At 38.8% G+C, this 288,358-nt stretch overlaps 4 protein-coding genes across 12 annotated transcripts; 3 read left to right on the top strand and 1 right to left on the bottom strand.

Annotated features, from left to right (window-relative positions):
• Positions 1 to 55,221: 55,221 nt before the first annotated feature.
• On the bottom strand, positions 55,222 to 74,340 carry NMBR (neuromedin B receptor). The gene is made up of 3 exons (XM_009460812.1): positions 73,925 to 74,340; positions 58,661 to 59,009; positions 55,222 to 55,623 (listed from the first exon to the last, which is right to left on the bottom strand). Exons 1-3 carry the CDS (start codon positions 74,338 to 74,340, stop codon positions 55,222 to 55,224), a joined length of 1,167 nt encoding a protein of 388 aa, XP_009459087.1.
• A 7,730-nt stretch (positions 74,341 to 82,070) lies between these two features.
• GJE1 (gap junction protein epsilon 1) lies at positions 82,071 to 83,754 on the top strand. The gene is given in 3 exon segments (XM_087777335.1): positions 82,071 to 82,109; positions 82,759 to 82,941; positions 83,359 to 83,754. Coding segments are annotated over 3 exon segments (618 nt in total).
• Positions 83,755 to 85,933: 2,179 nt separating this feature from the next.
• Positions 85,934 to 125,338, top strand: VTA1 (vesicle trafficking 1). Of its 5 annotated transcripts, none has more exons than XM_087774484.1 (8): positions 85,934 to 86,127; positions 100,203 to 100,297; positions 103,475 to 103,602; positions 104,267 to 104,342; positions 106,088 to 106,199; positions 114,936 to 115,112; positions 116,946 to 117,026; positions 124,188 to 125,338. In XM_087774484.1, the coding sequence occupies exons 1-8, from the start codon at positions 86,019 to 86,021 to the stop codon at positions 124,331 to 124,333; spliced, it is 924 nt and encodes a 307-aa protein (XP_087630610.1). In that variant the 5' UTR covers positions 85,934 to 86,018; the 3' UTR covers positions 124,334 to 125,338. The 5 variants fall into 5 exon arrangements, with proteins under 5 accessions (XP_087630610.1, XP_087630611.1, XP_087630614.1 ...); XM_087774485.1 differs by lacking the exon at positions 124,188 to 125,338 and adding an exon at positions 123,820 to 124,152; XM_087774488.1 differs by having other exon boundaries at positions 86,004 to 86,127; positions 114,939 to 115,112.
• A 40,871-nt stretch (positions 125,339 to 166,209) lies between these two features.
• ADGRG6 (adhesion G protein-coupled receptor G6) lies at positions 166,210 to 281,641 on the top strand. Of its 5 annotated transcripts, XM_087774080.1 has the most exons (26): positions 166,234 to 166,352; positions 172,438 to 172,538; positions 208,522 to 208,863; positions 216,255 to 216,875; positions 221,715 to 221,783; positions 224,897 to 224,980; positions 232,313 to 232,398; positions 234,306 to 234,358; positions 234,439 to 234,492; positions 244,008 to 244,147; positions 244,854 to 244,968; positions 247,705 to 247,766; positions 249,263 to 249,470; positions 249,942 to 250,107; positions 253,374 to 253,514; positions 256,806 to 256,922; positions 257,959 to 258,004; positions 259,793 to 259,899; positions 262,670 to 262,797; positions 264,163 to 264,431; positions 265,959 to 266,073; positions 267,169 to 267,452; positions 271,352 to 271,453; positions 273,831 to 273,983; positions 276,257 to 276,303; positions 278,678 to 278,816. In XM_087774080.1, the coding sequence occupies exons 2-25, from the start codon at positions 172,439 to 172,441 to the stop codon at positions 276,268 to 276,270; spliced, it is 3,576 nt and encodes a 1,191-aa protein (XP_087630206.1). In that variant the 5' UTR covers positions 166,234 to 166,352; position 172,438; the 3' UTR covers positions 276,271 to 276,303; positions 278,678 to 278,816. The 5 variants fall into 5 exon arrangements, with proteins under 5 accessions (XP_087630203.1, XP_087630206.1, XP_087630205.1 ...); XM_087774077.1 differs by lacking the exon at positions 276,257 to 276,303 and having other exon boundaries at positions 166,210 to 166,352; positions 278,678 to 281,641; XM_087774076.1 differs by lacking the exons at positions 166,234 to 166,352; positions 276,257 to 276,303 and adding an exon at positions 166,870 to 166,890 and having other exon boundaries at positions 278,678 to 281,641.
• The last annotated feature ends 6,717 nt before the right edge of the window (positions 281,642 to 288,358 follow it).

Here is a 288,358-nt window from a genome sequence, read left to right as displayed (position 1 = left end):
TATGTAGAGAAGCAATGAAACATGCTGTTTAAATATGTATTTTCTAAGAAAAAGCTCCATGGAGCATTGAAGTTTCAGAGATGCTACAGTTTATGGGGAACAGATGATTGAAGACCCCTGTCTAAGACTTCTTGAATGAAACATGAAAGATGCTGGTGATCTTATTCTGTGGCAATAAGACTCAAAATAATAAACTGTTGAAGTTCCACTCCCAGATGCTTCATTCATGACAGGACAGATTGAGCACAGAGGGCAGAGATAACAATCAATAGTTCTGTCATTGGAAGGCATTATATGTTAAATAGAGGCACAATTTCCCACAGATCCCTGCTTATACTTATAGGCAAATCACAATGTATGTTTTTCAGATGATTTCCATTAATACTAGAACAGGGGAGCACGGATCCCTTTGCCACGCTTGTCTCATTTTCTTTGCAGCAAGAAGCTTCTGTGATAGAAGCATCATAACATTTTCCCTCATGTCTCGGCAATTGCTCAGGATACTTTGTGCAAAACTGCATCTGACAAGGCAGGCTCCACACCATTTTCTCTAAATGAGAAGTTATATACCACAGCACAACTGCTAGATATAATTACAAAAATGAAATATTCTCCTAGTAGTTTCCAAGAAAAATGTATAGATCAGGAGTAACTGAATATGCTCATTAGGCATCATGAGACTGTCAGCAATTATATATAGCACTGTAGGTATCAAACAGATGCAAGATGTAGTAAATAGCAGAGTGAGACAACGCATTAAAATATAGATCATCTTAAGATAAACATGCTCTATTTTCAAAGAGCTGCACAGAATTTTAATTAGGCAGCTACTACCAGAGTGGGATCATGTGGCAAAGAGCCATTTGACAGTCTCTGGGAAGAGACAGGAGTGTTATTAAGTCTTTTTTTTTACCATGATGACTGTCTTCTTACTGCACCTATCGGGAGCTGAGTGAGGAAATTTTTGACTAATGTAGAAAAGAATTCAATGAATTTATGAGTCAGAGAGATTATAAAATAATTACTGGAAAAGTTTTTGGTCTGGAAAGTAGATTATGGGAACTGCTTTAGCTGGGAGTCTTCATACTGGGATTACTACAGGCTTTTGAGTTTTGGCGTCTCTTTTTCTCCCTTCTGCTGCAAGCAGCAGATAACACTCCCATTTTTCTCAAGTTCTTTCCTCCCTTTTCAGTATAGTCCTAACATTGGATTGGTTGGTACTGAGGGTGGCTTGGGCCTGAGAGGGGCTAGCTCTGAGCCTGCTCTCCCAAGCAGTCCCTGGTCCCCGTTTTTCCTCTTTGTGTCCCTTTGTGCCCACCACCTGATTGCTGCTGTAGCCTCTGCCCAGCAGTCAGCAAGAGCACCTTCCTATCCTTGCCAGCATGTTGGAAGGGTCTCTGATCATTATGGCAAGGGTAATGTGTTTCCAAGCTTAGAAAGTTGTTTTCCTTCCCTAGTTCAAGCTCTGTTTCTGACTGCAACAACACAGAGTAATAGTGTCCCTGCATCGCTTTTACGTGGGGAACCGGGGCTGCTTTGCATAGTGGTGGGCTTTGCAAGGTCTCTCTGTAGAAGAATGGCATCTCCCCATAGGTGAAATGAGGTGGCCAGCTGAATTTATGAGAGAAACAAGAAGAATAGAGGAAATAATTACCTTATGGACTATGACAGAACTTCATGTATTATTAACACAACTCTTTTAGCCTAAAGTTAATCCTTATATTTTAAGAGATATTAGGAAGCTATAATCATATCAAGGCAAAAACTAACTGTGGGCACTTCAGGTGTGTAACTCTGCCTTTGAACTAGTAACTGATATGTTTTTTAATTTGTTCTCTCTCTGATCTTCTCTCAGCTGGGAATAGAAGTTGGTAAATTAATCTTCTCTTTACTACACAAAGTTCTTCTGGAAGGGTTGTAGTTTCTTTTTCTGTTAAGGTCTTTACACAACCTATACTGTTGTATACTGTTTGTATACATACAGCCTACAACTGTGACTACTGTTTTATTTCAAACCCTACTTGGAAAAAAGATTACTTTCAAACATAGCTAACATTACTGAATTATAAAAATCATGGAGCCTTTTATTTTGGCCTCTATAGGAACTGTTTTAATTGAAAAAAAATTCTGTTATCAATATTCTCTGAAAGTACTTGTGTGAAGATTTCAAAAATAAGCAACTTAAAAGCTTTAGAAGACAGTCTTTTACTTAATCAGTAAATGTTTGGAAATATATTTTTATCATTACCATTGATAAAGAAAGATTTAATTAATTCTCTGCAACTGTTGTGAAGGAAAATTTTCACTCTAATTCCTGTGAAATGTGCTTCAGAAGAATTGGGATAAGTAAGATTGTTCCTGATTACTATAGTAGTCTCAGGAGCACAGTATACTATCAGGTATTTTATCTCCTGACTAAGAAAAAATGTAATTATAAAGTACTCTTAAATGGCTAGAAGATTAAGAGTCATTGACAGTCAACAATATATAAGAAAAATGTAGTAGATCGTTTCAAATACTTTACCTACTTTTGGTATTACTTTGCTCCAGCTATAGAAGTATGTGACTAAGTCAAAATATTTAATATTTTTATATCAAAGTATTCACTGATGTGGGGATGTCACTGTGCTAGGCAGCCAGCATGCTTCTGAGCATGTGACCACATGCATGTCTGCATTCAATAAATAAAATCTTTTCAAAATCTGGCCCCAAATTTAAGATTTCTAGCTGAGTCTGAGAAGTTCAATTCCAGTTGAATTTCAATAGGATCTGGGTGCCAAATTCTTTAACTTCTTTTCCTTGTTTCCACAGCTTTAAAGTGATGATTACTTTTAGTAGTTGCACTCTCCTTTCATTTGTTTCTGGTCTGGTATTAAGGAGTGGTGTTTTTCAGGCTATTCATAAATGTAGGCAAGTCCTTGTGAGATTTGGCAGGCTTCGGTTAATAATCAGTATTCTACTACCATGTGCAACAGGGGAACAAGGCAGCTTTTTATTTTTAGGTCATAACACTTGCAGTGTTACAACTTGAACACTAGTAGTTTGTAGGTGAAAAATATCCTTGCTGGATTAACATTAGCTGCGGCTAACTTGGATCAAAGGTACCTTTACACAGCATAAAACACCAGATGGACACTATTGCTGATTGCATAGTGCTATGAAATTTACTTCGGGAGAAACAAATTACCATCAGTCTCAGTTAAGCTAAAGTACATACATTTCAACATACTTGACACCACATAGCAATTCCTGTACTCTGGAGCACCGATAATCCAATGTCCATTTATTATGCTCTATGAGTAAAACTGAGAAATACATTCAACCCTCCCCCAAAAAGTCATCCAAGGGACAGACTAAAATATTTTTATTGATAGTCTTATCAAAATCTGCAGTCCCCTAATGCTTCAGAAGGTTATTGAGAAGTAGAATACAACATGCAATGTCCACTCACAAACTTCCTCAAAATAACCATTGGGAATACCTTGGCTCACTTTCAGGTATTCAGGCTCTTACAAACAAGAAAAATTATTTGTTTTACACTGAACTTCTTCAGAACTCCTGTGTTGGTATGTTCATTAACATCAAAAACTTTGAAGAATATTTATCTCCAGCTATTTCATCTCAGTATCTCTGTTCATTTTGAAATGATATAAAAATGCTCGAAGTGTAGAGTAACAGAAGTTTATTACCAGTGTAATATAAGCAATGCTATATAAACAGCCATTTAGGCTATTTTTAGATAATAAATTTTTCCTTTCCAGATATGAAAAATTCTGCATAAAACATTAAGTACTTCTAAATTATTACTGTTCTCCTCTGCATAGTTCTAAATATGATGAAGAACAGGCTTTCAAGGAGACTGACTGAAATACCTCAGTTTAATCAAAGCTCAAGAAAGCCATTTGTGTTAAGTTCCTTTTCCCCTTTTTGTTCTTTACACTCACTCATTGCATTTTATTTCAGATTCAATTTTAATACTTTTGGCAATGCAGCTTACAAAGCCCAGGAAACGGAAAGTACTGGAAATAAAGCAGCTACAGCTGTGGAACAAGTTTCCTGAAAAGATTAGAACATGGAAGGATGTGCTGGAAGATCCTGCTTCCTATGGAAAAACCTCACCATTTCATTACTTTTAAAACTTTTGGTCATCTTCTCCAACAGTAATAGATCTAAAATGAAGAAACACAATGTAATAGCCTTCAGCAGTACCAGTGGCCTCAGTGCTGCAAAAACTATCAAAATTAAATTCTCTGTGGTCAAACTCCAATGTGAGCCAAATGAAAATCATGCTTGTTGTCTTTTGAGGAAGGAACTCTCTAAAAATGAATATTCCTAATGTTTCAAGATGAAAGTGTTCACTCCACATCCAGGAAGAATTAAAATGATAGTTATAATCAGTTATATTTTTATTACAGATTTGGAAAACAAAGTAGCAATTAAAATGAGACAAATATAACAATAGGCAAACCCTTCAAAGTAGAAGATTCCTTTTGTGTAAAGGAAAAAAAAAAAAAAAGCTAAGCTGTTTCAGACTAATGCCATGAACACATAGGCAAGCACTTAATTTTTAGACATCTGTTGCTTGAAAGGAGGAAAAAAAGCCAGAGTACCTGAATAGGGAATGAATAGCCAAAACACCATTAAATATAAAGGTGTGAAGTGTTTAATAAATATTTCTCATTTATACTTGGAAGGAAGCAAGGAGATATTATATTACATATAAATGTTGAAGTACTTTTCATTATATTAATAATTAAGGAAGGCTTTAATCACCTACGTGGATGGTGGAGAAATAATGTAAGCTAAGGAAGCCTAGACAGTTTACCCAGAGTAGCAAAAGCATTGGCTGAGGAAACAGCTAGTTTGCTGACGCTTATTTTTAGAAAGTCTGGAATATTGGGCAAGTTCCTGGCCAAAACTAGAAGCTTATTCAGCAGTTCTGATCCAGGCTGACCTATGAATTGCTTCCATCTGGACCAGTGCTTTTTCTCAGGAAAGGCAAGAGATCTCAGGCTCCCAAGCATCCATCAGGCTCCCAGGCACCCATCAGGCTCCTGAGCATCCAATCGGCTCCCAAGCAGCCAGCACTCCCCAGACAACTACATGCCAAACTGGGACAGCGACATGATGTGCTGCTGCTGTCTGAAGCGGGCTTGGTCTGGGGAGGTGATGACTGCTGCTATGGGACTCTCTACTGAGAAAACCCAGATCCAGCTCTTGCAGCAGCTGAAGCTGGAACAGCCAATATTTGTCAGCTCTATTCATGTATCGGGCAGTCAGTCTGCATGCCTGTTGGTCTGGCCATTAAGCCTGTAAAGAATTAAAATTATCTCATAAAGAATTAAAGAGAAAGCATATAATGAATATCAGTCAGCACAGTCTTATGGAAACAAGATCTTGTCAAACAAATGCGATATCCTTGGCGGGGATTTCACTTATAGTGGATAAATACATAATAAGGGCACAATACAGGCTGAACCAAGACATTCATCTGAGTGCTGCGCAACAGTCTGATTAAAAAATGAGGAGTAGAAACAGCATCCATGAAGCATAAATTTAATGGATTAAAATTTGTACAATTAACTGATGATAAAATGCCATTCTCAAGGGGGAATCATCATAAAATAGATGTATTTCTGGCATTTACTGAGCCTGATAATAGACTGAAAGCTCTCACTACCTCAGTGATGAGAAGCACATAAAGGCAATCCAATAATATTTGCAGATGACACAGAGCTGACAAAATGGTAAATACTGATAAGGAGAGAGCGATCAGAGAGACTGCTCTGAATTGCTTGGCAAATGAAACTTGCTTAAGCACAACATTTCAGTATAGCAAATGCAAAGTAATAGGTCTATGACAAGAAGAGTATTCTGTGTCCTAGAAAGCAGCATACTGTTAGCATGTAGCATTACTTCTGCAAAATCAGAACTTTAATGAGATGACAGTAGAGTAATACATCTACTTCTGCTTTCCATAAGTTTAGAAGTGTGGTAGAAATGAGACAATGCTGAGAACAGCATAGAAAAATTAATGAAGGATGGAGAAAGCACTTAGGTCTTTAAAATTAAAAAGGATGATGAGGATATTTGTTTACAAGGTATATGTTTCTTTACAGGAAAAAACTACCAGTCACTAAATAGCTCCTTAATCTAGTGAAGAAAGGCATAATAAAACCAATGATTGAAAAAGCAAATACAAACTAAAAAATTAAGCATAATTTGCTGTGACGGTGATTAAACCATGAAAATCAGTTACCAAGTGTAACATTGCCACTTCTGTGTCTTGTTAGCCTTAGACAAGGCTGCCTGTCCTTTAAGAAGAAAAGTTCTACCTAAGTATAGTGGGATGAATTCAGCATGGGGGTAACTTTTTTGAATGAGTCAGCCTCGTTCAAAAAAACAGCAGTTCAGATGATCTCTTGTCCCTTCTGCAATAAATTATGAGCATCTTAAGATCATTAATTAAGATCATTCTGCACAACATTGGGGTTTTTTGCCTTTCAGTGTGGAATTTTATCCTTCCTTTGTGGCAGAACTCATTTTGGCTCCTGTCCAGTGCACAAGGCATGTAGTGCAGCCTTTCCTTCCATACTATTTAGTTTAGTTTTTAATGCCTGGTCTGGTGCTGAAGCCTCCATCCACTACTCCACTTAGTTTTGTATTGAAAGGAGAACCGGTCCTTGAAAATGCCTGCACTGAAACACTTGTCCCTCCCAGGAAAATCTGGTTATGTTTCGTTACTGTGTGTGAAAAGCTGGTGAGCACTTGCTACAACCTACAAATGCATTTCTGTTTTTCTTACCAGTTGTCTTCTTTAGCCTGACCATTATTATGCTAGCAACCCATAGTTATAAGCTCCAGCACTGCTTGCTCATTTTAATCCATTCTAGTGTTTTTAATACAACCCATTATCCTGCCGCTGTTTATTCTGCATGCTGCTTGTGGGTCTGGGAGATCTCTCCTTAAAAAGAGTGCAAGCAGGTCATGATGTGGAACTGTTCCCTCCTGAAGCCAAAGAGTGAAGGAGGTGCTAGGGACCATTCACACACCAAATTGTGCCACCACCTTGCAGTGTTGGTTTTTTGCCATAAATAGACTTCTTGCCTTCTTGCACATAGGTACAGTGAAATCATTTCTCATGGTCATCAAAAGATCTGCAAAGAGCAAACAGCCTTTCAAGTCCTTCAGGTAACACCCAAAATACGGTGTTTATTTTATTTTATCTTTCTAAATATTACCAGATGAGATGTCTGGGGATAGAGACTTCCCTCCATTGCATCGGAAAGCATTTCCATGTGGTTATAGCAGCTATGAAACATCCACTCCACAATGACAGAAATGTTGTGCATGCTGCGAGTGTGCTGACATTACACAACTGACCCAGCGCAATTAGGAGAGGAGCACAGAAGGCATGGAGGCACAAGCATGAATCTAGAAAACTGAAGAGCTGCGTTGCTATTGTGCTGTGCCCTAAGAAGTTGCAATGCTGAAGAGGAGGAGCTCACTAGTTTCAGCACAGTGCCATGGCTCAACGACTTACAGTTTTGGGGTTGATGAGGTAGTGAAGCTGGTGTCTGGGGATCTGTGCATCTCACTGTACTGAGCAGCAGAGTAATATTGCCTTCAGTAATCCTGGCAATTCAATGATAAGTAGGCACTATTAATATTTCAGTGTGCACATTTGGTAAAACTACATCTGTGGATTGCATGTTTCCACTGGAATTTTGTGAACCATACTTGATTTCACCACCTCACTGAAAAACTGCCATTAAATGGTTATAGTATAAAACTACAGCAGAGAAATCTTGTTGTTGTATTGTATGCATATTCAAAAAGGCACATATTTTTAAATTGCTGAATATTTATGTTTATGTTTCTTGCCTACTGCAAACCAAGATGAAGGGGGAAATGTGAAATAGAAACTATGGAAATATGGAGGGCTTTTTGGACACTCAAAGGACAAAAATTTAGTATCACTCAAAATGGCCTTTTAAAATTTTATTATCTGCTCAAATGGCAATGGATATTTATTTAACACGAGTTTTCATCATACAAATCCTCTTTTTTTTCTGCTAAGATTATATACTTGAGTGCTTTTACCTCAGTGGTTTTTTGCTCTTCATACATATATGAACCACTTCATTCAAAATTGTCTCATTCTTTTATGAAGGTATAATAGATATTTTTATTTCAGTTTGGTTTTAATTTCTTCTCTTTGATTTTGAAATAATTTCATTGCATTATATGTTAAATGAGCAAAGATAGACAAAATGTACCAGCTGATCCATGTCGGAAACAGACATTACAACTGAATTTACATTTTGGCATTCTGATGTGTCAGGGATACTATGGAAATCTGGACAATATTGGTATCTTTTCCATGAATTTCCATATGGAAAGTTATACAGCTTGTGGTGCTTTTTTCATGTTTTCAAGGGAATCAAACTACAGCTTTATGCTTTTTTTAAATAATACTGAGAGATGCTTGCATTTGATTGTTATTGTTACCTTTGTCCTATTCAGCACATCTAGATTTAACTGTAGTTCAGACTGGAAGCTCTAGTAGAGTACTGACTGTTTCTATGTCTCCACTTCTCTCTTTCTTAGCACAATGGGACCCTGGTGCACTGCAAAGGTGCACCAATACACCATAAGACCTGAATGGTTTGGCTACAGCAATACATACAATAAGGATATACTGGCTCACTGGAATGTTTCATTAAATACTGTGGTTCAGTTCAGTGGCTTAGTGACTAAAAGATCTGTGGCACTGATCCATACTGGTATTGTTTTCCACAAATGGCTTTCTTACTTTACCACTCTCAGCTTATAATGATCTATATAGCTAAATTGATGGAGTAAGAAATATAATGTCATAATTGCTTTTTTAAATCAACAACTTTTAAAGTTGAATTGGTAAGAAACAAGGATAAAGCATAGGTAATTTTATGTCTATTATATCTAGTTAATTAATTAGCTATTCAATACATCACATACAATCATTTTATTCAAGAAAAAATAAGGAAATTATTAGAATACTGTACAGAGAAGTACAGAGTCAGCTGAAAGCTAATGGGAAGTATCCTCCTCAGCAATGCCTAGTGGCATATTCTTTACAATATCATGCTGCGTCCTAGGTTTATTGGAGGAATACTTTATGCAACCATTCGAATCTGCAAAAACTTCTTCAAAGATCAACTTAGTGCAATGAAAGGTCATCTTCACTTCCATTTTCTGCCTATGGTTTAGGTAAATGTGCATAGATCCCTGTGAAGCTCAGAGAATTGCAAGCTAACATGGAAAACTGCTGCAAGATTGGAATTATTCTGCCTTTTAAACTTTTAAAGTCCCCTCCTTGACATCAACAAACATTCTGGCTGTGCTTGTGTTAGTCAAAACCTAAGTAGATGTTGCTTTCTGTACAAGGACCAAGGATTATATTCCCAGTATATGAGGCAGACACTCATCAGAGGTAGTTAACTATTTTAAGCAGAACTGGAACTTCTTAATCAGATATTGACCAAACAGAAAACCTGTTGGGAATGAGATGTTGGACCATGTATCTATTTGCAGTTGTTATTTGAGTAAATTGTTATATGAAAGTAAAAATTGCTTAAAATCTATTTAAAATAAACCCAGCTAGCTAGCTGCAGGAACAAATCAATTAGTTTAAAACTACAAAAGTTAGCTGTTCCATTAAATTGTCTGGGTCACTCAGGAAATCATGTGCATCACTTGCAATAAAATGAAAATAAATGTACTATTAGGAATTGTATTTGTGTTAATTAAAAGATTAGGGAAAGATTGTGTAATCATGTTGACACATGTGCAATTAAATAATTCTAACTGTTCAAAATCTAGCCAAGTCCATTTTGTGGAAGACAATCAAAAAGAAAATGAAGAGGTTTGTAGTGTTCATGGATTATTAAATACAGTGATTTTCAGAGATTTAAAGAACTGATTAAGAAAAACAACAAAAACCTTGGCTTTGTTTAGAAGCACGGAGACGTAGACAACCAGTTTGACTCTTTCCATACACCCAATAAATGGGGATGTTGGTGTGCAGATATTCGCTTTGGTAATACCTAAACTATCTGTGGTCTGGATACAGTATAAGTATATTTGTGTAGTACCTGCTATCCTGTTATCATGAATCTGCAAGTACATAGCCTCTAGCCTGAAGCATATACGTCTGCATAGTGCTGTACCGCTCTACACAAGAAGGGAAGAGACAAATTTACTGCCTTAGGTGATTTCTACCCAATACAAGTATATCTTCACCATGATGCATTTCATGCCACAGGCATGTTCATAATTACTGTTCTGTCTTCCAGAAAAACCTCTTTGCTTTTCCAGATACTTGAGGTGGTCTGTGCAGCCCTGTGCATTATGCACCTCATTGCTTGCTCCAGCATGAGGTGTGGGACTGCTTTATGACTTAGGGGTGCACCATGTACTTTTGTCCTAAAAATACACTGTACAGGAAGTGAGAGAGGCAGGAGGTATACAGCTATTTAAATTGAAGCTGGCCTCTGCAGTGAACCAGCAATCAAGAATCCTGATTCTTAGACAGGTACATGGGTCCACATTTTCTAATCCAATCATATGTATTCAGAGATTGAATGGCTGGATTTCTAGAGATGTTGGACAACTTTAGCTGTCTCTGAAGTCACATTCCAAGGACAGTTTTCAAACTACCATTTGCTAGAATTAGCACAGAAATTTAATATTACCTAAAAATATCTTACAAAGCTTTAAGATGATCTATACAGTCTTCATTTATCCCTCATGTGTATTAGGGCACAGTCTTTAATTATATGATCTGACTTCATTTTTTTTCCTCGGGACTCTTGGCTTATTCAATACACCAACTAAAGACTTTAGTAGCATTATAATATCTGAAAAGAAATTATAACATCAGAAAATACATTGTGTATGATCTTTTCCATCTACAATAATTATTCTCAAGATTGTATTCATTCAGTCAGAACAGGGACCTATATTATACAGTACATTACTGTCATTCAGAATTAGGAATGAAAACATAAAATTTGGGTTCTTTCCAGAGGCAAGGCCAGACCAAGCAGAAATATCTTACTTAGCTCACATGCATGTAAAGTGGATCTTAGCAAAGTTGACAGATCTGCTGTTCATTGTACAAGGATTCTTTTTTCTAAAAGGCAGTTCTACCTGTGAAGTCACATTGTATATTGTTGCAAGCTATGGAACTAATTCAGGCATACTGAATTTCCAAAAAACTTTAAAAGATCAGAAAAGTGATACTTTCTGTCACTAGAAGAGTGACAGGATACGAACAGTTTTGCACCTATAAATAGTTATCTTGTAAAAGAGACCTCCTCAGTGGATTCCATTGTGGAAAAAGGTACAGTGATAATTTAATCTATATACTGCAAGGCAAAGAATAAAGAGTTTTGCAGTGATCTCTCAGCTGTTTTTAAATCCTGAGGTGAGAAGGAGTAAGCAGTATATTCCTATATCTGGATAGCAGGCACAGCACGTACTGTAAGAGGCCTCTGGAATTGAAAAGGTTCACCCAGAGGAAGAACTCAAAGGGGAGATTCAGCAATGTAATGATAAAGAAGTTGGGGGAAAATGAGAAATACAGAGGTCTTTTTTTATTGTTTCAGAAAAACAGATTGTCTCTCCTGTCCTTCCCTCTAACAGTGCAAGTGTGCCTTTAACTCTGGAAAGGTGTGAAGAGGTCTGCCTCACCTTGGCACAGCACTGGGATGCTCTGGCCCTACCCCTGGCTCTTCTCTGAGAGTGTTACAACACTGCCTGTCTTTCAGACGATTTTTCTGTGATTCAGAAACAGTGAAAATGTGTCATGTTATGGATGTTTTAAAACCAGTTTGGGACAGTTAGGAAAATCACAGTGAAAACAAGAGCCCTTTAATCCTGAAAAAGAGTACAGAAACAACAGATTTTACTTCTCATGCTTCAGAATACTGCTGCATACTTCTTGTGCAACATAACTTTACAATGAAGGAGCAGACTTGAAGGGATTGTGAGATCGGTCGCCAATCTAGAAACCACCTCTGAGAAGTGAATTAATGTAAGGGGAGAAATCACATAAGCCTTGCAAACAGACCACGCTAAGTGCATAGGCAATAAATGGCACACTCATTTACAGATGAGGGAAGTATGCAGCAGCCACCTTACTGTGCCGGTCTGAATCTATGCAGGGAGAGAAAGCCAGAGTAGTGTCTCTGCAGCCTCAGTGTAGCTCTCCCACTGTAAATGGCTGGAGGTGCAGCCCTCCAGCAGTCAGCTACTAGATACATCTCTGCAATGACTGGATCAAATCCCATCTCTGTGACATTTATAACTGAACTGCAAGGCATTCCCTCCACGCTCTCCATTGCGTCTATGTATTTCATGCCCAGTACCAAAACAGATCTGTTTAATGTCATCCACATTAAAGCTACTGACAGACCATCTTTCCGTTAGTTGCTGTTACTGGTTAGGAGTCATTTAGCAAGAGGTTGCCATGGTTCTTTTGGTAGAGGATAAAACCTGTTCATTATAGTGAGAAATTTCCCCTGGTATTAAATCCCTGATCTTTGATAAAGCAGTTCTGCTAAAAATTTTTGCAAGTGTAGCCCAGAAGAAGTAATTCAGTCTTACGGTTTGTCGTAACAGTTGTGGGAGAATTAAAAACAAGTTAGTGGAAGCTGCCAGGCAAAAGTGCTGTGTGTGCCAGGAAAGCCAGGAGGCTTGGAATAGCTCCAGTTTTCTCTAGAAGCTATTTGAACTAAAATGTGTTCCTTTAATCCATTCTGCCAAACTGAGTAGGTTTACAAATTAAGTAACAATGGATGTTTAAACTGTTTTCAGGGGGTTTTGTTTTGGTTTGGTTTTTGTAGAAATCCTAACTAGCTGGCTTCTTGGAAAAAAAGTGGGGGAAAGGAAACTTTTCTACAAATAGTACTATACTGAAAGCTGCTAATGACTGCAATCCAAGAATCACTTGGATCTATGAGGATGAGAGACTCAACCCAATGAACACATCAGAATTGTGCTTTTGGCTCAGAAGATGGAGCAGCTAGGGCTCCTTAAAATAGTAAGCATGATGAATGGGCAGGTCAGTGAAGTAATCTGCATGGCATGTCAGAGATAAGCCATGTGGGTTTATGGATTTTCCAAGCTGCAAAAGTGGAAGGATAGACAGAGTAAACAGAGGGGCAAGTGTATGAGGTGGAAACAGAGAGTCTGCAACAGCAGGTGAAGGTCAAAATAACTCTAGAGGGAAAGAGGCTGTCTAGAGCTGTCAGGTCTAGAGCGGACATCCTTCTTCAAGTATCCTGTATTTCATGCTGATGACATGTCTGTAGGTCAGGATTAAAATGTTCACAATGTGCTCATGAAGAGCTAAGTGCCAGATAGCTGGTCTGTGGCAAGGCAAGCTCACTTATATCTGCAGAAAAAAATCTCTACTGAAGTTTGGGCCAGACCTCTGCTTATGTGTAAATGTGTGAATGACTGGAGAGTCTAAACTTGAGACCAAGATCAAATACATGCTAAGCAATAAACCTGGAGTTTCTCAGGCACATAACTGAAAAATCTGGTGTGTTTCCAATTGTTAATTTTAATGGCTGTGGACTTGGTGTGCATTTGTGGGAAATAAATAAAAACCACAACAAAAATAGAGTAAGTCTCAGATAGTTCTTGTTGCAAGCAGCTATGGCAATAACCCTTTTGGTGAATGGATTGAGTTCCATCTTAAGACATTTGAAGATTTTGTTCCTCTGTACCAAAATGAAGGTCAGCTTCTTTGGCAATTGGAAACCTTATGCTGTTTTACAACATAAACCCATTGGCTAATATATACAAATAATCTGTTGTCTTCAGTGACATGTAGATTGGTGGTTTTGCAAGTCCCACAATATCCAGTTACTGTGTTTTTCAGTAATATTTTGGTTTACTCTAATTTAGTGTGTTGTTGTATGAAGTAAGTTTAGAAGCAATGCAGCTGTATTTTATTGATCATTATCCCTTTTTTAATCCCCATGGAAGAAGTCATGTAACTAACTCTATTATTCAGTTTTCTATTACTCTCATGAAGATTTGCACTTTTTCTGATTTGTTTTTCCCCTGTTTGTTACTCTTACATGCATTAGTGTTTCTTGTATACCTGATTTTCCTCTTCTCGGGTATCAGCATAAGTTCCCAACCTCTTGCTTTAGTAGAACTCCCCTATAATCATGTCAGATCTAAAAGGCTTTTGTTCCAGCACTCACACAGTGTTCATCTGCCTAGGGCAGTTCCCACCGTGAACATACTCCAGTGTTGAGCACCAAAACCTCCGTCATACTCCTGATACTTAAACCATCTGATCATTCTTTAGCACTTTCATTGTCTTTAGGAACACGAGAATATCACTGAAGATCACCCGAATCTCTGTCTGGGAATAGTCAGCCTGTATCTAATTAAATAGGAACCTTGAAACAACATTTCTCTTAAGACTGACAGAAAAAAAATGTGATAGTAAGGTAAAAAAGAAAATGTTAGTTAGCCTCCTGCTCCCCACCCCCCCCCCAAAAAAAAGTCAGTGAAGCAGGCAGAGACCAGAATCCCAGGATAACATATGGAAATCATGAAATAAAAGAAAACATTTTTAAAAATGCACGCAGGAGGAAGAATGGAAAGAGTGGGACTGAAGGTTAATATCAACATCAGGAACAGGCAGATTTCTGTGAAGAACCATAGGTCTATTACCAGAGGAGGTCTAGGAAGGAAATATTTCAGCCAGGGGCAAGAACACCTGTTTCTGAAAAGGAATGAAGGATTCACTCCTTGTAATAAATTTCAAGCCAAATGTTCTTCCAAGGCTCCTATTTAATTAGAACAAGGCTGACAATTCCCAGACAGAGATTCAGATGATCTTCAGTGATATTGTTTAATTAACCCTTCAAGGAAGTCCTGAGAGAAGTAAGAATAAGGATTTTTGTGCCTGACTGACAATGCTAACTGGAAGCCACTTGCCACTGCCAAAGTACTGTATGCAGGGGACATCCGTACCATCATTCCCTATGTAAATGATGAGGGACTACGAGAGATTATAGCTGCAGAAATCCAACTGATGATAGATTTTTCATGCTCCCTTGATATACATTCTGTGTGATCTTTATACTTAATAATGCTGACGAAAATTAATCAGGTTTCTATTGGTTTTAAATTTGCACTGTGAAGAATACAAGCTCATTTTCCCTCTTTTGCATCAGTCACCCAAACATAATGTAACATCCCTCTCTTCCTCAGATAGCATTCTCTCCAGAAATCAAATTACATTCATTTTTTACTAATTACATTTTTAGGCTTGGCACCCTAATATGACCATTATGCATGCTATTGTACTTCCTCTTAACTCTGCCAAAAGCAACAAGTATCAGTTCCTGTAATGTGTGACATGAACTCTTAATTAGGCTCAGATGTTCAGCTTTAGTTTTCCATTTTGAAGCTATTAGGAACATGATAATTGTAACACAGCAGGTAAATAATAATCTGAAACTCTATTTCATAGCAATTACAAGGAAGCCAAGATAAATGTGTGAGTTACAAACGGATTTAGAAAGCATAGTGGGTTTAATGACTGCTTATACATATTACAAATCTTGACTGTTCCTAATAGTCAAACACTTATTAATCTTAGTACAAGTTGTACAACAAAAAATTGCATTGTGATGGGAAGACAGGGAGATCTGTAATGTTGCTGCTTATTCCAGCTCCACATATACAGGACAGGGTAAGAAATTTTCATCCTCGGTAGAAGATAGAAGTATCTCACTCCTGATACTCGCAGTTCTCTGGTGCCATGGAAGCACAGGTGTGACAAGAGCTGACAGGGGACCCTCTGGAAGAAAGCAATCATATGCATAGGTTTGACCAGTCTGATGACAGTTCTGGAAATGTGTTAGGAAATATCAAGATGACTCAACATTTGCACCTGTTGGGAGTACTGACTGCTGTCATGGCAAAGTGCTATAGCAAGAGTGTGACACTGATGTGGAGTACCACTGCTTGCCACCGGCTCTAGCAAATACAGTAACCAGCACATTCAGAAATAGCTCTGTCCTTCTCAAGACTGAGCATTAAAGTTGTTTTTTAATTAAATGTAAAGTGAAACTTCCTGACTTTTTTCACTTTGCCATCTAACTTCTGCCCAAGCCCCCATTTTTTTCCCAAGAGGTTGTTTTAAGGGAAAGAGACAGCTGTGATGGTTTGCGTAACTGCAATAATTTAAACTATCTTTTATTACAAACCAGCCTTGACCCTGAACCTACCTCCTTACAAGATAAACTGTTATCGCTACAGACAAGGACTTCTGTATCTCACCATACCTGAACAATATGTCCTGCAGCAAAAAAAAAAAGGCAAATCTGTAGCATGCAGGCATTCCCTCACATCCATTACAAACAGAGGATGGTAAAGCAGAGGAAATATTAAAAACAAACAAACAAACACACCACAACTCCAAACCAAGAAATGTTTCATAAGAGGTATTATGTGAACTAAATACCAGCTTTTCCTGAAGGATTAATGTTTGGCTAGCTTGGACCCTTTGTGCTATCTTCTGATAGTTTATGATACATTATTGACTATTTCCCGTAGCCACCATTTTTTCAATATTCCTACTAAATTTTGTGATGTCTTTGGTGAATATAAATGTCATTGGCCAGACCATCCAGGCATGATAAGAAACATGCTGAGTACTGGACCATCTTTAAAAATATAATGGGCTGGCAGAGCCAGGAGGGAAACATTCAGAAAGATGTGACCAAGGGGTATAAAGCTCTTTGTGGGGGTGGACCTCACTCATACCCAAATTAAGAGCCACACCTCTGACATTACCCACACCCCAGAGTGAAATATCACTCAACACATCAAAAAAACATACAGGAATTACTTTTCGTTTGTGATTTCTGACGTTTAAAAGTAGAGTTGGAACAGGTTTTGAGTTTTTGATTTCCTGAAAATTTTAGAGTGTAACATTTGCAAATGTCATTTATTTATTCCTTATTTACTCCTCTATTTGAGGTCAGTGTTAACACACTTTCTCTATTATCTATATTGAAATGTCCTTTTCAATTTCTCTGAAACTACAGCTGATTGTCAGTTTTCCTTGGGATGTGGATCTTTCAGACATGGTTCCTTTGAGTCAGTATCCCTAATATATCTCTTGCCTTGTAATACTCAGCAAAGCAAAACTTCCCATGTGTACTCAGAATTTTTTCTCTGCTAACAGACACAAAGTGAAACATTTGCCTTACCAGTCAAATTCAGTAAAGGCAATTTCTTTCTGCTTCTTGAAAAGGTTTCTTGATAAGTAAAGAGTCATAGTTCACATAACTGCAATACAGAGCAATACACAAACTGCTCATAGTTACATAGGATTGTCAGTGTTATCAAATGCTGTTGACATGGTTGAACTGAAACCAGATGCTCTGACCTCATCCTTGATGGCAAGACACATTTTCCCATGTGTAGGCATTTAAAATGCAACTGGAGGCCTAGTGCAAGACCTTTCCATGTCTGCTCAGTGTCACCCAGTGCTCTGCACATTGATACCTTCAGTCAGGATTCCTGACTTAATTTATCCCCATTCCAATCACTTTTCTGAAGATCAGCTCCAGAGCACCTCTGTAGCAGAAACTGGGAATGGGTAAGTGGAAACACATTAAACTATCCCTCCCCTTCCCATTCTTCTGCAATAGTATTGGAAGTCAGATGCAAGTGCAGGTCAACATTACAGCTTTCCCCAGAGGATGTTACCCTCAGTCTAATCCTTTCATTAGAAAATATGTTTGAAGATTAGATCCTGTTTGTTAAATCTGTTACTTCACTAGTAAAATTATTTTTGCAATAAATCTGTTTTAAGAAAAAAAAAATCAAAATACTCTCTTAGAATTTGTATCAATAAAATTCTGAAAGAAAACAGCATGAAATAGGTGAGACAGGAGTTGCACAAATGTAACAGGGCAGAGATAATGGAAGAGAAGTATATAAGAAAAAGAGGCAGTTTTTTTCCCCTCTCCCCTGCAAATGGTAGAGCAACTAAAAGGAAGCAACAGAGCCTGAAAATCACAGACCAAGGATATGAAAAATGGAAACAGACAGAGGAAATTAATAATTTCCTGTACAACCAGAACAATGTTTTCAAGATACACAATAGATTTACAAATGAAAACAACAAAGGGAGAAGAAATTTCTAGAGATACCATTCTTTCTTCTTGAAATACTAAACAGCACAAATTCTCTGTATGTTCTGAAAGAAAGCATTTCAAGAAAAAGCTTTGTGATTGAGCTAAATTTAGTAAATACATTTCCTTGTTCTTTTTTTATACAAGTTAAGTGGCTCTGAAATGTATGACAACATTTAGCCCAGAAGTTATATCATAGTAACAGCTTTTCATGTGGGTACTAAGAACAGACAGCTAGAATGCTCTTTGCATAAAATTATGTGTTCTTCTTTATGATAGTTATGTTATTTGCACTAAATAGCAAGTTAAGGATACATTATATTAAATTATCTAGGACGTTATTAACACATGAATAAAACATGCTTTTTGGTAATGTAGAGTATAGCAATACTTTTGGGGGGCGAGAGTCCCTAAAATTTAATGTAGAGAAAAATACACTCTGAGGAGCAGAACACAGCATGGACCAGTATACACTGCTACAGCTCTACTCACATCGGTGACACTGATTTGCATCAAGTGAAGTTTTGGAATTAAACACTCCCTTTTCCCATTAACAGTCACCAAGTAAAGCAGATGTAGATATGATTTAGGGCAACTGGGTGATATGGTGCAAGACAGCTGGCCTGTGGCCCATTAACCTCCTGCAGCTTGCGAGCAGCTCCAGAGCAGCTCCCACTCCAGGGCAAAGACACGCAATTAGCAAAATCAGGTTTCAGATTTTGGTTCTCTAACACCACTGGAAAACTGACAAAAATTATATAAGCTTGATATTCAAGAACTGAGCACTCAGTATCAGCTAAAATCAGTATTTCTCCTTCTTGCTAGGACCATATGCTAGGACATATATCTCATAGTGGATGAGGGGAAGGCTGTGGATGTTGTCTACTTGGACTTTAGTAAGGCCTTTGACACTGTCTCCCACAGCATTCTCCTGGAGAAGCTGGCTGCTCACGGCTTGGATGGGTGCACTCTACACTGCGTTAAAAACTGGCTGGACGGCCGAGCCCAGAGAGTGGTGGTGAATGGAGTCAAATCCAGTTGGCAGCCGGTCACAAGTGGTGTTCGCCAGGGCTCAGTGTTGGGGCTGGTCCTCTTCAATATCTTCACTGATGATCTGGATGAGGGGATTGAGTGCACCCTCAGTGAGTTTGCAGATGACACCAATTTGGGTGGAAGTGTCTATCTGCTGGAGGGTAGGAAGGCCCTACAGAGGGACCTGGACAGGCTGGATTGTTGGGCCGGGGCCAACTGCATGAGATTCAACAAGGCTAAGTGCCGGATCCTGCACTTGGGTCACAACAACCCCATGCAATGCTACAGGCTGGGGGAGGAGTGGCTGGAGAGCTGCCTGGCAGAAAAGGACCTGGGGGTGTTGGTTGACAGCCGCCTGAACATGAGCCAGCAGTGCGCTCAGGTGGTCAAGAGGGTCAATGGCATCCTGGCCCGTATCAAGAATAGTGTGGCCAGCAGGACCAAGGAGGTGATAGCGCCCCTGTATTCAGCATTGCTGAGGCCGCACCTTGAATCCTGTGTTCAGTTTTGGGCCCCTCACTACAAGAAGGACATCGAGGTGCTGGAGCGTATCCAGAGGAGGGCAATGAAGTTGGTGAAGGGTCTAGAGCACAAGTCTTATGAGGAGCAGCTGAGGGAACTGGGGTTGTTTAGTCTGGAGAAGAGGGGGCTGAGGGGAGATCTTAGTGCTCTCTACAACTGCCTGAAAGGAGGTTGTAATGAGGTGAGGGTCAGTCTCTTCTCCCTAGTAACGAGTGATAGAACGAAAGGAAAAGGCCTCAGGCTGCGCCAGGGGAGGTTTAGGTTAGATATTAGGAAAAACTTCTTCACCAAGAGGGTGGTCAGGCATTGGAAGAGGCTGCCCAGGGAAGTGGTTGAGTCTCCATCCCTGGAGGTATTTAAAGAACGGATAGATACGGTGCTTGAAGACATGGTATAGATGGACTTGGCAGTGATAGGTTGATGGTTGGACTCAATGATCTTAAGGGTCTTTTCCAACCTTGTCGATTCTATGATTCTATATCAGATGTAAGACTGCAACTGGTGCAAAAGAGGATAGGAAGTGTAGTGTTGCTTTTTCTATTTCATTGTACTTCAGTACTTCTGAATTGTTAACTTATTTTGATGAACAACTAGAAATTTTAAAAGCAGTTGCAAATTAATTTCCTGGCCAAAGCAAAAGGCAAATAATTCACATAGACTATAGAATCTCCTAGTCATGCTTGACAAGCAAGACATGATGAGTTTCTTCCGCTTCATTTCCCCTACTATTTTGACATGAAAATGAGGGAAGGATGTGATGTGATTGCAATGTGTATTCAAGAAAAGAAGGGGGAGGGGCTGAAATTTTGCTACTTAATTACAAACCACAGACTAACATAATACTGAATTTTTGTCTATTGTAGATTTTCTTTTTAAAAAGAAATCGAAAATAATTTCTGTTTCAAAAGGAATAAAGAACCGAGAAATAAAGAACATATAGATGACAATTTTCTGTTTGCTTGGGATATAAGGGATATCTTCTATCCCTTATACTGATTACACTGTAATTACACTGAGTCCTCATCTTCAAAGGATGTGTTCACTCTAAACTCACCCTGTCTGGAGTACTTTAGTCTTAACATGCATGTAATACTACAAGAAGTTCATAATAGGACCAAACAATCTGTCCCAAAGAATATTGTGGATTTTAAGCTAGACCACCACTCAGTCCCAGCAGCTGCCAGAGCTGACTTCATAAAGATAAGAAGATAAGGAGTTCAAGCATTAGTGTTTTTCTGTAGAACACCTTAGCCACTAAAGATTTTTATTGTTGCAACTGCAAAGTTTCTAGGTTTTTGCATTATTTATTTAACTATCAGCTCTGTGGGTGTTTGAACATCATCAGTGGTGAAAGCCATTGGAAGTCAATGAGATACTTTGGGAGTTCATTAAGCTAATAATTCTATTTAGCATAATTATGTAATGGAAAGATGACACAAATACTTTGCACAAACAGAACAATGTGTAGGGATTACAATTATTTGGCTTACTAATTAAACCTCTCATTTGGCCTCTTTGCTACAAGTTTAATTTTTTAAACTCATTGTGCATGTCATTCCATGAGTCATGGAGTAGTTAAACCGGTAGACTACATATAAATTTCATCTCCTAAAGGAGAACCTTACTGGGATTTTCCTGCATGTTTGGGGGTTTGGTTCTGTTTGCTGAAAATGCTCTGAAACAGTAGTAGTTAATCAAATTCAAAACCAGTAGAACTCTAGGAGTTTGATTCAAAGGTCATTAAAATCAGTAGAAAGTTTTCATGGGTATCATCGTTTAAGACCAAGTGGCAGTATGAAGGTTAAATGGATTTGGATACCAAACCACCAAATATATGCAATTGTTTGAATTCCCCAACTTCTCTGTTCGGTGGGAGAGTTAGTGCCACCCAAGAGGGAAGTCAAAGGGGGAGTTAGTGTAGTGGACCCCACCATGTCATGAGCTGCTGAAAGAGACTAGAGCTAACCTTTGATCCAAACGTGTTCAGCAATAAGGACATTAAACACATTAACAGAAATATGAGTGTTGTTACAAATCTTGTGATCTCTCTGGTGGGTTCAATCAAATATTTTCCTAGGATTGAGAACTTGAATCACAATGTTCAACTCCATTCCTGCCGTTAGTTTTAAATGCATATACTTTTAGATCTTCCATTCTTAAATTTGAAAAAGTATGTTTTGGAAACAAACTAGTTTTCAGTCCTGTGCAGACACGATCTCTATTGCACAAATTATTTTTTTAGAAACCTTCCTTTTCTCACTGTTTTCATGCTAAGTTTATTTGTAAAGACTGCAAAAAACTGTATCTTGGCAAGGGTGTCTGAACTCAGTACTCCTCCATTTTGATTAAGGTTCTTGTCTTTTTAATAGACAGAGACTCACTAAAGATTAAATTCTATCTACTCATGCTCCATTATGATCTATTGATGATGCAAACCCATTTTAGCTATGTAGTTAAGCTGTGCTCATGATACCTGGAATTGCTGAAGAACTGTGGTCAATCCAAGAATTTCTTTTTAATCATTTCTGTGCTGTAAATTTTTAGCTGAATATCAGACATGAAACTTCAGATGTGCACTTGAACATGTTATGCCTGATGACAGTTCATAAAAAATTATAACTGTTAGTTATTAAATATTGTTCTGTATAAAGAAAACTGGGCCTCTTACATCATCTAATTAAGCAGGTTAAATTTGAAGATATGTACAACTGCTTTAGAAATTTTCGTAAATGAATATTCAGTCTGGACTTGACATCTACTTCTTTATATCGACTATATGGTTAGTGTAAACAGAAAAGTGATACCGCTTTTCACCAACAGAAAAGCTATTCATATGAGAAAGGTAAGTATAATTTACAAGACTTCACTTTAAAGTTTGTGATGTAAAAAAGATTCTTTTTATGTCCAGTAAGGAATAGATGAATGTATTTTGTTCTACAAATTTGAAAAATTATTCTTATAAATCTGTTTTATGTAGTTAATGTTGTATATCTTATCCATGTAATAAAATGGAAAATAAAAATTAAATGACCAATCAATGTCTTCACAGTATTATCTACATTCATCTTGCAGAAAATTCCTAACTACTGAATTATAAGTTGTGGGCATTAATTTATACACAGGTGCTTTACATTTAAAAAGCTAAATTGAACCTCTTGTTACTTGGATCACATATATTGACTGAAAGCACAGAATTTAAATCTGTAAGACACAATTTGTTCAGTAGCATTAACGAGCCCTGTGGTACTTTCCGAAAAGAGAGTACTCTTTGGTCTACACAGTGGTTTAAATCACAACTCTCCCTTACCTGCAATGCTATAGTCAGAAAATAAAAGTGAGAGATGTCAGAACAGTATTAAATACAAAAAGGTTTGATAACTTGATGAAGCAATTTTAGTTGGGAAAAAAAAGTTGAATAAAACTGTATTTATTGTTCTGAATGATAACTCCTAATATTCCTTGAGTATGAAAAAACTGAAAACTGTCTCTTTTTTTCTCTTCGTATAACTTTAATAAGATGAAGACTCTTCAGGAAAAAGTAGAGTTCAAATTGTTTCTCCTACAGAAAGTAAATGTACACCACTCTGATAGAAACCTGATAAAAACAGAGGATGCCACAAGGAGGGCTCATGTTTAAGGTCTATGTCATACAGTTCGTATTAACAACTGCCAAGAATGAATGACTCTTTGGACACACCAAATGCAAAATTCTTTTCATTTTGTTTTTATTTTCAGTCATAGTATCTCTATACGTTCTGGTTAGGCATTACTGGAATGAGTGCTATGAATCCAAAAAAAAGCAGTTCCCTGGAGTGAGGAAGTTGTAGGACACTTCATCTCACGCTACAAAGATGTGAGTCATTACAAGGAAAAATGTGAAAGTGCTTAAAGGAAAACTAGCACTGTGAAAGTTATCCTTTAACTTACCAAAAAGGTGTGAAAGTCGAAACAGGAGAAGACTAAGGTAAATAGAACACAAATATTTTTTTCCAAGCCTATAGTTGCACCCCACAATCAACATCTTTTTTGAAATGCACAAGTACCTGAAGAGGTCATGTAGTGGCAGTAATCAGAATAAAACAAAATTTCATTAGGTTTGGTAGAAAAAGTATCTTCATAGGTGATTCTGAATAAAGTTAGGAAACAATAGCAATAAGAAGGAAGCAGTCAATAAACTTAGGAAATCTTAAAAATATTCAGGGCCTAGTGCCTTGTTCATAATATTATATGTGGGTATATCTATATTTGTATATATTATATTTTTATACATAAAGTATACACATATAACATACACAAACATGCACGTTTATATACTCATACGCATATGATTTGATGATATTATGTGATGTATAACAAACCACAAATTAGTAATATTCTATAACGTAATATATGGGGGGGGGGGGGGGTGGAGAGAGAGACACTTATAGATATACGTACTGCATTTGTAACACTTGGCATCTTGGCCTTCATTTTGGTTTGAGCATCTATGAAATTTTGGTCAAAGACTTCTTTGGAAAAGACTTACCTCTCTAAGTAATAGAATCCCTGTTTCTGGGGATTTTATAATGTTGGGAGAGACCTTTATATTTTCATAACAAGTATGCACATTGTCTTTGCCAAATGAGGAATATTTTTGGCATAGTTTTAAAGAATAATTTTAATTAACATTATCACTGGTGATAATCTTTAGTTACTTGGCACACAAGCAAGGACTAAACTGGTGTGCACTTTGATACTGCCAAGACCAAAATGACAGACACCAGGAAGACTATTGGCATCAAAAGGTTTCCAAATTAAGAGCACTTACAGTAATTTTAACTGTTTCCAAGAGGCTAAAATTATAGTAGCTGAATCCAGAATAATGAGCTTCTGCTGAGCCTTAATGCTTTGGCTTCAGAGACCTTTGATTTGTTAAAATGCACATAAAGACCAGGGAAAAAAGGAACTTTTACAAATATTGCAATAATTCAAAAGTTTTCTCTGTGTTCAGATAGATGCATATATGCTTCACTCCCAAGTCTCTGTGCCAAATTTCTACCAGTAGCAGCTTGTTGCCATAGAGAGAACACAACACAGAAGATGGTGAACCAGGTGACAGAGCGAACGATGTACATCTGTTCATCTCTAGAGACTGATTTGCCCATATCAGCTGGGGACAAATAAAGCTGAGTATAGTTATCCAATGTTAGTGTCTGCCAAAACCCAACACAATTTGACTAATTCTTTCCTCCTGATATAATTATCTGCTTAGCTCAAGAGTTACCATATTCATTATAATTCTGAGCAGCTCCTCAATCTATACTAATTATATGGATAATATTATTTAAAACACAGAGCTCACGGAGTCACATCGCCAGTCAGGGAAACACATTAGCCTCAGGCTAATTGCTCAAGCAAATAGTTGTGCTTCTGTACGTATCATTTAGATTCTAATTCTGTTCACAACGTAAATAATCACTAACTTGGCCTAAGCTATCCTTTCAGTAGAAGTCCATATGCATGCTTAAAAGAGGCAAGTTTCTCCACTGTGGATAAAGAAAAAGGTTTTATTTATCGTCAGGTATATCCTCAGCAGTGTCTGTGCCCTTTTATCATGAGATGGAGGCATGATAACAATGAAAGAGGAAAATGGTATGCGTACAGATTTAATGGGATCTTGCTTCATAAACCATTTGTACATCTAAGCAGCAAATGTATTCTACTGCATAAGACAGGATAAATGGCAAGTGATAAGGCAGTTGCAATGCAAAAAGTGCAAAGCTAATTATATCAGTCATAACTGATGGGATAATAAGCACAGAGAAATGTGGATACATTTAGTTGGTTTTGTTGACAATCAACCAAAGTCACTAAATTCATGAATTTTAGCCTTGCAGGGAGGATTAATCTAGATGTGTTTTGCAAAGCAGACTGTTAGAGCATTTTCCCTTGCACAAGAAAAAAACAGCTGATGTATCTGGATACTCTAGCAAAACATAAAGCAAATAGACATAAGTAGCCATTGTTCTTGGTACGGTAAATTTAAAAACAAAAAAGTAAACTGGTTTGGCAATGTTTCCTTCCATTCCAGATGTGGCAGTCAGAACCTCTGTTTAGTAAAAATTTCACATTGTTTAAGACATCATGACTAAGTTGAGTTGGCTTACGAAATAGGTCAGTGGTAAAGAGAAATGTATTATGTCTGCTTTAGAAATCAATCAGGTTGTATGGGGGGAAGTGTGGGACTCTGGAACAGGCAAATTAACACTAGCAGATTCTCTGAAATCAGATCAAATCAGATAATTCAGGATACATTTTCAGTGCAAAGACGTGTTAGGAACAAGATGTATAGCCATTTCCACCAGCGGATTTTTAATTTTATAAACTGTTCTTGCCTTGTCACCAGTCACAAATGAAAATGGTTTCTTTCTTCTTAGACTGCTCAATACCATCCCAAACATACCTCCCTAAACATGACAGGTAATCTGCACAAATGAGCTGCTCTGCTTGGAAGAACTACCCTTTTCGGGGGGGGGGGGGGGGGGCGACAGAGCCTGGTGCTGTCTCTGCTTGCACTTCACATCCCCTTAGTTAAATGATCCTTCAGCACAGGAGAAGGCTCATTCTGAAACGTTCTTGAAAACTACATTCAGGTTCCTTTGAAGTCTGTAGTAGTCTTTCTGCTGACTTCAAACAACTTGGGATTGGCTCTGTCATGGATAAACAGGGAGGAAAAATAAGGCGAGCAAGGAAAATCAGCTTAGAAAAATAATGTTGGTACTGATCTAAAAAGAAAAAACATATATATACACAGCATGTGATAAATACAAGGGATTCTCATGTAACAGCTGCATCATAAACAATACATTTTACATGCATGGGCATTTAAGAAGGAAATTTCAGCATAATTATCAAGATTGTAGGTGGTATATTACTGAAGCTAATGCTTCAATATAGTACACTGCCGAGGTAAAATTTTCCAGAAAACTTCCATGCCAACAGACCCCTCAGACTATTGCTACCATTACTTGATCCACCAAAGCTAATCCTGCAAGCTATGTTCACCTAAGACTGCCTCTAAGCTAACATGCCGTGCCTAGAGGCAGCACCTCCTGACCATGCCTGGATATGACCTGCTACACCTGCAAGGCATTTCTGCCACACAGTGTGAATGGTGTCCAATGTTAAATTGGGGGCTCTCTGCCATGGTCTCAATTTGTACTGCGAGCATGCTCTCAGGCATCCTGAACATCAATATTCCATGGTATCCACTGCTTCTGAAGATGTTAAATTAATCAGGTTTCATCACAACAACACAAACATGCCAGGTATCCCCGGCTGCTCCCAGTCTGCTGAGGAGACTTGCCCATTGCAAAATGACTGCCCTTCTCCCTGTACAAAACCTTCAGTAACTAAATGAATTAGGGGACCTTCTGCATGTAGTAATATTTGCTTGACTAGGATTGTTTTCTAATCCTAGGCTGTTGTTTTGAAAATCAGCACCTTCGAATGCTGCAATTTTGCTTAAAAAAAAAAAAAAAAAAAAAAGAATTGCCAAGGCTGATCTAAAAGCATTATCTGAGGGAATAAAGGCTAACTTTGCACTGCAAATATTTTGACTAGCAAGCCACAGTCACAGAGTTCCAGTGCTATAAGCACAGTCCTGATGTCAGCTATAGTGTTGTTCTAAAAGTCCATCTGCTCAGTTTTTGGCTCTAAAAATCACATTTTCATAGAATCATAGAATCATTTAGGTTGGAAAAGACCTTTAAGATCACCAAGTCTAACCATTAACCTAGCACTGACAAGTCCACCACTAAACCATGTCCCTACGCACCACATCTACATGTCTTTTAAATACCTCCTGGCTTGTATCAGAAATAGTGTGGCCAGCAGGACTAGGGAAGTGATCGTGCCCCTGTACTCAGCACTGGTGAGGCTGCACCTCGAATACTGTGTTCAGTTTTGGGCCTCTCACTACAAGAAGGACATTGAGGTGCTGGAGCATGTCCAGAGAAGGGCAATGAAGCTGGTGAAGACACTAGAGAACAAGTCTCATGAGGAGTGGCTGAGGGAACTGGGTTGTTTAGCCTGGAGAAAAGGAGGCTCAGGGGAGACTTTATTGCTCTCTACAACTACCTGAAAGGAGGTTGTAGCGAGGTGAGGGTCGGTCTCCTCTCCCAAGTAGCAAGCAATAGGACAAGAGGAAAGGGCCTCAAGTTGCACTGGGGGAGGTTTAGGTTGGATATTAGGAAAAATTTCTTCACTGAAAGGGTTGTCAAGCACTGGAACAGGCTGCTCAGGGAAGTGGTTGAGTCCCCACTGCATTTTGGAGCACAACTTAGGAACAGTGAGGTTTATTACCGCTCTCCAGATTATATTAGATATCGCAGCTGTTTTTCAATGGGTATGTGAAACAGCCTCACCCCATCTCCTCCAATATGTTTTATGAATTTATCAGTTAAACTAGCAAGTGCTACTGGCAGTTCTGACATAAAAGCATTTTGCTAAGTATTATCTCCATAGAGCTTTCTTATCCTTTTAAGATAAATCCTTCTCTATGCAAGCTTGCTGTTAGGAAACTACCCTGCAAGTTTTGGAGAAAGAGAGGAAAGGAGAGAGAAAAGTATTGCAGGAGATGTACAGAAGTAGATTTCCCCTTTCCACCAGTACTCCTTTCCACACAAACATCCCTTATGTCTGTTCCATGCATTGCTACCATATGCACAGTATATTGGTTTAAAAGATAGACCTGGATATGCTGATGCAAAACCTGAAAGCTGGGAAGAACTTGCAATTTCTTTGACTTCTAATGTATCTTGAATTTCTTTCGGTTATTCTCATATTAACCTCAGTAATTTTTACTTGGCCAACATGCTTTCCCAGAAATAATTCAAACTTCATTTGAAGAACTTAATCAATAATAACTGTCATAATAAAAATACTGTTCTTGTTATAATTTACTGCTTATCTTGGTAGTTTGTATAATTGAGTAATTATGGCTTTTGTAAAAATGTACCTAATTTCTCATCTAAATTATTCAGCTCTAAGTCCAGATCATTGACTTTCACCACATTTTATTTTTTAGAGAGCTAAGAAAATTTTTCATAAACCTAGTCCTTTCCCCTCCTAAAGATACTTTTATAACTGAATCACATCACCTCTCATTCTTCCTTTTGATATACTAAACAAAGTGAGCCCTTCTTTTCTTTAAAAGAAAGCCATGTGTTACAGACCTTTCATTACTTCTGGTCTTTGCACATCCCTATGTGCAATTTCCCATCATCCTTCTAAAAATGTGGATAGCCACGGGATTCAGCATGTTCGTTCTGTAGGAAAAAAGCCAGTTACAGAGGTATAGCCATGTTTCTCTTTGCTAATTCCCTCCCTCTATAAATAAGGGTAACAGTCGACTTTTTGCCACAATGCAACATTGTGATTTTTTTCTTAGTCACTTACCTCTTTGGAAAACGCATTTTGCCATTACAGAAGTGTACCAGCAACTTCTGATTTGGCTCTGATAATGTTTATACATCCTCTTCTTGGGAAATTATTTAACAAAACTTGTATGTATGACTATCTGTCCTTCATTGTTTGCCACTTGGTGGCATCTTTGTGTGATGTGTACACTGGTATTAATTTTTTTTAAATCTGGTTCTTGATTAGTGATGAAAATATTGAGTCATGCTGCACTGAAAACCTCTCCTTGAAAATCCTCAATGGAAACTGCAGCACTAGAAACTCCATTCACCTCTTATTTCTTACTAATGACAAGGTTTGAGAGCTCCAGGAGAGCTCTCAGCTCATTATCATGTGCATAAATGACAGTTTTCAATCTGAAGGTCATAAAGTACAAATCAAACTCCTTACCAAAGGCTTTATGTTTTAGAGAGTCTTTATCAGCCAAATTCATTATCTCAATTTAAAATGATGATATAAATTGTAAAACAGCTATGCTCTGTGTTGTTTTTTTCAGTTTCAGGGGGGTGGCTTGTTGTTGGTTTTTTTCCCCACAGGAAGCTACAGTGGCTGCCATTAATAATATTCTCTCTACTTCTGTATGGATTTAATACAGTCTGATTTTTTCTGTTATTACTCCCAAGCAGACCGTGACTCTCCAAGCAAAATAATGTTTGGTCTGCAGGAGAAGTAAAACAGCATTTGATGCTGGTGTCATGACAGGCTGTCTACAGAAAAAGATCAGGATTGTTGATCAGTGTAATATAAGTAATAATAGCAAGCATGGTAGGTTATCTTTCTAATTCATTGAACCTCCAGGAACTGGGAAAGTTACCACCAAACATCCTACATACTGCACAAAGCCTTGCATTCCACAAGGCACCCTTCTAGTTACCAAAATTATTTGTATCAGTAGAAAAACAACCCAGAGATTTCAAATTTACTTATTTGTGACCTTTATCTCATATCTTGTATGAACTCTGAATCCAAATGCAAAACTTGAAGTATCACCACATCTTCGCTTGCAAACTTTGATTTTGCTCTTTAATTTTGTCTCAGCCCTATCCGTCAATTACAGCTTTTGAATGTATATGCTTACTTATGTTGCTATGATTCCCTTTGTTATGCTGAGCAAAACCCCATGAAAAGAATTTGCATTTTGCTGAGAGAAATCTGTCTTTTGCTTCTTCTCACCAGGAGATTATTCTTTTTGATATTTCAGTCTCTTGCTGAGAACATTGTCTCAATGAAATACAGAAACTTTTTAATTGCTTTTATTTTCATAATTCACTATTAGAAAAAAATCAGTCAGATATCAAAGAAAACCTTCAAATATTTTAGGTTTTCACCCCAAAATTGAGCAGAAAGCAAAAATAGGCTATTGTTTCTATACAAATTTTGTAAGCCAACATTTTGTGTTACTGTCTGATGTACTTAATACCAATATAATCTAACTAAAGTGCTTAATTCATGGATTCACTTGCAAAATGTCTACATCTCCTGAACTGACTGCATTTATAGAAAACAAAACAAAACAAAACAGAACAGAACAGATATTGCAATTGCAAAAAGAGGTGGTGCTTTGTGGTGCTATTGAAAATATAAGGATACTATTTTGCTACAGAGCACTGCATCAGCCTAGAATGAAAAGGCTGCACCCCAGGAGTCTAAATTACATTTACTGCCAGGATCCAGGTGAGGATGCAAAGGTGTCTATATATGTTGAGGATATACCACTTGTTCCTCCTCTCAGCAGGCAGAGAGATGAGCAAATTTGGAACTGGAGCCCACAGTATACTCTGGGTTTTCTGCCACACATATTGGAGTGCTGTTGCTAACATAACTTATGGCAATTTACAGAAACAAAGCTATGGCAAATGTCAGCTTGATATGCTAATAATTCCAGTAATGGTAGAGATGCAAATGAGAATAAACCTCTGTCTTAGAGCTGGACCAAGGCAGAGCTTCACATTGTTAAGGATTCATTCTAGTTAATCAATGGACGTACCATTATTTGGCTTGGACAGGCGTACTCTTCGCTGGGTAAAAAACTGGCTGGATGGCCAGGCCCAAAGAGTTGTGGTGAACTGAGTTAAATCCAGCTGGTGGCCAGTCACAAGTAGTGTTCGCCAGGGCTCAGTGTTGGGGCCGGTCCTCTTCAATACCTTCACTGATGATCTGGATGAGGGGATTGAGTGCACCCTCAGTAAGTTTGCAGATGACACCAAGTTGGGTGCAAGTGTCGATCTGCTGGAGGGTATGAAGGCTCTATAGAGGGATTTGGACAGGCTGGATCATTGGGCTGGGGCCAACTGTATGAGATTCAACAAGGCCAAGTGCCAGGTCCTGCACTTCGGCCACAATAACCCCAGGCAACACTACAGGCTTAGGGAAGAGTGGGTGGAGAGCTGCCTGGTGGAAAAGGACCTGGGGGTGTTGGTCAACAGGCACCTGAATATCAGCCAGCAGTGTGCCCAGGTGGCCAAGAGGGCCAATGGCATCCTGGCTTGTATCAGGAATAGTGTGGCCAGCAGGACTAGGGGAGTGATTGTCCCCCTGTACTCAGCACTGGTGAGGCCGCAGCTCGAATCCTGTTTTCAGTTTTGGGCCCCCCATTACAAGAAGGACATTGAGGTGCTGGAAAGTGTCCAAAGAAGGGCAACGAAGCTGATGAAGACACTAGAGAACAAGTCTCATGAGGAGTGGCTGAGGGAACTGGGGTTGTTTAGCCTGGAAAAAAGGAGGCTGAGAGGAGACCTTATCACTCTCTACAACTGCCTGAAAGGAGATTGTAGCGAGGTGGGGGTCGGTCTCTTCTCCCAAGTAGCAAGTGACAGGACAAGAGGAAATGGCCTCAAGTTGCACTGGGGGAGGTTTAGATTGGATATTAGGAAAAAATTCTTCACTGAAAGGGTTGTCGAGTGTTGGAACAGGCTGCTCAGGGAAGTGGTTGAGTCTTCATCCCTGGAGGTATTTAAAAGGTGTACAGACGTGGTGCTTGAGGACATGGTTTAGTGTTGGACTTGGCAGTGTTAGGTTAATGGTTGGGCTTGATGATCTTAAAGGTCTTTTCCAACCTAAACAATTCTATGATTCTATGATTCTATTTACTTGCAGTAATGATTGTGTAGTTCTTTTTTCACTTCAAGGGATTTTATTATCTGTTCTTTTACAGCATATAGGAACTTAGTCATAAATAGGAAATAACTGTGGCTATGTGTACATGTTGAATAAAAGGACAGCTTCTCCCTTTAGTGCCATCTAAGACAGGAGGCAGCTATAGATGTATAGCTATTCAGACATGGAAGTGAAAGAATTGACTGACACACGCTAAGGAGTTGCATTCACTTTTTAATGTTTAATCATATTTTGACTGTGCAAATTAATGCACCTGCACTCTAGCAAATATTAGGTTTAGTTAGTAATAAATTACTCTCAGAGAAGGAATTATATTTGTCAAAAACAATACTGTAGGGAAAGTTTTGTTAGTGTGTTTCATACATATACAGCTCTGCTACTGTATTAGCCCAGAATACCAGCCCCACAAATCAGGCACACTTTTACAACTACGGATTTCAAGCCACACCTTTTCCATTCACACTTTAATCCCTCAAATGCACTAGCACATACTGCAGTTGCACCTAAAAGTGGTGGGAGTAACAGTAGGAGGAAGAAAACATGAAACAACGATTCTCTTCTGCTTTTCAAAGCAGAAGGGAAGAGTTTAAACTCCCTGCCTTAATGAAACATGGCCTTTGGAGTGACAGGAGCCCACTTCCACTGCACTCCCCTTCCCTCCTCCTTCCTCCCCTGGGGCAAGTGAAGCAAGGACCAGGTAGTCACAAGGTAAAATGTTAGCACTGTTTCTGGTGTTAACAGGTCTTAATGCCAGCATGTGGAGCTCCAACTTTTGTCAGAAGGGGAAAGAAAAGATATTTCCTACAGGCCACCATGCAGAAGAAAGTAGACAGGATGCCAGAAAGGAAGTATTACTAAATGGTACTTTATAACAATAGGGAGAAATGAACCAAATCTAAACATAATTTGGGAGATAATAGTGCATTCCAAAATATTCAAAATGTTTAAAGTAATCCTTTATAGTATCTGCCTAGTAGCTTGTGAAGCTGCTTATTATTCCAGACTTAGCCATCAGAAGATGGTGCTATCTTCAGACACAAAAGGACAAAAGATGATAACTAAATTGGCCATGTGAGGTACTGAAATTGATTTCCAATGCTAGACTCGTAACACCTGCAAGCCCTACAGTGTTAGAAAGCATTGCTAGAGTGTTTGTGCCCAAGACCAATTCTCTTCTCAGAAAGCAAATCAGAGAGCACATGTGCATGAGCTGAACTTCACAGAAGCATCAGTAAGAGCAAACATCCACTTTAGCTTCATGTAAAAGGGCATTCTTCTTCAAAAGCTCAGTCAGATGCCTGAACACAACCAGCAATTATTCAAGCAGATAAGTCAAGATTTTGTCGTTAGTGGAGACAGTAATAGAACTGCATTGATTAATGTAATTAAGTGTAATCCAGCATTCAGACTTCCAGTCTGAGTTGGCATTAGGTACTATTCAGTTTCATCTTGTAAGAAGCTCCACACAAACACATTCTCTAAAAAAGATTAGAAGGTATTGTGGTGCTGGAGGTACTGACTCCTAGTGAGATAAAAAACATAGTTGTTTTCATTATAGAGACAAACCCAGATGATGAATGTACTGGAGTAAGGAAAGTTAGCGGTAATTCTATTTTCTTTAGTGTCCCTACCATATTCTAGCACAAGTGTCTCAGAAAGTCACAGCTTTTAAGATCAGAGCAGAAAGAGCACCCAAATAATTTGTTCTGTCTTCATATTTAACATGGTGATATGAGCAAAGCTTGCTTTGTAAAAGATAACAAAACTTGAGAATAAAAGAAGATAAGCCATATCCCTTAAAAATCATGGCAAATAATTTTCCCTCTTTCCTATGCTAAGCAGGCAGAATATTTATATTTTATTTTAATATAATCTAAGTACTAGTACAGAGACCTTCACTTCCCATCTTATTTAGGTGGCATTAAATGTGTGCCATCATGGAACCAACTGGAAACTGGCTGGCCTGGGTCATGATCACCATGGGATGTAGTGTTTCCCTGTGCAGTTACCATTTGGATCCTTACAGATGTTGTTTAGGTTTAATGTTAGATAACAAATGTATGTTAAGTCCATGATCACTTCCCTTTTACTGTCCGAGAGACAGAGAATAATGACTAATTGAGATAACTTCCTGTGCCTTAATTTTCTTTTCTCCTGAACAGGTAACTCCTCAGAATCCCATTTTCATGATCTTGTATTTGTTGTGCAAATAGACAGCAGCAGATTTGTATAAGGAGATACAAGGTTTTACAGGATATAAGTGTATCTATCTGCAGCTACAGTGAAAGAAGCCCTGGGGAATGGAAGGACATTCAACAGGACACTCCTCTGACAGCGCAGTAAGGTGTGTTCAGTTTAAAGCTTCTTTTCTTTGCAAAGGTAAATCTCCTCTGGGAGGCCTTCATGAGGCTGTGGCATGGGGTGACACACTTTCCATGACATGTAAAAATGTTTAATGGATTAGACTAGCACTTAGCAGCACTTCAGCTACTTACAAGAGTGACTTCTAGGAAATTAAAATGAAAACCACTTTGAGATCTTCCAGCATGAAAACCAAATTACATCATGATAAGATTATTTTTTTATTTTCCTCTGAACTGCCTTCTTTTTTTCAGTTAAATTCAAGAAGATAGGAGTCTAAGCCAATATTTTAATGAATATAATTCAGAAGTCTAACAATGATTTCCTAAGGAGTGACTGTGCTGGTTTTGGCTGGGGTAGGGTTAATTTTCTTCACAGTAGCTAGCATGGGTCTATGTTTTGGATTTGTGCTGGAAACAGTGTTGATAATACAGGGATGTTTTCATTATTGTTGAGCAGTGCTTACATAGAGTCAAGGCCTTTTCTGCTTCTCACCCCACCCCACCAGCAAGTAGGCTGGGGGGCACAAGAAACTGGGAGGGGACACAGCTGGGACAGCTGACCCCAACTGACCAAAGGGATATCCCATACCACATGGCGTCATGCTCAGCATACAAAGCTGGGGGAAGAAGAAGGAAGGGGGGGATGTTCAGAGTGATGGCGTTTGTCTTCCCAAGTAACCGTTATGCATGATGGAGCCCTGCTTTCCTGAGGATGGCTGAACACCTGCCTGCCCATGGGAAGTAGTGAATCATTTCCTTATTTTGCTGTGCTTGCGTGCGTGGCTTTTGCTTTACCTATTAAACTGTCTTTATCTCAACCCATGAGTTTTCTGACTTTTACTCTTCTGATTCTCTCCCCTATCCCACCAGGGGAGGAGTGAGTGAGTGGCTGTGTGGTGCTTAGCTGCTGGCTGGGGTTAAACTACGACATTGACAAAGGGATCAGAGGGCTTTTTAGTGACACTTCTCTGACTTAATACTTTATTAGAGAAAAAAGGAATGGGAGACAATTCTGACAAAGGTCACGTAAATCAGCACTTTAGGACAGGAACCAGCTATTCTAGTTACTTCAGAGGAGAAAATAAGTTACTGTCCTCTTAAATATACAGAAGAAATATTAAGGTTAAATACTAGAAGGAAATCTTAATAATGCCAGTGTATCAAACATTGGGTCAATGGTACTCATTGGAAAGGCGGATTATGGAATCACAGTGACTGGAATTATCCTTTTATTTCACGCTAGACTTCATAACTCTATCAGAGACAAAATATCAGTGGTTAAACTTGCTGTTATAGAGAACTGGCTGAGCAGGCCTTTAAAATTCTTTTCAATTCATGTTATTTCAGGCTTCTTTTGTCTATCTTTCACCTTGAGAGATAAACAGTGTTATTTCAGTCTGGGAAAAGTCTGCATTTGAGATTTCCTGACAATACAAATCATTCTGGAAGTTAGCAAAGTTCGTTAAATGTATTTAAGCAAATCATTCTTCCTTGTGATTTAACCTTATGCCTGAATTCCCATAAAATGATACGTCCATTACCTGTGAAGGAGCTATGATGAATAGATAAAATAGATAAAACAGATTTTTAAAATTGATTTTATTTTCCTTTCGTTATGATGATTCTCTGTGTCACTCTCTATCCTTTTTCTGGCTATTCTTCCCCTTTCTTTCTTCTTTTTCTGTTCACTCTTGGCTACAATAATTGTAGTGCGTAATAGTAACTCATGCTCTTTCAAAAACCACGTGGTGTCCATGTGATGAATAAGGTGATTAAGAAAAGTGATTGCAGCAACCATTTTTGAGCATTTGTAGAATAAAATAATGTACCTTCTAGAAGACTGTGCTGTGTTAGCAATGCATATAAATGACTAGACATGCAGAAATGTTTTTGAATTAATATGGGGGAGATAAAACAGAGAAAGGGATTAGACGAGTATTTACGGTACCTGTGATTAGGATTGGCTTTATTCCCAGTCAAAGAAATCAAATGCCTTTAATATTATTAAGAACCAATATTGTGCTGAAAAGGCAATACATTTTGTTAACTGATCAAAGTGGGCCTACATATTCAGATCTAAATGAAAGATACTTCATTTATAATCATCCCCTCTTTTCTCTAATTGCATATCCATTAATTTAGCTCTTTCTTATCACATTACTGAAAATTAGTTTGCCCATCTTTCTATCATCATTTGCAAACAATTTGGTGGGGAAAGAATGCCTAAATTCTCTTGTTTGAGTTACTGGTTTCTTGGGCCTTGTTTTCATCAGGAGAAAAAGACATTTTCACAGTGTGGCAGCTGAAATACAGCAATTTATCCCAGTGAAGGAAAACCGACCTTGTAGCTGTCATGTGAGTTAGCAGACTGTAGTAAAGAATGATAGGAAACTAAGCATATACCTTGAGCTGATATCCTCATAAGAACTACTCATGTTACACCTGTGTTATCCCATGCTTTTCAGTGGCCATCGTTAACAACTGGAGTTTTTGCCTTAGGTCAGAACTACGTGTCCAGCATAGTAAATAAATAAAATAGCTAGCGTGAAACAGAGCAAGAAAATGTATTTTCTCTGTTACTAGAAGATGAAGTCCACCTCCCATGAAGGCAGAAAAACTTCCTTGCAAAATCATTAATACACCTCTGGGATAAGTAAATAAGTGGCCTTAGTTTTGTCAACCAGCTACCTATCTTCTCTTCAGATTGGTTCTCTAAGGTTTGATACCATGATTTTTGTTTTCATTTGAACCTTTGCCTGAAGTGTTAAAATTTCAAAACTGAAATAATGAAGTCTGTGATTCAGACTTCATTCATTCAGCATCAATGCACTGACAATTAAAGTAACTTATTAGATCATTTTGTACCCACATATTATCTTTATGAGACTGTCATGGTCACAGATGACACCACCCACCAGCTTTGGACTGAATGATTTCAGCACAGTGGATGCACAGAAAACAATCTCCTGTCAACACTTAGGAACTTGGTAGCTAGAAATTTTCATTATCGCAGTATTTATACCATCATTTGTATAACCTGCTATTTAATTAGTCAACTCAATTTTGCTGAACCTTAAAAATAATTCTGTCTTTATCATACTCTCAGCTTAAGCAACAGGAAACAACTGTTGCTGGGTTGTTGCTAGTATATACTACATATTTTAGTAATAATCATTTCCTGACACTTAAGTTTAGCACAATTTTTTCCTCTTGCACAGAAAAGTGTTTATTCAGGGAAGGATGACTACAAACTATAAGGTATCATTTATGGCTTCCTGCTGCTGTGACCTGATCTCAGCTAGCCTTAAGTCTATAGCAGGTAAGAACTGGGAGGACACAACTACACTGCCTTCCTGTGTCAGACCCTTCCTTCACTGCAAATGGCAATGACAGGGGTGGTGCCTAGAGCAGCTTTAAACTAGTTTTTCATTTCATTAGCTTTCTGCTAATTTGTACTGCCTAAAAAAATGAGCTGAAATGGAAAAGAGACCCTGCAACACACTGTCTAAAGATTATTAGCTAGCAATTAGCTAGCTGCCTGGCAAGTGATTTTTAGGCAGACACATGTACAAGGCCAAACAATTTGTTCTATCTAAATAACTAGTGACTTTGCAACTTGCAGTGATAGTGAGCAGCTGCCAGTGAGCCAGGATCTGGAGCTTTCAGCAAAGGCACACAAGGCTTCTGTCCAATTCATTATTTGAACCTGCCTCTCCAAGGGGTATTTTCAGGCATACTTTCCTCTGTCTGTGCCATGGAAGCAGTTGCAGAAAATGCCTGGATGTTCCCCACAGTATGGATCCTGGAGGATTTGGACCAGCTGGTTTCCTTTGGCCATGTACTGAGGGAAGCCAATATCCCAGATGTTAGAATCAACATTCTTAATTACCTTAGGGTACTTAAGGAATCACGTGATTTGGGCTCAATTGGCAAGTTTCCTCCCTTCCCACTCTTCCCTTAAAGGACAAGATCTTTTCTCCAGCAACTTCCATTGTTTCCCTCTGGTCTCTTGAATTTCTTTCTCTTATGTGTCTGCTTTCTACCATAACAGCTCCCCTCACTCCTTCCAGGAGTTACTTTCTAACTGCAGGCTTCTTACCTGACCCATCCAGCCATGCAGAACATTTTATTTCCTGGTGTTACCCAGTGGCTTTCAGGAGAGGAAGCCTCCAGCGAGTGCCACAGGAGCCAGGCAGCATCACCTAGAAATAAGCAACCTTCCTCCTTGCTTCTCAGCTAGACCTTTTTCACAGAAAACAATACACAGTAAATTGAAAACAAATCAAGCTGTTACAGTAGCTGCCAGAAGAAGTCCCTCAGGTGCTGCACAGTTTTATCACTGAGCAGTTTTTTTCTCTTAGTGCTGCTGTCTTCCCTGAAGCTATGAGAGCTTCTGCATGGCCAAAAGGCATGTGTGACAGCAGTCTGCTGACAAACATACTAAGTAGCTTCAGCTTCCCCTAACCCAACTCCCTGCTTCCCAGTTCCCTGCTGCCTCTTCCCCCTGCAGTGCCTTATCTCCAAGCTAACAGATCCCAAGTCACTGCTTGGTCTCATCTGCCTACCCCAGCCTTTCCTGCCTGTCCTCTCACGTCCCCATTACCGTATGACAGCCTCTTGGCGTTTCTCTACTCTCCCCAGCTAGTCTGTCTTCTAACATCTACTAGGCTCTAGGTAACACTGGCAAGCAAATTAATCACTTTCTCCCTCTCCTTCTCCTCCCATTCACTCTCATCATTTACTCAAAGGCCAAGGTGGTCACGAGCAGATCGTCACCTTTGTTCCAGCGGACAAGTCTTGTTTCAGATTTAGGATCCCCCATTCAGTACAGTGCGTAGAAACTGCGAGTGGTCCACACTCTGCTAGGATTACTGGCTTCCCTGACAGCCTTAGTGGAACACATGCCCTAGAAAAGGTAAACCAAATGGGACTCAGATGGAATATCCTGCACATGTTAATCAGAAATCTAACTGGAGAATTACCAGACTTAAACTCATTGTGAATCCCCAGAGAAAGCAGTGGGTCGGTGGGGTATACTAGTGAACAAGATTTAGATCACCTCAGAGGTTTCAACTCCTTGTCTACTTACCTCGTTAGTATCCATTCTGATGCTTTCCTGATTTTTAAAACCTCAAATATTGCACTCTGGGAATACTGCCTCTCAAGTACAACCATCCTTTTGTGTGTGGCTTGCAGAATTGCAGCCACTTCATGAGTGGCGGACTGAGCCATTGCTACTTACAGTCAGTCACATTGCTGTAGACACACCAAAAGAGCACCCCCTTGCCTAAGGAAGAGAATTTTTCTCTTTTTGCACAGTTGACTCTTCAGCTTAATGTTTTCCTCCCAAGAAGCTTAAATCTTCTCTGTGTTTACATTTATGAAACATCACCAGCATAACAAAATAGTTGGCTTTAAACAAACAGCTAGCGGATTAATTATTTGAGAGAAAATATATATTTGAATAGCTATTTGGTCAATTCCGAGTGCACAAATCCTTGGAAATCCTGCATCAAAACAGATTATATTTTCTGCAGAGCCAGAATATCTGCCAAGAACTAATACAAAGTCACAACTCTGCTTAAAAGTACTATGTTGAAAACCTCTGAACAAGTGAGGTTTGAGGTTGCGTATTATGAAATACTATTCCGGGGAAGCAAACTGGCAAAAGTTTGAGGGGCCAGTTGTTAGGGGATTAAGTAACCCCAAATTCCATTCAGCTGTGTCAACAAAGAGTCTAATCCATTGTGGCTTACTACCAAAATGTGAAATTCACACCCTTGGAGAGAAAAGCCTTAATTAGAAAAGCTACCACAGTATGTACTAATCAACCCTCTTCTTGGCAGTCATTACAGATACACTGACAGCTGAATGAACATGAAGTCTGGCAACCAGGCAGCTGCTGCCAGTTTTTGGAAATAGGAGATCCAAGGTATTGAATATTGTCATTAGGGGAGAAACATAGTATTGGACTAAGACTAGTGATTAGGCTTCTGATTTTTCGCCTTCTTTTTCACACAATAACCACCTTTGTGCAATGTTGTTCTTACCTTTTCTAACAGGTGGATGAAACAGTTTTAGAGAGAGGGAATGAGGAATCAGGCAACACACTTTTTGTCAGTTGTGTCAAAAATACTTTCAAATGAGAGCTAAGATGCATAGTTCAGACCAACATTGTTCATTCTAAGCAAGATTGTATTTATCATGCTGAGATAGGGAAAAGAAAAAAAAGGAAAATATTTTACACCAGAAAAGTAAACTAATGTCTATATAATTTAATGATACAGATACTTGTCTGCTGAGTACAGGAGACAGTAAGTCTGAGTTTATAAACTGTTCTTTTAGAAATAAACCATAAGACCGGTAAAATTCAGGTTCTCAAACTCACAGCATTATTGTCCTGAATGGTAAATCACTGAGGGTCACAAAGTATACAAAAAGCGAGCATTTCATACATCAGCATTTACAGAGAAGAATAAGAGTTATGAAGTAGATATTTTGAGTAGGATGTAGTGAAAACATTTGTCTAACATTACACCCAGGCTTCAGAAATAGATAACATTACATTATTTTTATTAGCATTGGTTTCATTATGCTAATGCTTAAAACACCAATACAGAGTGGGCACCTTCAAAGGTACTGCATATACACATATTTACAGGAGAATAGATAAGCCAGTGAAAGAAGAAGAAATGTAATGGAAGACCACTCATCTCACAACATATCATGGCCAGGAAAAGATTGCACCACAGTGATTGTCATGCCCATGTTCATCATGCTGGACTAGTGGAACATATTAGCAGTGACCTGCACTGTAATGCACCTAAACCTGCCTGAGACTGGACACATGAGTAGGAGAGTGCAGATATACAAGCACATAGAGCCAAAGCACAAATATTTTAAATTAACGTCTCATATTAGATTTACTGCTGATCATAATTTTCACCAGGACAGTCCATTTAGTATTAATTCTCATCAGTACTTGTGTGTGTGTGTGTGTGTATGTGGTGCATGTGTGTGTGCGCGCGTGTGCATGTGTGTTAAGGGCATGTTTGGACTCTGGTCACGGGCCATGATTCTGTTTTCCTGCTCTATACCCAGAGATAGGAAAGGAGGCACGTGACTGCCAGGTGTACGTATATAAAGGAGTTAAGGGAGGTGTAGCATACCCATCATCAGTTTCCAATCTGTGCATAAGACAAGATATAGAAAATGTGTGTAGGGAGTGTAAGTACTCAGCCTGCCCACTCGGCCCTGGGAGGGCCCAGAGTACCAGCACATTGCTGCTTTCACATCTTGTGTGCCTGAGTGTCCTGAGCACAAGCTGCCTCTCCAGACAGAGAGCTCAGCTGGTGGCCACGATGGGGCACATACTGTGGTTACTAGTGCTCCCAAGGCTGGTTTCTTTGGAACAATGTCAGGCTGGCTCAGTCAGCACAAAAGGCGCATTCATGCACCAGGAGCCTGACACTTCTCAGTCTTTTGTGGGGCCTCAGTACCAGGCAGTTTTTGAATGTAAAGACTGGAAAGAATATACTGAGATAGGTTTTGCTCTCTGCAATAGTTTGAGAATTATTCTAGATGTGATCTGCCCTTGAAATTTCCTTTATCTGCTCAGGGTGAGGTAGCAGTGTCCTATTTCAGTAAGGCTTTTAAAACAAATATAAGATCTCTTTTGTCGATACAGGATGCTGGGATTTACTTTTAAAAGTAAATAATAGTATTTCATGGTCCTTTTACCTACCTTCTCAGCTACCTTCCTCTCTCTCTGCTGTACTTCTAATAAAGTGCTCATCCAAATCACAGTAAGGGTCCTACCACAAAGACCTACCATTCTTTTTTAAGATAATCACAAAAAAGAGAAGTTTCCTTTTTACTAAAACTCTATATGTGTCGTAATTGTTTTAGAGACCAGCCTCAATGATGCTGTATTCTTTCTTCCTGAAAGCTATACTGGTGCTGTAAGGATATGTCTGTATCACTAGACACTTCCCAACTTTCAGGTCTGGGTGAATGCCCTACCTATATCCCAGCTTCATATCAGCACAAGACCCCGGCACATGCCACATTACGCAGCACATCACAGACAGCAGTCTGTAGGCAGCTTAAGTAATTTGCCTTCCTGAGCACCATAAACTTTCTGTAGGTAAAGTTAGTACTGCATAGTCTGTGAAGTCTCATATATTACCCCTTAAGACTTAAAGGCTGGTCTCAGATGTCTCCTTTCCCCACTTCATAAAACTATAATCTTATGAGGACCATTGATTTTTCAAGTTAATGTTCCATCTTCAGCTCCCACCATGGAGAAAGTGGTTTTATCTTGTTATTTGCACCATGGAGTTTTTCCAGAAAGAACAACACTAACACGGCCACAGGAATGGGCAAGGAGAAGAGAAGCAAAATGTTATTTATCACCATAGCCTGGGGGCATAAAAGCAGACTGAGAATATCATATGCCTCCTTCTTTTCTTTTAAGGCATTTCTATCATGATATTACTATATGAAAGATTAATTTCTGACTTTGGGTTTTTTTTCTTTCTCTTGTGAAGCTGAAAAACTCACTGAATTTAAATAGGAAGGGAAAAAATATCTCTCAACCACTATAGCACAAACTGCAGCATATGGAATTGCCCACATGTTTCTCAGGGTGCAAACTATCAGAATACCTGATTGAATGGAAAATCCCTGTGCATGACATTGTAATACACAATTAGAAGTTCCCACTGAAAGGTAGCTCCCCTACCAGAAAGATGTATAAATACCTATATGGCATTGACCTGTTCTACTCCCCCATACCCTGAGGTCATTGAATACAATGAGGTCCTTGAAGTACATGGTCAGTTCCCCTTGTACTGTAAGTCCCAGGATGAAACCAAGTCAGGTTTCCAGAGTAATGTCTCCTGTTCTGGGAAACCTTAGGAGCTTATTTTCTGGTACCTTCCTGCTGTCTTCTTCCATGTTATTTTCCCATCCCATGTCAGAGGAACTCCTCCTTCTGTGTGAACACGCCACTGTAGCACCCAGGTAAGAAAGAGCATGTGTAATGCCCAGCTTGTTGTGCATGCTGAGTAGCTATTGAATTGTGCAGGAAAGTCTGCAGGACTGATCAAACTGTCTTTTCCAGCCATTTGCTTAGGGGGCTATTGCTTAGGGTAGTCAGTGAAGCAGGCACTATGGTCGTGGTACAGTGTTCTCTGAGATGATACCCAACCACTTCTGCTTTCAGCACTGGTCTTACAGAGGTTATGCCTTTCTCTCATGGCATAACACCATTATTTGTAGATTATGGCATTTTTCTGTTATCAAGTCTTGAAAAGCAGGAAGGATTTCCACCTCTTTTTTTGCAACAGTTATGATGATTATGATGAAAAAGGAGGACTGTGTACAGAGACCAGAGTGTGCTCGTTTGTGACTGCCCAGCAAACACCTTCTTTTTGGTCGCAGGACTGTACAAACATCCAGGCATTCAGGCTGTGCATTACTCTAGATGAAGGAATAGACATCTACGATGCAATGCACTCTGTAGAAGGTTAATTATACATCTGTGTTAAGAGGAGTGGATTGCAATTAAAATGAGTGCCAATTCTGGAAGGCATGTCTAGCCTATATTTGGATGAATACTTACAGCCAGATGAAGCACACCAGTAATACTTACATTAATTTTATTAACAAAAAATTAATATTTAATATCTTCATTGATTTATCTAAAGACTGATACTGGTCTGGTTTTGTGGAGTTTTGTCAAGCCCAATTTTCTGATGAGTCCTGTGCTGTTAGCTGTCCCCACTTCTGACCAATGCCACAAGGCAACACAGGCTCTGAAGGGTACAGAAGCCCTCAGCAGGCCTACATGAGTGTCTACTCAGCAGTATCAGCTATGTAATTACTTTGGTTCTCTGCTATGTATTTACGGCTTTTGACAGTTTTGTATCTTTCTAAACCTATTTGCCTCTTAGCAAAGAAAGGCCAAAAGAGATGCACTGCAAAATCTGTATTCTCCCATTGTTTACATCACCCATAGTATTTTCTGCTCACTTGTCACACTTTATTTGCCATATTTTTGAAAACACAGGAGAATTAAAAAGTCACAGACTTGACATTTTCTCTTGCTCTTTATGAACATTGTGCACAGTCATTGATCCAACAAGATTTCATGAAAGACAATTTACAAAAAAGGAAAGACTTTAATCTATTTGACATGAAACAAGGGTGTACGCAAGGGCTGTGTATGTTTTTGCTTCAGTAAGAAAAGAAACTGCTTTTGCACTAAAACTTTCTCTTGGTTCTGCCATTGTGCAAGCTCTGGGAACACGCTGAAGGGTTCTGATGTGCCATGGCTTCACTTATGCAGTGTCTGATATAAGACTTTGTCAGAAAATATCTTTATTTTCACCTGACAGACTGAAGGAATAACCATTTTTACTTTCTGCCTTTCAGTCAAATTACTATGTTGTACTTGTTCATCTCAATACCTTTCACAGGAAATAAAACTCATATGTAATTTAGTTAAATATAAAGAGGATTCTCTAGTAAAAATTCTCTGTATGCAGGACAGATCCTTTAAAATGTGACCTTTTGCACATATCACTGCTGCATGGGGACTGTCAAACAGTTCCCTAGATTTAAAACTAATGCCAGAGAGTTTGAATTGGGCAGTTTGGGCTCTTCTGCTCCTCAAAACCAGAAAATCTCTGGCATTAAGTATAAAATCTGATTTTTCTCTGCTTTTGGCTTAGATTCAATCAGGACTGTCATTTTTCTTAATAGATTTAAAATTACTTTTTTTCACATAAAATGTGACATTTTCAAGAAAAAAATGTTGATTTTTTTGCATCAGTTCTTTTCTTGGGAAGAATTTCCATTTTTCAGACAATCCTAGTGAAAAACATCACTCAGGACACCTGAGTTTGGTTTTCAGTTGTTCTTTGTTGGTTTTGTGCTTCCGTGGGAATTATAGAGGCTAAATGAGATGAATAAATGGATTTTTAACAGGCTTATTACAATGAACACTTGCCAACATGTTCTCAGCTTGAAAAATAAAGCTCTTAAAATTTAATTTTTTAGCAGCCTTTCTCCAAAAGTAAAATTTAATTAGAACCCAATTATACTGAAATTGAAGTAACTGCTGAGGTAGTGCAATGAATACTCGGTCCCATATGGTCTGATTTATAATCCATAAGCACTTTGAAGAACTACCTTATTGTCCTCTCTATATTCATATGCTTTTCTATTAATATCAATAAGAATTGTATGGCTGCTTTGCATATATTTGAGAAAATTTTTCAATAAAGTCATATAAGAATCTCTATTTTACTATATATTTAGTATGTCTTTACACTGCCAAAAATAAACATGCATAAACTCATGTTAAATTTCAGGACCTTAAAGCTTCTGTTGGAAATGTAAAGAGGAAAGTAAGTGAATCTTTTAGAAAGATTAGTATCACCTTAATTAGTTAGTACAGAAAACCCTTCCTAGAAAATACAGAGTAAGGTTTCCTGTTTTGTACCCACTTACACCAATGTGAGCCCAAAATAATGTTTCTGAATTCATAATTTCTAATTATTCCAGACTTAAAACGAGGTCTAACAAACATCTCTAAGCTATATGGTGATCCATAACATAAAAGTTAAAAAAAAAACAAACACCACACCCTATGTTCTTACCCTCCATCATTTTTCGCTCAGAATTCCTGACATTTTTAAAAGGCTTGTATCTGAGATTACTAGTTAATTACATGACCAGAACTTAGAGCAGAAAGCATCTTCAGGCTCTCTCTACGTAAAGGAAAACATAAGGTACGGGACAATGGAAAATCAGCAGGGTGAAAAACAGTGAAGAAACAGTTGGTCTGCAGAAATGGCCCTTCTTGACTCATGCTCTAAATAATTTTTGGTCAAATTTCAAGTCATAAATAGCTGCAATTGCTTATCTTTTAATGTCTAAGAGGAAATGTTAATGATTAAATGGTAATTAGTTACCTGCCTGATTAATATTTCCTACAAGACAATTTTGGTGTGGACTTAGACTAGCTTGTTAAGCTCAAGCTATTTTCTCCAGAGATTATTTTGTATTTTCAAAATGGTTTCTGTAAGACAGCAACCTATATTTAAAAAAACCAATTTTCTGTATGATCAACATGACAATCAGGTTTTGTAGCCTAGGCAAATGGCAGTAAGATACCAAGTTAGTGTGCTAAATAAGTGTTTTGTTAAGACTTAAAAAACATTGTCTTTTTTGTAATGGAAAGCTCCTCTTACTTCCTCTCATTTTCTTACATACGAGAGGCTTAAAAAGACTTTTATTGTATCTGTTTTCTCCAGTTACACAGTCTGATTGCAGATCTGACAATGCCATGGGAATTGCCAACAGGTCTGCTTGTTGGCAGTTAAATGTCACTGAATGCTGATACTGGACATCGCCACATAAATTCTCAGATCACACCTGCATCCACAGTCCAAGCACTGCCACAGAAAGCTAACGGGTGTTCCTAAAGAGGAGGAAGGACTCTATGATCTCCCATGCAAATGATCATTGATCTGCAGCATTCGATGCTTGATTACACACTGTTGAAAGGTAGAAAACTCTATAGCAATGTGCTCTTTTTTTTTTAGCCCAAGTCAGGCTTCTACTGTCATTGTAAAATCATCATAAAACATCTTTACATCATTGGAAAGTAGTTGAGAAGTTGGTTAACTTCCGAGCGCGTACGTGCCCATTTGGGAATCTTGCAGGATGTGATCATCAGCACTCTGGCCCTCCCGTACATACTGTGTAAAAGGACCATTTCCTTTCCTCCACACGTAGTCTCTGTTCTCTATTGCATTTGTGGGCAAAAGAGCCAAACCTTGAATTTGCATCTGCTTAGGTTTTAATAATATTATTCAGAAATAGGACTTTATTAGTTGCTTTTCTGGTCAGGCGCTGCTAAATCCTGTCCAGGTATAAGCTGATTTGAAGCTTTGATGTTTAATTGAAATGTGCTCTTGAGCCTGTTATTAGTGTTGGCCAGTATGATGGAAAATGCAGCCTGAATTCTTGCGATACAAGCTGCCAGGGTGACCCAGCCACTTTGTTTCAATAAAGGCTAAACCCACAAAAACAGTCTTGCTCTGTAAACATCACACAGAACATTAAAGAAAATCATAGTAAAAGGTCATTATTTAAGTAGCAAAGCAAAGCTCTCCAAAATTAGGAATTGGTGGAGGTACAGTTACCCTTGCTATCTTCAGCCCCTGCCCTGTGCAATGAAGTCCTGTGGGAGTGGAAGTGTTTGTGGTCCTAGAAGTAACAACAAACTCAATGATGTCTCACTCAAAAGACAAGCAAGAGGCACCAGTTAATTTAGCTTTTCCTTCTTTGTCAATGCTCAGGTCCAGCAGCTGAGCCAGGCTATTAGAGCAACCAAGGACATAATGTTAAACTGAGGCACAGGAGCACATATGGCTTCTGGGGTCACAAAGGTGGTTTAGAACAGTGTCATTCCTTCACTGAGTGAAGCACTGCTACAGTCCCTGGGTTTTCTTTGCTGAATCTGTAGGAAAGTGATAATGATGAAACATGACAAATACATCTGTCTTTGCCTAGAGAGGAGATGAAAGCAAACAGTGTCTAGACATGGGAGAAGCATTTAACTGAGGCTGGTGGACAGTAGAAGCTATAATATTTGCCGTTGCTGGCATTCTCTCCTATGGATACTTCCCCTGCTGCTGACAGCTCCATTCTCCACAGCTAAAGGATCAGATCAGGGAAGTTGCTGTAGACTCATGAGCCCACCCAAAGATGTGCTGTGCTTTTCTGAAATGGCTGCACTGTTACAGAAATTAGGTAGCTCTGCTTTCAGACCAGCAAAGCTGATGGGAGTTTGGCAGCATTTAGTTTCAGACATTGGGATGCTTGAAGGTAAATGTACTTTGTCATTTTAGAACTGGCAGTGCTTTTAGATCGTATTGATTTTATTTCATTGTCTTGAGATCATCTACCCTTAGCTCTAAGTATAACTCCAGACTCTCACAACTCTTGAAATATATACAGTTCTAGGGTACACATAACTTAAGGCTGGAATGTGTTCCCCAGCTCAGCCCAGGCAAAAGGCTGGGCACAGCTGTACAGAGCACCGCAAAGAGACCGTACCAGAGACAGTACGTGCCGCCAGGAATAGGGGTGCTCTGACAACAACAGTCATGGCACTCAGGCAAGGGCTAGTCGTCCAGGCCAGGTGCTGCAAAGAGTTTCAGAAACAGAAGGCAAATCTTGGGATGTACTTATAGGTTTCATCTAAGTCTGGGGTTTGCAGCGAGAGGAGTGAAAGTCACAATGCATGGAGAGAAGGCACAAGAGGCTCTCAGGCACTCGCCTTTTATGCCTAAAATATATATGGCATTTTTATTAGTAGGTCAGATGGACCACAGTCAGCTACATCAAGCACAGCTGGCTTTCCAAAGGTGTTCACCTGTGGTGGAGCTGATTTTCCATTATGCATATAGGAAGGGGACAAGCATGTATAGGATACATCTGAAACACCTCCTTCTCATCCTTTTCCTGTTCTCCCTTTTCAATCCCCAGCTACTGTGAGAAGCTGGCTGCTACATGGCTTGGGCATGAAATGAGAAGATGCTGAGAGAACTGAAATGAAAAGTACCCTATGTGGCAGGCAGGTAAGTACTACATGGTACAAACACTGGAGGGGCTGTCTGCTATAGAGCAAGGCCTTGCAAAACTGCTAATGTCAGCAAGGATAGCTTGTCTCAGATGCCATGTAGATGGGACCCTACAGCTTTACAGGAGCTAAGGCAGAAAGTTGCAGCCCACCTCCACACAGCGCCCTGCTGGAGGCAGACTGCTGGAGATGCATGGGAAATGCAGCCTGTAGGCACTGAGCAGCAGCAATACAGATTGGTTCATGGAGCAGCTCAGAATTGGAAAGGATTAAAAACAGCTATGCTACCGTACCATCCCTCTTGGGAAAGAGACAGCATTGATATCTTCTTGTGTTCACTCAATAGAAGTTTCTTTTCTGAATCAAACATACACTACAAGGTGAATCCGTAGTGCACTGAGCCAGTAATGACACAGAGCTTCTGACTCACAAATTACTCCCCTTGTTTAAAGAATGAAGTAACAAAATACCCCTTCTGATAGATTAAAAGCAGTTCACCAGATTAGTTAAGCATGGCCACGTATTATACCTTTTCTGTTCAAAATCAATGCTATAGGCTTTTACTAAATGTATCATGTTGTAATACAAAATCCAAATTTCTTTAATTTACCTTATATACTGACAATCCTCAACTATACCCTCTAAAAGAAAAATGAACACATTCATCTCCAGTATATTGCTATTTTCCTGTTGACTTAGGTCATAAAAGTCATTAATGAATGTTTGTTAAAAGCAAACACAATTCTCTTACATTATTGCTAGTCACTAAGATAGCAGTAGTATTGGGAGTCAGAAATACGTCAGAAACAATCAGAAATTAAGGGAACTTTTCAAAACTGAATTAGACAATTGTCTAGATTAAATGAACAATATACTTTTGGTGCCGACCTGCCAGTTTAGTGGCTGCAAAATGTGCTGTAATGTAAAACATGGACTCAAGTTCTTCAGTCAGACTTCCCCCTTCCCTCCACTGGACCAGGACCAATCCCAGAAGTGTCTGAATCATAGAATCATAGAATGCCAGGCTAGAAGGGACCTCAAGGATCATCTGGTCCAACCTTTCTAGGTAAGAGCACAGTCTAGATGAGATGGCCCAGCACCCTGTCCAGCTGAATCTTAAAAGTGTCCAGTGTAGCGGAGTCAACCACTTCCCTGAAGAGATTATTCCAATGGTTGACTGTTCTCACTGTGAAAAATTTTTCTCTCATGTCCAATCAGAATCTCCCTAAGAGTAACTTGTACCAATTACCTCTTGTCTTCACCATGTGACTCCTTGTAAAAAGGGAGTCTCCATCTTCTTTGTAGCTCCCCTTTAAGTACTGGTACATGGTGATGAGATCATCTCTAAGCCTCTTTTTCTCAAGGCTGAACAAGCCCAGCTCTCTCAGCCTATCCTCATACGGCAGGCTTCCAAGACCCTTGATCATCTTGGTGGCCCCTCCAGCCTGTCGACATCTTTTTTGTATAGCGGGGACCAGAACTGTACACAGTATTCTAGGTGTGGCCTGACAAGTGCTGAGTAGAGTGGGATAATGACTTCTTTATCTCTGCTGGTGATGCCCTTTTTGATGCAACACAGCATCCTGTTGGCCTTCTTGGCTGCAGCAGCACACCGTTCACTCATATTGAGCTTCCTGTCCACCAGCACCCCCAGGTCCCTTTCCACAGAGCTGCTCTCCAGCCAGGTGGATCCCAGTCTGTGCTGCACTCCTGGATTGTTTTCCCAGGTGCAAGACCTAACACTTGTCCTTGTTAAACTTCATAAGGTTCTTGTTAGTCCACTTTTCCAGCCTATCCAGATCTTCCTGAAGGGTGGCTCTCCTTTCCAGAGTGTCTACTTCCCCACTCAGTTTAGTATCATCTGCAAACTTCATTGGGCTACACTTGATCCCGTTATCCAGATCACTTATGAAGATATTGACTAATGTTGGGCCCAATATCAGTCCCTGGGGAACCGCACTTGTGGCGGGTTGCCAGTTTGAAAAAGAGCTATTTACCAACACCCTTTGGATGTGGCCTGAATATCATATCTTTTTGGTCTATACTTGTTCTCATTCTTCCTCCTCCCATATCCCCTTCTGGCACAGCGGGTGGGGCTGCCCTAGCCTTATGCAGGCAGGAGAATGAGAAGACTCTTCATGGTACCAGAAAGAAAGAAGCCAGTAGCAGGTAACACTGAGCATCCGTGTAGAGCCCTGTGATTGTTACAGGTACTACAAACATGCAGGTGCATTTTCAAAGGCATCCAGTGATTTTGTGAGGTTGAGTTGTGATTTCATTGAAAGGCTGACTATTGTGCAACAGACTCTTATTTTAGAAATAAGTGAAGAAAGAAATGGTACTGGAAATCAACATTGCAAATCTTCAACTTAATATGAATCTCTTTAAATCATGAAAAAACATTTTTCTCTCCTGCTCCCAAATTGACTCCTCCTGTGCTTATATTTCTGTGAATCTGTTTTGACTGAGTTATGAAAAATATCTGTGGGGCAGGTGTGCTGTGAACAGTAAAGACATTGTTCTGTATGGTAACCAAAGTGGCTTTGTTGAAGACAATTATCACTTCACAGTGTAATGCTAAATGAGGTACCTTGAGTCTGTTGAGAATTCAACCATACTGACACTTGAGGATTCAGCACTGTAATGTTTCTATTACAGGCATGGTGGGGTGACAAGATGTTATCAGACTTATTTTCTGCTAGTTCTAGTCTAGAAAAAAAAAAAAAAGTCTTACACAGAGGAAGCAGTAATTAGCTCTATTGTCTCATTTTTCAGAGACTGAGAAAGGATGGTAGTTTTCTCAGTCGTTGCAAAAGTATTATTGAAAGAAACCAACTCAAAATTCAGGAGAGGAAGATGATAGAAAAGAATTGATGTTTCTGAAATAAGAAAGTTTTCACAACAGAAAAAAAGAATCAAATGGTATTTTAACAACCGTTTTGGCATAGATCTCAATGTAGTACTTGAAAAGTTGACATGATCTCATTTACAGATTTCCTTTGTTTCTTTGACTACAGAGTTAGAAGAAAATACTTCATATAATGTGCTCTACAATCATTTTTTTAACTGTTAGCAAGTAGTGTTGTCTGGAAATAGCGTCATACATACCGATGTACTTGTATACAATGTGTATAAAAGCACAGTAACAGACACTTCCAAAATGTGCGTATTGGGTTAGCAATATGCCTAGTAAAGCTCCAGACAGATTAACTAATTCCCCCATGCCATGCTACAAGAATTTGAGAGGAGGCATATACAATTTAGGTTACTTACTCAAAATAGGCTTTGAGTATTAGGCCTGGGAAACAATGAACGAATATTGTACTGATTGCCTGACAAGTAGTAGTTATAGTCTACCTGGGAAAACCTTCCCTGCACAATGAAAAAGAACAGGTTGTAGCTTGCAGTTCTGCCAGAAGGCAGACTCATGCTGTCCATACCACACATAGCAATTTAAGACACTGAGTGAAGAGTATAAATCAAACACGAGCATCAAATCTACTATAAATTAGATTATTATTTTTCCGGTAGGGTACCTGTATCATCTGGTAATGTCTGTATCGGACAAATGCCTTCAGGACATAAAAAACACAATGGATTTAGAAGTCCTATGAAATGATATGCTGTGTAGAGAGATTGCCAAACAAAATGAGAAGCAGGGAACCAGAAAAAAAATGTGGAAATAAAAGGGAAACTTGATCACAGTCAATGATCACCACTGAGAATTAAGAAAGGAAGGCTTTAAGCTTTTGTGTTTTGTGGGTGTAAAATATCCAGGAGTAAAAATGATTCAAGACTGATTAGAACACAGGAATCTAAAACTCTGGCTGGCATCCAGGAAGAATTAGTGGCATAAAATTAAAGATGAGTTCTGAGAACATGTGGGCTTACATGGAATTAAGGCATGGAGGGAGGGAATAATATACTTCCACAAGGTGCCATTGTCTGCCACTACTGCCCCTTCTCCTAAGAAGGACATTGTGAGCATCTCCTCTCTGGAGCTCAGGCCCAGAACAGACCCTGCTCCAGCTAACCTCTCACCTGGCTTGGGGAATGGTTATTAGTCTGATAGCATGCAGCTGTATAAGGTATAATCAGCTCCTACTCCATCAGCTCTTCCAACAAGAGCTGGTGCAGCCCTGAGACAGATTAGAAACTTTTATATGGGTAGCCTTACATGAGTTTTTGCAGCAACAAGCTTCAGTCATTGTGTCTATTTGACTAGTTGTGTTGACATGTGAACTGATTTTAAAAACAAAAAAGAAAAAAAGAAAAAAAAATGGTGTTTTAAAGATGAACTGCTTGATTTCTTGTGGTCTGAAGGGCAGTTTTGCAAGCCTTGCATAAGGTATCCCCAGCAGAGGAGTGTGAATGAAAAGAGACAGCAGTAAGCCCTCCTAGCAAATTTATTCTGGACAGGATGGTAACTGGTAACTACAGCCTCACCCATCATTCCCTGCTGGTTTAATCCCAGATCTGCACTCACCATGTACCTTGAAAATGTTCTCCTGGGAATACTGACAAAGACCTGTGCACTGTCCATGGCACTGGGATGACTCACAAAAAACGTCTGAAAATCCTTTTAGGCAGCCCAGCTAGAAGTGCCTTAACTATTTATGCACAAGGGCCTTCAGGAAAAGAAAAAGTGTCTTTTAAAGCTGAGATTTTCAACAGTACTTGGGCTTTGTTTTGACTGGTAAACAGTGTGTGCAAGAGGAGTAGATCTATTCAGCAAAGAGGTGGTACTGAGCAACCCATGCCAGCTACCCATGTTTCATGACTTGAGGGTTATTTCAGACTAGAGCTTGCCTGGTCCCACGGGCTGGATGATCATTAGTGATCAGAGTATGTTAAGTGTGTTCCTGCAGGTCATCCTTCAGTTTGGTTTCGCCTGCTAGCAATCTGGGTTCTGCACTCTGAGACTGCTCTGAGCTGTAGGAAGCCTTGCCGCAGACCTTCTTTGAAAAGCCACTCAGAACTTTACCTCTTTGAATGTTCAGCCATCTCATTACACTTTGCGTCCTTCTTAGCTGTGTACTTATAACAGCAAGATCAGTTAGTAGTAACAAATATAAATCATGTAGACATTCTAAACCAACGATGTTGCAGACTTAACAAATCAGAGAAATGAGCTTTCAGACACTGAGTTCTAGAAAACCTGCATGTTGCACACAACATTTTTCTTTCGAGATGTCAATCACAAAAAGAATGTAATTTTAGCAGATAAACTTCTGACCTCAACAGCAAACAGAACCCCCAAAAAGTAAATTCTCATCTGTATGTCTGCCAAAGTGAAAAACAATGTGGATTTAAATGAGGTAAAGATCTCACACTCAACACTTGAATATTTTTTTATCTGAATCTAGAATCTATGCATTGCAATGGCTCCTTAATTGGTTCAAAAATGCCTACGAGTCTTAGTGAGCAATGCTTGTACACACAGCACAGCTAAAATAATGCAAAATCTGTTAAAGTCAGACATAAGCCTGGATCAATATTCAGTTAAAAATACATATTTTTCAGATCAGAAAATCCATACTTTTTAAAGCAATGTTGGATCAGCTACACTAATATTCATTATTTTATTTTCTTACATGTTAAACATATAAGCATCTCCTTTAAAGTACAATGTGAAGCGAGTCAGTTTTGTTTTCTCAATAGAACGTACTCTTCACTTCTACCTAAAAGTAAGACTAGGTGTGAAATAACCTCAGATTGGCCAGACTTTACAGATCCTCTGTGCTGAGGACTCAGATGGTCTAAGCATATGAGAGCCAAAAGTAAGTTACAAACTGGAAAGAAAAAGCTCAATTTTCTTCCACAGTCAAAAATCACACCTATTAAATCATAATGACATTTCTTGTTTCGAGTTGTGCCCATTCAGTTGTGTCATGCTAGTCACTGTGTTCCTGGTATTGCTTTTCAGGGAAGTCATTTGAATGGCAGAAGAGTTGCGCAAGTAGCTGGCAGATCTCTCTTGCTGAGCTTTCCTCCTGCAGCAAAGCTGGTTGTTGAAATGTCTTCTAAAACTCTCACTGAGAAAATACAGTGCAAATGGGTTGACACAAGAGTTGCAGAAGCTTAGCACTCGGGCCACTAACGTAACAACCATATGTCCCGTCGATGGATCAATCTCATTGTAATTAAAAGATCGGTACATGTACAGCACGTGGTTAGGGAACCAGCAGATAGCAAAGAAGCCAACAAAAACTAGAACAATTTTTGCCAGACGTTTCCGAGTTTCCATCTAAAAAGATGAAGAGAACACAAATGAACAGCAACGAATAGAATTACTCCACATAACAGACTTAATTAAAACATGTAGCATTTTGCTTTATATTAACTTTAACAACTATCATAAATAAGGCGAGTAAAAATGCTTCCTTCAGGGACTGAATTACTTTTTCTACCTCATTTACTTTCCTTTCCCGCTTTCAGTTTACTTTCAGTGATAGACCCTAGCTGTTTGCAGTTACAGAAGGTTGCTCTTTCTGTGTGATATACACAGCAAGAGTGATTCATGACCCAAGTAAACATTGGCTTTTAGCCTGAAAGCACGCACCAAAGGATGCCATGAAACATAACCTTTCTTGATGAGATCTCGGTGTTTGGCTTGAAACTTAGCTTTAGTTAGAAAGCTATTTAGAAACCATTGGCTTTGAAATGTAGAGACATTACTAGGGTGTTAGCTATACAATGGTACTTACATCCCATTATTTTGCCTGAAATGCCTCAGCTTGCACCTCTCTCCTAGGCAAACCACCAAAACTGCATTGCACAGACTGAAGCGTCTTAATTCCAGGGTAAGGTGAAAGGTGCAGTTAATCTTCAATAATGACATGAAAGAAATGTACCTTAATTGCAGTGCTAAAGTATAATTGGATTACAATGTAGATACTGAGAGTGGCTGAAAAGTTGACATGAAATGAGCCTACACAGTGGTTCCAAACTGAGAGAGGGAGGGAAACTGGCCAGGTAGAATGCACCAAAGGAAGGCAGAAACTTTCTACATATTCCTCCCAAAAGATTTATTATGTATGTCAGGTACCAAAGTTTTGCAGAGGCAGGAAAGTTTTCTGGCTTTGCTCAATTTTCTACCAATTTTAACCTGAAAAATTCAAGTGAATTTATTCTAACAGGGTTTCAAAATCCGTGAAATAAATCTGTAAGATTTCTTGGCTCCGTCTAAACCAAAACCAGTGGGGAATTCACAAAAGATGGGAAAACTCTACCATTTCAGTTTGGTAGGATTTGCACTCAGACAGATTGCAAAGGCAGACTAAAAGGTACAGAGGTATAGGGTGAAAATTACACTTCTGTGCTATGGCCTAAAGAAATGTGATTTGATAGCAATAGTCTGAATTTACTTCCTCTTGCTGGGAGATATGTAAGTACACTGGAATTTTCTGTTCTTCTGAGCCTCATAGATTAACAAAAAGAAAAAAACTAAGTGGAATGAAAAAATATGTTCTTACTTTGAAAACATATGTGCGTTCAGAAACGTGATATAAATTAAATATTGTTTCTATCCTGAAAGTTCAGCCAAAAGGCTCTCTATATTTCACAGGAAAATAAAATAATACATGAAGTGCTAATATGTATGCATTTTTGACAAGAAACAGGCTAGAGTAGAAATGAAATGCTGAGCAAAAAGGACATGAGGGAATGTGGTCTTTCTTTTTAAAAGAATATGTACATGCTTATATGCAAAGAGATTTCAGTGAGTATAAAGGTATTTTCTAAAATATTGGCAGAGAAGACCCTTCCAAATTGTTTTAATGGGCATAAGTATTTTTCTCTATCAATACTAAAGCTTTTGTAAAGTGGTTGAGGCATTTTCACTGCAAAAGCTGTTGTACATATAAATGTTCCTGCTAATGAACAGCCTGTTGCTATCTTATTGCTTCCTGTACCTTACAGGGAAGCTGGCTTTATCCAGCATTTTAAAATGCTTTGTCTCAAAAGTATACAGAATCTATACTGAAAGCTTTACAGCATCTATAATAGTAAGGGTATTAGAAAAGTGCACGAGTTCAGGATTGTATCCAAGAAAGATCTACTGAGAAAGCCAAAAAAGAATCAGTTCATGCTCTGTGTTCATATTTTCAGCACCCCTTGGTCTGAGGAGAACCTTAGATGCCCTAAGAAAAATTTTCCCTGCCTATGTCAGTTTTTTCATTTCCAAGCACAAAAAAATCAGGGAGAATTCTGAAAAAGTTCATGGGAGATTTCTTCCCAAAACAGCTGCCTATAGAGATAGGTGAAGCCACTAGCATTAACTACAAAAACATTGTTCCTCAGTAAGAACACAAGTAATGGCTACACTAACACCACATACAAACACATATTGGTTGATGAGAAGCTCAACATGACCGGCAATGTGCACTTGCAGCCCAGAAAGCCAACCACATCCTGGGTTGCATCAAAAGAGGCGTGACCAGCAGGTCGAGGGAGGTGATTCTCCCCCTCTACTCCACTCTCGTGAGGCCCCACCTGGAGTACTGCGTTCAGCTCTGGAGCCCTCAGCACGGGAAAGACATGGACCTGTTGGAGCGAGTCCAGAGGAGGGCCACGAAGGTGATCAGTGGGCTGGAGCACCTCTCCTACGAGGACAGACTGAGAGAGTTGGGGTTGTTCAGCCTGGAGAAGAGAAGGCTTTGGAGAGACCTTATAGCAGCCTTCTAGTACCTGAAGGGGGCCTACAAGAAAGCTGGAGATGAACTTTTTACAAGTGAGCATAGTGATAGGACAAGGGGTAATGGATACAAACTGAAAGAGGGTAGATTTAGATCAGATATAAGGAAGAAGTTCTTTACTATGGGGGTGGTGAGGCACTGGAACAGGTTGCCCAGAGAAGTTGTGGATGCCCCCTCCCTGGAAGTGTTCAAGGCCAGGTTGGATGTGGCTTTGAGCAACCTGGTCTAGTGAAAGCCGCCTTTGCCGATCGAAAGAGGGTTTGGAACTAGATGATCTTTAAGGTCCCTTCCAACCCAAACCATTCTATGATTCTATGATACACCAATCCTGTTTCTTGTTAAGGATATGCATCGATGGCATTGAATTTATGTTTTTCCTTGCTCGTATTCATTTACATACTGGGCTTAATACTGAGTGTGAAAACAAGGAGATTTTTCAGATAATCCTTAGCTTAGTTCATGCGTGTGGAAACTGAACTAATCCTCTGTGAAATCCAACAATTTGGATGTTATAGTCCCTGTACATTCATGTATAAGTGCATATAGCACACAAATCTTTCATCGGGATGTAAAAAGCAAATTGCTTACCTGTCTTTTGGAATGCTCACTGTATTCTCCAGGGATGTTGTGAGCACTTTTTATTAAACTCTTTGCAATATGATAGTAGTAGATACTAATAATGGCAAGAGGGATAAGGAAATACACAAGAAAAATCAGCACAGAATGGATCTTCGGATGCATATCGTCCGTCATGGGGTATGGTATGCATGCTGTGAAACTGGCATTATTTGTGTCATTGATGTGGGCCAGTTCAGAGAACACCACTTCAGGAACTGATAGGAGCATGGAGATTACCCAGATGGCAATGGCTTTAACGCAGGTCCATAGCACTGCACTGGAGGTCTGGATGTCCATGGGATTTACAATTGCTTTGTATCTGAAATTGATCAAAATGCAGATGCAAATTAAAAGTTATCTTTTCAAATTCAACATGTGATTCATGTCGTACCTTTGATTAAAATAATGTCATATTTTGTTCTTATTTGAAATGTCAACGCATTTGTAATCTTTCTTAAATTTGCTCCTTTAAATCTCTAGCTTCATCTGCATATATACCCACCAGAGGTGGCAAAAGGAGCCCTGGATACAACCTGTGCCTGTAGGTGCCCATTCTATGCCAGCCTGGTGAAAGTGCAGAAGCAGCCATGACTCCTTTCTTTCTTTCCCCAAATCCTCTCAGCAAATCCACCAATGCACATCCTACCTCCATACTTCCACCTCGCTCTCATACCAGCACATGCACACTAGCGTTTGTCTCCTTCCTCGGCTCCTGCAGCCCAGGACTCCCTCCTGCCCGCCACCACGGCTTTCCCACTCTCACATCCACCAGTCCGCTGGGAGCACAGGACAATAATCTGCGTTAACCACCTCTTGCCAGACCAGCAACAACCGCTGCTGCGGTGGCTCTTGCCTTTCCACCCCAGCACCTTTCTGCACATAGATATACTGTCCTGAATGTAATGCCTGGAATATAAGCATCTTCATAAAGTCAGGCAGGAATGACTCCCAACGGCCTGTGCAGAAGTATTAAACTCTTAAAGAAAGTAAACATTTCCACATAAGCAAGTGGAGGCTGCTGCTCTATACTGCGTTTTGGGAAACTGTCTCATAATATATGATTACATATAAACCTTTGCAGAATTGATAATTTCATAACCGTTACAAGGTAAACAGGAAGTATTGCAGAGAATTGAAATATCACACTACAGCAAAGTAAAATAAATTAATAGAAGTAGACTCTAGTCAAGAATTCTTTTATTAAAAAAAAATTGTTGCAGAAGGTGATACAAGATGAAACTTACCACAAGAAAAGGTCAGGTTTAGAAGGCCAAATATACTTTAAGAAAAATATTTCAAGGATACCTTAATGTTTTGCTTAGATTTTTAATTTATTTTGAAAACATTTATTTTCAAAATGTAAGTAAATTATGTTTTAATGTTTTTATTAAAAAATGAACATTGAACAAAACATTTCAGTTTGTCTAAGCTGTGGTAATTTGGAAGGTTGCTTTCTCTGGTGTTCTTTTTTTTTGCTTCTTCAATTTTTTGTTTCTAGTTTTGATTTGATTTGGGATGGTTGAGGGGTTTTTTTGAAATTGCAGAAATTTGGAGAAATGGAAAAATTATTTTTCTTTAATATCTAAAGAAAAGTTTAACAGGTAGAAGGGAGTCAAGGGAGATTCATACTCCAGGTACATAACTTTATTCATGCTAAGGTCTTTCTAGTCAGTGGAGATGTATTTTCAAAGGGTGAATCAGGTTTTAGGTCCATTAAATCACCCTGAGGTGCTTATTTCTCTCTGTCAGCTATACAATGAGGTTAGAGTGAGAAGAACTGTAACTTAGATGTCTCTACTTGGTGATAAAACTCTTTATCTGTGCATGTAGATACATATACATGCATATACAAATATAAACACGTATGGGTATTAACAGGTGTCTAAATACATACCCAGGGTTAGGTTATGGCTAAATATAACATAGTTGCTGAAGGGAATGCTGAGAAATGGAGTTGTGATACCAAATACCCTTTATGGCTGATTTGCAGGGCCTGACAGGTATGTCATAACCCCTCAAAACCTTGAGCAGATGTTTGAGGAATTGTGAATAAAAGCTATATCCCCATGCAGCAAACCAACAGTGGAAATGGCTATGCCATGAAAATGTGTGGAGCAGATCACTGTCTTGGTACCCTAGAATTTTTTTTCTTTGGAGAATATTTGAGTCAAAATGTGCCTTGGAGTTCTCTTTCTCAGGACTGTGATAAATTGTCTTATCACTAAATAATTAAAAATAATGGCTATTTATGTTCATATCTTCTCTGAATTCAGAGAGGATTTTTACTGTGTCTTCACCCTTGTTACACAGCAGAAAATTAAACTCAGTAAACTGTCTCTGTTAATTTATGTTTACCATTTCTTCTAACACACAATGAGCAACTCCCTGGACACCAAGGTGTAAAGAAATCCTTTATACTGCCATGTGAAGGATAGAAGCTTCTACACAAAGCATAAATACTCTCCAGCACAAACTGTGACCTTATTATTCAATAATTTGCTTCCTATTGTTGTTTGCCTTGATTCCATTATATAAAGACAGACCTTCTATTTCATTTCATTAACTGAGGTGACGTCAAGTCCTTACATCTGCTCATTTCTTTAAAACTTTACATTGCTGGGGAAGAGCTGGTTTGGGGACTTTGGTGGGGGGAAGGACGTTGGATAAAAATCATGTTTCATACTACAGCGGTTTTTTCCCTCTCTTTTCCCATTGCAACTATTTTGACCACGGTCCTGTCCCCCAAGACAGTGACCGTGTACAATTAATTGTCTTAGCAGCATTTGGTCTGGTTAATATCTAAACAGGACACCTTTTCAGAAGCCTTTACATTAGCAGAAAATGTGGCATATATTTGCGCCTTGGCATATATTGCTGTTTCAGCAAACAGCATGTCTTCCCCTGAGCTATGACTGACTCCAGGTTGGAAGGCATTGGAGCAGAGTGCCCTTTTTCACAAAAACAGCTGGGTTCAGCCCCAAAAAAACTTCTTCTTTAATCCTATCAAAATTCTACTTGCTACTTCAGCTGACTACCAGATGACACTCTTCTTCCTAGGACTCAGCACTGCACAGTACTCGGTGTCAACGGGAAGAAAAGGCACTAAGTGCTTTACAAAATCTGTCATCTTGTTTACATCTGTGAAAAGATATAGAGTAGAAAGAGACAGGTTACAGACAAAATGGAATGTAAACTGAGTGAAATTAGGAGTGTTCCCAAAATGAATACCCAGCCTCTTCCTTTGTATAAAACCAATGTAAGGCTAAAACATACCACCAACCATTCAAATTACACAGTGCGTATTTTCTATCAATAGAACAACACTGGTATATCAGGGGAAAGGTGCAAATTATTTAGTCAAATTAGCAAGCAAAATCCATCTTTTCCTTTACTTCACTGATGAAAAAAGAAAATTATAGGTTGCCATGAAGATCAGGACATAATTATAAATATGCATTTGGTTTTAATTAAAAGCCTTCATGTAAATTCTGTCTTCTTACATCCTCTATCATTATCACTGCTGACAAAGGAATCCCAACTCAGGAAATACTTTTATAATAAGTTTCCTTTCTTTGGAGCTGTGGTTTCTGCCAACAGACACAAGCACAAACTCACCCATTCTGCAGATATTGGTTTTGTTTGTATAGTGTATTTTCACTATAAAGCAATCTCCTCCCTTCCACACAACCCCCAAAAAAATGATGAAAGAAAGAATAACCTCTTCCTCCAGAGTTATAACATGTTGCTACCTTCTAAACTCCAGTATAGCTTGTCTACTCCTCCCCATCTTTGTTTTCAAAGGCCTTCACAAAGGTATTTCTCAGCTCCCAATTAGTATGGGAAGCTCTACTCCTGTCTCTGCTGAGTCCACAATCCTGTTCCACTCCCACATACTTGACTTCAAAAGAAGCTGCTTCATGATTAGTCCTAAGCTGTCCCTCCATTGCAGTGCTACCTCTTTTTCTAGAGTACTTTTTTGTGATGCCCTTCAAACACAAATTAAAAAGAAAAATCAAAACAACTAGACAATACTTAGGCAGCTACTGGACTATGATTACAGCCTACCATTCTAACCAGAATTGGCTCAATATTTCCTTGCCCTTTCCTTTCCATATCTTGTGTTGTCTCTACTTGAAAATCCTTCAGGTCAGGGACTGTCTTCTTGTTCCTGTTCATATAGCACTTACCATAAATAGCACGCTAATTTATCACCCAGTTTCCTACATGCCATCCCAATGCAAATAAATAAATATAATAATGAAATGTCATAAAACAAGCAGAGACCTAATACAGGCAGGGCAGCTCCATACTACTTTGATTTAATTTGCATTTTAATCCTGGAGCTGGAGGGGTTGGTATCATTGGCTTTATTATAAAGCTTCTGTTTTAAGTGATGTTGCTGTGTCATAGTACTGCATTTCCGGCAAACTAGAGTCATTTATCAAAACCATTTCTGTGTTAGCATTTTATGGTGTCATTGCATGAAGATTTCAAACACAAAAAGACAGCATTTAGCCTAACAATATAGAAGGATATAAATATATCTGAATAGGAAACATGGCTGTATGGTCAATATTTGTTAAAAATACTAATATCGTGTCCCGTTGTAGTCCACTCCACTAAAGTAGAATGAAATTTTGGATGGGGCCAAATCCCCATGTCTCAACTCCAGTTGCATCATTAAGAGGAGAACAATTCATCTAGCTGAAAACCATGTGGAATCATTTGATGTCCAGTGTTGTGGGAACTTCTTTCACAACACACAAACAGTCTGAGGTTCACTTTATTCAATTCTATTCTTTTAAATTCTTGCAATTTAAAGTAGATTTCTTGAAGTTTTTTATAGTTAGTCCTAACATTTTTGTTCTGTGCTTATCTAAGTGCAGAGAACTGTATTCACCGGGAATGAGCATCTCAGAGGTCTGATAGCTGAATATAATGAAGAGTGTTTGAAATGAAGACTAGCAGACCATGTGTAAACACAATTAAAATGAATGCCAAATGCACATGTTCTGTGTTTCTCAGGGGAAAAATCCTAAGATTTTCCTAAGTGGAATGAGTTTTCCCCTCTACAGAAACACACTCTCTTGAGCCAAAAACTATCAATAATGCTTCAACAAAAAAAACCTGATTTAGTCTTTTGGATGATGTTTTCTCCACACGGAAAAGAATCAAAACATAAGTTTCCCAAGATTGGGGTTTTTTTCTGCATGAAATACATTAACCTGTGCTGTCCACCCAGTGTTTCAGAACATAAATTGTCTCTTTCCTTTTCATTTTTTCTTCTCTTGCAACTTCTTTCTCTTGCTACCCACTTCACATTAGCTAATTATATTTCTTACAAGCTAGTACAAATCTTGCAATGCTAGCTTGCTGCCTGCAATCTGGCTTTTTAGTCCCACTTGTCTAAACCCATTTACTTATAACTGCACTAGTTAAAAGTATCATTAGTAATTTGTTCAATTCTCCTCCTGAGAGCAGTAACAGTAAATTGTTTCACTGACTATTATTCAGAAGAGTTCATATATGTCAGTATTCCCGGTAGATTTATATTTAAGTTTAATAATACCACGTTGCTGATGAACATATTTTTACATATCTTAAGACAGACAAATATGTCATCAGCAGAGTTGCAGCTTCTATAAGTTTCTACTGTGAAAAGGAGAGGAGAGGAGAGGAGAGGAGAGGAGAGGAGAGGAGAGGAGAGGAGAGGAGAGGAGAGGAGAGGAGAGGAGAGGAGAGGAGAGGAGGAGGAGGAGGAGGAGAGGAGGAGGAGGAGAAGGAGGAGAAGGAGGAAGAGGAGGAGGAGGAGGAGGAGGAGGAGGAGAGGAGGAGGAGGAGGAAGAGGAGGAGGAGGAGGAGGAGGAGGAGGAGGAGAGGAGGAGGAGGAGGAGGAGGAGAAGGAGGAAGAGGAGGAGGAGGAGGAGGAGGAGGAGGAGGAGGAGGAGGAGGAGGAGGAGGAGGGGAGGAGAGGAAGGCAACCAGGAGCCAAATCTAACAAAAACTTGTGCTATATCTATATTAGCAAACTAAACTGTGCCAGAGCCTATTCTTGGAGGCCAGGTAGCATTGGCTGGACACCCATGACCATCCCATTAGACTCTTTAATCTCCCAATATGAGACCACCACATCCAAACAAGATAGGCAGTTTACTCTTCTGTTGGTAACAGCCCCTGGGCTTGTGTTTAATCTTGAATCATGGCTAGAAAATGTTTAGGGGAATATTGATTGACCCAGGTCAAAACCACACCATGGTGGTGCTCTAACAGTTTGACAAGCAGTTGACTTCTAGCGCTCAGGCCTGTTTTGGCACTGTTGAACATGTTTTTGAGCATATATATATATACACACACACATATATATGTGCATATGAACATATACGCATAGCAAAACCACACACTTTCAGGTGCCTGGTTGCAAGAACACCACCCAGAAGTCTCGCACAATGGCTGGACTACCACTGCCTGCTGTGCCCCTTCTTTCTTGACTTTAAAAGTAGTACTTTATGCAAGTAGTGGTATTTCCCCTGCTGTGCATGCCGGGAGCTCCCCTGACCAGACCTACTCAGTTTGCATCTAAACTTTGTTAGGATCCTGAAACTAAGCACAGCAAAGCTGAGGAGTCTGATGTCCAAGTTGTGTTTCAATAATGGCTGGAGCACATCGAAGTCACTAGCCTTCACAAAACAGCTGTGTCAAAGGCAGCCCCGGTACCTGCCTCTCCAAGAACAAAATGGAGCATTCATTCAGCCAGGGTGTCCAGGAGTCTTTGCCCAGGCCTGCTAGACAATTGCTCAAAATTAACATTTCATCAATGAGGAGAGAATCTTATTCTTCCCAGGCTGCGTCATACAAACCCCTGGACTTAGCATTTCCCACTGGGAAGTATAAGGTAGTTTAGTGTGTGTATTCTCTTGGCTTTTATTGCCTTTCTGGAGCATTTACCTCATTCCAACACTAACTGGGAATTATGGATTTTGGATTCTGCTCACAAAGGGTGGACAGGAGGAGGGGAAGGTCAACACCTAGGTTAGAGAGTAGGCATTGCAATATGTAGCCTAGATGAGCTTACATACTGTTTGGCTTTGTCCCCTAGTGTTCTGTTCTCCATCTAGTCATATTACTTCTTCTTCAATATAATCCTATTGTAAGAAAAAAGATCTTAGAAAACCACACCTAATCTTGTCTTATTCTTTCAGAGTTTATATTCTGAATCTTGAAGGGTCAAAAGAGTTTGATGAAAGAGGAACATTTCCCCAAATGGACTTGATCCAAATCCCATTGACACCCCTGCCTTTAGATTGATGAGACGGGATGCATGCTTATCTGCATATCCACCACATGCTTACTGCATGACTCCCAGCAATGATATCCACACATACTTGAATGAAGAAGATCTCATAAAATCATCTCTGCTGGAGCAGAAGGTCAATAAAAATATCAGTTACAGAAACTAAAATGCCTGAAAGCAGAAATCCCGAGTGTAAAATGTGCTCAGTGCCAGTTTACCTTTACAAAATTGTTGCTGTTACAAAATCATTCCTCCCATTACCTTGATGAATTCACTAATAGTCCATGCAATGGCAGACAACACAACTATTGAGGTCAGACGATTTTCAGAAATGTTACAAGTCAGGAAGAATTAAATAACCAAACCTCTATTAATGTATCTGGAACAGACTTAGATTTTACCATTTGAGAAGCTAGACCCCAAATCTCTAAGTTCAGAAAGCTGCAAGTTCATTTATTTGTTCCAGTATCATAATTTGGAAGGCTCCACTCTGTCACTTGTAAACTTGTTTCCAGTTCAATTTCATTTGCAACTTCTGTTGTAATTTTGCATTTAAATCAATGTACATGGAAAAAAACAAGTACACAACACAGTAAAAAAAGGAACATTAAAAAATCACAGAGGAAAAAGTTAATATAGCAATCTTTAAAATACAAACAATTAAACAAGCTTGGAGTCAAAGCACAAAAATGACACTATGTTAAAAAAAGTACTGTGAAAATTAGTGGGAAAAAACGAAACAACATTTGGGATAGTCATGTGAAGGACAAAAGAGAATCATATGAGATAGAACGATAACATATCAGCATAATCCATTTCTCTCATATTCACACAGACCCCACAATTTTATTTGTATTCATGATCATACAGTGCTGGAAATACACAATTAAATCTACATGCAGCAGAACTAATTACGCCAAGGTTTGTATGGATTGTTTGTCTCATGGTTATTCTCTCTGACATCTGACAAGTTGTGCCAAGTTAATTCCAAAAGACGCTTCTCTTCAATGGGCACCAACGTAGGTTTCCTCTTACCTTCCACAAATTTAATGAACTTGTAAGAACTTACTTGCTATTTGTAATCACACTGTCAAATTGGGCTGAATCTCAGCATGGATTTAGAAGTTACTAGTGGAGGTACACAGGAGGTACACAGGAGCTACACATGTGACTGCATATGCCTTGTTTCATTAGTACATATAAAAAAGACAAAAATAATTTAGCACTAGGAATACATAGTCTGGAAGAACAGTCCTGCAGCAAAACCTATATGAGAAATACACCAGTTCTTCTATAATTAAACTATTTAAAATCAGGGTTCAATGAAATTGTCCCTTTTAGGAAGGATATTTGAGAGATCCATCACTCTGCACATATATAAAAGATATTTATTATTTATTCTCTAACAAATTTATCATCACAGAAAACATGTGAAATCTTTTCCCCAGAGAGAGCATTGGTAGACCATATCTGATCTTTGACGTTATATCTGAGGACCTGCTGAATGCAGACTTGAGGATTCCAACAGTCCAATTTGGATAAACCCATTGCAATGCAATATATAAGGGAATTGTGTACCATGTTATGGGGAGAGACAAACAAAATAAATGTATGAAGATTTACGTTCAGGCCTGCTTGGTAAGAATTCAGCTGGATCTGCTGTTTAGCAGCTATTTTGTCTGCCACAGGCACAGGCTTTTACTGAACTGATCAAAGAAACAGGAAACAAGAGGAATGGTTTTGTAACAGTTTCTCAGGGTTCAGGTTGCAACCTACGAAAGGCTATCGGACACCGGCATTTGCATTAATCAAAGCAAAGTTGGCTACTGCCAGCACAACACAGTCACCGATCAGTGACTAGGATAAACACCACAGCCATTTCTCACTTCGCCATCCTCAGGACTAAGCTGTTTCCGTATTAGTTGAAGAGCAGACACAGGACACACGCACAAAGGCAGGAGTTTAACAGATGTGCGTGTCTGTATGAAGCTTGAGAAAAATTTGCCTAACATGAGAGGAAAATGTTATTTGCTGAGAAATCATTTTCAGCTGTGTAAAGATGGTCATAAGAGGAACTTCTCCAACAGCTGACTAGAATTGCCTGACTTGGACAAACTTACCCTAAAATAGGTAATTCCTTAATCTACTCCAGATATAAAATTTCTCCTGCATTGTTGCATGGGGTTTTTTCCTCATCCCTTTTTTCTTTCTGGAATATTTTCCAGCATATTCCTTTTAGCTGTATGGAATGGATACAAATGAACTAGAACATTTTGCGGTGGGGACAGGGGAGGACAGGCTTCACTGTTTAACTTGACAAAAAGGATTGCTCCTGACAAAATATGTCGGAGTTACAGCAAAGATGTTCTGGAAAGCTTTATTTTGTCAGTCAAGTTTGCACATATAAACTAAAGGGTGCATTGAAAAAAATGTGAGAGACAAAGCTTGCCCAATCTCTCTTAAATTTCTTTTGCTTTGCCTGTTATCGCATAATTATAACCACACTGCCACAGCCTACAGTGAGAGAAACATCTGGACCATCATTTCTTTTAATGTACTTCAGTAAGTCATTCATTCAATACATTTATCTCAAGTGTTAGGGTTTCTAAGAGATATACTTACAGGTTTCATAGTTCTACTGGTTCCATACAATTTTGTTTTCCCATCTACTATATACAGGCAAGGCATTGTTTTTCTCTCATACAGATAGTCTTTCATTTTACCTTTGATTATTTTTTCTTTATTCTTTGGTTAATTACAGGTAATTTTCAGGATTTAATTTAATCCTGCTTTCCTTGTTAAGGCTCTTTAGTCCCTGAATGTCAGCTATTAGAGCTCAAAAGGAAATCATGTCCACTTTCCTGCTTCACCTGCTCACTACATGTAATAAAAAATGAGGATTTTAGAGGTCTCCAATCACTATATTTCAGCCTGAATCAGCACCTGACATAACAAAAAAAAGAAACTTTAAATAAATTCTGAAGAAGAGTAAAAATAAACTTTTATTGAGAGTGATTTTACTAATGAAAAATCCTAAAGGAGTTACTAGGGCACCTTTTCACACTTCTGAATGTCTTCAAAATATTTCCTGAGTCCTCCAAAAAGTAGGAGACAGTAGGCATGCAAACTGAGCCAGAATGGCTTTTGTCATCAGTTGTAGTCAGAAGACAGCACATAGATACTAAACTTGCACAAAACGTTTTTGAGTCTCTTTAGACTTTTAAAAATACATATTGCAATCTTCCAAAATTAAAGCAAATAAATAAAGAAATAAAACAAACAAAGAAACTAAAAAGGATCAAATAGTTTCTATTCAAATCTATAGGATGCATTTTAAGCATCTCAGTCAGGCACTGTATTTAATTATTTAAGTATGAATTTAAATTTTATGTAACATAACAACTCCGTTGTTATTAAGATACAGGAAAGGAGTCATGGCATTAATGAAAAATAACTTTGTTACCTGGTTAATCAAGAATGTGTCTCATCAAAGGTGTCTTTCTGTCACACTTTTTAGGAAGAATACAAAGAAGATGCTATTTCAATTGCAGTAGGGCCAGTTCCTCCACTGTTCAGCTTCACTGTCTTCATTATAGTGCAGCAGGACTGTATTTGAGCTAACACATTTAAACCCCTCATTACAAAGAAAATTCAATCTAGAAAAAGTAGCAGAATTAAATTTAATCCTATTTTTACAGAGCATATAAAAAATGAGGCATAAATGACAGCCAAAAAGAAAAGGAAAGACTATATGGGACAAATCTAAAGCTGTTGTAAGGAGCTGCCATTTATGCCTTCAAAGTCTATTCACCCCAGGTCTCCTGGCATTTTTGGATACAATTGCTTTTCATCAGCATACACAATAATGCAGTGATGGCCAGAGGTGCACACTGTAGCACTCATTCTTAATCCACTGCCTGAGGTTTATGCGTCATCCAGCCCTCTAGCTCTGAAAGGCATCTTGGAAACATCTTTCTGTATTTGTGCTCCACTTTCTTACCCTAGAGTCCTTCCCAGGCACAAAACAGCCCTGTGAAGAGGGTGAGGAGCCCCATGGGCCCAGTTTGCACTCTGGGCTAACTGTGTGGCCCACCATGGACATAAATTGGAAAAACACTCCCTGAAGCAGTGAACAAGTTCATGGTATGGTTCAAGTCAGGCACAGTTCAAACCAGGTTCATCACTGGCTTCTGTCCTTTATGCAGTGAGGAGATGCTGGCACACCTTTTCTTCATGTGTGCCCTGCTGCGGTCCCTCTGGCTACACTTCTCCTCTTACTTCTTTTTTTTTACCCTCCTTATCCAAGATCACACCAAGTCCTGGGACTGTCTCATCAACATCCATTAGTCCTGGCCAAAACTGCAGTCCGTGGCCCCGGAGAAGCGAGCTAGACAGAAGACCCGTTTTTATTTCCTTGTCCATCCACACCTCTAGGAAATGCACCCCTGGCCATCACGCACCAGCTCTGTGGGCACTTTCAGGGTGTGCTGAGTGCTATTGGAGGTCTTCTTCTCTGTGGCCCCTTGTGTCCCCTATTTTTTTTGTTTTGTACATTCTTGTCCCTCAGTTCCTTTCCTTTTTTCTGTTTGTCATCCACTGTAGTTATTAGGTTTTCTCTTTCTGTAATCCACCCTCCACTTTTTTCTTGGTTTTTTTAAACCAGAGAAATATTAAGGTTTCTAGAGGTGGTCTGGTTTCTCTGCAGTAGAGGAAAATCAATAGGAGCAGTGGCCATGAGGGGCAGAGGTGCTGTCCCTGCACGTCTCCTGCGTGGCAGTGAGAGGGGACAGCTGGCTCAGCAGCACCGCTCCTGTGCTGCCTTCTGCACGCCAGAGAAGAGGGAGACTGCACCCTCCTCTGAAGCCAACACACTGCACCGCCAGTGCCACCACTGCATCGTCTCTGCTGCCACCATCCCCACCACTGCCGCTGACCTCCCACCCCGCTCTGCCCCAAAATGTGTGGGGCCGCAGCAGGGCACCGCCACCCACCCCTGGCAGCCAGGCCCACAGGAGCTTCAGGGTGGGAAGGGCTGTTTGACGGGACCAGCTGCTACTCCTGGACAACCTTGGGCAGATCAGCTGTGTGCTGCCAATTTCAATCTGAAAGTGTGCTCTAGGGAAGTCTGGGAAGCACTGTTACAAATTACATATCATGTTTGTACACAAAAAACCCACAAACCAAAACCCAAATAATCTCAGTACTAGATAACGAAGCTTCCAGATAGAAGGTGCGCGTTTGTCACACTGAAAGCACTAGTGATGCTGAGAGAGACTTCCGTGACAAAAAGTCACATGAAATAAAGCAAATTTAGAAAAGATATATATGCAATGAATACTACTTTTTCTTCCTTATGGCTTCAGTTTGTAGGTAACAATCATTCAGAGTTTATTGCTTCTGTAGCCGTTGTTGTTAAATGTACCACATACATGTAATTTGCCATGCAGAGTTTCCACATAAACAGTAAGTGCCAATTACACTGTGGAAACCAAGACAACATCCCTTATTCTAATTCATGCAGGCACACTGTAAAGAACTCTAAATAGTTATAAATCTGTTCCTTAGTGTAATCAATGTCTGGAGTTCTATACAGTCCTGTGGTAATACGGAGTAAAAAGCAGGAAAGGCTTTAATGAGCATATATTAAAACATACTTTGACCATTATCTGTGAAAGAAGGGGTGGCTGAGAAGACATTGTATACCAGACCGAGTATGTACTGGATTATAATGGAGCCTTTTTAGCAATATCACTGCTTCCAAACTGCTAACATCCTATGCTAGATTTGCTTATCTGGAGATAACACTGCCCCCAGCCAGGCCTCGCCTCCTCATCACCTCTTAGGTGCAGGATGCTGCCACCACTTCTGATCTGCCGACATAATTACACATACAGTTTTCCCATAACCAAATTTAGTAAAGATGACAGACATTAGGATCTGGCTACAAATTAGTGCGACAAAAAACCCTGCACACCAGTGCCTCCCCTTTAGTTCAACACAAGTGTTTGTCGTACAAAAAAGTCCAACCCAAACTGCATTGAGAGTCCAGCCAGCTTCACTCAGAGATGACTTGGGCCCCTAGGAGATAAGACACTGGCCTCTGAAGTCAGTGGCTGCTCTTCTGACTGAAAAAGAAATGCGTTTTGTTCTCAGTAACTGAAAAGGTAACTGCAAAGGTTAAAGAAACAGAGTTGTTAAACTCTTAGTATAACCATTTCTGATATTTGTATATACTGTGGACTCCAGAATGCTGGAGGAATGTATTTATTATGAGCTTATATGGTCACAGCACACCATCTGTAGCTGTTTTCTAGGATGTGTAATTCTAAATGCATTCAGTGTAAACAGATTCAGCATTATTACTTCTTGAATCTTTACTGGTATTAAAAGGATACAAAATTATATGGAAAAAGCAAACAATGAATGCTCCAAAGCTATATAAAAAGTAAATGCATGAATCCTTAAACATTAAACCACCAGCATTCCCTCACATTATATTTCACTAGAGATACAATCTCCTCTGCAAATAACTTCTTCCCTTTTCAAATAAGATACCACAATCATGCTTCTAAACAGTGGAAATAGAGCAGAAAGAAAACTGCAAGGTTTGCTTGGCTCTCCAAGGACAGATTTTGACATACTCTTTAACTGAGGTAATCGGAGTTAGAGGTGTTCACTTTAAGGTATGTTTTGCAAGCTCTTCTTCAAAAATATAATCCATTTTCATAAGTTACAAAGTCTTTATACGCAAGTATTTTATTTAGATCCTGATTCAAACACCACTGAAATTCATGGCCACTGAAGACTACTCTCAGGTGGAATCAAACGATTTACTGAACTGGCTACAAAAAAAGAAATAAATTACACTTATACTCTATAAAAGGGGATCAAAAGTTTTAAAGAAACATTACTGTAAGTGTGAACATACACTACTAAACTCAAGCCTTTACATCATGCACCAATGGAATGCATTTGTTCAGCTTAAACCCCAACAAAAGACAATGGGGTAATTGCCATGGAGAAGGAACTAAACATTTTCTTTTCTGGCTAAAAAAAAATGCTTAGTTGAGGAAAGAAGGATAATTTAATTTAATTTGACGTTGTCAATGACACTGCAAGATTTTGTCTTTCAGAGCCTGAAGCACAATTAACAGCCATCCCGTTGCTATAAATCCCTTAAGTACCCATTTATATTAACTGGGAGGAAGAACCTGGGGTCCAACTCTTTGTTTCTTCCTAATTTGACAAGTACCGGAGATGCAAGTATTACTTTCTAATTTGTTTTGGCACATTTTAATTTTTTTCTTTTTTTTTCCTTTTCTATAAGTTCAGAAGAAGCCAAAATGAATAGTTTGAACCAAAAGTTTAAGACTGACAGTTACAATAGAACAGTTTGGTGCCTTCAAATTCCCAGAGCCTGAACTAGTTCTGGCAGTCACCTCTGGTACCTTGCTCTTCTGTTAGGGCACAAATACACACACACACACACACTTTCTCATCAGAAAGAAACAAATCTATTAAAAATGCCTCCGTGCTTGTCTTGGTTTAAGCTGCTCACTGCCTGTTGACATATCACTGTGGCTTGTCGTGGATTGTACTTAGAGTCTAAAACCTTCCTCTAATGAATAAGATTCCAATACACGGGCTGTTACAGGACCATCCCAGAGGTGCGGAAGACAGGACTAAACACAGTTCTTGCAGCTGGCACCCTGGAAGTTGGAGGCTCAGGTGCACCCATTTCCAGACACCCTTTAACTTAAGTTAGTACCAGACTTGCCATCAGTCAGTGAGGGAAGGAGAAGTATGGGCACCTCACAAGTTGGAATGAGGGGATTGCAAAGCAGGGATACCTTATCAGAGGGGTGCTTTACCTTTCATGCCAGCTCCCGCTAGCCTTAGCCCAAGCTGCAGAGGGCTGAGAAGGGGCAGCCGAGCTCTCCTACCTGTCAGCACTGAGGGCGGTGAGGGTGAAGACAGAGACACCAACGGAGGTGAGCTGGATGGCAGGGATGAGTTTGCAGCCCACCTTTCCAAAGAGCCACTCCTCGGAGAAATACCGGGAGGCATCCACAGGCACACAGGTCACTAGCAGCAGCAGATCGCCGGCAGCGAGGCTTGAGATGAAGATGTTGGGCACGCTCCTCATGGCACTGTTGGAGATGAAGATCTTCATGAGGGTGATGTTGCCCAGCAAGCCCACAGTGATGATGAACAGGTAAAGCGAAGGGATCACGCAGCGGACGGCGAACATGGCCGTGCCCTGCGCCGGGGGCAGCAGGGCTGTATCTGGTACCAGCTGGGCACTCCCATTCCCCCCGAGGGGCATTGCCGTGGGCTTGGGTGGCAGCTCTGCCTCCATCCTCCAGTTTCAGGCAGACCGGAGGTCTCCAGTGCAAAGTGCAGTGGGAATGACTGGAAAGCTTCACCTCTCTGCAAGTCAACAAACTTACTCCCCTTTCCCTCCTGCCTTTCTTCCTCCCCCTTTTTCTTTGTCGAGTTTTCTCCCCTCAGAAATGCAGAGGCAGCACCGTCCGCCGGCGCAGTGGCGGGGGAAAATAAAAAATCCCGTGCCGCTCTCTTTCAGCTCTTCGGACAAGCCCTCTCCCGGGGGGCAGGAGGGCGAGATCCTGAGCCTCGGGGGCAGCGACCGCCATCGGGACAGCAGCCCGCCCTCGCCAGCAACCCAGGGGCGCCGCCGCGGCGGAGGCCCGGCCCGGCCCGGCCCGACCCGACCCCGCCGCCGCCCCGCGGGTGCCGGGGCCGCGCTGCCGCCGGCGCTGTCCAGCGGCGCCGGTGCTGCTCGCCCCGCGGCCGCCAGCGCCGGAGGCGGGGACGAGGCGCAGCCCAAGCCGGCTCCTTACTCCGCAGCCCCGATTTATACCTGGGGCTGGGAGGAGCCGCCCCGCCTCTCCTCCCGCAAGCGCCTGTGCCCGCGCCCCAGCCCCGAGTCGCCGGGGCGGATCTTGCGCGGAGGGGAGACGCGGAGCGCGGAGCCGCCGCTGTCCCGCGGGGTCCCAGCCCCTGGGCGCGATGCTGACGGCTGGAAGCGGGGGGGCGCGGCGGGCTCCCGCCACCGCTGCCCTCCGCAAGCAGCCCCCCGAGAGGGGCTGCCCGGCGAACCGGAGAGCTGTCTGCCACGTCGGGCGGGATCGCCTCTGGGAAACCCCGCTTCCAGCATCTTACCCAGGTGAAACCACGGCGCTTTGAAATACAGAGTGATGGGGAGCGAGGGACTTGGAGATGAAGAGATTTTATTCCTGTCATCCAGCTGTACGTTCTGAATAGACCCTCCTCAAAGGCATCAGCTGCCTTTAAAGTTTTAGGGTTGCATTTCACATTAGCCTCGACTATGGAAATGGGGACAGGTGATATGTTTTATCCACGACTTACTATGCAAATGGTGTATCACAGTGGACAATAAACGTTGTTTGCCTCTTCAAAGTGTAGCATTTGTCCCTAGTGTTGCTTGCTTTTCAGCGAGGTAGTATCTTTTACTTCCTCGTGTCTGCACATGGATAGGCTTTCCAAACAGCTCCATCTGCTTCCAGCAGAAGCTATGAATGCAGGTAGCAGTGCAAATATGCTGAAAGAGAGGCAGGCCTACTGGACTGAAGTTTTCAAGATAAAGAGAAGGCAGAGGAATAACAGCATTTGCCAGTAACATTCTCTACGGACTGATTCTTTCCCTTCCTCTTCTCAAATGGGAGGATGTATGATTTTGCAATGAACTCACTTATTCATATTATTAAAACAGATCTCTTGAAGTCCTGTGGGTTTATGATAGGCATATGGAGAAAGCAAATGAATGCACGGAGGACTTGCTGAAGTGGGAGAAAGAGTTCGACCACTGAAATACCAGAAGCAGAGCATGTCACATGTGCAGTAATATACAGCCTGTCCATGGCATGCTGTCCAGTGTAGGAATTAAATTTAAAAGACATCAATGATTTATTTTAAATAACCTTTTAATAAGATTATCAAACAAAAAGTATTACTGCTTCTTAAAAATTGCACCTCTTTGTATCCATTGATTGATCTTTGTGGCCCTTCTCACTTCCCTGAATATATAAATGTGTTAAAGTTGTGTAAATTACTATTTCATATAATGCTGATTAGTTTATTAGAAAACCCAGCCAGTGCTAGCCCTCAGAAACAATCAGGCCAGAGACTTCACCTTTACCACTAGGCAGCTGACAGGAATTGCCACAGAGCTCCTCTGTAAGTGATTCTTGTTACAGATCAAGTTTCCTCCACACAGTGTTAAATTCAACTACACTCCCTCTGAGGCAGCCTTACTGTCAGCTTGGATATTTATTACAATTGCTGGTACCCTCTACTTTGCTGAGTGTACATGAACTTTTCTAAGACCATTAATATCCAGGTTTCTGCACAGTCCAAATCAGCCTTTTTGGTTCCCATTGGTTGGATCCAACATGTGTCTTTAACACTTTGACCTCAGAGTATGGTCCTTTCACTAATTTATTTGAAAATGGGTTTATATGTGAGCAATCAATACGATTCCCATTGGGAGAATAGTTTAAAGTCGACATGTCTTTAATATTGATTTACCTGAGACATCAAGAAGCTGAGTCTTTTTGCATTAATACCAACAGAACACTCTAAAAGCTTCTATTGCAATAAACTTCTTGCAGTTTGCGTGGAGAGATGTGACACCCCTTGCTTTTTGTTGCACAACATCATCACTCCTACTGCTGTCCTCCAGGAGAATTTCTTCTAACCTAATAATTTTTACCTGTCCTTTAGTCCAAAGGATGGAACTCCTAAGGCTGAGAAATGAGGAACATATTCAGTGGGAATTTATGTGCCTGATTTTTGTCATTACTTCATTTTATCTATTCTGTATTTTCAGAACTCTAAACAGCAAGGAAATAAGCTTTGGAGACTGTGAGTGTCTCCAGCTCAAAGGAAACAGAAAGTTAGATTATGCTTCTACTGTCATTCAACGGATGTCTGTGTAAAGACAAGGGAATATACTCAAACAAAACGAATACAATTTCCTGCAGAGGCAAAAAGGAGAAGAAAAAGATCCACAGACCCTGACATAAACCAGCCGGAATTCAGATCCCCACATACAAACTGTTCATCATTCTCTTTTCAAACAAAAGAATCCATCCGACTCTTTGGATGCTATTTCAGATTATAGTCTAGAGACAATGTCATTATGCAGCTGTGACACAGTACTTGGCACAAGAGCAAAGGAGAGAGAGAGAGCTCCACAGGTAAGTCTCCTTAGTGGGAAAGAAACTGTGCATAGGCTGAATTCAGCCAGCGCAGACAGAGCATATCTGGGAGTGCAGCACCACAGGGCAGGGACTGCCACAACTTGGAAATGCGGGAGGCAAATCTGCTTTATCAGTAATTCCCAAAGATAGGGATCCAATTCCAGTCCACGTAGGAATGAGGAACTCCACACATCTCACAAACGCCCTCTACCAAGAACTGCTTCTAACAGGGAAAAAGGCTCCTTTCACGCGTTGGTGCAGCTCAAGGCGCTTGATAATTCCAGGGCTAATTCCAGATTTGCATATCACAACAAACTTCGTGTAGTCCCATCAAGAGCCAAGCATATCTGCCACCACGACCACCTGCAGTATGTAGCCTTTAATTAAGTATGCATGCTTGCAAACTAAATGAGAACTGTGTTCAAATGCAACCCTGCATGCGATCATGTTTGAAGGCCTGATCATGAGTCTTGCACTAAAAAGAAACAAGGCAACAAACAAGGAGCAAATACTATTTGATTTTAAACACTGACCATTAGGAACCAAACCTTAGAGAATTTTTTGTGGTATCACTCATTAGACCAGCAGATACAGCTGGAAAAAAGTAGACACACTTTGTAGCAGAGAGTGACTTCTCCCAGACAGTCAGATGTACAATAACCTTAAGTAAGTCATGTCTTCTTCCTTGTTACTTGAATACAGGATTTCTTAATTTGGTGGAGGTTTCTTTTGGCAGAGACTTCCATTACCTCTCAGCTTCTTGAGTCAGGGGCTCTATTTAAAGGACAAGAGGATACAGAAACAGATCACTTCCCCTATTCCCAGGTTTCAGAATAGGGTTTGCTAATGCTACTATGTGGATAGCTGGAAGTGAGTCCAAGAAGCAGCTGGGAAGAGCAGGCAGAGTTGGAGAAAGGAGGGGATGGAAACAAGGGCTCTCTACCTGGCTATGAAACACTCCATGGTGTGGAGCCTCCAAGGAGGACAAACGTTCAGCTTCTAAGGCCACATCTCTAAGGCCAGAACTCAAACGCGAAGGTTAGACATCTCAACATCAAACCTCTATGACTCTTTTACCAGTAAAATAGTGCTGAATGTTAATCATCTCGTAGGCAATATCAGTGCATTCCCTGGGAGAAGTGGATATGAGAAGAATTACTCCAAAAAGAATTGTTGTGTATTTGTGTAGAGAATGTCACAAATGGCATAAGCTAGCAAACTAGATATGTTCAAAAGAGAAATGCTGAGTTCAACTATGGCTGCTCAGGGAAAAGGTCTAAGAAGGAGCTAACTAATAGAAAAGATGTCAGATGTGTGCCATGCAGCCCTTTCCCCTTCAAGACTCCAGATAACAGAAGAAGCAGCTACACTCTGTGGTCATTGCCGAGCTGTGTCCGCTGGCAGCACTATGTCCTTGGAGCACTGGGCTGCAAGCAGTAGTTTGTGGCCTCCCAGGCCTGGCAAAGCTGCAACAACCACCAGTATGGAAATTCCTCTTTGTTAAGTCTGCATGACTGGACAGAGTGACTGTAGAAAATACTGCTAGACTGACTCATCATGCCTATTTCTTAATTTTTCAAAATATGCTTTTTAGATTAAACAGACTTTGCATTAATTAAAAAAAAGTGAGGAAGAAGCTTTATGTATGACACACATCTCCACAGACTGAGCGCCATGGCTGAGCCCATACCCCTGTGCAATAAACCCAGACTCTTCAGTCCATCCTTCTCAATGCCCAGACTTTGCCTCCTGCCCACTACTCTTCGTGCTAAACATAAACCAGCAGGCAGTCAGGAGGATCTGAGGAAGCCATCTGCCTCCTAAGCCTCCTGCCCTAGCTGAAGGTGAGGCAACCTCCATCTCAGGTCCAAATTGGAGTGTAGGCACCAGTCTGCAGCCTAGTAGAGGCCTCCACTGGGCCTAAGCTTCAATGTGGGGAACTCGGCAAACCAAAATGGAAATTCAGGTGCTTCCAGCACTAGGCAAAGCTGGAAAGCTAGCAGAAGAGGCTGTTCTCCAAGATTTAGGCATGCAAGCTCTCTTTTGGCAGACAAAAACTTATCTTCCTGTTACCATTTCATTTTTTGTGCCATTTCATTTTGTGCCATTTTCATGGTGCCATTTTTTCATGGCACAAACATAATAGGTGCCATTGCATTTAACCACACCAATAAAGCCATGAACTCGGTGCTTAATGTTAAACATGCAGTTCATCCCTCTAAGCACAAGTGCAGCTTTATGTGAGCATTTAGTTTCCATTTGTTAAACTGTGATTATTCAGTAGGACTTCAACTCATTAAAAGGTTAAAGAGCACAGTGCTGAGTTGCAACCTTGAGCTGAAAGCCAGGCTTAGGACTGCTTAGAAACAAGTGTGATATCAACATCTTCCATTCCATTTGTGCATGACAGACAACGAACAGACAGCCGCTCCTGCAGATTCGAAACAAATAATGATTTTCTGTCAAGAAAGTCCCAAGGAACAGCTTGAGTTGCCTTAGCAGACTGCATTCAAAAGGACTGCACAATGCCAGCTTACTCTACTCTCATCTCAAGTCATCCTCTTAATATGGTGTTACGAAGCACATTATTGAACACACATGACAAAAGAAAAACATTGCTATTAGTTCCTCCTAGTGCGAAGATAATGGGCTTCCTGTGCCTCAGCTCAAATGACACGTATTGAGCCACTTCAAAGAAACCGACAGTTTTATTGTGGGCCCATTCATCACATCCAGGGGGGTTTGAGTGCAGACACCCATGGGGTTTGTATTGGGTTTATTTGACAACCTCTCCAGAATTCATTTTTTTATTTCAATGCAGCTGTATTCATTATGTGTACCCAGAACTAAAGCAGAGCATTGCCAGCTAACTCTTCCTTTAGCATCTTTATCACAGGACAGAAATTCAAGTTTCCATAATGTTACTGAGGTCATACAGAGAACGATTTGATTGTCTTAGAGTAGACAATCCAGTCAGGTAAGTAATTATGTCATCCCCACCTAACAATAAAAAGATACAAAGTAGCATTTGTATAGTGCAGCTGTTTACCTAAAATGTGTTCTTAAATTCTGTCTCTATAGTGAAATCAAATGCTTCCTGACCAAACTTAATGATTATTGTGGGTTCATGTTCACTGATTAATGTGAAAATAATCCCTACTATTCCAAGCATAATAAAAAGTATTGGAAGATCCATCTCAATTTAGAAACTAGGAGTTTTTCAGTTTCCCCATTATTGCTTTTTTAAACATTTCTACCTAAAGAGACCATAAGAAAGAGGAATACAAGTATTCTTTGAAGTACATTCAACAGTAGGTTTTCAATAGCAATTCACATTTTAAAAGAATTAAATGATTAAAATATTACTGTTATTACACATCTGTCCAGCATGTTGAGCTAATTTAGTAATTTTATAGTATTGTGGGACCATTAAAAATTGCTTTTGGATGATAATTAAGCTCAATATGTATTATGAGCAGAAGAAAAACAATTCACTGTAATCACAATTATTGCGCTTTATGAAGGTTAGTCACACATACAGAGAACCACAGTATTTTATTGCAGATCACATACCACTGTGAGATATTATTGCTTTTCGTTCATTCAATATATACAAACCTCAGCATTCTCTCTACGCAGTGGAGCAGCAGATTGCATGAAAAAAAGTTTAGAAACCCAGTCTCAGTGCTACCAATACAGCTCCTTCTACAGTCCTCCAGGAGATAAATAGACATTTAATTAACTGCCTGAAAAAGGAGCTGTAGCAAATAACACACACTTACTGAAGCGCTTTTCACCTTTTCTGTAATCTAGCTGCTTCAGCAGATGTAGGGCAGGTTCCCCTTACAAAGGGGTGTTCTGACGTCTTACAACAATTATTCTAATCATGCCATTAATACATCATTGTGGTACCTTTTAGAGCCACAGCAGCCAAATCCACACACAGAAATGAACCCCGATTCCCGTCTCTTCCCTCCTCCTGCCTATGTTTCTGTGCCTGTGAGCATACATCACAGAGGGGACAATACTTTTTGTTACATCAGCTTGAAGTCACGCTGCAACTAATTACAAGGGAGGCTCTCTCATGAGTTTAGAGGCAAAGGAGTGAATACCCCTGTTTGGATTTCTCTTTTCTGTGCACCCTCTTCAGAACGTCGAACAAGCTACTGCGCACCAGCGACTGAATGATGAGCTACCTCTTCCCCTCCTCTGGTGTCCCATCTCCATCCTTCCTCTCTTCACCTTCTCATAAAACTCCCACTAGGTTCAAACTAACGTGCTGAGGTACGTCCCTGCGGCTCAGGGACCAGCAGGAGTGTCTGGCGCATGCAGGAGCTCACATGCATCGCTCTTCTGGAGTTCTTTCAACTGCACATATGGAGTACGCTGGCAAATTATTAATAGCAATTATCGCCATTAAGTTATTTGTAGCAATAGCAGAGTGGTTAATATTATTTGTTCCAATTCAATTGCTGTTATTTCTTTGAATTCAGGATCTTGGACCTAGAGCTTCCAAGTTCAGTTGCATCCTTACTTTTGACTGGACTTAGCTAAAAATAAGTTATTAAGCTCTAGACGGTATAAATTGAAACTGCCAGCAGCCCAGGCAGCTGCCACTGCATCCCAGCTCGCTGGGTCCTGGCTTCTCCTGCTGGCAGCAGCCCCGAGAGTGTCGCACCGGGGCTGCGGCTGCTGTGTAGCCCCCAATTGGGACGGGGGCTGGGACCAGGACCGGGACTGGGGCCGGGACCAGGACGGGGGCAGGAGAGAGGCAGCGCAGGGGAGCCCCGCTGCCAGGGCTCCCTGCCTGAGAGCTGGGGCCCACCCTGGGGCAAAGGACAGTGGCATGGCCCCCAGCAACATGCGGAGCTTCTCAGAGCGATGCGCAGGTATGCAGGTGCGGACTTGGGGCCGGAGCTGGGAGCCTGGAGATGGGAGTGAGGGGTTCAGCCCCAAACGGCGAGGGAGCCACGCCATGTCCTCCATCCCCCAAGCGCTGAGCAGCGGTGCTGGATGTTTTCCTTCATGGACCGCCTGGCAGCAGGGCTTCCTGGGAGGGACGCGATGTCCACCGAAACAGGCCTGCCCGGGTGCTAGAAATGACCCTGTGGGGAAGCTGAAATTTAATTTGCAAGAATAAGTATCGTTAGGTTTGATGATGGCACGGCAGTCCTTTCTTCACCATCACCTGACATCACGGAAATCGATACAACAGCAAAATGAATGGACTTTCAGTCAAAGCATTCAGCTCCATCTGGTGCATTCTGCAACGGCAGAATACAGCTAAAGGCAGTGAAACAAATTCACTGATAAGTGCTAGACAAATGAATGTTTATATAAAATTACTAGCAATGATAAAGTATTCTAAGCCATTATTTTGTTAGAAAGCTACTGCAGCCTTCATAGGCAAACTCTCTCCTTTTAAAACAAGTAGAATAAAATAAATATTTTGGATAATGAAAAAGAGCAAGTAGGCCTCCAACAATAATGCTGTTCATTTTTGTTTACATGTTGAATAACCCTATGATTTGGAGCTCAGGCCACCAACGGTAATTGGCCATTTCCGTACTCTTTTCTTTGGCTCAGTTAGTATGTTTTTCCTTGGTGTTTTGGGCTTTGCCATTTATGAAAACGAGGCCTTGCATTTCAGCTGTGACCCAGACAAGAGAGAGGTTAATCTTTCCTGTTAGAACCAGTTCAGGCCTATAACTCCTCAGGTAATTCTCTTCTTTTATTGTAGAAATCCAATGTTAAGAAAATAAACTGCAAAAATTAAACATAATTGTTCCATATAAGAAGCAGTGACTGGGCTAATTATCACTTAGCTTTTCTGTGAGTATTTTTGTTTTAATAACCCTTCATCTGTGACTAAATATGGAGTTGTGCTTTCTATCTTTCATAACAACCACCCTCACATTTCAGAAACTAACTGAACTTTTCAAATTAAAACATAACAGTGATTTTTACCTTTATTGTCATCTGATATATTTTAAATATATATTAAATATATATTTAAATATATTTTTATATATATATATTAAAAACAGACTGCAAAATGTTCCAACATGTGTGCATTTTAGCTGGCCCAATACAGTTGTAAATGATCTGACAACTACATTTCTGCTACATTTTAGGTATTCTGGGCGTTACAGCTGGTGATTGTACTGGTACCTGGAGATTTTTTTCACCTGTATGCTGCATGTAAGAGCATCAAACAGGAAGATATCCTCCAAAAGTCATTCTACACTGGTTTTTAGATCTTCTCTGTTTTCTTAAGGATTATGCTTGAAGCTGTGGCTTTTCGGCTTCAGATTCAGCTCTTTGGTTTCAAAGTGAGCGCAATCTACATGTGGGATGTGGGAGCACTTGAGAAAAAGTTTAACATTACCCGGTGCATGGTGCCAGAGCATTTTGAAAAGACAATTTTTCTTACTGCAATGTACACATTTACTGTGATTACAGCGGTCTTGTGTGTTGCCAAAATTTTTGAGATCTCATGTAGAAGGCTAGGTTTCTTAAAAACTCAGTGATGTCAATCACTCCTAGTCATTTACCAGCCTGTTCACCTGCAGTTTTATAACAATGATTTCAAGCTATAACAAAAAACATCTCCTGTCCTCTATGCAGTGTCGCAGAAGAGAACCAGACTCAGGATTAAGGCTGCAGAGTCGCCATCTGACACTTAATCCTTATCTAAAAACCACCGCATTATGTGAATAGTCTTTGTTTCCATGTAAAGACCAAAGGCAGTAAGATTCACAAGAGCAACATTTTTTCTGCATTTCCTGTGAAATTAAAATTGTCAAATTCTTCAGTTTTTCATTTAAAAACAAAATGTGCGTTATTGCCTTTTAGTGTAAAAGACAATGTTTTTCTGTGACTGATTCTGTCATTATTTTCTGGAACACGTTGATGGAGATATTACGTCCACGTAAAGAAACCATTTCCCCATGGTTGTCAACACTTCTCTTTCCTATATTTGCCAGTTGTTTTCCTGGCACTCACTGTATTCTCAAGTGCCTCTATACTTTTCTTTTTCCTAGTCTTCCAAACTCCCACCACTTTTATCCTCATTTACATTGCTTTCTACAAGCTTCTTTCCACCCTTACTCCCTCTGAGATTTATAACATGCCTGTATGCGTTTCTCAGTGTTGCATTGATTTTAGCTCAAATGCTTAGTAAATATTTGAGATGATCCTGAAGGCTTTTTTTGCCATTATGAAAGGAATTATATAATACATGTGGGGATTCTTTGATTCAATTCTATTTCTTTATACAGCGAACATAAAGTCCTGCCTGCCACAACACAGTACGAAGCATTTTTGTTGCTTACATCAGGTTCACATTATAAGTGCTTCTTTGACTTTTTCATTGTTTTCCACCATACTCTAGCCGCCTCATTTTCACAGACAGCACTCAAAGCAATCCCCAACTCATGCGTTTGCAGTCAGTTTTGTCTCTAGCCAGACATCATGCCCATTTCAGTTCTCACTTAACAAAGAGCCATAATTGTTCCCTCCATCATCTTCAATGCAACAAGCTAAATACACCCAGTAAGTGATGCGATTGCCTTTACATCAAAGGTATAGTTGCTCTGGGCTAGCCAACTTCTAGTACACCACCACAACATCCCAGCCCTATAACCACTCCTTGTTCTGTTCCTTTCTTGTCTTCCTTTCTTCTGTTCAGCCATCATTTCCCTTTCATTCTCTTTGCAGCACTCTCCCATGATAGCAATGAGACAATACAGCCACCTCTCCTACCCTGTGCCTCCCTCCAACATGCATCTTTCTTTATGCCCTGGAGCATTGACATTCTCCTGCCTTGTAGACAGCCACTCTGAGACCAGGAGGAAGTTTGGCAACGGGGCCATTTAAAAGAAACTGAAAAATCATTTAACTATGCTGTCAGAGAAGATGACACACTAAAATAATTTATATTGCAATTTGTGAGATCCATTTGAAACCATTTTGCTTCAACGGTTCCCATTTCATTTGCTGTTCTCACTCCCTCTCAGCAAAAAGATAAATCCTGGACGTTCCTCTGAGAAGAAGTTATCTGGGAAGTGATGATGCAGCGAGACATACTTTCTAGGGCTGTCAGACTTGCTGACAGCTGCCGGGAAGCAGCCCGGCCTGGTGAAGGGCCATTAACCAGGCCACTGGTCGCACAAGGCCTCTCCCCTGAGCAGCCGCGGGACGGAGGGCAGAGCCCCGGCAGCAGAGGCGCGGTTCAGCGCTCGAGGGCCTCCCGGGCCGATGGTGCGCCTCGGGGCAGCCCACGGGCAAGGTTTCTCAACCTGAAGAGGAATTTTACTTGCAGCTCTACCTCCGGGGGGAAGGGCTGCGCGGCTGTTGGGGCTGACGGGCCAAAGGAAGGGGCAGAGAAAGGCTGGGGAGGGCCTCGCCGCTTGGCCAGGGAAGCTCGGGAAGCCCCGGCCGCCCCGACGTCTCCAGGCCCCTCTGCACGGCGGCTGTGGGACGCGTTTCAAACACTAACGAGCCACGCAGGAGCCGCGAGAAGCTGTACGGCCCCGCGGGCGGGCGGGCCCAGCTGCCCGGCTGCGGCGGGCCGCGGCGCGCGGAGGCCTCCCGTCTCCCGCTCCGTCCCTCGCCCCTCCCGCTCAGCAGGGGGCGCTCTTCCCCGGCCGCACCGCCACCGGCGGCGGCAGCCCGCCCACCGCGCACGCGCCTCGGCGTCCCGCGCCGGAAGCGGAAGCGGCCGGCGCCACGCTCGGGAGCGAGAGCGGCTCTCGGCCGTCCGTTGTTGCCGCGTCGCGTCGCCGCCCGCGTGATGGCGGCCACGGCGCTTCCCCCGCTGCCGCCGCAGTTCAAGAGTATCCAGCACCATCTGCGAACCGCGCAGGAGCTAGACAAGCGGGAGCCGGTGGTGGCATACTACTGTGAGTGAGGCGGCTGCAGCGCAGCGCCGCCCCGCCCGCCGGGCCCGGCCCGGCCCGTCGCGTCCCGGCCCGTCCTGCTGCCGCTCCCCGCGTCTGGGGCCGCCACCGCCTCCCGGCCACCAGCCCCTGCCCCGGGCGGAGCGCGCCCCTCCCGCTGTCCGCCTGGGTTGCTGGGTTGCGCGGAGTGCCCGCTGGGTGTACGGAGAAGTGGGGGCGGGAGGGAAGCCCCACCTCTTGGGGCGGTGCGGGGTGTTGACGGTCTTCTTTGCCTGCCGCTTCAGCTGCAAGCCCCAGCCCGTCTTTCATGTGCTCTATTTTTGCAGAGTTAAGCCTCTTTGCAGTCGTAGTGGATATGCCAGCAGCCTAAATACATGATTGTACGCACGTGTATAAAGTCAAGTCTTCTGTTTTGGGATAGTCCTAACGAGTATCGCAAAAAACTAACAGTTGAGAGTCTTTTCAGATTTTTTCATCTGCTGAAAAAACCTTCTTTCTGTCCTGTATCTGAGTAAGATATTTCGATTTGAGAGTCTTTAATTCTTTTAATAGAGTGCATTTTATTTTCTTTGAGGCTTTGTCACTTCTTCAGGGTTCCCTAAGGGGGAGAGTGGGTGGCTCTTCTTTTGTTTGTTTCATTGAAATGAACACGGCAAAAATAATTTTGTCTTACTGTAAATCTTTCAAATTAATATGTAAATTTTTCAAGCTAATTTATGCCTTCTAAGCTAATGGTTGTCAGGGTGGTCTGTGAGCCTTTCTAAAAGGCTTTCCACAGTTAATTAAGAACTGCAAGCCTGTTGTTAGTAGTCTTAAACTCCTGTCACAGTTAATCATCACATTTGGAAAATTTCTAAGACTAGCAGATCACCAGAAATCTGTATTTATGTTGTTTGCTTTTTTTCTTTTTATTGAGATGTGAGGAGGGCGTTTGGGAGGTTTACTTGACAATAGCTTTTCTTCAAAAAGAGTTAAATAAAAAATAGAGGTAGAACTGGTACTTCAGTTTGTAGGGCAATCTTAAGTTTAGAAGGATGAACTCCTGAAATTCAGGTTTCAGAAAGCCCTGAAAAAAACTCTCAGCTTGGTGCCAGAAGAATAGTTTTAATTTTTATGCGTTATGCAGGAACACTGTGCTAATGTGGAAGAGTGCCACCAGAGAAGTGAGATAGCCAATATTAGAACACTGGATGTTCTTAATAGTACTCGTTCATTTTCACTGGAAAAACACAGGACAAATCATACTTTGTGTGGCAGGAAGCACCAGCTAGGTCAAGTTGCACTGTTTTGTTGTTTTTCTGTATTTCTTTGGGGGTTTTTATCAGATGTAACACCCTGTCTGGCTATACAATAAAAATACTAGCATTTAGTGTAGGTAACAAAATACAAGTCTATTTTTATTTTGGAACAGAAATGTTTTGGTGGCTGATCTCTATTTTTCTTAATGTCTTTTCTGTTTTGAAACTTAACGTAAGGCTTAGTGTACAGGAAAAAAATAACTGTGTTGAATAATTTGCATTTTCTGTAAAGCCCTTTGCATTGTCTGTCTGAAGTAGCCTGAAAATTTGCATATTTTATTTTTTCATTTGAGTACTTCAGCACATCTGATTTGTTACTGAGTATAGTGAAGGCTATATTCTAGAGATATCTTTCTCATTACATTGTTATGTTAAGTAAAAGCAGTGACACCTCTTTTTCAAGACAGGTCTTGCATGGATCCTTTGTTCTTTTAAATACACAAAGGAGAAGAATTCATTTTCACCGGTGTTCCACTGATGGCAGTTATTTCCTCCCATGGTTGATGAGTGTATCTGGATTGACTAAAATGCAGAATTCCTGTTTCACAGGAATTTTTTTGTTATTTTAATTCTGGCTTTGAAGCAAAAATAATGTTTATGAACCGTTAATTGTGAACATTGTGGGTTTGGAACAATGATGTGGAATCCCAAAGTATTAATTATTAATATTGTTACTGTCTGAACAACGTACTCTATATACTTCTAGCATGCTATGAACAATAAAAGCTTTCCTAAAAAGGTAGTTTTTTTAAAGTTTAAGTCTGGGTATACAAAAAATTTTCAGGATACTTTTCAGATAATGTTTTGAAAGCAACACAGATTTTATGTGGAGTTAAAGCAACGTTTCTCATTAGATGCTTCACTGAAAAAAAAAAGGAACATCTTTTTGTTGAGTCTTTGGAATGTGTTTCAGAGGAGTTCTATACGTTTGCTAGAATGTATTGTGTGGAAGGAATAGCATGAGGAAAGCTTGGTGTGTGCTGGAACGTGTTCTCTGTGCTGGCGCTCCTCCGCCAGGCTCGTCTGCAGGCGTGTGCCTGGCACCGTGTGTGTCATGGGACCAGGAGCGTGGTGTGGCACAGCAGCCAGCTGAGTGGACCCTGTGTCGTGTGATGGGACCGTGCCGCGTGTTCTGTCACAAGGCTGCTTGTGCAGCCACTGTGTGAGGGGGAACATCTGAATTTTGGTCATATGATGGATGTAACTATCAGTCCGAAGAAGAGAGTAAGGTGTTCATAGTTTTGGAATGTTGCCAAGAGTGGTTCATCCCTAGCCAAAGCTTTAGTCCTAATATTAATGTTTCCGTGGCACAGTAGTTGTCAGTATGGACATATGTTTGCTAGGTTTTGATTTATGTGCATTTTAGTTCAATTCCACTTGTATATTTCTGATAATAAGAGCTGCTACACAAACTAATTTGAATATCAGAAGCAAGTGAACTCCAGTAAGATGGGTTTGCAACCTAAAATATTACTTTCTATAGCTCAGCAATAAAATTGTCAGGAGCAACTGTTTACTGCTCATCTTGTTATTTTTGTCTTTCATCAGCATCCACTGGTGTCAGAGGTGTGCTCTCAAAGCTGGGAATTTGGATGGCAGATACACATTTTATTTGCATACACCATTTTAATTTTTTTTCTCTTATGTTTTTTGTGCATAGTTCATTTGAAGTATTAAACTAGCATAAACCAGCACTGCCACCTCAAGAAGATACTGTAGTCCTTCTCTGGCCTCTCATTCCCAACCCTAATGTGCTTCAGAGGCAAACATTGATGTAATTGTATGATGAAAAACAACAATAAGTTGTTTTTCAGCCAGGCCAATTCACTACTGCTTAAACAGCTGTGCTCCCACACAGACAAAGACAAGGAACAAGACACAGTGGCTTGGGATGAAGACAGGGGTCCTGCTTTTTTGATAGTGCTGGCATATGTTGATTTAAAGAAACTGTAATTTGATGAACGTTAATCTCCGTTTTACACAATATGGACAGCAGGGATGATTTGTATTATTCACATAATTTTCCACATGAAAAATAAAACGTTGAAGAAAAACGTTGATGCTCTTGTGCACCATAACACGTCACAGATGCTTTTTGTTGTGGTACTTGCTAGAAACACTGCAAAAATTAAAAAATAGTTTTATTTCTGGTAGCCCTGTGTATTCCTTATGAAGGCTTTATGCTTAACTCCATTTTCAGGTATTCAAATTCAAAAGAGCATCTGATCAGTAGCTTTATATGTTGTTTGTAAACTGTTACTTTTTTTAGCCCTAGCCACTGTTACTAGATGGACATAATTGATTGAAGCAATAGAGATATATTTGCTTCTTGACAATATGTACCGTAAGTTTATGTGGTTGTAAAATTTGTTCTACTTAGAACATAAACTGTAGAGAAATAAAGAAACCAAGCTTATTTTTTCAAGTTGGACAGGACATGATCTGACAAAATAATTCTCCTTTTAAAGAGATTAGATGCTTTATGGTTAATGTAAGTGTTTACCACTGCGGTAATCTGCCACCTTCTTTTAAAGTGCTTGCCTCTCCATATGATACTTTTTCTCGCTTTTCGTAGTATTTTGTTAATCATTGTCATGTAGCTTCGGGTTCAGTAAAGGTCAGCTGATGCGATAGGTATAAGGGAATACCAGTAAAGAATGCTACATTGGTTGCCTAGCAAAAGGAAAATAAGTGATTGGTGGTCAATAAAATAACTTTCTTATGTTAAAAACTCACATGAGTGACACTCTGACTACTTTGAGATGTTATTCTGCGAACACAAGGAGGCAGGCTTTGATAAAAAAAAAAAATCTCTGGCCTGTGTAATAAGTAAAGAAATTAGATCTTTAACTGTGCCATAGGCAGTTTGACTCATAAGTTATTTTTTTGAAAAATTGCAAGGTTTAAGAGGTAGTTTTGTCTTCTGAAAATTTATGGTTTAGTGTTTAAAGCAAGTTTTTCCTTGATAGCTGTTGTTTCAGCCTTTCAGTAGTGTTGTTAAGCTCTTGTCAAAGATGATTGGTAGTATATTTTACATTTCTGTACTTACTCGCCGTTAATGTTATAATTCAAAAGTATTCAGAGAATGCCAGTGAGTTGCCAGAAAAGCATTGATGTTTCATGATACATAACTTCCTAACACACAACAGTGTTTAGATATTCAGTGAATGCAACATGAAAAAATATTCTAGTAACTTCAGAAAAGCAGGGCTGCGATGGTTTTTGCTTTACAGTCTGCTAAACATCAGAAAACATTCATGTGAGATCAGTAGACTTGATCTGTTTAAAAAAGGTGTGAAGAAAATCTCCTACAGTTCTCAAATTCTTGAGGTAGAAGAGCACCAGAGAAATCCATCCAAAGGATCTTACTATTGTGTTGAGACTTCTATTTTTGTGGGATCAAGCAGGAGAGAAAAGCAAAAGAGGCAATATTTTTTCCACCACTAGCTGACAACCTCTTGAATCAAAAGTCATTCAGCTTTTAATGGAAATACCCATCTGTTAAATGTGACTGGCTTTTTACTTTCAAGTTTAGTCAGACATCCATGAAACAAGCTTCTCACTGCATACCAATTATAAAACTCTCTTCTTTTTAATGGAAAAAAAATAAAATTTTAATTTAAAAAAAAAAGACAAAAAATAAAGTTCATGGCCTGACTCAGAACTTGGGAAATATAGTTACTGTGTAATTTTACAACTGAAATACTGCTAATTTTTTACCGATCCTTCCTCAAAGCAGAGGACTAATAACAGACAAATATTTTAATTGAGCTTTTAATTTATTCAACTTTTTATTGTATCTTGATGCATTTTGAATTACTAATTTAGAAGATACATGTAATTCAGAAGTATTAATGCAAGTAAAAGTAACTGGTATTTGCTGTATTTCACTGCAGAGGTTCTGCACGTACTTCCTGACTTCATTTAACTAGGATATTGTAGCATTGAAATGCATAAAATAATGTTCTTACAACATTCCTTATCTAATAAAATCAAATTCATGAGCTTTCCAGTTTAAATATTCATTTTTTGTAGTAGTTTTATATAATCCATTTGTCAAAGTACATTTTCCATATTCTCATATTGCTGGTGGCAGAAAACTGTTTTGTGTGCTACTAATACTACAAATGATTTAAAGCCTATTATTAGAGATTACATACTGAAGAATAGCTTTAATCTGTTCTTTACTCGGGATAAGTAAATTGAAATGGTCAAATATTTAAGAAGTAGATATCCATTTCATAGTGTACTGTGAGACTTGTTTTGATTGTGCTATGAGTATAAACTAAGAATATTTCTCAATTTCTTTTTTCCCCTGTGCTTTCTATTTTTTCTGTCTTCAATCTTAGCTTGTTTGCTCTGATTTGTTTCAAAGATTTGTCAGTGTGCTCTTAAAACTCTGGTTTGTCTGTGGAGACAGAAAAACAGTGAGAAGTGATTGGAATGACAAAGATAAATACATGAACCTCACAGTCCTTAGACCAAACTGTGGGCAGAAGCAAAAATTGAAGATCATGTTAACTATTGTGTAGTATTTTGGGCACTTCCTTTGATTACATAGGTAATATTTTAAAATAATCTGCTCTGACAGAGATAGGAATGAGAACATACAATAGAACAAGTGTATTTCAGAGATCGAAACTTTATTTCTGAGGTATATGTATTTGTATAAAACTCCTAAAGTTCAGTTGTACGGTGTAGACATGCATTTTTCCACTGTAAAATTCACAGGTTTTTGGTGGATCTTTATTCAGCTTGAACCTCCAGAAGTATAATTAAGAACTGTCTTTTCCTGCCAGAGGTCTGCTGCTGCTTCTGAAGAAGGGGTGCATCAATATCAGCATTCTAATTTGCAGAATCACAGAATCATTGAGGTTGAAGGGAACTTTGTACGTCACCTAGTCCAGTCCCCTGCTCAAAGCGTGATCACTAGTGCAGGTTGGTCAGGACTGTCCAGGCATGTTTTGAATTCCCTACGGATGGAGACTCCACAGCTGCTGGGAGCAACCTGTTCCAGTGTGTGACTATCCTCACAGTATAAGATTTTTCTTATTGTTTAAATGGCATTTCCTGTATTTCATTTTGTGCCCATTGCCTCCTGTCCTGTCCTTGTCTTCACTGCCCACTCCCCCCCTTCCCACATCAGGTATTTATGCACATTGGTAAGACCCTCTGAGCCTTCTCATTTCAAGACTAAACAGTCCTAGCTCTCTGCCTCTGCTGGTATGACAGATGTTCCTAGCCCTTCATCATCTTTGTGGCTCTTCCCATGTCTCTTGGAACTGGATCGAGCACTCCAGGTGTGTCACACCACGGCTGAGTAGAAAGAAAAGATCACCTCCCTCAACTTGCTGGCAGTGCAATCCTAATGCAGCCCTGGATGCTGTTAGCAATTAAGGTCAAGAGTGCACTTTGGAAACTTATCTCATGGTCATGCCCGTCCAGGGTGCTTTGTTTCACCTCACAGAGTAGTTTGAGAGCATGAAATAGGTTTCTTCCAGTTTAAGCTAAACTGGAGGGTGTTCCACAGGAGTGCTTCAGATTTGTGCTCTAATCACTACAAGCTGTTTTATCCACATGACTCGACCATAACTAATCCAGAGTAGCTGCCTTCTCCTCCTTTTGCCTTCTTGAGATCTCAATTGCTAGAAATCCTAGTGTTAAGCTAGTTTTTCTGTTTTAATTAGAAATATTTCATTTTCTTTCTTAGACTATAGAGACAAGCTTTGAAAAATACTGACAGTTTAAATATTGTTCAAAAACTTAGAAACCTGTGAGTTCCACATACAGATCTCCTACTCAAATTTTACAAGACCAAAATTGGTCCTTAAACCACACTGAAGAATGGCAGTCTAGAATACTGAGTGATTTCCTAGGATTCATTAGAGATATTATCTGATTACTTGTTTTGTCATCTAACCTTCATAATTGCCACTCTTGTTTGTAATTCCAAATTTTGTTTTGCCTATTTAGTTTGTTTACGCGTTGCTGTTCTTCAAATAACAGTGAATTCTAATGTAATTTACTATAACTTTCAGTAATTTTAAGTAAGAGACATTTTACTTGAGGCAGTTTTGACTTGACAAAGTTTGTCTAGCGTGTAACGTAACCTTGAAATATATTGTTATCAATCCATTTTCCTCTGTAGGACTTAGAATACTATGAAAGAATCTGAGGGGAAGAAGGCATCATGATACTATCCTTTTTTTGTTTTGAGTTTCTCAATTAAATTTGCATGTAGTCTTCCTTCCCCCCACTTTTTCTCAGAATTTTTTTTTCTTGCATTCCTTGTTAAACTAATTTTACTTGAAAACAAATATTTAAAAGTAATTTGTTTTGTCTGGAATGTTTCAGATTTTGGATTGATGCTACCAGCCTAATACTTCCCTTGTCTTTTGCCAGTTTCCTTCAGCATCGTATAATGAAGAGGAGGCATCAGGCCCTTCAAAGTTTGTTTGTCAGTGCTATTAAATCTATTTTTAAAAGTCTTTGAATTCAGACAACTTTGACTTAGCCGTGTAGAAATAGCATATATTTATGATCTGCATGCATAAATTACACGAATGAAGTATGATACATTAATGTTCACAAAAGCAAGAATAATTTTTATTTTTCTTTGCAGATGCATTCTTTATGAAAATGCATTTGCAGTAGTTTAAGTACAATCCAGTTTAATGGTTTTAAACATTGCTTCCCACATTTGTATTCCAACTGTTGTCTTCCTGTACTAAAGAGTTAACAAATATTTTTCTGTCAGTGATTTGACAAAGGGAAGAGGAGGGTGTAGAATATGAATGAGTGATAAATTATGGCCTGAAAAAGCTTTCATCTCTTAATCAGAATCAAAATATGGCCAAAGTTTATGGCAATGTTTTTTGTTGCTGTTTAATGTCAGTTTGTTACTATTAAATGTCAAAAATATTCCAGTTCCTAATAATTTTTTTTTCTATACTAAAGAATTAAATATATGTAGGGAAAAAGAACTGTGATCTTTTGATCCTGTTAGACCAGGAAAAAGAAAGATGGATAGTAGGACAGAATTTAGAAGATAGAATCAACGTATTGTGCATGCTTGCTGGCTGGAACTTTTTTTCTCCAGTATTTTTACTTGGCATGGAGTTAGTTTAAAATGGGAGTGAGGGGAGTTTCAGTTGTTATCCAAACATAAATCTGGAATAACTTACTGTGTATTAGGAATGAATGCCTGGCACATACTAAAGACAAAATACTCGCTCTGAAATTGTGCTGTGTATTAGCAAAGGAAAAATAACGTGGTATTACGTGACATAAATAAAAGCAGAGAAGTTTCTGTAAAGCTCACTGTATAATTCCTTCCAGCACACCCACACTTAGTATTTGCTGAACAAAGATTAAGGGCAACAAATCAAGACATAAATTCTGTAGTTGTCTTGGCTAAACATTTTTCTGAGAATGATTACTTGCCAAGTCTTTACGAATTTGAAGATAAATGTCCTGTCTGCAAACTGAGAGCAAACCCTCTTTTAGTTAATAATTGGTAAAACAGTTCTGTCTTCGTGTGTAAAAGATTACAAATTACTTTAGCTCTACTTACAATATTAATTTTTAGACATTAGCTCTATGTAGCCTGCTTACCTCCTTAGTTCTTTACTTTCTGTGTATACTACTGTCATTGGCCACATAAAAATCTTTTTTGCTGTTTGATTTGGATAAAGGGGACAAAAAATATAGATTGTAACTGTTATGAAGCCAAGTGCATAAAACAAGCTTAAAAAGAACCAATAATTGCATTCATTTATTTGTTCCCAGGTATTCCAGATCTTCATCACAAATAGTGAAGAGAGATGAGAATTACAGGTCACTTATTTCCAAGACTATCTGCATTCTTCAAATACTTCATTTAGGCTTTAAAAACTTAAACTTTTGCAGCTACAATGTATGGTTTTAGTTGTCTTTTTATATCAGAATTTTCAGCAGCTTGGCTTTTCACAGAGGAAATTTTTTTGTCAAAAGTTACCAAGCCAATGGCTCCTGTAAGTCTAGTTGTTTAGTTTTACAGTATGTTACTGTGGTCATTAGGGACATGTACTTCAAAAATTTTTCAATGTATAGAGAGAAGTTCTGAAGTGAAGAACCCTGAAATAATTTTGATGTAAAATGGCATGTCAAGTGTAGTATTTTTAAAAGGCGAAATAATGCAATTATAATACAGAACACTAAGAGGATTTCTTTCTGTGGTGTCCGTACCATTCTGGAGATTAGTTGTTAGATATTGAACCACTTGTGTTAAAGTAAAATTTTTGGGACTTAGCAAGCACAGTCAAAATACATTCCACTGCTTTTGCAATATTATAGAAACCACAACAGCTGTATTTAAAGGAATGTAAATGATGACTCTGTTTTCTTTCAGATGGGGGGGGAACTGAACTCATGTTGCATTTGGCTTTCTCTGCAGAGATGTTGGAGGTGGTAAACTTTTGGCCTCTTGCTTATGAGTTCTTTGCTACTGAGATTACCTGTCAACATAAACATGGAGGACAGTTCTTTGACCATTAATTGCCAGTTTAAAATTTCACTGGTGATATTAATACAGGAAAATTATGTTTTGCTCATTGCTGCTGAAAATATAGTAATGAAGTGAGTTTTCCCATTTGCTGCAAGTTAAACAGGAAAAGGATATAATAGATTTCCTTCACTAGATCAAAACATGTCTTTCAGTTGCTATCATGTATCCTTACCATAAGTAATATTTATGTGATAAACTACATACAAAAGTAAAAGATATGTAAGAGACTTCTGATACCTTAATTGGCAAAGGTAGTAGTATCAAAACCAATATGGTCTTGCAGATAGCCTTCTTATAGAATACTTGGGACATTTCAAAATTAGAGAGAACAGACAGAAGAATGACAAAAGATGCAGACATGGAAAAACTTGTGTTTGGAAATAAATTAAGATTCTTTGCCTTAGGAATAAGATGTAATAGTAATACACAAAAATGCAAAGAGTAGAACGAGTAGACACTTTTTACTGTTGTCTGTAATAAGGCAAGGGATTAGTTACTGCTTCCAGATCCACTCACATATTGCTCTTCAGACGGATAATTTCAAAACCAAAATTTCAAAACATTAACAGAATATTATTTTTATTTCCATAGTGTCTGTAGAGGTAAATACCAAATTATTTCTCTTCATCCTATTCTGTTTCTGTCACTTCACTTCTGTTTCTTTACTTGCTGTCTGCTTGGTAAGTTTAATGATTGTTGATAGAGGTTTTCAACTCCCTAGCCCCACCTTTGACTAGAGCAGCACTGAGTGAAGCATTGTGTGCCTAAATGTACTTAACATTTTGTTTGTCACTGGTGAGTTTCAAACACTGGAGAGTACACTTTCCTTCTGTATCTTCAGTTCATCAATTGAAACTGATGCTCCAGGAGATTTTGAGTGGTAGGGTATGATTTGCATTTTCTGACCTGCAGGGTGCCTAGTTCTTCATTACAATCAGGTTGTTTTAATCAAAGGTATTTGAGTGAAGACTCTCTTTCAGTGCTGAATGCTACTTTTCACAAACATCATACTCTTTCTTGATCACCACTTACTTGAGAAAGAAGGAATAGCTTTTGCCCTTATGTCAATGATTGCCTCATCAGAGCCCTGTCTCTGGGCAGGTTTTGTTATGCAGTACTCTTTTCGAACATATTACTGTATGTGAAGAAGTGAGTATGCAAGAATTCTGAACTTTGAAAGTGCTTCAAGATTGCAGTAGACTGTCTTGTTAGGGTAACTTAAGTGTGCTTTGACCTTTTACCAGTTAATAAGATCATGCAGGAAATCTCCTTTCCAATTTATATAGATGTTGATACAGTCGGGGTTTGATGGCTAGATGTGGTAACTGTCTCGTATAGTCAGTTGTGTGGTACAGAGATGTAATTGCTGTGACAGGTGCAACACATTTAATCTTAGTTCAGGTGACATTAATAGTCTGTCTATAGAAGGTCTCTGTTCTTAATATCTGTAGGGCTGCTGCTAGAGCACCTTCATGTTTTCTTGACAGTCTGTGTACGCTTTGTATAATAGTCCTTTGATCTTGAATGACCTGAGGACTCTTGGGCGCTTTGGTCGCAGAGTCTTTTGTTAGCAGGAAAGTGATATTGGTATGGAACATTGCTTGATGTTACTCACAGTGTAAAGGTATATATAGACAAGAAAAACATGTTTCTTACCTGTAACTATTGTTCTTTGACCTGTGTTCTCTGGGTGTTCAAGACTCACTCTTCTGCGTTTGTTCATTAGAATGCCTGAAGAGGTCTTCAAGTTTTTCTCACTCTCTGAAATCCCAAGAGGAGAGAGGACTGGCTTTTTAGGGCTGCCTACAAAGCATACAGATGTCACAGTCCTGTAAATACACCCCTTTGGATATTACTGAGGAAAAAAATTATCTTGCTTTCACTATTTAAGTGAATGCATTTGCAATGAATGTGAAAAAAAGCCACATATAGGTAGCAGAAGAGTAACGGTTAAGCAGATAACAAATAAGCAAATCTTTTAATGATTAAACTGATCCTCAAGACTAAAGACATTTGCAAGATTTCCATTTATATGGAAACAGAGTTCTTTTTATGTAAAGGAATTTTGGAAGAGATGTGAAAGTGCATACTTCAGCAAGTAAGATAAATCTATATCCGGTAATGACTAAGGGTATTCTGAATTTATGTCACCCGAACTCATATCAGTCTAAAATGAACTTACTTTCCTCTGAAAGTGTCTGATATTTGCATCTGCCAAAAAGAAATAACTGATCTAGATGGCCCATAGGTCTAGTATCCATTCCTAAGTTTTACATTATTAAATCGTACCATGAAATGTGTTCAGGGAAGCTTACCATCAAGTATGTACTTAAAAATCAGTTTAATAGAAGACTAACTATTAAACTACTCATCACGTGATTGTGGTACTTTAATTGGCAGTAGGCTTAAATTAATTTGAGTGCCTTAGATACACATCTCGCTATCTTTCTGTGTTTGGATTTCTTTGAAATGTAATTTCAACTTTACATGTGCTGGTTTCATAATTTTTAATGTTAACATGTCAGCATCCTGAAGATAAATCAGGTGGGCTTAAGAGTACATATTAGTGTTGTCACTTGATGAAACCTACGTAGCATAGGACCTACATAGCCATTTTTGTTAAAATTGCCATCTTTAATTTGTTGTGGTCAGTTTTTGTGGTTGTTCATAGCCTTTATTTTTTCCTGAAGTTTCGCTCAGAGTAGACTTTCACTTGGTTTTTCTGTACTGAAAACTTGACTACGAAGGTGCTAGGTTGTTTTATAAATTGTAAATGTAGAAGTAGAGAGGCATTGGAAGGGACGAGTACTTTATTATTTTTGGGGGTGTTTAAATGGTCGGGCAGCCGAACAGCTTTAACATTCAACTTTGCAGTCCCAAATAAGGAATGTGCACTTTGTCTGGTTTGAATAATCAATTGTATATGAAACCTGAAATACTACTTTTAAAATCCAGAAAAATGAGTTAAATTACCATGCTTACCAGCAGAACCTAGGTAAATTTTCTAGAGAGAGATCTAGTTTTATTGGACAGATTGATAACAGATGGAGAAGGCAGGCAAGCTTTTGAGCATATAATGCTTTCTTCGGCAGCAAACAACAGGATAAGTGCAGTTTGAAAACAACTGTGTTATATTTGTGTTTACTGAGATAATTTGAAGGGAAAAGGCTGTCTTTGTGCATGAAGAGACGCTTGGAAGGAGAGAGATGGTAAAGCTGTGAAGCAAGTAAGGATCACATGCAGAACTCTGTCCTGCAGGAAGAAGAACATTGGGGTATGCCATAATAACCAGCTCATGATAATATTTGGTAGAGTTACAGCCTTTAGTTCTCAAGCTCTGCATTTGAAGGTGTTTTGTAGGACTCCCTTGAGGGTCAGGAGTGAGAGTTAGTGGAATGGGGTTTTTTTTGTGCAAAATGTTTTGCATTTTGTTACTGGATGTTTCTGTCCATTTTCCCTTCTCTCTGTGTGTTAATCCTAGTAAATAATAGTTGTTTGGTCTTACCCACAATTTCCTGAAGCATATAAAGTTCTGCCATGTTCATATCTAAAATTCATAGATTTTTGGTAGTAACAAGATCATTTTTAATCAGATGATGTTAATCATTCATTTTCAAGATCATGTGAAAAGCTGGAAACCTTACTTGCAGGGGAAGTTGAATAAAGTCTGTTGTGTCTGATTTAAAGATCAGGTTTGTGTCTTGTCTTTTGATGATATGTATGCATATACATGGATATAATAGATGCTTAATTCTGTTTGTTAAAGTGGAGTTTTAAAGCTACCTAGTTCCTGCTACATGAAGTTCCATGTTTGAGATATATCCATACACTCTATACATATATGTAAGTCATATGAAAATTATTTATGTACAATTATGCATAAAAATAGACTTGAAGTTCCTGTTTGAGGGAGTTGCAAATGAGGATGGTGATTATTTACAAAGGCACTTACTATTTCATCCTAGTGATACAAGCACCAATCTGAAATCAGCAGAAATACTCATTGAGAAAAATAAAGCATAAATATTAGAAAAATATCTCTAGTATCTCTGCAAGACTGAGCATATCTAGATTTTGCTGTCATTATTGCTCACTAGTACTGTAGTAGTACATTGTTAAACCACAAGATGAGTTTGTCTTTCAGATATGTTGGCGGGGGCATTCCTTTGTTTGCTTATGGGTTTTGCCTTAGATAATCACTTCTGATTTTTTTGTGTGTTTTGTCTCCTTTAAAGGTCGTTTGTATGCAATGCAAACAGGGATGAAGATTGACAGTAAAACCCCAGAATGCCGTAAATTTTTATCCAAACTTATGGATCAGTTGGAAGCTGTAAGTAGAATTTATTGCTCTTCTCTAAAATGATTCATGATGTTACTTTAATTTTTATTTAAGCTTCTGCAAATACTATCCTCTGTCATCAGTCATTGATGCAACTATTCTGTATGCAGGCATACTGTATGAATTTAAGTTGTATGTAATAAATTGGCAGAAGGATTGAAAGGAGATAAAGCTATATGTGTATGTACGTTTATGTGTATGTATGCATGCACAAACGTAACTGAAATTCCATACAGCAGACATTTGCCGTAAGGTTTTGTCTAGACAACATGAATTACAGTACTTTATTCATACATATTCTCATGAGAAATCATAATTCATTGTGAAATAAATGCAGAAGTTCTAGAAGACATTTTTTATTGATTTGTCTTTGATTTCTTCAAGTCTGTGAGAGTTTTCACTGCTGTAGGACTGGCTAGCCTAGTCCTTGGTGCTTTTGAAATTTTTGACCCAAACTGTTGTACCCAGGGAACTTTCTAAAACACTCTCTAAAAGATAAAGACGCTTTTGATTGTATCCTCTGCTAGAGATTGGGGGTCTTATACTATGCATTTTTGTAAACACAGTCTTATTTGTGTGGGTAAGAGATAGCTATGCGACTTTCTTTTGAGTGGACCTGATAGTATTAAAAAGCAAACAACCTTAAATAGAACTGCGTTAAACAAAGAAAGGTAAAGTCATTGTCCAGGTGGTCAGTTTAGGTTCCAAGAGCTGTTTATGTTCATATGCTGTAGTTTTCAGTAGTCTCAAAGGAAGTAGTGTAGGGATTTTAAGGATTAAGTGCTTATTTGGAAGCAGAAAGTAATGTTGAAAAATGAAGCAGCGGTTCTTTTTGTGTTCAGTATTAATGATTCCATGCAAAATCTAGCCATAGCAATGCCTGAAGCCATTTGTCTTTTATTTGTACCTTGGGCTTCTTGCTATGTTTTATCTCTGATTTTTATTTTTTTTTTTTTAGCAATGGATAATCCAGTGTACAGTGACTTCTTGGTGTGTTACTTCATCAAATTTTAACATCTATAATGGATCTGATTTTCATGCTCAAAAGGGAAGATAGGTGGCAGGAGAGATGAGATTAAAACTCCCAAAGATTTTCCTCTTCATTCCCTAAGAATTGTTAAAATTTATTTAATCCCTTGTGGTACTGTAGCAACTAATCTGTCTGCAGTGTTCAGTTACGCCTTTTGTTTCAAATTTGGAAAGACTAGAAAACCAGCAAAAACCCATGGTTTCATCTTTCAGTTGCTGGTAAGATGGCCTGTGTGAGAACTGCTGCTCAGGTATTGAAGTTCCTTCTACATAGCCAAGTGGCGGAAGGATGGAGAGAGCGCTTCTAAGCAGATCTAATACAGCATTTTGGGGGCTAGGAAGCTTGGGTACCTTGAGAAGTTGGACCTCTGCTGTAATTCAATAATTCATTTTCAGTCCGCCCTTGACCAGCAGGAGGCACAAGGGGTGCTGCAGGTCTGTGCTAAATGTTTCTCACAGCTTTCTGTGTGTTGCGACAATTGATTATTTTAGAGGTTAAGGCAGAAGCTTAGAAACAATCCTGAACTTTATAGTAGCAAAGAATAAAACAGTGTAGATATATCGGGAAATTATCAGATGTGTTCTTTGCAAGAAACTTCATAATATTCCAAATATGTGAATTAATTAAATGCAGTGATTTTGTATCCAAAATGCATGTTTCTGTCAGAACTATTTTTACATAATTGTGGTGTTTTGCTTTTCCAATAGGTAACTGTTTCATTTAAATGTTTTTAGTAAAATTAAACCAAATTTGCTTGATTTTTAGGTTCAAATTATGAATCATCATCTAAAACATCAGTACTGCTGTACTGAATCGCAGATTGTGTGAAGAGTAATTCCAAAAGTAAACAACTTGGTGAATAATATTTTAGAAGCGTATGGAACTGAGTGTCATTTGTGCGTTTGAAATCATCTCCATTGAACGTCAGATCTAGTATAGTAATAAGTTATTTTCTGAGTGTAAGGTGTATATATAGGCTGGTGAAATATATGTATATAAACAAATCATTTTCTTCCTCAGTTAACTTCAGTGTTTCATTTCAGTTACGTATCTTGCAACTTACAATTGTGGTACACTCAAAAGAAAAACAATTACACTTTGTAAAACACATACTTTTTGAAAACTATGTAGAGTATGAGTTTAACAAAAGTCTTCAAATTTGAAGTTCTATTTAGAAAGCTTATATTCCACTACTGAAGTCAAGTAACTTTTCTGGCAACATTCTATGTATTAAAAAGTTGGCAGCAATCTAAAAAATATGGAAATGCAGCCTGCATGATTAAATTCTCTTCACAGTGCACAGTGAAAAATAACTGCCATTCAGAGATTGTTTTTAAATCTTTTGGCAAAATAAAGGCTGCAGGTTAGTATCGTGCAGTGTTCCTGTTTTTGTTCTCTAAGGATAACCTGAGATTTCCTTATGTGCGAACAGTAAGCCTATTCAGAAGCTGTAAATCCACCTGTTGTAACTGTTAGAGGGTTGTTTGCTTTACTGATTTTTATTAGGAAACCTGAGGATTCTTGTACTCTAACATCTTTGAAAAGAGGTCTTTGAATTGCAGTACACTGCTTACACTGAAAACTCTACTAAATCCATAGGTCACTAGACCAGTCAAGGTAGGGCTCAGACTCTTTGAAAGATGTAATGAACTGCAGTGAAATAACGTTAGAAGAGAAGAAGATACATGATCACTCTGACCTACAGTACCTTTATAAAGCATGCATTACTTTATCAGTTGAACTGTGTTGCATCCTGACACAGGCTTCAGAGTGCTTGGTCTTTCGGATAGTAAGGGGAAAAATATCTGTAGCTATTCCTTCACAATATTGTAGTTGTGTTTAAAGGGTTTTTTTTGTTTGTTTTTCTTAAGTATTATTGTGATTGAAGATGGTATTCAGAGCTACTTATTCATAGTATTTCTCCCTCCAAAAGAATGTGCTTTCTCGTTAGCATGCTACTTTTAGCATTTGTTATGTTAGAAGCTGGAGATCTGTAAAATAATTAAGTGTATGTAGGGTTTTTTTGTTTAAATTGTACTTAGCTTTGTCTAAATCAGCAGCTTCTTGTGTTTGAATTAGATTGCAGAATTGCTAGGGTCTAATAAGGTAATGAATGTATTTTTTTCAACTTTTTTCAGATGAAGAAGCAATTTGGTGATAATGAAGCAATTACTCAGGAAATTGTTGGTTCTGCTCATGTAGAGAATTATGCTTTGAAAATGTTTTTGTATGCAGATAATGAAGACAGAGCTGGGCAATTTCATAAGTAGGTGAAAATCTTTGGTTTTATTATCTGAATTAAGGTACTGGTCAGGAAATTCGAATATCCAAACTCTCTTTAATTTGACTGGAAACAAGAATTGTGCTTTAATGCATTTCTCTTTCGGAAAACTTGATTTGTTACTATTTGTATGTCTCTAATTTCACACATTAACTGGTATCCTCCTTCTTGTGTTCTTTAGGAGGTTGCTCACATACTGGCAAGCCTTCTAAAACCCCAGTCTAATATTGAGCTTGGCATCAAGCATGTTATAGTTTTTACTGTCCAATGATTTTAAAATAGTTGTAATGATACATTATGTGGTTTGATTTACAGCAATTTCTACAGCTTGATGACTTTGCTAGGCTTTATCTAGATAATATAGTATGTCCTATGTCCTGTAGTGAACATTCCAAACTAGAAGCTAAGTGCAGAACAGATGACCAGCTTTAAAAAATACTGAAAACTTTCTGCGTAGTAGTCGAGAGACTAGCTAATAATATTGCTAAATTTAAACATTATGAAGTAAGTTCCATAACATCAGATTAAAAGAAAAAAATTAGTGATGATTGGTTTGAAATAAGCCCGTATGATCTAAAATGCCAACTTCTAAAATGTGATCTTGAGAGACTGACATTACCAAGTTAGTGAAATGTTTTCTTTTTTACAGAAACATGATAAAGTCCTTTTATACTGCAAGTCTCCTGATAGACGTTCTAACAGTATTTGGGGAGCTCTCTGAAGAGGTAAGTGTTAGGGATATCAGTGTATTATCTGATTGCTTTTCCTAGCACAGGTGCAAATTATTGTTTGAGTTCTGTAAAGTTATTTTTATAATTTGTGAATATGAACTTCAAAGAACATAGATTCTAATTGTGTAGTCAAATACATGTAAGTAAGTCATAAGGAATTGTGCTAAGTATTTCAAATAAATTACATGTGAAATATTAGATGACTCTTACCTGTTAGAAGATGCTTCATGACTTAAGTATCAGTTAGAAATGCGAAGTCTGATTATTACTGTGGGACACAGCATTACACTGAACAAATAGGAATGATTATAGGGGAAAATGATGCAAGGTTCCTGGCTTTTTCCACCTTCACTTTTTTCACCTTGCAAGCAAGAACTTTAGTGCTAGTTGCTGTGGTGGAATTGTGTACAGTTTTAGTTAGAACAGATATTTTTGGTTTGCAACAAACCCCACTTTTAAAAGGTGACCTGTTAAGTTGGAAGAATATGAATTTACTTCATAAAAAATGGCTTGCTATCTGGCCATTAGGATATGAATGTTTTAATTAAAAAAATTATCTACTAAAGTAACTAACATGGTGCTTTTTATGGCAAGTAATTTTTTAATCAAACAAGCATTCCAGAATCGGCTGAACAAGATCACAATTACTTTTATTAAGGCACACCAGAATAATCTCTTAGTCTGTTTTAAACCAAACTTTTCTATTAGGTGCATAGTCGGCTGCTCTCTATTATTCATGCCCCATAGAAGAATTAATCTCGGATATAGAGGAGCAGGTACTCTTAATAAAGTATTCCTTGTTCTGAAAATTAAAAGTGAGGTTTCCTTGCTAAATTAACTGAATGAGAAGCTCATTTTGAAAATGTCATGGTATAGTTGATAACTTCTGGAAAGGGAAAAAAAAAAATTAGAGAAAGCTGCTATTGACTCATGAAGACAAGTTTCAAAGATTGTTAGAGTAAGGTTGAAATATCTGGGAAAATAAGAGACAGCAACAGCGCTAAACAATCAGATAAAATCAGCAAATGCGGATCACGTAAGTGCTGAATATGTGTCAGGACACCTAAATCTACATAGGTCATCTACAAATATTTTTTTTTCTCACATGCTTGAGTGTTCTAGGCTTCCAAGCTTACATTAGTAAAAGTGCCTTAAAAACCAAAAGTTCTGCTGCTTTGCAGGCCCTTAACAACCCTGTGGCTGTGTTGGTCCCAAACTATTCCATGCCCTGCTTGGAATTCACAGACTTGACATCCTGTATGTAAATACATTTTTAAAATGTATAATAATGTAATTAGAAGATATTTTATATTATTGATCAGCAGGAGTAGCATTTTAAGTTTCAAATATTTAAAGTAAATAATCATCTAAGTTTATGGAGATAGGAAGTTTTCTTTATTATTTCACATCAGTAATTACTACACAGTGCTTCGTCTCTCACACTAGATGATCCTGGTATAATTTATTTCCTTTTCCTGACATGCTGCATTAATTAAGATCTCCACATTTTCCTTTCATGCTGAGATCCAGTTAGAGCTATTCTTTTTATATTTTTTTTTTTAATTCACCCATTGATTTCACGCGTCCTTTATCTTTAAAGGGGTGTCAAATGATAGCAGAGAAAGCAGTTTAGTTTTATAATCTCTTCTCAGGGTGGAAAACATGCTTTTATTTTTGTTTTGAATGCATTAATTCACAGAAGTGAGTGGTTAAAATGGCTGGCCTTTTCCTTTCCCCAGAACGCCCAGCACAGGAAGTACGCCAGGTGGAAGGCAGCATACATTCATAACTGCTTGAAGAACGGAGAGACTCCTCAGCCTGGGCCTATTGGAATGGAAGGAGAGAGCTTTGGTATGTGCTTCCCTTTTCTTTTTAAAAGAGCAGAGGGCTGGGCCAAGACTGACGTGGTGGTACGCACAGTTCTTCAGGGAGCACTCCACACGAAGCACAGCTTCCCTGTTTAATGTTCCATTCACTGTGGGCTGCCTTCTGCTTTTTCTTCTCTGCTTCTCCTACTGTTATTTTTATTGGACTTCACTATTTGATTGACTTATTGAATAAAATATTTTTTTTCTTTCCTCTGTAGTGGAGATTATTATTTTGAATACAGCTTCTCTCTAAGAAGGCATTGTCACCTTTGGGCCAGAACCATGCATTTCTTCAATGCTACCCACAGTCCTTCTTTTAAATCTGTTCTGTAAAGTTGTGATCCCTTTGCCAGTTTATCCTCTCTAAGGAGTTAAATAGGAATAGAAAATGGATTGATTGTAGATGAACTCAACTTCAAAGCAAACACCTGATTGTGAGACAACCCCTTCCTCCCTATAGAATAATGTGGTTTTCAAAATAAGTTTATGGCCTACTCTTTTTAGATAGGATTTCCTACCGCTTTCTCACTCATCGCCCTTTTCCTTGTGTTTTTAGTTACTCCCTGTGTTCTTCTGGCTACCTGACTTTCCTGTACAGGATTCCTTGAAGTTACCTCCTTAACTGTTAGATAAAAAGTGATGATTTCCAAGGCCACCAACTTACCAAAATGAATGTTTATCAGAACAGGTTGTTTAAAACCTCCCAAACTGTAACTTTTACTGTCTTCTGTTTAATGCATTCAGACCTGTCTAAACTCTGCTGCTAACTTAAAAGTCTTATCTCTTCAGTAAGAAATGTTAGGGGCATCCAAACCTTTCTCAGAGCTTTTTTTAAGACAGACACCACCACTGTGAGCAGATGCAAGCTAGCCTCTCCATGAAGTAACAGAACACATACTAAGCAGACTCTGTCTTACAAGAGCACATTGATCACATCCTAACCTATTCTGAGAAAGACAGCTCTGTTCTCTTATGTCATTATGTGTATTTTTTACAAAAATAACTACACAATCAAAACAGAGCTGCCATAATATTTCTAAACTTTATAATGCCAACCTATTTCTAAAGTATAGATCCAGAGGCTTTATAGATACACACGAGAATGAAATCATTTACAAAACTTTTTTTGTTAAACTGCTGAAACAGATAATAGTATTAGTGTTCTATAAACTGAGCATGCTTTTCAGTTATTGATAGAAGCAAAATATATATAAAAAAAGATGCATTTCTGAAATATATAAAAATAAAAATGGTATGTAATTGTTAAATTAACTTTCAAAATATTTTCACCCATTTACTTGTCCATTGTTTGCATTTTTTTCAATGCTTAATATACTTTATGGATGTTTAATTCTTTTTGCATTTCACCACTTGCTTTTGATAGCGATCAGTTTCATTAATAAGGGGTCTCTTCATTTTCCTCCCCAGTCAGCACAGAAGCTTGAAATACAAATTTTAAATGTGAATCTCTCACGGAAATAAGATGTCTTTGGAATGGATATTTTCATTATGCAAATTAAATCAGACTAATTCTGCACAATGACAATAACCTCTGTATATAATTCTTCACATATGTAATGAAACAAGTAAGAACATTAAATGATTTTAAATTTTCCTCTGAGCTAGTATACGAGACTTTATAGCTTGAATAAATGTCACTTAAGTTGATGCTCATTTATCTCTTAAGCTTGAATGTAGTAATACAAATTTTTCTAATAAAAAGGATCAATAAATAAGTCTACAATGCAAAAGAGATAAATCTAACTTGTTTGGTAGTTGTAGAGGTGGCTACCTGAAGTTTTATGTTCATATGTGTAGGTCATACATATGACCCATATATTTACATGTGCGCGCATGCGTGCACACACACACACACACGTGTATATATATACACACACAAGCAGTTATTTGGTTGTTTCCATTCATTCACGTTGGGGGACTGTGCCTGGGTCTTAGGTGGATTTTGAAGTTTGAACCTGTAATTTCAAATATGTTATGAATAGGCTTGTAATTTTCTGCACATTGGTTTTATTTTAAACGTGTCAAAACATTAGAAAACTGGTTTCTCTTCTGGTTCTGTCTTTTCATCATGCAATCTCATATTTTGAAGCTTCTTTCCTGTTCATCTATGAAGAAAGAGGAGGATGGGCATGACCTACTATTCATAGAAAGATTAAACTGGTCGTCCTTCCAGTAAGATATAGCATCTTATTCCAGTTGGCAGCCACTAGCTGATTCTTTAGCAGAAAACAAATGTGCAGCAGAAGATAAAAAGTGACAAAGTAGCATGAATAAAATTTGTCTAGCTTACCACCTTTATGAGGCAGTGAGCAAGGTATAAGGAAGTAGAAGACAGGCAGTCTCACTCCTTCCAAGCCCACCTTTGTTAGAAAGTAGTATATTGCTTGAAGTATGAGAGTTTTCTATTGTCTTCCAAATGTGAACTGGAGAACATGGCATACAAGGTGAAGTTAAGTGAGTCTAAGGAGAGTTCTTATTGCTGTCTTGAACTATACCTAATAGGAGAATGTAGAGAAGATCTAAGACAGACTCTTCTTGGTTGTGCATAGTGGCAGGACAACAGGCAATAGACACAGGTTGCAACAAGGAAAATGTGAATTAATTATTAGGAAGATAGCTTTCATCATGAATGTGGTCAGGTATTGAAAAGAGAGTCCAAGAGAGGTTATGGAATCTCCATTCTTGGAAATATTCAAAACCCGACTGGACACAGTCCTGGGCAACTGGCTCTAGCTGACCCTGCTTGAATGGGGGGCTGGATTAGGTAATCTCAAGAGGTCCCTTCCAATCTCAGCCATTCTGTGCCCAGAGCAGCATGATCTGTGTTAGCACTGCTGTGAGTGAGGAATTGGACCGGGTAACCTGCAAGGGATCCTTCAGTCTTTTTATGATTCTTGAAAAAAATCATTCAGTTGTATGTGGAAATGAGAATCAATGGGTGGAAAGGGGAGAGGGCCAGATAAGAGTGCTTCTGAGGTTCAAATTTAGCCAAAAAAAGTCTAAAAAGTGGCTCTCCACAGTGTAATCTCTTATCATTTATATCTCATAGCCACCATTACATTTTTAAAAACAAATTACAATATTATAAAATACATCATCACCATTTTTTTTAATGAGAATGTTTACCAAACATCTATCCCTGTTTATTGTTAGCCTTTATTTTGTTCACAGTAAACAAAATTGTCTAAAAGCCTGGGTGCCAATTATAATTTCTTTGCAGTTCCCTGGATAAAATACTGTTTGGGTATTAATACCCTAGAAACACAACAACATAAGTAAATTCAAATATTTGTGAACAAATAATGAGTATGATACAATTTGATTTCCAAGCTATCGGTTTATTCTTGTAATTATGCTTTCCTTACCTAAAGGTAAAGTATACCGTTCCATACCTAAAGGGTGCCCTACAGACTTAAACACTGGAATGGCTATCTTACCCACTGAAATATGCTCCAATCTAGGCACAGCTGTATTTGAAGAGAAGCATTAGCAAACTAATTTCTTCTTCAACATACGATCTTTTTCAAGGTAGTTTTCTTAACTGCTGGTGCAGCTGTAGCGAGAGAGACTTATGATGTAACTCCAGCTGGAAACATCACCACATCTTTGTAGGTCAAATTACACCAGTTTGATAATTTAATGGAGAAGACATGGGAAAAAATATTTTGTTATAGTGAATGTAATGAATAGCCCAATTAAATATTTCTAGCTTTAAATGAGTGCTCTTTAGTGCTCTGGCTCATAGTGGGGTAATGATTACAAAGCTCACCTGGTTATGTGAAATGAATTATGAATTCTAAACAATTGCAAAACTAGAATTTCTAAGCAAAGATTACAGAGCTTTTGCTAAAAATCTACGTATGCAGCTTGTGTGCAAAACAATAATCGTTCCTCAGCAGCAGCAAATAGGCTCTCTATTTTATTAATTTGGAGGCAGAGGTAACTGATTTGCTCAAGGCTGCAAAAGAAACTGTTGTAGAAGGGAGAGTAGAATTCAGACTTAATTCAAATCCTTACTATTCATTGCAGGTCATTACAAGCAGTAGCGAGAATAGGTGAAGACTGTTGCTTTCATTAACAAGTTATGTCTACATACAACTTAAAAGGGGCGCAAATGCTGAGTGAGCCAAAATTTTAACATCCTTATTGATGTGGAGCCTGCAATATCTATGATTTGGCAATATCTTTTTATTTGTTGAATTTTATTTCATGTAGTTAGAGAATTTCTCACACCCTTTTATTTTCTGAGTAATGAAATGAAAAATACTTTTTGATGTTTATTTTTGGAATACTCCATAGTGTAGGTGTCTATAATGCTTTACACAACCAGGACAAAAATTTTATGCAAATTAATTTTTATTAGAAGAATCAGCAAAAAAGTGTCAATTCCTGCTTTGTGCATCATAAGAAGAAAAGCAGTATTGTTTGAATATACGGCTGGACCTTCCCCATTCCATTCTGCTTGCTCATTTTCTTCCCTTGCAAGTGGAAAAAGTCTGTTTAAACAGAGTGAAGCTAGGTCTCTGTAGCTTGACAAATTACCATTTTTTTTTCCAAAGTGTTATTTTCTTTGTGATTCTTGAAAACCATACTGTAACTCTTGGAGATGTTTTTACAGTAACATAGGAATGCCTTATGCAGTTCTGCTGTTGGATTTATGGATGCTTTTGTCAGGATGCCACCATGGCAACCCTAAAATGACATGCTTGATTTATTAATGGAATGCAAGTTGGAATACAAGTCCTAGAGTACACATAGAGGTCACTTAGCAGTAGCCCTAGGTCATCCAGCAAGATTTTATACTAATGGAAAAAAATTAAAAATGTAATTTCAAAAAATTTCAAAAAAAGTTCCTAAATGGTCACGGTATAACCATAGTAAAATACATTAAATGTCACCACTTTCATTGCAATATATAATATGTATTCTACATTTACATTGCAGAATTCCAGGAAACCTTATTGTCCCAACAAGCAGAAAGAACGGTGTATGAAAAGTTGATGGATTTCTGAGTCCGTTTCTCAATGTTGTGGAAAAAAATATACATATATATATTCTAAAAAAGCAGTGTTCTAATAGAACCTTATATTGTGCCTCTTTTAGCAATATCTCAAGCTAAAGAGAAACAGTGCAGCAGAATGAGAAAAAGAAAATGTTTTAAAATTAATAGAGTACCTTTTTAATTCTCTGTACTCCTTAAAAATAGGAGTCTAGAGAACTGGAGGAGTCTGGGCCTCTTAAAAAGAAAAATTTTACTAGTTTTAAATCTAGTGCTCCAGGTTGCTAGAGTTAAGTCATAATCGGTGCTTCCTTACACTAGACAAGGGAATGCCATTAAGCCTTGAGAATCCTCTATTTATATGAAAGTGTCTTTGCACAGTTGGTTATGGGGCCGGGAGTATCAGCCTTATTCCAGAAAGTCTTGCCTTCAACAAATAAATAATAATTTAAACAAACAAACAAACAGATAGTCTGGGTGTACTGTAGCTCTGAGGAAAATCTAAAGAGAAGGTGAATTCATTACTCTGGGATCCAAGTACAAAGGCTGACGAGGTTCCAAGACAAGAAACTCAGCTGGGGCTGAAACTAAATGTGAATCTATTGTGTCACTGTTTCACAGCATAGTATTTCAGCACCCTTAAGCAAATTGCAAGGAACTTTAAATTCTAGGTTATTACTTCTTTATGAGAAATTAATTCTCTAATTCTTCTAACGTTCATTCCCATTCCCTGGAAGCAATTTGTTTTTCAATAATGTTGTGGATGTTCTAACCACAGAACTTAGAAAGAGTTAGTTGACTTAAATGTTCTTTTCCAGCAGCCTGAAATCCTTCTATTTAGCACTACTTTTAAAACTCTTCACGAATACTGCAAATGTGTATCTCAAAATGGTTCTAATACTTTAATATTTGATAAAGAGTATTTTAAATATTTACTTGGCAGAAAGAATAGTTACAATGCTTTGATGACATTTGGGCACTTCAGACACCTAAGAAGAGTTAATTTAAACAAAGCTACTTTTATGTTTAATACAGTTTCACATTTGCCAATTGCATAATGAGCAAATCAAACAGTTGAGCTTGATCTCTTGATACATGTGCCCGATTAAAAAGTATATCACCCTTTTGTGAATTTGCCTCTTACAGGCACTGTTATTAAGGGTGGTCAGCACTTCTAACACTTTTTTTTTTTGTTGCTTTTTTTATTTATAACATTGCCAGACTTTAACCGTTTGAGTTCATATCTTCCATGACTAGTGTTGCCTACAGCACTGCACTTTTACAGGAGTGACTAGAGACCATGAACTATGCGGTGAGGAAGTTTGAAGCTGAAACTGGGAAAGTCTTGGAGAGAAGATTGGGAGGTAGTGCAAGACAGACAAAAGTATGGGGCAAGGGGTTGCAGATACAGGATATGAAGTCCTGGTGCAGAGAGAGAGAAATCAGAATGGGACTGAAGAGCCAGAGAAGCGCAACAGGAAGCTGCAGGGGGCAGAATAAAGGAATAAATACATTAATGGTTTAAGTCTGGGCAATAACTTACAGGTAATTTCTCTTAATTGAGATACTAAGTACAATGAAAGCATGTTCTCTCCCACTCCCGCATTCTCAAAAGTGACTTAGTAATTTTTATAACAGCTTTCCCAAAATATTAGCTTCAGGCAGACACCCAGCATGGAAAATCCAACTTTATGGCTACAATTTGACCAAGCTATAAATAATTGATGAGAGTGTTACAAGTAAATTTGGGCAGCCTTACCTTCGGACAGCATGATCAATGTTGTGTGTAACTATTCCCTTAATGTTATGTACCATATGTCTCTGGGATTTTGTAAACTAAGTTTTATTTTCTGAAACGGTTGTTAAATATTTTATTTTCAGTTAACACCAAAAACACTGAAAAATATAACATTCAACCAATGGCTTATTCCTATCATTACATTATTATTTAAAAGGTAGCATAGCTGGTGTTTACTTTTGAATCTCACCTCTTTTTTTTTTTTTTTTTGCCAGTTTTAACACACTTAATTTTACTTCCATGCATGTTAGCCACATGGTATTGCAATATGAGTTACTAGCAAAAAATACAGCAAAGGAAAAATCTGGCACCTTAAGATATCCTTTGCCTTCCAGAAATCTGCCAGGTGTTTGTTTGCATATGTCAGAAATAGCTTCATAAAACCACAGCCTGAATTACTGGTTGCAGCAAGAGAAAGTAATTTTCACAAGAGTAACATATAAAATTTTTACCACGTTCTATGTTTTTATATTAAATTTTGCTAGCAGTGCTTGACACTTCTGACAGAACTTTGCTTCTAGGTTTCTTTGCTTTTTAGTACTTTTAAATAAAGATTCTTGGTATTAGACTGTGGGTTTGGATGATTTGTGAATTTGTTTATTAGTACTTGGATGTTCTGAATGAAAGTAAACTACTACAACTTTGCAATATTCTTTAACTGTGTATTTATTATTGTCCGGTAAAAATGTCCTAATGACAATACTGTTGATTTTACTCCACATTACAGCCTTTTGTTGTAGTAAATAGTATTGTGAATTAGAAGGTGTTTAGTCATTTTTAGTGAAGGTAGTACCTGAACTTTTTCTGGGAAGAAGAGGACCTTACATGGGAAAAAATTCTAGTATTTGTCATGGTAATATTTGTAATAGTAGACTGTTTAATTATTAAGCAGTAGAGGTGTTTGTATAACACATAATCTTGTATAGTTGAAGGATCAGTGTGGATTTTATAAAGAAAAAACATCTCTTCTGCCAGCTCTAGACACATACAGGTTTTGTGCTCCCATATTCGTTTTGCTCCTTTTCAAGAACTGACTATTAACAAAGCCATTTCCAAAACTGCTTGTTCTACCTGACATGATTGATGCAGATGAACACAAACACAGTAAAAGAAAAACAGCTTTTTTAAATTGAACTGAATTCAAATTAAGGAGCAGAAATCAACCATATTCTAAATTAACTGGATCGTTAGCATAATAAAATGGGACCATTAGCCTTCAAAGCTGCATTGAATAAACTGGACCAGAACCTTAAGAACATGACTAGTTTGAAAAATAATATGAATGTTCTCTGTATATGCTATGGGATATATTGAACCTCATTATTCTTATAGTGCATTATGTACTTCTGCTGTTATAGATACAGGTATGACTTGGCTAAGCTACATTTTGTTTTCTTATTTGGTATTACTTTCCCAAAGTTCCCCTTTTTTGTTGCTTATGGTTTGTTTAATTGATATGGGGTGGAAGGATTGGCACTGTCTTTCTTTTTATGAAGAGTTTGTAAGGCAAATACAGTTTTCCATAGTCTGGTTCATCTATGTAGGTTACTGCATATTTATAATATCTTGTTCAACTACTGTGGATGCAGTACATGGAAGTATAAAGGATTGTACTAATGAGATAAATTGCTTATATTCAGACCAGTAATGAGATGATCCTTCAAGTTAAACAGAAGAGATCTTCGAAAGTATGTGAGTTTCTAGATCTTTTTCCTCTGGTGTATTGCTTTTTACTTTGTCGAATCAACCGTAGGTGGTTTGGGTTGATAAATATTTTATGTCACACTGTGGCGGCAATTTTTCTAGTAAGAAAAATTTGAAAGGACGTTTTAAAAGAAAGCCTAAGTTTTCAAGTGTTTGTACAGAAGAGTTGCAGTAATTCCTATTTTGTGTCATCTTAGCAGATGTTGAAAGGGACGAAGCAGGGTCATCTTCTCTCCATAGTGGAACACCTCAGCCAACGTCATCATCTACCTATGAAGCTAACAACATACCAACGAGTAATTACACTGGCATACATATACCACCAGGTGCCCATGCACCAGCCAACACTCCAGCTGAAGTACCTCATAACACAGGTATGTCTGAATCACGCCCAAAAAATTCATGCCTTTATTGACAGGTGAATTCTATCCCTCTTTCGATTACATATAAAGTAAAATAATATAGGTATTCTATGACGGAAGCACCTTCATAAATTAACGTTGTAAAAACACCATGGGAAATATTTTTATGTTTTTTTATGTTTTTATAATAAGTAATTTATATTTTGGAGCGTTTTGCCAGAAGAGGTATATGGAGTGAAAGAATGAGAGTTCCTGCAGACAGAATGTTTTTTTCTTCTGTATAATCATGCATTGCAACATATATATCGTAAAGCACCATTTGAATCTGTCACTCAATAGATGATTTTATATTACTTCATTTCATATTTAGCTTTCCCTCTGCAGATAGACTGCTGTTCTTTATGTGGGAACATATCCAACAGTGTTGAAACTGTTAAAAACACTATAACAATCATGCCTGATGTACCGTTCATAGCTTTCTTCTATTTGATTTATGCTCCTTTTTCCATGCAAGTATTTTAGTGTGGTTGACCTTAAACAATATTATTAATGGGAATTTTGTCCCTACTGCTAAACATATTGGCTCCTACATCTTCCTTCTTATTCTGTGTCATTTTTGGACCAAAACCAAATTCTTAAAAATCCAAAGTTATTACCAATTGCTGTATTTAAAAAAAAATAAAAAAGTTCTATTAAATGATTTGTGAATACAACTTTTTCACCTCATGTTACCTTTTTATGATGATGTTTAAAAAGGCTAAAAAGTTAAAAGCTCTTGATTTCAATCCTGACAATCATTTAATTGTTCAGATACGTTTTTATATGATAGAACATATGGGATGTTTTTGTCACACAGCCCATTCTTTTCTTTCACTTTCTCATTTGAAAAATGCTTCACCCTGTGAAAAGCTCAGGATGCTCTTTTTTTTCAGCTTTATCAAAGGGAAATCCTTCAGATAGGTGGGGTTTTTGGGGGCCTGAGAGGGGGAGTGTGTTGGTTTTTACATTCAGCCTAGGTAAATGTTTAGCTCTTTGTTTCTACCAGATCTGAAAATTATGGAATATGTACCTTGTTGTAATACATGAATTCTTTGCGTTACTTAGTTTGAACCCCATCAGTTAATGCATTTAGAAAAGTGATTATACCATCTTCCTACATAGCAGATGTTGTACAAATACAACTTTACTTTAGTCTTGTATGTTCTGGACATACTGCAAAAATACAGTTTAGGATCAGTGCAAATGGGAGTGTCCAAACTGTGAACACAGATACAAGAATGCATCACAGCGTAAAGTGCTGTTTCTTCTTCTAGCATCACCATTTCCCTTTTAAATCTAGCTAGCTTTTTTATTCTCACCAATTGTTTTCAAAGGAATTAGGAAGGAGATAGTTTGCAAGTGTGAGATGGCAGGCATGGGGCTCTAAAAATACAACAATGGAGACTCTGTCTGATATTGAAAGGCAGACTTTAAACCTCAAATATAAAAGTTTACTCCTACTTCAACAGGTTTTCCTCAATACTCTAGGGTAACCAGTGTCTTTTGGACTAGTATTTGTTTGTTGTTTTTTTTTAATGCTTGAAATTAAATTTCTGTGAAACACTGTACTTACCAAATGAATGACAGCCTGTAAATTCTTCTGTATTATTTTGTAAAACTTCCATAGTCTGAAGTGAGGGTTTTGAAATTATTTGTTACAAACTTTTTAGAATTGGGAAGCTATCAGCTGCTTAATTTAAAAATTATTGAGTCATTACATTTACCTGTTCTGTTTTCTTTTTTGTCTGCTTACTTTTAAAGTCTATAAATAAAAATAACCCAAGTCCAATTTTTTTGCATTTGCAGGAGTGACAAGTAACACCATTCAGCCTGCTCCTCAGAATATTCCTCTAGTCGATCCTTCCCTTTACAGTGCTCAGTCTGCAGGTAAGGTGGTATTGTCTGTACATGGATGTGCCGTGTCCTGTGTGTCTCCCCTGCACTGAAGGAAGAAGTTTGAGAAATAATGTTATCATTATCTGAATGCTACTACTTCAGAAATTTTGAAAACAATGGACATCATTTAAACATTGTGTTGCTAAGAGTTTAATAGTTTCTGAAAGCTTTGCCACACTGTATGATTAGTGTTGTCTGTCTGACTTTTTCATACCAATGAGCTAGCATTGTATTAGGCTTTTTATTACTTATGTTGTTGCTTCTCAGGTGAGGTTCTGATATACTTAGCAAAGCCTATATTCCTGATGGCCTTGCTAAATTATATTTTTGGTAATTAATACACCTTCCCTTTACTTAAAATTTCTTCTACAGGGTCAGTACATAAGTTACTTATTCACTTCCTTAAATAATCACAATATTCCAGTAGTGTTTTTTGTTGAAGCATGATTGTTATCTGTGCTTGTTGACTATAAGTAGTACTGGTATTAAATAATCTATAAGGTACTGCTAACGATGTCATTTTGATGTACCATTTAATCAAGGCTTTTATCTTTTAAAATGCCATGTGTCTTTGATGTTAAAAAGCACTGATAGCTTATATTATGTGCATTTTATGTCTGCTTGTACATATCATGCTTTGAAGTGAACACATAAATGCTAACCGAAGGGAAACCCTGGCCTGTGAAAGAGTAGTGACTGACAATAAAGCTGGAATAATCCTAGATTCTAATTTGAACACTGATGTGCATTTGGACAAATTATTAACTGTTTTCTAAGAATTTTTCTGTCCATGGAATAGAGATAATAAAAAGATAAGTTACATCTGTTTGTAATAATCAGATTTTTGTTGGCAATATAACGTGGATGTTGAGTGAGGAGAAGGTCCAGAAGTCCTGGTGTGAAATCTGTTCACGTTCTACCCTTCAGTTTATCCTCACCGAGGAAAGCTGATCATATGTAATTGATGTTTTAGTTTCCAGTACTAGATACAGTCAAATGTTGCCTGGTATGACTACCAAGTTTAGATAGGTATATTCTTGTATCTTGTAACTTAAAAATATTTAGTTAGATAGTTTATTATGTTGTTAAAGAGATGTCTTTGTTAAAATACCAGCTTTACTGAAAAAGCGTTTTTGGTTCAGTGGAATGATATAATAGGAATTCAGTGTTTAGCTTGATTTTTAGTCTGCTGTCATAAGAACGCTTAAGGATGTGTCCATCTTAGTATATTAGGAAGCCATTTCTGTAGAAGATGTCTTAAAAGGATAAAAATAACAAAGTTTACCTTTGATATAGACACATTAACCTTTAGTATTCTCGTGAAGAACAAAAGGCACATCCTATTGTTTGTCTGGCGTATTACTGTAACATCTCATGTGAGAGTTAACTCATTTTATTGAAAACAATACCTCAGACCTGTAGCTGAACCATTTAAACCTGGTGATAGTTATTGAGTTTTGGGAGCTGTTGTGGGGGTTTCTGTAGCTCCTTAACCAAAACAGCGGAAGACTTTACTTAAGCTTTACCTTAGTAACTGCTAGTTAGAAAGCAAATTTTGTGGTCTTTGGCAGCAAAGCTTTCTTATTTGACCACCTTATCATGATCCTCTGGACAGTTATTCTAATAGGTTTTTAGATAACTACTCTGAAAATTTTAGTTGTCATCATTTCTTTGTTCGAATGTTTAATTCTAGTTGCCAAAAATATAATCATTTTGATTTAAACTTTAGTTCTTCATTAAGTATTAGAAGTTCCATTATTTGATATCTGGATAGTATCAGTGCATTGCTCCCTCTAGCCGCTTACCTGTGATAACCTGAATTAATAAGTACATAAATATAAACAGAAAGGAATTGAGTTAATTAAGATAACCCGTGTTTGTGAGAATTCATAATAACTGTTATCCTGTGATTAAGAGATTTAAGATGCTTGCTAAGCCCAGTGATGAATCTCTAACTTGATCTAACCTGGGTATTTGCATGCCTGGATTCTTCATCTGCACATCTGTTGTGTCACTACAAGTTTGCATCTTGTAACATCTTAAAGTGTTGCATTCTTAGGAGGGAGTTTCGCAAAAGTGCACCCAAAGCAGTGATACAGCTCGTATAGATCCTCAGTTCTGAAAGCTTAGAAAATATGCTGTCAGTTATGCAGGAGTTTGAGAGCACATAAAGGTTTGTCAGTCAGCAGGGACACAGTAACAGTTTCGTTTGCATGCATAGAATTAAGAAGCTTGAGAGCAATGGAAAGTTTATCCTTGCTTGTCACCATCCTGTCAAGCATGCCTGGTCATTACCCAAAGCATCCTCCCTTCAGCTATACGTGTAAGAGTAACAGCAGGTATCATTCTTCTCATGCTGCTGAGGAGTCCTTTTAATGCCAACAGTACTCTGACCTGTAAGTAGATTTAGAAATGCCTGTGTCTCACAATGGACGTACTAAACTGTGGGACCCAGGAGCCTTCCCCAGTTCCTGAGTTGCAATTAGGGCTAGATCCTGGCTGTATATTGAGGTTAGACTTTGGTATGCACCATTCCTATGGAACTGATGTTTCCTTTGGACGGGAAGGAGGGGTCAGTGTTGCCCTCCAGTAGATCCATAGAGCTAGCACAGTGCAAAGTACACTTGCTCCCCGATTTAGACATGATGTCTGTGTCCATACTAATAAATTAAACATGCCTGTAAATATTTGACACTGAGAACAGCTGGCATAGAACCATTCACATCCATACTATTAAACTTTTAAACCTTCTAAACAAGGTAGTTTGTGAAGGCTGCCAGTATTGAATGGTCTCTAGCCTGCTCTAACCGCAAGTCGTGCCCAGGAATTGTTTGGGAAAGTGCTAGTTTGCATGGGCCAAAACCATACTGGAGTCTGTTCCAGCAGTTTGACAGTGCAGACAGTCAAGTTTGAGTGCTGAGACACATTCCCTGGCACTGTTGAATGTACTAGGTTAGGCATAGCCAAACAGGATATTCCACATATTCCTGCAAGAGTCTTTCTGGTAGTAAGATCAAATGTATATTTTTAAAATAAATTATATATTTTCTTTCCTTCCCATAACATGGGAGAAGCGATTTGATTAATGCTGTGGTGGGAGAGAAACTTTTGGTGGAGAAGAGTGGAATATTTTATCAAAAGAAAATTAAGTTAAAGTAACAGTATTCCTTTGATTTTAGTCAGCGTGAATCCTTCAGTAATTATCCTGTCCTGTGGGAACAGGTTTCAGAGTTTAACGTTGACTTCTGAAAGTGTCAAAGCTTAGGCAATTAAGCATCAATTAATGTCTCTGACAACAGAATGTAGAGCTATACAGCAACTTTGTGTAATGCGTGTGTGCACTTCTCTGGTGTAGTTTGCTTAAAAAATTTATTACCCCTAAACTTTGCTAACACTAAATGCATTCATGGTTGTGCTACACAGAGTTTTTATAAAATCTTCTTACATTACCACATGCTCCCTTCCACAGGTGGCATAGTATAGAGAAACCATTTGTTCATTGTAGTTGTGTGTGTAATAATGTTTGTTTTTCTACACACAAAGTAGAAATGATACTTTGACATTTTATGTGTTTTCATGATCTTAAGAAGAAATCTTTGAGGACTTACATTTCAAGTATCTTAAGTGCTTTAATGGGAAAAAAGAGCATCTTGGCTCAAAAATCATTTCAGTTACCTTTGTCATCACTGTTTTTATACACCAAGTTGCATTATTAAAATGTTCTTAAATCAGCTGCCTTGTATTTGGGCAACTTCATAAAAAGGAAAAACATCTGATGGATAGAAAAGGATAACAGGGAGAAGCAGATGCATCATGTAAAATACACATTATTTTCATTCTAAAACTGCTTTTTTTCCCAACGTGATTTTCAGCATCTCTAGTCAAATCGCCTTTTGGTTTGCACTGTCAGTAGAGATGCTGACTCTTATCTGTGGATTCCATGTCTGTCACATGTCAGTAATAAATATAATTACTGTGCTAATAATTTCACATTAACATAGAAGCAGGTTTGTTTCAGGATGAATACAGTATACTTCTCCCATCTCAGTGTTGTTGGGCTTTTTTAGAGCTCAGAATCACAGGATGGTTGAGGTTGGAAGGGACCTCTGGAGGTCGTCTGCTCCAACCCTTCTGCTCAACCAAGAGTCCTGTAAAACGGGTTGCTGAGAACCATGTCCTTTGTGTCTCCTGCCCCTGCCCTCTCCCCGTGGTTTAATTTGCAGCACTGAAGGAAGAAGTTTGAGGAAAAACATCACTGTTAATTCAAAGACAGCTTTTGAATCTCTCCAAGGATGGAGACTCCACAAGCTCTCTGGGCAACCTGTGCCAGTGCTTGGTCACCCTCACAGTAAAAAGTGTTTCCTGATGTTCAGACAGGACCCTCCCGTGTTTCAGTTTGTGCTCATCCCCTCTGGTCCTGTCACTGGGCACCACTGAAAAGAGCCTGGCTCCGTCCTCTATGTACCCTCCCTTTGGGTATTTCTATACATTGATAAGATCCCCCTGAGCCTTCTCTTCTTCAGGCTGAACACTCCCAGCTCTCTCAGCCTCTCTTCATAGGAGAGGTGCTCCAGTCCCTTCATTATCTTTGTGACCTTTGCTGCAGTCTCTCCAGGATGCCAGTCTCTCTCTTGTACTGAGGAACCCGGAATTGGACACAGTACTCCAGGTGTGACCTCACTAGTGCTGAATACAGGGGAAGGATCTCCTCCCTCCACTTGCTGGCAGCACTCCTCCTAATGCAGCCCGGGATGCCATTAGCCCTCTTTGCTGCAAGGGCAGATTGTTGGCTCATGGACAAATCAGAGTCCCCAGGTCCTTTTCTGCAAAGCTGCTTTCCTTTTCTCTAAAGCTGCTTAACTCTTAGAATATGTAAATTGAAGTCAGTTACTAACTTTTGTGGTTATACCTTTGATGTAAGTACAGGCATTATAGTTAAGTTTCACATTATTTTGAAAACTTAAGAACACAGAGCTGTTTTATTTCTATTCTGCTTGTCCATTGTGAGGTGCTGACTTCAGTAGGAGCTGAGGCCACTGAGCACATCAAAAGATCAACACCCTTACTGTGTAAACTTTGGTTTATAAATTTAAAATTGTTAATTTTTTTCCTTCAAGTTATGTCATAATAGCATCTGAAGTCGATTTCATAATAAATAAGGCTTTATGCCAGCAAAAGATTAATAGAGCTCATACTGTAAAAATAAGATTAGACTGGTGAATTTAGGCTTCCTTCCAATAAATTAGTTGAATACTGGACTGATGCCTTGGCCAGTTTTTAAAGAATGATTTTGTAGTTTCTTTTGGCATCATAGTTAAAGCCACTTTGAGGGGAACTTGGTCTTTTTAATTTCTTAAAGATGTTCAGTAATGTGGTCACAGATTGACCCTGGCTGCTTTTAGTCTGTGACTTTATTTAGGTTACAAAATAACCGAAGTGTGTGCCTGTGTTTATGTACTCCCTCACCCATATTTACTCACATGTGTATGTATTTTAAGAAATTTAATGTGGCTTCACTTATTCAGCAGTAAACTGATATGGATTACAATGATAATGAGCTCACCAAGTTGTCATGTGCCTCACTATTGAACAGTTGTTTTGTGGTTATATTTTTTATTGAAGGGAAAATAAGTAGACTTCTAGAGTGTATTTTAAAAATTGATAAAAGTAATCTTAAGATCACTTACCCTTCTGCTTTTTACTGGGGTCAGGCTGTTTTGAAAACCAGCAGACCAGTCTAGTTTTCAATATTCCCAGGTTTTCCATTTTATTTGTTCAAAAGCTGTTCTTAAATAAGAAGACTGGGGAAAGGAAAAGCAAATATAATAGACATTTTCTGATAAGAACTGAGATTCTTTAGTAAATGTTCTCACAGTATTGCTAACAACAGTTTTATTTTGAAAGAAAGGGATCCAGCTAACTGAAATTGTACTATAAAAGATTAATTTAAGTATATTCATGTCCTTGTTTAAAATTAGAAAGCTGTACTTAGAGACCTAAATCTTTGTTTAACCAGTTTTATATAAAAATCTGTGGTGCATTTTAAAATGCATTTTTTCTTAATCTGTGAAATCTGTCCATTGCTTATAAGATGCCTTGTGGGAAACCTATTAGATAAATACATAATTCTTTAGTATTGCATAGAATTACTTATCAGTGTCTGTAAAAATCAGTCTTTTACAAGTTAAGTTGTTCTGAAAGAATATGAGTAAAGGTTTTATAATTTATCCATAAGTTATTGGAGTGGCATGGGATTAGCCTTAAAACTCCCAGTGAATTTGTGGGTGGAAGGAGGGACAGTAACATAAGTGCTTTATTTTATGCACACATCAGTGATGCTATTCACATATTCAATCTACTGCCAGTTAGGGCATAAGTCCCTACTATGCTTTCTAAAGGACCGAATGCATGTGTGTAAGCATTATGGAATTCCCAATGTTTTAACTTATGTCAAGAAAATATTCTGATTAATAAATAACAGTTAATTGTTTTATGCTATATTATGAGATTATTTTTTGCTAGTGTTCTCCGGTATTACAAAAATGGGCACATTTAATGAGATCAGTCTTGTTTTCAGTCATCTTGCATAAAATTCAAACATAAACATTACTTGGATAAAACAGAAATATAAAATGTGCAAAAACACGCCAGTGAGAAATGCGTCTACATTTTGAGAAGTTATTCCAGTTGAGAAGGAACAGTTTCTAACTATGTATTATTCCTGAAGAAGAGAGCAAAGTAATTATACTGTAAACACAAAAAACACTGTCCTTCTTTCTTGCAGGTTGTAATATGATTACAGCTAACTTATTGTTCTTAAAAAGCTCTCCTTTGCTGCCTTAGATGAAGAGCAGATCTTTCTCAAAGGTATTGACTTACTTTTGAAAGGCACTGGATCATACAAACACCAGTGTTTAGAAAGGTCGTCTTATATTTTTTCAAATGCCAGCAGCAAAGAAGTTAAGCATTATATGAATGGAAAGAAAAATGAACAGAAGAAACACCATAGCTTGGTCTTTGTAATATCATCACAAATATTAGCCTGGTTTTCATAATATTACCGCAAATATAAGTAAAACACAGAAATCATGTGAAAGGTAGCCCCAGTCAGATTTCTTTTATAGTAACTTTGTAATACTTATGTTTTTGCAGGGGAAGTCCGTTTGACTCCAGAGGACTTTGCCAGAGCTCAAAAATATTGCAAATATGCTGGCAGTGCTTTGCAATATGAAGATGTGAGCACTGCTGTGCAGAATCTACAGAAGGCCCTCAAGTTACTGATTACGGGCAGAGAATGAAGCCTTTATCCAACAGATTCATGTCTTTTGCCTAAAGAGCTAACAGCTTACTACTGTACCTGTTAAGGGAGTGGAGTTATACAGGAGTTCTCAATCCCATCACCCATGACAATGAAATCACTGTTTCAGTGTCAGATTAGCAATTAATGGTACAGTAGGAATCTCTGTTTTCATTTTACAAACAGTGGAGCTAGAAACATTTGAATGCAGTGGCTTGATGTAAGCAAAAAACTGAAGAAAGTACTGTGAACACTGCTCAAGTGTTAGAATTCATCTTGCAATATTTAGATTATCTACATGAGAAAATGCTGAATCTGTAAAAAACTTGAGCATAACAATGTTCTGTTAAAATTCTTACTCTGATTTTATTATTTCAAACAATTATTAAATAAGTATAATAGCTTTAAAATGGTAACTAAGAGTAGCGCTTTCCTTCTGAAATGAGAGCATGTAAGAAGGCTGACCGATCCATAATGGGGAGGACTTTTTTCTATACATGAGATATTTGGGTATTATCTGAGACATAAGTCAAAGTTGAGGGAGACTTGAGGACATTTGTATTTCCTTTTAAAACATGCTGGAAAAAACATCTCTTGATACTTCAGAGTCAGTCATTTTGACAGTGTTCCAACCCAGTCCCCCACAACTGTAAAAACTGCTACATGTATTCTTGATTATTGGTTCTTGCTTCTTTTGTGTGAACACTTACAATTTTGTATATGTATGGGTAATTAAGAGAAAGTACTAATATTTGTCAGAGATGATCCTGCAACCAGAGGCAGAGGTTCTAAACAACATGAACTTTTAGGGAGATTTACTTCGTAGCTGTTCTGTTTTTTTAAGAGGCTGAAAAAAAGGTCTGTTCTTCAGCCATTAAAACAGTATACGTTCATCTCTGGTATTAGTGTCATAGAGCTTCATATTTCCAGCTAATATTCTTCCTGTCTGCTTTGTTGTGGAGACTTTTTGGACTTGGGATTTAATTAAAATATCTTGGAAACCGAATTTTGAGTCTTTATGAGGTCTGCCTTTGCAGTTATAGAGCTCTAGATTGTTAAAAATCCATCCCTGCTGTTTAAAAGAAAGAATAAGTAGTCTTCTAATTGACGTGACATAATAATTAAGTACACCGTAAAGCATGTCTGATTTATGTAATAATTTTAATGACGTATTATCTGACCTGTCTTTCTTTCCAAGCTGCCAGATCGAATCCACATATTCTTTATACCTGCACTGTTTTGCAGGGACTAAAATCAGTCTGATATTCAAAGCAAAAAGATGAGGAAAAGAAAATCAAACATAAGCATGCATTAAAGTTTAGCTGGTCGTATCCTTTTAAAAGTGTAGAGTCTTTGACAGCAGGTTTGAAAAGGGTAGTATGAAACTTGTAAATGTATGCTTAAGCATTTTAGTTGACTGAGATTTAATAGATAAAACATCTGGGTTTGTTTGTGTTGCTTTCTGATATGGGATAGCATGCTAATCTGGACAGTGATTTGGATTAGATTTTCATTATTTTGGGAAATTTAGAATAAATCAGTCTGAAACTGTTTTGACAGTAATGCTGTACAGAGCTGGGCAGTAAGCCTGTGTTTTGTACAGTGCTTCATGCAAGATAGGTCCCTCACTTCAGTATCAAACTGAATTACTGTAAATTATTCCATGTATATTATTGTGGTATTACATTGTGCTGGAAAAGCTGCTTTTCATTTGAAAGAAGGATGCAGAACATTGATCCATGTAGAAATATATATATTGCATTGCTATAAAAAAATCAGAAGTTGCTTTCATTGGCGGATCATACCACTGTTTACTAATACCAGCTTCAGTCCCCAGCACTTGCAAGAGGAAAGTCAGTTTTCCTGTTTCTATTTATAAGATAATTACAAGAACTTTGGGGCTTTTGTATTACATGGAAAAATAAGCAAGCTATGATACAATACTGTATTAATTTGAGGCTTTTCAACTAAAATTGATTTTTTTTTTTTTTTTGGTGCTTGAATGATATGAAATGGAAGTACATAACTAAGAAGGTTGCAAACAAAAATTTAAGTATTTCTTAAAGTGTATAAAAGTTTGTTGGCCATGATTATGTTGAACCTCTAGGTTCCTCTAGGAAACCAGGGAATCATCAGTGAAAAAGCGATAAGCAATGAAAAAGCCATAAGCAATTTTTTGAGTGATCATTTACAAATGCATAACCTTCTTCTGCCTAGAAAGAAATTAAAATAAGTGTCTCTGAGGGGAATGGAGATGAAAATGCTAATACAAAAGTTTAAGAATTTCTTAGAGAAGCTATCAGGACATTCTTTCTGAAAATAAATCAGTGTTTAGAAGATTTATCATATAAAATTCTCATGAATTCTGTAAAATAAAACATATCCCAATACCAGCCTTCAGACCACAATACCTAAATTAGCATATTGACTTTTATTTCGCATAAAATTATTTTGCTCTGATGACTTATTTTTTAATTGAGAAGCTTTGTAACAGCCCATCAAACCATGTATGAAGCCACATCTTTAGGCTGCTAACATTTGATGCAACAGACTCTGAGTATTTGTCATCCAAACTGATGCCTAAAGTAAATTATAGCAAAACATTTCCATTCCATTAAGTATAGCCTCTGGGACAGCTTTAAATGTGGCAGATAGCCCAAAAGTACAAACCAATGTTGCAGAACAGTTCAAAAAGTGTACATATTTGAAAATGTCAAGAGAATGTAGGTAGATAGCCTGTAATTATTCCAAATTGGAATTTGTGGTAGGCACTAGAATTTATGGCCCCATTGTTAAATATTGTGTGAGCTTTAAGTGTTGACTGATTCATTTTACAGCCACTCTGAATGATAAAGTATCAACCCATAGCTCCTCTTAAACCAATTCCCAATGCATACAAGTACAGTATTAAATAAAGGAGAGTGCCGTTTTTGTTGCACACTACAGCCGCCAACTCTCTCTTCTTCAGTATGACTGCCGCCTACATGCTTGTTGGCCTTTCTCCTTTGGGTTGTGAGTTCCCAATCTTCTCAATCTTGCTTAAGAAAGGAGGAAGAAGTGTTTTCTGACAGATATTCCATGTTCAGTTTTGCTACTTATGTAAGCTAGAATTTTAGTAAATTTGTTCAATGTTACTTAAAAGGCTTTTGGTATTACTTAATGTTTTTGCAGTTCTTTATACTTTCACCTCTCTGCAGGGAATGTTCCATATTATATCAGGATTCCTACAAAAATCTTTGAGAAGTGTCTTGCAGAGCAAGTCATTGTTTATGAAATGGTGGAGATTTTTTCAAATGTGCATTAATTGGATTTCCTAATACTGGAGGTGTTCTTTTCAAATTGTTGCAGTCATTTCAGGTGGAATTTTTAATGATGTCCTTTGTAAGTGAAGTTTCAGAAGCACAGACTTAAGTATGATCATATACTAGAATGTGATTGTCATTGTAGTATTTGATGCTATGTAACACCTATGGGAAATTAACAACAGAGAAACTTACTGTCTGAGGTACGACTGGGGGGAGGTGGGTGGTGGTGTGTGTGCATTTATAATATAATGCTTGTAAATTCAATGGTGGGCTATAAGAATACTTTCCAAAAAAACATAATTCGTACCTTGTTTACAAGTATTGGGAAAATGTCAGATACAAATATATAGATACTGCTGACAAACGTTGTTCTTGGTGCTAAACTTTAAATGTACTAGTATAGTGCCAAAAGTTAGCTTTTAATTGTGCAGTATTCCAAATGAATGATCTTTGATTTTCTCCTTTTTCATGTCAACAGTAAAATAGGAGCCTGGTACAAAAAGAATGAGAACACAAATTTAGAGGAAGTTAGATTTACGAAAGATCAAAGACAGTTTCTGTTATTGTAAAGTCTTTGTGGTAATGTTCTGATTGAGATTGAAAGTGCCCTTGCTTACAAAGCATAGTTCTTCCTTTCTTTTAAAATGTTCTTTGTTGTGCGGTTTATGGAATTAAAGCCTGAGCCTGGATATCTGGATTAGGAAAACCTAAAGTTTGATGCTGAGTTTCTAAACCACCAGTGCATGCTGATACCGACACCAACTGTTCTTCACAAATCAACTCAGAGTACCTATTTTGAAATGTTGGAATTTTAGCCAAGTTTGTTGGGAAAAGGAGCAATGCTTTTTTCTTATTGCATCACCACCTTTCAGTGCACAGCTGTAGTAACAAGAGAGCTGGAGAAAACATGAGTTTGCACTGGATATTTCACTATCAGCAAGAAAATAATATTTTGTTGCCAGCAGAGCACTTTTTGGCTTACAAGAGTATTGGGACAGTCTGATCATAGAGCTTGTTCTGAATGTAATGCCCTAAATGATCTCGGAATAGGAACTTTGTAAATAAGAGCATTGAAAACAAACTTTAAAGAGAGTGGAGACATATGGCAGGGCAGAAAAAGAAATCACACTCTCCACAGAGTGGGAGTGGGCACAGAAATGATTGCAGAAGAAAATGGAAGTAATACTTCCAATCCCACATGGGATGGGATGGGAGCAGGGCAGTGACTGGAATGAGGTTAGAGTTACTGGCTGATTTCTTTAGAACCTTGAAAGAGATTAGAAAGAAGCTTGAGCTTAAGGCAAAAGATTACAGGAAGATAGGAGAGGCGGGGAGGAGCACTAGAATGACAAAAAAAACCGCACCTTTTTTTACAGCAAACTGGGAACAATGTGAGTTATAGCACAGGAGAAAGTTAACCTAGTTGAGGAAATGGTAGCAGAGACTAAGTCTAGCTCTAAAAGGGAAGAAAAAAAAATACAAGTTGACAGCATGCTGAAAATGGAGAGGGAGCAGATCTTCTCATCCTTGGGACCTTTGTGCTCATTAAAATGTCATATTTATTAAATAATTAAAGTTGATTTGATGTGGCCCTTTTGGAAAACTTAGGAGACTGCGTAAATAACTGTGTGGTATCCACAGAGAACTAGAGAGATCTGTGTTTGTCCTTAAAATGCTGTCTCCTAATTTTGTGCTTTCCTTCCTGCTTTGATTTGCCTCCCCGTTTTCACTGTCTGTGTTTATTCTGTGGTATTTCCATAGCTAGAGGGGAGGTTGGTGTGGTTGAATACAATGCTAAGTATGAGAGATAGCCCACATGTTTAGGCATTCTCAGGCAATTTTGGAAGATGTAATAGGTCTGGATTTTACCTGGTGTGTGCTATGGAGAAAAACGTAATGAATGTACTTACCTCCTGAGCTTCAGAGGCTCTTTGGCAGCAGTATGCCTGCAATATTTAAAGAAGGATATGTGGAAATTAACTCTACTCAGAGCCATATTTCCAATCAGAGCCCAACAAACTGATCTCTAGGATTCCGGAGACCTCTAGCTAAGTGGATGGTGAAACTGTCAACTTCCTTGCCTCACTTAGCCCATCTGTAAAATGTGCTTCTTTAGATTTAACACTTCTTAATATAGTTAGGATTTTTGTAATCCTGACAAGTAATGATTGACAGGTGTTGATTATAATAACAAGTTCCCAAAATAAATGGAGTTTTTAAGAGAGGCAAAGAAAGCATTAGTGTGTAATGAGAAGATATATAATGAGAACAGAAGAAATGGGAAAAAAAAAAACTTGATAGGATAATTTAGGAGATAATGGGCAGGAATGAGGAGATCTGAGATATGGAGACAGTGTAGTTGTAAGTCATGGGCAGCAATTCATACAGAGTAGTAATACCTAATACAAATCTTAAAATGTTGGATTTATCAGAGGACCAACGTAACCTCCATTCTACAATACTGAAATAAGTATAAATCCAGTAATAAGAACTTTTAATGGATCTATAAGTTCAGAGTTAGTATTTTACAGCAGAAGAACAGCAAATAAAGCAATTGCATTTAAAAAAAAAAAAGTTATTATCAACTTCAGACCTGTTAGTTTAACCACAAGATAAAGCAAAAGCTTACTTCAGATTGTGAACAAAAGACTTGAAGTTCAAACATGGGTATGATAGCATATAGTATGTTTTCTCCTAGCCCTTTTGTTATGCCCCCTGCCCCAGGTGGTTTGGGACACTAAGTTTTTATAAAATGAATGTAATGAATATAATTTACTTAAAATGAATTAATGCTTGACTTCAGGCTCTAAAAATACTTAGGTGGAAATAGATTAACATGAGAATTGAGAGACGGAATAAAGCTGGTGGAAAAAGAGATTGTAGTAAATTCTGAATAATTTCCAGGATGGAAATGGAGAGATATCGGCCTAGTGACACATCCTGTTTCATGTATCAGTGACTTAGGTTGAGGTCACCATCTAAGTCACACGTAATTTGTGGATGAGATGAAGTTGGGAGGTATTGCGAGTACTGCAGAGAACTGGGAAAAATTCTGTGACTTTGACTGAAGGACTAGAATGGAGTGAAACTGAAAGCACAAAATACAAAGTCACTCCCTTGGGTTCTAACACGAGAATATTTTTAAATAAAAAGTACGATACTGGAAGCTGAAGTAATTCTGATCAACCTCAGTTCAGCTGGCTAATGCAAATTTAGGGTGCATTGGATGAGATCGTTTTAGTACAGAGAGTAAGTAAACTGTCACTTACAATACTGGGTTTAATTCTGATCATTGTTGATGAAAGTTATTTACTAGTAAGAGATGCAAAGAAGAGCTACTGAGATGATGAAAATCTTTATCTATTGAAAATAGATTAAGTCTGGTTACGGAATGGCTTTCTTAAGGGACAAAGCATTAATTTATTTTAAAACATCTTGATAAATTTATGGATTGGATTGGTTTGCAAGATTGAAGTGGTTCTAGAGTTAAAATTTTAGTGAGCTTTTGGGAAGATTTTTCTGGCTTCTGCTCAACATTGAGTAATGGTCCATCTCCCAAAATACCTGAAAATGTTACTGTAAAAAAAAGTATTGCAGGACCTGAGAAATTGTGACGACCTGATTTCTCCCAGTGACACATCATTTTGTCTTTATTAGGTCTAATGGTTGTTATGATGCATTGTAGGCATTTTGTGAATGATAGTGAGTGTGGGGCAGAATAAAGAGATTTTTACGCATCATATGAATTCAATACCTAGTGTATGTTTGCTTGTGACTGTGAAGAATATCCACAGTCTGCATGTTTCTGAATGCAGACACCTTTTAAACTTGCAGTATGAAAAGCTTATCAAAGATTTAGATGTATAGCATATTGTCACAATATGGTACTGCTCAAAATAGAGGCCCTATCTTCTTGGTGTGAATACAGTTTTGCAGGAACTAGCCCATACTGAAATCCCTGTAAGCTGTTGTAAAAAACAGCAAATATTTCTTTTGTGCTGAAGGTAATCAAGTGTATCAGCACAGTCTTGGGAAAAGTACTTTATTCAGTGTAGATATTAAATCTGTATTTGTAAAACGGGCATGCAGGTACTCATGACCACTGCACTTGAGCTCAGCAGCCCTTTGACAACAGAAGCTTTGCACATATCTGGTCTTTATCCTACACTTACCTGCCTGAGTAACTTCACCCATGTGAATGATCCTATTGAGGCAATAAGAGTACTCATGTGCGTAAGTGTTTGCTGTGTTTGTGTAGAAAGCTTTGCTTGTTGTTCAGTAAAATACAGCTAGAACAATGGCAATGGCTTTAATGGGTCCAAGTGTGGTATGCTGTTAGTTCTCCAGTGTGGGGGTTCTAATCTCATAATCTTTATACTTACAGATTTTGAGACAGAAGTCTTGACTTTTTTCCATTTATGTTTTCTGTTGGGAAATGCTGAGGTTGTATTTGTACTTTATACAAAATTATAATGGTAAATCTTACTGAACCTAATTGCACTAGACTTGCAGAAAAGGACAGTACTCCTTTGAAGGCTCTATCAGTCTATTTTATGGTACAGATATATCTAAACACAGCATCTATTAGCTAAGAAATTTTTATTCTCAGCAACACCTGTAGGAATGTGCACAAGCCCCACAGTACAGGTCCTGCTGTGTATACTGCAGGTGGTCATGAAAGAGGGCAACTTCTATTCTTGTTCACTCTCAACCACCTACCTAGATCAGAACATTCGGCACTCTTTCGAAGAGACTGTTGTGAACCCTGTTGAAGCTTTCTTCCCCTTACCACACCGCTTTAGATGATATATTTCTCCCACAGACTCTTTAGACTACTTAGCAGTTGTCCCTGCTGAAGCTCAAGTGAGATATAAACAGCGTAAAATGTGAAAGTTTCTTTCTACAGCCACTTCTCATAGTAACTGTGTAATATTTGTTGGTACTGTTCAGTCAGCTCTCTGTGAAGTAATGTGTTTGTAAATGTTTCTACCTCTGTATGTCAGGTTTACAGATCCATGTGTATTTGGTCAAATCACTAAGCTCTATGAACCTAAGCACATTACAGTATGCTAAACACCTTGCTACTGCATTTCTAGTACCTGCAATTTCTTCAGTTTTTGACAACCTATCAAGATGACTGTCCACTGAAGTTCCATAACTTCTGCCTCTGTCACAGTTCATCTTTACAGAGATCATCTTGCCTCTTTTGACTGCTTTGATCAGTCCTTCCAGTCACTATAGACACAGATGCTGCCACAAATATGTGTGCACTGTGCAAATCTTCAGGACAAGCCTCAGAACAGCCCACTTTTTTTTTTTTTTCCCTTGGTTCACACAGCTCCAGTCTTAGATTAAAAATAAGATGACTTTCTACAAGCATTTGCTCTCAATGTTCTGTTCTGTTAGTCAGTGTTCTGTTAGTCTCCTGTCTAGAAGTTTCTTGATCTTCAGTCAACTTCCTTGTCTTTTTAGTCCTCAGCTATGCAAAATGTAAGGACTCAAGAGCTCCCAAGAGAAAACATCTGTTTATGCCTCCCAACTTAAAAGCTCTTTCACATTCAAGCCTTTAGGAAAGGCAAATGCAAAACACAGGGTGGGAACAAAATGATTTCAGAGACTGAAGAGGCTTTCTCTTTGTAGGGCACTCTAGAGAAGACCTGAGAGTATCAGCCATTTTTCTGAAACTCTTTGTCTGTTAAGGCTTTGGTTTAAAGTAGTTTCTTGAGATTTTGGCAAACAACTGGCAGAAGTACTTTGCAAGGATAAGATGTTGAATCAGTCTATGTCTTGGTAGGTTCTTCCATCATCACTCCAAAACAAAGGTCTTGCTGACCGGCACTCACTGAGTGGCCAAGTTCAAAATACTTGTCATTATACTCAAATATCTAGCAACTTTGACAAACAGTACAAAAGGCTGCAGAAGAGGCTTGTTTTGTTCATGTGACCAAATGCAGTAGCCACCATGTCTACTGCATCCTTGAAAAAGAGTGAACAAACAAGAACTGAGTGGCTTTGTTTATAGTAGAAGGCTGTCAACCACTTGACAATTTGGTAACACTTGAAGACTCGCTAAATAATTTCTTCGGGGATTTGGATATGTTAGTAGCACAAAGCTATTGCCATACGACTGCCTGGGCCTCCCAGGAGGATACCAGAGCACATGCATTAATGTCTGCTGTGTGTCTTTTGATTCCTGAAGAAAATTTATCCTGCAATGAGAAGTCATCCTTTGAAGGAGACCATGTTTTGCACCTGTACGGTGAGGCTGTCATTTCGATAAGGATAGCTACTTGATACTTCTTGTCTCTAGGGGACCTCCCTTCACTCTAAAAAATAGTAAATCTATTGTATATGCTGTGCTCTCTTGCCCTCAGTCTCCCAAATCCCACACAGGCAACTTCCTGCATGCTCTGTATAGGAACCTCCATGGAGGTACTGATATGAACTCTGATGTGACACATTCTATCTATAAAGAAATTGGTTGGAGATCTTTTTGTGGAGTGCAATCCAGATTGTTCATCCTCTGTGTACTCTGACTGGCCTCTTGGACCTAATGTCATTTTAGATGCCATTTATCTCCAGTGTTTGACAGCTGGTAACCTCAGACACACTCAAAATTATGAAACCGTTTTTTTTAACTGCATTTGAATTCTTGTTCTTTTGCTTCTCTTCTAGAACTCCTCCCATGAGGCTCCCATTACCTCATTAGACTTGCTAATACAATCAGACTCAGAATATGCCTAGGAGAAAGGAAACTTACAATTATTCTTGTCATCAAAAATGAATATATCATAGGCCAGTCTTAAACCTCAAAAATGTGAATATATTTTGGGGTTTTAAGTGAAGAATATCACTGATGTTATCTACAGTGGTTCATATTTCTCAGTTAAAGCAGACCTGATCAGGACCATTCCGGATTAGAGTCCTCTTCATAGTCCCAGAGGATGGTCTTCTGCACTTTCCTGGGAGTCAGTCAATGGATCAAGTGCCTCAGGCATTGAATACAGGAGCCAAGGTGCAGCTGGTGGTTGTAGCTGCAGGTTTCTGAATATTCTACTATATTTGAAGCATTTGGTGATGGTCTTTATTTTTATTGAAAGCCAAGATCCTTACTGTGACTTAATTTTGTATTTGTATTTTTGATTTACCAGCCTTTTGACCAAGAGCTATTCTGTCTCCCGTAAAAAATGCTTTTTCTACTAGCTATCCATCTGGTCAGGAGAGTAGGAAAGAGTCAGTTTCTGGGGTACAAAACTGATGTTCTGCATCCTTTGAGGAGTAGGCTACTTTGAAGTTTCACCATATTTTTTTCTGAAAATGGGTATCAAAGTTTCACTTGAAACCATTGTCAGTCTTCATCCATAAGCCTGTTCACAGAACTGAGGCTAGATGGATACTGTATTGGCTTCATCTTTTTCTGTTCATAGGTAGGTTCATTCAGGTTGTCCTCTTGTCTGTGTCTACAAGCAATTGGTGTGGAGGTCCTCTCAGTAGACTGTGACGAGGTGGCATGGAAGAACTATGGATGACAATGGGGCGGATGCTGCTGGAAACGTGCCATTGTAAAGGAGTGGATGGAGATGGTTGAAAACAGAAATTAGCTAGCTAATGCTGCTGTATCTGTAGGTACTATATCTTAGAAGGAATTAGTTATAGGTAACTAATGTCTTTCATACAAGTTTTTAAAACACCTTTTCATCACTAAAATGACAATAGAAGATACTGTTGATGAAGATGCAATGTAAATTATAAAGTTAATGCACATGCAAACTATAAAATAATTGAAAATTTAGGGTGGACATTCATATTTATCCTTCTTTCCAGCTATGCTCTGGGCAGTGACTAGTAAAAGGACTTTATTTGGCAAGCACATCCCACACAAAAATTTCCACACAGAAGTGGGTGGAAGAAAGAAAAATGGACCCAGATTCTAAAGTAAAACAAATGTTGAAAATTGAACTGCCTACATCGTTATTGCAGGAGTGGTGCGGTTTGGGGACATGTATGCTAATTTCTGCTTTCAATACTGTAAGCTTCTATTTTTATTCTACGTGAGCATCATAATAAGATAAGTATGTGCTTAACTCTTGTAAGTGTAAATGAAATTATAGTTTCTAATGTAATTAGTATTTGTCTCTGGCTAGATAATAATTGAAACCTGAGGTTTTATGTATTGAAGTAAAATAGTAAAATGTAAGAGAGGCTAGAAGTGGGAGAGGAAACTTCCCCAGGAAAAGTCACTCATCCTTCAAGTATTTTTCTTAGTGGATTACACCATAGATTCATTTGTCCCGAATGAGAGAGATTTGCACAGACATTTTGTATCCAGAGTTTTTACGAAGTTAAAGTGCTTGACTAACTACTATTGTACTTAAAATTGTATTTTAGACCAGATAGAGGCAAAGTAAGAAGTTTGGGAAATATCGATGCAAATTTGTATTTTGCCTCATAGATATTTAAACATACTCCACACTTGGGAAGGGTGACTTTATAAGTTAGCATGGCACATCCACTTTTATCTGATACTTCTTTAAATGCTACACTTGCCACCAAATGGAGGTTTATAACTTGCGTTATGGCATTTGCAAACAAGCCAGCATGCTTCATAATCGCACTAAATCCTGGAATCTGCTGCAAGCATTCAGCTGTTGAATGCAAATAAAGATTCCTTCAGTGGTTCCCTTCCCCAGCACCACACATTTTGATTAGTGTCATCAACATAGGCAGGGAGAGAAGAAAATGACCTGGTCAGATTCTACATGAAAAGAAAGCTAATAAAATTCAGCATATAAACAGTGGTCTCCAGCTTAGTAATGTCTGTTTCTATCATACCTAATTTAGTGTCTATATGTCAAGTTTTCTGCTTATGGGAGGAGGAATCAAGAGCCGTAGAGATCTTTCACTAAAATGACAAAATTAGCACTTTCCTGGGGACAAAATCAGAACTTTCAGTAAGTATGTGGAATTCTGTGCAGAGAAGATGAGGCAATATGAATATTTACGTGCAAGAAAAATTATTCTTTTTTTTCTGTTTACCTCTGACTGCTTTCAGTTAGTGTTTCAGTTACTGCTGGCATGCAGTCAGCTTGTTGGTTCCTGGAGTTGCCATGAGTCATGAACATATCACATAAACATTTTAACAGAAACCCAATCCCACCCCTGCAGTGTGGCAACAGTAATGGCAGATACTTTAGACTTGTCAGTGGCTTTTTTTTATTAACACTATGTTGTAAAAATTACGTGAGTTGCTGGTGAATGGCTTGCTTTGTTCTCCTGAGATGGAGCGTGCTTGTACATATGTATGCTGTTTTACGCGTTGCTGCAAACGTGATTTCCATGAATCCATATAATTGCTACAGGAACAGTAGGTTCTTGGAGAAGGGACAGATATTCTTTGGTGACATGTGATTGCAGAGCATGTAAAGGAGAAGTGGGGAAAACTTCCAGGGATGGAGGGGCAATAATTTGAGGATGCTGGAGCACTTACATCCAGATTACCCTAAGTGGAAGCAAAGATGATTAAAACAGAAAAATACTCTTAAGAATCAGTTCAGAGGTTTAGGGCTTAATTTGTTCTGAAGATTTTAGCTACTGAACTGTGCTCCTAAAGTTTTTTAACACAGGTTCAAAATTCATACAGACTAAATGTCATCAATGGCTATCCTGATTTTTTGTATCTGCTTTGCAATACTAGGGTCTGGTATCTGTAGAGCACATGGTATAAAAAGAACTACGTATATGTTATGAGAAGGCTTTTGTGTGTCACAGTTGTTCAGATATTTTGCTTCCTACCTTTATAATATTTGCCACTTCCAAGATTTGCTTGGGAATAGAAGTTGTAGTTATCAGCTGACATACCCCATCTTGGCACTCCTAGAGAGTGCAGTTTTCTGCCTGTGCCATGACATTGTTGGCATGCTATAGAATTTCCGTATGTTTTCTTCTGGGATACAGGTTTCTACAATTTCTCACTTTTTCTTCTAGACCCGCAGTCTTGTTCAAAGCAGCCTAGCTCTGGAGGGAAGGATTCACTTATTTCTGTATCTTGCCAACTCTCCTAAAAGTCAGCAGACTAACAAAAGATTAATTTTTTTCCCTCCTTACAGATAATCTTGAATGTATTTTTCTTCGGCATCTTATACAAGACAATTTGTAAACTAGGAGAAAATTACATCACTTTATATGATTTTTTTTTTTATATATAACCTTATTTCACATTGGCAAATGCTGTTTTTTCAGTTCTTTCCATTATAATTTTGAGCATATTATTTCTTAACAGGATACATCTCTGTTTATTTTCTCTTAATTATGGTTTTGGATGTGAAACTTGACTAGATTTGCCAAAATTACAATCCAGTGAACCAAGACCAGGGGGGAAAAGGCGTGAGTCAGTATTTTGCAATGCAGACTCCATTTTGATCAAGTTTTGCTTTGTCTTTTGGAAGATTCTTAGATAACAAAACCTTAGGGTACAAACCCAGATGAACCCAGGCAGGAGAGTGGGAAGCAGACCACTGCGTCAAGCAGCATCCCATAGCTTCGCATCACTAGCTATCGTTACCGTGCGTAACAGCTGCCAGTTTTCTATATGGGGGATTTATCTCTTCGACACGTGCTGTATTTTTTTTCCTTTAGTTCTAACTAATTTTTTTCAAATAGGAGTGCCGTTCTGAAAACCAAATAAGATTTAATTATGTATTAATTTTGTCTTGGAAGCTGCTCTGATGGGTGTCCCAGAGCAATTCTTCTGACCGCAGTATGATGCATTACGAAAGAAACAGGATGTAAGCATACCAGAGTTTTACAAAGCACCCTTCTTTTAAAAATGGGAGTGTATTAATGTGTTGATGTATATCCAGTGTCAATTACACTACGAAGGAATAACCATCTCTTTGCAGACTAATTAGACTTCCTACTCTTCCCTACTTAGAGTCAACAGATACTGTGTACTGCTTCCTTGGCAAAACTAGGAACCATGCAAAGAAGAGGATCAGACAGAGCTTTGACTTTCCTACCTTCCTAATGGGTCTGAACTTCTAAAGGGAGAGCTGTGCATTTTTATAGTTAACTTTGATTACTTACTTTATGAACCATCCCTAACATAGGAGTGGCACCAAAGAGAAAAAAAATCTAGCCTTTACTTTGATTCAGTGATGGATTTCTATTATAAAGTTGAGAGGTTTAATTTTTATTTTATTTTACTAGTAAATTCTTATGAGTCTCATTCAACTAGTGGCCCTTCTTCTATTAACCATGTTTTCTATAGCACAAGCTCAATAAAACTGATAAATTTTAAGAAAAGTTGCTGTTGAGGGGAAACAAAATCATAAAAGGTTCAACAATCGAGTGCTTACTTCACCTGATTCAATTTATTAATCATAACATTTATTAATGATAAAGGTCTAATATGTTTTACTGTCTTCCCAAAGGAACTTGCCATTGGTGTACAAAAGATTAAATTAATCCATCTCCTGAAAAGAGGGATCACCACTGTGGCTATTCCTCGATCATCTATAAGGAACGTACGTGTTGGAGGGGTTCTGGCTTCCCCAACCAATCTCTCTGCTTTTCTGCAAAGGAGGCTGGCAGTAAAAGCTATTCATAAGTTTTTAAACAACGATCCTGAAATGCACACTGAGAATGTGCTATTGCAAACAGTATTTTCAGCACAAATTCTGTTCTTCAGAGCTCTGTTTCCTTAGGATCCCTCCTGGCATGCTTGCCGCAGGGATGCTGGTGCAGGCATGAGAGAGGCAGTGGTTGGGGCAGAGACTGTCACGTACCGCTCAGACCATTCCCTCTGTGTCTAACCAGACTTCTGGCTTTAACAGAGCAGTGACTGCACCCGTTTTCCTTGTCTGGTTGGAGCTGGCATCCAGCACTGTGACAGGTTACTCCAGTGAACAATATAATCTGCCTTCTCTGTTTTAATCCTCTCTTCCAGTGTTTTTTTGCTTTGTTTCCCTGTAGTTCTGTCAAACTTGAAGAAACACTTATGTTCTAATATGTATTTTGTATAAATGCAGGACCTTTGATCCTGAAGTGTGCTAATGGAATAATTTAGTTATAAATGACACCAGTGGTGAAGAAGGGAAACAACCTGGGAAACAATGTATTCCGTCCAAGTAATTTGAGGGGGGGATATCTGGGTAAATTCTAATTTCCGTAACCTGTCACAGATTCTAAATCTTACAGAAGAAGATCTAAGCACTCAGCTTTGTTAAGGGACTACACAGGAGACCCACAGCTGGTTCCACGCGGCACTCAAGTTATCCAAGTGCTAGAAAGAGAAAATAAATCATGCCTGGAATTCAATGAGTGTGGTCATTCCAGAAAGTCTAAACCAACCCTTTCTTTTCATTAATGCTCATACTTCCAATTTCTATCCAGGGGAGGTTTAGATTGGATATTAGGAAAAATTTCTTCACTGAAAGGGTAGTCAGGCACTGGAACAGGCTGCCCAGGGAAGTGGTTGAGTCCCCATCCCTGGAGGTATTTAAAAGATGGGTAGATGTGGTGCTTAGGGAGATGGTTTAGTTGTGGACTTGGCAGTGCTAGGTTAACAGTTGGACTCAATGATCTTAAGGGTCTTTTCCAACCTTAATGATTCTGTGATTCTGCTGGTGTTTGAGTTTTAGCTGTGCTTTTGGTCTGGTGATCACAACTCCTAGACTGAGAACAACTGAACAACGTGTTATAAATTAAGGCTTGGTACTACCATACACTGTGGAAATCATCACAATGGAAACCAGACAAATGGTATGTAAACAAGTAAATTAGTTTAACAGGAAAGATCATATTGTCCGAGTGAAGTAAGGAATTTCTGAATTTATCTTTTTAATTCTCCAGAATGTTAGTATTAAAACCGCACCTTTTTAACACACAAATTCTGGACAGATGCACATAAACGTAATCTGAGAATGACCACAGGTAGTGTAACAGTTATTTTCAAACACGCCAAATAACGAGGACCTTTAATTGCCCTCCAGTTTCTCTCTTTCATGGCTAAAGGCTTCACTGGGGAGAAGTAGCTATAGTGAAATACAAAGTGACATGTCATAAGGTAGGACTGCATTAAACTTACTGCGTGTACAAGAAAAGGATAAACCGTAAGGACATAGTGTGAATTCTTCTGCTGAAGGAACAGTATGGTCCTGCATGGAATTTACTGCACGTTTTCACCAATCAAGAATTAAAAGTTTCGGTTTTGTCACTGTACTTATTTCCAGCTCTTCTTATATCCAAACGGACAGGGTTAATAATTCCACATATGACAATATAATACAGTATAGAGTGAAACTTTAGAATCACCATATCCCATTCTAAAATGCCCATAGAGATGCAAAGCCTTTACATTTCATTGATACATACTATTTAAAACTTCTCTGTTTTCAAAATACCAGACAGATGGCAGTTCAGTTTAAATTACCTATCTGCCCGGCTGGAGAGCTGTTCCAGGCAGCAACTTCCATACAACCCTACGGTTCTCGTAACAAGGTGAGGAAGCTTCAGGTACGTGTGGTCTATGAGAACTATAGTTGTAAGTGTAGGAAATTTGGGGAAAGCGATATAAACTCTAGTGTCTTCATAGTCACTAATCCAACATTGTCTGTTCCAAAGGCAGCCTCCTGCTTTGATATTAATATTCCTCATCTCAGTGATAGTTTTGATGACACTGATAGCTTTCTGTAGATAAATTCTTTGCATAGTTGAAAACCAAGTGGTGTTCTCTGACATCTCTCTTCAGTTGTTATTTCACCAGAACTGTTGATGTTGTCATCTTACATCATAATCTTGCATAAGTGTGTGTGGAGGAAAAAAAAAAAAATGAAGTAAATGAGAACCCGATCCTTAAAGTATTTCTCTGTAGATGACTTGAAGCAGATGAATGGCTCTGTTCACAAAACCATATTTTCCCTGTTTAATATCTAATATAATAGCACTATCATTTATGAAAAATGATTAGCTGAGTACCTGTCATGTGAATTTAAATCCTGTTTCCTTGCTGCTTATCAGAGAGCTAGAGGCGATAGGCCGTTTCTGGTGTTTTGTTCCCAGAGGAGACAGAAGTGCTATAGCTGCAGCAAATGTAAACCTGGCAGACACTGGAGGCAAGGAGGGGGAAGGAAGTATGTTAAGTGCTTAAAGTCGGGTAGTGTAAATATCCTTTTCCCACTCCCCATGCCATTGAAATCCCAAATATTTAGACCAACTGATAAAGCCAACAGGGAGCTCTTTGTTTCCATGCGCAAAGCAAGGACATATTTTCAAAGGCTGCTTAACTTCAAGTGAGGAGCATTACTGCAGCAAAAGCAGCCGCATCTAAGTTATCTTAAACACTGCTAACAGCAAAATTGTGGCAGCTTGGATTTCAGCGTTGCTGGTTATCCCTGCTGGCCTGAGGTTAGGAGTGCTAGTACAGCAACTGAAGCCTGTGTCTGGGTGCTTTGCTGCCATCAGTACTGTGGATGGTGGCAACAAGTGGTTGATGGTGCTTTCTGGACCTGGGTTTATTAAAATATTAGTCTCTGTACATTACTGTTTAAGTAGTCAGATTACACTTAAATCATTAAATTAGACTGCTAACAGGTTCCTCTGAACAGTGAAGTACCAGTGTCCTCAATTACCCCTTTGTCTGTCAAATTAAGCATTTTGGTGATGCCCTGTACTGGGGAAGAGCTTAGTTTAGGAGTATTATTTCTAATGCATTAAATCTGCATTTTCTACTTAAGCAGAAATGTTAGCTGCTGAACATGTTCTACTTTTTTCCTCAGATCAAAATGCCTTTGAAGACCATTTTTACTGCTGTGCAATAATTGTTCTATTTTGAAGCTGATGCGCACTGAAACACCTTTGGAGCCATACCAAATCCAATTTAATTTGCCCAAATGTGTTCTGTTTTTTAAAGGGTACTTGCAAAACCCCTACTAACAAATCAGATGTAGAGAAGTATTTGGCATCAGCTATACTTCATTAGTATATCCCTATAACAGAAATGGAAAAAGTGTTTCCTTTTTATATTTAGGCACTTTTAAAGTAAGGTTTTCACTTGAATTTCCTACACTTCAGATAAGGTACTTTTAAAAGAACTGTATTTTGGGAGAAGAATAGTCTGTATGACCTTTCATACTTTGATACCAATGCAGAACTTGCACTAAAGAAGTAATTATAATAAATGTAATTTCCTTATCATATAGATACACTACAGCTAAATGCAATTTTCAAACACAATGCAGCCGAAATTCCACTAAAATTCACTGAAGCCAAATGAGCCAGTCTAGCAAAATTCATGCAGCGTATTCCCATGAGAAGCTGCACTGTTTTCCCCACTGACGTTTAGTTTGCATCTCTATATACAGCTGGAAAAAGTTATCCACCAAAGCTAACTTTATCCTAGGGAGGTGAACTTTCCTAAAGTACATTTCTAATCTTCAGGTGCAGGTAACATGTTCCCTGTCAGCAGTTAAGCTTGATTCTGGAAACTTTGCTGAAGCTGTATCCAGTCTGCAGGAGGTACCCGAATACCTGTTAGATATAGAACACAGTTGACTCTAGTGCAAAAGTGTGTGGGTTTTTTGTTGTTGTTGTTGTTGTTTGTTTTTTTTTTTAAGTGAGGAAAGATGAATTGTAATTATAATTTGACTGTTACCTGAAGAAGTGAGGAAGATAGAGGATTTTACCACAAAAATCAAAGGAACTCCCCAAATCTCTGCTAGGTGGCGTAGTTCTGAGCTGTACTTAGCTCATCTTCGGTTAAGGCTGTGTAAACACACACATGCTTTACTTCCCAGTGGAGCCTGACTTAGTTGCGCAGCACTGCACTGTTAGCCTTTATTTGCTGTCCTTTGAACTGAAGTTGAACTTAACTGGCTTTGTCTGGACTGCAGCCTGCTTTTTATAACTAGTATGTTAGTATTATAGTTATTAGTTCTAGAGAAGTAACACATCAGTTTTTGAGGGACCTGTAAAAAGCAGTAAACACAAATGGTTTCATTAATGACAGTGCTCTGACATGAAAGAATTGTAAACAATAGCTGGAAATAGTAGATTAGGCATGAAAAATAAGTCCTTCCTTAGAATTTACTCTGTGCTGCTCCTTAAGTCTCTTCCTACTGTGGGACTGCCTATTTGAATCTGTTTAATTAAATCTTGGTGCTGAGAGCCATAACAATTATAGTGTTGTTAATGACAAACAACAGCAAAGCTTTCTGTTTCGGTATCTTCACTTTATGTACAGTTCCTCAGACTTTAATATTGAGAGGAACAGTGTATCTCAGTTGTCCTGGCTCTGTTTTTTATTGAATAGTTGCTACATCGAACCCTGTAATTCTGTAGCTGATTTGGGTAATTTAGATAGTATTTGGTAATAACTTTCAGTGACACCTTAGGGCTGGATCTGTATGAATTTCTGTTTTGGTAGAACTATATAGACAATTACATCAATACAATGCCTTTTGGGAGCATCAATATGCTTTTTTACTAGCATAGTTTAGTTTTCACTCCAGATGATAGATGTAAATTATTTCAGTATTAACAGGTCAGTGCTAGGCTATGATTGCACCAGTTGTCTCAGCTGATGAAGTGCAACAATCTCTCTGTGCAAAGAAGGCCTATATCCTTTTTTTATTTTTTTTTGGGGGGGAGTATTCTTTACCTCTGGAATTATCCTTATATTTGATCTCTCTGGTTTTTTATCAAATCTTAATGAATAATACTGTGTAGCATTTTTAATTTGAAACTGCCAAATTCATGAACAGGTATAGATTGATAGTTGCATCTAGCCAAAATAAATGTCTTTTACAACAAAGCAAAGAAGTAAATGAAAAACAAGATGTGCACAGGGATCCTATCCATCCAGTGGAGTGCAATGAAATCAACAAAATAAAGCATTGCATTGTGCTGTCCTCTATGAAATAATTTTCTAATGGAAGTCAGGCAGTACGTGCCCATATGAAATAGACTGCACCAGGCATTCTCAATAGTGGAAAAAATTGCAAATCACTTGCAGATTGGCAAGAAGTTTCAGTAAACAAAGAGGGTCTAAAATAGTGCGCACTACAGCCACCTGCAAGCTTTTCCAAAGGAAATTCCAATTCTTAAAAAGAATTCCAGCAAAAGGAGGGACAGCATGAATCAAGATGAATTAATGAAAAGGAGTGCTGTGTGTGCTCTCCCTGCCCCTTTCCACCTACTGTCAAAAACATGGTTATGTTTACATACGTTAATTGTTAAATTCCTTTCCCATATCTCAAAATGTGCTCCACAAACTCCTAAACCATGTATAAAAATATTTCAGATTGGAAAGCCTCAGCTTTGAAATTCTCATGTGCAATAGGAAAAGGAACAGAGATGTCAGAAGCATTGACTTGGAGCAATTAGGAGCAAAAAAGGTCAAGGAAGCCTTCAAATGTGGACAGGAAAATGATAGCTACTTACAGGACAAAAGTTGTATTTGGCATAGCATCTATTGTGAAGTGAAATACCATCACCTTTAAGAACCTGTTGCTTGAGTGATGAAATGCACTTTATAAAGTGTTTCATGTGGCTCTGTAATGTCCGCAAATGAAAAATGGCCCATCACACAGGGCCATTTTAGGGGAGAATTAAAAACTTAAATTCTAATACTGAACACCAATGTACTGGCAAAGGATTCTTTTTTTTTTTTTTTTATGATAGAGGGGTAAACAGATTTTTGGAAAAGTGGCCTTTTCTAGCTGTGGACTGTAATGAAGCCAGACAAACAACCATTTCCTACCCCATTCATGAACTGAAATCTTAGCTTAATTGATGAGCGTTCTATGTCAGATATAAATGTCAAGTGCTGCTGTTGGTGATTCTCACCCTGACTTGCTCTGACAAGTTCAGCATTCAGTACCTATCAAGAAAAAAAACAAGTTTATTCTGGCATATTCTCCCAGCATCTTTCAACTTCAATGGTAGTTACATTTCCTGCAGAGAGAACTATTTGTCTTACAAAGTCACAGTCCTCAAAAAGGCCACAGAGACAAGCCTTCATATCTCATCCTTGCTATATTCCAGTCATTTCATTGGATGTATGTCTGCTCAGCGGACAAATGTGCACCATGTGGTCTCTAAAGAGTTTGCAAGTTGGTCACACCGTACTTCAGCTGGAACCCTGGCTATTCATAGGCTTCCACTTTGCATAATGGAAACCAGAGATATTTCTCAGCTATATCATTAATGTATTTCCAATTAAAGTTGGAGGGAGGTTTCTTGCTGATCTGGCTGATAAAAGACAAGATAGAAATGCTCATTGATACAGCACTCAGATGTATTCTGTAGCTCATACCAAGGTGAGGGTTGCATTGTAAACTTTGCATCCTGCTGACAAATCCATGCAGAGAGCATCAAGACAGAAAGCAGAATCTTATATTGCAACAGAGAAAATGGGAGCATAATTTCCTACAGTGACGGGACAAAGTCAAGTAAATTTTCTGTTACCATGGACTAATGTATTTGTCATTCTGACAAAATACAAAAGGACTTTGGAAGGAAGTAGAAAAATTTTAGCTCTCCTGTGAGTAAACTAGCCTGAAGCGACAGCCAAGAAAGTTTAGCCTAGAAGGAAGGGTAATACAGACTTCCCTTCCAAAGCCATAGGTCTAATCTCTTAAACCGTGTGGTGGAAGATTATATGCACATGGCCATCATCCCATTACCTCTGGAAAGACCTGCAGAGAGTAAGGACAAGTGTCCCCTTAATGCTTTCAGATCTTGAAAAAAAAAATCCTTCTGGACTGTTCAATCATACAGACGCATGTGTATAAGAAAGGTGTTCTGATTTCCCAAGAGTGCTTACTGCTATGTGTTTTCCTGGGGGGACTGTGGCTGGAAGGCAGAAAAGGAAGCAACTTACCTTCTTGTCTTGTCTGTCTCAGCCCAGAAAACCCTGCGGAAGAAAGTGAAGATTACACCATCTCTAAAAACAAGCAAGCTTAGCAAGGGAGAAGTTCACAACACAAGAGTGAAGGAAAGTGCAAATGGGATACTGGGAGCACTATGAGGAAAGCAGGGACGAGGCAAATAATAAGAAAGTAGTTTTCATAGACACCCAAGGGGAATAATGCAGTGCTCAGTGCTGTGCAGAAAGCTGCTGGAAATTGCTGGACCAGAAATCAGGCCTTAAGTAAAGGTCTTGCCATTCAAAGACAAGAGCAGGCAGCATTTTCAAATGCTTTGATTTTTGTGACTTATCTAGCAGATCTAAAGACCTCTCTTTCGAGTCACCTGGTTCTAGTTTGTGTTCTGAGTATGCCAGTATAGGCAGAAGGTCTTGTTGGGATGTTCAGGACACTCACTTCAAGGAAGAAGTGCAGGCAGATCCACCACAAAAGTCTGGGCTGCCTTGAGATCCCATCCTAGAGTCCAACAGCCAAAATCTTAAAGGCCTTATGCAGCTTTCAGTAGATGTGGCAGCATTACCACATGTGGTTAAAAACCTACAACCATGTTACAAAGGCATGTGGTAGAGGGAAAGATTAAGCGATATGCGTTCCAACTGAAAGAGGAACTCAGATTCAGTATCAGAAGGAGAGGTAAGTTGAAGATTTAAGCCCTGTCACAGCCCCTGCCTGATGGCACTGCAGCAGCAGACGTTAGCCAGGGAGGTGGATGAAATCCTATGGAGGATGGGATGGGATCTCACTTGGCATCTAGTGAGCTGGTGCTGTGCTAAGGTTAAAACAAGTGGGTGTGATCGTGAGAGGACAACTCAGGAAAACACTCAGATTCCTAGGAGCAGAGTGGGGAAAAGGAGTCAAAGTAGCCCAGTCTGGACTATGCATTACTTCTTCTTCAGCAACCTTCCTGAAGGCTGAGCCCGCATTCACCATAAGCAATAAGCTTTGGGAGGGCAGAGGGGAAGGGAGATTGGACCAGGTGGAGAGAACATTTGTACCTTGAGTTCTGACACTATGTGATGGGAAACTGAGACCAAAGGATGACTGCCAAAGCCATTGCCGAGATGGGTTTGTTATTGATTGCCTCCGTAAATATATTGTTGGCTTATTGTCGGCGTATTGTCATAATTTCCAAAAATGAAAGCCAGATTCCTTCTCCTCTTCAAATTTTTTTTTTTGTTTAGATGCCAGTATCATTCTTAAGAGAGAAAGGAAATACAGCAATTGTGTGGGGTCTGTTTCCATCCCTTCCTTGCTGTGATTGAATTAAGTTGTGGTCTATTCTCTTTTTCAGTAGTGCTGTAAAGGAAAGAGTAGAAGTGAATGACAAAACTAACAAATATTATGAATGGCCATGGCAACCATTACAAAGAGGTTTTCCTTCACTCACTTGATGGCCATTTGAGGAAAGTCTGATCACTTTATTTCTGTGCACACGGCATAAACCGCCATTGGCTACTGAAAGGATCTTCTGCAGAAATACTGGCAATCTTTTGACCATCAACTAAGCTGACATGCAAAATGGGAAAGAAATTTAGAATAGTTTCTTCTGGAGTAAAAGGAACTCTGTGACTCTTAAGAACAAACTGTTGGAGTTTACCTCACTCTCCCTTTGTAGATGTGTAATATTGTACTCTGCGTTTTTCCTAAGTATGGTTGTGTGTATATCATAACAAGGGTGTACACATAAAACTTGTCAGTTTACAGTCATTCTAATTAGATTAAGCCTAAAATAAGTGTTTACACTGGGAAATTGCAGTTTCCTATCTTAAAGCTTATAACAGGATATGTCAGGAGTTATATATGAAGTTCTTTGGTACTGAATTTAATTATTCACTTCACATCTCACCATCTTATATTTAAAGTGTCGTATCAGTTAAAAATGCTTCTAATTGTTTTGAAAAACAGCCAATAAACATGATATTGCCTCTTGCATAATAGGAATTTGTTTATATATATATATATGTATGTTTGTATATATAAATGTAACTGGCTTTTAATGAAAATAAGGCTCAGTTTGCAGGGAGGAAGGTTTTGCCTGTGTTGTTTCAGTATGTGAAAGTCAACATGTTTATCGATGACATTCACAGTCAACAAAATCAGCAGTGAGTTAGCTCCTCCTGGAATTTCTGTTTAATAGTGTTAGTTAAGGTCACAATTGTACCTGAAACTTTTTGAAAAACACTTAGACTTATTTTGAAATAAGGAGGAGCATTCTTCCATGTGAGAAGTAGCTACAGCCTGCCATGACACAGTAATAATAGAGGCAGAGCCAGGGTAAGAGGGAAGAAATTATTTGCAATGGCTTATAAGTACCAGAAGGGGTCTCCAAAACTGTTGCAGGCAAAACTGTGTCAAATTTATTTTATTTATTGCTACTTAACATAAACTTTTAATTATTGATTCAGAAAAAGAAAACACAAACAATTAAACAAATACTAAGGGAAACACCTTTCTTCCCCTTTCCTAGGCTCAACTTCAGCCAAATATCTCTCCTCTGCTCTTCTGGTCTCAGCTCCCCTCATTTTTTATCAGCTGGTACACTGAGACTGTCCCCATACTTTTACAACAGGGCACTGCATGCGATTGGAGTTGGTGAATAATGGTTACTTTCTGAGACTCCTTGCTTACTCTTTTTCCTCTACCGCTCTTCACTTCTTATTCATTGTCCTCTGCTCCAGCGTGGGGCACTCACAGGTCACAGTCCCTCTGGGGTATCCCTGCCCTGGCATGGGTTGTCCATAGTCGAAGTTCCTCAAAGCCGTAACTCCTTCATCGTGGCACACCTCCTTCCAAGAGTGTGTCTCCAGCCAAGTCCCCGGCAATGTCCCCTTCTACTTTCCTCCTCTGTTCCTCCTGCCCCAACAGCTACTGCTCTTTCTTAAATGTCCTAGCACAGGTGCTGGGTGCTCCCCTGCAGTGGTGTGCAATAGCTTACCCACACAGGTTTCAGAGCCAGTGTGATGGGTTGCCCACGTGGGTTTCAGAGCCAGCTGGACCCAACTGTAGCCAGCATGGAGCAGCTCATGGCCTCCCCCTACACAGGTCTTCCCTGCTGCCACCTGTCCCCAGACCCTGCCAGTTATACCCAATACATTAGCCATGATGATTTTGAACATACCATACCTTCTTTATAGAGAAATAATATGAAATATCATAATTAATAGGCCTGTAAGTTACAGGAGAATATATGATAGTTGACTGGATGATTGTAAAGAGTTGGTGAGCTAAAAGGGAAAGGAGAACATGATGGATTCGCACAGGAAGTATGGGATTCATCTCATTTCACATTGGTCAAGTTCGTCAGGCATCTGCGGTAAGCTGATTGTCTTCACTCCTGTGGTCATTCCATACTTCAGCAAGGAAGTTCTCCCATCTCATTACAGGTGTCCAAAAGATATGGAATGGCTCTTCTACATCTCTCTCCCCTAATGAATGAGGTAGCATAGATACCTATGTCAGACTACAGACCTGTCTTCTACACAGCTTCATTTTTATCCGCTCAATGAATCCAACTCTATGTTTTCAGTTATCAGTTATAAAATGAATTATAAAATCCATGCTACTTCCACAGACCAAATATCCATTAGCATTGTGAGAAAATCTATAATTTAATGGCACAAAACTTTTCTCTTGGTGTTAGCTTATTTGTTTTTCTTCTGTGTTTCTGTTGAGAATAGCCCCAGAGCTATTCTCAGAGGTTTATGTACATGGATGTTTCCATAATGGCTCAGATATCTTTCCCACTTCCACAGAGGTTAACTCAGTCTTCTCTAAGAACAGCCCACAGATTAGTTAAATTCTGCCAGTTACCTTTCTTTCATCTGGCTCCTGCCAGCTTGCCTCTCTCATTTAACAGGTCTACATTCAGAGCCTGAGGATGCAGTGAGGCAGGCTGGGATGGAGGGAATGTAAAGGGAAAAGGACATACGTAAAAGGCTGTGGTCTGAAAAAAAGACAGTACAGGAAATTATTGGTTTTATGAACACAACAGAGAGGCAAGCAGACTGGGAAGAGGATTCAAGGCTGGTATCCTCTCGCATTGCCCTGAGCACCACAGGGAAGAATGCTGAGGTTAGTTGGGATGTGATAGAGGCTACAGGGCTGGGGTCTCCATGGCACAGTGAGGGTCAGGAGAGGAAGGGCCTTTTGTGAAGAGATGGGAAGTATGTGGATGGAGGGAAGACCATACTGTAGGTACCAAAGTTTTCCCAGGCAGCTGCTTTCTATTGTTAGGGTATCAACACCGTGGGAAGCCAGTTCAGCATCTGTCAAGCAGAAGGCAATTTTGAAATTTCAGTGCATCATGGCTGTGAGAGGAATGACTAAAAGGCTGCATTTGACATGGTTTAAGCAGCTTGAAATACAAGCAGAAATACAGGGATAAAGCATTAGATGAGGGAACATCGATTTTTGGTTAGACAGTGTTGCCCTCATTTGGATTCCAGATCTTAACTGTTGTCTTGGTGATTTTACTCACTGGGCTGTGCAGGACTTGTTTTTATTACATCAGTAATTTAAATGAGTAAGCGTAGCATAAGCTAGAGCTAAAATAATAAACTAGACTATATTTACATCTATACAGACACAAGTGGGTTCTTAGCTCCTTTATTAAGGTAATATTTTACTTGAGCAATACACATATTAGCAAGCTGATTGTTTTTCCTTGTTTTCTGAATACAGCACTTCTTTTTCAGTGTGTATCTACGAGTTCTCAGTTTCTTTCAGTCCCCATGCAGACAATAAATTAATTAGTTATTAATCAACACAGATATATGTGTGTGTGTGTATAGGATATATATTAATATATCTTGATCATGACACAGGACACTTTCTTTGAAGAGGAAGTCTTCTGTACTAACTTCTCATACCGTCCTGCTGTTTCTTATGCAAAGCAAGTAGAAAAGGCATGGTGAGTTGCCAAGGAACTATTACCTCAAGGGAAAATAAAACCAAAACCTCAGGCATTTGGATCTATTACGCATTTAAAGTAAAAACCTATTCCATGCTAAAAGAGACCCAAGTCAGAGGACCTGCAACCTCATCAAGGCTCATTCATACACCTGTTCCATCAACTAACAAAAGTAGAATATAAAATACTGCATCCAACTTGCCAGCAACAACTTTTGCATCATTAACTAAAATTGCACTGAATTAGGCCCCATGCTTTAACAATCTAATTGTCAAGACGACTTTTTTAGGCATGCCATGGTAAGGCAACCCTAGTGTGTCACTGTATTATTTTCCTGCTAAGTTTGGGCTTGGGGGTGTGGTGAATGGGTTACAGTCAAGGGATTTTTTTAGTTGTGCTTCCCAACTGCTTTTGCATGATTCCCACCAAAAAAATGTTAGTGGGAAGCTTAACTTTGTATTTTCTAAAGAAGAAAGCCTCAAGGGCCACATTTTTTCAGAAGCTCAGACAATAATGTGTAAATTGCACGTATTTGAACTGCTGACACTGGGAAAGATGAATGTGCTTTCTGGCTCAGAAAAGGACAAATGCTTTCCTCTGTACTGGAAGCTCACAGTCTTTATGAACTTGCTTCCCAACACCAGTCGTTGTTCAAACCTGGTTTTCTGGTAAAAATTATCTATTTGTTATATCTTAAAAAAACCAGTGTGCCACAATAAATCAATACAGTGCTCACATTTGCTGCTTTTGTCTGCATGTCTGCTTGAGCAGAAAGTGCTTGAAGACAAAAATAGTGATTAATCCCTTGATGATCTAAAGAATGCAATGTTTAATATTAAGTGCCTAATATGACGATTTTAATACATGTCCAGCCTATGTCATGAAAATAAATCAATGATGTATTTAATTCTGGTCTAGTATATAAATTTTTTATTTTCAACATGTTGTTCCCCCCTTTGTAATAATTTTTAAATCTAGTGTAATTCAGAAGGCATTAACACTTAACTAATTTACAAATATGAAAACCAATGGAAAATTAAGAGAAACATTACTCAATATAAATTGGAATTTTTGCTATGTCCCCACACAAAATCAGCTTTTAGAGGGACGTCTTACTATAATCTCAATAAAAAGATTATTCAATGAAAGGGATATTCCTTGGCTCTTAATATTCCCAAATTTTATAGAAGGGGAGGGGAGAGGTAATGTTATATATTATATCGAAGAGGATATCCCAGTATTAATTGTCAGACTATTTCCAAACAAGCATGAAATAGATGCTGACTGGGAATGGAATTCTCCAGTGTACAGTCTGACATTTAAACCGAAACTTCGTTTAGAAGAATTATCAATGGGTTCTAACACCATTGACTTTTTTCCTAGATCATACCTTCCTATATTTTTGTTGTTGTCACTGTTAGTATAGTAAAGACTATTTAAAACACATTGGTTTCTCATGAACGTACTCGCATTCTGTTGAAGATTTGAGAGCAAAAGAAAAATTCAGTCTTTTCTCCTGTTTCTTTCCTCCTGACCTTTTTTGAATGGGGAACAATTAGAGCTCAAAAACAAAGGATAGAAAGTCTCATTTCTTCCAGGAATGAAGCATTCTAAAATTCCCTGTTTCTCTTTCTGTGTTTATCTGGCAAAGCCCCAGATTCTGTCACCAGTATTTACCCTGCGCAGCTCCTTACTCACAACTTAATCCAAAGCCTGTTGAAGTCAGTGGGAACCTTTCCCTTGACCTTAGGGGGAATCAGCTCTGCTTGTGTAGGCAGAGCAGTTTCAAATTATTTCCACTGCTGATTACAGTGTAAGTACTGGTTGAAATCAGTAACCTGCCCTGAGATCCAGCACTACAACTAAGTTGATGATGTCTTAAGTTACTATTATACTCTTTTAGTTGTGCTTTAAGAAGCTTCAGTAGTAACAGCTGCCAGAAAAACAAGAGATAAATGACTTTTTTCTTCTCTACTGAGAGTAAAAAAATTAAGAACAACTGTACGGCTTCTAAAGACTGTGTCATTAATAACCATCACTGGAGACATCATAATGATTCTTCTTGTCTTTTGAAATGTTTATGTCAATAATACAAGGTAATTTAGTCGTTATAACTCAGGAAAAAAACTTAGTTTTTGTCTGGAGATTGTTTTTAATGGTAGAGGAAGTTCTTCTGACACAAGATAAAGGGACAAAATTTGGAGAGCAGCTTAATAGACACTGTTCTTACTGGCTTCAGTAGGAATTTGGGGTGTTCAGACCTTTCTGAATCTGAGCTGGTTATTTATGGAAACTCTACAAAAAGTCAGATTTAAATCTTACTGACTATTGAACCAGCAGCATTGGGAGCCATTCCAGGCAGACTAGAGCAAATTCAGCTCCATTTTCTTCATTAGCTTAATGGATGTCTGCATTCAAGTTCATTAAAAAAGGGATGGGAAATGGAGGAAGAGTGTAATGATTGTAAATTCATGGCTTTTAATGATTTAGATTGTTCAACCTTATAATATTTAGTATAGTGGGCATTATCTCTACACACACATTCTCACATAATATGTGTGATACCTAAAAACAGTGTTCTGAAAAGTGAATTTCCAGTTAAATTGTTAAAATGTTTACAAAAATACTTGTTTGCAGTATATGAGCTCCAGGTCCAAGTTTTTCCATCATCTTTTCCACAACCATTTCCTTTTGATCTAATAATTCTAATAAACTTAATGCTTATTTCATATTTTTCAAGTTTTCCAATTTAATTTGTTTTCCTTCTGTACCTCCTTCTACCTTCTTCCATTCTTTCCTTTTCTCACTACCACGACTTGCCATTTTTTCACTCTGTAGCAGTATTTCCATTTCTCTTCTCTCCATTGTGTGGTCCTGTCTCTACCTCTTCAGCACCTCTTTGGTTTATCCATCCAGCCTTCTTCCACCAATCCATCTTCAACACTTCTACAATTTTCCCAGCGTCTTCCTTCTGAACTTCCCACCTGCTGAGATTTCCTGTATCTTCTTAATCACCCCACAGATGTCTGTCTTCTGCCACCTCATACACTCACCCTTCTTCCTCAACAGTGGTTAGGGGTTTGCGCTCCCTTGTTTATATGCGCCTTATTTGCTAAGATGATGTGTGAAATTCCACTGCAGGGTGATCCAGTTGCCTCCTTGGGCAAGGAGAAGGTGGAGGGGGTGTGCTGTGTGCCTGGGGCGCAGAGATGACCAGGGAGCCATTGTTGCCGTCCGTGGACACAGCGCTGTTTCCTTTTTCATCGTCCTCCAGAAACGTATGAGGCAATAAGGGCAGAGACAAGACGGGGATGAAGCATGTTTTGCAAGAAGAGAGAAAGGACAGTACCCATAGGAATACCCACTCTGAATATCTAAATGCAGCCTTTTATAGTAGGATCATTTAATGATACACAAAATAACTCTACTAATATGTTAGTATTTCTAGCACACTACTTTAAATGCCTTAAGGCGGTTATTTGAAAGTGGGACTCTAGTGCTGCAGCAGACTACCTTGTCATAGGAGGAGTTGAGGGTAGACATTGCTGCCTTCCCAGGTCATTCAGCTAATGTGTTTTGTCCACAAGTTAAGTGGCATATATCTACCATAAGAGAGAGGTTGGCCCTCACCACGGCTCCATTCACTTCTCCACTGAGACTTTAAGTAAAGATCCCAAGGCAGATGTTTAGAGTTATGACGTGATGATGGTAAAACCAAGTCATTGAGAACCGGACTCCAATAACTTAGGACATAAAAGAACCTGTATATTAGATCATTGCTTTAGGGACATATTTGAGCCGCTGAGTCATTAACTCTAACTGGTCCGCCAAATACCTCTAGTTTGATAAATTACTGACAATATTAATGTTGTGAAATTAACAAGCAGCACTAACATTCAACTGTCTGAATTTCCTTTTCTATTTGAAAAAATAAATAAGTATGTTCAGGATAGATTAGACAAAGGTTAGCTGCAGGAAGACGTTTCAACATCATAATGAAAATGGTGAACTTCAAAAGAATTACTGTATTTTTTCAATTAGTCTTTGTGGATTATCAAAAAAGATCATTAAACTAACTTCAGATATTTTCTTACAAGGGATTTATTTGGAATTTTTTCTTTAACCCTCTGCATTCTCATGATTGCCCATTTCTAATAAAAATAATTTAAAATACCAAAATAAGACAGATAAATGGGAATGATATTCAAACATCTTTAAACTTTGGGAATCTTGAATATTTATACTTGTATCTGTATTTACATTATTTGCTATGGTTTCTCTCTGTCACTGTTTATTGTAATAGATTTCAGAGATTAAGAGCATATATAGGTACTCAGTAATTAATATTATTAATAATAAGAGCAGGTTTTGCTTCTTTCTTTTACCTGAGAAGCACAGCAACACTAGTATATGCTATAATGTAACACTTAGAGCATGTAAGTAGTAGCAGCTCTCATGATTAGCTAGACCTTTAGGCTGAAATACGAAGCGAGCCACAGGAACACAGGAGCAGCTACAATTCCTGTGCTGTGGGATCTGTCCTCTCCTCCTGTGTCCTGGTCCGCGGGCAAAGCTTGCTCCTTGCTTCAGTAAGTAATGGGTGATTTCTTCTCACTGGCTGGAATTTGCTGTGGGTAAGCTACGGGCTCTCGCTGCAGTTGTTTTACTGGGAAACGCTGTCCCGTGCCTTCTTAACCACAGCCCTGGGGAGAGGGCTGTGGTATGGCGGGGATTATGCTGCCGGCTATATCTGCACTTAAACTCCTCCTGGCAGGCAGGGGTACAGTCCACAGGATTATTTTGTATATCTACATATAATGTAATGCAGTAAAATAAAATAAAGTAAAATAAACAGTCTCTGGGTCCTAGCAAAAGAGTACAGAAGATGTCTCTACTGAGTGCAGGACTGGTCCATATTTCCCAAACAGAAATGGAAAATAGTGCTTAAAAATTATGAAAAAGCTAGAGGTAGGGTTTTTTTCTTTCTTTCTTCCTTCCTTTTTTTTTTTTTTTTTAAGGAAGAGGTTTTGACTGACTTTGTTCTGTAATCCAGTTTGTTCTTTTTATGATGTTTTGAAAATTTTAATACAATTCAGGGAAATGACTGAATATATCTAGGTAATACAAGCTTGGAGTTTGTGGTTTGGGGTTTTTTTCCTCAAACATATATTAATCACACTATTTTTCAAAATACATGTAAAATATAGATTTTTAATACTTTAAAAAGTATGTCATAATTTTTCATTTAAACAAGTCTTACTATAGAGTTTAGTTGAATAACATTGAATTTAGAATCTCTAGTTAAAACAATTTTGCCATCAAAGATTTGTAGGGGAGGGAGGTGAGGGGAGAAGGGACAGGGAAGGGAGGGGAAGTAGTGCAGGAAGGAAAGAAGGGGGAAAGGAGGGTAGGAAAAATTTTATAGTAGTAAGAATGAAACACCAAAGTTTCCTATAGGGTTAAATGGAAAATATTTTCTTTTCTCCTTGTATAGTTTTCTGTGACTTGTCAAGCCCTGATTTTGAGTTAGGGAAGCAGACATTCCTTGTTTCTTTCCCCTTCCCCACAAAATTTTCCAGGTCTTATTTATTCAGCATGAAGAAATACAACCTCAACGGATTTTCTTATGCACTCTCTCTTAAATTAAGGAAAAAAGCATATGTATAACCACCCAGCACATGCCCCATAGAAGCAACTCTAAAAGATCAAGTGAATTCAATTCCTGAGGCTATGTTTTAGGATGTTTTACTATGTTTTATTCTAAAAAAAAAAAAAAAACTGAAGAAAATGCATAAACTTTCACAAAGGATCTAAAACACTTTTTAAAAATTGTGTGACTTGGGCTATGACAAGTTACAGGCATATCCTATAAACATAGTCTTAATTACCCCTCACTAAGTGGGAAATTCATGGGACTTCGCGTTCACATTGCAGTACAAGTAGGTGCAGTCTTGCTTCTATGATGAGAGTCACAGCAGATTTTAAAAAGAAATAAAATAAAATAAATTGAAAACATATGCATCTAGCTCAGTTTTCACAATGAGTTAAGCATGTTCAGATGGTGGATTAGGTCTTCTGTTACAATTCTGAATTAAGCTGTCTATAAAGCTTTGGTGTCTGTTTCTCCACTGCTGACTGTTCCCCTGTTCTGCAGCTGATCTGTGGAAAGTCACCACTGATACCTCTTCTTATCCCCCGCAACCACAACATGGTACTCCTGTTTCAGTATCATTCTCTTAATGGGGCTGTGCCTTTGCTTTTCAGGATTTTTACTGCTTTTTTTTTTTTTTTTTTTTTTTTACTTATATTCTGCCTGTGAAAGGAAAAGAGAAGATACAAAGAAGAAGTAGCCAGGAGGTCTGCAGAGGTGTGGATTCCTAAATCATCTTCTGGAAAAGCCCAGGTTTGGGTGAGGCAAATACACATTAATCTAGTGATTCTGAACTCATTTTGGCTCATCTAGCAGTATTCCTTTGAGTAAATAAACTATAACCTGTTTCCCTCACAGCTTTTTCTTCTTTAGTTGCAGGTCCTAACAAGGACATTATATCAGCGTCAGGTCAAGTTGGAGTAAAAAATGGTGGCTTAATTGGAGGTTCTGGAGTTAGATCATCCAGTTTCTGAGGAGCTCAGTGAGCTGGACATGGTTAGAAAGTAGCCACATAACAATATATATTGTGATATAACCTTTCATTTCTCACCACACCCTCCTCAAGGTCCCAGCTTTATTCACGGCTGGAAGTCTCTACATATTCCCGCAAGACTCAGGATTATTTGTTGAATTTGAGATGCTTCTTCACAGTGTATTATACCTGCAACCAGTGAGAAAGAGGGAACCACACATGGGAAAGGAGTTGAAGGCAGACAAAAACTAGTTTAAGGAAGCTATGAAGAGCTGTTTCCTGCTGCTGCCATAGAGTTTTTTAAATCAAAAAAAATCATTACTAGCTGCTGTATTTCCACTTCCCTATTAGTTTTTACTATGAAGAATCCTGAGCTCAACAGGAATGCGTCTTAAAAATATTGAAGTGTTATAAATATAGCACAACAATCACAAGGGAAAAGAATATCCTAAGAATTGCAGGCTGGACACTTAGTATGTGGGCACTTTTCAGTAATTTTGCCCTTAATCTCTCTGTCTGTCAGTTCCCTATTTGGAAAATAAGGGTAAGTCCATGTATTCACTCAAGGGTGCTGTGTTATCAAGCATTCAGATATTATGGTGAGGGTAATTTAAAATGTACTTTGAAAAGTTCAGGTCTTGGATTTTTTCCTCAGATCACACTCCTAATGGAAAGCACTTTTTTATTTTAATTAACTATTCTTGTACTGGCTGGGGCCTGGTAGTCTGAAGCATGAGTTTAATCATTACTCTGAATTCACACCAGAGTCTGTCCTATTTAGTTCAGCTTTTAAGGCATTCCTAATCATTTGCTTTGGGGAGCTGAAGGCTGCCAGACTAAATGTTACCTGTATCACTCCATTATGTAGTTCAGTCTCAAGAAACTGTCATGTTTCTTGCTTGTCTCGTGGAACAGACAGTATATGCTTGTGTAATTTATAATAACGCATATGCACAGGGAATGGAATTTAAGTTATAAATGCAGGTCAAATTTTCACGTGGTTTTGAAACAATATTGTTCTTTTTTGTATAATTTATTGAAAAGTGGAATTGCAAGAACATTTTCTCATACCTTCAAAACAATACTTTACAGTACTGGCTTAAAACACTGCTATGTAACTCTTGTGGTTTCAGCCTGAATACAGTGAAAAGTTTTAGAAGAGCAGTTGATAGCTAGTTAATCTCAAACATGGCACTATCTCATTTTTTTCTTTCATTGTCTTAAAAGTCAGGAAGGGTTTATACATCTGTACGTTTACTGCTTTCACCCTACAACTGCAAATCTGCTCTTTGAAAACTTTTTTTGATTTAATTTTACATTTGTGTTTGGCATCTAATTTCCATTCTGCATGAGAAGTATATTATTTTTTATGGCATGGGAAAAAGCTAATTGATTATGATTAATGTGCAATTATTTCCATTTCTGTGCGATCCTGTGATTTTGTTACCGCTTGTGTGGTTTTTACAAAGAATGATGAATGAACTTCATAATGTTCACTTTGGTTTCGGTTCTGATAAGCATCCAAATATTTTGATGCTTACTCAAAACTTATCCAAAGTTTCCTAAGCTCTTGAGTCTGCAAAACTAGTCTGAACACTTAGACAGAGAAGGGCTTTCCTCATGAGGTTTCCAGTTGTTCCACAAGTGGAACCTGATGGAAATACCATGAGGTCAGCTTTTCTTCCAGTTGTTCCAAATCTCTAACATCTGGAGAGAAAACAGAAGTGAGAAATCCTGCCCAGAAGTTGTATTACAGGAAAAGATGGGTTCTAAAAATAGGTGAAGAATGACTGTTTTTTTAACTCCTCCAAACTGGTTAATCCATGACTGAAAAAAAAAAAAACAAAAACAAGAATCCAGAATTAGAGATGAATCCAGTCAACTGGTACCAGACACTATAGGCTACTCAGCTGAAACCTTTTCCTCCTTAGAATTTGGTTATTTGCGAAGTGACATATGCAGAGCAAAATTCAAATTTGGTGACATTTTAGAAGCTTTCAGGGATGAGTATTTATTCTCATTCCAGACAAGTATTTATTCATTCATGAGAGGGTAGTACACAGATCCTGGTAGGAAAAGGTTATCTCAGTTTTGTACAAAAAATATCTGTGTGTTTCCTCCTAGTAGTAATACTCTGGGGGAGACTCTAGCTCTCAGTGTTACCTTCTTCAAATAGCTCAAATTTCAGAGGTAGTCTGTTGAGAAGGTGGGGGAGTTTAGGAGGTGTTGAACTTAGCATTGAAATGACTTCCAGCCACAGAGACACATTTTTAGACAAAAGAATTGGATAGCTTAATGCATTCTACCCTGTTGGTTCATATCTAATAAGTTCAAAGTATACTCTGCAGAAATGAATAATCTCTTTGATGAAGCCCCTATTTTCACTATCTGTGACTTATTTACTGTGCTTCTTCCCCTGTGCTTCGTATCACACCAAGAATGACTAGCTCTCCCTGCATATCCTCTGATTCTACAAGCTCTTGCTTATCTTCTTGTTCAAATATCAGACACCAGCTCAGATCAGGCTGCTGATAATTGTTCATTGCTAATGTCAACATCATCCTACAGGTTCTTTATAGCAATAGAGTGCGTCACCATGTAATGCGAGCACTGCTCCCAAGTTCATTCACCTGAAGCTGAAAAAAAGTTCTGAGGTTCTTCTTCCCCTTGAGAGAAATGAAAGTTCAGGAAGCCTTTACAAGTGGCCAGGCAAGGACTTCCAGCATCTTCCCAACCCCACAGATCAGAAATGTGTGCAAGAACACCAGTGGCAGCATGCTCCAGCAGGCTAAGGTTTAGGACCCCTGGAGTGCTTGATCAAGAGTAAGGAGTTGAAATGGGCTCAAAAAAAAAAAAGACAGTGATTAAAAACCTGAAATGTTTTGTGAAAACCATCCAAATTAGTTTGCTGCCCAATCTGTCTCTTGCTTTGCTTGAGGTCACAGACTTTACAGAATTTTATGGAGTGCAATGTGTGTAGGCACTGTATATGCCATGCTCTCAGCACTTCATCAAAGACATTTCATCTGGCACAAAGCACAACATTTTAGCCATTGGTAACCTCCCTGACAGGAAATATTTCATAACCTAAGTTGTATGCACATGAAAGCACACAGAGAAAGTACCAATGAGGCAAACATGTGAGTCTATGTTAGCCCCTGAACTCCTGCACATGTATTGTAAAAATATATTAGAGTTACAGTTCACCTTATGCTTGTTTTCAGGAGACAAAATACTAAATTCAAGAACATATATGTCAGTGCAATCATTTATAGACAGTATCACCCATTACTAACTTTAGTCAATACGGTCCTTCCAATTTTTTGCCATCCCAAGTCCCTGGAAGCCTGTGCTTCCTTGGTACTTGGTCAGGCACAGAAACTGCATGCCATTTTCCCCCATCTGCTGGATCAGCAGCCTCTAAGAAACATTCACTCACCCAGCATTCAGCCATCCCCACCCAGCACGTACGTGAAACCATTGCATTAAGGACCACAGTGAAAACTGACCTGCCACCTCTTCAGTCTCTTAGTAATGGGAACCAGCCCTGTCTGGACGGCATCTCAAATCTGAAGGGAAAACATGTCTCCGGAAAAAAGAACTCAACAAAGAAAAAGAGCTGCCTGATCCTGTTCTCACCTCATCTACACCTGAAACAAAAAGGTAAGGCTCTTAATCTCTCAAATAAGGGAAAATAAGGAAAGAGGAGCTGTTTAGAGACCTTCTGGCAGACTCAGTAGAAAAGCCAGGAGGTTCAGGCAGATTGTCCTCTGGACTGTGAAAGATGGCTTCTGCTGTGACCCAGCTAGGGGCAAACAAGGCTGACTGGGGCTGGGGAGTCTGAGAGCTGATTAAGCAGTCTTCAGAGAGATAGAAGACCCTCAAAAAGGAAGCGCTGCAGGACTTTAAAGATTACTTTATGTAAAAGCATAGTGAAACAGAGTCCTTGTCTGCTATATCTCAAAACAGTCTGAAGTAATTCTTGAATTACAACTATTGGGAGCAGCAGTTCACATCAACTCTGCTACTCTAACTTTTAGATCAATGCCCAGACTTTGATCTTCAAAACCAGCTTCTGTGAGCTCACCTTTGAACTTTCAGACTCAGCCGGGGGTTATCTATCATGTTTTCTCCAAGATAGGAGAATGACCAGGCAGAAAGCCAGGAATGGTTGTAGAGTGCAAAGCCAATTTTTTTTTGCCCTTGGACTTTTTGAGAATGCATATGATCTTGAATTTTCTTCCTAAGTTCATAGCATTGCACTATTTATTTTAAAGCTTCCTTTTTATTGTTGTGCATTAAGTGTTTTTTCTTTTGCACTGTTACAGGCAATAAAGTTTCAGTATTTGCACTTCTCTGGAAAATAAACACAGGTTTTCGTAAATGTAATTGATATAATAAGGAGAAAAGTTTCAAAACAAAAGTTCCGAGAAAAATCATGTTTCTCAAATGTTAAAATGAAGTATCCAGACATAAAATATGATATTTTATATTATTATTTTATTAAACATTCTTTAACATTCTTATAAAATATTTTCAGAGGTCCATGCAATGTTGCACAAAACATAAGGAAACCATCCTAACTGTAAGTTTAAAAAAATATATGAACATGTGGTTTAACCCCAGCTGGCAACTCGGCACCACACAGCCGCTCGCTCACTCCCGCCCAGTGGGATGGGGGAGAGAATCAGAAGAGTAAAAGTGAGAAAACTCATGGGTTGAGATAAGGACAGTTTAATAGGTAAAGCAAAAGCCGTGCGCGCAAGCAAAGCAAAGCAAGGAATTCATTCCCTACTTCCCATGGGCAGGCAGGTGTTCAGCCATCGCCAGGAAAGCAGGGCTCCATCATGCGTAATGGTTACTTGGGAAGACAAACGCCATCACTCCAAATGCCCCCCCCCTTCCTTCATGAAACACTCTGTAATATTCATAAAACATGATACCCCTCTACCTAACAATACCCAGACACCATTGCCTGTAGTGTAATAAAAATAAGTGGAAAGCAACATTGCCACTACAGACACAGTAAGAAAAGATGTGCTCGCCTTTCTGTTAGTATTGCTTGCTAGATGTCCATTGTACACTGATTATAGCTCTGTTTGATTATAGCACTGTTTCCCAGACTTCAGTAATTTTTTCCCTCTTGCTCATATTGTGCAAAACACAGCCTGCAATGTTAACCTGAGACAGGTGTTGTAAGGTAGCCTGCAGTGTCTCACTCTGAGACGGAGACCTTAAAATCGCTGTTAATCTACACACACAAACTCTCACTCTTGCTAAGCAGCAGCACGACATGTATCAGATAGCAGGCTTCCGCAGCTGTGACAGTAGCAGTAGATTAATTCTCTCAAAATTACAAAAGGGACGTTAACATCATTCATGACCATATTGATTTTGAAAGCAAATATTCCTTTTTTTCATTACATTGTAAGTGGTGAATTCCCGGTGGCTTGAACCTTTCAGTACCATCCCATGTTAACATGGCTTAACATGTCATGACGATTAACCACATTATGGAAGGTAGTAAGAAATATCTACGTCTGTTGAAGAGATCATTGCCCTTACAAAGAATTTGTTTCAACAATGATGTTAGGCCAAATATTTGATCCTAAAAATGTCATCTTCAGAAAAGTAATCCCTCTCTGACTACCCACGCCATACAAAGTTGTTTCACTATTGATTAAAGGCAGATGTGGCACAGTGAGCTGCTGCCAGGTAATGATGGGCATTTTCTTGTGAGCAGTTAGGCTGCTCTTTGCTGCTCTGCAGCTCTGAGACAGTCTCCAGCAACATGCTACTTCATCATTCAGAAAATCTGCACTGCACATTATCCCCACTGGACAGCACAGGCATTTCTCACCAGGCAGCGGTTGGTTTGGGGATCCAGAAGTGGCAGTGCTCCTGCTGCAAAGGGGAAAGCAGGTTGATTGAGAAAGTATATGGCAGCAAATTCAGAACAGGAGAATTAACCAAGAAACAGCTCACAAAAGCATGACAGGAGAAAAATCCCACGATTTCTTTTTTTCCTCTTTTTTTTTTTTTCCCTTGACTCACAGATTCTGGAATTGCAGTCACCTCTAATGCCTTCCAAGCAGGGAAGGAAGATGTAGAGTTTCCAACATAGCCAGCAGATACACACTACACACGTATCACTAATCTCTGCATAAACAGCAGATTGACTTCTTCCAGATGCTCTTGACTTACTGTGTGCATCACATACACAGTGGGTCCAACATGCCCAGGAGATATTGAGCTTAATCTTCAATTGATCTGCACATGTACAGCAAGTCCAATACATTCTAGATGCACAAACATTGCTGTGCATGTGAGGTAAATGCAATCTGCGTGTGTACAATAAACCCAGGCGGTGAGAATTTGTAGGTTTATTGCCCAAGCGCAAACTGACTGTACATAATAGAATAAGTCTTATGTGCATTGATACATTGGACTCATTGCAAATGCAATATGAAGTTAATCTACGCAGACTTTATCCAGAAATAGAGTAGATCGCTACAGAAAGCAATAGGGCAGTTGACTACAAGTCTTGGAGGAAAGCTGGCACCTACCCCTCCCTGTGCCTCCCACAGTCCCCTGGGGGGATCCCCCGTGTGACACCAGACCCAGACCCAGGGTGGAAAGCAGTGCAGTACCTACTCAGAATACCGAGCTCTTCACGCGGAGAAAAGGCCGACCGTGTACAAAGCCGTCCGTACTGCCTTCAAGTCGCAGTTGCCCGGGTAGATGTCGCTAACCTGGCCCCAGCGGCTCCTGCACCTGTGTTCAGTGCCAGGAAGTTAAAATGAAAGCAAGCCTACAGCTTGTTGGTTTTAAAGACAGACCATAAAAATTGACCAGAATGAGTGAATATTAATGTTCAGTAGAAAGTTCATGAAAAATTTAATGATGTTTTCTTTATTTTTTTTAAATAGGAACTCTGTTTGCTTTTAACTGCCATTGCATGCTGATAACTTCATTAAATGATTCACTACGCCAAGTCTTCTCTTCCCCCATCCTTCTTAATCCTGCCAGCTCAGATCCAAGGAGTACTGTGAAAGTTTTGACCTTCTTTTGTCATCTTGTGTTTTGCTGTGTTTCCCTTTCTATCATTTCAATGTTTTCCTACCTAGCTGTAGTGCAGTACCATGTTCTACAGATTTTAACTGAACAAAGCAACTCGGGGTCATTAGCAAATGGTGCAAACTACCATCCTCCAAAAATGCTCCCCAGGAGTGAAGTGTGGGCCAGCACTGTATGTGCGAGCAGCATACAGCCTTGCATGCTTCAGAAAATGGGTCAGAGATGCATCACCTATGCCTACCTATCTTCTATCCCGAGTATAGTGCATTGTGTGCATCAGAGAAAAACGGCGCAATTTAAGTGCCTTTGGGTCTGTGTCAGCAACCGTGGGACACAGCACGGTGGTTTGTTTCCTGGAGGCATGTGGGCAGGCCTGTGTGTGCTTACATTTGCTGCGTACAGTGTGGTGGATGCACGATGCACGGGGTGTGTTTGCCCCCTGGGACCTGCTGCCCCCGGGAGGTACAACTACGGAGGGTGGCGTAACGGGGATGGGACCTCCTCAGAGGTGACCGGTGTCCTTTGGGGATGGCTTCGGGCCTGTGGCTACCCCCTCCGGGGGCCGTGTAAATGAGCTTGGGGACTGTGCGTCCCTGGGCTAGCCCCTGAACAGTGGGCCGGGGCGCTGCGTGGCAGCGACCGGGCAAGAGGTGGCGTGTGGCGCCGCCCGGGGAGCGCCCCTCCCGGGGGTCGCAGGCGGCGGGGTCCCGGTAGCCGCCCCTCTCCCCAGAGCGGCGCGCCGGTGCCGCGGCACGGCTCCCCGGAGGAGAGCGCGGGGCCCCCCGGGCGCGGCGGCGGCGGCGGCTCGGCGGGTCCCGTCCTGCCCCCGCGGGGCGGGTGGGGCCGGGCCGGAGCCGCCACCTGAGCCCCCGGGGCGGCGAGGGCGGGCGGGGCGGCCCCTGCCCTCCGCGGGGGCGGCTGCCCTCGGCACCGAAGTTTCCCCGGCTTGTGCCGAGAGAGGCAGGTCCCGGCGCGGGGTGGCAGCGCGGCGGCGGAGGAGGAGGAGCGGATCGGCGCGGTCCCGGCCGCCGCGGGCGGCGGGGGCGGGCGTGGAAGAGAGGTGGGCGAGCGGCGATGACCTTTGCGAGGAGCCCGCGGGGGAGCGGGCCAGAGGCAGAGCGAGCGGCAGCGGGGGAGGATGGTTGCTGAGACCCGGAGGAGAGCCGCCCCGTAATGTCACCGCGTAAGTCTCTTCTCCGGACTCCGGGGCGAGGGCTGCGGCTCGCCGCCCGCGGCGCTCGGGGAGCGCTGATAACCCCCGCGGTTTCTTTCGTGGGGCAAGAAACCCGGGCGAGATAGGCAGGGCTTTCCCCCCCGCCCCCCCTCCACCCCCCCGGTGGTAGGTGATGAGTAATGCCAGGTCTGAGCCGTGCGGATAGGTAAGGCTGAAGGAATGGGGAAACGAAGGTGTTTCACGTCGGGAGCGCAGAAGGCAGGGCAGGCAGGGCTCTGCCCCGTCCGGGCTCCGGGTCTGCCGGCGGCTGCCCTGCAGGGTCCCGGGCGGCCGCTGCCTTCTTCAGGGCACTGTAATCCCGTCCTTAGGGCTGCCCTGGTGAGTTTCCCCGTGCTTGGAGGCAAGTAGCGAAACCCTCGGCCCCGCTCGCCGCCCGCTGTGAACCCCGGTGCCCCGGACCTCTCCCGGCCCCGCCTTTCGGCTCGGGGCCGCGGTCGCTCGCTTTGAGGAGTCCCGTCCACCACCGGCACCGTTCCCAGCCCTCCAGGTGCGGTGCCAGCACAAGTAGGGAAAAAGGGTGAGGGAGGGCCGGGCGGGCTCCATAAAACCCTCCCAGCCCCACCGCTCCTCCCTGCAGCGCACGGCGGAGGCGGCAGCGCGGGGGCTCCGCCGCCGTCGGGGGGGGCGAGGGGCGGCCGGGGCCGCCGCGGGCGGGTCGGGCGCTCGCCCGTCCTCCGTCCCTCCCGTCCGTACCCACCTGGCCCGGGCGGGCCGCTGCCGTGGCCCCTGGGCGCCTTCCCCGATATGTGTTGCCTTTGCTGACAGGCTCTCACCGAAGGTAAGGCAAGGTACCAAGGCTTGGGGTTAGGCGTTTCGCCGGTGCGTTGGCAGCCAGGTGAGAGAGGGGACCTGTGGCTGGATCTGGAGGGAGCCAGGCCAAGGGGAAAAGGGTAGGGTTTCCAACGGTGCGCGGTGAAGTTGAGGCAGAAATGAGGGGGTGTTCATAAAGACCTAGTGTTGCAGTGCTACAGAGTCGCAAACAGCCAGCGGATGAGTTGCCCGCGACTGGGAAAAGTTCATTTTGAAAGGAAAGCCACGGGATCAAGACGGATCTGATACAGCGGCACTGTTTAATTAAAAGGCAGTGTCTTATTTTTTTCATCTCTTTCGATGAGTGTGAGGGTGTTTTCAAGGCTGACTGTAAGAATAATTAGGAACAAGTAATGCTTAACAAAATGAAAGTTTTAAGTGGCATTGTGTAATTCATCTTTCAAGATATTCGCGTACTACAGGTTAAAGTGAGGGTTTCAAAATTACAATTGACTCCTCTGTTAACCTGCAGGAACTAAACTGTAATCGCCTTTCATTTGTAGTTCCACTTAAGAGCGATTAAGCTTAAAATCCTCTTATTTGCAACCTATATGAGAAAAAAATTGTGAAATTGATGTTATCTTTCTTTTAATTTTAAAGTGTCAGCAACATTTTTCCTTAATAGCTTTAGTCATGTCAAAGACCAAAGAGAGTCATGTCAGTCTGCCTGGGGCAGGATTCACATCCTACTCCAGGGAACTTTGCCGAAGCTTTGGACAAGGAAGATGGTGTATTCAAATATGTATTGCATGTTTTGAGACCATCCAGTATACAAATGAAATGCGCCAGGATTATTCACATTTTGTGTATATGTTCTTGCAGAGCTGTATACTCCCTAAAAGGTGATGATGTTGCGTTAGCTGGCTGCTGGCATGTAGAGTAAAAGGTTTAGTAGTTAGTTCAAGATTAAATTAGTGGGAGTCTTGCTACATCTATGTCAAGTTACCATCCATTTATGGTTTAGATAAATTACATGTCTATTTTGCTCTTCTGGAATGAATTGTGAATAAGATCATTGTCTCCCTATGTTATAGGAAATGAAAGTAGCTGTGGACTGGACTGTATTGAATTGGTAGCTCGAGTGCATAGCTGGCCATGTCACACACTGTCTACAATGGAATAATGCCAGTCCACAGAAAAATTACTATTTCTTCTATAACACTCCATAGAAGGGCATTTTCTAATTTTTCTTTTTTTTTTTTTTTGTGGAAAAACAAATGCATTAAGAGGGATTGCTGTTGTGAGACTACATGCAGCTGTAATGGATGTGCTCCTACCATAGGTGTCCTAATAGTCCCCAAATATATTGGGTAAAATGTTGTTTTGGTTCTGTTTGACAATCTACAATGATTTGTTCAGAGCTGCTAGTGTGTTACCGGCTGGGGACAGAACAGGGCTTTTTCATTTAAATTGAAACAAAATAGAGAAGAAAACCCACTCTGAACAGTGTTCAGCAATTTTAATTTATCCAGGGTTAAAGACTGAAATAATCCACATATGTTCTGAGATCTTTGTTATGGACTGCTTTGCTTACTTGAACTTTTGGTGTGTTTTAGTACATTGCTGAGCTGATAACCATTCTCTGTGCTATTGATGAATATTAAATGACAGAACACATCCTTTTAATACTATTTAAAATAGGAACACAAGACCAAAGAGGTCTCTTGGGCCATCAAGTCAGTGCTGTTGTAGCAGGGGACCATGTCATCCCTCGATAAGCTATAAAATAGCCCAGAACTGTTTGCTAATTTTTCTGTTTAATTATTCATATGCTGTTTGGATTCAGTTCTAGATGTTAATTAACACTAATAATAAATAAAATAAACCTTAAAATAAATATAAACATAGTGGGTATTAACAGGTGAATAATATCTGCAACTAAGTTGTGGGGTTTTGGTTTTTTGTTTGTTTTTTTTTTTTTTTAATGCCTGGGAAGTATTTATCAGTTGCTCTGTCTCCTTTTTTGTAATTGTCTGCCAGTTGGGATGTCACATTATAAAAATATCAGGGATGGATTTTGGTATGGAAGAAGCCTTTTTGTTGGCAATATGTTAGCTGACTCCCATCCCTGACAACTGCTTGTGTGAACAGGGGTATTACGCATGTCACAGCGTTAGGCTTCGAGCAGTCAGCTTTCTGAATTTAGGCATTTTGTCTATGGCAGATCTCAAGAACATGTAAATAACTGATTTCCTCACTCATTTATAGCACTCAGCTAGAGGTTGTGCTTTGTAACATAGATCTTCAAAAGCCCTCTCCAAAAGAAACAGATCTGACTCACGATGCCTGCATTAGTGGAGTGTTTTGGTAGCATGCTTCTTCTGTGGTCGTTCTTGTTTGAGTTTGATAAACCTTTCTTTCTTGTCAGCTGAGATGATGTGGTGTAAAGAAAATAGTTTTGTCCTTCAGCAGTAGAGATGTAAGTGCAGGAGACAGCTTTGCTATTTTTTACATATTTGTTTATTTATTTTGGTGGAGAACTGTATATTTTTTTATAGTGATTGTATAACTATCTAGCCTTTTTCTCTGGGGAAAAATCTTTATAGTTACTTCTTTCTGCCTTGTTTGCACTTATTTATGCTCTGCTCTGTTGTTGATTATGCGTGTTCTTGAAATCTTTCCTGACTTGTGCTTTTTACAAGAGTGAGGATGAGGAAACAGACTATAAACTAACACCGTGGAGTACTGGCTTGTAAGCATTACCGCAATGCAAGTAAACATTGACAAACAGAAATTGGCCAAATTAAATAGCTCGCTCAGACTAATGCAGAATCTTAGATTCTTTAAGAAAGGCACTAAAGGCAATGTGACTGGGTAGATTCACTCCAGACCTGGACAGCAGAAACATGTCATGTTATTTTTCCTTGAGTATCTCAAAAATTGTGTCTTGGTTTCTCCAGCTATTGAATGAGCAAAAACTTCAGCTAAGTTCACAGAGACATCAAAAGTAATGATTGCTGCAACACACAGAAAATGTATCAGTATGATGAAAACCACCACAGATTTCTTCTGAATTAATAAATAATTGTTTGTGACTGTTTCCTAGTCTGATAACTTTAACCGTACTCGCTCAAAACAAGCCAACAAACAAAAACCAGTAATGCAGCCACTTCTACAGGCTTGCATTGGTAGATTATGCTGCAGGCTTGCATGTATCTTGTCAGTAACTGCAAACTCTTCATCAGAAACAGCAATATTCTTCTGTATCTATCTCTGGAATGTCATGCTGTTATCCTCAACATTTCCATTTCACCACTCTGTGAGTATATATGCATGCTATGTGTGTTTGTATGTGCATATAACTGTTTTCATGTCTTAAAAGGACTTCTGTTCAAAGTAAATTTTCTAAATGAATATTAAGGGCGTTGTGGATTTATGAATTACATACATTGAAGAGTAACTGTTCCCAAACCTCAGCATTCTGTTGTCTGAGATTTTAATGGGGATTTTGGGGTCATTAATTTGAAGGACAATAGTTCTGTTGTTTGATAATCTAGTTATTTTGTGTGGCTGGCTTCATCAAAGTGATTCTTGTATTTCAGAGCCCAGTGTTTTCTGTGCTTGTCTTCAACACTTGTTAAGTTTGACTTTACAATATCTCAGAAAAATAAATCAGCTTCAAATTCCCAATTTGACACAACTAGCCATAAAGAACTGGACTTCTTTTGCAATCAGGTACTTGTGCTGTGTAACAGTGCACTGAAGGGAAACTTAACTGATTGCAGCAGTCTGTTGAAGTGCCATTTACCTGGGCCCATTGGCATATAGCCCACAGGAGTGGTTTGATGAACTGCTACTTTTAAAACTGAAACATTAGTTGTTCCTTTACAATGGTTTATCTTGCTGCATTAAGTTTGGCTTGTCTACATTACGGAACTATATTTTGGGAAGAAACAGAAGCTGATACTCGGAAAAGATTTACATTTGTCCCCAGGTTTCACTGGCAGGTTCACAGCAATGTCTGTGGAGCAGAAGGAAGACTATTTTCCCACGTTTAAGAAAATTAATTCTTCTTGCCACTGAGTATGGATTCTGTACTTTCTTTCACTTACCTCTTTCACGTTTCCATCCCAATAAATCATACCTCTGGCCATTCCAAATACCTTTCTTTTTTTTTCTGTATTTAATATGCACTAACCTGGAAGACATTTGTGTTCATTGGTGTTTCTTCATGACTATTCATCTGTGGTTCTTTTTCACATACTGTTGCTGGGAATAGACTTGTGAATTATTTTGAGGATTCTGTTAGAGATTTTCTCCCAGTATAAGTAGATAATATCTTACTGAACAAAAGCCAGTTATCATTGCCAAATAGGAGGGGAAGGACTTGGTCAAAGTAATGCGTGTTGTGTTTCATTACTTGTTGCTTGATTTTGCTTGTTGCTAACTTGTTGAATAAAATGATACAGGAATGTAATGGAGCAGCATTGATTTTGGATACATGGTTAAAAATCTGACCAAATTTATTACGAGTCTTCCTTGATTCTTCTTCTGCCCACTACGGAGGAAACATTTTGGTTTAGCCGTTAAATGTCCTGTATGTTCAAGGCAAAGGAAACTTTAACTTCAAGTTATAACTGATAAAGATTTTTATTATTAAACTATTATTAAAAAATAAAGATGTCCCTGACTTCACTGGCAGCACAGATGAGCCCCTAGAGTTTGGCAATGGAAGTTTCAGGATTTTCATTAAAGTTGTCCGCAGAAAATATTGTAGCTATCAAAATATTAGCACTGAAAAATATGGGAAGGCTGGTTAAGGGCAGAGGCAAATTTTCACATACCATCTTTATATAGTTAATAACAAATACGTGTGTATTTTATATATATATTTAAACAGCATAAATGTATTTGTATATGTAAATAGGTAAAGTAAAACTTCGCAATGTCCAAAAAAAGCACTACACCTTAACTCTTTCAGACTGTCACTGTATGTGCTGCTTGTTTCTTTTACTGAAATACCACCCACACCTATCTGCTTAGAAGTCCAGCGCTGACCAGTCTTCTGCTTTGCTGTCTGCTAAGGACCAGGCAACATCATTTCTGACCCTTTTTAGCAAGCATAGCGACTTCTGTCTCTGTTTAAGCAACACTAGGGCCATCCATAATATTCAAGTGCTACTTTATTTACTGATAGTTACTAGTTTGACTAAAAACAGTATTTTCTCATTTTCTTGGCTTGTTGTAAAGCTCCCTGAATTCTTGCTTGCTTTTTTTTCCACAGGATGTCTCATGTAAGTGAAATGTGGTGCTATCACTGGAAATGGAAGCTGCGGCACTGTCTCTGCTTGTTTACCACATATATTATATGCATGCAGCAAGCAGGTAAGTCAGCAAATTATCTTCTCACTTAAATAAATGGTCCAGGAGCCAAAGTTTTGATGACTAAGGATTATGCTTACATATGACTGAATTATGTGCAACGTAACATTTTGATGAAAGTGGTGCGTTACAGTTATTAGTTGTGTTTTGATAGGTTGGGTCATATTTTCTGCTATTGTAGAATTTTCTTTTTGTTGTTGTTTATTATTTTGCTGTTATTAATTGTTATTATTTTTTTTGTTTGAATTCTTTCATTTTGCCCTTCCTTTGCTTTTACCTCGTTAATACCTGCCTCTCTTTTGAATTTCTTCTGGTTGTTGGAACACTGAGTAATCATGTAGTTCTTCCATTTTCCACAGTACTGTCTGTGCCTGTAGATTATGTATTCAGTAACCCTTCACTCTAGTTCAAAGCTGTAAAATAACTGTAGTGTGCTTATTATTTTTAAACGCTTTTATGATTCAAATAATAGAAACGTTCCTCAGCAAGCTATATGTACGTAAGATCATCATACACTGTAAAGAACAATCAGTTTAAACTTGGTCTGTAGTGACACTTGAGTATAGAGTAATGTAACGCATTCTGACTGTTTTCTTTAAACATAGGAATGAGAGATTTCATTTACTAAATGTCTTTTCCTAACCACTAGAGTGCAAAATATTTTAGGAGCTCCAGCTGCTTTACTGGAAAAAAACCTCTGGAGTTTATTCTGGAGCATATGAAAATTTTGGAGCAGCTTGTAGTGCTCAGTTAATTCCATATCAGATAGGTAGTTTTGCTGTTACAGACTTGCCATTGGAAAAATGATGGTTTATATATAGAAAGAGTTTCTAGCTTCTTTGATATTGTTTTTTCTCTAAATAAAAAGCGCAGGGTTTGTTGTTTTTTGTTATTTTTTTTAAACCAGTAGCTGTACAGTAGCAATTTCCAGTTTCATGTCACTTTCGGTGTTTTCTATTTCCATTAGACTGTGTAGCCAGAAATGTACTTTGGACCCGACTCTCACCTGCAGCTCCATTGGCTGATGGCCTTTGTGTCCCTGTGCTCCTGGGCCATATATGATCCTGGGCCATGCAGCTGCCATCCTCAGCATAAACTGCTCTAATTTATAGCTGCTGTGGGCTGTTATCTGGTGACTAGAACATTAAGAGCCAAAGACTATTTGTCTTTGCTAATTCCTCTTGATAAAAGTTTAGTTATTGAAAGTGCAGGTGATACAGCAAGAGTAAGTGCCATGAGCCAGAAGGTCCTAGCCAGTATGCTGTGAGGACAGAGAAAGCCAGCTTCAAGCTCGTCTGTGTGTTCAGGTAATTGCAGCATACCATTGCTACCTGTGCTTGTGCTGAACAAGTAGATGGGTCAAAAGCCCTATGCCAAACTCCAAGATACACTTCTACAAAATTATATAAGCCCCTGGCTAACTACTTCAGCGATAAAGTGGTAGGCACCATTGGATTTGTAAAAGCAGCCAAAGTGTTCTAGCTAATTCGGTCTCCTCTATTATAGTTACTGTCCATGCTTCTTTCTCAGGCACTGGTTTGACATGTAGGAGACTCAGAACCAGGTCTCTGACAGGAATCAGAGCAGAGACCTGAATCTGAGTCTTTTACATCTCAAGTGTGTGCCCCTGGCGGCTTTTTCTTTCTTGCTTCAACTGGAAAAGATTTGAAATCTTAAAAAATTCCAATAAATGGAAAAGACATTTCCTTATCTGCCTGAATGATGAGTAGATAAATAAGGTACACTGGAAACAGCCAGGTTCAATAGACAAATGTTTGCTGTTCCACAGTGAAAGAAATCATAGATAGTCTGCTGTTAATACTCAACTGAAATGGAGACATTTACCTTTACAGCAACCTGTCATTTGGCAGTACTTACCTGTAGACCCCCAGGGTTCATGTTTCTTTTTATGTTGATGTAAAAGCATAGGTTATGCTGCAAAATGGAATCTTTTCATCTGTTCTTTTTAATAGAGCAGGACAGACAAGGTGGGAAACACTGCTGCTCCTGCATTTTTTATTTTGTGTTCTTAAAAGCTATTGGTCACTTTGGCCGTGGATTCATATGGTATCCGTAATCTCTCTGGCAGCGTAAGCTTTACTGAAGTTACAGTAGAAATATCATAAAACCTGACATTCATCCAGCTTCACTAGTGAGCTGTAAGCTTAGAAAGCTATTGGGGCTTATTAAGCTTTGCGTAGAGGAGGTTACATACAAGTGAGGGATTAAGATCATCAGGTACAGGTTTTATGGATTATTTAAGGGGCTATTCATAAGGATAAAAATATCAATCATGCTGTGACATGGAAAAAATGCAAAAGTAATAATTTTATAGTTTAACTTCAGAAGAACTACAGGACTTGGCCTGCTTTCAGAAGCAAAGTTTAGGAGAAGGATTACACAGCATAAAACTTAGAACAGGAGTGGGATGGTCTGTGCAAAGACTGTTTAGCCACAGCTTGATCAGTGACGTACTGACAAGCAGGTGCAGCAGTGGAGTGTAATCCCAACATATAGGTCTGATACCTCAGAGGAATCAATGTATGGACTCTGACACTTAAAACAGAAAGACAGAAAGAAATTATAAAAATAAAAAATAAATTATAATATGTACTTTAGTTAAAATCTCAGCAACCGTAACCATTTTGGCACACTGGCTTCAGGTCATGTGTTGTGACATGGGGTGAAGTTACAGAGCAGCTCAGTAAGCAACTTGGCAGGTTTCTGTCCCTGCCTGGGGTAAGTGTCCCTGATAGCCTTGAGTGAGTCATTTAGCTGTGCCTCAATTTCCCTGCCTGTAACGTATCTTGCCTCCCTTGTAAACAGCTTGCCTATCTTCCAGTGAAAGGACTGTATAGAAGCTGAGATGCTAGAATGGCAGTGCTTTAAACAGAATTAGTTAAATCCACTTTTATCTGAGATTCAGATGTTCCTAACTTTCCATTTGTATGTACATTTTGTTGGTTTCAGCCCAAAAGAGAACAAAAAGAGTGAGCAGAGTTCTGGAAAATATAACTAATGAGGGCAGGCAGAAGGAACTAAGATTTTTTTGGTCTACAGTAGGCAGAAGGGGGAACGCATAAGAACTGAGAATATTTAAAGAGATAGCTGCAGCGGGAAGGGATAAACTGATCTTTCTGGGCAGTTGAAAGGGCAAAAAGAGTGGGCTTAAATTACAGCAAGATAAATGAGGGGAGGACATCTCACTGAAAGGTATAGATAGCAGTGGAATAGATTGCCAGAGAAGACTGGGGAATCTCAGTCCTTGGGAATGTATGGTAATATCTGCCAGAAATGGTTTAAATCTATAGCCCTCTTTCCTTGGGGCTGGGAAATACATTAGATGATTTCCGTACTTCCCTAGTTTCTATAGTGCTTCCTTTATCTTTGCCCTATAGAATCTATTTTGGTTCAAAATCTGGGAAATGAGGAGATCCTTTGGAAACTGCACTTCTTGGAATATGACAGTGCTTTTGCTATGCCTACAAAATTGTGTTGGTGTTTGTCCTGTTGCAATGGCCTCATGTTTATCTGACATAAGGAAGCAGCAGTTCAGTATGAAAAGTAAAAGTCGGTTGCTTCAGGTGTGTGTAACCTCACAAAGTGTTCAGTTTAGTCTCCCCTTGCTTTTTGGCTTTTCTGCTTTCATAGCAAAATGCCTAATGTTTCAATATTGTACTATTTCTTGGTTTTGACTGTGCTCTCTATGGTAACCCAGGAGCAGAACTGGGGGTTTTTTGGTGACCTTAAAGGCAAATTCCAGTTTGCATAATTACTTTCTAATCTAGTATTCAAGTGTCTTGTCAGTACTTCCAGGGTTTTGAACACTTGCACATTTTGAGGAGATTGCAACATCCTCATAGGAGTTTTTACCTTCTTCTGTCATCAATAGATACATAATTATGTAAGAGTCAATATCCATTTTAAATTTTGACTACCATGCGACCATATTTAGTTTTATTCAGGATGTAGAAAATATTTATTTTCATAAAGCCATGAGTACATCTACAATTCTTATTACACTATTTCTGCATTATGCCCCATACATATGGGGCATAATGTTATCATGGAATTACTGACTATAGCTAATGCCAGAGTGAGAATTTGTCCTTCTGTTCATCCATCAGTAAAGTGCATTGGTGTCTGTAGTCACATTTCCACGTCCTCAAAGGGCTTTAATCAATCCCCAGGAGCTCACCGAAGAGTAAGCTTCAATTCTATTACAGTCCCTGAAATTTTAATTTTTTTTTTTTTTTTTAGTGGTAATTCAAAGCCAAGGTTTGTGCTGTTTTTAACTCATCAAGAAAAAGAGGTGAGAAAAAAGAATAAAACTGAAAGCAGGTCCTTCACCTGGATGGCTGATAATGGTCTCCAATATCCAATATCTGATCATCTTTGTCCGTCATGCTCCTTAATTGTGCCTGGGTAGATAAAGGAGGGATTAAAGTCCTCCATTGTTTATGGGAGAGTTTCAGAGTGACCCTGCAGGCTCAGGAGCCTAATAAGAGATGGGAAGGGGGTATGGTGGGAAGTATTGCTAACGCCACCCGCGCTAGCAGCAAGAGTTAGTCACGCTGCTGTCTGTGAAAATGGATTGGGATTTATCTTGAATGGCCCAAGTCAGGAAGCGTGTTTTTTCACCACAGATCTGAAGCTGTCTACCCCAGACAAGGGCCAAAGATCCTATCATTGAGCGAATGATGAAATGGTTGTCAGCACATTCCCTTATCTTCCTCTCTCTTACCATCTGTACAGCAAGAACCAAAGTGCCAAGACGTTAACCTTGCCAGTCAGCACAATCCTTGCGTACGGCGGGGAGGCGGGGGATGATTTTATAACGTTATTACTGGTGCTTCGTGAAACTTCTCCCGTGGTGTCCCTGGGGTGTGAACAAGCATGCATATATTGCTGAGCAGGGTAAATGTGACTGAAAGTGCTGCATGGAAATTCATGTTTCTGAAAGTTATGGAAAAACTCAGAAAACCTAAAAAGTTTGAAAAAAGTATTCAGTCTGGCAGTCTCTTGCCTTACACAGGCATGCATACATACATCATGTGTAATTGAGAGACTAGTCAGAAGGAATCTGGATATTTAATGAATAGCTCCAAAGTATTTTTATTCTTTCCCCTTTCTCTGTCAGTCTTTTGTATTTTAATGTAGCTTAAGCAAAACAAATCAAAAGCAATCCATTATGTTCTGTTTAATATCTAAATTTCTGCTGGCTTGAGGAAAGTGTTTAGAATTTCTGTTCATATAAATCTTGCAGAGAAAAAGTTACTAGTTGGCTTTCTTATATTTCCCTTAGTTGACAGTTCATTAATGTAAAAGTAAATCACTGTTGGAATGAATTTCACAGGAAGCTGCCTCTCATTAACTGTGTTTACTTTTTTAGCTATAATTTTTTGGTAGTGCTGATAATTCTTTTCTTTAAAGTGTTTGAACCTTATTGCATTAACCATAACAATATTGCCTTAAAAGCACAGTGATTTTTTTTTCCCTTTCTCTGATATGCACCTGTAGCCAAACCCAAATGGAATATCGTGAAACATCACAGAAATTCAAAGCTGACTAGGACTTCATCTTACAGTGTCTCTGCACTCCTTTATTAGAAGATAGGCTAAAGAATGTACCTTTCACTGAAGGTCCTGTCTTTATGAACTGTAGGTTTTAGAATCCGTTTATAATTTATTTTTGCCTCATTTTTTCTGTTCACTGTTAAAAATTAAAAACATAGCCAAATGACAATTCGCCATTTTGTCAATATTGTCTGTGACAATGGACAATAAAAGTATCTAGCTCAGTGGTATATCCAACAATAGCCCCAAAATGACGTGTGGCCATCTGGACTGCACTTTACAAAAGGCTGCCTCTCACAGAGGTTATTATGTAAAGAAATTAATTCTTTATGGTATTTGTCAGTTGCTTTTAATAAAGTGAATGAACATGATCGTTTTGCTAGAATATTGGATTTGCTTACTTAATGGGATTGCTTAAGTGATTTGCATAAGGTGTAACATGTAGTATTCACTAGATCAAGGCCTCAGTTATCACTGTCGCATAATTGAAATGTTAAAATTTGCATTTTTATTACAACCACAACACAGAGATGTCTGAGATAGATATACTTACACCACGTATTATTATGTATGGACAAAAACATATATGACACTTATTTCACAAGAATTTGAAAAGAAAAATAAGTGAAGGAATTTTAGCTACAATTTAGTAAGGTACTAAGAAATAAGATCCACCCAGAAAATTACATTCCTTGTTAAGGTTTTTTATAGAAACACCTGTGATTAAATAATTCACCTGTACTGTTTCAGAATTTCTTCCTCTCATCCTGGAAGAGAAAAATCTCTCTCCCATGAGAGGAAAATAAAGTATTTCAGCTATAAACTGTAAACATTTTCTACAGAGTTAACTAAAATAATAGCATAATAATAACTTATATCAGAGAAGTACATCCCTTACTGTGATACCTGGAACGAAAACTACTTTTCCTACCCTAAATATGATAATATAGGCACTCATATCAGAGGAAGGCAGGGATTCCAGAAACACCTCTTGTTTTGTCTGGATTCAGTGCTTGCTGGTCTGCTCAGTTCCTGTAAATGACGGACTAAGCTCTAACTCTTGCTGCAATACAGGAAAATTAAGTACATAATTCATAGTTAGAGTTCTGCTTATGTAGTCTGGCCTCCAGGTATCATTCACACTAATTCATTTTATTGGCCTTCTCTTGAAGAATCAAGCTGCTTTCCACTCTAAACCCAACTCCAGTCATAATTTTTTGGCGCCACTATGAACTTGTACTCCTTTTTTTCTCATCTTTCATGTTGCTGTTCTTATCCTATTGTCTAGGACAACAACAGCTTGAGCAGTATGTTGACTGTTTTCAATTTCTTAGTTGGAAACAATTTTGCTAATAGTCCTCAAGATTTCAGCCCCCAAACATGCTCACCAATTCCCATCCTGTGAATTTTCCCTTTGGTAATTTCTGAACATCTTTTTCCGTTATTTACTGGTTTTTCCAAATTCCAGTGTAGCAAATAGTCACTTTTGACAAGAGAGGCCACCATGGTGGTAACTCAGATTGTTTAATACTCCAAAACTACAGCTATATCAATTAAGATGCAAGATACTTAATATTCTATAGAAGTGTCAGCATGGTGTATTTTCAGAGAAAATATTTTTTGGAAGTTCTTGTAGACTGAAAAAGTGTGTGTTGGAAAATATTTTGCTCTTTTAAAGAGTGACAGAAAGTTAGTTCCCATTCTTGAAACCACTTCTTTTTCTGGATATCCCTGAAGTAGTCCAACTGTCTTCCAGTACATTGTAAAACAACGACTTTTTTTAGGGATAAATATCTGCAAGAGTTAGCTCTTGCAGAACACAGGGTAGATCCATGAAAAGATTGTCATACAGCTAACCTAATTTTTGAAAGGATACAATGCAATCAGAGTTTTTCCAATTCCAGCTTTTTCCCTCATGAATATGCTTCTTAATGGTTGTCAGACAGAAAACTGCAACTCCCTTTCTTGAACAGAGTTTGTTTTGTTCAGATGCATGCTCTGGCTTCTCACAGCTCTTCTCATTAAGAGCTGTGCAGTGACAAATCCATACTATGAAGCTGAAGTCATTTTTTTTATCAGAACTTGCTTTTTAGGTGGAGAAAAAGACCTCATGGTTGAAGTTATCACAGAGGCATTTGTACAAGTCTCAGTCCTCAGTGATTTTTGGTTTGTGGTGTGAGGAGTGAGGTGAAGTGTGGTTTTGTTTTTCGGTTTTTTTCTCATTGTCTTGAATTTATAGGAAAGGCTTATAAGCAGGTTTAAATCTTAAATCTTTTACTGTTTTTTCTACTAATTCTGTGTCTAAATATTTTCCAATTCCAAAGTATGTTAGTCATATATCATACAGCACTTTACACAAACTGCAAGTACACAGAGAATGCTGAAATCGCCTTGCCTGCTGAGTCATTAAACATATGCAAAGGAACACCAACATTGTGTCTTTTGTACTGAAATCTAAAATAACTAAGAGATTTCATGCTGGGTATGGGTGTCCACGTGTCCAATATTTTGAATAACAAATCACCCAAATTGTGTTCAACTCATCTTGGATTTTAACTTTAGTTTAGAGAATTGTTATATTTCAAGAAATCATATCTGTAACATACATACAAAAATAAAAGGGCGAAATGCTGGTGTTGAACAAAGGCATCATTCATACAATGAGTTAGAAGTTGTGGGTTTTTTAAAAAAACAAAATCTTGTTTGACTGATAAAAATATTTAAAGGAAGTGTTACTATAAAGAAAATGAGCCCCTTCCCTTCCGTGTGTAAGCCTGGTACATCAAATGTGCTGGGTGCACCAGCTGCTCTGGTTACAATTTATTATGTAACTAGTTTATAAAATGTAGGCTTTTTTTCTTTGACCTGTCAGATTTTGGCAGTGTATTGTTTCCATGATTTCTGGTATTTTGATCTTATTTTGAATTGAGTAGGCTTCTAAAATCTTGCCACTGGAACTGACAAAGACATTGTATAGCAACAGTACCACCAGTCAAGGCTTCCCTCTCTCTGTCTTTGCGTATGGGGAATTAATGTTCTGTTAAGTGATTATTTCACTGCATTACGAATGAATTACATTTAACCCTTCCACGTTCTCAGAAGGGTCTCAGTGAAAGTCAAAATGGTAGAAGTAGCATTGGAATAATAACAAATTTCTCTCTCTGATGGCACATGGCAATCAGAAGATAGTACTGAGGATTAAAAAGGCAAACATCTTTCTCTCTATACACTCCCTCCCTCTAATAAAATCTGTGCATATTTTTCACATGTGGATAACACCAAATTAGTGGTTTCTAAATCCTTTGCAAACCACTAGTAACTTAGAAGTTACCTGCAAATAATCTGTCTGGCTTAGTCAGTTGTCTTTAATTTTGAGTGGTTTTCTTCGCACCGTTGTCAGCAGTGTTGATGTACATAATACAAGTACTCTCTTTTAGGCAACTCCTGTAGTTACTGACTCCTTTGACTACTACCCTTAACAAAAGTATCTGAAGTTGTTCTATATTGTTTATAGAATATCAGAATTGAGTGACTGGTAATTTAATTATATAATCAATAGCTGAACTGAAGATCTTAGGAAAAAAATTGCCTATTTTCTTGTGCTTGGCTGCATAAATCTTTTCTGAATAGCACATCATAGCAATGGAATGTATCAGAAAACAGAAATATAGCTGAGAAGAGTCCAGTTTTTAAAGCTATTCTTTTCAAAATATTTATCTTCCTTTATCATCTCAATCAGTTTTCTGACGTAATAAATATTCTGAATTTGAAGAAGAAAATTACAATGTTAATTTTAAAATTTCGCCATATTTTCCTATTTCTAAAAAGAATTTTCTTAAATAAAGAATTTTTTTTCCAAGAAAGTAAAGAAAAATAACTACTAATAATGTGATTGAAAAAAAAAAAATTCATAGCAAGCATGCCACTTGCTTTTTTTATGCTTAGGAATGGTAAAATTGAGACAGATCTGCTTTAACTTTGAAATAGTTTTGCACAGCTTTTGGAATAAGTTATAAGGAAACTCTTCAGTAAATGTTCAGTTATACATAGTCTAGTGGTTCCTCCATTTTAACTGGATTGCATAACATTGATTTTATTTGGTCCCACCAAAATCAGTGCAAGTTTTACTTCCTCCCCCTCGAATCAAGATACATCACTATTGAGCACTCTGGAAAATCCATCCCCACATGTCTGAACAGAAACTATTTGGAAGTTGGTGTCTTGGTCAAACAATGTTGTTATGCCAGAGGAAGCCAAAGTTCTGCCCCATGCCTTTAAAAGATTTAACTTGCATGGTGCTGCAGCGTTGCTGTTCAGTGCTCTGAAAGGAAAAAGGCTTAAACAATAAAGGAAGAGTTGCTGTGTACACTTGGCAGTGATTATATATTGAACTTGCGGTTTTCGTCTGCAGATTACTGTGATCTCACCCAGTAATGCTTAAAATGGAAGAGGGTTTTGTATTCTGCTTTTTGTCTCTGTAATCCCCATGTCATGTGAATCCTGACTTGGCACTTAAGAATTGACTTGAGCTCCAGCAAAACACTTGAATGCACAAACTCTCCTGGAAGGACTGACACTGAAAGACGTTTTCTTCCAGCACCATTCATGCTTTATGCAGGACATGGTACCATTTGCAGGAAGGAGTTCAGAGCACCTCAGATTCCCAGAGGTTCAGTGGGAAATGAGCATTCTCAGCACTCCCAAAAACTGAGCCGAGGGGAACACAGCATTTTTGCTGTATCACCCTCTTTTCAGCTAGGTTTACTGCATCCTGTTGGGGATTGTTCAGTAACTGGCAGAGCCAGTTAAAATACCATAAGAATCTAGACATCCACTCTTGTTTCTACCTACCCATCCATCCATAATCTGCCTGGTTTTTAATCCTAACACACAGAGGAAAGCTTTCTTTTTCCTCTTTAAATGGATTGCTTTTGATTATAGTGGCATGAAAGATTTTTTTTGAGCTTTCCTCATATTTTACTGTAGTGTGTGTGTTTCTAGTGAGAAGACGTCTCAGCCTGGCCAGAGTTTTAATCTTTAGGGTGAGGTCTGCAATGCTTCATATCTTTATCAGCTACTGTGTTTATTAACTTGAAATATGTGAAAACCTGAAGAAACATCTTCTATTAGCAGGGATCAAGCCAAACTACAACAAAAATAAAAAATAGAATCTGGTCTTTCAGCAATTCATGGTATTTCACATTAGATTTCTATTAGCTTTCCTTTGCAGAATTCATTGTAAGGAATGATACAATGACAGCAGAATGGAAAATAATCTTGCATATTTTAAAAACAAAAAAAGTTCTTAAACAAGAATCTGGTCATCAAAACATGAACGTTGAGAGTCACAAACATAAATTACTTAATAGCAGTTGGTGAAAATTAAGGGAAACTTGTTTTGGTTTTTTTTTTTCTTGCCAAGAAGCTCTTCTGTGGTACTTACAATTTGTTCTTTATAGTTTGTCATATAGGGACATGGTTTAGAGGTGGACCAGGCAGTTAGGTTAATGGTTGGACTCAATGATCTCAGAGGTCCTTTCCAACCTTAATGATTCTATGATTCTATAATTTAATTGTCTTCATGTTTGTAGTTCATTTTTTTTATATTAGCCCTCAGAATAGTTCTCATAAATAGTCCTCATTAGTCCTTTTGTATCATTCCTCGTAAAACTTACGGTGTTGGAGTGTAAACTTAGAAGTATGTGTGTACAAATACCGACGGTAACAAATATCATGATAATCAAATGCTATGCAAGTAGACTTTGTATGGTCAAGGTAGTCTATCCATTCAAGAATCAGTTACCTAAAATGCAAGGAGATAATCTCCACCATTAGATACCATTGTTGGGCTATACTTACCAATTTGTCAACAATTATGAAAAACACTGAAGACGAATACGCCCAGTCTAAACGCTGATCTAGTTAATATGTTCCCATATGGACCTTTCTTGGGCTTATGGTGCATATTACACATACAGAGTTTTCAGTAAGATTAACAATTCACCTGCTATGTTTTTAAAGTTATAATGCAACTCCGTGAGGGTTGTCCCCTTAAAGTTATAATATAAATGTTAAATAGTAATAATGGTGGTATTTTACTATTTTTCTCCATGTAGCGTGATCTTTCATAAGTAAACTAATAGTAGTTAGCATCATCATATCTCACCGGAGATATATTGTCTGGGTGTAGAATTGGCCGTTACCCTGTGCTTGTGTACTGCCATAAATAAAGGTACTTGACTTGTTCTTTTGCACTACTTTAAAAATACAATCAATATAATTTACATGTGATAAAAATGACTGATAAAAATGTCTATAAAACATTATATGTTTATGGTGCAACTTAAACTTTAATACAGGAAAATGTTCAGCTAAACTATTGAGGCAGTTTAAGAACAAATATCCATATGGAAACACGTTAATGTGTATATTTGGATTGTGCAGGTGGATCTCCTGTACTGTCTGTGAGCGCTGACAGATTTATATGTCTAGCCCAATAGCACAGAGCCTTTGTCCACACTTTAAGTAAATTATGTTCTTGAGTATGGGCTGCTTTGGTCATGGAAAAATGTATCTGTATGAGACTTGAATGAATAATGTTTTTCATTGTGAGCACCTTTTTATCAGCAGCAATATGAGAGGTTTGAGTGAATATCCAGACTCTCAATTACATATGAATATTGCCATTTCCCTGTAATTTGTCTTTTCTAATTATGACACAGTACGTTTATTTCTGAAATTTCTCATGCTTTTAAATGTCTGATTTAAAGTAACAACCCTTCGTTCCTACCAATTCTGACAGAGTGAGACATTTACATTTTTTTACTTTCTCATCATTTCCTGTCTTATGTGGAGGTGAGGAAGAGATTGGGATTAAGCTAGTGAACTGAAATAGAGAATGATAGTCTAGAATCAATTGCTTATTTCATGGGATTTGTCCTTCCTGTGCACTGAATGAGGTCCTGCAAAAACGGTAGTGTGTGATTATGTAATTGATTTTTTTTTTCCAATTATCTATGCACAAAGGCCAAAGGAAGGTTAACTCTGGCATTTCCTAACTTCAATAGTCCTTGATTGTGCAATCCTAATGGTGTCTGCATGTTTCTGGGAGGGGTTTATGATGTTGGTATGTGTGTGTATACACAAATAAAGACATAATTACTGTTAGAGATGCTTACTTAGAATTTTAATTTAACCCATAAACAGAGCAGAAAGTATTGTTAACAAAATGCTATTTACTTATTTTTCTTGTTTCATTCATTCTCACTTAATCAGGATGTTCTCCACCATATTTTTTAGACAGTTTTAGGAAGCTGAGATTGACAGTTATTGGCATAAACAAGCCACTTCACTGTGAGGCAATTTGCTTAGGAGTAGAAGAACTTCCCTTTTAATTTAATTATTTATTGTGGCCTTTGAATGACCCAGCAGTTAGAACAATAGCAACCTGGTTCTGTACGACCTATGTAACACCAGAACACAGTATTTTATAATGGAAAAAGAATAAAGTAACAGAGAGGTATTCTGTTGTAGTACTTCCTACATACTACTATCATGTGTAAGATTTCCCCCCCCCCTTTCAATTTTTTGCTCCATACATCCATTACATCTGTAACTTCAAGGGGATTTCTGGTTACACATTTGAAATATATCCTTTCTCCATCTCCTCCAGTATTCTTTTCAGGGTGATACTGTGCACAAGGGGGTTGGTTTTGGGGGTTTTTGTTTGGTTTTTTTTAAGGCACTGCAATTCTTAGTTTATTGACGATTGATTTGTGCTGTCCTGTTGGAAGAAGAAAACAAACCACTTTGCAACAGAGCATTCAATGTTACACTTAGCAAAAGAGAGATGCGAAAATATCTATCTAGAGAAGAGATGTTAAGACATCTGCAGTGTTAGTTTCTGGAGGAGCACTTGGGGAATGTTGGAGTCTGGATGAGTAGGTCCTGTGTGGGCTGAGGTTTGAATGAAGGTGGCATTTTGCTAGGAAGTGGGGTTCTCTGAAATGCATGAAATCTTTCTGTGTATCTGCAGTAATGGCAGGGTGCCCAGAGCTTTGTGGAAAGATGCCTACTTCTTTAGCAATAAATAAAATAAGTAAGTAAATAAATAGATTTAGTCAAGGGTAGGATATCTTTGATGTGAAGACCTTCTGCTAGATGAAAGACTGCAACTGTCATGCAGTGCCAGGCATCCCCCTGCTTCCTTAGCGCCTTTGGTGCCAACATCCTCAAAAAGAACAAGGATTGTAATCCTTAAGACATTAGAGTTGAAAAAGGATTTCCTTTAGAGCTGAGGTTGTTTTCTGTACCCTCCAGACATGTAGCTAGTGGCAGGATAAACGAGTCTTCCAGAAATTAAGAAATGTTTAATAACTGTCAGTTTTCAGATTACAAGTCATCAAATCATTTTCCTGTAACCATAGATAAGGTGCTGATGCCCATCTGCCCTTGGAACAGAAGTAGGTCTGTTACTGGTTTAAGCCAGGCGTCCAAGCAGCCCAGCGTTCATAGATGGGCACCTGCAAAAGTTAAAATAGAAGAGTTAAAACAAGGCCTATGTACATGATGCTTCCCCTCAAAGCTCTCCCAGTCTTCAACTGTTGCCATTTTGGAAATGAAAATCTCACTGAGGCTGGTGTGGCTTGCCTGTTGAGTAGTCTGAAATGGATTTCTGCCAACTAGTTGCCCATTCTCCCTTTGAACTTGTGCATCCACACTCAGGCAGGGAGTGCCACGTGTCCACTTCCTGCTGCATGAAGAACCACCTTGTTTTCCTTACTTTGAACCTGGCTTCTATAACAAGGGGCCACCAAGTGAAGACAGTGAGCAGATACTCTCTCTCTCCCTTTTCCCCGTCACTCACAGACCTTTTGTAGACCTTTGTCAGATCTCCATTACAGCATCTCTTTCCCAGCCTGAAGAGTACTTGGCTACTCCCTTGCTTGCCTTGACCATCCCCACCCAGGACCCCCACCCAGGCATCCTCTGCCTGTGGCTCGATGGCTTCATTTAAGCCGAGGCTGGGACACCCACACGTGCCCTGGGCTGTCAGCTAGCTGGGAGCAGCAGGAGCTGGGTGGCTCGTGATGGGGGATCTGGGAGCCGGGGCAACCCAAGCACAGACAGGGCCCTTGCTGACCAGGTGCAGTCCCACCATCTCTAAGCTGAGTTAGCAGACAGAGTGAGGCAAAGAACCAGGTTCAGGGTCCATCCAGGGAGTCAGGTCAGGAGCAGCCAGAGACAAGACCAGAGACAGATACACCTACAGCATATGTCCAGCAAGAACTGAAAGCCAATTAAGGGCTTTTTGTGCACTCAGGGCACTGTCACACTTATCTACGTTTAATTTTATTTGTTGTTTTATTGCCTAGTCACTCTATCTTATAAAGAGACTCATTTTCAGTTCTTTACAGTTTGCCTTCAAGGTATCTACTATCTGGAGTAGCTTTCTGTCATCAGCAAACTTTGTCTGTAGTCTTTTACTGCTTTTCCAGATACCTTCTGGATATGTTAAGTAACATGAATCACAGCAAAGACCCCTGTGGAACTCTGCTGGTGACTTTCTTGCCTTTTTACAGCTTCACATTTGCTCCTACTCCCTACCTCTTAACCAGTTATTTATCTGTGCCAGAACCTTCTTTATTATGTAATGGCTGCTTAGTTTCCTTCAAAGCCTTTGGCGAAAGTCTTTGCCAGAAACTTTCTGGATATCCAAGTGAACTATGTCAACTGGGTCACATTTGCCCGCGTAGCATGAAAAGCCTGCAGAGAACTCCAAGGGATTTGTAAGACAAAACGTCACTTTACAGAAGTCATGTTGACTCTCCCAAATAGATTTTATTTATCCAGGTGTCCACTAATTCTAGCATTTCTTATACCACAGATCCCTTGTGGTAGCCGAGGCACTGGTCTGCTCAGTGAGAAAAATAAAATTGGAGTAAACCAGTTTTACCTGACTGCCAGTTATTGGCAACCTTTACAGGTGTTAACGTTATTAGCAAATCTTCAGGATGTATGACTTGTAATTACAGTGCTCTAGACTAAGACTACATCTTGCAGAAATGGGCTTGAAAATAATAGGATATGTTTGATCATGTTGACAAGCAGTGGAAAGGACTGAGCAGTACTTCTAGTACTTTATTAAAATGTAATGAAAGGTTTGAGCAGCTCACTTGACTGGTAGTTCCTCATTAAAATTTTGTCCTAGAGCCACTCTTGCGGCTCACAACTGTAAATGTTACGGAAGAACCTCTTCAGTTGCAGCGAATGGCTAGACCACAGTTTGACAATCTTGAGCAAGGAATCAAATGTCTGTTTTTCATATAATGCTCCCTCAGACTGTAAAGGGGAGAAAAGAACCATTGCTGGAAAAAGAAAGCATGAACTTCTGCTTTCTTCTGAAATGCAGAAGAGACAGGAATAAACTAAAATGCAGAAGGAATTGAGATAGTCTGCAATGCAGCATGTACGCTGTACATTCTGTCTCACGAAGGTAGAGACAAACCTGTTAGGCTGCACAGTGCAGATTTGGTAGTCATGGGACTGACAGTCCTACCTCTCCCTAAAAGGATGGAGCACTTCTGCATATCCTCATAGCAACTCAGATATGGTCACATAAATAGAATAGATTATTTCTTATTGATGGGCAGTTTAAAGATCAGCTAGTTCAGAGATCAGAGGTTTTTATACCTTTCTGTTTGAAAGACCACACAGAAGTCAGTTCTAAGTGGAAGATAACACTGTTGTGCTAGTTTTGTTTTTTTAGTAAACCCAGATGCCAAGAAACTTCTGATACTATTACTTCCTGGAAAGTAATTGTTTTCTCAGAACAGGAAGGCTTGTAACTTGTAAATGAAATAGCAAGGATTGCATTTGCAGGGAACAACAAAATTGGTTTAAAGCAGATTTAAGTATAAGACAAAATAGTGTGAATGAGAATACCCAAATCATTTAATGTATTTAAACTATTAGGCTTTTAAATTCTTTTGGGCTATCAGTATTACAACTGGAGCAGTAGCTTTTTATACGTTCCACTTTACAAAATAATATATATGAAGATAGTGGTCGTGATTCATAGCTAGAACTTCTTAGAATTCTTTTAAAATTAATGACGTTACTGGTGTGCAAGTGTAGTCTCATGGGCAAGAAGTCAGTAGAAGTATGTCTCTTTATACCTGCCTAGTATCTTGTCTAGAATGGTTTTTTCCACATTTTTATTCTGAAGTCATATTTTACCACTTTAAGTGCCAAAAAGGAGGAAAATCATGTACTTCTGCTTATTGTAATAAGTCATACCTGGTGATGAATCTAGGAGATGGCTGATTATTTACAAACAACCCTCTGCCATTTCTGCAACTAAAAACTGCTTAAAGTTGCTGCTGGCACTTCATTTTAGTTAAGTTTAGAGTTCAGGCTGGAGCAGATTTACCAGCCAAAAAGGTGTTTGTTTAGCCTGCCACCATTACTACCACGTAGTGCAACGTGTGATTCAGTACTGGAAGATGTGGTCACAGTTTTGTGGCCGTTTAGATCAGGATTACGTCAACCTTTTGTTTCTATGAAATTGCATAGATTCGAGTGGGTACATGAATGGGTCTGCTCAGCATTGTAGGCCTTCCTCGTCTGGAAGGAAGGCATTTCACCCAACTGTGTCGTAGGCAGATCATTAAGCAGTGCTCTGCCACTTTCATAACTGATCCAGACCCGACTAAAGAAAATATGCCAGCAATTACTATCTATCATCTGAGTTATAAGAATTTTCCTTCTTGTAGTTGTTTCAGCCTGATCATAATGACTCAGTTATCACATGCTATAAAATGCTATAATTGCTGTTAGCACTGTATACTGTCAGAGCCTGTTTTGGCTGTTCTGGCTGGAGTAGTCTTGAGACCGAATACAGGAGGGGATGGGAACTGCCTGGGTGGAGAAACCCCTGCAGTCATGAGAGTCACAGGAGAGTTGTCTAGCTCACCTGAAGGCTTTTCAGACTACGGGTGGATCTCCAGCACTCTGTATCACCAGAGTTTACTGCACAGTAACACTTAAGAAAACTACAAAGAGGAAAGAAAATATCCGAATTCCTGGAAAGCTATTTGGATGAGGAATGGAGTTGTTATTAAATCAGACTGATTTTTTTTTTTTCTTCTCCAAATATATTGTATTTGTTGACACTGAAAAGTCTATCCATTTTAAAGAAAAGTGACAGGATAAAAATTCTAGCTGAAATGTTTTGATGATGGAGAAAAAATACTGCTTTGAAATTTCAAAGCAAAGTTTTGAGCCATTGTTTTGAATTGACTTCAATATTTTAAAAAGGTTTCCTAAAACTTTTAAAGGCAATAACAATGAAATGTTTTGATTCACTTTAAGTGACTTCTTTGATACTATTTTGCAGAATATTTTTTAAGGAGGTTTCCTAATTTTTCCTTTTTTTGGAAATAAGATTTCCTGTCTACTTATTCCTGTGCTACTTATTTTCAGGAGGTCTGATTAGCAGCTATTACGTTTTTAATCTTCCAGTTACTTCTTTGCTACACCAAATTAACATGTCTGAATCAGCTGACCGGGTGTTACGTTCATATTAGATTTAATACCTGCAGGTATTAAAAGATTTCTCGACGGTTCCATGCACTGAGGGAGAGCTAGACTTCCCCATTGGTTGCACACGCTGCTCAGTAACTTTCACTGAAAAACTTGCAATGATTGGTGCTAGTGATAGCGATACAGCTTCTAAAACAGATTTAATAGATGTAATTTCATAAGAACTAGGATATCTGGAATAGCCTGTCTCTTAAGAAAGTAGGTACAATAATTCTTTAACTCTTGAACAGCAGCTGTTTTGCAGACCTTGTCACTAGGGTCAACTGGAATAATTAGAGTAAGAAGGAATACTTTAGCTCTTTATATTGACTGTATCTGAGTTGAGCTACTAGCTGAGAGTCCTTGACAGAAAAATCTAGAAGAAAGAAAACATAAAGTCACTAAGTTTTATTGACTGAACTTTTGACCTAAGACCTAGTCTTAACAAAGTGGATCTGTTATAAATCAAAATAAAACTCAGATGATCTGCCTAAAAATTCTGCCATTTCTGCCACGGGAGTCTGCCATAGTTTTAGGCTTAGTCACTGATTTCTGTTGAAGAAATAATGCTGTCATAGGACTGTAGCAAGGTGGATTTAGGTTGACATGACAGCATGCACAATACAATGACTACTTGGTTATGCACGTAGGTAGTGTGAAAGGAATTGTTTAATTTTTCTTATCCATGGCAATTAGACACTGTGGTCAGGGTGAAATGCAAGACTTCCTTTATTTCCTGTTTACACAGACTCTATCCTCTTTACTCTGTGCTTCTTAATGATGGTTTTGGACTCTTTCTCCTTATTCCTCAGTGCTCTGACAGCCTGTCCGGCTTAGTTCTCCCACAGCCATGATGTTGGACTAATTTCTGCAGATCTGTTATGAAATCGTTCATGACTCATTCTTCTCTTGCTTGCGTGAGTGAAATATGCCCACTAAAAAAAAATCTCATGGTGGCATGGCAAAGAACACTTACCACGTTGTTAAGTATATTGAGCTGTGTTTTAGCAGGTCTGTACAGCGGGTTCCAACCTATACATTGCAGCATTAATATGCCTCTTGGTAATTCCTACGTATAGGGTGGCCTGATGGACATTTTGGAATATCCTTGCTCTCAGGATACAGTATATCGTATTCAGAAGGAGATACTATTAGGAGAAAGGGGGGGTCAGATATCGCCCTTACTGTTTTTTCACCAGGCTTGGTCTGCCTTTTTCTGTTCCACCCTTGTGTAAATACAATGATATGATCATTTAGCAAGCAAAGTGGTGTTATGCTGTGCCTTACCTGTTTTCCATGTCTGTAGCTTTTCTGTTGTGACTCTGTGTTACAGCTAGGACTTACCAAACAACAGTTAGTTCTATGTTTTTAGGCCACTTTTTGCCTTTTCTGACGCTACCTCCATGAAGGTAATATATTGCCCAGATTAGGCCTTGCATTTGTGTTTTTCTTTCCCTCTGGAAATGGTCTGTGATCTGCTTCATTATCTTACAGTTTTTATTACTTTCTGTGTTCAAATAGATGTTAGAGGGACCTAGGGCAACATTGTTGGAACTATTTGTCAGATTACTTCTTGTTTGTGCAGATTTTTTCTTTGTTCTGTATGCCTGGTAGGGACCACCTTGAATAATGATTCAAAACTAACACCGTGGATTTATAAAGTAATACGAAGAACTTTCTCCACTCTGTTGCCTGCTATTTTCTGATCAGATATTATAACAAGTCATAGTTAGTATGCTTTCCATATAAAAATTTGCGACACTTAAGGGGTTCATCTCAAGCAACTTTTTTATTTCTGTTGAACTTTGTGTGTGAAGACAGTAAAGTAGGTAACTTGTTTCTATTTCAGAAACTGTACATGACCAGCAGTCACATCACCCTCTGAGGTTCCCTTATTGTCAACTACAGTTTTTCATGTTTGCGTCTATAGGGTTTGATCCAAATCCCACTGCACACAGTGAGAACATTTCTTTTTAAAAGAGTTTTGGATGAAGCCTAAAACTAGATGGTCTGGCCAAGGACCATGAAAGGAGAAAAGCTTCTATAAGCATAGAAACTCAAACTAAAATAAAGATAATTAGATAGATTTTATGTATGTTATTTGTTTAATATGTTTAAGTATATCTTCTTCAAAACTTGAAATTTATTACCCTGAATTCCTGGGTTTAAGTGTTTATCTGGACTTCCGATAAAATATCTAGAACATCTGGGTGGACAACAGTAAATAGAATCATAGAATGGCTTGGGCTGGAAGGGACCTTAAAGATCAGCTAACTCCAGCCCCCCTGCCATCGACAGGGACACCACCCACTAGACCAGGTTGCTCAGGGCCCCATCCAACCTGGCCTTGAACACTGCCAGGGACAGGGCATCCACAACCTCTCTGGGCAACCTGTTCCAGTGCCTCACCACCCTCTGAGTAAAGAATTTTTTCCTAACATCTAATCTAAATCTGCCCTCTTTTGGTTTGAAACCGTTCCCCCTTGTTCTATTGCTATGTGCCCTTATAAAGAGTCTCTCTCCCTCTTTTATATAAGCCCCCTTTAAGAGTTGACCCAAACTTTGTACTTGACAGGATGAGAGGATGCGGGTGTGGGAGACAGACACTATTCACACCAGCCTCCTAAGACTGCTTTTGAACATTTCACTGATATGCTTCATTAGCCCCTGAAGTGAATTTTCAATGCAGGGAAATGGTCATTGAAATAAGTCCTAAAAGAGCTGAGATAAGTCATTGATGGGTTCGTTTATGAACCGAGTTTACAGTTTGCAGTTTAATAGTTTACACAGCATATGTGAAGAAGTTAGGCAAAAAAAAAAAAAAAGAGAATCCCAAGACCACTGCTTTATTCTATTTATTATATGAGGTAAGTTTAAATACCTTGCTGCTTTACTTAGTGCATTGTGAAGGGTCATACTGGTAACACAATGGTGTGTGCCATAGCAGTTGGCGTATGCTTTATATTTTATTGCTTTTTTATTAATTGTCACACATGGCAAATTGCTTTTCTGTTAATCATTCTATGTCATGACACTGAGATATTTCTCTTGCCTTCTTCCTCCAAACTTTCCAGTTAACTCTGCATAATCACAAACCTGTAGTCATGGGTAAAAATATACTGTCTTTTAACTGTGTGCTTCTAACTCTCATTATTGACTGTTACTGCAAAGTAAATCTATATTCAGGAGGCAAAATATCCCTCCCTCTTTTTAAGAATAATGCTTATACTCTCTGTGCTGGTATACTTATGTCTCTGGGCTTGCACTATTGCTTGTTCAAATGCTAACTCAAAAGTTACAGTATTGAACGTTAAGATTTTGAGTATTTACAGAATCAGGGTAATTGCTGTTGAAGGTAAGTAATGTGAAAGCAGCGGGAATTGTAGCACTCTTGGCACTTCAGAGTCAGGTGTTCAATATTAGAGTTTGATTAACGTCTGTTCTGTATTTGCTCTTTTTATTAAGCCCATTTTATTTTAGATGTCAGTGAGGCTCCGTCACTGGAAAGCCCAGGACTTACTATCTTGAAGGATTCAATCTTTGAGGCTTTGAAAATTTCAACAATAGTAAACCTGCAGTCAAACTGGGGTTTGATTCTCAGCAGGGTCCAGATATTCTGTCTAGATATTCAATACAATGGCAGATCTTAAACAGATACTTTTGTATTAGTTCGTATTTCAGGTGCAAAGACAGAGAAAATTGATAAGCGGACTCCAACTCTAAACAAGAATATACCTTTTTAACTGTGTTTTGAAATAGGCCTTTCTTGAGCACAGTTGAAATGTTCAAATGGCATTGGAAGTGGTGTTGGAAACGGTGTTAAGAAGGGAGAGCACCGCTGTCATTGGTGTTCTCTGAGGGTGGGTTTTGCTAGAAACATTAGATGAAAAATTAAATGGTGAGGTTGTTAAGTTTTGAATGATGACACATGTTGGCTTGCTTGCATGTCAAAGATTTGTTGGATACAAAACAACTGCAGAGTTTAATATTTCAGGAAAATATTTTAAAAAATAATCTCAGACAGAAGGAATATGGGAGCAAACTGGGGCTTGGCTGTCATTAATTGAATAGTTAAGGCAATTAATGCAGAACAATGTGTTAAAGGTCAAGTAAAGGTACAATACTTGGTTGTAAATGTTAGTGTATAGTCATTATTAAGAGAGAACAGTTTGTCCATTTAGTTTTATAGAAGGATGCTGCCATAAAGTTCTGTCTCGTACTCACTTCCCGTCTCATTTCAAGGAACACTGTGCACCTGTCATTATGCCTCCTAATCTTTTAAAACCTCCTTAAACTGTGTCCCCAGAGCTAACAAAATACCTTTTCCTGTCTGCTTTATATGTAAATAACAGATTCATGAAAGAGGTTTCCTTTGGTTGATTGGCTTGGTCTGGTTTCAGAAATTACAGAGCAAGTCAGTTGTAAAACTCTCAAGTTTCTGTTAAGTGGCAAGTGTTTTAGATGTTGTTTCCAAATAATGCTGATGACTGCAGAACCATCGCAGAAAATAAAGTTCCTCCACATTAAGCAAGTTCTGTTAAGACTAAGAAAGCATTTTTGTTCTTATAATAAGCTGAATAGCTTGTAAGTCTATTTTTAGAATTCCTCTTTCTGTGAAGAATTGAATTCTCCTGGTACCTGAGAGCTGAATCAGTCCAGTATTGCATGATTAAATGTGATATGTTCTGAACACAGAGACCAGTTTAGCTTTGCAGCAGAGATGTTAAAAACATCACATCAATATCTGGAAACCTGTTCATTAACATGTAGAGTAGGCAAATAATAAAAACAAGTCATAAAGCATTTTGAAACATAACAGAGATGTTTTTAAGCCAAACTCAGTCAAACCTATCAGTTTCCTTGCTAAAGAGAGAATATTTTCTGTTTTTTATGTGTTAAGTGGTCATAGTTGATGAGAAAGACATAGTTAGATCAGTTATTTATTTCTGATTTGATCATTGTGAATTTGTTTTCTTGCTTTCAGTGATTCTTCTTTGCAAGATGCAAAAAGAGAAGTGAGGCACACACTGTGCATCATCAGCAAGTTAAATACATGTAGTCTGATCAGAGTCAAATTCCTAACTTGGAAGTCCATTCATCCATGGAATATTCTTCTCGAGGGAACAGGTAGAAAAAGCTGATAGAGTTGGAGAAAGCACTGGAATGTGTAGGGAGACTTGATTGATTGCAGCGGGAGTTCAGTGGCTAGAGCTTTTGGAGAGGAGATTAGAAAAATAGATCACATAGCCCAGACTGGCAAAAACAAAGGGTTCAGGTGTAGTCACACAAAGATCAGTCTTTGTAAGCTTAATGGAAGCAGTAGGGAGACACTTGACTGTTGAATGCAGGCAGCAAACTCTCATATTAATAATGTTTTCTTTTCTGCTGTTATGTAAAGAAGGTGGAGTGGAAATTAGTAATACAGCAGTGAAGGAAATACTGTTTTGAGCTAGGTATGCCATTCCTTTCCATCCTTACATCTGATAGAAACACCATGATAAGAAAGCAGTTCTAGATGCTGTGTCCCTGAAATTATTCAAATTATAATGAATGGCTTGTTTGAGAATATAGAGCAAAAAACAGCACTAGAGATATCAAAGTAACACTAAATGTCAAAAATGTACACACTTCCCCCCAATAAGATGTTAGTTTGCCGTATCGTACATAGCGTTATTCTGTTCTTAGCAATGCAAACTATTGAGAAGTAATTTCTGGTCTCACTTTTACTTGTGTAGCTTCACTGTTTCCAGCAAGTCCCTACATGAAGTATGAGAGGTGAAAGCTTCGATTTGCAAAGAGGCTCTAACCCCTTTCCAGTCTCCTGATCCCGCCATTAATAGTGTACAAGAAAATATCTGATATAATTATTCAGAACATCTTTTCAGTTTGCTCTGGGCAGAACTGACTGAATAATAAATGTCAACACTGAATACGTTATTGTCTTTGGAAGGTGAAAGCATGACTAATTTTCTATGATAGGGTAGAAGAGAATATTTCTATCTGTAATAGAAAAACTCTTTATTATTTTGTGATGTTAAAAAATCACAAGTATTTTGACTTAGATTGCTCCTTCTCACAGATCAGATGAGACAGGTATATTACTGACAGCATCTATTTTTTAATAGCTTACTGAAAGGACCCAGAAAATACTAAAGTACTGAAATATAAGTATCCCAAATTATATTGAAATAGATACTTTGAAAACTAGTAGAAAGGACAGGTAATAAAACCCTAAGAATGATTTAAAGGCTCTGTATGAAATCGCTTTTGAGTCAGTGTTTCCCAGTAGTCTAGAATGCCCTGGTATTGTATTATAATAGTGAATTCCAGTGTAAAGTAATTGTGCATAATTTCTGTATCTTGTTAAACACCAGCAAACCGTAGTTTCAGCCTCTACTGCAAGAGATCCATGTCATTAACAGCAGATTTTCTAGGATAGCTAAAAAATTCTAAAAAAACTTCTAGACCCCAAATTTGGCCTATAGACGCACAAAGCTTGAAGAATATTGCTGACTAGCAGTACAATAACCCCCCTACCTTGTGTTTTCTAGAGGCCTTCATAAGAGTTAAGAATGATGCTTATTCTGAATACTGATAGTAGCAGCCAGAAAAGGCATTCCAACATCACAGCCTGGGAAAGAAAACTCTGCAATTGAACTGCCTGTCCTCTTATAAGCAAAAAAAGATGTTGAATGCATCATGGGTTATACGGAAACTGCTTTGGTTATTGGGTGTGTGTTGGATTTGTTGGGTAAAGCACCCAGTGAAGAGGCAATATTTTCTACTTCCTCTGCACAAAATATTATGTTATCCAGAAATTTCATCCTAACAATTTCTTCGGTCTGTGTCCAATGTCTATGTAGAGGAAATGTATTTCTTGTATGCATCTGTATGACTGAGTTTTACCAAGAACATTACCTGTGCCCAGAAATAACATTATTTTAACCAGTGTCTGTGCAGTTTGGTGGGATCTCAAATTCCTACAAACCACACCTCACTAAAAGATTGTCAGCTGTTTTCCCATTCATTTTTTGAACAGCCTCCCAGGCAAGCACGACACTTGCTTGCACAAATGATACCCAAGAAATTATTTAGCCATACAGCTCCTCAGCTGGTACAGACTGGTGTAGTTGTGTTGAAGCTAACTACGCCCATGGATTTACTCCAGCTGAGGATAGGATCCTCTTTGTAACAATGCAGCAACTGAACAGCTAGGAGCCAGCAGCCAGAAATTCTTGCTGGAGTGGACAAAAATATGACATTCTTGATGACCATTCCTCTTGTAAATCTCAGCATGATTTGTGATAGAGTGTGATATGTAGATCTCAGTTTGAAACGATTATGTTATATGCAGCAACCTCACAAAAAACTCACCTGTTCTCACCCTATCCGTTGCCGAACATAATCTTCTCTTTACTGACCTGTGTGTTAGCTTATGTGCTTATTGTACTAACCTGTATACTTACTAGTTAATACTTTTTTAACCAGCATATCTAAACTGAACTGTCAATACCACTCTTTGTCCCAAACTTCTGCTGCTTTGTGGAAAAAAAATCCAACTCGGGCCAAAACTAGCGAGTCAATTCTGTTATTTTTATAAGATTATCACAGGAATGCCAATGAAAATATTCTTAAGTTACAATGGGTGTAACACAGGATTTTCACATTACCCCCTCCCTCTGGGGGAAAACCATAACTTTGTCTACAGTGTGAACTCCAGTCATATGGGTCAGGGCAGATTTACCCAGTCAGTGTGTTTGTTTCCACTTCCATTTTCATTGGCACAAAACCAAACAACTAAGGGGAAACAGGCAGTGCAGGGCCCCCACCCTGGCTCTGAACGTATTTTCTTCTATTGTAGCTGGTTCCCTCAATTTCCCAGATCAATCAAAACCTGCTGGAGTCACTGCTGTGATAAAGTCAGTTGCTGTCAGGAGGTAGGATATTTGTGCTAGAGCCATCAAGAGGAGTCGAGCTTTTAGTGGCAATGGTAACACAACAGAAATAAATACCTACTGAATTCCAGCATAAAATGGGGCCTAGGGGTGGTATGGGATATCTGGAAACACATTGAATTTCCAGTGGTCTCTATCATGCTAGCATCCCACTCTGAGAGAGTGAAGAGCATCAGCTCTGATCTTTCCAGGGCTATCATAATGTTTTGGAGAGCTGGCATATAACAAATGCCGATAATGTCAATACTTGGATGACTCCATTTGAGAGCTGGTTAGGATGCTAGGCTTGAGATTTCAAGAGATCAGTTCCCTGAAATGTCCGGTCCAAAGTCTCAACAACCTGCATATGAGTGGTACACCCTAAATCGGTGTAAAGTTCCAGTCCGTCTATGTACTTTATGAAAAGGATTAAGAATCATGCTGTGGTTTATATATTTATTTATGAGAAAACAAATAACAAAATCTCTCTCGGTGTAGGACCATGTTATGCAGTTGTGTCATGAGAAAGTGCAGATCAGCTTCTGATGTCTTGGTTTTAGTGAAAGATCTGCTGCTGGCTTTAGTGGTAGCTGGTTACTGCCTGCGTTCATGGTAAATGCTTCCTGAGTCAGTAATCTGCTGTTCTCACTTCTGCTTTTCTAATCTTAACCTCAGATTTGAAAATTAAGCTTTGCTCTTCCTGATTTTTTGGTACATTATTACTGTTACTGATCTCAAGTGTATCCTGAAAGATAATTTCGATTACCATGTTAGAAACAGGATGTACTACCACCTGTTTCTACCGGATTTACGTGTAGTGTTTGAACCACCAAAACTAGCAAGAACTGCTATATTGGCTCCTGCATAAAATACACAAGGTAGGGCCTGGTGCTCTGCCTCATAAGGCTGCTTTCCCTTTCCCGCACATGCACTGGCCACCTCTATTCCAGTAAATGAGATGTGCCCAGGGCTGTTCTCTACCTCAGAGGCCAGCTGATGCCACGTCCCAAATGTACACAGTTATAAAAACTAGGGTAGCTGTATTCAGGTTGCATATTGGGAATGGTCCCTGACCTGTGCTGGCTGCTGAGCCGTGCCCAGGAAGGGTTTGGAGAAAAGCTGGCTGGGCTGGCCCGAGCGGTGCCAGGGTCAGCCTCGCGCTGCGGCCATACGGGCAGTCGAGTCCCAGAGCCTGGGATCATACCTGCCATCAAGGTGGAGCTATTAATACTGTTTCTGATCAGTTGGTTGAGAAGTTTCAAGCATAAGCCATGAGGTTTACAGTTCCTTACAGTTATGTCTCTTATCAATTATTATATATCTGGAGGGATTCAGAGGTCCTATTAGATACCTGGAAAAATGTCTGTTGGCTTTCTGAATTTTATGTTCCCTGCTTTGATACTTTTCAGGTCAGAGTTCCACAGGCTGTCATTGTAACGTAAGAGAAAACATTGTCTTTTATCAGTTTTCAATTTGCCATGTATAATTTCATTACTTAAGTACCTTGTTCTTGTCTTACAAAAGAGAGAATATAACCAGTTCTAATTCCATGTGATGAAAAATATACTTTGTTAATAATCTGATAAGCAATAAGGATTAGAGCAACAGAAAGCAGGAATAATAAGTGACTTCACAGACAAAAGTTACACTTTCATATATGTCTATATATTAGCCTGTGAGGAGATTTTTTTGCTACCATTTCATTATTCTTAGGTGCACCAACCGGTTCAGCCATTTAAAGCGTATGCTGTAGGATATAATGCATCAGCAAAAGAAGATGCGAGGCAAGCTGATATGACTGGCCAGGGCATAGTACTCTCTTTGTCTCCTGGCTTCAGTGGCCAAAACCCAATTGTTGAATTATTTTGTGAGAGCACAATCTTGTCTTTCACTGAATTATAAAAGGCTCTGCCAGGGTTATGTGCTATTTCCAGTCAGGGATACGGGGGCTTTAAATTCTTGCTGGGCACAAGGAGTACTAATGCAGATGATGCAATGGGAATGATGCAGAATGAGAGCCTGGACTGAGTTTTTAATAGTGCTTAAAATAGCATTTCCTTACAAATCAACAAAAAAAAAAGTCACATTTGCAAACTAAGAATAACACAGATGGAAGATTCTTCCTAATTACGTCTTTATTATACTCATGCTGTGCAAAATGCATTTGATTATGTGTTGCAGCTTTAAGTAGGATAATGTAAAGTTTCACTCATGTAAAGCTTTTAAGAGTTTTATATTTTGAATTATGCTGGTTATATTACTGATGAGGCTATGCAGGTGGTTTCATGTAAAAACAGTAATGTTTATCCTGTTGGGGATTCTATGGATGCTACGCCTATTAATGTAAATAAGTATTTTAGGAATGTTTTAGAGAATTATTTAAATTGTACTGGGTTTCATTTTTTGATGACCTACACTACACTGCTAGGTATTTTAGTGACCAGCAGTTTAACTGTTCAGTGTTTGGAGAAATTTAAAACCCCCCCAAAGGTGAGCTGAAATATATTTCTGCACACACAAGTTTTCCAGTGTCAAAGCCTTTGCAGAGCTGGAAGTTAATATAATATCCTGCTAACAAAGGGTGATGGGATGGGTTTGAACCCTACCCAGAGGAATAATGCTTCTATTTTTAAGTGAAGAGGCCAGGGAATAAGAGACTTTGACATGGTGACATTTTTAGAAAGTTCATTACTAAATTAGAATTAAACCTGGCCTTTCCTGGCCTTTAGGCAGAAAGTAATTTGGGAAGGAAATTCAAAGATTGGAAGGAACTATTTCTGTGACAGTTTGATATAAAAGATCAACCTCTCACTCCCCTCAAATTCAGTCAGCAACTTGGGAATCTGGGACATGCCCAGTGGATTGGCAAGGAAAGGAAGGGAGAGTATGGACTGCTGTGTGGATATTAGGCCAGTTGTAAAATGGTTCATGTTAATCATTTAGTCACATGGTTACCAGCTTTTCATATGAAACCTGTGTGTCTGAGAGTGGATCTCTCTCCCTGAATGGGTGTTTGCAGATGTTGGTCCAGTTATTACTCCTTTCCTTAAAAGGAAAAGAAAATTATCGGAACTAGAGAAGATAGTACAGCCTTCCTCACTGCTCAGGTCCGTGCAGTGCCTCCCCTGTTGTTTTCATACGGCAGCAGTTATGGAGTCATCCCCTCCCGTTCTGCCTTGAGGGGGCTGCAAGGCTGAAGACGGGACTGTAAAGCTTCAAATACAGGACTCAAAGGCATCATTGTGCAGGAAAGGACTTTAAACAGCTGCTGAATTTTAGGTCGATGCTTAAATCCCAATCGTATATGTGAGATTTTAGGATTTGCTCAAGATTTTTGTGAATTTAGGGCTGTGCACACTGTAGAAATGCTGAAGTAGAAATGGTTCCATATTATCATTATAAATCAGGAAACATTTACATTTATACACAATCACAATCATATTTCCAACCAGTACACCTCAGCCTTGTAACATCATACGTGCAGGGACAAATTTTTATACGTATCAGGATAAGAGTCTTACTTCCCTTCTATTTATTGCAGAGATAACCCTTTTCTGTTGTTTTATTTTTGTCCTTTTTTAAAATTTGGATGTTTAAATAGTTAGAATTAGGATTGTCTGTTTAATTTGAGGATTAAAATGCATGCAAACATTAAATTATGTCTTGCGTATAGTAATTTTTATCAGGGCCAGCATACTGTAGCAAAATGAGGATCTTTTTGGGAGATCAAACAGCTTCTACAATTTGGAAAGTAAATAAAGAAGCAAAAATAAACTTGCCAAACCTCCTCATTTGCACTTTCTCAGACAGAACTCGATCAAATTGTGGGTTGCGCAGAGAGCAGACAACGTGGTTTGGTGTGCAGAGGCTCCATAAGAGTACTATGCTTAATGTTTTGCATAAAAATTTGTATAGGTCTTATCTTATAACTAACTTAGAAGTGAGTAAGCAAAGCATTACTTTATGTCCAGAGTGAGTGACGTGACACTTCTTTGCAATTAATATATTCACATTTTGCATATAGGTATTTCTGTAGATCTACAGATCCCCTTTATGTCTGACATGATTTTTTAAAGTGAAGATAAGCTACTGTTGAAGCCTTTGCCATGTGATAGCTGTTCTGGGTTTAGTGTTTGTGTCTCGTTGGAATAACAGAGGTTTGTTTGTTCTGTAGCCATTCCAGCCCACCCACATCTTGGTGGTTTGGCCCTTCTTCTTACTTGTCTGCAGGTGTGCCCATTGCTGACCTCATTCACCCATCTGTTTGGAGTCATAAATATGTTTAACCTAATGTTTGGCCATATCTCTGTTATGGCATCCTTGAAATAGGAAAAAAAAACACAAAAAAACCAACAAAAAACAAACCAACAATTAATTGCTTATTATAAAGCAAGACTTTTTCCTGCCTAATGTTCATCAAAATAGGTATTTTTTTCATTTCACAGTAAATGATTGTAAGGCTTCACTTCTATTTTGGGCTTTGCCACATGCTTGCAAGTGCCTACATCATGTCATCTTCCCGTGCTTCTCTCTTACTTAGTTCAAAATGACCATCCTTGTAAGTGCTACTTTTTCAAATGTATGTAAAGTACTTAAAGGTTCTCAGATGTCTACATGAAAGCAAATTTTAATTAATTCTGTACTGCTTTTTTATGTCTAAAGTGCTAGGTACTGTAGCTAAGATTTTCTGTGGTTTAGAATCAGCCTAATTCTGTCAGGCAGGGGAGATTTTATTATTCATTTGAATAAGACTAGAGTTAACATAAACTGTTTTGTTTTGTTTTCTGAAAATTCAATCCCAGAGCTATGTAGATTTATTTCAGGATATTTTTCATATGAAAGTTGCATCCTCTACAGGGAGAAGTAGTGTTAATTTTCATGCCAAAATGGAATCTAGCAGCATTCTATCTTACTTTTATGAGGGAGCCTTTTAATGCATTTTTAAAAAATACAAGTAGTGCTAATTCAACCCACACGGGCTGTCATTGGTATCCTGTGCCTCTGCCTACGCATATGTAGTCATTTACACTTCTGTCAGGTGGAAAATGCTGTACAGAAGGCCAGCTGTATGCTACAGCTGGAAAAAGAAAAACCCAATGCAAGGTGTAACTTAGTGTGAAAACAAACTGGATAATGCACGAATTGCAAACACAGACATTTTTCCCCAGAGACCCTGTTTTCTTTTTATCCTAACCTTCACAAACTTTAAGTCTTTAGGGCTGAAATAGGCAGCGTCCCAAGCTGGATTGCTTTTGCTCTTTTAAAAAAATTCTTGGCCATACAGAATTTGTTGTCCAGCATTTCTCCAAGGTTGGGTAAGTGCGGAAATGAAAGCAGGTGGAGAGGTAGAAGTCAAAACTCATGCCTGAGAAAGAAGCACAGAGTATAATAGGGCAAAAGATGAGGTCTTGGGGGAAAATGATGGCAATGGAGAGAAGTAGAGAAGTGTGAGGAGCTAGAGGAAAATACAAATATTAGCACAGATTTTGGAGGCAAGTGCTGGAATGTGTTAGTCATGTAAGAAGAAATAAAAAAAAAAAAAAAGAAGTATGAACGTATGGGGCGAGGTTATATACAGAATGTTTCCTTCCCAAATCTGCAGTTCAGCGTTGTAGCTCTGAGTCTGACTGTGGCTTCAGCTGCCCAAAAATGGCTTGTGAAAGTCACTTTCAAATTGTGTATCTCAGTGCCTACAGGTGTCTTCATGAGTTCAAATGATGGAATTCTGTGCTGGGGCTCTGAAGAGACAAAATCGGTAGACAGGACAAGCTGGGTGATTATTTTTGTTCCATAGGGTATGAGGTTTGCATGTGCGCATATCTGTTTGTATGGTCCAATCTTTAATGAGCCACATACTGTTTCCCTTAGCCTCTTAGTTTTAGGACAGTCTTCAGATGATTCAGCATGGTGTAGGAAGGACTAGTATAGGGTACTTTCCTTTTCACAGAAATTAAAAGGTATATATGTGAAATAGGCAGGAGACTCATAGATGAGAGGGAATGGTCTCATGGTTAGGAAAACTGGCAACCATGAGAATGGGATTCTATCCCTGCCTTTACCGATAAGTTCCTATTAAAGATGGCCAAATTGCTTTGACCAAAATTTTCCATTGGCTACTAAGTACTCATTTTTGGATTTTCTACAGTGGGCCAGATTGGCAGACTGCTCTCCCAGCTGCAGTTTAAAGTCATTGATAGTGTGCTTTGGACATATAAAACCCTGTACAAATACTAAGTAGTTAAGGAAAATCAGTACTCTCATTTGTTAGATTAAGAACCTGAAATCCATGGAAACTTTTGCCATTTTTGCCCATTATCTCCATGCCTAACTTTATCCTTATAAAATGGGCATCATAGGAGGGAAAAAAACATTTCCCCTACAGTCAGTTCCCCTTCTGAAGTCAATTAACATTTGTGAATCACTTAGATAACTTTGGTGAAAGGTCTAACATACTCCAGAGGAATTTATTAATTTTCCTTTTTGGTATAGTGTTGAAGTGTCATACTAAACACTTAATTATTCTCTTATTACAGGAATTATGAGTTCTGCAGAAAAATAAAAGTGATTATGAAATGAAAACCATACTCCAGGGTATTCTCATGATGGAAACAAATGAATTGCCCAGTGAAACTTTCAATTTAGGAAATGCTGAAATTAAGTGCTTGATTTCACTATATGGGGAAGGTGTTCATTTTGATTTGGGGAAGAAAAGAGGGGGAGAAAAGATAAAGGCTTTTACTGGATAAAATATATTTAGAGAGTGAGTTTCCTGTGGACAAGTGCGATAAAAAATACTTGATGGTCAAATTCTGTGTATTTGAGCTTCCTGACCAAGAATATCATACCTAAATTTGTTCCCATTAAAATCAATAATATGTCTCAGATTGCTTGTAGAAATGTTTGTGGTGTGTATTGCAACAAGTATTCAGTATCCACAGTTCAGAACTGCTCTGGGCCAACGGAATTGCAAAATATCTGTCAGCTTTGGCAGCCCAAGGTTGCCACAGCAATTTTTCTCTTTAATGAATAAAATAGGTGGTGTTTATAGAAAAATAACTGTCTCATGAGAAGCTGTGCAAAAAGTTCCATTCAAAACCATTCTGTTTATATATAGTTTTGTTGTTTGTTTTCTTTTCTTTTTACTTACTACTGTGGATATTTGCATAAAAACAGGATATTTCTCCTTCAAATTGCAATTATGGACAGAATAGCTACTATGCCAAAATGGAGCCAACCCACTTCAAAAAAGTAAACTATTTTGCTCACCAAATCTGTTTCTTTTGTGTATGTAAAGTTTTGAGCACTTATTTTCCTACCTAAATTTAGGGGCTGTTTTTTTGAGTTAGTTCTGTAAAACCAACAAAACAATATGGATATAATAAGATGAGAATATGTTCGTGAAAAGATTATATGAGTAAAAAACCAATAACTTAAATAGCATTTATGTTTTAGTATTTACAGTGACAGCAGGGATAAAAGTATTTTTGTTATGTGTACTGACTTTTTTTTACACAGGTTAGAAATAATGATAAATGTTCAAGAGAGAGATAAAATAGAAGAGCTCAATCCTGTTTTGGCTCATGGTGGTCAATAGAATTAAGGAAGGCAGGCTTCTCTTAAGAATGTCTGAGTTCTTTCTGATGGACAAAATTGACTTTTCCAGTCTCAGGCTGACTGTAATATTCTACCAATTTGAGAGATACACTTTTACTGACAAGTGGCATATTTTTTTCTGGTTCAGCAATATTTTATAATGCCCTGAAGTAGGCATCCAAGGCTGAATGAGCATATATTAACATCCATGTTCCTATATGTATTTACATCACTTAACAGCATAGTCCCTGGCTTCAGGTCCATCTGGGTGCACAGGGAAAGCTCTCAACTGCCCAGATAGCTCTGGGTCACTTGTTTCTCTGGCAGGAATGAGTAGGAGAGTGGGTGCAGCGTGCTGCCAAATCCTCAGCCCCTGTAGCCCTCATCCTAGCAATAACGAAGACAGGAGCGTGAATTGCGGAGCCTTCCAGCTGGAGGCAGCTCCAGCCAGAGCCATCTTACAGCTGCTCTGCCCTGTAGAGGCTCACTCGCCCTGGACTATGAGACCACAGTGGCTTGGGGCTTAGAGTGTGCTTTTCCTGTTCCTCCTCCTCTCAGTCTAGGGTGATTCTCTGAAAACTCATACCTATCTGTGCAAAACCCACTGGACGAAGCCGTCATCTGTCTGTACAACTGCAGGATTTATAGTCACCTTACTAATAAGTAAATATTCCCTCTCTGGTTAATAAATGGAACAGCAGTGTTTCAGGGCAGGTGAGCATAGTCCTCTGACTATAAAGATTTGCAGACAAATTAAGAGTGGACAGGCTCCTATTTGTACTGCACAGATCGAGTTTTCCAATGTCATGAGCGCCACTTCTTCCCAAAGCTACCTGCAAATCTTTCAGACAATCTTGTTTTTCTCATTTGAACAAATAAGCATCCCACTGATCTTTTCTAATGTAACCAGCCTGTATTTGGCTCTGAGAGCCCAATTAATTAATAGTCTCTTTACCTCTTTGGGGCCATATGAATTCATGATTTGCAAATAAAAAATATAAAAATTCTGTAAAATACACCTCGCAATCCTCCCTGCAGATATAAGTTGCTTCTTTTTTTGCCATGCCACTTCACAGAGTCAGGGTCCATTTGCCTAGACCAAACACCATTTGAATGTGACCGAGCAATATCAGGACCAAGCAGTGGAAAGAAACATCAAGGGCTCTTTGGAGAAGTTTGTTGCATTTATTCCTATTTTATAGATGCTCCATATGTAGTTTACACTTGACAACTTTTTTAGTTGCTTTTAGCTTGGGCAACTAATAAGGCATGTTCACATTGTCCTATTTTTTTCATACGTGTAGTACTTGATGCAGGATTGTGGCCTAAGGAAATGCTTGCAAGTAATTCAGCATAAACATGCCGGTTAGTTTCTTTGGTTATCTATTGGCAATATTCAGTTCCCACCTAGCTTGTTCAGTGCTCCTTTGGCAAACTTACAGATTTTAGCAGCAGGCAGTTCGTGGTAATTACATCATTTAGTACACTAAGTAAATATATGATAAATGAGCAAATGTAAACCAAACAAGAAATGCAACCCTGGGGACTAACTGGGCCTGAAATTCTCGTGGATAAGCACAGCAGGTGAGCAAAGGAGTATGAGGAATAGGATAAGAATTTCTTAGAGCCTGACTGCCACAAGTATGTCAATGGAGCTGAGTCGGCATGGGAAGAGTACAGTAATTTCCCGTTGATTCAAAAGCCAGTAGCTCACTGCTACCCTTCTGGGTGATGTGGAGAGCATTGGCTGGAAATGCTGATGACTAACCTTCAAGAGCTCTGCAGAGCTGCTGCTTCTGCTGCTCTTCAACCCATCTCTTGTGCTGTTGCATTCCAGGGACATTCCACTGGAAACAATAGCATGGCACAGAGCTGCTGGAATAGCCACCAGTCAGCATCAGACCAGCAGCCAAAAAATGTAAATGATACCAGTCATCTTTTTAGAAGTTGCGTTTTAAGAATTCATTTGCCTTTCTGAATTGTTTTCTGAAAAATGTTGCTTTCACTTTGCTTTTGTCAGGTCAATGTACATAACAGATATATATTGTGTGCACAAATGAATATTTAGCAGTATAATTTATATTTCTTTTCTGTAGAATTTCTTATATAAAATACTATTTTGCTGTATTATTCCTCCAGCATTTTGCCCACTAGAAACCAGGCCTTTTTCTGCCTGCCTTTCTCCCATCTCTGTTTATGGTTTTCTATATAGAAATACATTTAGTTATTGTATTGATGATTGCTTTCCTGCTAAGTCGTCTCTCTTCCTGACCTCCAGCCTTTCTCTGTTTTTATTGCCAGCTCATGGATGCTATGACTGTAGGATCGTGCTAACTGACCCCTCTGGAGTTTTCACTTCTCCGTGCTTCCCCAGTGATTATCCCAACAGCCAAACATGCAAGTGGATCATCCGAGCACCTCATGGATTCATCATACAGCTAACATTTATTGATTTTGACATTGAGGAAGCCCCAGGCTGCATTTATGATTCACTGACATTAGACAATGGAGAAAGCCCAATGAACCTTTGTGGCATCACTGCCAAAGGATTATCCTATAACTCTACTGGAAATGAAATGATCGTGTCATTTAAAAGCGACTTCAGTATCCAAAAGAAAGGTTTTAATGCCAGCTATGTACGAAGTAAGTAAACCCAAAGCATTTCATCGCTCTTATAGATGTTAGAAGGAAATGTCCTATAAGGATTAGAATGACACTTCCCGAAGGAATCAAGTCCTCCATTAGAAGGGAAAGGATGGGGAGGCTGCAGGGTAAAACTACAGAGTTCTCTTGTATATTTTTTTAACTAATTTATTTTTCTTTGGATGAAAATAAATTCTTTTATTCTGGGACATGACATCAACTGTGTTTGTTAGAAAAACTTCTCACGTGCAAAGATTTTACGCCTAACAGTGCCTCCTCCCGTAGATGTATGCTGGAGGGTTTGGAAGCAGGACACCTGTCCTTCAGGTCAACATACATGCAGAGGGTCATAGAGACCTAAAGGAGAGCATGAGAGGGAGCGTAGCTGAGCCAGAAACAAGGCCAGCCTGGACCTCTGGCCCAGTGAAATGCCCAACAGTGGGGAGGAGTTTGTACAGAAGGCAGAACTTCTCAGGGGTTCTTCCAGCCTCTAGAACAAACTCCCAGGGATGAACTGGCATTGCAAAATGGCTACCTTTCATTCCAGTTCCTTGACATTTCTTTCCCTTCCTTAAATACATAGCAATGCTTAGATTTTAAAAAGCCTAACAACTGCAAATAAGAGACACTCATGCTTTTTCCCCTAGAAGATAAGGGCACAAATAAGATGTGATTGATGTTTTTTTATTGTTTAAAGCATTAATCAGAAGTTGTTCTCACGTGACAGTAAAGGGCAGCAAGGCAACAGAGAGCATTAGGATGATCACTTACAGGCCCCATATGCTACTCACCATTCATTCTACTTCAGGATTATAGTTTACAGTTGAATGCTCTCAGTAGGCTTTCTTTTTGTTGAAGTCACACACCTTACACTGAATACTAGTATTGCATTGAGCATTTATGTTATTGTAGCACACTTATATTCTCTTGGTTGGCTGTCTGCTGTAGAACCATAAAGCAGGGAGGTTTGCAGTTATCTCTTCAGTCACAAGTACATCCTCCTCATGATTTTTTTTTTATATTTTTATTACACATATCATATTTTTAAATAATTAAGATATTAATCCCCAGGAATCATAAGACAAAAGTCATCCTGATTATGCCAGCAAAATTTGTGTGCGGTTCTGAAAAGAAAAAAGGTAACGTCATATCAGAGGAGCTAAAAATGCTTCTTTCTACTGAGGTCCTTTCATACTGATGAAATGAATGTAGTAATAATTCTAGGAGCACCTGTTCTCTTCTGAAAGTGGAAGCAAATTTTCTGAAAGGCTTCTCTGTTTGAAAATAGCAGCTCTTCCTGTATTGTAAGAAGTTATAAAATTAAGAGGATCATAAAAAATGATATGAAATCAGATTATACAAAATTATTTATTTCTTTATTCCTTTTTAATATTTTAATGTTTAAGTATGACTATAAGGGATAAGGTGACTTAAAATTGGAATTGAAAGATGCAATGTTGCCCTCAGATGTGTTCAATGAGGAGGAGAGGAAAGGTCCACAGACATAGTCAGAGAACCATTTGTATATATATACCTATAGGTAATGTAGTTTTATGAAAGCAAAAATATTACCTCCATGCCACATTGAACAGTACCTTACATTCATGAATAGCACCATTAAAGTTAAATAGCCTTGGAAGATATCCTTTCATTTTGAATAAGATGATTACTCCCCAGTGTGAGTAAAGGTATCAGTGACCTTCACCAGTGACCTATATTTTAACGTTTCACATATGTATTAGTTCAGAAACTCTATGTTAAGGCTTGCTGTTAAGCTTCTAGACTAAGGCTGCTGAATTTTGTTTCATTACTCCAAACCTGTAACTCTCACCTGACATCTTGATTTTGACCGTGGATGCCAGAAGAGCTGGCTGCATGCATCTAGGGCAAATTTTAACTATATTCTGCTTATTGCCCACAGTTGTGCAATTACATTGAGTTCAGAAGATAGTTACAGACAAAGATCATGGCAACGTTTAACCTGGCAATGGATACAGAAAAAGGGGCTTGGTAAAGGGATGATAATGTACTGCTTTCCTTTCAAGTTTTAAAAGCATGTAGACAATAGGACATCAGTGCATACACACACTGAAATTATGATGCATCTGCATGGCAAATGTCAGTGTTATGCTCTCCTGTCCTGGCAAAGAGTTCCCAAAGCCACCAGAGAGACTGCACACCCTCTCATTTCAGGTCCCCAATGGAGTTTCAAAGCTCCTTTGTCAAGGTGCCACCATTGTTACTACTACGAACATGATGCCTGGGCAAAATCATTAATTTATGCCAGAGTGAGGGGAACAGTGTTATATTTTCATATTTTCTTTTGTTTCTCAGAAATGATCATATGTAAATAATAAAATTAAGTAGTTTATTCAATTTTAAGTTCCACAAAGTAATGCAAAGTTGGAAAGTAAAGCGCCATTCAAAGACACACATCAATTTGCTATCTAGAAATGGCATTTAGAATGACACTAACGGTAATACACAATATGCACACAAGACAAAATATATGTGGGGAAAGACAAATATAAGAGAGTTTTGGGAGGGAATTAGCCGAGAATAGAACAGCGTTTGTGTGAATGCTCAGTTTTATGTAAAAGTGGTTGCAAACTGAGTTTCACAGAGCACAACCTGTTATCCATAGCAAGTTGGCCACCCACACAAACGTTGGCTTTCCTGGTTGTCACCTCCTGCAACACACCAACAGCAGATGGACGGGCCATATCTTCAGCTGTAGTAAATTAATGCACCTTTGCTAGTCTTAGGGGAATTATGTCAATTTACACCAGCTGAAGAGCTGGCATGTTAAATAATTTTCTAGTAATAGTTAACTGCGTAAGTAATAGCTCCACCGGTGAGTAGAAGTCGCTTGGTCACTGAAAGGAGAGGAAGGAGACCCAACAGACCTCTGTTAGTACAGAAATGCTTGAGACAATGTCATGTAAAATTAGCACACAGTTGAGTAGTACCGCAGTAGCCCAGATTAAAAGCACAATTCAGTGCGGTAGTAACAAAAAACTCTCAAACAGGTATTTGGTACGTAGACACTTGTGGACCTCATTAAAGTTGATGCATTTCTTCCAGCACCAGTGAAAGGGTAGATGAAAGCAGTGAAGCTAGGAACAGCAGAAGCCACTGTTCAAGCACCAAACCATGCTGAAAATCCCATCAACTAGCAGGAAAGCAGTTTTCCCTGCAAGGGATTGTAAAATACAGTCTAGGGACTCCTGTCTTGCTTATGTATAAAGGGGTGTATAAGATGTGCCTTCTTAATGCCTTCTTTGCCTTAGTCTTTAATAGTCAGACTAGTTATCTTCAGGGTATTCAGCCCCCTGAGCTGGGAGACAGAGATGGGAAGGAGAATAAAGCCCCAATAATCCAAGACGTAACAGTTAGCGACCTGCTACTCCACCTAGGTGCCCACAAGTCTATGGGGCCAGATGGGATCCACCCAAGAATACTGAGGGAGCTAGTGGAGGAGCTCGCCAAGCCGCTTTCTATAATTTACCAGCAGTCCTGGTCAAATGGGGAGGTCCCAGCTGATTGGAAGTTAACAAATGTGACACCCATCTACAAGAAGGGTTGGAAGGAGGATCTGGGGAACTACAGGCCTGTCAGCCTGACCTCGGTGCCGGGGAAGGTCATGGAGCAGATCATGCTGAGTGCCATCACACGACATGTGTGGGACAATTGGGGGATCAGGCCCAGCCAGCATGGGTTCATGAAGGGAAGGTCCTGCTTGACCAACCTGATCTCCTTCTGTGACAAGGTGACCCACTTAGTGGATGAGGGGAAGGCTGTGGATGTTGTCTACCTGGACTTTAGTAAAGCCTTTGACACCATTTCCCACAGCATTCTCCTGGAGAAGCTGGCTGCTCACGACTTGGATGGGTACACTCTACGCTGGGTTAAAAACTGGCTGAATGGCCGAGCCCAGAGAGTGGTGGTGAATGGAGCCAAATCCAGTTGGCGGCCGGTCACAAGCGGTGTTCCCCAGGGCTCAGTACTGGGGGCGGTTCTGTTCAATATCTTTATCGATGATTTTGATAAGGTGATTGAATGTACCCTCAGTAAGTTTGCAGATGACACCAAGTTGGGTGGAACTGTTGATCTGCTTGAAGGTAGGAGGGCCCTACAGAGGGATCTGGACAGGCTGGATCATTGGGCCGAGGCCAGCTGTATGAGATTCAACAAGGCTAAGTGCTGGGTCCTGCACTTGGGTCACAACAACCCCATGCAACACTACAGGCTGGGGGAGGAGTGGCTGGAGAGCTGCCTGGCAGAAAAGGACCTGGGGGTGTTGTTTGACAGCTGGCTGAACACGAGCCAGCAGTGTGCTCAGGCAGCCAAGAGGGCCAATGGCATCCTGGCTTGTATCAGGAATAGTGTGGCCAGCAGGACCAGGGAGGTGATAGTGCCCCTGTACTCGGCACTGGTGAGGCCGCACCTTGAATCCTGTGTTCAGTTTTGGGCCCCTCACTACCAGAAAGACATTGAGGTGCTGGAGCATGTCCAGAGGAGGGCAATGAAGCTGGTGAAAGGTCTAGAGAACAAGTCTTATGAGGAACGGCTGAGGGAACTGGGGTTGTTTAGTCTGGAGAAGAGGAGGCTGAGGGGAGACCTTATTGCTCTCTACAACTACCTGAAAGGAGGTTGTAGTGAGGTGGGGGTTGGTCTCTTCTCCCAGGTAACAAGCAACAGGATGAGAGGAAGTGGCCTCAAGTTGTGCCAGGGAAGATTTAGATTCGATATTAGGAAAAATTTCTTCACAGAGAGAGTGGTTAGGCATTGGAATAGCCTGCCCAGGGAAGTGGTGCAATCACAGTCCCTAGAAGTGTTCAAAAAACATGTGGATGTGGTGCTTAGAAACATGGTTTAGAAGTGGACCGGGCAGTTAGGTTAACGGTTGGACTCTATGATCTCAGAGGTCCTTTCCAGCCTTAATGATTCTATGATTCTATTCTGTGTGAGACAGTGAGCTGCAAGTAAGCTAGGGGCTCTAAAAAGCATCAGAGGCAGGCTTTGTGTCATCTCAGCACTCCTGTAAAAGCAGATGTGGATCTTAGAACAGTGAGCTGCCTGTTGCTGATTGCTCCTGCTGCGTCCAGGCTGCCAAGACTTTTGTATATTCTTCATGAGTAAATAGCAATGTGTCCAAAAAACCCCTGTTCATTGTAATCCAGTTATCTTCCTAACAGAAACAATTTAACATCATTCTGATAGTAGTCTAAACACTTGGATGAATATTCCAAGAATATATGTATATTCTTCCTCAGAGAATAACCAGTTTCTCCAATACTAACATCTGAAATTCATCAGTATGATGACTGGCTGTCCAACAGTAATCAGGAAAGAGATCTGCGCTTAATGTTGATGGCAGGATTCTGATTTCTCCACAGGACAAAATACTTGTCAGTTTTGTCCTTTCACTGTATGGGGAAGGTGCCAGTGGTTAAATCTGTCAGATGAGTACAGCAAAGTTGAGTAGACTTGTTCAGTACCAGAGCAATGTCCTCCCTGTTTATTTCTCTTCCTATACTGTTTAAATGTGACCAGGTGGTCCATAACTCTCTTCTCCACCCTAACACAGGGTGAACAGTGTTCTTCTTTGTCAAGTCTTGAATCCTTATATTTCTTCTGGAACACTTTCCATGTTACGTAAAGAAGCTTACACTATAATTAACCCATGAAAAAAATGCCACTGTTTTCAATGGAGAGTTGAACACATTTTCTATCTATAAAATTGTTACAACATACTTTTGCCCTTGGGAAGAAAAAAAAAATCTATGAAGTAAATCCAGTAACTATAAAAGCCCAGTATTTTTCTCTCTTCCCTCCCATTTTCCAGTTGCTGGGTTGGCGGATAATGTGCAATGCTTTATGTTATTTTACTATATAATATATTGGTCAAATTATGTCCTTGTGTATACCCAAATATGGTAGTTTGGGGCTCGGGGTCTTTGCAAACAGCTGGCAAAGGGAAATTGCAATGCCACAGACTACACAAAATCCTTATACCCCATATATCTGTCTCTTTTCCAGAGTGTGGTGTCAGTCACCCTTCCCTCACATGTCTCACCCTCTCATATTGAGAGGTTTTTGTTTCCTTCTGAGAAGGGAACAGGTGTAGTTATTAATGTATGGGTTGTGGCCATCACTTAAAAATCCCAGGGGAGACTAAGGATTAACTATGGTGGCAGTTATTCTTCAGGTCTAGCAGAAAACAGTTTCACTTCCAGCATATACACTGTGAAAATGTGTAAAAGAGGTAGCAGGCCTTTGCTGGAGATGTGGTCTGCTACAGAACTGTGGAGCCAGAAGTAAAACTAAGGGCTGCTGCAATCTGGTCTTGCTGACCTCAATGTGTTTGCATGACTGATAACCTGAAACTTATTTCTGTGGAAAAACTTACTAGAATAATTTTGCTGCCATAAATGTGCCAATAAATCTGAGCATATTGACACTTTATTTTGAAAAATAATGTTGTCGAAAGTAGAGTGAACAGAAAAGTCATTAATATACTCATGGACAAAAAGCATATGTCGTGCGATACTGGTTTTCATATTTGGTGATTGCCATTTTGCCAGTGCAAATGAGAATACTTAATAACAATTAGAGACAAAGTAATTCTGCCCATGCCTAAATACCCTTACTGCAGTGCATATTTGCAAGAGGACTAGCCATTTCTAGATACTTGTGCAAAATCCAAAACTGCTGACCCAAATATTAGCAAATAGTGAACAGCTTGGATGTACATATTCATGAACACACAATTGCAGTATTCAACCAGAAGGCTGCTGGGGACAAAATGAGAAGATGCCTAATGCTTTGCGGAAACCTATTAACTGAATTCAGGAACAAAAGGCTTCAGTTTGCCAAGGAATGTAATGGGGGCTTTCTTCTGTTGCGATATTTAAAAAAAGCAAGGCCTGAACTTAACTGGTGTAATGCAGTCATGCAGACAAGTAATTAAAATAATATATATTAAAAGCAAGTCATACTGTGTTTTTCGAATAACTGGTTTCTTCCATTGCCTAATGCATCCTTACTAGATGAATGGGTAGTAATTTTTACAGTGAGCTGAGACAGAGTTGGAAGTTAGTAGGTAATATGTCCTAATATTGCTCTTAATACAACTTGAGGGGTTATTAACTGTGTGTAGCGCAGCATTCTCCGTGCCGTTGAAAAGCAACTCTGCATGTTTTCATCTGAGTGCGCTCCCAAGCCAAATTCCCCTTTGTGTGTGCTATTGGTATATTACAGTGATAAAAACCACCAGATGAATGTTTGATTGAATGAAGGTTACTTTAACCCCTGCTGCCAGTCTGCCTTTATTTCTATCCGATGAATTTTTTTTTTTAATTAATTTATTTGTCTTCTCTTGCTTCTAGTTGCTGTGTCTCTGAGGAATCAGAAAGTCATCATTCCCCAGGTTGCCGATGTCGATGCTGTGTCAGTGGCAGAGACTGTCTCAGTGCCGGAGCTTAGCCAGTTTACGCTGTGCTTTGAAGCAACCAAGGGCAGCAGTGATGACAACGATGACTGGAAGGTTTTCTCCTACACCGATGCATTGTCGACAGAAGTCTTCAGCTTTGGGAAGACCACAAAAGGCCATTTTCTGTCCATCTCAGGCACACAGTGCATCATTGAGAGTGCATTGCCCCGAAATGCGGAGTTTTTCACGGGAACCTTTCAACAGCTCTGTGTCGTAGGGGATAGCTTCTCGGGCAGTATTGGTATATATGCCAAAAGCACCTATCGTATAGTGTACTGTCCGGGTATCTTTGGCAAAGTTATCCCTGGAAACGGGAGGCTGGTGCTGGGCTCTAACAGCAATGAAGTTAGCTCTCTAAATGGGGACATTTACAACTTCCGCCTCTGGAATTTCACCATGAATATGCAAACGCTGGCCAACCTCAGCTGCGATGTGAAAGGAAACATTGTAGACTGGGAAAATGAATTCTGGAGTATTCCAACTTCAGCACTGAAAGCAGAAAACAATTTAAGTTGTGGTGAGTACGCCTTGCCAAATCTTTTTTGCTTATTTTCCCCCCGCACTTCTGCATTGTGCTGAACATATCATATACCAGCATGGAAAAAAAAAAATAGTTTCTGTGAAAGAAAAACAGCTAGGTCTTACCTTTCTTAGGCTTTGGCTCAACTCTTAGCATATACAGAGGCTTTGAAAGGGTATAGAGTTGATTCCGTAAAGGAAAAGAACGTCTCATATGTATATTGAGTTGCTGCTTGAAATGATCTGCAGATCAAAGTTTTTCCTAAACAGTGTGTTCATTGGCCTTCTACTCATATGAAATGGGGATAACAGACAAGTGCCTGCTAGCCTCAAGTAAGATTACAGTGGTCTCTGGAGAATAAATGGTTAGTTAGCACACATTTTTGTAAATGTTTTTGTACCTGCCCTTTGATTAGCCAGAAGAAGCACTTGCCAGCCTTGTGCTGTGTGTGCAGAGCCAGCAAAAGCAGTGACAAAACAACAATGTATATGAGACAGAAAAGCGAGAGAAATGATTAAATCAGAGGAGGCAGACAGGAAGGAAGAGTTTTAGATCAAAATCATTGGGTTTTATCTTCCTGATGATGTACTATCAGTCCTTCTTTTAATTGGTAATTACTGAAGGTCTCTTTCTTCCTGTAGATTACTCCAGAAGATAAATTTCAATACATTGTCCAACCTATTCTTATTTCATGGCTCAGACACTTGATTTTCAAAAATGTCCAGGTGTAATTTTTATATATGTATATGTTATTACAGCTGGTTGACAATTTTCTACTGGAAAATTTTTTTCTAGAAGAAAAAAAAAATCAAAACTGCAAAATCTTTGTCACTTTGGACCAGGGTTTTTGGTTTGTTTGGGTTTTTTTTAAAGAATGTTTTGGTTAGTAACAACTTCAGAGATATTTGCATAATTATAAAATGTATAGGAGAAAATCTGAGTCATGACCAGCAGTAACCTATACACGCACATATGATGCTTGTGAAAATTTAGTGCTGTCAATCTCCGTGTCCAAGAGTTTGAGCCCTCCTATTGCAGCAAATACACATTTGTCAAAAAAAAACCCCAAAAAGTCAAAGTAAACAGTTACAAATATTGGTTCTTTCTGAACCACATGGAGTCTTTTCATATCTAATGTTGTCATTTCCAATTTTGCCGTCTTGTTCCTCTGACACCTTACTACTTATTAGTTTAAATGCAGTTTAAGTAGTGTCAATATAAGCATCTCCTGACAGAGCATCTGTCAGTGCTCTGAGAATCCTTGTTTAAAACAGAAGCTGGTGTCCTTAACGTGTGCTAGTTTCTGTATCTAATAGCTCATGGGGGATTAAGGTGATTTTTAAAAAAAAAATGTCTTGCTTGCTTTATTTTACTTAAACCAAAACATAAGGTACTCATTCACAGCTAGACTCACTGGGACAGCTCTCAGCATGCCTCTGCTAAAAAAATTTAAGCAACACCTCTATAAAAACACGAGCAACTAGGTGCCTTCACCCCTCTACCAGAACAAAGAAAAGACTGATCTAAACATTGACTGAGACTGATGAAGGCGTTCTGGACAAAACAGTCGTTGCTTTTCCATCAGTATGAACTGATCTGACAGAAAATAACTTCCCAGAAAATCTTACTCCTCTTACACCATTATACCGTGAAGACTACCACAACACTTTTACTGAACAACCTACCAAGACCTCTGTAAATGTTGCAGGCTCATTTAATTTTGACTGGAGTACAGGTCTTGTCCTTCTTTCTGGTAAAGACTGTACAGTCCTGTGACACAAATGTAATATCGCAGCTGTAGTCATAGAAACAGTACACTTATTTTCATTCCACACAGCTTTATTCCTTGGGATGACATTGTTCAGTGGTTTCCTTACAGCAGAACATCATTACTTTAGAAAAGATATATTAGCATTTGTATATTAGGCCCAGGTGTCTATACAAGCCACTTGAAATGTATCTATGTATAAACATTGTTATTTCCTCTAACTAAGCCTATGGAAAACTAACTCACTAGTCAGTCTTTTTCTTTTGAAGATGTTAAATCACCCCCTATGATACAGGCTTTCCTGAACCAGAGTATTTCCTTAAAAGAAAATACTGGGTGCAGTGCCATTTCAAAAATGGTTACTAATCCCACCAATGGAATTGTTAGAATTTTCTTCCCTTCATCTTCTTGAATAAAAGCCTTCATTGTAAAACCAGCCTTCAGCAGGAGAGTTGATGAGTCAGGCTATCAACCCTGAATAAACCACTGGCAGTAGGGAGATGACTCTAACTGATTAGGCTTCATTCAGCAGCAATGGAAGGATTTATGCAGAAAAGAGGTTTTCGTGCAGCTCCAGTAACACTTCCCCAGGAAGTAGCACATAACTTAAAAAAAAACAAATCAAGCATTTAGCAGTGATCTCAACATATCTGTGCCTGAACAGTGCTTACATTTTTCAAGGGGTATTATTTTCATGGCTTTTCAGACAAAGCTTTTACAAGTAGATTTACAGAGCATAAAAACATTGGCAAATTATTCCAGATAATCTTTTCATAGTTCTACCTTCTCCTAGTTTATTCCTTAGACTAATGTTTTCACAGCTGTGCAATCACGGTGGGGTGTTTCTGGAAGACTTGACAGAATTCTGTTTTTATTGCTGTACCTTCACACAGTTTGCATTTAAAGGTATATGTACACAGCCTGGGTATCCAGACTAATTTTAAAACAAGTAGCCCAGGTAATGACAGCGGTGTAACTACACTGGTTCAGAGCTCAGTACAGGAAAACTGAGGAGCATTTATTCAACTTCTGGTACTGATTTTGGAGCCTGCACTTGTTACACCTATAGCAGGATATGATTTACTCAGTTTAAGGGTAATGTGGCTTCACGTCTGTCCATGCCTGCCATTGCATTTGCTTCATGTGCACTTTGAATGAGTCCTTCATTCCCAAAGGCCAGAGGAATTCGTAATTTCACTGTCAGATTTAACTCAGGGTGGGATCTGTCCGCCTTAGGCAGCTGAATGATGTTTCAGGCTCAGCCAATTGCCCTCAGTGCTGTTTATGAATAGTGGAATGAAAAAGGCTGTTCCAAAGGTCAGTGCATCTCATAGTGAAGAAGACGTCTCAGTGAAGTCAGAATTTTTTTGCTGTAGGAGTGCCTGTTCCTCTCCACTGACTATAAAGAAAGTCTAGCGTGACAAGCAGATACGGATGTCTGAGCTTTAGACATCTGAAGTGAGTATTACCACACAAAGTGTATGTAGTACAAGTCCATATCTGCTGTTCACATTACTGACCATGCCACTTGGTTTCATAAAGTAGCTTATGCCAAGTATCTGCATCCAAATCATTATATTTTCTTTAGTGGACACTGAAGGAAAGTCTCATCTGGCCAGAATTCAACCCAATTAAAACTTAAAAAAAGCTTATTGAATATATTCACTGAAAATATTCCTCTTTAAAGTATACAGTCCTCTGACTTAAGTGTTGTAAAGTTGGATTGGTTTTTTTTTTTTGTTTCACCAAATAAAATCACGATCTTTTTTTGAATACTCACTGAAGAAAATATGAAGGTCCACAGATTTTCCAAGCCAACTTTCAGGTGATACAGAACCAAGAGGAGACAACTTACAGCAGGCCTTGATATTGACTGTTCAATATTAGCAAATATATTTTGGGAAGAAAAAAAAATCTCATGCAGGAGGTAGTATGTTCACTTAGAACATCCTTCCTGGAGTTCATAGGAAGTGTACCGAGGAAGTGAATTTGCCTGTATCTCTTAATCCATTAAAAAAAAATAAATGCTGAGCTTTAATATTTGTTGAAGATCACGTTTTAAATTCTGCCTTATTTTTGTTGGCAATACATGTAATGGTATCTGTGGTGTGACATGATTTCGGTGTCGAGGCCCCATGCTTCATCTGTTCTTGCATCACAGGAAATACTTTCCTAGTTATCTTTACCAGCTGATGGGTGGTGGCTCTTTAACTTTATGGAAGGATACAATGTTTCATGAGAGAACCTCATTGAGTCAATATGGTTCTGAAGTGGTAAAGCAAAAGCAAGACGGGCAATGTTCCCAGTAGATTCAGATTATGCCATGCTCTATGGCCCCATTATTTTCAACACAGTGTGCAAAAGCAGCTGTATCTGCAGCTGAACTGCTGGGATACATGAAGTGTAATTAATGCAGTTTCACCAGTTCTCTTTCTGTAGCCATTCTTATATGCCCTGTTTTTGTCTCCAGATCATCAAAGTGTGTGCATGTTGTTATGAATAATTCAGCAGAGATGCAGACTTATAACATTATCTGCTTATAAATCATGCATACCAGAATATTAATCATGCCCACACCCTGGGCAGAGGAACACGTTTAATCACCTTTTATCTGGTTGGTGTCTGTCCCAGGCAGATTACTCAGAAGCGTGTGGTGGGTAACCTGTGCTACAGCAGCGGAGTGTGGTTGCTTCTCCAAGGCAGACATTATTACTCATGAAGATTGCATAAATCCTATGGCCATACTGACCTCTCCGCTTAAAGCTGTTTCACAGAGTACGTGCAAGCTGCATTCATTTAATGCAATGTTATTTAGCGAAAGCTAAGAAAACCGGGGGAGGATACGCAAGTGACTGTAACTTGCAAGTCAGCAGTGTTTTCACGGAGCCCTCAGCTGCAACAGAAAATGAAAACACATAAGTCTTTAGGCAAATGGCAGTATCAGTTTTGCCACTGAGAGAAATTAGGATGAGGACTGTGTCACTGCAAGATATAATATATTTTGAGACATGATAGTTCTATGCCCAGTAGTCAAACCTTTCTAATTATTTTACTTTCTTTTTCTAAAGGCTCATACCTAATTCCCTCTTCTACAATTGAACCAACCAGTTGTGCAAACCTGGGAAGCCTTTGCCAAGGTAAGAAGCCCAGGTCATTTTCACAGTTTCATCTTTGGGAATTCTTTATTTTCCTTGGGTATTTTTATTCCATTTCTTTTTTATTATCATTTCTAAAAGGGTGAACTGCAATAAAAAATAGCAAGGAAAGGAATTCTTTAGTCTCATCAAGTGTGTGGGTGTCCTGTACGTACAATATGTGGAAAACATGTGATCACTCCCTTGATAATACATTTTCCAAATAGTCTCCATTATATCAAAACTGAATTAATCAACTGCTTTCATTTCTTTCTCCATCTTTTTTCCTCCTGCACATTTTGACAGTAAAATATTAACCAGGATAAGAAGTGGATACATCTGTAAATAAAAAATGAGCAGATGTAAATAAAGGAACTATTATTCATTTTTTTCCAATAAGCTATTTTGAGGCTAGAAACTTTGAGATTAGCAGGTAAAACTTTAACTTCAAACTGCAAAATCCAGCAACTATTAGTTAATTAAACCCTTGTTACAGCACTTAGTGATGGTTTAATAGTGTAAAAACCACCATATACAAGAATTCATTAGGTGTCTTTAAAGGTCAGCTCAGTTGAATTCAAGGACTAGGTGAACCCTAAAGATTTCCATGCCATGTGAATCATTGGACATTCAAGGACACTTAATTCCTTCTGCTCTGCTTAGAGGCTGAAGTTCTATAAAAATGCTTGACATGAACAACAGCAGCCCATTTCCACAATACCTTCATGAACACAGAGCTGCTAATGAGGTGGTATGCTATCTTAAACTTTAATCACAGCAGCAGCTGCAACAAAAATAATGCCTAGCTTTGTAGCCTAGCTTTGCTTTTGAATGGTAGAAGAAGGAGACAGGAGAGAATAAAATACAAAAGGGAAGGAGGAAGTCTCTCTTTCAAAACCGACATTTACAAGTAAATCAGATTTAGCTTAAAAATGAAAAGGAAAATGCACTCTGCTTGGGAAGCCAATAAGACATCTCTGTCAGTCTTCAGTGTACTTCTCCCAGATTATCCTGAGGGAAATTTGGTTCAGGTTCTTGGAGCATATTGTACTGGTCTCCGCAGGGAAAGTGAAATGACATTTATGTCCATAATTAGATTTCAAATTTTCAGGCATCATATTCACAAAGCACAGTATGATCTAAATACTACTACTTGAATAACTTAGGTAAACGTGACAGCAACAATTAATCAGGATTAGTCTTTTTATATGTAAGGGGTAATACAGCCACTATATAAAGAACTTTGTATATTCTCTTGGAAGAACTCTGAGCGTTTTCCTCTATCAAAATGGCATGGTGTGAAAGGAGAGAGAATATCTTTCATTAGGTCAGCTAACATGGCTGCAGAAATGGACGCTGTTTCAGCAAAACAAGCCTGCGTTTCTAAAAGCCTCATCCTTTTTCCAGCTTTATTAACTTGTCTAGTGGAAGGTATTACCTCTAATAAAAGGGGCAAGTTTGAAAGGTAGCATCTTTTAACTCCTTAGACCATCACATCTTCAATAAACACTATGAGTACTTTCATGAAGGTAATACTCTTTCCTTCTCTGAAAAGTGTTTGGTGAAGCGTCACTGGTGTTCTGTGTTTGTCACTTTGGAAGTGGCGGATCAGATTTACCCTGTTCATCATCATCATCATTATTGTTATAATAATGAAAATCATAAAAGGATGTCTGTCCATCTATTTCTGTCAGCACTGCAGACTTATTTTAAACTGAGAGGACAGTTTGGATTACTTTTTTGTTTGTTTGTTGTGTGTTGTGCAATAGCACTAGTAACACAGTTTGTGGATGCTAGATTCTGTCACCTATAGTCTGATGAAAGAGCCATTTTCTCCATTACGCTTAGCAAATATTTTCAGTCATTGGAAGATTTCTCCTTTAACAGTGTTGGCTGGAAGATACAATCAGTAAGAAGCCTTATAAGTTGTTCCTCAGACAATATAGCCCTGAAGTTACATGGAAGAAGAGCTTTTTTGTGTTATAGGGTGTCACTTTATATACTCACTTTCCCAGTTAGAACCTATTTGCTGCAGCGTCCAACTCTTCCTTCTCTTTCCCTGAGTTTCTTGTTTCACTGAAACCTGAACATGAACCTGCTCCCTAAGCTGAGACCTGAGTTTATGACTTTCAGACTCAAAAGGTTAGCTAAAACAACCTCACAAAAAATCAAAAGTGCAATTTCTTGCCTGAAATAGAATTGCTTAACCTTTCCAGGTTGGTTCTTGGTCAAAATCCGCAAAAGCCATGTAACACTTTGAGATTATACTGCACCAACCTTTGGATTTTAAAAAGAGTTTACAGGAAAAAAGAAATCTGTCAGTGAGTGGATTTGCATTCCCTGGGAGTTACTAGATAAAATTAAATTATTTTCCAAACTATTATTTGAAAATTTAGTGGTGTGATCTTTGAATTCCTCTAGCATGTATACCCTCCCAGTCTGCTGAGGGGGAAATTTGCAGTTTTGGCTCCTCATTCTGATTTTAAAAAGTGTTCTAGCTAGTTCCCCTGGGAAACATTTGCCAGGGTTGTGTGGGGTAACTCCTGTTAGTGTCAGTGGGAACAGTACAGCTGAGATCCTACATGAAGCTTTCAAAATATATATTCCATCTCAATTATTTCAAGTCTGATTTCAATTCTCTTCATTGTATGGAGTTCAATGGAGTTAATTGGATCCTTACATGAGCATTTTAGTTTTGCATTTGTTTGTCATCTTCAGACCCTGAGTAGGGACAATTATTCTTTTCACAAGTAATATTCTAAGTGCATGCATCTTAAAACTTATAAGATCTATTTTCTGGTCTTTGCACAGCTGTTTGGATCTGAAGCTCTCATAAGAGGATTTTGAGTTTATGAAAGCAGTACAGGACTGATCCTGCAAACCTTACACTGGCAAAACTCCCACTGAAGTCAGTGAAAGTGAAGATTGCAGGATTGGGACCTCAGTTCATATCCGTTCATCGCTTTGTGCAGAAAAAATAATGTGTTTATTTAACATTTATGGCATTGTGTGTAGATGATTTCATTTTACATTGTCATGCATTGTTCCCATTTTGTCTTACCTTATTAACATTCATATTTCATTCAAGTTCACCTCTTTCTCATCTTTATTACCAGCTACTGTAAATGCTACTACTCCTACACCACCCACTGTCACCACTAACATGCCCGATACTAATAGAAACGATAAGCCAAACAATGGTAAGAAACCCTGTGTTACATTTTTCCTTGTACTGTGTCTAGAGCAAATTTATTGTATTTTAAGGTGTGTTTTTCATAGTATCATAATGTCAAGGGTCATGTCTCGGTTCTGATCTCATTTACACTGAAATAAATCAGGAGTAACTTCACTAGACCATGCAATAATGGTGTAAATGAGAACAGAATCAAACTTGGTGTTTACTTGTATCATGAGTGCCTGGCTCTTGCACAAAAGGGACTCACTTTGTGTCACCCATTGTATTTATCCATGCAAAGAACAAGGGAAGGGAGAGGGATTTTTAAAAAGGGTCCAAAAAGAACCACGCTATTGAAATGTTTTAAGGCTGCAGATTATGAGGCATTGTGTAGCTCCCGCCTGTGCAGCCAGGGTGGTAGTATGCTGGGATTGTCTCTTCCTCACTAGTCGGGTGCAGGAGCCAAGTGGAATCGTTCCTATGGAGCAAAGCCACTTCCACTGAGTCAACAGGAATCTTTCCACTGACTTCAAGAAGAGCTGGATCAGACTTTACTAGGGAAAATGTTGACAGTATCAGATATCATTTACTTTTCATTTAGAAAGATTAAGGGAAAAAATAAGGTAGTAAATGAGCCTATTATTAGCACAGGAAAAAAGCAGGGATTTCTTTTGAGGTTTTCTCAAATTCTATGATATCACTGTCTCCTAGAGACTGAGCATCATTTTGTGAGGCGCTGCTAAAATATTTATTAGTTTGTTAAAGATAGTTGTTAAACATTATTAACAACACGGAGATAGATTTCTGCAGTTTTCATCTGAGGCTTAAAGATACTTTTTGTAAAGATTTATTTTCTCAGTGTGCTCCAGAGAAGTAAATTAGAATCTGTGGGGGTTTTTGTGGTTTTTTTGTGGGTTTTGGGTTTTTTTTTCCAAATACATCAGTTGTTACTATAGGATTTAAAATTCTTGGAGTATATTTTCTCTTGGCAGATCATTTCTTGTACATTGGCAATCAGGCAGTACAATAGACAATGTGAAAGAATTTATCTGAATTCAGCTTGTTCGGATTTACTGAGCTGTAGAAGTAAGAAGAAAATATTGAAAATTTCTTCCAAATTGTGCTTTTTTTCTTTTTGTGGAGCCACTCACTCTGTGTTCACCATGAGCAGTTAACTCTGATTTTTGTAACTACAGAAGGAACTGAATGCCTTATTAATGTTAGTATGAATAAAAACTGGACAATTAAGTCCTTTCTTTGGCTTTGAAACTCCCAAAAGAAAGTAGAAAGACTAAGAAAAATAAGCCAAATTCATTTACAGTAGAAGAAAACTAAACTTTCACTCAGTTAACTGGTGTCATTTTCCACTCTTGGTAAGTTGATTTTTAGACCAAGAGCAGGCAGCCAAGAACAGACACTTAAGTTGCATATATTTTCTTTAATCCATTAACTATGTGGCTTACTACACACAGACCTGCAGGAATTCAGACTTCCTGCTACAGTTATCTTCAGAATGAAGAGAAATGCACCTGAATCCTCCCATTCACAAGCACAGAGGCAGCAGGAGTCTAAGATAAAAGGGGTCAAAACCATAGGAATTATCTCAACCCCAATTATTTGGCCAGTGAAACAAAGGCCTCTCCGCTTCAGTAAAAACTCAGCAGATGAGAACCCAGTGAGAAAAAGCACGTACAGCTTGTTTCTTCCAACTATGTCCACATCAGCTGCTTCTGAGGAGACCGGCAACGATACCTTGGCTGCTTTTACAGAAAAAATCGACCTAGATAATACCATGATGAATCAGTTACCAAATGAAAATATTTTGAACGATTCTAGAAGTTCATTTCACGGCACTTCTGATGCAGCAGATGTTGTTACAGAGCCTTCTGTGAATGCAGCAGTTCCTCTTCTTCAAAACAGAAGTCCTAATGAAGAGCTAGCACTAGCTTTGGCAGATGGGCTAGATCATTCTGACTCTGAGTCAGCGTTCCACTCTCCCGTTAGCAGCAGCAGTACTGCTTACGAACACAAAAAAGAAACTGTGTGGATTTCGTCCTCCAACAGCGGCACAACCAATTTCATGCATATAAGTGACGTCTTGGAGCCTGTGAGTTGGTGGAATGAGACTGTATTTCATCATCATCTTGGCTCTGACATTCAAGAAGACAGACATCAGTCTCTTTCTAGCTTATCTATGTCACCTACAGAGGAGGAATCATCATTCCAAAAAAGTGGGCTAGATTTGCTAGACTTCGCACATGAAAATTTTTACCTGAAAATGATAGAAGGCAATGCTGATAGGAAACCTTTTTCTGTGATATCAGCAAACAGTGAATTTCAGTTGAGAAAATCTACGCACATTAAGGAACATCATTCAGGAGTCATTACAAATTTAACCTCTGTGGAGACTCCACGTGCAAAACCAACAACTTTTTTTCAAAACATGAAAAAGACACACACAAAATTTATGCCTGACATCCAACTGACAAATTCAGTCCTAGGACACAGTAGAGAACTACTAACATTTTCAGCACTTCTGGTAGGAACAGGCTGGACAAGCTCAGCATTTAAGCATGTTTTAATGACCTTGCCTGTTTACCAACAATCGTTGACTGACATATATTTGGAAAGTGACAGCGTATTGATATCTGATAGCAATTACTGGTCTCATTACTTAAAACATTCAGTATATTTTCAAAAGCCAGGTGAGACCCTCAGAAATGGAGTACTGGAGAACAATTTAGATGCATTTCATGATAGTAATCAAAATGAAGAATCAGCTTTTTCCATATTAGAGACAGAGAACATGAATAGAGTTGGCAACTCCTGGGACTCAGGTTACTTGGATTTTCCAACAAAATATATAGATATTTCCCCTTCTTTAACAGCAAGTTTCTGGACTGTTTCCTATCATTTGAAAGAAGCATCTCAAGTGTTTTCTGGGGAGCCATCAGAAAACTGGTGGCTCTCATTTAATAAACTGCTTTCTTTCCCAACAGAGAGATTGCCATCCATTAGTTCACCTGCCAAGTTTGACAGTATCTCTAAACAAACATCTGCCATTAGATTATTAGGTCACAGGGCTGAAGAAATGAACTTCTCTAGTCATGCATCAGCTTTGGAAACACAAATCTTTAGTTCATTTACTCCAGGCCTTTCAAAGAGAATTTCAAAAAGTAATGGCAGGACAATATCACAGTTGCAGTCAACAATGAACTTTGCAAACCTAACCGTGTCTTCCAACAGTGAATTTTATTTTGATTTTCCTTTCCCTTCACTGGAAGCACCTTTGAGTCAACCCTCTGAACAGGTACAGGTAAGTCCCTTTGATAAGGTACTTGAAAACTCCACAGAAAAATTAATGATATTTGATAGTTTGCACATGCAAATTGGAACTGACATAGTAAGTGATCAAACCAACATGACCTTCCTAAACAATAGGCAGCAGCTTCTTTCTGTCCTTCCAACAGATTCAGGAACCCAGCCTTCATGTTCAAGGGATAGCCAAGCTTCTTTCTTGGTCAATACACCAGTTAAGAGTTTGGTAAACAGTACAAGAACACATGGAGCACCACAGTCTCAAAGTCTTTCAGCAAATGATGGTATAACAAATACTATTGATAAAGCAAGAAATGAAGTTCAAATAGATGGAGGTGGTTTTTTAAAAACCATCAGTTCAATGATTTCTGACTTCCTTCCAATGACATTGTCTGTGGAATTAAGGCACCTTCTTCATTCAGACTCAAAATTCAGAGTCAGTGTACCTCCTTACAGCTACTCAACACCTCCACTCCCACAAAGTTTTCAGAACCATCTTGACACAATTTCTCCAAGCCTGATCCCTCAGTGGGATGTAGCAGAGTTAAGCTTGCCAACAACAGTAACACTGAGAAGTCATCTAACTGTTTTAGGAGAAAACTCCATTGAAAATCAAGGGGACAATCTGAGATACTCTCTATGGGCAATAGAACATGAAATCATTGGTGATAATGAAGACATAAGGAATTCTGCTGTTCTGACATCAACAAACATATTGAGGCTCTCTGAACAGGATTCGGAAGGGGAGGTGTATGAATACATTAGCAAGCACAGAGAAGGAATGTCTTCTCCAAATATTGTTAATACTCACGCCTTGGATTTTGAAAATCGTGATTATGGACATTTTGCAAATCTCTCTTCTATTCTGGAATCATCAAGAACTGCAATAATGAATGATGCGATACCTTTGCCATCTTCATACAGTGGAATTATGATTCAGCACAAAGAGACCATCTTGAACAGCACTCTGATGACACCTGGAGCAGCAATCCATCACTCTTTCATGCAGTCCCAAACGCTAGTTTCTTCTATAATGTACCATCAGTCATCAGTTTCAGCACATATTCATTCCTTGGCCAATTTATCACCTGAGACAAGCCAAAATACCAGCCCTTACCCACCACCGAATCAACTTCCTAGCTCTCCTGCAGTCTTTTTATCTCAACTTCCTAGCTCTCCTGCAGTCTTTTTATCATGTTTATGTTATTCCTTCACTGAGCTGGACTGCCTGTGTCGACCTGAGGTCAACTACAGTATGTCAAGCCGTTAAGTTAGATGTAGAAAAAAACCAGATCATCTTATCTATTAGATATTGAGTTGGTAGACTGAAGATAGAAGTAGCTGACTTTCCTCCTTTAGATATAGATCCTTTTGGCATATGAAAAGATTTTAGAATACTAATTTAATCATAGTAGAAGGGAATTTGTAACATCTTAGTGATAGTAAATGTCATTAACATGTTTTCTAATTTTTGTGTACTTCTCTAAGACAGCTCTCATGAGACTGTGAGCATAATGTATTGGGTTGCCATGTATTCTATATATTTTTATGCCATTTTATTGTTTGAGGTTGTATGAATGTCTTTCACTTACAGTATTCATATATTTTTGAGAATTTAACTTTCAAAAAGCAATGATTTTCCAAAAGAAACTTTTGGATAATTTGCCTAACAGAATTAAAAAAAAAAAAACATTCCTGGTTTTTCATTGATCATTATATTTTTGTAGTTGGTGGCGGGTGTGGGGAGAATTGTTTTTCCACATTCTTTTTTCCTCTTTTTTCAAATTATCTTTGGCTGCTTTTCATCAACTTTCTGCCCATAAAAATATTTTTTTTCATTCAGCATTTTGAGGTGGGATTTCTACTGTTTAATTTGGAGAGGGAGAAAACATTTTTAGTTTTCACTATCTGCTACTGCAGTCTCCTGAGAGTGTTTAAAAATGTAGATTAGTTCTTTGTTCTTGTTCTTTTTTTGCCTCATTAAAACACGCTTTGGGTCACCATCTGGTGGAGATCTTGAAGCTGTTGACTAATTTGTAGTTACAATGTTTGATTTTAAAAATACTTTGCATATTCCTATATTAAGGTGATTTTGTCCATATACATAATTATATAAATAAGGTTATAATTATATATATGATTATATATGAATGTGTGAGAATATATATAATGCACACTTTCTGTATGTGTGTATCTGTATAACACACATAAAAGGTACATTATACATATAAAATTTAATATATGTATATACAGAGATATATACATATAGATGAGATCCAAGTTTTGCAAGTGTTTTCAACTTGCCCAAAGTCCAATTTTCTACTTCCAAAGACTTATTTTTTTCTCTTTTTTATTTGAAACTATCACAGTAATAGTAACAAACTAAAACACGTTTTCAGATCAAACTGCACACCAAATTTGTGTGTCTGCTGAGTTAAGGGAGGAAAAAAAGACAATACATCAAAAAGCAAGCAAGTTCATTCTACTCATATCTAAAATTTAGTCACAGCTTACCAAAGAAGGTAACTGGTAAACCATCTTCCTGCAAGAAATTGTTTCTTTGGTATTTTATCACAGAGGAATTTTCATACTAATCTCAGTGATCATATGATCAATTCCATAATGAGAAGAAAGAACAATACTCAAGCCAGCTCATGAATAGGGTAATAACCAATATGTGCAATTAAATGGGAAAATACTGACTTCAATTTTTTTCCAGATATTTTTATTTCAAGCTTATGTAAAATGATTATCTATGAAGTTGTAAAATGATGAAATTTGTTCCACACGTACATAACTAGAATAAAAGGTCTTTTATTTAGACTCAGACAGATAGAGCAGTTCCTTTACAATCAAGAGACAGAAAGGGATTTCTGTATAATTGTTGTCATGTCCTGTTCTGTCCTATGTAGTGCCTCTGTAAGATTTACATAAGATTTATATAAATACATGTATCTGTGATCAAGACCCACAACTTCATTTGGTAACAGCCCTGAACTAAGCAATGCCACATGTGCGCATACTGGCAAGTAAATTGATCCAGAAGCTCTTAAACCTCCCCCTCATTCTGGGAAATTTTATCCAACCAGAGCATACAGAATTTTTAGTAGCTTAATGAAAAAAATTTGACTTGTGAAAAGTATAGACTTTTAACACGGATCATAACTAGGAGATGATTTGATGTTTTTTATTAGATGTGAAATCTTGTAATGTTACCTACCAACTCATGAGCTTAAAGAGAATTTATATTTACTCAGTGCCATTTCAAAACAATTTTACTGGATATAAGATTGCTCCAAGCCAGGTGTTAGACATTTTGTGAATGAAAGATGGTTTGTTCAGCTGCCGGTTTTGTAAAGCTCACGTGGGTTCTTCTACTATCTGGCCATTGCCAGGCCTGAGAGCAGAGACTGTGCTGTGAAAACAAGAGGTGGATATCCCTTCTCCCACCTAATTCTGTCCTCAGTTATCTTGTTACTTTCAATTGATGAGCCTTATCTGCTCTCACAAAGTTTTAAGTCTAATCTGCAGTGGCTGAAGTCTGGATTATAACAATATGACTGAGAGCAGAATTTATCCATGTTACAGACTTCAGTAATTATGATTATTTTTTAAATTCATGACACTTTCATTATCTTTCATTTTACACACCACACTAAAGGTATATGCAAAATACTATTTATTGTATTACACATTATTGAATATTTATTGTACAGCAATGTTGTACAAATTTATTTATTTATTGTATTACATATTATTGTATATACACATTATTTGTGAGTTTCCACATCACATTTAAGTCGCTCTAAAAATCTCGAGGGGGAGGGAATTCTCGTCTAATTCGACAGGACTAGTGAGAATGGGCCCAAGCCTGCAGGGCTTGTTCACTCCAAACTTGTATGATGCCAATAAGGGCTTGAGGTGTCAATGTATCTGGCGTTCAGCCCAATCTTTATATTCATCATGAAACTAAAGTCTCATTATTAAACAGGTAAAATTGCTCAGTTTCTAACATTATAATGCTGTTTTTAATGGACAGGTGGGCTATTCTACAGGATATCTCTAACTGTCTCTAGTTCCAACTCCAACTCAGAGTCGAAAGTACGTGATGTGGTTGCAGAATGGGTAAGTCAAGTTTTCTTTCCTGTGTGATTACATATATCAGTCTGCCCCATTGATCTGAAAAGGAAAAAAAAAGAGAGAATACCCAATAAATTCTTAAATTAATATATGTTCTCTGAAGATCTTTCTATTATTGATTTGCACAGTAATGAATTCAGGTCCAGCTGGGGCTATTAGGCACTATGGATAAAACTTTGAAATGTCTCCACTATACCAGCTAACTTCTTAAGAAATGTAGATACTAGTTGAGATTTTGGAAAGTATGGAGAAACCAGAATTGTCCACTGAAAGAGGAAGGTGTCTAAGTTCCAACATCACTATATAGAGGGAAATTTTTCTCTCCAAATACTATGTGGTTTTGAAGTTATATTGTGATAGAAATAATAAAAAAACAGGCAGTGTTCTTTTGTGTGAGGCAATACACTTTTCCAATTTACCCTAATATTCTCTACTTCAGAAATCTTCTGCCATAGGTCAGTTGTTGGGGTTTCTAGTAGCCCCTGTCTTTTCAGCCCATTTTAGCAGATGTAAGCTCCTTCCTGGGCCCTCCAGGTGGAGGATTCTTGAAGTTCCTGCCTCTGAAAGTTTCTCTTGTCTGAATAGTTATTTTCTGTCCTTTTTGACAGTTTGCATAGTGGCACTCACACAAGCTGTAAGTAGTCTTTATACCAACTACTTACATGGAAATATGATGTCATAAATATATGGCAATTATTCTTCATTTTTCTTTTAATAAACCTGGAGGCTTTCAGAAGCTAAGGAAGAGTGTCCTGGTTTCGGCTGGGATAGAGTTAATTTTCTTCCTAGTTGCTGGTATAGTGCTGTGTTTTGGATTTAGTATAAGAATAATGTTGATAACACACTGATGTTTTAGTTGTTGCTAGTAAAGGACTTTTCAGCTTCCCATGCTCTGCCAGTTGCACAAGAAGCTGGGAGGGAGCACAGCCAGGACAGCTGGCCCAGACTGGCCAAAGGGCTATTCCAGACCATATGATGTCATACTCAGTATAGAAACTGGGGGGAGTTGACCAGGGGGTCAGTGATTGCTGCTCAGGGAGGGGCTGGGCATCGGTCAGCGGGTGGTGAGCAATTGCATTGTGCATTACTTGGTTTGTATATTCTTTTATCATTACTATTATTATTATTATTATTTTCTTCCTCTGCTGTCCTATTAAACTGCCTTTGTCTCAATCTGTAGGTTTTACTTTTTTTTCAATTCTCTCCCCCATCCCACCAGGGCAGGGAGGGTGAGTGAGTGGCTGTGTGCTGCTTAGTTGCCAACTGGGGTTAAATGATGACAAAGAGAAACCACCTATAGTCATCTACAAACCAGAAATGCAGCCATCCACACCTGCCAAGATTGTTCTCTTAGCAGCAGCAGCCAGGCAAAGTACATAGGTGCCTGAGCCAAAGAATCTAGAAAGGTGTCACTTCGCCCCAGTAGAGTATGTGAAAGTGTCTCCCAGGGGGAAAACTGAGCAGCTAATGCCCACTCAGAGTAAATAGTACAAAAAGGTCTGAAAAAAAGACCATCATAAGGTTGTAGACTTTTAGGTGAAAATTGACCCTGTAGTTTTGTCAGTAAATCTTTTCTAATCAAAGTGTTTCTGAGAATTTAAGATGAGGAAGAAAGAGAGAAAAGGAGAAACTCAGCATCCTGTGCACCCACCTATACACTGTGTCATGACTTTATAGAGATTTCCTTCTGTCAGTAAAAAAGCCCACACCTCTCACTACCAGTTGTACATCTAATATCACCTCACTGAAATGGGAGAGTGTTCTCTTTGCTTTGAAAAACTGAAGGGGATTTCTCAAGGGGGAGAAGGGTGAAATTCTAACTCTGTCTTAAGCAACAAAGAGCCCCATTAACATCTGACCATTCATGTGATCAATGTCTTCCTGTTTTTCAGCTAAACCGTACTTTCCAGAACTGGAATTACACTGTGTATGTGGTCAATATCAGGTAAATGAAGAAAGAAGATGTTTATGCTATGTTCCTTTTGAGAATTAGCCCACCCTAATTAAGGTTTATTTCTTTTATAGCATCTACCCTGAGTCCGTAAAAGAGGGAGTAAGAGAAAAAAGAAGTATTAGAAGGTAACATCTTTAAAAACATTTTCTTGGTAGAGGCAACGGCTGCTATTACAAGTGGCTTTTACAACAGGCTTTATTGTCTATTATTGAATTCATTGTCTATTATTGGGCATATGCTGCCAGTCTGTAAATATATGACTGCTGGTGAGCTGAGTGCTCTGGATGTGCTCAGAAACCTAATACCGGTTATTGTGTTTGTTTTGGTTTAAACCTGCTGAGCTTTAAACCTTAACAGATCATTTTTTCAGAGTTCAAGTTTCATCTGTTGCAAAACTGAATAGACATATCGTATATACGTGGTATGGCACACCCACCTTTCTTTAGGAACAAGCTTTGGTACACTGGTATCTATCCACTGTCACTGCATTTATTCTCTCGAACCAGAGCCTTTTGAGTTAACAGACATCTTACTAGATGCAAAACACTGAAAAATCATGCTAGAATTGAAAGCCAAACTAGTGTGAGTTAAACTGTTTACCATATGCTCTCATTTCCTGACTTCCACTGGGCTTGGAGGCACTGGAGTTGGGACGGCCTCAAAGGCAGCCAGAGAAAGTTAGATGGGTCACACCCCCTGAAAATTGGGCCTCGGGGGATTTCTTTGAAAGCAACAGACTGATTTCTGAGGGATATATGGGGAGGGAGTGAACCTTAGGACCAAATTAAGGAGAGGAAACCAAAATGTAATTAGTCTTGTGAGGAAGGGGTAACAAGTGGGTGTGAGGATGTATCTGTTTGAAGTGTAGGCAAAAGTCCCGTAGGAAAGGACTTTAACTGCTGACTCTTGAGAACTGCCATGATAACAGCTGGGCTTTTTAATTTCAGAGATAGCCCAGTACTCCCAATTTACCATTGGGAAGTAGTTACTGATGCCTTTAGTTTTCTACAGAGTTTACCTAGAGGTGAAAAGATTTGTAAAAGGTAGTGTCTCCTTCCCACACACACACAGCAGAAAGACAGCTGTTATTGGCAAAACCATTTAACTGGTATAGTGTGAACCCAGACTCTGAATGGGCTATTTTGCTGCTTGACCTACATTTACAGTAGGGTGTAGTGATGTGGGTGGGATTTTTTTTCACACTTCTAAATGATATGGTTATGCCAGGAAAACCTTTTAAGTGGCGACCATGCCTCAGGTCTTACTAACAATCCCAGACTGCTGAGGAATGTAAAGCTTTCCCTATCCTTATTCCTGCATCTTTTATGAGGCTAGCAGCCCAGCTTGTCAGCATCTGTTCTGCCTTAGACTGCACACCTGATTTCTTCTTGTCTCACCTTCCCACCATGCTGTCCTCTGGATTTTGTTTCTTCTTCCTGCTCTATAAAAAAGGAGGTGAAGAGGGAGAAATTGTTCTAGTAATTCCCTTTCCCTCCTTTTCTGACATACAGTGAATATGGCACTAAATTACTTCTAATAATGTATCACTGTTATAGGGAAGTAACCCTATTCCTATTTACTTTGCTCATCTTATGTAATTTCAGAGGCAATGGAATTACATGTTCGAAATATGTCATAAAGTTTTTCAAGGGAGGCCTGGTCTAATGAGAAACTAGTCTTCTCATGGGCTCTAGTGCATTTTGTGTCAAGACCAAATGGCATTTTGTCATCATTCTGAATAATTTAATAAAATGCTAATTGTGTCACACAAAATGTTACTGTTCTCCAGATAATCAGGATTGCTGTGCTGTTCGTGTTTTCTTAGAAAAGAAAAAAAAAGAGAAGTCAAGATTCTGCCCAGTGTAGCAACCTGGTTGGGGTAGCACAGGGATAATTAAAAATTTAATTGAGCTACATGATATGTGACTAACAAAAATTGCACTTTTTACACATTGTATATGCACATATACATATATAGAAATATATATACACAGGATTTTTTGCTGTTTTTTCATGTATTTTTCATGTCTTGCATATATTTTCATGCATCATTTACCTATTACAGGAGAAACATTTGGGAAAAGTTGGTGTTCTCCCAGCTTTAGGTCTTCTAAGTATATGTCTATCATTGTATATTGCTTCCCTTCTGAAACAAAAGAAGGATCAGCTTCCCAGGAGTGTTCAGTGTTCCTGGGTTTAGTCAACAGGTTTCCAGTTCCTTGAGGTTCATACAGCTGTTTCTAGATTTTGCGAGGAAGAAATCTGTTGAATTTCTCAAGATCCAGAAAGCATACTTTTTTTTCTACTGCTTCCTGATCATTGCTTTCAAGACACTTTGTTAGGTTTTCCACTTTCTTGGATTTGTCCTGGGTAGGAGTCTAAGGAAATCCTACAAGACATCAGAGTAACATTTTGGGGTATAAAAAATTAGCAGGTTACAGGCTGGAATTCTTTAATCCCTGATGGAAGTAACGTTAATTTCTCACTGCTCAGGTATTCCACTGAAATGTTATGGCTGAGTTCTTGTATGTAACTTGCTCCCAGTGTGATTTCATACAGTTTCTATTAATTAAATATTTGTATAAGTTATTTCTGTGAATAATTGTCCAAAGATTTTCTTATTTCTCCATTTTGGATAGTCAAGAATAAGTCTGTTGCGGTTTTAGACTTTCCACTATTTCCCTTAGGTTTTAAGTAGTAATTATTCCATTTTCCTTCATGTTCATCTGAACAGAATTTCACTCCACAGTTAAAATTTAAGACCTAACCCGTAAGTATCATGGCCTTAAATTTGTCTTTTACAGAAGTTAACATATTAGTTTTACTCTAACTCACTAAACCTTATCTCTGTTTTCTGAACTTTCCACAAGAACATAGCCTTCTTATTTCTAAGGCACTACCATAATTCTTCACATTGCTCTTTGTGAAGTTTTCCCTCTCTTTACATGAATTCATATTCTTATCATTCAGATCGCATCTTTTTTCCTTACCTTTTGGATTAGTATTTTATACAACAGTTAAAAAAACCCAGAGAACAAAACAACCTTCCCCAACCTTTTCTATGCATTTTGCTTTGCTTCAACCCTTATTTACCATATTGCTACCTTATCAAGGAACTTCTGTTATTGGTCTCCCCACCTAGTCTTCTTGCAAGTGAAAGAGGAAGAATTGTTAGAATGATTCAGAGAAGAAATAGAAGCTGGAAGTGGGAGGTAGGAAGCTGGCTTTTTTTGGCACGTTAAAAATAGGTGTTTTCCAAATTTTAAACTACTGCATTCTGAAGAAGAGCAAAACAAAACGAAAATATGGAAGTGGATTGTTATTCTTTCATTGCTGTGTTCTATGAGCTGAAGAAATTCAAAGTACACTGTGCTTATTATGCATTTACATACATGGTGACGAGAGACAGAGTGCCACATCCAAAAGTGCATATTATTATCAGCATCTTTAATACTGTGAGAAAGAGGGTAGATTTAGATTAGATATAAGGAAGAAATTCTTCACTATGAGGGTGCTGAGGCACTGAAACAGGTTGCCCAGAGCAGCTGTGGATGCCCCATCCCTGGAAGTGTTCAAGGCCAGGCTGGATAGGGCTTTGAGCAACCTGGTCTAATGGAAGGTGTCTCTGCCCATGGCAGGGGGTTTGGAACTAGATGATCTTTAAGGTCCCTTCCAACCCAAACCATTCTATGATTCTGTGATCTCTGGATGACAGCAGTATGTCAAGCTAATACTTTGGTAGATTATTAACTACTTTACTAGACAGAATTTTATCACAGCTATACTTGACTTTGTGTCTGTGTTTAATTTTTTTCCTCTGGTCATACTGTTTCCATCTCTTAATGAGATAACAGCTGTTCAAAATAAAGTAGACAGGAGTTAGAATGGGCTATAGACATAGCTGTTTCTTTGTCCCCCATTATTTTGCACAAACCTTTGAAAGTGAAGCCAATTTGTGGATTTTGTGTAGATAAATTATAAATGTGCTTGTTTCTTTCATTAATTCTTTGCCTTGTATGACTCTACAGCTTTGTCAAAACTTTCTATGACTGCTGTTACTGCTTTTCTCAGAAGGGTCCTACTGATCCTAGGTCTTGTCAGGTGACTATATAGGGCTGCCTCAGTAGGGGAATTGGTCTTTATTAAGCAGCTCAGCTCCCCTGCTTCTCCTTCCCTCTTTTATTTTGTGAGCAATTTTGAGAATTCAGGCCCAAATTAATTTATAACCTTTTCTCCACTTAACATACAAATAAGATTATGTTTGCTCCAACTTCCACTGCTTGATTGTCATAATTTAGGCCTGTTTCCTGTGTTCAATTGCTTCTACTATGTGAAACAACATTAATGTTAGTACTGTTAAACAACTCATCCAAATTGAAAACCACAGCGGTAGTAATCTCTGTAAAGACCACTAAACTTAAACAGAAATCCCTTCTCTTAGGAATGAAAATAGAGAGGAGAGCAGGAAATCAGAGCTGCCCATGCCTAATGCTGCTTTTTGAAGTCTGTGGGAATTTTGCCACTAGTGTCAGTGAGGCAGATTCAGGCTCTTGCATGCTGTGTTCTTGGGTGCTGCGTTGCTTAATGGAAAGTTTAATGCACTTGGATAAAATTTAAGCTAATTAGACTGTGTAATAGTTTTAGGAGTTAGCAACATCAAAGCAGCATATTTTTGCTTTTATAGTCCTAAGTTTCTTTACCGAGTAAAGTATTAAGCTGTTGCATTCTTTGTAGATTGCTTCAAATTATTTGTTACAAAATAATAATGCTATTCTTGTTGTAAATGAACACATCTGTGATGCACATTCCTATTCTAAAACCTTTCCTGGTTTCTGCTGGTGAAGTTTTAGGAACAACTTGGACCTGGCCCACCTCTACTCCCCCCGACTTCAACTTCAGTGTTACTGAAGGCAGTATGGGACAGCCTTGACCAGTGCTGAGCAATATTTTAAAATGCCACATAATGTGTATGTTATGTGTAATATTTCTGCTTGGAAAACTGACCAGCAAAGAGCCAAGCAGAAATCCACGGGTTTCTCCACAGTGCCCTGCTGGCATCTTGTGTCCATGACCTGTAAAGAAAGCCTTCATCACAGATGGAGGAATTTGGGAGTTCCTCCCAAGTGACTGAAGAATGATCCCTTCTTAGTCTCCTGTTGAAGGTGCCTGCTCTTGATCCAGCTTCCAATGACTTCCTTTGTCTTTCCACTGACTTTAACTGGATTTAGTGTAGGCCTGACATTGTTAGATGCCATTTTTAGGAAAGAAATGTATTGGAGAATGGGGGTTTTCTTTGTTGTTTTGGAACATAGTTCAAGCGTAACCAAAAACTCATTTCAGCAAAGACCAGCTGTTGAAATGTGAGGGATTCCAGCCCTTTCTGTTTTGCCTTTCTGCTATATTCTCTAATAATAAATAGTCTTCATACCAAATTGTAACATATAAGTGCTTTCTGTTGAAAAGCCGTAGTTGTTTGTATTACCACACCAGATCTGCAAGGAGGAGCAAGGCCTAGAGACACAAGGACAGGCACAGAGGCATGACCATGCTGCTCACAGCACTGTTCTGATACAATGGCCATTAACTTAAAAGGAAGGCTTAGGATGCTTTTATTTTTGGTAGTCCAAAAAATAGCTGCAATTTTTAGTTTTGTGTTCTGAAATCTCAGGTTTTATATTTTTGCTATAACATCACCTTCTGCTGAGAAAGGAACCTTTTCATCCTTGGCATTACTTTGAATGTGTCTATTATGCCCGGTCCTATTTTTGTGCTCTCTGTTCTGAACATTTTAATGGTATCACAGTCAAAATCACCTCAAGGAAAAGTTTATCCACAACTCAGATGCTTTTGTGGAATGCTTTTAATTTCTCGCCACTTTCATATTTCTTTCTGTCTCATTCTGTGTGTTTTCTAACATTTTGTCTGCTGTTTGTATTACATCTTCACTGAGTGACTTATGCAATAGTCAGCTTTTTTTTTTTTGTCTGTCCAGTTAGTGTGAAGAAGTTAGTAGTGTTTACAGGTGACTATGTGGGCCTACCTGTGCCACCAGTCTTGAGTTATAGCTACCCATCACTGCTTATCTTCAAAGCCAGCATAACAGCAAGATTGGTAAAGAATTTAATGCTGACATCTTAAAACTTTTTAAAATATGCCAGGGTAGTTAAGAATAAAATTCCCAGTGACTTTTAGTGAAAATTTAGATTCCCTGAGTATTTAGGTGCTTTAAAAATGACTCTTTATATACTTTAAATCAAGTAATGTTAACTACAAAATAAATTAATAGTGATTTGTTAAACAGTTTGACAGCCACAATAATTCAGTATTAGTTCAGCCTGTCTAGTACAACTGAAACAAGAGGAGAAATATGCATTGCTAGTTATCAACCACCTATCTTCAGGTATGAGGCAGTCTGTGCTGCACAGCTTGCATGGTTTGTTAATCCTTCCTTCAGGCTCCTCGCATCGTGTAGCAGTGAGACCACAGCCTGTGTGTAGGCACACTGTCCTGGAATAGCTCTGAGTCATGCTGTCGGAGAAGAAAGCCGGCTTTGTGGTATGCGCCATGGCAGCGCAGGGGCCCCCACTGCTGCATGTGCCTCTGATGAGGGTACAGCTTCATAAACTCCTCTCTCTGAGCCAGCTTAGCTCAACAGACCAGGACAAAGTGGGATAGACGCCGCTCTTCCCCTGCTTTCCTGCTTGCTCCAGCTGTCACCATTTCAGTCAAAGAAGAGAGAGGCATAAAGACTTATCCCCGTTGTGTTTACCTACAGCACAGTCCATTTTTTTATATTGACAGCACTAATACTAGCAGTACAGGTTGCTGTAGGTGACGTGTAATTTGTAATTGATTACTGCTGCGAGAATCTATCTGCTTTTATATGGCACACAATAAAAGATGTAAGGTTGGGTGTAGCAAATCCGGTGACACCAGCAGAGCATGGCAGCATTGCCATTTATTTGAGTGTAGGCCTACTGTTTTCAAAATCAAGAATTTTGTTCTTCACAATTAAAATGTTTTCTTTCTGGGATCTCACTGTGACAAAAGTGGAAGGAAGCACTCAGCTTCATATTGCGTCAGCTGTCAAGTTAAAAGGTATTTATTTACTTTGGGAAGCTAGCGTGAGTCATTCTGAAAAGTTTATAGAAATTGTTTTCATCATAATATGGAACAGGCTCTTATTACGCAGTATACACGACTTGTGCTCTAAGAGTTTCTCAGAAAACAAATAACAAAGTGGTTTAACAGATTATTTTTATCAGTGCTTCATAATCAATACTTTTCTCTATAATTGTTCAAGATAACTGTAACCAGTTCTACCACATCTATCATTATCCCTTCTGTTTTGTTGCAACTATCCCTCCGCACAGTTATGGGTACTAAATATCATTTTGGTTAGTTGGGAATCCTGTAATAGGCAGCATAGTAGTAGCAGTGACTGTTCACTTATGACTTCTGTTTTGCAGCCAAAGTGCTGAGGTAGGGAGTGGCATCGGTATATTAAGTTTTCCTCTTCTGAAGTAAAGGGAATAGATGAGTGAAGCCAGAATCTTTTAGGAAAGATGGTTAAGTGCCAGGAGACTCTGGGGCTGAAGTACTGGAGGGCTGAAGGAATTGGCAATCCTGTAGGCAATTTCCATGCTTCTACTAAAAATAAATGCCATAATAAACTTGTGCCTCACAATATATCTGAGGTATACAGCAAAAGACTGCTAATGCACATCCACCCTACTGAGGCTACTGCCATATGTTAACCACTCCACAGAGACCAAAGGAATGTTAGGAGGAAATCAGTATCTCTGGGAGCAGGGCAGGAGCAACCTAGCCAGGGATAGCTGGAATTTCTCTGCTAAAATACATCCATTGGGGAAAAAAACAAGCCAAGCCAGCAGGTAGTCACATTTTTATCTTCTTCTCCAGCAACATGTTACCAGTAAAACAGAGGATATGGCAAGAAAAAAGAAAAGTGTACTGGTGTTCAACAAAAAAAAACCAAAAAAACCCACCAACCAGGGACTGTGTAAATTTACTTACTTATTTCTTTACATCTGCAACAGTGAAATGTGTGGAGTATTTAGTTTACATTTGTGATTTGTTTATGAGGTTTGGGCTTTTCTTTTCTTTTTCTTTTTTTCCTAGACTGAGAGGTTGTTTTCTAATGCCAGCTCTTTTAATGCCATTTCACTAATAAGAGTACTTCAGAATTATCGGTTGGAGTTATTCAGTTTTCAGAATGATGTCTGACAGAAAGAGGGAGCAACATCTGTACACGAAGCTGTAGTTTTATACTGTACCAGACTAGGCACCTCTGGGAAGTGCAACTCTGAGCTGTCATTATGGGGACATCTTTCTGGAAGATTTTTGGAGATGAAGCCCTCGTCTGTCTAGGAAGGGGTACCTGAAAACGCTACTAGCCCTCTCCCACGCAGCGCCCCTACAGATTTTTTCTCCTACTGTTCTTCAGGTAGACCGCAAGACCCTTTAGCTCACTGCTGCTTTCTTGCACGGGGGGCCGTTGATGAAAGCAGCTCAGTTCGGTGTGTGCCCTGCTCACTGTATGTGTGCTGGCAGTGCTGCCACTTCCCAGGCTGCCAGGAACTGCTCACACACCGCGAAGGTCTGTCTTTATTCAGGCTGCTGGGTATCCAAGGGCAAGGCTAAGATGAAGACAGCCCAAAGCAAGCTTGCTTTTTCCTTTTTTCCACATTTTGGCTCCCATGGAGATCCAATATTCCATGCTTCAGTGGCGTCACCTCCTACTAGCCAGAGCCAAGCAATGCTCTTGGGTACCGACATATTCTCTTCTCCAACATGTGTTTTCTGTGTCCCAGGAGGAAATTTTTGAGCCTTCCACTCTGGGCTTCTTTGCTGTGTCCTGCTAGAACCGCTTTTCTGTTCATTATTTCCCTTCCAGAGAAGCTATGTTTTTGGACAAGGGTGGGGACTGCTTTATTTCTCTCACAGGAAAGAGACTTGGGCACTTTGAACTACTTCTTATGCCCAAGAAAGTAGCACTGGGCTACAGTACAAAACAGCTATTACTGCTCAAACTTGAATTACTCATCTGAGCAACTAGACTTTCCTAATTAGGACTAAAAGTTTCAGAAGTGTGTCAGGGTGTTTTTCACTCCATCAAAATCTAGACATTTAAATGTTAGGCATCTGTTCTTCATTAATCTTCTAGTCTTCCTCTGTAGTTAATGGGGAGAGAGACCCTCTGGAGGATGACTTGTCCCATCCTGACAAGTTTTGTCAGGTGGGATGAATCAGCTCTTAAGCTCCTAAGCCATCAGCAGCCAGATTTTTAAATTTAATTAGGGCCCATTTAGAAGTCACAGCTCATAACTTTATGCTTTCATCTTTTAATATATTTTAAAATAATCTAAATCTTCTGAAAACATTTCTTAGCTCTTTTGATGAGATGCTTATTTAATGGTAACTAGAGGATGAAATTTCCCATCTGTACTTTCATGTTGTGGCCCTACATATACAAAAATAATAATTTACAGCTAATGAGCAACATTGTCTTGGTGACACTGTTCCATACTCAAAAAAACAGAGTTTGTCAGATATTTATGTTTCCACACATTTGGCCTCTGCTGTTCTGACTCAAACACTCAGATAATTTTCCTTGCAGTTTTGAGGTTTTGGCTCTTCTGGTTTATAATGCTACCAATAACATCAATTTAGAAGAGGAAGATATCCGACAGAAGCTCATAAGTAATAATGGGACTATGGAAGGATATAAGCTTCATGCTGTGGTTGTTGATCCAGTGGGTAAGTAGTTTTCAGCTTTGTTACACAACGGATTTTGTTTGCTTGTCCATAAATAAGCATCCTCTGTGTTAAAATAATCACGTGTTTCCAAACGGTATGGCTGTTTCAGATTTTAAATTGTCCCTTTAAGCCTCATTGTTCCACTAATCTCAGAGAGCTGTGCTCAAGATATCTCTTTTAACACAAACACAGTTGTCCAGGTTGCTTTAGTCAGTGTTTTGCTGTCTGGTTCAAAGAGGCTGGGGCAGCTCCTGACAGCTCCTCTGGTAGTTTGAGGATAAAGAAGTGTGATTTACAGTCAGAACTATAATGAGACATTTTGGACCTTCAAGGCTTCTCATGCCCACTTCTCAGTCATGTTGTTTGTGCTCCTGCCAGCTGCTGCCCTTAATCAATCTCCTTTTAGCTCTCATTTTTTCCCATTCAACTTCTTCCAGTGAGAGATTGCCCTTCCCTTGGGAGGGATGAGGTGGGGACTGGTGGAGTGCAAGTGGATGCACATTCAATCCTTTCCCTTGAGCAGCAGCAGTATATTTTGTCCCCTGTTGTGCACACCTCCATTGCCAGTACTCTATAGATAACAACCAAGCATTCCATTTGAAGATAGCTTTGTGCTGTAGACTGGCTGATGAGCTGTGGACAAGGAATGGAAGATGATTAGATGAAGAAATTTACTATTAACACTGATATATTTTTATTTTCACAGAAAAATGTTTAGCTGAAGAAAACCCTCCAAACTATTTTTGGCCAGATACCAGACCAACTGTGACCAACTTCACATTATGCCATGGGAGCTCAGTTCAGACTGCATCAAGAACCTGGTAGGTGTTCAAATATCTAAGAAGCTGAGAGCTTCAAATGCAACTTTCTGGTTATATAGTTAAACTGCATCCTCCATAATGGTTGCCATTGGCTGGTATTGTATTTCAGGAAGATGCTTTTTCTATACTGTGAGAGATTATGTGTGTGCAGTAAGCATATGTACTTCATTGGTAAGAAAAAAAACCTCATCTACCACTTCTGTAGGGCATATTGATGCCCACAATTAATACATATTCAAAATGACTATAAAAATAGCATCTTCTTACAGAATGAAACTGCTTTCTTCAAGTCACGATGTTTATGTTACCAAAACCAAAGTTTCACATTTGCTACCACTCCACTACTACTATCTGACTTGCAGAAGAAATTCTCAACAAAATTCTGTGAAGATGAGATGTGTATTTGGTTTAATCCAGAACCTCTCATCTTGTTAAGGGAAAGTAAAAGAAATCCTGTGAAACAAGCATTTTGCCAGTAGTTTGTCATAACTGAAGATGAGGATAATCTTCTGCTTAAAGATTTGAACTTGTGTTTTTAAGGTTTAGGATAAATTTTCTCTAATGTATACTTTCTTTGTGAACATCTACAAAAGATTTAGACACTGTATCTCTATTACCCATTTGTAAAATGGAAATATTATTACTTCCTTTGATATATTACCAAAACAATATTGCTTTGATCTCCTTTGAGTGCCTTGAACATGGCTATGATGATGCAATATTAATTAATTTCTTCAGTATTTAGGATGATCACCATTAAATGCAATATAGTAGTCTTATCTGCCCACATTGTATCTGGAACATGTTCTGAAAAGACCAGATATTTTACTTTTTGAAAACAGTATGGCAACATGGATATGAATCAGCTTTGAGGTTCTGTGCCAAACAGGAAAGAAACCAGCATTATATTTAACTAACTCACTTCCTCAGCCTCTTAATCTTGTACAAGAACTGCTGGATTATGATTGACCAACTTTTATTGTAGAGTGAGTAGTGCAGAAGTCAAATTGTTTTTATGTCAGAGCCTCAGAATCATTAAAAATTAAGGCTTCTGGCCTTTGCTGCCCCAGTATTGCTTATCTTTATTGTTCATTTGTGGTCTACACAATACCATTGATTGTCCGCGTACAGCACTTCTTATAAAAAAAATTACTGTGTTCTGCACTGTGCAATGCTTTCCTTGCCTCTGCCTCCACTAGCTTTTGCCAATATGGAGCACAGGTGGGATGTGTTCTGAGAAGAGGCAGCTCTTCTAATGGTCTCTTCTAGTCCAGAGCATCCCACAGCAGAAGTTTACCTGCTAGTGTGCTGTTATAATAAAGGTGATCAACTGAGGAATAACTTTATTCTATCATGCTGAATGAAAGGAAAACTTTTTCCCATTCTTCATCCTGCCTTTGCCACGCTCTGATAACACGATTGTCTTTAAAGCAAACTGAGGAAAAAGTGTGTTTAATTCTGGAGCCATATCTGGGTGTTTTCCTACGGTATGGCTTTTTAAAAAAGCATTTTGAAAAAAAATGTCTTTATATCTGCCTCTCACCTTGGACCTGGATCTGATGATGACCTGCCCTAATTTTCATGAGTGGCATAAGTTTATATCTCCTCATAGCTCCTATGTGTGTTCTTCTGAGAGGTATTATGGCTTGCTATTGACTTGATCAAAGCCATTTATATCAAAGGGAAATTATAGAAACAGCATCCAATCAGGCCATAATAGGGGGCATAATAGTTTGTGTCAACATTTTGTGTTAACATCAGTGGAAAAGGACCTGGGGGTGTTGGCTGACAGCTGGCTGAATATGAGCCAGCAGTGTGCTCAGATGGCCAAGAAGGCCAGTGGCATCCTGGCTTGTATCAGGAATAGTGTGGCCGGCAGGACCAGGGAAGTGATCGTCCCCCTGTACTCAGCACTGGTGAGGCCATACCTCGAACACTGTGTTGAGTTTTGGGCCCCTCACTACCAGAAAGACATTGAGGTGCTGGAGTGTGTCCAAAGAAGGGCAATGAAGTTGGTGAAGGGTCTAGAGCACAAGTCTTATGAGGAGCGGCTGAGGGAGCTGGGGTTGTTTAGTCTGGAGAAGAGGAGGCTGAGGGGAGACCTTATTGCTCTCTACAACTACCTGAAAGAAGGTTGTAGGGAGGTGGGGGTTGGTCTCTTCTCCTAGGTAACAAGCAAAAGGATGAGAGGAAATGGTCTCAAGTTGTGCCAGAAGAGGTTTAGATTGGATATGAGGAAAAATTTCTTCACCAGAAGGGTTGTCAGGCACTGGAACAGGTTGCCCAGGGAAATGGTTGAGTCCCCATCCCTGGAGGTATTTAAAAGATGGGTAGATGTGGTGCTTGAGGACACGGTTTAGTGGTGGACTTGGCAGTGCTAGGTTAACAGTTGGACTTGATGATCTTAAAGGTCTTTTCCAACCCAAATGATTCTATTCTATGAACATTTGGGTCTTTCCTGAAATACAAGTCCAGGATTTCCACTGATGCAGTTTATCAAATCAGTATAGGAATCAGCTGGAAATTTGTCCAAAAGAGCTGGGGTTTCTCTCAGCACTGTCACTTAATTGATCACATATTTCCACTGTCAAGCATACATATTTCATTTCACTAGGGGCCATGTTGCTAGGAAAATTGTGAAGAGTGGACCACTGTGCCACCTACAACAGAATTATGAAACATTTAGATAATTTTGCTATTGTATGTAATGTGAATTTTGTCATTTTTCCACTTCAGCTATTTGGGTCTGAAGAATTATACATCATACTGGGGCCAGCCTGATCTTAGAAATTGCACAGGTGGGTATATGGATATTGGTCTCTGGCTAAAGGAATAGTTTTGTAGACTTCGGTTACTGCTTACTATAAGGAAGTTACATTAAGGAAGAATATCTTCCTCCTTTATGCTAAGTTGTTTAAAATCTTTCTAAAAAATCAGTGCAAAGTAAATATTTGAACTCTGGGGAGGTGCACCAAGTTGAATTCAGCCCACCCATGAAAAGCTCTGGATACCAGTTAATGAAATATATCAAACTCTTCAGGTAATTTAAACAAGAATAGAGACAGATGGTAGCTTGCCTCAATTTGATATTCAAGTTCAGACAAATTTTTATATGTTTTCAATGCCTGTAGGTGCCAGTGGAAAGACTCCCACTCGCTTCACTGGGCTTACGATCAGACATTTTCAGATTTATTCTGTTTGCAAAATACCCCTTGATGTCATTCTGGCCTTAAAAGTGTAATAAAATAAATAGACAACAATTTTATGGCCCCTTTTTTTAGTGTCAGAGCTAGTGAAGAGAGTGGCACTCTCATATAATTCAGAGCACCTACCGTAAGCTCCTCTTCTGAATAGCTTCTTGGAGAAGCTTCTTTTTCTTTCTCCACTGATAAAGGGGTCCTAGGGAGCCTGGCTACCTAACATAGTTGACTGAGTACTTGCAGTCAGGCTATGTGAAAACATTGTTTCACGTAAAATGAACATTCTACGGTAAATGTAGCAAAAGCTATATTATGAAGCACAACATTAAAAAACCACAGCCAGTTGCAGGCTAAAGGCTGATCTTTTAAAATCTTATTTGTGAATTCCAATAAATCTCAAATATTCTGATATTGTAAAATGTTAGTGTTTACATTAGTTTTCTATCCAGGTGGCATCAAACTTAGAGTTTAACATGTGATTTACACTAATGTTTTGCCATTGGACACACTGTCAAACTTTCCTTACCAGGAAGATTCTGTTCATGAAATTTGCTTGTGTGTTGTGCTTGCCAACCCTCTGAGTAAGAGTACAATCCTCTGAAGGAACTGAAACATTTACAGTGGGGTCAGACTTTCTCCCCAAAGCTTAAAAGAGTGAATATTTTGTCAGTAATAGTGACTTTGGATGCATTTGTTTCATTTCAAGAGTCAAACTGTTTTTCCCAGTGAGAAGAAAAAGGATAGCATAAGGAAAAAAAAAAAAAAAAAGAGAGAAAATATGCTTTTTATTTCTTACTTCCCCTTTTTGCTTTCATTCAGTCCTTTCAATAATAGTTCTGATTTACAAACTCAAATCAAATTAAGGAAAAGACAGACACAGCCAATGAGGACAGTATATAATAATCAGCAGGTTCTATGTACTTTTCCATAAAATTATACATTTGATAGAATTATAAAATCCTATGTTCATTACAAGTACCACAGAACATGCTCTAGCTTTCAACAATGAGGATAAAAATTTGTATTTCTGAATTACTCCAGGACTAATACGCATTATTTTCTCTTTTTACTTCATTTTACGTGTACACCTACAGAAAATGCAGCTGATATAGCCAATCAGCTTCTGAATCTCACTGGTGAAGGGCAGCAGCTAACCTCAGACAAAGTAAATGATGTTGTGCAGAAGCTCAAAAAAATTGTGAACGATGAAGAAATTGATGAATCTCTAGGTTCTACCGTGGTGACAATTTTTTCCAATATTCTAACCAGTTCAGACAGTGTATTGGCAGCATCATCTTCAGAGTAAGTATTTCTGCATTTGAGACAAGCTTTTGAGAGCAACCTGCATGGTTGGAAGGATTCATCCTTCCATATATAGACAAACAACTGCAGTACAAAAATCAAACTTTTCTGATTTCCATCAAAAATAATTTTCCAAATTAGATATACAAATACTTCTTCTTGTACTAAAATTAATGTGCATGACAAAGATAAAGTATTTGGATGGAAAAGAAGTCTCCTGATACATGACACAGCATAGACCAAAGTATTGTTGGAAAATTATTTCAGGACTAGTGATATGTAGTCAGATAGTTTCTATCAATCAAAAGCTTTTGTTTTCATCAGAGATGCATAAATTTACAGCCTGACAGTCTCCTTGTGAATACACAGATGGGTGATAGAAACATAGTCAATAATAAGAGGATCATCTTAAACAGGGAGAGCATACAGAGCTGTATTCAGTTTTTAGAATAATTTTATTTCTCTTTTTAGAGCTCTAAAAACTATTGATGCCTTGGCTTTAAAGATCCAGTTCACTGGTCCATCCATGAGTATTTCAACACGAAACCTCGCACTTGGAGTGTCTTCTATAAACTCAACTTCATTCAAAGGTGGTTCTTTCAGTGTCAGTCCACAGAATAATGCATCTGATTTCCAGGTACGGAACAAACAGTTGTATTTGAATGTGAAATGTGCCTGTTGTTCCAAGCGTTTACTGCAGTTCCTATAAAACCACTTACAACTCCCAGTTCTGCCCCTACTTTCTATTTCCTTTTTCCTGCAATCGTCCAAACAGATTAATGTAGTATTTCCTTGAGTGACAGGAAACCCAGATAAACTCACATGTTCCATATGGATGAAAAGTAATTTGCTTACAAATCCATGGACAGACTTTATCCTTTTTTAGTTGTTTTTTTTTTTTATTGATGAAAAGGGAAAATAATCTTTAACAGTCTGCTGTATTACCCATTGTACACTAGCTAACAACTCCATTGATGCATTTCAGCTTTAGAATAAGACACCTATTTCTGCAGATATAACAGGTCTTCAACCTTCCAGTATAGTTTAAACACCTACTGCTAACAGAGACCTAAAGCTGATCCAGTTGTCCACATGTAGGTTGATAGGCCTGTGCCATTCGGGATGTCCGAGGTGGTTCAAGACATTCATGCGGAGCTTGTCCAGCCTAGACATGAAAAATAAAAGAAACACAGATCACTCAAAATGCAGAATGGTCTCCAGTGCTACAGTATCTAGACAGGCTGCTATAGTTAAGATATTTGTCATCACCTCAAAAATATTTTTTCTTCTTTAGAAAGAATAGAATAGAATATGCTCAGACATCTAAAGGATATGAAATAGCATTTGAGATGCACATGAGCACCTATTGTGATATTGCAAACGATTATGTTGAAATCAGTAGCAATGAGGTGCCTAGGCTTTTTAAATTTCACTACGTGCCTCTCTGCATCTTATGGCACCTTAGTGCTTTTAAAAATGTAGTGCAATATACTTTTTTCACAGTTATATAAGAAGTCTATGACAGAGGTAATGTAATCTCAGTTTCCTAGGAGTCTAACCACTCAAATACAGTGAGCCTTACTTGGAGAAACACACAGCAAAGGTTAAACAGAAAAATAGAAAAACCTACTGTTGTTTAGGCCAGAGGAACCAAATCTGAATCTAAACAAACATGGCATTATGAAAACGATTAAAGACTAATCACTAGAGCGTAAGCATCTTATGGAACCACATTAATTCCCGCTGCAAATTGACAAGACAACAATCATAATAAATGTCTGATCATTTTATAAAGTACTATATAGTGTAAAAATCAAAAACAGTCATGAAGACAGTGCTATAAAAAGTAGTAGTAATATAATAGGCTGCAGGCCTTTTACATGCTGTGTATATAGACTTTGGCTCAAAACTCAAATGCTGGATTAAATAGATACAAATGGATTTCATGTAATTGAGTTTTCACATATTTCTATTCATAGACGTTTTGTCTAAAATTTCTTTGAATCAATTTTATTAGAAATTTTTTATGATTGTGAATCTACTTTTGTTTAGCTCTCTTATTAATGAAGCTCAATAGCTGATTGTTCTTTAATTGTTGTCAAAGGAACGTTTCTCCTCCAGATTTCATCCTGTATTTATGGAAAGAGGAAAGGAAAAATTCTGAAGTCAGGTTTGGGATGTTCGCATGTATAATAAGAATTACCATCTGTGGCTTGAGGACATCCAGGAATTTTCTTGCCCTGGAATCATTTATTACAGCACTGTCTAAATAATCATAAAATCCAAACTCCGTCAAATTATTTATAATGTTCCCATTGGAACATGACTTTGTTCTCAGACTTTTACATTTCCAACAGCTGACTGAGAATTCTTAGCATCCTTCCTACCAGAAAAGTCTGCAGCAGCTGTGGTCACCGTTTATATTTTCCATGCCTATCAGGAAAGATACTTGCTGTCCCTGCTGGAGAGAGATTCCCTTGTGAAAGCCCAGGTTTTTCACCAGTGATGTGATGATCTCTCTCAGGCTCATCAGGGAGCATTAAACTTTTCAAGCTGTATGCCAGAATGTTTCCAGATTTTATTTCATATTTTTTTCTTAAAGTAGATACCAAGCAGATGTATCCATGGCCATTGGAAAGATTCTATTTCAGTCCCCTGTGTCTTTATGTTTCTTGCCAAACCTTTGACTAAGTTAGCGTTTGGTGATTCATATTATTAAATTGTTCCTGTAATACATCCATACTTCTTTATAGAAGCCTCTTCCACTCTATTTGCAGACAATACCTAATGGGACATCTTTATCACACACACACTTTCTGTTTAATGTGGCAGAATTATCCTTTGAAAATCTTTTATTCAACTGCATTTAGCCCTGTCAGCAGATATCTATGAACCACATCTTACTAATTTCCAAGGGTGCCTGTTAGTCACAGTAAATCAGTGAAAATTTAGAAGTTAAAAAAATCTATCAGTAGCCTATGGCTTTTGACTTTCTATTAGCTAATGGTGCTTTTAGGATCATACAACTGATCATGAGAGGCATAAATACATGCCCAAGTTGCCTCTGGAGAAGTCAAGAGTGTGAGTTTCCTTATCTCACAGTAAAATTCTTGAACGCTTTTACTGTAAAGCCACCGTAAGATGGCTTGCTCCCCTTCCTTTGATGGGTAGGGTGGCACACCTTGAGTATGCCATGGTGGGAGAGTGTGCAGTCATAGAATTGCTGCCTGGTAGCTAATAAAATGCAAGTTTGCATCCTCGTTTATTACCTGCTCGCATGTTACATCCCTGTGCCATAGGGGGCCTTCAGCTCTCTGACACATTGCCAGTATAGATTAAGCTTATACCGATAGCAGAAAGTGTCTTTTTTGTGCTACATAGCACGATAAATATAGAGGTGACACTAGTCATTATTTTTAAATCTCTGTTCTGCAACAGAGAGGCTAGAAAAGCTCATAAGAGAATTAATTCAGATGTGCAGATCAAGCCAAATAATACAACTCAAGAAAGAAGGATTCAGAGCATATTTTTCAGTTCTCAACATTGTTTGGTATGAGGAAAAGTATCTTGAGGGTTACTGAAAATTATTATGACTGCCATTATTGTCATCCCGTTATTTCCAAATCATCGTTATAGCAGTGGAGGAGTTTGCTTGTTTGTTTGTTTGTTTTGTCTAATACTTTCCTGTAGCAGAAGGCTGATCTCATGCTGGAAGGGTGGGAAAACCTCCTAAGCCTTCTTTTTATTTATTTGTTGCATCAACTCTTACATAGGTACAGGTCATATTAGTGTTGATTGGTTCTAATCCCACATTTAGATATGTTTGTGTAAGGGTGTGAACCCATTTGTGGACAATGGATGGTTTGGGTTTTGTTTGAACATGTTCTTCTGTTTATTTAACAGATAGATTTTGACAAGGATCAGACAAATGCCTTCGCTTCTGTTGTTCTGCCACCAAGTTTACTGAAGAATTTAAGTCAAGATGAGTTTGAAGTTATATCCAGGGCTCAATTTACTTTCTTCAATAAAAATGGCCTTTTTCAGGTAAACTTTAATGTGTGTTAAGTCATTTCAGTTAGGGTGAGTCAAAGGCAGCTGCTAAAAGTTTCCTGTAGTGTAATCATTTCACAGCATCTTATGAGTTACAGGAATGAGAAGGTGATAGTAGATGTAGGCACTAGAGACAGTGTCGTGTTCAGAGTGACAAAATAGCTGAAGTGCCCAAGTTGAATTCAAGTCAGTGATTTGGCTGCAAATTCCCGTCACATGTGAGAGAAACTTTTTCTCAGGGCAATCTATGGAAAACTGAACCCCAGCTGCTTATAATCAGAGTAAAGTAGCAAGGCCTCTTAAACGGTATAACTTCTGTTAAAATACATTAATATAGGTCCTTGATGTTCAGTGGAGCCAGGTTCTTTTCTATCAGAAGGGAGTTTGGCCTATAACACTGCCAAGTATTCTTTCTTTCTCTTTTCCTTAAAAGAGTTGGTTGGCACTCATATCCAGCTGACTACTTATATTCAGTTGGAAACTCTGGGCTGATGGTCATCAGCCAGAGAACGTTTGTTTCTATACATACTATTCTTCTTTTCATATATGTGTTCTCATAAACACACCGTATTTTAATATGGAATAAGGATAACAATACTTGTACCGGAAAACTCAAGGGACTCAGGTAGATTTGATTTTTTTTCTCCTTGGGGTCCCATCACATGGTAATTATAAATAGTTCCTGCATGGTGGATGCCAAAAAAATTAGGAAGAGTTCGCAGCTTGGAAAAAACAACCAAAACCATACCTGTTTTGAAAAAAAAAATGAGTTAATTAAGAAGGAAACATTTTTTCATAGTGAACTATAGACTGAGCCTCAGAAGACTTGAGTTTGTTTTCCCATTAGCATTTCAGGTGACCTTTGGCTCTTGTGCATCCGCAGAACTCTGTAGTATTGTATTGTCCCTATATTATCGTTTTTATTGGCAGTGTATCCAGATTCTTCAGATAATCTAGGCAAGAAAATACCCATGACCCTCAGTTGCCTTCTGAAATACACCCCGAAGTATCTTTAACTGTTTAAAATAGTGTTCATTTTAAGCCCACTTTTGAGAAAAACAGGATGGATATATTTAATAAAGAAACCAGAAGAATACAGATGTAGGCTTGTCATAATGGCATAAAACCATATAAAGTCAGAACGTGTCCTTTAATGGTGCTAGAATGTGTTTCTAAGGGATACTTAATAAGTCATTGAAAAGCAAAAAATAGGAGAATTTGCATCTAAATTTGCAGCTAAAATTCCTTCCATTTTTTGTGTGTTTTTCAAACTATCCATGGGTGACATGTTTAACACAATTAAATAAAAATGTGTAAAACTCACATTTTAGTAAATCTAAAAATACAGTAAGTCTTAAAAAAATAAATAAATAAGGCCTAAAAATAAAGCCTAAAAATAAATTGATCCACATGCCATCTCAAACCCAATAACTTTATCCATTAGTATAAAAGTATTTCATAAATATATTTATTCCAATCGCAATTAAAAAAATCCCAATGCTTTTAGCTGTATTTCATATAAGCATTCAATGTAACAATGAAACATCGTACTTTACAGCACTGGAGTTTGGTTTTTTTTTATTGTAACTGAGAGAATCCTAGTAAGTTTTATCCTGTCATTCATTAAAAATCTGGTGGTTACATTATTTAGAAGACTATATGAAAAACTGATGTAAGCTATTCAGGGTGAGATTCATTTCACCAAAGGTAGGTGTGTTCAATGTACATACATATGCCTGAACTGTTGTCCATAAGTTGCCTTTAAAGCCAGTCGATGGAGAAGAATGGACACTGTTGAGGTGTGACACATCTCATCCTAGTGCAGGAGTAGGCATCAGTTCCCCAGACAAAAGAGCATAAGAAAAGTTCCCAGACAAAGAAAAGTAAGAAAATATTAAATTGCCTTCCCTAAAGAGGGAAAGAAAAAGTAAAGAAAAGTTCCCCAGACAAAGGAAAAGTAAGAAAATATTAAATTGCCTTCCCTAAAGAGACCATCTGATATTTATTTCTAGTTTTTGTTATCTGCTAGAGGCAGAATCTGCTGAAACCCATAGAAATCTGTCCAAAGGCTTTCATAGACTTTGTCAGATGTTGAAATTTAGGTGGTAGCCAAGAGGTTTTTTCTTGTTTGAATGCTCAAGAACTGTCTAGAAAACTGCAGTTTGATTCCTCTGCAATCTTTAAGTTTTTAGGAAATTATGTCACAAAGCTCCAGTATAATCTGAAATACTGTGTTTGAAAACTCTTGGATGTGGTTCTTAAGGAATGAAATATTCTTCTCAGGATAATGTGCACTTAATAACTGAAGCTATTCTGTCTCTCATGAGTGGTGGGATCCATTAGCCCAGTGCTGAGCTAATATCTGACATCTTCTTAGGGTAACAAAACCCCTAGACTGAAGGAATCAGGGGGGGTTCAGGAGTTTGGCAGCCCAGATTTTTGGAGGGAAAGTGAGTGGCAATAGAATTCATTTGACCTAAGATCTGCTGCCGGCAGTGACCCAAGCTTCCCAGCTTCCCATAAGGCCAACCAGGCATGTAACTATGCAGGTTTCAATGGAAGCTCATCAAAAGAAAATAGTATTCCCAAAGCACTTCCATTTTAATAAATCATCAGTTTCCAAGGAAAACTTCTCTTTTGGAAAATTCTCAACCTGGTACTTTTGACTGCACGTTAGAAATGGCATTGCTCAATGATAACATCAGTCTTCTATTTAAATTCCCATCTTTGGCATTGCTCAGTGATAACTTTGCAGAAAATATTATCTCCTACAGTATGTAACATTGCTTTGAATTTGTTTACTACTTCTTAGTCATTTGCTGTAAGATGGAGGATGATTTAACAACTATACACAGAAAATAGGTTATTCCGCAAAAACTTTGCATCTGCTAAAAAGGAGAGCATCGACAATAAGATAAGAAAGCTAGTTCATTCTTGTTTAGGGAAATGAGCTAATGATATCATGGGTTGTTATCTGCTACATTGTTTGAGTTATAATTTTGTTGGCATCAGACATAATGATCAAAAGGGGAATTTATGCCTTCTAACCTCTCTCTATGATTGTGCCTATATATGTTTAGGACTATAGGGAAAACAGGGAAACTTCCATGAGGCAAACCTATAATTTGATTTTATAAATATAATGTTCTTATAACGTGTGATCAAAAGTGTAGAAATGCTGACAACTCATTTATTCTGGCACACTGCAAAAATGAAACTGTGTACCCTGGCTTTTATGTTATGTGCTGTGTAAGCATTTGTTATATTTTTCTGAATCTTTCAAAGGATGCAGAAAATCCTGCCAATTTGACCAGTTTTGTGGTGGCATGCAGTATTGGAAACATAACCATTCAGGACCTTCAGGATTACGTGAAGGTTACAATTAAGCATACCAAAATTCAGGTAAGACAAGACTGATTATTCAGAGGAACAGGAATGCAGATTATATATAGTAAAGGCTGAACATATAGCCTGATTGATTTGGATAGATTTTGAGTAAGAACATAAACTCAAATGGAAATAAAAACTCTAGAACAAAAGCAAGTAAGCAAAAAGTAAAACCAAATAACCTCTCCCATCCTCACACATTCCTACTCCATTCATGAGCTAACATTTATCTGAAAGACTACTGATTCTGCCACTCAGAGGCAATTTGTGTGCCAATAACGGTAGGCAAAACCTCTGTTCGTGACCATGTTCGTGACCAGTGACCAGGGACACGATTTATTACACTGGAACTTTAGAACGTCTTCAATTCTTTGATCAAACATGAATTGCTTTGTTAATAGTTCCCCAAGTTATTTTGTTGTTATGTGTTTTTCAGCAAAGGAAGAATGGACAGAACCACATTGTTAAAAGATGACTGCAATTCATTTAGGGAAATACAGACCAAATGCAACCTTTTGGCGCATACTGTTTCAGTTAAAAAACGTGTGAGCTTGACTGTTCTCAGACGTGTCAGTAGCTACTCTAAAAGAGACAATAGCACTAGAGAAGTTAAGAAAGATGTTAAAATGCGATACCTAAGTAATTTATGTAATGAGAACCTGGTTCATAATTTTCACAATTCAATTAACTTTACCTTACATTTCATTATAATGATTATTTTAAAGTCACACAAAACAACCTCCACTGTAGACTCTGTAAAGGCATCATACTCATGGATAACTTTAGTGAGACAACAAAATTGCATTATTCTGAGGATGTGGAAAAGGAACAGTGCAGAGGAAGAGTGCTCTAGATTTTATAATCTGGGCAGATCTGTCTATCTACTAGAGTAAGTACTAATTTGACACTAGACAAAATTTCAACAATCCAAATATTTATTCTTCTGCTTATTAAGTGAAAAGATACGTAATAAAACATCTGTTGTAAAGGTATATGTTGATTGGTTTATGTCTGAAGAGATATCAAAGATCTACTTTTAATGTGTTCTTAGGAAGATCCTAAGCCTACCTGTGTCTTCTGGGATATGAATAAAAATGGTAAGTTTAAAAATACTGTCATTTCTTTTATGAGGGGAATAAAGGTGTCTAAGTTTTAAAATTGGTCACAGTCTTGGGCCTTTTTGCTTATTAATCAGTCCTTGCAGAATTAGGTGAAATCTTAGACTGCATCCTTTCTAGTTGGTGAGGTCACTTGTAACAGCAGATGTTAAATATTCTTACTAAAAGTTTTGCATGTAAATTTGGTTAACATTTTAAATTTGTAAGTAGTTTCTCTACTTTTCTGTGCCTGATAGTAGTTTTTCACTGATCTGTCTGCATGTGCAAATTAAATAGTAATTCTAATCAGACACATGAATGTTTCTTAGCCATACTTTTAACTGGCCATTATAAAAATGTTGGATTATTTAATTGTGAGATTGTGCTTGTTACAAATCTTAAACTGTTTTTTCTTCCACGGAAGGTTAGGAACTATATTACACAAACTTCATTTAGAGAGAGACTCAACATGTACCTTGTAAAAAGATGACAGTTTGCACGTTGAGGTCGCATATGGAGACACACATTAACAAAGCATCATTTTAGCTCATTCTTCATTGCTACTGCCTAACCCATGTGTGATGTTAAACTCAAGCTCTTCACCCTTTGCACAGACAAAGCCATTCCAGATCCTTCTGTTTTAGAGATCACTACTGAGACATTACTTCTCTTTACCATGGAAACAGAGATAGAGCAAAGAAATAACTGTCCTTAGCAGTAGGATTTGAGGTGGAGCGGTTTAGTACAGAGAGTCTTGCAAGAAATAAAATTCACCATCCAAAGTTGTAGCTGAAAGCAGGAAGTTCGACAGAAGAACTAAGAATGCAGAAGGACATAAAAGAGAAAAAAAAAAAAAAAAGATAACCTAGTTAGGAAGCTAAACTTAAGAAGCACATCAAAGCAGAAGCACACAGGGAGGAAACTATTCTCAGTAGCTGCTCAAGTAGGGGAGAGTTTTAAGTGGGTTTGGAACATCTTCACAGTCTTTTGAGAGATTCTGTCTTGAATTTGAGGTAAAATTCTAGGGCCAGTCAGATAATTTGCTGGGTTTTGCCTGGAGTTGTGCAAAAATGTCTTTAAGAGTTCAGAGAATATGAACTATTTCACAAAGTTAGTCCATATTTTAGCAGGATAAAATGAAAGGAGAAGTAATCAGAAATACAAATTTTACTTTTTAACATTTATTTTTTTAAATAAAATCTTTCTACTTATTTTTTGGAATGGCCTTTTCAGGTGGGGCGGGTAGGGGATAGTTTACTTCATGTTTTTTCTTCAGGCCACAAAGGATAATTGGGATTATCTACCCTGACCTTCTGCATTACATGCTGCAGAGAGGAAGGGTGGAACCTTCTGCTCCTGGGCCATAAATGCTTTCATGTGCCTGGGGATATATGAGTAGGAGGGAGGCAGGTGCAGACATCACATCAGTGTGGTAAATGGGAGTTCTAAAACAATCTTATTGTTGGGTAAAACTTAGGTGTGTCGTAATGCGTGATCCACATAGTAGGTCTTATTCATCCCTCATTAACCAAAAAGCTCCCTACCTTTATTGTAGATCTCCATCTATTGCTTCTGCTCAGTAGTCCATTACTGGGACACTCATCTCATGTGATTCTCTGCAGAAACTAGGAAATCTTACACTTGCTTCTTTCCTGATTGTTTTTAATGTTCACTCATTCAATTTGAGAAAGCACTTCTGCATTTGCACAAGGTGAAGTGAGAAATGTTAAAGGAGAGGGTGGCATGAGTTTGTTGGAAAGTATGGTTTCTCCTGTTTAATTTCGACAGGTGGCAATGGTGGCTGGAACCCTGCAGGCTGCCAAGTGGATGCAGAGTCCAATGAAAATGAGACGGTTTGCTTGTGCAACCACCTCACGCACTTCGGGGTCCTAATGGTAGGCAAACTCACTGTTCACCAAGTTATCTTTCCTAGGAACTGCATTGCAGTTTTTTGTCTTGGGTCAAGACAAGTCTCATTTTTGTTGCTTGGGTTATTCCTTTTGCACATGATTTTTAATAATAATACATCATTTTCCCCCTTATTGTCATAAAGTTATATTTTCATAACAAAATAGCTAGTGATAAGGATTCAGGAATGAGGTAATGAATAAAGTTATATTGTTATGATTATGTTCTTTACAAGTGGCTAAATATTATAAAATAAAAAGTAAAATGTGCCCATAAGAGTATGCTATATTTTGAAAATACTGTGCCACAAAAGACCTGGGGTTGAGACCTCTGAGCGACACTGAAATACAAATAGCATATTATAGCATCCAGCTTCAAAGCTGGGACATGGCTGGGTGAAAAAGTAAGTCAGGGACTGTAAAACCAAGGCCCACTACTAACACTTCCACTAGCGAAACAGAAAAAAATTATCTTAATGAGTCCTAAGGTGCAGGGGGTCCCTGTCATTTCCCTTAACAATATAATCTGACAAAAATGACCTGCAGCTGAGACAGGAGGGTGTAACAAGAGGGAAGTGAATGAGAAACAAGTCTACGTAGATTTGAAATTTCAAGATCAGGAAAGTGGGAAGTTGTTTGCAGGAAAAAAAAAGTAGGAGAAAAAGTTGAGGTGCTGTTTTCAGAACAAAAAAAGAGAGACTCATATAGTCAGGGAAAGAAAAGTGTCCTACAGTAAGTAAAACTGCTAATGAGGATGAAAAGTCAAGGGAGCACAATATTTCCCTTTCATCCTGAGATTCAAGGGACTAAATTGACCCTTGCAAATTTACGTTGCAAATCTGACAAGATTTATATTTGTCTAATGTCAAAAAGTATAAAACAATACCTTCTTTCATGAAATGTGTAAACTCATATTTGCTATTTTCTTATAAATGGCTTTAATCAGCTTTGAGGATGCATTGCAGCACAGGCCTTCTCTTGGAAAAAGTCTGCCCACTGAGGGCTGGGACGAAATGTGTAACTCACATTCTATCAGAGCCTTAAGCAAAGTCTCCAGTCTAGGTAGCTGAGATAGGTAGAGCATAGCCTATCGGGGAGATGAAAGACGGAACCATATAGAGCACTTCAGCCCCAGTAGCATAATTCCTCTAGCATTCAGGTGCCTCCAGCAATTTGCACGTGTGAAGTGTTTTCAAGAGGAAAAAAATCCCAACATGAAAATGATGGAATACTGCTATCTTTTCTTAATATTTGGTCATTTTTTTGTGCTCAGTAATGGGCTGAAATGTTTCTTTCCATCTGAAATTAACATTCTTTGGCCTCTAAAACATACCTGAAGAAAAGATGTTTGCTCCTGATTGCAGCAATGCTGTGGAAGGATTTGGTTTTGATTTAACTTGTTGCAGTGACATGTAGGACTTAACTGCACAAGGGAACCACATGCACTGACTTTTTCAGCTTTGGCCTTTCAGAGCCTTCTTAATAGAGCTGCTCTCTTCATGTCATGCTCAGATGTAGATATGAAAAAGCCACAAGCTTTTTGTCTTTTTGCAAGCTAAATTGTGGTCTTGTTTCACTTTTCATCCTCGAAGGGAGAAAAAAAGGGCTTTCTTTAGGATATATTCAATGAGTCCCTTCACTTCCTTGAACTCTTTTGTGGCAGGAGGAAATAAGGCAGAAGTTCTTTGAATTTGGGCTGTGTTCCAATAGATTTTTATACAGTTTTACCCTTTTAATTGCTTTTCCATTTGAATAATCTTTTTTTACTTTAATTTAGCTATTAAATTATTTTCAAATAACACTCTCCTTATGTATATAAACTGTCATATTAGATTGGGACGGGGTGTAAAAAACTGCTTACAGCTCCTACCTTTTCCTGTGAAGAACAGCAAGTTTTGTAGCATTTTGTTGGTTTCTTTTTGCTAGCTAGTTTTGCTAGGGACAACAGTTACACTGACTGTAGAATGGACACCATTATATGTTAGTATTTGCACACATTTACTCCACAGTGATATAGATCCAAACATTCTCATTTTTTCTTGTCCGTAAAAAAGGAAATAACACTGGCATTTATTCTCAGACGGTACTATGTGGCAATTACAGTTGGACTGAAAACTGGAAAAAAAATCCTCAGAATGTTCCTGCTTCATTTCCAGTTTTTTTTGAAATGTTGTCTTTGTCACTATTTTTTTGTCCAATTCTATTTATAACTGTAGTTTGCATGTCAAAACAGACCATAAAACCAAAAAGCAATATCTTGTCCTTGGTTTCACCTGTAGATGATTAGCTACATTGACTTTTATGAATTTTTAGTAACAAGAAGTGATGTCAGAAACTCCCCAGAATGGTGCACATTTCAGTATGTATACTTTTAAATTACATTTTCTTAAATCTTACATCTTCTTAAAGAGGGTTGTCTATAAGGAACAGAACTAAAAAGTTTGAAAAGGGGAGATTTTTCCAGAGAAGGACATTTGAATTCCTGGTACTGAATTATAAGGATCAGTATCAGGCTCTGTCTATCTGCTGATCCCAGCAGTTATAGTACTTAAAGCACAAAGTTTTCAAGAGTTATGGGAAGGAAGTGAGAGGTGTAATGACTATAGACTAAGCATACTCAGTAAATGTGAACCCTAATGTGAGGGTTATAGTGGTATTGCCAAAGTGCTTTTGAGTTTTACTTGACTGATTACCAAGTGTTGTGCTCATGGAAAAGGTGTTTGCTATAACCGATGCCTCTTCCTCCTCTCTCATGTAGGACCTTCAGAGAACTGTTACACAAATAGACCCACGGAATACCAAGGTCCTCACCTTTATCACTTACATAGGCTGTGGGATATCTGCTATATTTTCAGCTGCAACTCTTCTGACATATATTGCATTTGAGTAAGTGTTAGTTCTGTGAGAAACATCAAAAAGAAAGTACCTGTATGCAATGAATAAAATAAATTAGTTATATGGTTGGTGTGGTTACTTGTCTAGGAAGGGAAATCTATGTTAAAAAAAAAAAAATCAACCTGCAAAATCATGGTCATAGTGTTGTAAGTGGAAATTTTTTTCAAGGGGACATAAGGTCAGACCCTTTCCTCATGTTTCCAGTGTGTTGTGCTGCTTAGGCTGGGCAGCAAGGCTAATGTGTCTCAAAATTTTCTCTTTTCGGAGTACAGTATCCTCTAGATTCTGAACGGATATGTATTATTTTAAAATCCACAACCAGGCTTTTTGTAAAACAAAAAAATAAAAACTTGCCTGTGTGAGCATAACAAGTCCTAAGTATAAAAAGAGAAATTTCCAACTAGAACAATTACATTCTGCAGCCCTTCAGAGAGAAGCGGGAAGAGAAATAAAATGAAGATAAATTGTGAAGTGTTACAACAATTTCAACAGCAGTCCTACTGAAATGTCAAAGTGACTCAAGGAAATGCAAAAGTTTTGAAGTGATATAGTTCTGTGAACAGTGAAAAGAGAAAATGAAGTTATATCAACACAAAGGAACCATTCTGCCTGTAACAGGACAGGACAGAGTAGCTGCTAAAGAAGGATAGTTTGTTGGTGGGGAGTGAGCAGGGGAAAGGGGGTTTTCAAGTTGTAAATATCTCTAATGATTGCATTCCTCTTGCATTACCTATGGTATAACGTTCTGGTCCAAGATGGCAGAAGTTGTTGGATTGCCCCTTGGTTCATACATTTCAATCTGTATCAGTTAAAAAAGAAAATTGACTTGATCTTCAGTCTTCCTAAGATCCTATTAAACACCCCTCCCCAAAAAACAAACAAACAAACAAACAAACAAACAACAAAAAACCAACAGAAAACAACAGCAAGCACTGAACATGTTCCAAAAATTAAGCAAAGATTAACATATAAAATGATCAGAGATGAGCTTCTGTCCATCTGTGTTTTGAAAGTTTTCTTTTCATTTTCTTCAATTTTCACTTAAAGTACAAACCACATTGTATTATATTTAATTTGAAAGGTTTTTAATAATAAATCAGTTGCTAAAATATTGTGACAGTTAATTAGCTTGTTACAGGCCCAAAGAAGTGCTGGCTTTCCCCACCACATCCAACAGAAGCCTTCAGTGATATCACAAAGAAATACACTTCACTATGCCTTATTGCCACAAAAGATTATGGCTAAGTGAAGATCCCTGTGCTTTTATTTACTTTGTAAACTGGTAAATCCAGCTGCTGTAAGCGACTTGGGTGATTGAAGCCAATTAATCATATGCACCTGTATTTCTCTCATTAGGAAGTTGCGAAGAGATTATCCATCCAAAATCCTGATGAATCTGAGCACAGCCCTGCTCTTTCTTAATCTGATCTTCTTGCTTGATGGTTGGATTGCATCGTTTGACATAGATGGCCTCTGCATAGCTGTAGCTGCACTTTTGCACTTTTTTCTTCTGGCCACCTTTACATGGATGGGACTAGAAGCTGTTCATATGTACATTGCTCTAGTGAAAGTGTTCAACACCTATATACGGCGATACATACTGAAGTTTTGCATCATTGGCTGGGGTGAGTTCAGTAGATGCGGTCTTTACATAGCATGTATTTTGAAATGATGCTATATAAAAGCTCTCTATCACAAATGCAGAGCAGAATCAAAATCAGGGTGGTGTTTCCTTCCCCCTGCCCCATGGCAGTGCTGGCGTGCAGCCAGCCCTCTCTGTCGCCCAGTTCCCCTGTATAATTCTGTGCAAATACACCGTAACTTGTTCTCTCCACCCGGAGCAGCTCACAGCATGAGGAGGAGCGGAGAGACCAGATTATCTGATCTTACTTTCCAGAGGCCAGAATGGGAGAGGGGAGATGTTAGTATCGTATCAGAGGTGGAGAACTGCAGCACACAATGAATTCAGAAACTCTTGCAGTTACTACAAAGCCTATGGGGATCTTTGCATTGACTTTCAAAAAGCTTTCAATCCAGCTTAAAGTTTCTTGCCAGCAAGTACAAAGCCTATGGCGGAATCAGAAACAACCAAAGTTTCCTGAGCTTCAGCACAGTGTTTAAACCACAGAGAGATCCTGCCTGCCCTAAGCAGTGTACACTGCAGGACTGAAATGGAAAATGTAATACTGAGAAATAACTGCGAGGCTCAGGCAGCAAGTCTTTTATTCTTCATTTTTTTCTATATCAGGAATCTGTGCCTTCTTCCTGAATGCGCATATTGTGTTTGAAATAATACAACACAATACAAAACCATTAACCTCGTGGCTAGAGCACTGACCTCAGCCCAGCTGATAATTGATGTCTTTCCATTGGCAACTAGCATCCTCTTTGGCAACCTCAGCAGATGACAAGGACTCAGTGGTCGGAAGAGCAAATTAACCTCTTCCCCTTTGAGTCTGTTTTGTCACAGCAAGGATAAGACATGTAAATAAGGCATGTCAGGAAACGTACATTTCTTTTGTGTGAGCTGTACCTCTCTGCACAGAGTTCTCTTCCACGTAGTTGTCTGTTATTTTCCAAAAATATTCACTTTAACTTATTATTAAAAATGTATAGTTTACTTCATTTTTTGGGGCACATTTAAGTAAAGGATATATACAGGCTCAAGTTCAAGTTCCCCAGTTCCCCAGCCTAATCAAGTGACATTAGCATCTCTGAAAAAAAAAATCCCTCAAAAAAAAAAAAATCCCAATATCATCCCTCCATTAGATCTCATTTTTGTAATAGTGTGTTAAGCTTCTTCTCACTTTATTAGGAGAGCCTGTGTGCAATTGCAAATTTAACTTTGAGTAATTAAGGGAGATTATTCTACTGTAGTTTCCATGTCAAATACTAAAATAACATTTTCTACCTTGGAGAGCATTATGAGGCTTATTCATTAATGCCCATTAAGTACTTGGAAAGTTTTATACATTTGTACTGTGTGAAAAATTGTTTCCTTGTAGTTCTCTGTGCAGTTTTCTGACATAGAACTACCTCAGGATACTTTGTACTAAAGCAACAGGATAGACACATGAATAATTCAGCTTTGCCTGGTGATTTTGAAGGTTTAGGAGGTTTGAAATCAAACTACAAGTTTTCTTGTGTTACAGGTTTGCCAGCTTTGGTGATAGCAATTGTTTTAGCAAGTGCTAATACAAATGCAAGTCATGTTTATGGCAAAGAGTTATATGGCAAAGACGCTAATGGGCAAGGAGGAGACGACTTGTGAGTATTTCTTTTAATCTCTTACAATTTAGCATTTACAGTCTGTGAAAAAAATTAGCATTGGTCAGACTGCTTTGGAAAAGTCAGAGGTACATTAAGCAAGCAAAGTGGGCAAAAATCATCTTCTAAATTATTTCAATCTGAAGTGTGAAGTAGGCTATAAGAAAAATTGGAGGGAAATCTGCATTACCCAATGCCAGGTAGAAACACTCCTCTGGCAAAAGAATAATTCATAAGTTTTGTCACGAAAATAAAATGAGAATACCTGTTTTGGTTTATCTTAAGCAAAAGCTGTATCTTCTCGGTAAGAGCAAAGAAAGAAGTAATATAAAAATACTCTCCTTTGTAAATAAATCAGCCTTTTGTCAATGCAGTTCATTAGCTTCCTATGTTCTTCTCTTGATGTCCAGATAATAATCTCCAAATGCCAAAATTTTTATGTGACTGTTCTGTTTGTTACTTCATTTTCTGTTCCTTGCCTGGCAAAGCTTCATCATGATAAATAAAAATGTCATTCTGTATTTTTATTAAAGTGTCATGTTAAGCATTCCAGCTGTTTCCTGCTAGAGGAATAAGCTAGATCTCTCATATGGCTGACTGTCAAATGGCTACCTCAAAGGGCTACCCATCCTACTTCTTCTCCAGAACTGTATGAGTTCTCCTTTAGCTCAAGCAGCAGAAACTTGAGATTTTGGCACTGAAGATCCAAGTTTGCCCATTCTGTTACTAAAGCGTCCTATGCTTCAGACAGATGAAAGTGGTGAAGCTACTCATACTGAGTCTAAACTTTCCATGATGGGATTGCAGTTCCCACAGCTTGTATTTGAGGTCAGATTTCCTTTTTAAATAGTTTTAACTAAACTATGGTACAACCGTCAGATTTCTGACATGCTACTACTATGCACCATAGTCACACTTAAGATGCCACTGGGCTGCATCCTATTTACAAGCAGAACATGGACAAAGGTTTCATTTGAAAGTATAGCCCTGCATCAGTGGAATCACACATAGACTGATTTTCCTTGTAGTCATATAAATAATTGGAGGATAGTTTGCTTTATCTAAAAATGGTCATATTTTTGTATTTTTTTGCAGCTGCTGGATCAAGAATGAAGTTGTCTTTTATGTGACTTGTGCCGGCTACTTTGTAATCATGTTTCTGATGAACGTTGCCATGTTTATTGTGGTGATGGTGCAGATCTGTGGGAGGAACGGGAAAAGAACTAATCGGAGCCTGAAGGAAGAGATCCTGAGGAACCTCCGTAGTGTGGTCAGCCTGACCTTCCTCCTAGGCATGACGTGGGGCTTTGCCTTTTTTGCCTGGGGTCCCTTAACTCTTCCTTTCCTATACCTCTTCTCCATTTTCAATTCATTGCAAGGTAAGCTGAATTTCTGTTCTGTGAACAAATAATATTTGAGCTGTTGCTGTTCTGGGACATATTACATCCAGTGATTTGACTAGGTAACTCAGATCCAAGCTCTCTGGATCTTTCCTTGATACTAAAACATCATTAGTTTCCCCTTATATGGAATACTGATACCAACTACACATCGGCTGAATATTTTGGTTAAATTAATTAGTTTCAAGGTCTTTTCAATGAAATGTACTTTATTATAAATACTACTATTACTAACTAACTGTCTGCAGTGATCTCTGTGGAGATAGATGCTGTATGACCTTCAACATTTCCTTTCACTGATTATGACAAATATAGGAAGCTTCTTTCTTTAATTTATTCCTGTAGGGAATCTGTTAAGCTCATAACTATTTTATTAAGGCATGAGAAGGTAATAAAACAAAATTCAGTCCTGTTTCAGTGCGGAGAGATAGCACTGAGATATGGGATATTCTTTGGTTCTTTAAGGAAAATCCAGTGACTGTAGTAGTCAGCTTATTTTTGCTTCCTTTACTGAAGTTTTGAATATTTTACTTTTTGAATATAGTTCATCCTTCTGAAAAATGCTATAAATTATAATCAAATGGTTATAAATTACAGAAATATATAGCTGACATTTAAAAGAATTTCAGCTTAGAGCTGAAATTTGCGTACGTACCAAATGACGTAAGAATCTCCCCCTCCGCTTGCCCTACCCGCTAATAAAGAACAACTAAAAACATAACAAAAAGAAAACCCCAGGAGGGTCATTGGACAGGCATGGGTTATACCGCACACATATTGAGATAAAAAATAAATTTGCCCCCAAAAAAACATAACAAAAACCAAACCCGAGAATGTCATTGGAGGATTGTGTGTTATGCCACACAAATATTGAGGTAAAATATAAATTTTCCCAGGGTCAGCAAAATATCTTCCCTTTATGGAAAAAGTACTTAATGTTATGCTGTGTGGATTTTATCTGTTACAGTTGAGACGTATTTACTGTGCTAAAAGATTTATTGAGCTTTCGTGGAAAGAGAATAATGTTGTGGGTTTTGGTTTGGTTCAGTTTCAACCTAAAATGCTAGGCAAGATGGCAAAAATTGTTTGGATGTGGTGTTCTTACTAAAGACTTTTTTTCCAAAGGACGGATGCTGATACTCCCCTAGCAGCATAATGAAGTACTTGCTGCAATGTGCCCGTGTTAGAAATTCAGAAGGGCCTAGAGAGATTAGAAGTATGGGAAGAACATGAAAAAAGATTAAAACTCCAAAAAGCGTGCCAAGGATCAAATTCAACAAGTTCTCTGTAACCAGAATTTCCAGTGCAATCAATTAAGCTTGTATGTGCAGAGTGCACACAAGGTTGACCACCACTGCTTAAGTCTCTGTGGGGTAATAGCACTGTTCAATGGAAAATGAATGCTTGGAAGGCAGTTAAGTCAGAAGATGAAACTGAAAAACCTGAGGAGTAAATGCAAAAAAGAAGGGTGATGAGCATTTCACGGATTGTAGTAGCAAAGATGGCACAGTATATGTTCAGGACTGTCATATCAAGCACAGGAGATAACAATCCCATATCTGAAAATGCTTATTACTGTGTCGGAAAGAGCTAGGCAAAGCTAAAGAAACAAGAACGAGGATGTTTAAAATCACATACAACTGGTGTAGTGAACATGTAGCAGTAAGGGGATGGAATGGAGCAAAGAAAAATTTAGGATTTGGATCAGGAAGCATTTCCTAGTGGCAAAAAGCAGGTCAGTATGGCAAGTCTTGCATCAGTATTAGCATGAGCTTAGTTATTGAGCCCTCAGTAAATATGTTTATTCTCTCTTGCAAGTTTTTGAAAACTGCACTAATATTTTAAGCTATACCGGCAGCCTCCATCAACCTAGTTTTCTGTGCACTGGCAGTGAAAAAGTAAATTGCAGCAACTACTGGTGTTACTGTACTTTGCTGTTTCATCTACATAGGAAATTATTTTTCTCTCTTTGATGCTCAGAGTAAAAAATCTGGGAACATCTCTTTTTTGGCTGCTCATTTTATATATATGCCTGGGCAAGCCAAATACTTTCAAGTCAGAACCAAGCTAGAGCCAAGCCTAGCATCTGATTTGGCTCTGCAAAACAAAACCAAAGCTGTATTACTAAAGCACATTGTAAACTTACTGAATAATGAAATACAGAGAAAAAAAATTCAGAGACCAAGCCCAGACAGGGCAAAGGCAAAGTACTTAATGCAGTACATTCATTTTGTATTACTATAGACATATGCATTTTCTTTTTTAACCATTCAGAATGTTCCAGACATTCACCACAATTTAATTAAGCATCGATTTAGTAAGTTTGTAGCTGTGCAGAAGTCCTAAGAGGTACTTTGGGCCACAAACAACTGCATAACTCTAAGTCTGTAAGAGCTGCTGGTGACTGCACCGGAATTACGCTGTGCTTAAAACAAATCACACACAGAAATATTTTACTAAATGCAAACATAGTAACCATAATTCAACAGAGCTTGCATATGGGATGCATTAAGGTGTGTTTGCCTTCCTTAAATTGTACTTCTCCTTTTTTTTTCCCCATCAGCTCTTGAAAAAATTTGCAAAAAATAAGTTTCATGACACAGCATTTACCTAAAGTTAACTGATCTCAGTGGTCACAGCCTGGCCTGATGGCTATAAGCAAATACAAATCCAGTTCAATGACAAGCATTCACACAAAATTAGACCTCAGCACTCTGGAGGAGAGAGGATAATTTTATGCACCAGCACAGTTTTTTCCAAGCTATACCGTGCCATTGTGTTCTACCAGCTGAAACATAGTAGGCATTAATATGCGGAGCTACTCATGATGATCATAAAGGAACAGTCTTAGGGGATGGCCCTTAGCCCTGTTTGCCCACATTATGTAGCATTTATTCATGTTTAATACGTAATCAAGAGATTTGGCAGTAACATTTTGCCATCAGGTGTTCAGCCCCAGGATGGCCCTCTCCCAGTGAGTAAAAGTAAAACAAGAACAGGCCCAGCCAGAGAACAACAGAAGATTCCACAGCCAGTGCCTGCCTGGGAAGCGCCAGGAGCATATGAAATTTCCAACTTTCTATATTTAGCTCCAAAGTACCTCTGTAGAATGATGAAATCATACCATACACCCAGTTAAGACCTTCTTTACCACATGGTAGATGCTTATCTTCTGTCTTGAAAACAAAGATTATACAATTGCATGAGAAATATGAACTCTACAAAAACATTCTTAAACACATTTATTGCAATTGCATGCACAAACCAGGTAATTTTCTTCAGAAATAAGTAGCTGGACACCTAATTAGTACTTGTGAACATATTCTTACCATTTTCATAATCATTTCAAGTACATGCATGTGATGCACATACATCCAAGTGTGCTTTTTCAGGGCACTCTTTAATGCCAATTACAAGACTTCTGGTTTTAAAGGGATACAGCCCACAGTTCTGTAGATATGGAACCAGAGAAGATAAAATATCTTCTTGCTAATATAATTGTGTCTGTATTTACTTTGCAGTCTGGCTCTTGCTGTTGCAAAATATTCATTTGGTTCAAAGATAAAACCTTTTAATTATTTTCCTCTAAGCCAAAGAAAATAATTAAAAGATCCACATTGAGCAGGATCTAAATCCACAGTATCAATAAAAGGGGTCCTATTCTCTCTCTTCTGATATCCCAAGCACTTATATAGCAGCTAGAGGATGGGAAAGCTTTAATTAATTTGCATACCTCTTAAATGAGGCATAGATGCCAAGAAGAAAACTTTATTATTTTTCCTTTGCTTGTACTTCATAGTCTTTTGCTGGCAGATTTTAGTTAATCTGTCTATTTATAAATACATGCTTCATTTGCTGTTTATTTGCTTTTGATGCAGGTTTATTTATATTTGTATTCCACTGCGCTATGAAAGAAAATGTGCAGAAACAATGGAGGAGACATCTCTGTTGTGGCAGATTCCGGCTGGCAGACAATTCAGGTAAAAGCAATTCACAGCTCCCCTCCTTAGATGCTGCAGTAGTCCATAAAAGTCTAGGTGAACAGCTTGCTATGTTATTTTTAATGTTATGAAATGTAAGCCAGAGATGTGGAAAAATAGATTAATCATAGGCTGTCACTTCACTTCAGTACTAACAATTGCCAAGGGACTTTTCAGATACCACTTCATAAAAATTCTTAAGTCTTCTCTTTCAGTTTTCCACTGAAGGCAGCTGGTAAATTTTGTGGTGCTGTAAGCATGGTTTTGGAAGGCCCTTTGGACCCTGAAAAAAAAAAAAAATTTAAATAAAGATCCAGAGATTCAAACTCTGTCATTCAAAAGCCACTCATTCCTTTTCTCCTACATTGCAGTCTGTTGACTGAATTGTGTGGACTGTTAGGTTGATGTAGGAGCAATTCTTAAAAGGCAGATAGAAATACTCTGACATATTTTGCTTTTATCTTTGCCTTTTCAAACTGTTCTGTCCTTCACCATATAATTCAGAGACACCATTAGGGACTCAAAAACATAGAAAATTCCCTTAGCAGAAGCCTGATTAGGTTCCAGAATTGAAGTTCATCTTTATCTGTGATTCTCAGAGAGAAAGGAGAGCGGTTAGTTTGGACACTTCGAAGTGCAACACCTGGAACACTGCATTTATAGTCTCCTGCACCTTTGGCCATCTCGGGTGGCATTAGACTCCTGTGTTTAGGCAACTGGATCTTGCTTTGCTGTCTGATGTAATGATTTTGGACCATATAATTTCTTGCTCATATGGTTCTTGCTCAATGACTAGTGTTGAAATCTACAGTTGATATAAGGTGGCGTAAGCTCATTGCCTAGTAAGGTAAGCCAGTCTATCCCAGATAATAACAGTGCTCCAGATATCCTTGTGTCCTTTTCCATCCAAGGTTTGTTTCAAGGTTTTAAGTAACTGCTTTGCCATCAAGACTCTTGCTTTGTCTTGCTCTGTTTTGTCTAGGGAAAGCGTTCTCATTGTACACTATAAAACATTTATACTTTGACTATGTAGTAAGAAAACCTGATTCGTGATTTCAGAGAGTTAATACAAATTAGGAAAAGTGTGCTCATTCAGATCAGGTATCCAGATTGTTTCATATGTTCAATTTCCATGTGGTTCATGCTGTAACTCCTGAACTGGAAAACACAGATGGATCAAATTATTTCCAGATTTTTATGCTGCTGTTGGGCAGCTTGTGGGTACGATAGAAATAAAAACCTGAAGGATTTGAGTATTTCAGTGGTATAGTTAATGTGCTATCATTACACCTAGCATTAACCAGTCCATCACCACCGGCTGGTTTTATTCTTCATGAACCTGACACAGTTTGCAGGCACATAGTGAACAATGAAATATAAGCCAAATGTGAACTTACGTACCTATCCGATTGAAGTGTACTTTAGGGCATGGTATGATAAAGCGAAGAAACAAACAAGCCAAAGCTTTGCAACACTGCCATAGCTAGATCAGAGAAATAGTAACCTATACGCTATAGCAAAGATTTAGGATAAAATATTTGTCTTGGTTTAAATCAAGGCTAAAGTGGCCCATGTGCCTTTAGTTTGGACTTCTCTTCCATTTTGTGAATTTCGTTGCAATACAGTGAATAACAACAACAAGACTAAAGTGTGAAACTACCTGTACTTACCTGCAAGTATATGATACAAAAGTAGTTAGATACATTTATTCTACTGGTATTGGGATACTTGTGATGAGTTTTTCAGTGTCATTTTTCCTCAATAAGTTTATTGGTATTAGTTACTCAATTTAATTTTGTAAGTTGTTCCGGTATAACAGACTGTTATGTTAATGGTTCGGACAAAACTCTTCAAATGTGAACTACTGAATAACCATTATTATTCATTGTTATTAATAGTGCACTGATATGCTAAACCCTGTAACAACAAGTGCAAATCCACTAGTATGTAGTATTTACCTCAGCAGATCAAGCCCTCGAACATCGTTCGACCTCTGTAAATGCTCCTATCAATCCCTTTCCTATCTATCCCTCTCTTCAGGTGATGAAACTGTGGCATCCTTATACTGCTACAGATCTTCACTTCTCTCCTGCATTCTGGAAAGCCAGATGTTACAGTTCTGCCATCCAGCTAAATGATTGTTAGAGTGTTAGAGCCACCAATTTTAACTACTGTGGTAAACAGCAAAATAAATCAAGTCAGAATAGTTCTTGTGTTTCTTAAGAACCAAAGAGGCTACCTGACAGGAAAAGGATAGGCTGTTTGTTATAAACAACATCAAGAAATGCATCTGATATTTGAAATGTTCATAATTGAGAAAATTAGGCATTTAGTACCTATGGTAATTATTTATGTAAAAATTTTCAATCATTTTTAGATTGGAGCAAAACAGCAACCAATATTATAAAGAAGAGTTCCGATAATCTTGGGAAATCCTTATCCTCTAGTTCCATCGGCTCCAATTCAACCTACTTAACATCCAAATCAAAATCTACAACAAATACATATTGCAAACGAAACAGCCATACAGGTGAGTTCTTGCACTGTAACACAGTGCATCTGTAAATAAGTAGTTTCATGTTAAAGGTACAGTAGGGATTTCTACCCAAAGGTTAATGTGAGAAAATTTCACCAATTTATATAGTTTTAGTATTTTTAGAATATATGTTAACATTTTAATAAGAAACTTAACCTAATATAAAACACATCCAATATATAATTCTGATCTGGATATGTTCCCATACTAAACAAACTAGGCATGACGAAAGCAAACCTTACTTTTTTTATAGCATTTTCACCTCTTTGGCTAGAAGAAGGTAAGTCTTATTATCCCATTGAAAACACAGAGTAACCAAAGCACAGGGAGATAATGTTCATTGCCCAAGGTAACATGAAAGCTAGCAGCACAGCTGGAAATAAGAATCAAGTCTTCTGAACCCAAGTCCACAGTTGATTCACTGGGACAAACTGCTTCCATTTAACTCTAACACATTTATGGGTAAAGAGACAAATGGAGGCTACTTGGAAATTGATACTGTGTTCCCACAGTATGCATTGTCTTTCCCTTCTACAACTAATATGCCATATCTCCTGCTTATTTATTTAAATGTCAATGGTATATGTAATAGAAGGCATCATCTGTATTCTACTCATTATGTATGCCATAAAAATGAACTCATTTTAAGAACACTTTAAAGGAGCAAAAAAAGAGAGGAGCTGGAATGATTTGCAAATCTGCTTATGTCTGAGATAATATTTCAGAAAATCACTTAAATAGTTCAAATTTTTTTGTTACTAGGTTTTTGTGAACTCATGTTTTTGTCCTGTATAAAGTCACGTAACATTATTACAGAATCCTCTTCTGAAACATAGTGGAAATAAAATCTGCACACATATTTAACCCAAAGATGTGTTTACTTGCTTTAAAATACTTGTTAGAAGCAATGTTTAGATATGAAATATATGATTTTACTGGAAGGAAAGTTACATTGTTTCTTAAGCATAAATTATTTTCAGAAGTCTCCAATGTCTCATTTATGATGGCACAGTCTCCTTTCTTGATATGTGGCATAGTTTCTAGGAAATATCTTCTTTTTTTTTATCGATGATCATTACCTAGTTCAGTTAGGCATACAATTTTTGTCTAGAAATCCCCTTTTTTAAGAGTTACATTGTTATTTTCTCACTAACCAATGTTCAGTGCATCCATTAGCATGAGGCGTTGTGCACCAGGTGTTTTAGGAGTGTAAATCTTCTTTGGTTATCAAGAATATACATGAAGTACATTTGCTTTGAATGCAGTAAAAATGAGCGGTATCTTAGAAATTCCCGTGTACCTGAGCTTGGTCTCAGGACTGCCATTCACAGCCGCACTGGGAGCACACAGCTGGCACCTGCCTCACCAGGGTGCCTGTCCCTGCTGCCATCTCAGGTTTGATGTGCCAGGTGCCCAGCTGCCCTGAGCAGGCTGTCTTCAGCTCTCTATCCTATGAAGTGACATTTCTGTCACCACTCTTCCTCAAACAGCGCCTATAATATCCACCGATCACAGTGCTACTGTTAATTTATTAGTAGAGGAGGAGAGCGTCATGCCCTTTCCGCTGCAGAGCATTCTCTGTTCTGCAGACAGAGAATTCCTATTTGTACTCATGGCAGATCAACCTTTAGACCCTTGGTATTGGGATTAATGATAAAAATATGCTTAAATCTTTTGTTGGTGTCAGGGCTTCTTATCAGTCTGACAATTAAAGAGACTTAGTGCTGGAGTTTTTGCAATGCATTCTTGAAGCAAAACAATAAAACAGTTCCAGATAAGAAGCAGTAAGTTAAAAGAAACTTGCAGTTAGGAACATGCTTATGTACTTTCTTCAAAAGTGGTGAGCTTAATCCCATGCATAAATTATTTCTTAAAAGGGATTTCAGTTGGGAATGTAGTTGTAGTTTGTAATGTGATTGTTTATTAAGGGAATTAAGGGACATTAAAGGAATACCACAGTTTTCTCTATATTTTTAGAATTGCAATAATTTTGCTTTGACCTCTGAAAATACATATTTTATTGTGATACTCCAAAGGAATTTTTGCTAATGCTAGGTTTTTAAATACTGACATATCCTCTCACGTGTTAAAATAATAGAAAGGAACATTAAGATTCTGATTTTTAACACAGCTAAACTTCTCCGTTTGATGTCTTAGCTAAATTGCAGGCAAATAATGTAATAGCTACGTGTCTTGGCAACTCTTGTTAATATGGTTATAATGTGCTCCCTGGAATTGACACAAGCATTCATGTGTTTGTGGTATAGATAATGTCTTCTAAGGCCCTTTCCTCATCAGTGGTGGAGCATTACAGGTAAAGTGAGAATTGCTTTTGTTGAATGCATGGTTTGAACAGGGTGGAGGGATGCCATTTGCATGATGTCCTCATTGACACAAAGGACTTCGCTAATCAGAAACACTGCTTGTTTCTCACTATTACATCTTGCGCCATTGATGCTGAATCAAAGGATAAGTGTGCTTCAAACTCTGGGTGTCTGCACTCTGCATGGGGCATGAAGCATTTGGAAGATACCGTTTTAGAAAACAGACCGTGTCCTGACATTAATGCCTGTGTACCATAGTCTGGGGAAAGGAGATTAAGTTGGAACACCCATACACAAAGCATACATTAAAAAGCAAAAACAATCTGATTGAGTCCTAGGAATTTTTTTTAATATTTTTAAAAGTTATTACAGGAATTTTAACATATTGTATTTCTGTTTGGTCTATGGCCATTATGGGATTAGTCGTCTAGCCATTTTTTTTTCATCTCCAGGAACACCCAAAGTAAGTCTGAATGACAAACGATATACGCCTGAAAGCCTTGCTGTGAACTGCTGGTTGAATGCAGAATGCACTGATTGGGACATGAATATTGGGTGGACCTTACTGGGTGGATGAAAGAAATCACTTTGCCATCTTGTGGCCCTGCTGTCACGAGTCTGACACAAACTTGTTGTACATAGTACTTAAATACCATATATAACACTACTATGAATTAGAAGTTAACATTATTTCTGCAGTGAATTTTGGTGGTACAATTCCCATTTACTTCAGTGATACAGGATTTTAACCCTGTACGTGGGTGTGAAGCCCAATGAGCTAAAAAAAGAGGGCCCCACTGGTTTCAAAGGACTTACATAATTCCTGTGCATGCAAATTTCGTGAGGAAATAGCTGGTATTTAACAATGTAATGATGCCTTGTGAAAAAAAAAGTACATATTTGCAAGGAATTTCAAAAACCTTCCCTAAAGACTAAGAATTAACTTTTCTTCATAATAAGGTATTCAATATGTAGAAAATCTCCAAAATGCAGTACCATTGGCTAATAAGTGCGTACATTTGAAAGACACACAGTACCCAGAAGTTTGCTATTGGACATGGAGTGATTTGCTGTGATTCATGGACATTCTTGCGTGCTTTAAAAAAAAATCATTCTGATATGCCTGAACATGCCTGTTTCTTTTTTCATGAGTACAACTGTTTTGTTTTCTCACTCTGCAATCCATTTCTCCTTCATGCAACACTTTATACTCTTTCATGGCTTGATATCATGACTTCTGCAGGGGCGGGTTACTTTTCTGCTGATTTTTAATTAATGATTTATTTCTATAAGAAACAAGTTTTATAAGAAATCATAGTTTAAATAATATGAAAAATCGTTAAATGATCCTTTACCAAGAAAATTTTGAGGGTGATTTCACCAAGGTCTTGTAAACAGCCATCAAAAATGTCACTTGTAGAAAACATTGCTTCACAGGGTACTCCATCTTACTGTCAGCTTGCAATGGTCCAAACCTTGCCTGGCTTATGAGAGTTAATTCCATCTTTATTCACTACAGAGGAAGAGATAAGAAAGCTCATTAGGACAATGTACTTGAGAAAATGAGGTACAGGCTCTCTCCTTCTCATTGCTCACTACATGAGCTCTACCTACTGACCGTTCTCCGAACAGCAATACCGTTAGCTGCTGAAGCAGACTTTCCCAGCCTGGCTGGGAATTGCCTTGCTCCCTTTTTTCTTCAGCTCCACCCTTGTCTTATAGCACATGAACTCTGAAGGGATGCCAGTTTTCTGTGTCTTTTCCTCCCCTCAGTTGTTCAATCTGCACCCTCCTCATTATGGAAAAGACAAAGTGATGCTAGGCAAGCACAAAGTTTAGGCCAGTTTTGGCTCTGGTTATCTGATTTAGGATGCAAGTCATCTTCTGCTACATTCTGCCCAGAATACATTATTTCTGTGCATAGCTTAAAACCTCCACTGTTGAAATAATTAAATCCATTTGCCGTCATTTTCCACTACTTTATTATATGAAGATATTATTTGCCAGATGTTATGGAGGTCACCCCTTTTCCAGTGCTATCAAAATGTTTTTAGTTCATAAGACTCAAAGCATCAACAGTAAATTAATATATGAAAGGGTCGTAGGAGTCACTTACACTTTAGGTAAAATAATAGGGGGATAATTTCAAGAGAGACCTGAGAGGTCGGCCCACAAAACCAGGTGGCCGAAAAGAATTTAGAAGAAGCAATGCCAAGCCAAAAAGTTGTTTGCTGGCTTTTAGGGCAGTAATTTCATTCAGCAGTAGTGGCAATTGAAGGCATATCTATGTGGGAGTGACACACCTCTTAAACTATGAATTTGCTTAAGAAGCCCTAACTTCTCGTTGCCTTTTCCTCTTCCTAGACAATGTTTTTCTTGACAAGCCATCTTCAAAATTTGCCCAAGAGGATGGAGAACAGACATCAATCATCCCTGTCCACCAGGTTATTGACAAGGTCAAGGGATACTGCAATCCTCACTCCGACAACTTCTATAAAAATATCATCATGTCCGACACATTTAGTCACAGCACAAAGTTCTAACTGAACTTCTGAATTTTTTGAACCTAAGGAAGACAAAAGTCTGTCTGGAATTGAGAATACTACATGTCATAGAATGTGACCTGTTTAGTTATTTTTTCCCAGTTTATAATGTTCTCCTGTTAACAGCTTCCACTTGAGGACCAATTTCTCTACCTTTTTACTGTTGTGGAAAAAGGCAATTTTCCACCATGGTATTGAGCTGTTTTTAAACGTGTGCCAGCCAACATGATGCCTGGACAGCTAATTGTAATCCTGTGTAAATATTTTTTAAGAATGAAAAGCCACAAGCCTAACTAAATTATATAGTCCAAACAGAAGCAAGTCTTGACTCCTGGAGAAAATAGCAGACATGTCACGCAGTACAGGCAAGCTCTTACTGAACTGATGGTCTTTTTCTTTTGAAGAATATGGATTTCCCCTACGACACTTGTTAGATTCTTGCTTCTTGACTGTCTAGTGCTGTCTGTTCTTTATTTGTAAGTGAATAAAACCCTAACACCGGTGTTAAAGGGTTATTATAAACCTTTTTTGACTAAATAGACCTAATCATGCAAATCCTGCTTACCAAAACAGTATGTGCTGTAAATTTGGGCTATTTTGTATCCACATACATAGAAACACACTTATTACATAGATGTGCTGGCTGAGAAGGGCATGCAGGTTGCTAGTAACTCTTGCAAATTTTAAGCCCATTGATACATATGGAAACAGACATTTGTACATACCATGTGCATCTGTGCAGAACAAGTACACAGGTAAATGCAAAGTTTACACAAAGTTATGTTTCAACATTTATTGATTGGTATGTATGAAATGCAGCATCTCCCATCAAAATTCTATGTTTAATGTTCTTTTTCACTAAACAAAATAGAAGACATTCAACTATATATAGATATATAAATATATACCTAGATCTCTCTCCACACATATGTTTGTAATAATGCACACAGTAAATATGACAGAGGAAACCACAATGTGAACCACAGACAATCTAAGAACAATGAACGGTGCTAAAACTTAAGTTCAAGTATTTAAAGACAAGATGAATACTTTGTAAGCCCACGGGTTTATTTGTCAGTCTCTGTACTTCACATATACTGTATGTATAGGCACTTCCATCAGATGGCATTGCAACGTCAGAATAACCTGGAATACATTTACCAGTAATAAATAAATAACATCTTTCTGGGCACGTAACGTTATCAGTATCAGTATCCCCCTCCTGCCCCCTCGGTTCGTTGACTTGATTGAGGTTGTTAGAGGCACAGAGTTTAGACAGTGTTCAGGCAACCTTAGGAAATTTTGCATTGCTATTCTGTGTGCATAATGACACTGAGTTGCGTGTGTGTGCAGAGAAGAGACAAGAGCATAAAATGCTTACTTGCTTTAATCTCTATAAATGTGTGACACATTAGCACGCAGCCATGACTGCCAAAAGTGCATCTCTCCTCATGAAGCACGTCTTGCTCCATGACAGGTTTTGTAAAAATGGTAACTGCACATGTCGCTTGAAAGCATGGGCCAAAACATCAAATGTATTTTCAAATAATGTTTTCAGAGGAGAAGGTTCTCAGAAGGAGAATTTTGTAATAGAAATTTTCATTTTTAAAAAGGCTTTTTTTTCCCCAAATATTTTTAGCCAGATATTTAATTAATTGTATTCAGAAGGTGACCAGAAAGTTGTGCTGTGAGATTTTTCAGCTGCCAAGCGGGTGGATGTTCAGTGACTAGGGATGTGGATTTGTGCCTTTCTCTGCTCTTTGCATGCCCTTTTGCGTGCAGAGATCGTTTAATGCTGTGACCGCACAAATAGCATATTTTCCCTGGCTGCACTGCAAACACCTGGCAGGAGGATGTACTGACGGTATTCCGTCCAGAAACACTGCTGTCGCTACACAGACTTAACGAAACCTCAGTCTCGTAACTGCAAATACTTACATGGTGGTATGAATGAGAGTCAACCCGATTCACTTAAAATGTAATTATTAACAGGGATGAGTGTTGCAGATATCTTTAATAAGGGAAATAATTTAGGGAGAGATTATGTACAAGCATTTACTGAATTTATATTTTATCATCCCACTTGCTTAACTACTGTAGATAATAGTGTTCACATAGCAGCTTACTGTGAGTTTTCTACTTGATTAAGATGTTCAGAAGTGAAGAGAAGGAAAACCAAACATTCCTGAAAAAATGAGGAATCAATAAAACATAATAGATTAGTAAAATATAAACAAAAAGCAAACACAGTATCCTGACTGAAGCTGAGCTGTAACCTAACTATCAGTTTAATGTACAGCTACCTGTATTTGCTGGTTTAAGATTTTTTTTCTCTTCTTTTACTACCATGTAGTAATCTTAAACTGCCTGTGTCACTTAGATGCTCTTGAATGCTCTCAATTCTACAACGTAAAGCTTCTGCTTTGTAGTTGGCATGCTGTAACCTCCCTTGTATATATTTATTTATTTGTGAGGTTAAACATGTCAAATATATTTAGCTCTATAACGAGTGTTCGTGTTACTTTAAACCTAAGCTTCTGCTTCATCATAGAAGAAGAGGGAAAGAATCATTTCTTATATATGTTTTTTTCCAAACACTTTGTGAAACAATTTACTGTAGTCCTATCTTTTACAAGTATGAGGAAACATGTCAGTGTGATTTGTAATACTAGTCAGCGGAATATAGTGTAACAGGTTTGAAGATGGACTAAAGTAGAAAGAAACATTTTCAAGTAAACATTCTTGATTTTAGTGTTCCAAATAATTAAAGTCTTTTAATAGTGAATGGTTGATTTTTTTTTTCTTTTTTAGTGTTTAATGACAAAAGTTATTCCATGGAATTCTGGAAAATAATCTTGTGTTTATTACGTATGCAAGACAGGTACATGCCTAACCAAAATGTTGGAAATAAATGTGCAAGATTAACTCCATCTCATCAGAGGAACGTATTTTGCAGAATGAGCTTTTCCCTTTTGTGATTTACTCAATGCCCCATCCAGTGAATGATCTGAAAGTTATGCAAGTTCATTTATTTATGGTAGCAGTCATGTCATAGAAATGAAAGGAAAATCAGGGCAACAGACAATATGCTGGGATGATCTTTTAGAAGTAATGCAAATGAATAATCTAACACTCAGGAGTTATTTCTATTCATATGTTTCTTTCCAGCTGAATGTAGTCCCTCATTATCAATAACTTGATTTAACTTGTAATCATACTTTGACTGATCACTGTTGAAATATTTTAGTTGGCCAATCACGCGATTAATACACGCTAATATATAAACATTAAATCTAACACACTAATGGCCTACCTTTAAATGTTTACCTTTAAAGAACATAGAAGCTTGCTGAAATGTGTCAGATATTCTCCCCTGTATTTAAGTCATCATAGAAAATGCACAGAATATGAAGATTTAGCAGTAATATTTTTAGAAAGCCATCAAAAACAACCCCATGTGATAAGTGGCATTGATTAATGAGGATGCTGGGTGTGTCTGTAGATGGTCTGTCCATGTGTGTCTGTGGACAGTGAACACCCCCCTTGAGCTTTATGCCTTGAACAGTGTGGGAGGACCCTCTGAGGGAAGGAGCCCAGGTTTTTTTCCCAAGTAGGATCTTGGCAGATGCCAAACTTGTAGGAGTGATTTGCAGCGTTTGTGGGTGGATTTATTTTTCTCCTCGTTTCATCACTTTTTAAATATCAAGAACAATTTTATTTTAATCCTTTACTGTTAACAGCTTCCTACTGTAACCCATTGAGTTACATAAAATGCCACTACATTTTATTACTTTTGAAAGGCTGATCTATAATCAGACACGTCTATGTAACCACAGGGACAGCTACCAAGTTACAGGGCAGTAGTGTGTCATTCATAGAGCCATTATAAAAAGTTGTTATGCATTTACTATATATAAAGACGTAAAACCATATATGGGTCAGCAAATGAGGCAAAGGGCTTAGAAGTTAATGTTAGGGAAACCAACCATGCAAACCAGTCTGTGGAGCAGCCATTTTATGCCCAGTGCTCCAGCTGCTGCTATGCTAAGGAGGCTTTCCCCTTCACCCTCCACTTAGCCAGTCTTTGGCTACTCGGTCCGTTTAATTTTCAGAGCTCTTGGCCCCATCATGGCACTCCCATCCTCAGGACAATCATGTGCTGCAGTGCTAGGGAAAGGGAAAGGAAAAAAAGAAAGAAAAGGAAACTGAAAGGGAAAGAAGGGGAAGGGAAAGGGTAGTTGCCAAGGCCTGCTCTGCATCTTCTTACACTTTCTGCATGATTTCTTGCCCCTTCCCCAGGATATGTCACCCTGACCTGTGATGGAGGCAGGCCATTGGAGTAGGTGGAACACACCACCATGGCTATTTGTGCACCTGTCAATTAAAACTAGTCTTTTTGACCCTCCAGCTTTAAGCCGAAGATCTGCCATGGTTCTTCAAGGCAGCAACTCCAGTATTTCCATGCTTAAAGACTAACCTAGCAATAAAATCTCTGTAGTTCAGGAAGAACATAATGCCCCTCATGATGAGAAATCCGTCTGATAAGGCTGAAGCACCACACCAGAAATAGCTAAATAAATCTCATGAAACGTTTTCTGGAAAGATAGCCCTTCCTCAGATACATCTGCTCACTCAGAGCCAATGCTACTATTGGTCTTAGATTAAGCCCAGATTTAGTACTCATGAGGACTGCACATTGTGGTGATGTCCGTATGCATTGTATAACCACAGCCATCTGACAGCAGTTTGAATGACGCGGTTTTCTCGAGGTGTGTTGAATGACCCATGCTACGAAATATATGCCAGCTTGAATCTTTAGCATGTACCAGGTATAGCCTAAGCTGGGCACTTTGTATCCAGACTATTCTAGTAAGAGTTCTCAAAAAACATAGCTTTAGATAGAAAAGAGTTCTCAAAAATCCTGGCTGTATTCCATATGGGAAGTGTAGGAGAAAGAGTGAATGCTGATGACTCTGGTCTGACGTTTCCTTCCACTGCCAGGTTTTTCCCACCCTGGAAGCCCACCGAAGCAAGAGAAGAGGGCTGTGGTAGGGGCGTGCATCCTGCTCTGCCTGACGGGCAGAGGGCCCCCGCTGTCCCTCTCATGCTGCTTTTCACAGCACTCCAGTTCCAAGTGTAGTAAATGCAATAATATTACATATTTACAAAATTCCACTCTGGTTTTCTTTTTCCACTCGCCTGGCGTGACTGCTTGTGCTTTTCCAGCAGAGGGCAGTGGCATATCGTTCGTTGTAAAGCTGTTAAAATCAAGTGAAAAATGCAAGATTCTTCCACGTGTAAGCACCGGCGCAGAGATAAGTAGGAGAGTTCATACCAGGTTTGTCTGTTATTTAGCAATCTGTTACATCACCAGATAAAGCAAACACTCTGCGCTCGGGGAAGTGAGGGGAGAGAGCTGTCTGCCTGCATTTGGGCATATTTAGTGAAAAGAGGAATACAGTCTCTCTGTATTTTCTCTTGCTGGTTGCTACATTTTCTCCTTTTTTGCTCTGAGAGGATGCAATGGAATTAGCAACTGCTACACTGCTGTCAGCAAAGCAAACAGAGCCAGCTCACCATTTCAGGCTTGCACACTAGCTTATTTCAGGCTTGCACACTAGCTTATTCCAGTACTGAACAAATGATTTGATCTGCTGGGCTGCCATCCTGTGACTCAGAAATTCACTGTATGCATAGTTATCCAGGGAGGAAACAAAAACCAGCAGCCCTCTGTTGACAGTGGCACTCAGGCCCATACCTACCTACCACTTTTTCCCTCAACAGGAAAGGGACAGAGCTGCACCCTCTGCTTCACGTACTCCTTCCCCATGGCACATATTACCAGATCAGCTCAAGCAAGGTGCAGAACTGCTTGGCTACACACTCAGCTGTACAGCTGCCCCCAAGGCCGCTCAGTCATGGGGCAGGACTGACCAGAAAGCTGCTCCACTGGAAAATGGCACCATGTTAAAATTAAAATGTCTCATCTGCAATTCGGGCAAGATCTTCAGGGAAAAAATTCTGAAACAGTTTGAATCCCCCCCATCTGTGCTTGTCCCAGGAGTCCCACTGGTGCGTCCCTCTCACCCCACACCTGCACCAGCACCAAGCTGGCACCAGGCTAAGGGGAGAGGGGTGGTCTGGGGCAGATGGGGTGCGGAAGCCAAGGAAGGACATGACCTGCTTTAGCTTCTCCTACTTTTTTGGAGAGAGCCCACAGGTGTGGCTGCCCTGGCTGTGGGAAAAAGGAGCAGGGGGAAGGGAAGCCTAGGAACAGTCAGGACTTGGTGTACAGAGCAGGGCACAAGACTAATATGACAGACGTCATGACACCATCACTTCTCCAAAACACTTGTGATGTTGGTGTTGCACAAGTTCAGAGTCACAGCACAGCTGCACTGGCACATCGCCTCTCGGTGAACTTACACAAGCATGACTCTGCACAAGGCAGGAGCTAGCATGAGTTCCCCACTGTTTCTCTGTGCTCCCTACAACCAGCGCTCACTTCCCAGGAAAGCAGACGTGCCAGCATGCCTCTCAGTCTGGCTGCAAATGTCTTGTTGCTCAGATGTAATCATTTTCTAGAATTACCCAAGGTGCAGGGTGAGCTGGGCATTACGCAGATGCTGACAACACTACCCAGATCACAGAGCCACAATCGACAGTGAGGGTGCTCAAGAAATGAGGGTGAGCATGGGAAACCAGCACTTACAAAGCTTTGCCAGGGCACTGGAGGACAGGGGCTGAAATACTGTGGTTTCCCATGCAGAGCACAACTCAAAGAGCTCTCAGAGGAGTTTTGTGTGTGCTTGCAATAACTCAGTGTGGGACAGGCCCAGGCTGAGCTCTGCAGGGAGGGCAGCTTGGGGGATGCAGCTCCAGCAGCCTAGCTGGACCTCGACCCATGGATGGCTTCTTCACCATTTCTTTGGTGTAGCCTAGAGACAGTGGTAACTGTGCAGCAAGATTTGAAGCAGTCAGGCTAATATCTCTTAGAGGTTAGCAGGAGGTATTTAGGCAGACTGGGCCTTAAAATGGTCATCCAAACCAGCCCCCACCCCCCTGGTCTTGTTAGGTGGCAGCTCTTACTGGAGATGAGGAACTTACGTACATTTATTTTAGCTACATTAGATGGAAGAAAAGCTGGGATCTAAGCCTGCCAGTTCCTAGTAGGTGTGTCTAAGGATTACACTGTGGAGGTACTTCACTGGGTTTTCAAAGAAAAGGTGAGCCTGTTCAAGCCCCACACTGCACACCTCCAGATCTTTGTACCAGCTTCAGATAGAGAAACGGTGAAATGAGTCTGTCATGGTACTTCTGAGGTGGCTGGGCAGAACTGAGAGAAAAGCCGAATGCACATTTCATTGCAGAAAAGATCAACCCAAAAAAGATGAGCATAGGCAGAAGCAGCCTGTCCCTGAGAGTGTGACTGTCAGATACTGTTGCTGGGTAACAGCCAGCTGACTTTAATGCATCCCACTCTTTTATTCTCATTGATTTTTAATGCCTCCCAAAGATGGGTCTTTTTCACTTGCCTGTTGTTTTCACCCAAACTGATGTGTGCTCTGGTTCAGCAAATAAGCAATCCTCTGACCGTATTTTATCCTGCCAGATGCTGTATATGATATTTCCTACATTCAAGCAAAGAGATCGTCTCACTGCAATCAGGCTGGACATCAGTTGGAGACTAGGGTAAGGATAGTCTATAAATTGCCTCCTGAACAAGGCAAAGGTGAAGAATATGTCCAGGTGAAGCACCAGAAGACTTTCAGGACAGAGGAGACCCTCTGTCACTGGAGGTGTCTAAGAACAGGCTGAAACTGGGCTTCCTAAACCCACTCATGTGGGTGCCACCATCAACACTGACAACAATATCAGATGACACACAGAGACACCCTCCTACCCTGTGATCCTCTTTAATTTCATGTAACTATTTTTACTAACACAGTACACTTTATGAGGAGGAAGGTGCTCCCAGAATAAATTCATATCAGTACCCTATCTCCATGGCTTATCTTCTTCTCCCCCCACAATTTCTCAGCTGTAAACCCTTTGCCCGTAACAGCTGCCTGATCCATATAGCTTCACCCTCCCAAAAAAAAGGACCCCACACCCATCACGCTTCCATGCCACCGTTAATCACCCCAGTTGCCAGCCTCCCCCACCAAGGCAGCAGCTCCCATCCCTTCACTTACCAAAGCCTCTGCTGTAGATTTAAAGTAGAGATGGCCGCAACAGTGATGGCTCCCAGCTCTTGAGCAGCCTGGCACTGGCACAGTGCTGCGGCACAGCTGGTCAGCAGTAACCTGCCATGTGCAGGCAACACATGTGCTGGAGGAGCAGTTGCAGGTGCTGTTGCCACCACCACCTCTCAGCCCTGGTCCCTTTTAGAGGTGGGTAGCAAACCTCTGGGTTAGGCATATGTGTCTCAGTGTTGATTTTGACACAGGTAAGTTTGCTTTAAAGCAGGGAGGGAAATTAGATGCCCTCCTGAGAACTTTTCTGGTTCCATTTTCCTTTTCTATTATTATTTTACTCAGATTAACATCCTTGTAGGAGTGTTGCCATCTCCAGTAGGCTTGTGTGGGCTATTTACCCTAGAAACCAGGGCTTCTGACAGGCACCTTTATGGACCAGGTCAAATCTGTCGCAGAGCTTCACGTATTTCTTTCACTCCTTAACCGTTGTGCTAAATTCATGTGGTTGCCTGTGTGAGCTGCTACCGTGAACATGGTGGCCTGCACCTCCTTTGACTCTGCCAGCTAAAATTGACAGGCCCTTAATCTCCCAGCTAAAAGAAATCCATTCAGTACTGAAGATGCTGCAAAAGACATTTCAGTGTTTTTTTTTCAGTGAGGCTGAAAAAAGAACATGAGAAAGAAGCTTCAGGGATAGTGTTAACATGAAGAAGTTTGACTCAAAGCGTTGACATTTGCCAGGGATGGCAAGCATTAGCGTCTCAAACACTCAGGCGTGCAGACGCAGATGCTTCTGCGGTGCTCCCTGTTTAAGCAGCCATTTGTCGTGGTTTAACCCCAGCCATCAACCAAGGACCACACAGCCGCTTGCTCACTCTCCCCCGGTGGGATGGGGGAGAGAATCGGAAGGGTAAAAGTGAGAAAACTCGTGCATTGAGATAAAGACAGTTTAATAGGTAAAGCAAAAGCCGCACATGCCAGCAAAGCAAAACAAGGAATTCATTCACTACTTCCCATGGGCAGGCAGGTGTTCAGCCATCTCCAGGAAAGCAGGGCTCCATCACACGTGGTGGTTACTTGGGAAGACAAATGCCATCACTCCGAACATCTACCCCTTCCTTCTTCTTCCCCAGCTTTATATGCTCAGCATGACGCCATGTGGTATGGGATATTCGTTTGGTCAGTTGGGGTCAGCTGTCCCAGCTGTGTCCCCTCCCAGCTTCTTGTGCCCCCCCCAGCCTACTCGCTGGTGGGGTGGGGTGAGAAGCAGAAAAGACCTTGATACTGTGTAAGCACTGCTCAGC

This window comes from Nipponia nippon, unplaced genomic scaffold (genome assembly GCF_047370975.1).
Source record: "Nipponia nippon isolate SJK-2023a ecotype South Korea unplaced genomic scaffold, ASM4737097v1 scaffold_4, whole genome shotgun sequence".
Classification (NCBI taxonomy): domain Eukaryota; kingdom Metazoa; phylum Chordata; class Aves; order Pelecaniformes; family Threskiornithidae; genus Nipponia; species Nipponia nippon.
Note: the sequence above shows the minus strand (reverse complement) of the source record. Positions and strands in the feature narration are given on the sequence as shown.

Coding starts and splice junctions, on each gene's coding strand:
- VTA1 (XM_087774484.1), top strand. CDS start 86,019: ATGGCGGCCACGGCGCTTCCCCCGCTGCCGCCGCAGTTCAAGAGTATC. Junction 104,343..106,087: donor TTGGGGAGCTCTCTGAAGAG/GTAAGTGTTAGG, acceptor TCCTTTCCCCAG/AACGCCCAGCACAGGAAGTA. Junction 117,027..124,187: donor TTACAGTGCTCAGTCTGCAG/GTAAGGTGGTAT, acceptor ATGTTTTTGCAG/GGGAAGTCCGTTTGACTCCA.
- ADGRG6 (XM_087774077.1), top strand. CDS start 172,439: ATGTCTCATGTAAGTGAAATGTGGTGCTATCACTGGAAATGGAAGCTG. Junction 234,493..244,007: donor GAAAAAAGAAGTATTAGAAG/GTAACATCTTTA, acceptor TTTTCCTTGCAG/TTTTGAGGTTTTGGCTCTTC. Junction 273,984..278,677: donor CAAACGAAACAGCCATACAG/GTGAGTTCTTGC, acceptor TCCTCTTCCTAG/ACAATGTTTTTCTTGACAAG.
- NMBR (XM_009460812.1), bottom strand. CDS start 74,340: ATGGAGGCAGAGCTGCCACCCAAGCCCACGGCAATGCCCCTCGGGGGG. Junction 59,010..73,924: donor ACCGCCCTCAGTGCTGACAG/GTAGGAGAGCTC, acceptor GATCAATTTCAG/ATACAAAGCAATTGTAAATC. Junction 55,624..58,660: donor GTGAGCATTCCAAAAGACAG/GTAAGCAATTTG, acceptor TCATCTTTTTAG/ATGGAAACTCGGAAACGTCT.